Source organism: Acomys russatus, chromosome X (genome assembly GCF_903995435.1).
Source record: "Acomys russatus chromosome X, mAcoRus1.1, whole genome shotgun sequence".
NCBI classification, from domain to species: domain Eukaryota; kingdom Metazoa; phylum Chordata; class Mammalia; order Rodentia; family Muridae; genus Acomys; species Acomys russatus.
Window position 1 is genome coordinate 54,324,809 of NC_067169.1, and position 288,358 is coordinate 54,613,166.

The following is a 288,358-nucleotide window of genomic DNA, read 5'->3' on the forward strand; positions in this document are numbered from 1 at the left end:
GGGTTTCTCTGTGTTGCCCTGGCTGTCCTAGACTCACTTTGTAGACCAGGCTGGCCTCGAACTCACAGAGATCCACCTGCCTCTGCCTCCCTGAGTGCTGGGATTAAAGGCATGTGCCACCATGCCTGGCGACTGGCTGGGCTTGAACTCAGAGATCTGCCTGTCTCTACCTCTTGAGTGCTTGGATTAAAGGCATGTGACACTATACCTAGCAAAAAGTTTTAGCTTCTTTTCTGTTTTCTTTTTCTTTCTTTTTTTCTTTTTTTCTTTTTTTTTTTTTTTTTTTGCCATGGTCTCAGCATGTGACCGTGGCTGGCCTCAAACACAGAGATATACCTGCTTCTGCACCCAGAATACTAGGATTAAAGGCATGGCCACCACACTTTTTAAAAAAGGTCCTTCTTATTGGCAAATAGCAGTGAAATGTAACATAGGCCATACTAAGAAGGAAGGTTTGGAGCTCTAAACCAAGTTCCTGTGCTGGCCTAGGTGCTATCACAGGTGAGGACTGAATTAGCCAGAAGTGACAGTTTACAAATGTATCACTCTTAGCAAGAGGTGCTCAATAAGGGTCTTGTGCCTACATGTTCTGAATGGCCTTATAACTTCAACCTTTGCCTATAACCAGTCCTCTCCTGGCTGGCATCATTGCCAGAGTGATCCGGTTAATGACATGATGAAATATTTTTACTCATTTCTTGAGAGTCTGTAATGAATGCTCATTTGATGGTGAATAAAAAACAACATCTTTACTGGGGCTACAAGGCCATATACAAGCTGACTCACTGTAAATGTCTGCCATTATATTTTAACATTCTTGAAATGTTGATGCTTACCGTTAAAATTCACTAAGAATTGCCTCGAGGCTGGGACATAGTTTAGTAATACAGCATGCTCAAGGCTCTGGGTTCAATCTGCAGCACCATGCAGTTGTTTTGTTTTCTTGGACCAAGTGTTCTGTGGGTTCTGATTCTCCGTAATAATAAACAATGGCCTGGACTCTCAAAGAAAACCAGAGCTGGAGTGATAAAGATAGATTTTGGCAAGACATTTGCAGGACAATAAAAGAAATCTCAGTATGAAACTGGGTTCTATGGCAAATATAGAAAAGACATCCAGCAATTTACAGTTAAGGAGCCATGTATAAGGAGGGGCTGGGGGTGGGATGGTGGTAGTATTTAATGGATGGAAAATTACTGAGAGCACACCAGATAGATTTCATTTTTCCTTCCCCTCCTTCCTTCCTTCCTTGCCTTCCTGCCTGCTTGCTGCTTGCTTGCTTTCTCCCTTCCTTTGTTTCTCCCTCTCCCTCCCTCTCCCTTCTCTTCTTTCCCTCTCCCCCTCTCCCTCCTCCCCTCTCCCCCCCCTCCCTCCCCCCTCCCCCCTCTCCCCCCCCCCCTCTCCCTTCCCCTCTTCCCCCCCTCCCCTCTCCCCTCCTCTCCCTCTCCCCCCACTCTCCCTCTCTCTCCTCTACCTCTTCCCTCTCCTCCCTCTCCCTCTCCCCCTCCATCTCTCCCCCCTCTTTCTCTGTGTGTGGTTTTTTGAGACAAGATTTCACTGTGTAGCCTTGGCTGTCCCGGAACTCGCTCTGTAGACCAGCCTGGCCTAGAACTCAGCCTGCCTCTGCTGGGTTTAAAAGCTTGTGCCATGTGCCTCAGCAAGATAGAATTCTTGTTGAGAGCCAGCCTGAGTTAGTAGTGATCAGATATCAAGGAAAGGCAGGATTAGATTAGCTATTAAGTGATCAGTGACCAAAGGTGGAAGATTCTTCCTAAACTGACATAGCAGGATTCTTGCTAAAATTAGACCATTTAGGTCTGGCAAAGATGGGGGCCAAGACTCTTTATTTGGCTAATCTTTAGCCAAGCTCCTGAACCTTCTCCTAACCCTGTTTACTTCTTTGTCCACTCTGCTAAGTCAGTTTAGCAAGGCTACCCACCCCCGACACAATTGCTCTCTGAGCACATTCCTTCAGGAGATCACTGCAACTGGTTCTACATGACTCTTAGGTCAGTTTATCCAGAACCTTCTGAGCCCTGATGAGTCATTCTGTTTAGTGATTTTTTCCTGGGTTTTTGAGACAGGGTTTCTCTGTATAGACTGGCTGTCCTGGACTCACTTTGTAGACCAGGCTGGCCTTGAACTCACAGCAATCCACCTGCCTCTGCCTCCCGAGTGCTGGGACTAAAGGCGTGCGCCACCACTGCCTGGCTTGTGTTTTGTGATTTTCTATCTATTGGCTCTCATTCTCTTCTTTGTGAAATCCAACTTGTACATGCTTCATTTACAGTTGATCCCCAACTTTTCACCACCACATTTTAGTAATTCCTAAATCTAAAATAAAGTGTGTCTTACCATGCGTTGGCAAGAGTCACTATATAGTTTTTTTGGTTTTTTCTTTTCTTTCTTTCTTTCCTTTTTTAAAAATTCAATACTGATGATGGCAAAGATGTCAGGTTGATTGCCAGAAACAAAGATGTACCACTTGTTCCTAACCACTGAGTAAGTGCAGCCAAGGTCATGCCACAGATGTGTGCCATTATATCTTATGGTTGTTGTTCCTTAATTATTTGTAGCTTTGTTTTATCTGTATCAGTGTTTTGCCTGCATGTGTGTATGTGCCCATGCTGACCATCCTCTACCAGCTGAGTCATCTCAAAGCCTTCCCTCCTTCCCTCCTTTTCCTCCTCCTCTTCCTTCTCCTCTTTTTCTTTTTGTACAGAATTTTCATGTATTATAACCTGGCCTAGAACATGTTATGTTACCAAAGATGACCTTGAATTCTGAAATGTCCTGCCTTTGCCTATAAGTGCTAGGATTATGGGCAAATGCCACCACACTGTTTTGTTGTTGTTGTTTTTCTAGTATTTTAATTGAAGTGTCATAATATGGCCTTCTGGGGTGTGTGTGTGTGTGTGTGTGTGTGTGTATTGCTAGGGTTCCAGCTTAGGCATGTAGTATCAGGATCTGATATGTTTATGACCGCTTATGGTGCCTGTGTGTGTGTTTGTTTACGTGTGTTGTGGGGTGTATGTTTATATGTGGTGTGGCATGTGTGTTTTGCCACAGTCCAGCTAGAGTTTTTTTAGCTTAGGCACCTGGCATCAGTATCTGTTATGTTTATGGCCCCTTTCGGTGCCTATTTGTGTGCGTGTTTGTATGTGATGTGGGGTGTGCGTGTATTTGTGTTTTGTAGCATTCCAGCTTAGACACATGGTACCACCATCTGATACATTTATGATCTCTTGTGGCACCTATGTGTGTGTATGTATGATTGTTGTCAGAGTCAAGCTAGATTGAAGCTTAGGCACCTGGTATCAGTACATTACATATTTTTAAAAATATTTATTTATTAAGTATAACAGTGCTCTGCCTGTGTGCATGCTTGCACACCAGAAGAGGGCACCAGACAGATTAGCTTAGGCACCTGGTATCACTATCTGATATGTTTATGTTCTCTTATGGTTTCTGTGTGTGTGCATGCCATGTATATGTATATGTTTGTGTGTTTTTGTGCATCTGTGTTTCACTAGAGTTTCAGTTTAGCTACCTGGTATCACAATCTGACATGTTTTATGACCTCTTCTGGTGTGTGTGTTGCCATAGTCAAGCTAGAATTTCAGCTTAGACACCTGATATTAGTATCTAATATATTTATGACCTGTTCTCTCTCTCTCTTTCTCTCCCTCCCTCCATCCCTCCCCCACCCTCTCTCTCTGTCCCTCCTTCCTTACATCCCTCCCCCCACCTCCATCTCTCTGCGTCCTTTCTTTCCTCTGGAGATTTCTGAGGTGGGTTTCACAAATTTTGTTGTTGATTCTGAGATAGCTTCTCATATATCCTAGGCTGCCACAAACTGGTTATGTGTTTGACGATGACTCTAACTCCCTCCTTCACCCTTCCAGTTGAATAGCAAGTAGCCAGCCCATCCCCCGATGACACCCCTACATGCTGCCTAGAGGCTGCTGTCTCCTGAAGCATGGGGCTCAAGAGCGGGGAACCCTTCGTGCTGGGGAGAATTTGTGTCACCAGTGCAGGCATTTTGGGGACAATCAATATCCTTATCTAGACACAGGGCTTGGCCAGAGGAAACAAGGCTCAGAAATAGCAGGAAGCAAGCAGGAAGAGCTTCCCTGACAGGAAGATGATTAAAGCCCAGGCATCACTTATGCAATAAGGAATGTATATGGCTCTCTGGCTGAGACTGTAGGAACCTCAAAGCTCATGGGGCCCCGGAGAAGCTCTGGCCTCTCCACTGTAAAGATAAGGAAACAGACCCTGGGTGGGGAGGTGGCCTATCCGAGGTCTCAAAGCAACATTCTGTTAGAGCAGAGACAAGGACACATGGCTTTACCTCTTCAGCCAGAGCAGGCTCCTGTCCTCTGAGCTGAGACAGCCCCTCACCCCAGGACAGAGCAGTGACTCTACAGTGTCTTCCCAAATGGGTGATGACTTACTGTGGCCTTCAGAGGAAGCCAAATGCATTTTCTTGAAGATACCTAGGTCTAGACTGTTGCATGGACTCCTCTGGCCTCTTTTGAGGACAAGAGGGACCACTGTTGATGACTCTGGAGTGTCTGATGGCTGGTCTTGCATAGACACTGGGATTTCTCCCCAAAGACTGGCTAGTAATTGCAGTCCACCTGTCTCCCAAGGAAGATCTTCACTCTGGGAAACGGGAAGTTGGCTCCCATTTGGGAAACATCTTCCTAATGTCTCTGGGGGTGCTCACTGGAGTGACACTCAGGAATCAGGTCCCCATAGTCGTCAAGCTTCAGGGGAGACTGAGGCACATGAACCCAAGGACAAACACCTGGGAGGAGAGAGGTGGGCCAGGCATGAGGTCAGAGGAAGGTGGAATATGCTAACATTTGACTTATCGAAGGAAGACCCAGAGAGGCCTGGGGGTGATTGTGTGGGGCCTTCCATGCCCCTTCCCAAAGGCTGTCCTTTAAGTTAACCCATTTCTAGCATTCTGTCAGGGGACAGTCAGCTCTTCTTTTCACTGCTTTGACTCTCAGCACCATGTTGGAACTGAGGATCCAGGCCTTAAGTAGCACAGGGCAGAGTTCCCACCGGTCTCTGGAAGAGCCTGTGCATCAGTGGTTGCTGTCACTATGGAAGAATGTGCACACTGTGGAAATTCCCTCACAGGTGACTATACGCTGTGCTGGGACCTCTCAGAGGGCACAAAGGAAACACTTCTTTTTATTTTTCATTTCTCCAGCCCCAAAATTGTTTCTCTCTCTCCTCTTTGTCTCTGTCTCTCCGTTTTTTTGAGACTGGGTTTTTTCTATGTAGTAGTCCACAGGCTGGCCTCGAACTCACAGAAGTCCACCTGCTTCTGCCTCCCAAGTGCTGGGATTAATCTGTGCCACCAAACCTGCTGTGCAAACCTTTTCTTGATGTTGCTTCAGTGAGCAGGAAGAATCTTCTAGTCCTGCTCACCAGAAAATTCACAGTAGTATATTTTGTGACATTGGGGAAACATCAGACATTTGACACTCAGGATCTGGGACTGTGATAGGACTGGGACCTTATGATGACAGCAAGGCTGAGTGGCAAGAGTTCTTGTCCTTATGGACTGCGTCCTGAAATTTCTAGGGATCCACTGCTGAGATGAATGTCTGGGGGCTGACCATCTCTAAGGCTGGGTGACACGTACAGGAGGCTTAGGTTTGCCGTTTTCCATCACAGCCAGCTTGACATGTGGAATACAGAAAGTTCTCAAGGAAGGTGTTCACTCAAGTGTGGTTACCTGGCCCCCTTGGGAAGGCGTTTTGTGTGGTGAATAACTTCCAAGATGTGACAAGAGCCTTCTATGTGTCTCTGTGCACTAGCAGCACTATGGAGGTGCAGACAGCAGCTTGTGCCTGGAGACAGCCAGCGTGCCTCCTCTCTTCAGCCCCCTCATTCTGGTGGCATCTATGGTGCTTCTCTCAACCTGTGGAGGCTGAGGCTGAAGCGTATTCCTTGGGAGAAAGGTGGCGGGGTGGCTGGGGGGGGGGCAAGAAAGCTGCTCAGAGGCAGGAAGAAGCCTCTGAGCTGAACATAGGGGAAGAGGTGGCTGTGGGCCTACTGATGTTCCTGTGCCCTCCTTTTCTCTTGTTACCACCAGGGCCCTCTGCACTTCTTGGGGGGAGCCTTCCACTGTTGTTTCTGTGAAGCTGTGGAACTCTGGGAAAATGTCCATTAGCATAACACAGAGGCAAATTCTGAAAAGGCCTCTCCTGATGCTTCTGCACTCTCAAATATTGCAAAAATTCTGGGAAAGTGGGTCAAGTAGTAATTCTCCCCAGGTGACACTCCCACTTCCCCCCTCCCCCCGCCACCGTTGTCCTGGAACTATCTCAGAAAGGTGGGATGTGGGGGCTTCTTCAAGGCTGGGAAGCCTGTTCTTTTTGTCACACCAGGGAGAAGGCAGAGCCCCTGTCACTGCCCTTTGGCCTAACAGGGAAGCTGCTCCTGTTGGTTGGTTCCGTGTTGTGGCATGTAGGCCTAGAGTATTTCAGAATCTTAAACTGTGTGCCTTTAGGAGCGATTTATCTGTGTGTTCCCTAGTCCCTTTCAACCCTAGTTAGCTGAGATTATCCTGTGCCCACCCACCCCAGATGAGAGTTGCAGTCATCCAAGGTTACAGGAGCTCACTGCCATGCAGTCAGGCAATAAGAGCCCTACAATACACAACTAGCAACGTCTGTCCGTTTCAGTTCTTGTATTTATAGCAACAGCCACCTTGTTCTTATCAGGAATTGTATCCCACTGTCCTGGGAAATTTGATTCAAAGGAGCTCCATGCTGCCAGGTTGGTGTTGGGTAAGGTCATTCAGTGCTTCAGTGCTTGAGTGAGAACAGGGCCCAGTCAGCCCCCACTTTCAGCAGTATCCTTCGCGGTTCCTGGTTGCTATGAGCAGGCACTTCTGCTGCTAGGCAACAGGAACTTGGTGGATTTAAATAAAGTTCATAAGCTTACTGGGAGTGGGAGGGTAAGGAGATGGGATGGAGATGCCTTGGGGAAGATCTTTGCTGCCTGGAAGGCCTGCTGGAAGATGGAGGAGGGTGACTATGTACCAAGCAAGCGTCCAGTACTGAGGCCTAGAAAAATGCTGGCAATTAAGGTGCTGATTAGAGCACTAATGAATGCTACTGCTGCTCCTTTGTGAACCACCAGGGAAGGCCGACAATTCCTCAGGTCTTTTGGAATCACCTAGCCATTCCACGTAAGTTTGGTCAGGGCCTGTGTCCCGAAGACGGGATCAGGGCATTTTGGGGCTCATCTATATTTTTGCATGGATAGCCTCAGCAACGACAGGAAGGTTGTTCACTTCCTTCTAATGCAGGCCTGTCTATAGCTCACCCGGAAAAAATGTTTTCCCCTTTTCTACTCAAATTCACTTCCATTTAGTGTGCTTCTGATGAGGCCTATCGATCTAACCTATCTTACAGTAGACAGATATCTATCTCCCTTTAGAGCTCCACTCTCCATCTCTAGGAACCACAGGGGACATGCTTGGAGACAGGTGGACCTTTGCTATGACTTGCTGACTTTTCATGCTGCACTCTCCACATGGCCTGACTGACCTGTTTCTTGAAACCAAGAGCCACTGGTTCTCCCGGCTAGGATTTTGTGGTGGAAGAGTACCTTGGTGGATTGGGGCCAAGGTACTCTTCATGCAGTGCAAAAGAAGTGCTTTACTGATGGCCTGCATTGCTAGCTCATTTTAGTTGTATGTTGATACATTTAGGGATAAACTACTCTTTTGGAATGTGGCCCTCCAAGGAAAACAGTGGCCATCTTCATCAGATCAGCTGTGCTAGCTTGCAGGCGTTCAGGACCATTGGGTTATTGGGCTTGCTGATGGTCACCATTCTCTCCCAGAAGAAGGGCTTCAGTAGGCTATTGGACATGGTTGCCTGCACATTTCTTTTCTGATCCTACAGGTCTACTGAGTTCTGGGGAAGATTCTTACTATTGTTGGGTTTACCTGGGCTTTGGTAAGTGCATCTCAGCCTGAGAATTGCCTTCTCCATACTGACACCCCTTAGTGAGAATGATCCTATTATTGTTCTTGGGTGAATAAGCATTTTACATTTCTCTGTAGCTCTTTTTCTACTGCACTATGCACTTACTTATCTGTTTGGTGCTGGAGTTTGAACCAAGAGCATATGCTTTCCCCAAACAACTTCCCAGCCTATTTTACATATTTATTTTATTTTTCTGTTTCTCCCCACTATAATAAAAGGTGTGTGATGGTTGAGATGGCCATGCATTTGGAGGAAACAAGAGAGGATATGGGAGGAGTTCGAGGGAGGAAGGGAGGAAGAAATGATGTAATTATATTTCAATTAAAATACTACCACGACCGCTACCCAAACAGTCAGGTGTAGTTGCAGGTGCCTTTAATCCCAGCACTTGGGAGGCAGAGTCAGCCTGTTCAAGGCCAGACTGCTCTATATAGTAAGTTCCAAGACAGCTAGGGCTACATAGAGAGATCCCTTTCTCAAAAACAATAAAACAAAAGAAAAACCCAAACCCAAGTCTGAGGATGGTGGGTGTAGTGCAACATCAGAGTACTTGCTTATCATACAGTGCAATGTTCATGGATACTTAGAGACAGTGTTATGAAGGATTTGTTTAGGGTTGAGCCCCCATCTTTTCTCTTTTGCATCTTTAGCAGCCATGAGTCTGTATTCACCAGTATTGGGAAGCTATTTCTCAGTAGATGTATATTTTTAGTTTAGGGTCCTAAGAATTGAATCCAGGGCATTTTATAGGCCATGGTTCTATGAACGAGCTACTCCCATAGGCTTTAGTAGACAATAAAAAAAAAAAAGCATAAATCAGCTGAGGAGATGGCTCAGTCTGTAAAATGTTTGCCACAGAAGCAGGGGCACCTGAGTTCAACCCCCATCATTCATTAAAAAGGCAAGATAACAGCCAGGGCTACACAGCGGAACCCTGTCTGGAAACAAAACTAACCTAAAAAGCTGGGTGAGGAGGCATGTACCTGCAATTCCAGAGCTGGGGAGATAGAGACAGGAGGACTCCTGACCCTTGCTGGCCAGTCAAGCTTGAATCAGTGAGCTCCAGGGTCAGTGAGAGACCTATTGCAGATTTATGCCGCACAGGCACAGAAGCAGGCACACATACACTCATAGACAGACAGGCAGGCAGGCAGATTTATGTTTAAAGATTAAGGCAGTAAGATAAGATGATAAGGTATAAGAAGGTAAGGTAACAATAAGGTACCAGATGCCAGGTATTATGTTATATGGAATTTATTAAATGAGCATGGGGGGAGAAGGAAAAGGGGGTAGGGGTACCCCAGAGAGAGAGAGAGAGAAAGTAAGAGGGTAGAGCATGTAGAGGGAGAGAGAGAGAGAGAGAGAGAGAGAGAAAGAGAGAGAGAGAGAGAGAGGAGAGAGGAAGTAGAGAGAGACCAGGAGGAGGGTTTATCCTTTTATATGGCTCTGGGCAGGGTGATGTCCCTGTGGCAGGTAAGCAGTGACATCACAGGTAGGTGGACTGAAGCAGAATCCTAACATTCTTACTTTTTCCTATAATTAAAAAATGAGGAACATTGAATTGCTTTTATATGAGTAAGTTAAAGTATATAAATGTAGGTTCATTGGAAGCAGTTTTTGTAAGGGAAAAGAGAGAGAGAGAGAGAGAGGGAGAGGGAGAGAGAGAGAGAGAGAGAGAGAGAGAGAGAGAGAGAGAGAGAGAGAAAGCAATAGCAACAAAATGTCCAGATTATATAGTGAAGGGAAAGGAAAAGTTTTGCCCTGAAAGTTTAAGGTGGAGGGCAGGCTATGTCAGCCATGTCCTGTGGCAGATACAGACCAGAAGAGTGCTGAGGGAACCTGGATCTGTTTGTCCAGGGTCTGGCACACCATTTTAGCTTTTTGCAAATGGATAAGGGTCGAAAAAATCGTCTTAACTACTTCCTGCTGACAGTAGGGCAGCGATAGGGGGTTTAAAAGGCTGAAATGTTGGCCAGGTTCTGAAAGAACAGGCTGTTACATTTGCTGTTCAGGGTCTGAGAACATCTGCAGCTGGGAAGGGCAATGCAGGTCCAGCTGGCACAATTTCTGAGGTTGGATGGGAGCGCTTGTGGGTAGCTGCTTTGACGATGTCCCAGATGTAGGCAGTCTGGCAGGATACTGGGACATATGTGGGGGCAGAAGTCAAAGTTAGTAGGTCAGGGAGAAAATTCTCTTTAGGTGTACATTTGAAAGTCTTGGGAGAGCAAAGAAAAAGCAAGGGACACTGTTGACAATGTGTGAAAATTTTGAGAGAGCAAAGAAAAGGTCTGGATATAGGGAGCTTCCTTCCATTTTACCCGAGGAAAGGCTTGAACATGGGAGAACAAACAAACAAACAAAACAAAACAAAACAAAATGGTCTGGAGATGGGGAGCTTCCTTCCATTATACCCAATTGCTGGCAATAATTAAAATAGTTTTGGATCTGTCCAAGGTTGGTTGCAGAGGCATGTAAGCTTAGAAGCCCTTAATGTAGCTCAGGGATTTGAGATTCTCAGAAGGCATCCCAGAGGAGCCTGGAGAAGTGAAGAATGGACTGTTTTTCATGGGCAGTGGCAGCAGAAGCAGCGGTAGCGGAAGCAGTGGTTTCGTGCAGTGAAAAAGTCCTAGCTGTAGGTTAACGAGAAGAAACAGTCATGCAGACCGGGGTTGTCAGCTGGTCTTGGGTGCAGAAAGGTAGCGATCAGGTAGTTAGGTGAGGGAGGAGTCCCAAAACCAGTGAAAAGGGGGAAGAATCCCACCCTTAAAGATAGGCGACAGGTGAGAAACTTAAGACTTTGCAGTGACAGTACTTATCTGGATTCCATTTGACCTGATTTTCTGTAGCTTACAAGATTCCTTTTTAGTTCATAAAGGGAGTTAACTTTAGTATCATCACTGTTTGTAATCTGCAGTGAAATGCACATTGTTAGACATGTACATGTTGTAGGAAGAGGCAGTAGACATATAGCATGGTAGAGGATTGGGAAAAGAACTTTGTGTTAAAACACATTCTTAAAACACCTTCTTGGAAGCTTTTAGCAATAGGTGAAATTGCTGTAAGCGGTCACTGTCCTTTAGCTAAAAGAATGATGACAAAGTAGACTGTATCTAGACCTGACAGTTAAAGTTTGGTCTCTTGCATATGCAGAGGGCTGGGAAGGTACCTGAAGTCTCCCATGATAGAAGCTGGCCATGTGACTACGTAGCCGGAGTATGAGCTTAAAACAGACCTGTAGCGTTACCCTGGTTTGGTGAGGCTGCTGAATCTAAGGGCTGTCTGTACTCCACCAGGTCAAGGAGCTTGAAGGCTGGAAATGTCTAAAGCTCTTGTGGTGCTTGACCCTCCAGTGGCTTGGCACAGAGAACAAGCCTGTGTGTGTGAGCATTCTGACATCCATAGGCCAAATTTGCCAACAGACTAGGCTGTGGGACCACTGTCCCATTCTGGTTGCAGCAGCTGGGAGACCAGTGTCTCCTTTTGGCTGCATTTGAAACAGGTCCTGGCAGAGCTGGCTCAGGCTGCACCCCAGCCGGAAGGGGTATTGCAGACCTCTATTTCTTCCTCAGGGGCAGTGGCTAAGGCCTGGAGAATAGCTTGTTGTAACTGAGCCTATCAAGAAGGCTCCTCTTGGGTTTAAATATTTTACCAGCTCCTATATGGAGGCTCAGGACATATTCTTAGCCTTTTCATTAAGATGGCAGAGCCCACACTCTTGTCTATCTTAAGAATATGTAAATAGACAACTTTGATTATAGCTTATCTTAATATTTAAAGACTAAGAGTTTAGGTTTTTATCCCTGTTAAGTTGGAACATTAAAACACACACACACACACACACACACACACACACACACACACACACACTCCAAAAACACCATCCGTAAAAGAGAACAGAACAGTTTTGTATGATAACATCACATTTAGAATTTTAGGCTAACCATGGTTGAAGGCAGTGATTGTAGACTTTGAGATTGAAGATAGAGCATAAAAATCAAGTTTTAGCCTTGTAAACAAATGAACATTAAAACAGTAGAACATTATACAGGATCAATTGACCAGGAAGCTTGCAGGAGCCCCGTGGGAGAGATAGCATTTATCTTGTTATTTTGAATAGACCTTTATAAGTTTGAAATAAGAAATATTTAGAACCAGGGTACAGCTGTCAGTCACTGGTCACTGTGTGGAAAAGGTCAACTCTACCCCTGGCCTATCTGGCCTGCCTCGGCCAGGCTGGTCTCCAGAGTAGGGACCGAGCCCGGCACATCGGTGGTGGGAAGAGGAGGGGCCGGGCCAGCGGCGGGAAGCTAGACTTCAGTGGTTGCCCTTAACAAAGATGGTGGCTAATCACTCAGTTCTCCTTAAAGGCAAAGGCTAGCCACATGGTTGCCCCTAACAAAGATGGCGGCTAATCACGTGGCTGGTGTGGCGAGCGAGCACCTCCTTCACCCCAACACATGGTCACTGTTATGGTGGGCAGATTTAAAATAGTATGGGCTGCCAGCGCAGAGGCAGGGTTGGACAGCAGGCTGCGGAGTGGCTCTGTCATCAGGGAAGCATGGCCTCGGGCTCTCCGCTGACCTCGTTCTGTGCTGCCCCATCCTGGCCTGCCCAGCAGGAACAAACTAAATAGAGACAAGCCCGGGGTTGGCTGCAGGGAAGTGGGGACAGCAGTGGTGGGAGACTGCAGGCAGATTAGCCTCCATCAGAATCCGGGCAGTAAGCGCACGCAGTCGGGGAAGTAGGATACCTAGTCCAATCAGAGGAAAACTGCGCGTGGTAACCCCAGAGAAATCCATGGCAGATGGAGCGAATGGGTGGGGGTTGAGATATACAGGGGGCTTAGCAAAGATATGGGAGGCAGAGGTGCAGCCTTGTGGAGAGCGGAGGAGAGATACCTGTGTTCTGGGTCCCAGGAGAGAGCAAAGCAGCAGCTATTTATCTCAGCTTAGAATCTCGGTGTGAAGGCAGGGCAGTGATGGCTTAGGACCAGAATAAATGGAGATATAAAGTGAAGTTTTGAGCACAAGGAAATTATTGTGGGAAGTGTGTTAGGTAGAATGAGTTAACTAGAAAGGATCCCAGACTTAAGACAGTTCTGGAAGAGCCTTCCCTGTAGGGGTCACTAATTTTATGTTTAACGATTAAGGCAGTAAGATAAGGTGATAAGGTATAAGAAGGTAAGGTAACAATAAGGTACCAGATGCCAAATATTATGTTATATGGAATTTATTAAATGAGCATGGGGGGAGAAGGAAAAGGGGGGAGGGATACCCCAGAGAGAGAGAAAGAGGGTAGAGCACATAGAGGGGAGATAAGGAGAGAGACAGAAAGAGAGAGAGAGAGAGAGAGAGAGAGAGAGAGAGAGAAAGAGAGAGAGGGAGAGAGAGACAAAGTAAGAGAGAGGAAGGGAGGGGGGAGAGGGAGAGGGAAAAGAAGTAGAGAGAGACCACTAGGAGGGTTTATCTATCGTTTTATATGGCTCTGGGCAGGGTCACACCCCTGTGGCAGGTAAGCAGTGACATCACAGGTAGGCAGAGGGAAGCAGACTGCTAACACAGACACTTCAGATATAATTATTGTTGAAAAGGGTTTTTTGGTTTTTGCTGAAGGGTAGAACAAGATGTTGGAATAAGATGTTCCAGTGATACACTCCTTACAAAACACCACTTTAAACAACTTTTAAAAGCCAAACAGTAACTTCTGAAGATCTGAGGCAACTGAGAGATCATAATATTAGTTTAAACATAATTATAAGGAAAAAAAAAAAAACTGAAGAGAATAAGAATGACACTGTTGCATTGACCATGGTATCCCTTCCTCAACTACAAGCAGTTCGGAATTGAGAACCAATGACTCCTGAGAGGTGGAAGGAAATATATGGGCTCACTGTGCTAAAGTCCAGCGCAAGGCCTAGAGTCATGGCCTCTGATTCCAGACTTGTGGCCATTGATGGGGTCTCTTCCTCCATACTGCTGCTTGTAGCACAGTCCTTGTGTAGGTTTCAGGACTGTGCTGGTCTTTGTGGATGAAAGTTTCTGGTGAGATCCACTTCATTGTCAGTCTGACAGGCAAGTAACTATCCTTCCCCTAACCATAAGCAGTGTAGCATAGAGACAGACTTTCTCTGCTGGGTAGCAAGAGGTGGTGGAGTAAGTTCAGGACTTTGCATCAAGCACAGGACTTTTTAAACCAGTCATAAATGAAGCCTCAAAACAGAGACTGGCCCCCAGGATTCTATGTTGGTGCCTGTGGATGTAACCTCAGGACCCCATCCTGTTGAGAGGAAATGATTCTTAGCCCTGGTGTGATGGACTTACTCCATATCATCACTGGCTAAGTTGAGCATCATCAGGCTACGAGCAACTTAGCAGGAGGCATAGGCTTTGATTTTTGTCTCCATGCTGGTCTTGGGGGCTATAGGCTTTTACTATGACCCACTACAATCTTATGGGGATTTCTGCATTTCTTTCCCAACACCAGGTAGGGCAACATACAGATGGTGTAAGCAATTGCCTTGGGGTTGAATTCTGACTCAGCAGAGTGAAGTATGCCCCTGGACACATCTGACCAAACTTGTGGGGCTGCCTGGCTGTGGAGTCACTGCAAACCTGGGCTTAGGTTGCCATCTAGTGAAGAAAGAGTGGCAATGACCATAGGCTTGAAGAGCATCATAAGGCTTGCTTAGATGTAAACAAGAAGAATCAAAGCCAGACTGAAAATAATTTTTTTTAATGGAACCTAATCTTTCAACGCACAGGCATGAACATATGCCCCAAAAATATTGAGCACATTCAGAAAACCATTACCTATGTAAGAGACAGAAGAAGGGACTACAAACTGGCCATAAACTAATGCAGAATATTCAGTTCTGCTCTAGGAAATGAGATAATGGAAAAATGTTCCCCAACTTTTAGAAATGATGTGAGAAAAGCCTTAAACAGAACAATAACAAACAAATAAACTGAAGCTGTATAAAAAAATCTCATCAAAGAGAAAAATAACTTGACTTCACTTCTGAATTCTAACAAATGTTTGAAGAACTGGCACTTCTGAAATTGTTGCAAAGATCTGAAAGAGAGAATTATTCTATACTTATCTACTAAGAGCGGAATTGTCCTAATGCTGAAATCAGATAAGGACACAACACAATGAAATTAAGCAGTAGGGGTGAGATGGTTCATAAATGCACTTATTGCTCAAGTCTGACAACATGAATTAGGTGCTTGGATCCCTGGAAGGAGAGAACTGACTCTTAAGAGTTGACCTCTGACCTCTAAATGCATATTCTCTCTCTCTCTCTCTCTCTTTCTCTCTCTCTCTCTCTCTGTGTGTCTGTCTTTGTCTTTTACACACTGACAAATAAAAAAAAAGGACAACAGAAGAAAAAAAAATAAACAGCTGAATGAATTAAGGAAGACAATATAGGCTATGAAAAAATAATTTAATAAATGGATACAGATTCTGGAAAAAAAAAAGAAAAGAAAAGAAGCAAATCTTCAAAATGGAAAGCTCAATAAATCATATAAGAAACTCACTTGAAAGTCCTGCAGGTGAGAGAGGATAGAAAAATCCAGAGGGGACAAGAAGGCTGCAAGAAGACCAGCAGAGTCAACAAACCTAAACCTATGGGGGCTCACAGAGACTGAAACACCAACCAAAGAACATGCATGGGCTGGACTGAGGCCCCCTACACATATGTAACTGGTGGCTAGTTTGATCTTAATGTCGGCCTCCTAGTATGTTAAGCAGATACTGTCTATGATGTGGACTCTGTTGCCTTCTTTCAATCACGTGGCCCTAACAGGGCTGCCTTGCCTGGCATCAGTGGATGAAGATGAGCTCAGTCCTGATGTAACTTGATGTGCTGGGGTGGGTTGGTGGGAGACTAATCTTTTGTGAGGACAAGAGGAGGGGGGATAGGGGGAAGAGGGTAGGCGGGAGTGACTGAGAGGAGAGGACATATGGAGCTATGATAGGTGTTAGAGTTCTTCAGTCTGTCTATCTGTGATGTCATTGCTTACCTGCCACAGGGGTGTAGTCCTGGGCAGGGCCATATAAAAGAATAGACCTGCCTCTTTTTTAAAAAAAAATATTTTATTTTAATTTATGTGCATTGGTGTGAGGGTGTCAGATCTTGGAGTTACAGACAGTTATGAGCTGCCATGTGGGTGCTGGGAATTGAACCCGGGTCCTTTGGAAGAGGCAGGCGGATCGCTGTGAGTTCGAGGCCAGCCTGGCCTACAAAGTGAGTCCAGGATGGCCAAGGCTACACAGAGAAACCCTGTCTCAAAAAACTATAAACAAAAAACAAAACAAAACAAAACAAAAAAAACACAACAACAACAACAAAAATATACCCACCAAACACAGATGTACCCAATCACATAAACACCATGAGACAAAAACATATTAACCCCAACATAGCAATACTAGGTGACTTCAGCTTCCCCCCCTCCCCACGAGAAAGGAGTCCTGTCTGTCATGGAACTTGCTCTGTAGACCAGGCTGGCCTTGAACTCACAGAGATCTACTTGGCTTTGCCTTCCAAGTGCTGGGACAAAAGGCAAGTGCCATCATACCTGGCATGACTTCAGTTCTTTATACTTACTTATACATTGGTCATCCAGACAGAAAAATAGAAATATCTGAGTTAAATGACATCCTGGACCAAATGGCCCTAACAGACTTCTATAGAACATTCTACATTCCATCCACACGTGTCCAAATATATATATATGTTCTTCTCAGCAGCCCATGGAGCTCTTTCTAAAATAGATCAGGTGGGGTGTGGCCAATACTTGCCTTTAATTCCAGCACTTGGGTGGCAGGCATATCTCTGTGAGTTCAAGGCTAGCTTGGTCTATGTTGCAAGTCCCAGACCATCGAAGTCTCATAATGAGACCTTGTTTCCAATAAATAAATAAATACTCATATAATAGGGCACAAAGCCCGTTTTAACAAATATAGAACAATCACAATACCTTTTTGTATGCCATCCAACCACAATGAAATAAAAGTAGAAATCAATAGCAAGAAAAACTACACTATACACTATGAATGAATGGGTCACTGAAGAAATCAAGACGGAAATTCAAAAATTTCTAGAATAGAATCGAGATGAAAGCACAACAAAAGAAAACCTATAGGATGCAAAGAAAGCAACCTCAAGAGGAAGTCTGTAGCTACAAGTGTTAAAAAAAATTATAGGCTGGGAAGATGACTCAGCAAGCAGGTAAAGACTAGCCTGGCAAGCCCAACGACCTGAGGTAACTCTGCTGCAGAGAGCTCAGGCTTGGGGTGCCTGGCCTTGTGCCGGTGAAGAAGGAGAAGCGGGTAGTTGGTGTTCCTCAAGCGAACGCAGAGCAGCCCCAGTCCTGCTTCAGCAACCTGGTGGTGGACATCCTGCGGCCTACAGTGTACCGAACCACCATTGGTCCTTCTACTATTATGGGAAATGATGGACAGAGAAGAAAATATGCTGACAAGGGTGTTTTTTTAATTTTAATTTTTGTTTTTAATTTAACTACACACACAGGGGTTGTGGGAGGGGGCAAAAGCCAGATAGCTAGATGGTGGAGACAGAGGAATCACCCCAAAACTCACCAGACAGCTAGGTCCCCATGCCTAACATAAAACAATTAAAAAAAGCGTAGATATCTCAAATAAATAATGAACAATGTTACTTAGAGCCCTGGGAAAACTAGAATAAGCCAAACCCTAAATAGTACATGGAAATAAATAATTAAAAAATTTTATTTACTCACTTTACATACCAATTGTAGCCCTGTCCCTCCATGCCTCCCTGTCCTACCCTCCCTCCCTCTTTCCCCATATACCGTCCCCTATTGCTCAGAAAAAGGAAGCTCCCCCCTAGCCACCCACTCCAGCTCATCAAGTCTCCATCAGGACTGAACATGTCCTCTTTCCCTGTGGCCTGGCAAGGCAGCCCCACCAAGGGGAAGTGATCAAAAAGCAGGCAACAGAGTCCATGTCAGAGACAGCCCCCGCTCCCCTTGTTAGGGGACCCACATGAAGCCTGAGCTGCCCATCTGTTACATCTGTGTAGGGGGCCTAGGTCTGGGAGGAAACGGAGGTGACTGTAGCTGAGTTTCCTTGTAGCAGGGGTCACGGAAACTGAATAGGATACCTTCTAACTAGATAGGACTCGTAGTGGAGGGAGGGGGGCATCAACCCACCCACAAAACTTTGACCCAAAATTTACCCTGCTTATAAGATGTGCAGGGATAAAGATAGAGCAGAGATTGAGGGTGTGGCCAACCAATGACTGGCCCAAGCTGAGACCAACTCCAAGGGAGAGAGCCAACCTCTGACACTATTAATGATACTCTGTTATGCTCACAGACAGGAGCTTAGCATAGCTGTCCTCTGAGAGACTCCACCCAGCAACAGATTGAAACATTTGCTGAGACTCACAGCCAAACATTAGGCAGAGCTCAGAGAACCTTGTGGAAAAGTGGTGGGGGGGGGAGGGGAGGAGGTGGGGGGGAGGAGGTAGGGGGGGGGGGAAAGAAGGACCTGCAAGGGACAGGAGCTGCATAAGGAGACCAACAAAGCCAACTAACCAAGGCCCAGAGGAGCTTGCAGAGGACAGAAGCACCAACCAAGGATCATGCATAGACTATAAAAACAGTTAAGGATGCAAATTAATGAAATAGGAATTGAAAAATAAGAAAAGAATCGATGAAGCAAAGTTGGTTCTCTGAAATGATAAACAAGATATACAAAGCCTGGTCCAAACTAACCAGAAGAAGGCATGACTTTATTCTTAAGTGGTTTACATAGTAAATTCCAGCGCAGCCAGGGCTACATAGTAATGTCTAAAAAACAGAAGCAGAAGGAGGAGGAGGAGGAAGAGGGGCTGGAGAGATGGCAGGAGACACCACACCTGCCTTGACTTTGGTCTTTGAACAACACTTTTAAAACTATGGAAATTCATGGAGTTGTCCTAAATGTACTAAATGCACTTCACTTGGACATACACTTTTGGGGGTGGGCAGGCTAGAAGATTGTGCTTTAAAATGATGTCAAATGTGTTAAGTCACCAAAAGGTAGAGTTGTGATGCTTAATCACTGTGGCCTTGACTGGGTTTAGAATCATTTAGGAGCTGGGGAGGAAGTCCTTTAGGTGTATCTGTGAAGGCATTTCTGTAGAGAATCAGCTCAAGAGGAAAGATTCACCCTGCAACTGGGTGTACTGTTGCTTTTTGACAACGGAAGATTTCTGTGTATGAACAATTACAGCCAAATGGGCCAGATAACCCTGAATTTGTGATGGGCAGCTTATGCTACGAGTCACCTCATTGGCCCATGGCTCAGTAAGATCCAAATAGTTTATTAAAAGCTGGTCACTGCTGAGTAGTGGCTTATGCCTGTAACCCCAGTATTTGGGAGGCTAACATTGAAGACTGCTGCTAGCTCAAGGCTAGCCTGGGTTACATGATGAGTTTTAGACTAAGCTGGATTAAGAGTGACCAAAATCAAAACAAACCAAAACCAAAACCAAAATAAAACAAACCAAAACAAAAAACAAACCCTCCAAACCAAAAAAACCCAAATCAAACCAAAATAACAACAAAACCCAAAACAACAAAACAAACCACCAAAAAGAAAAACAACAACAACAAGAACAACAAAACCAACCAAACAATGCCCCCCCCCCCCATAGCTGGGCATGGTGGCTCACTTATTCCAGCACTCAGGAAGCAGAGTCAGGCAGATTGTTATGAGTTTGAGGCCAGCCTGGTCTACAAAGTGAGTCTAACACAGCCAAGGCTACACAGAGAAACCCCGTCTGGAAAAAAAAGAACCTCCCAAACAACAAACAAATAAACAAACAAACAACAACAACAAAACCCTGAATAAAAAATGACAAAGCTGTTTATAAGTCAGGCTTGGTGGCATGGACCTTTATTTTTTTGTTCCTATAGCAGTTTTATATAAAACACAAATAAGCATTTCTCTTTTGATAATGGCAAATGGTTCAAATAATGTTGAAAACAGATTATTGACTGATACAAGGCATTAAATATGAACAGACTTTTTTTTTCAAGCAGAAGAGACCTACAATCAGGATGGAGAGATGGCTTAGAGACTAAGAGCACTGTCTGCTCTTCCAAAGGTCCTGAGTTCAATTCCCAGCAACCGCATGATGGCTCACAACCATCTATAATAGGATCTAGTGCCCATGCAAGCAAAAAACTGTATAAGTAATAACATAAATAATAAATAAATACATAAAAAAGAGACCTACAATCTATAGACCAATTCATAAAAGGAAATATGTTTATAAAATGTGTGGTGAAACCAGGACATTCCACCTCTGCTTTGGAGAAAGGCTATCATGCAATAACCAGTCAGCTGAAGATGGATTGGTACAAGAGTCTATACATGGGCCTTTAATTCCAGCTACTTAAGAATCAGAATCAGGAGGATTACATGCTCAAGGCCTTCCTGAGATGCAGAGCAAGCACAAAGCCAGCCTGGGCAACTTGTTGAGACCCTAATCAAAATACAAAGTAAGAAGAGGGTTATAGCTCAGAGGTAGAGTGTTTTCTGAGCATGTGCAAGGCCCTGGCTCAGCCATCACTTCTGAGGGGGGAAAGAAAGTAGTTATCCATATTTGATGGATGGAGTGTTCTGAAGTCCCACAGGGCCTGCACTATGATTCCCCTCCAGGGGCCCGATGAAGGCCCCATGACAAACACTTAAGACAAACAATTCAAAAAAAGGACAGATTTATTTTGGCTTAAGGCTTTAAAAGTCCATGGTTGGCTGGCTCCAGTCCTTTTGAGTCCAGAGCGAGGCGTAGCTTCATGGGAGAGGAGTGTGTGTGTGGAGCACAGCTGCCTGGCTCCTGGTGGCCAGAAAGCAGGCAGAAAGAAAGGGACAACGGACATTTCTCAAGGATGGGCTGATCCCTCAAAGGCTGATGCCAATTCATCTCACAGGACAAGATGTGTTTAGACCATTTCCAAAATTGCCCAAACTTTCATGACTCACAACCTCAACCCTTTTCAGAAGCCCAAGTCCAAAGTTTCTCTGTGTCTCAAGACCAACTCTTAGCTGCGAGCGCCTATAAAATTTTAAGGAAAAATAGTGGATTCAATTGTAGTCTTAGGTGCCTCAGTCATGCTTGAGGCCACTGGGCTCCTAAAGGTAAATCTGAAGACAGGAGTAGATCCCTGTCATCAAGCTGCATGTGCTGACCGGTCAAGGACAAAAAGATCAAGTCCTTGGAGGAGATCTACCTGTTCTCCCTGCCCTTTAAGGACTCTGAGATTCTTGACTTTTTCCTGGGAGTTTAATACGGTTCTAAAAACCACACCAGTGAAGTAGCAGACTGGGCTAGCCAATGGACCAGGTTCAAGGCTTTTGCCGCTATTGGAGACTATAATGGCCTTGGTCTTAGGTGCTCCAAGGAGGTAGCCACTGCCATCCAGGGGGCATCACCTTGGCCAAGCTTTCCATCATTCCTGTGTGGAGAAGCTACTGTGGGAACACAATTGGCAAGCCACACACTGTTCCTTGCAAGGTGACAGGCCTCTGTGGCTCCGTTTTGGTGCATCTTGTCCCTAACCCCAGAGGCACTGGCATTGTGTCTGTTCTTGTGCCTAAGAAGCTACTGATGATGGCTAGTATTGATGACTACTACACATCAGCCAGGGGTTGCAAAGGTCACCTTTGATGCCCTCTCCAAGTCCTACAATTACCTGACCCCCGACCTCTGGAAACAGACTGCATTCACCAAGTCTCCTTATCAGGAATTCACTTATCTTGTGAAAGCCCATACCAGAGTCTCTGTTCAGAGGACCAGGGCTCCAGCTGTGGCTAGGGGTTTTTGTTTGTTTTTCTTTTTCTTTTTGACAAGGTCTCATTATGTAGCTCTGGCTATCCTAGAACTCACTATCTAGATGAGGCTGGTCTCAAACTCAGAGATCTGCCTACCTCTGTCTTCCAAGTGCTGGGATTAAAGGCGTGTGCCACTGTGTCCAGCTCATATAAATGGTTTTATATCAGAAAAATTAAATGAATCAAGTCTGCTAGAAAAAAAATGCTGGGCAGTGGTGGTGCATGACTGGAATCCCAACTCTCAGGGAGTTCGAGGCCAGCATGGTCTACAAAGGAAGTCTAGGAAAGCCAAGGCTACACAGAGGAACCCTGTCTTAAAAAGAAAAAAAAAAGCAGAGGCATAGAGGCATAGAAAGGAAGGATGGGAGGAAAACAAGCCCAAAGACCAGCAGAGCCCTGTAGCTTTATGTTCCATATCTAGGAGCACATTGGCATAATGTGAGCTTCATAGAGCTTGGCAGTGCCGCCCCTATAGCCAATTGCAGTTTATTGAGACTTTCTTCTGGGCTGGCTCTCATCACTGTCTGTGGCTTTCCCCAGCAGACATTCCACATTCCTGGCATCTCCAGTGTCCTGGAGGCTCTACTTCATCTTCAGTTTCACTCAGGGCTGCACACATTGTTCTCTCACGAGCTGCCCACAGGGACTCTGATCTTGTTACACACTGCTTGACCTCTCAGGCTTTCTTTCAAAATTGAGGCGGGAACCTCTGTGATCCTCTAATGCTTGCACTTTACATGCCTGTAAAACGAGCACTCCATGGGTGGTGTGAAGGTCTGCTATGAGCAAGAGTAGTCACGAGACCCATTTGATGACAGGGGAGACAGCCTTTGAGTGCTGCTTAGCCAGCATGGTGAAATTTATCCTGGTGTTGTGCAGTATCCACTGGAGAAGACTGCTCGGACATGGGTTTAAGCCAATAGAAAGTCTTTACTGGCTGGCCAGTGACTACACTGGGTGTTTGGATTCCAGTATAGCACCTACCCTTTTTTGGGGTGAGCTTTTAAGCACCAAAACCATGTCCTGGTTATTTCCTACGGTGATGACCTCCCTACTAGAACATGCCTCTTGCAAAGGATCTCCTTCATCTGTCTCTAGAAGAGAAGAGGAAGTACAAGAAAAAAGCACCAGTGCAGAGCCCCGGTTCCCTCTTTATGGATGTGAAATGCCCAGGATGCTGTAAAAATCACCACGATCTTTAGCCATACACCTACGGTAGTCTTGTCTGTTGGCTGCTCTACTGTTCTCTGTCAGCTTACAGGCAGAAAAGCAAGGCTGACAGAAAGATGCTCCTGCAGGAGGAAGGAACACTGAAAGCCCTTGATTCCAGATGAGGAGGAACAACCCCAATAAACACTCTTTGGGTAGAAAAAAACAACAACATGTCCTGGGCTGACATAGTTCAGTGAAGAAGAACAGTTAGCCAGAAGCAGAACTACAAAAAGCAAGGTTAGTGCATTTAGAGACTTTTCTAGAACTGTGGACTCTGATAGGCCTTTGTTTTCATTTTGGCAGGTGGTGCTGTTCATATGCTGAGTTTTACAGCCTGAATGACACTTCCACCATGGAGTCAGTTATGCTAGGCTCTCAGGACTATTAAGGTCTGGGGCCCTGTTACACTGGGAAACAAATTTCTAGGTAGCACTATGCAATGAGAGTGTTTTAGTAGTGCTTTCTTTCAAACAAGTATCTTTCAAATGAGTACACACTTTCACAAAATCCTGAATCGTGTGATAGGGGATGGTCTGACCAATGCTGAGAGACCCTCAGGACATTTCTTACTTTGTGCTAGGAAAAAGTATGTGATCTTTTTCTTTTCTTTTCTTTCTTCTTGAAGCAAAGTTGGAGTTTATTAGGAAAAAGTTTTCATATGGATTTAAGCATAGCCATTAAGAAGTGTGTGGGAGAGGGTCATAGTAGGAAGAGGGAGGGAGGGTGGGACCAGGAGGATAGGAGGCAAGGAGCAACGATTGAAATGTAAAGTAAGTAAGTAAGTAAGTAAGTAAGTAAGTAAGTAAGTAAGTAAGTACGTAAATAAATAAATAAATAAATAAAACAAAAGAGGTGTGTGGGAGCTAGGAGATGGTGGCACACAACTTTAATCCTAACACTCAGGAGGCAGAGGCAGTTGGATCTCTGAATTTGAGGCCAGCCTGTTCTATCGTGTGCATTCCAGGACAGGCAGGGCTACACACAGAGAGACCCTGTCTTGAGAAACAATAACAACAACAACAACAAAAAAGAGGTGTGTAAGGCTGGGGACTTGGATCAACAGTTAAGATCACTTGTTGCTCTTGCAGAGGACTCAGGTTTGATTTCCAGCGCCCACATGGCAACTCACAACCATCTGTAACTCCAGTCACAGGGTCACAGGGTCACAGGGTCACAGGGTCACAGGGTCACAGGGTCACAGGGTCACAGGGTATCGGAAGCCTATGTAAAATAAATAATCAGAAGATGTCGCCCTGCTTGGCCTCTAGCTAGTGATCTTCCTGCCTCATTCTCTTCAACATTTGCCTCCCAGCATATATCAACACAGCCATCCTGATTTATTTCTAATGTCATTGATCTCTCTCTCTCTCTCCCTTCCTCCCTCCCTCTCCCTCTCTCTCTCTGTGTTTAAGATAGAGACTGTATTATCTTGCCTTTGAAGATGGATACCACCACTTACTGCTGTGACTTACTGCTACTGTTCCTATTCTAGATCTTTGATTGGCTCAAGATAAGCATATTAAACAAACAAACAACAAAAAATGACGGCACACGCCTATAATCCCAGCTCTCAGGAGGCAAAGGCAGGTGGATCTCTGTGTGGCCCAAACCAGCTTGGTCTACAGAACAAGTTTTAGGACAACCAGGGCCACATAAAGGAACTTGTCTGGGAGCAGGAGTGAGTATATCTTCTTTAGCAGCTTTTCCTGGCAGCATTTTTCTTGGAGAGATTCCTTCCTGTGGCTGAGCCTTAGGTAATAAATAATAGTGATGACAGTGCCTGGCAGTGTGAGGAAGCTGATTTCTCTATGTGCTCCCAGGAGCAGAGGAAGGTGCTTACCTTAGAGAAGGAAGCCAAAACAAAACAAAAACCCAAACAAAGAAACAAAGAAGCAAACAACAACAACAAAAACCCCAGCAAAGACAGTAACTCAGGCTCTTCACTGAGTTTCTGAAAACATTGCCTTTGGCTGTTCTAGTCCATTCCTGGAATCCAGCAACATGCTTCACGTTGGAGTTTGCGAGTGTAAAGTTCTCTCTCTAAAGCCCAGTGTGCCTGTGTATGACTGTAATCCCAGCACTTGAGGCAATCCTGGGCAGCAGAGTGTTTTTAAGGCCCCTCTAGAATACACAGCCAGACTCTGTCTTCAACAAAACAAAACAAGACAAAGCAAAACAAGCAAACAAAATCTTATTTTGCCCGAGGCTATATTGGCTTGTTACATTTACGGATGAAGAGTGATGGTATGGTCATTTTAAGGTGATCATCATGCCTGTGTCTTTGAACCAATCTCCTTTAACTTATCTTTCTTACTCTGTGCAGACAATATCCAGGAAAGCCCTCTATACTGCTTCAAGTCCTTTCTTTCCGCCAGCCAACAAGCTGCTGTTCATTTCGTTACTGCTGCCAGCAACCCAGGGATTGAGCCGCAGCCAAGTCACAAGTCAGTGCCAGTAGTTAGTGTGTGCATTCCCTCCCATTCTGCAGCAGTGGTTGATTTTTATATGTATTTAAGATGAGTTAAAAGGCTGTCACAGATGAAGTGGAAAGACAGTTCCAGAGTCAATGTGGTGAAAGAAACATATTTACTAGAAAACCTGCAAAATCTCTGTTAGGGAGCTCAGAGTGGATTGAGCCAGGAACTCTCCATTAGTTCATCAAAACTCAAGTTCCCATGATGGGCGAACTGCTTTATGGTGTGTCGATTTGCTTTTTTAGGCAGGGAAAGGCAGACAGAACAAAGAAACGAGGAGTAGTGCAAGCAAGTAAGGCAGGCAGTCCAAAGCATACGGTTTCAAAGAAATGGAGAGAGAAGTCATTGGGATGACAGAGAGGCAAGGAAGAAAGCTCTCGAGATAGCCCAGAGCATTCCAAAGTATCAGGCCAAGAACCAGTTTATTTACTAGGAAGTCAGCCAAACCAACCAGGCTAGCTGTCTGTGCTGATATAGCCAGTAGAATCAAGAGCTTTAAGGGCAGTAATGGGCTCATCTGACCATTTCTGTGAGACCATCCTGCCCTCCCATATGTTAATCAACAAGCTTTGGGTGAGTGCCTTTCTAACAGCCACAGCAGCCCCTACAACCTCTGTAGAGTGGTCCTGCATTGTATCAGAGTCCTGCATTTCTGTTCTCTGTTTCCAGGCAGGACATTCATGGAGACATTACAACTGTGCTTGCAAATCATACCTATTAACGGGCAGTACAAGTTTTACTTGAAATGAAGCTCACAATTATATTTGGTCGATTTATCCAAGCTAGGTTGTTTCATTCTATTCCACATGAATTTTAAGAAAGAGCTAGGAATATACGTAAATTCAGCTAGTTGCAAGGAATCCACTCAAGATAATGCCTCCTAAAGTGAAGTTTATCCTCAGACTATGGGTATAGAAAGACTATTCAGGGAGTAAGACAGAAGTACAAGAAGAATTCTGTAGCAGGAGCCCAACGGTGGCTCACATCCGTAATTCTAGCACTAGGAGGCCAATGGTGGCTCAAATCTATAATCCTAGCACTAGGAGCCTAATGATGGCTCACATCTATAATCCCAGCAAGAGGGGGGGCCCAATGGTGGTTCACATCTGTAATCCCAGCACTAGGAAATCCAAGGCAGGAAGATTGTGGTGAGTCTGAGGTTAGATTTGGCTATAGAGTTAGTTTCACATCAGCCTGGGTTAGAGTGAGACCCTGTCACAGAAACATAACAAAATAAAACAAAAACACAACAACAAACTGACAACAGCAGCAGTAGCAACAAAAATCCGTAGGAGGGATGGACCCCAAAAAGAATGAAGTTGGGAGGAGAATTTGGGCTTGAGTATAACCCTAGAGACATATAGCACGTGTTCAGGGTGTCAATCTAGTGGCTGCACTTTTAATGCTGGCTTCTTCCCACCACTCTATCACTCTCCTGCCTGTAATTACTTTAATGACTTGTTACACATAAATCCTCCTGTATGTACTTTACCATGACTTCTTCAGCTCCAACTATACCTCGAGGCTGTTTAGTTGTAATAATTTACCACTTGCCTGCTATTGTCATTTTATGCTTCATATTTTAGATTTAAGGAGGAAAGAATCAGCTTGCCCAGATCTGTTTTCTAAGCCAGTTTCATACAGATCAGCTTAAGGCCTTGGAACAGAGCTGTCTCCTCATTCCACCCCAAAAATCCATCTGTGGCAGGAAGAAGGAGGGCAGGTAGAGCCAGATTTAAGAAAACATGGCTATGGAGGCAGTACCAGCTATGAGCAGGATCATTTTAATTAGATTCCAGTGTGAGTCACTTGTACCTTAACTAATATATCTGCAAAGGAAAATTCTAGAGGTCCGCAAGAACCTAACATATTGGACTCTGACACAGGGTGAAAAGAAGGAAAATTGTGCCTATAAACAAAGAAAATGGATGTGGGGAGCCAATCCAAGCCTGGGAAAGTAACAAGAATGGAGCCAAAACAAAACAAAACAAAAAACCAAAAACAAAAAAGAAACAAAAACAAACAAACAAACGAAAAAAACCCCCAAACCAACCAACCAACCAACCAAACAAACAAACAAATAAACAAACGAAAAAAGAATGGAGCCTACAAGGTGTCCATCTCACCTTTAAAAACAGAAGGGTTAACGGTCCTTTTTAGGGACATCTTGGTCACTTACTTAGTTAGAATCTAAGAGTTAGGCACTACACTTTTTTCTCTCTCATTTTTTATGGTCTCGTAAATCTGTGAACAAATGAGAGAAATGATATAAGCCTGGAGAGCACAAATCTGTCCTGGGTGATCTGGTTAGGGAGTGGGAAGGTTCCATGGATGGTAGAGAGCGTGATATTCTCTCTGTAGATAGATCCCCACCTAGAACTCACACAAATGCCCTGTAGAGTTGGGCTACTCTTCTGTGTGCCTCTGAGTTTGTACGGGAAAGAGGGTGGACCGCATAATTTCTAGCAATAAGGAAGACGTGGAAGGGTAGAAGACTTGAGGAATGCATGTGACCAGGTGGAAAATATGTGATAATAATTGTTTTGAAAATGAGCTTCTCAAGCTGGGTGTGATGGTACAAGCCTTTAATCCCAGCACTCGGGAGGCAGAGGTGGGTAGATCTCTAAGTTTGAGGCCGACCTGGTCTACAAAGCCAGTTTCAGAACAGCCAGAGCTGTTACGCAGAGAAACCTTGTTCTAAAAAAGAAAAAAGAAATGAGTAAAGAAACTGTTGTACATTTACACTATGGAATACTACTCAGCTATTAAAAATAAGGAATTCCCAAAATTTGTGGACAAATTGATTGAACTAGAAATGATCATAATGAGTGAGTTAACCCAGAAGCAGAAAGACTCAAATGGTATATACTCACTTATATCTGGACACTAGCCCAAGGGATATGTCCCATGAAGGTCTTCACTTACCAGGAAAGTGGGACAGAGGGGAGGACATCCTGTTGGGACTCTAGGTGAGAGAAGCATGGGAAAATAGAAGGATCCAGAGGGTCCTAGAAACCTACAAGAAGAACATTATGATGGGCAGATCTGGGTCCATAGGTCCTGCTCAAACTATGGCACCAGCCAAGGACAGTACATCCAGTAAACTTTGAACCCCTACCCAGATCTAGCCAATGGACAGGACATTCTCCACAGTTGAGTGGAGAGTGGGGTCTGACTTTCACATGAACTCTGGTGCCCCATATTTGACCATGTCCCCTGGATGGGGAGGCCTGGTGGCACTCAGAGGAAGGATAGCAGGCTACCAAGAAGACACTTGATACCCTATGAGCATATACAGGGGGAGGAGGTCCCCCACCAACACAGTCATAGGAGAGGGGAGTAAGGGGAAAATGGGAGGGAGGGAGGAATGGAAGGATACAAGGGATGGGATAACCATTGAGATGTAATATGAATAAATTAATAACATATATTAAAAAAAGAAAATAGAACAAAGAAAAAGAAAATAATCTGTCTTAGTCAATGTTCTATTGCTGTGAAGAGACACTATGACTGAGACAACTCATAAAGAAAAGCATTTAATTGGGGGCTTGCTTATAGTTTGAGGCTTAGTCTGTTGCTATCATGAGGGAGAATGGTGGCATGTAGACAGTCACTAGAGTAGTAGCTGAGAGCTACAACCTTATATATAAGCATACACACACACACACACACACACACACACACACACACACACACACACACAGAGAGAGAGAGAGAGAGAGAGAGAGAGAGAGAGAGAGAGAGAGAGAGAGAGACAGAGACAGACAGAGAGACAGAGAGAGAGAGATAGAGATAGAGAGACAGAGACAGAGACAGAGAGACAGAGAGAGAGAGGCTTGTGAAGCCTCAAAGCCCATCCACTGTAACACACTTCCTCCAACAAGGCCACACCCCCTAATCTATCTAATCCTTCTCAAATAGAGCCACTCCCTGATGGCTAAGCATTCAAATATATGAGCCTATAGGGACCATTCTTATTCACACCACCACATGAGCTTCTTTTCTTTGCTCCAGTAACAAACCTACACAAAAGACCCCATGGCAATCTATGAGCCAAGAAAGGTTCTAGAAATTAGTTCTTAGTAATGATGACCTGATAGTAACAAGGACTGAGGCAGCAAAGCACAAGATGCTGGGTTTAGAGTGTTAACCTTCATTTTGAGAAGGAGAGCCTGGGAGATAGTGTTGTGGTTTGAATAAGAATGGCTTCCATAGGCTCATATATTTGAATGCTTGGTCATTAGGGAGTAGCACTACTTAGAGGGGTTAGGAAGTGTGGGTCTTATTGGAGTAGACGTGGCCTTGTTGGAAGTGTGTCACAGTAGGGGTGGGCTTTGAGGTATCATACGCTCAAGCTATGCCTAGTATAACAGTTATCTTCTGTTTCCTATGGATCCTGATGTAGAGCTCTCAGCTCCTTCTCCAGCACCATGTCAGCCTGCATGCCACCATGCTTCCCGCCATGATATTAATGGACCTGTGGAAATGGTGAGGCCTTCCCCAGGTGAAGCTCAGGGGAATGGCAAAGCCTTCCTCTGCCTCAAATACAAGTGTCGATAAATGACCTGTAGCTTTAGCTAAGACCAGTGTGATGCCTAATCTTGGTTGTAAACTTGACCACATCTGGAATCAACTAAAACCTAAGCTGCTGAATATACCTGTGACAGATTTTTTTGATTGGATCATTTGGGGTAAGGAAGACCCACCCTAAATCTGGGCCACACATTCTGGTGACAGCCTATATAAAAGAACACGGAAGAAGGAAGCTTTTGCATTTTCCTGCTAGCCCTCACTCTCACTGGCAAGTTCATTTGATCCTGAGACAGTCCTTTGCTAGAATTAGAACCCCCTTCTTCAGGATTCCAATGCAGACATAAAAGCAACTGAAACACCCAGTCTCATGGACTGATCAGATTCTTAGCTTTTCCACTGGAAGACAAGACAGCTATTGTTGGATTAGCTGGGCCGCAGCTTGTAAGCCACTCTAATAAATCTCATAATTCTATCAGTTCTGTTCCTCTAGAGAATCCTGACCAATACAACCAATGTACAGAAAGTATGGACCACAGCTTCCTTCTTCCAGATAGTTACAGCCTGAGAATGCTCCCTTACAGAGACCTCCCACATAGGCTAGCTAACTGTTAGGAGAATAAGTGAAGCCATTTTGCGTGTGACTTAGACTAAAAACGTACTGCCTGTAACACTGGAGGTTGCCACCAGGAGGCGCAGATAGGAACTAATATCTCCCCCTTATGGCAAGCTCTGATGTGCTATGGACTGGTCACAGGACAGCTCAGCTACAACCAAGGCCAATACAGGCATGGATTGTGCTAACAAAGCAACCTCAGGGTGGCATTAATATGTTAGTGTACCAACCCTAAGCTATGAGCCCCAATACAGCAAAGTTATTCCCTAATGAAATGATATAAAAATTGGGTCTTTGGACCTGGCCCTTAGGATAGCACTGCTGTATTCCTGAGACATGGCTTCTCCAGTCTCTGCATTGATACCCATCAGCAAGAGGACATTGAGACTGGGGTCTGGTGTGACTTTGTCTTCAGTGACTCTTGAGCTCACCCTGCCTGCCTGTCAGCACTAGCTGCTGGCTGACACTTTCAACGATCTTCTGGACCTCCACCAGGGCCATTCCTTTGGCCTGCCACAGCTGACAGACCTCACTGCAGTCACGATTTGAGCCTTCAATGCTTCAGAAGCATCCTCTCCAGAGGAGAGTCCCCAGTGGAACACTGCAGCAGCATCTTCTGACCAACTAGCTGTTCCCTACTTGGTGAGATGTTTAGCTTTTATATTAGTATGGTATTATAATGACTGTTTTATGTTAGTAAAACGAGCATATTCAAAAAGACAAATCTTGTGTGGACATGCTAACTGCAGAGCACCTTACAGCCCATTGGTCACGTTCTCTGTATGAACCTCTCCTCCTCATGCTGTATATAGTGAACTGGGTGAATTTCCCAGTAGTTTCATAGGTGTCCCCCATCAGGGTGAGCACAACCCACCCTGTCGCAGCTTTTCTCAGTGTATGTATCTATCATTTCTTCAGTGTCTGTCAGTTTTTCATTGCTGAGTTGCCTGTGAGGTGTCCAGGACCAAGGCATGCAGGGCACAGCATCTAGCTTAGCGCCTATCACCCTCCATGTTTCCATAGTTTTGCTAGGATACTGAACTGGTCCAGATCCCTCTCTGGGGTACAGAGCAGGCAGGTGGGTAGGGGAAGCAGGTGCTGACTCCAGAAGCAGAAGGTAGGTTTTCTAGGAAGTCAGGACATTTGATTCTGTTCCATGAATCCAATGGGGCGGGGGTGGAAGGACCTAGAAGAAGAGGTCCAGGACTTAGTATTCACCACCATTTCTGGGCCTCGGTTTTTCCACCTGTAAATTGGACCCAAGAGCTGATGCTTCCCAGGGTAGAGGGAGGACCCAGTGGGACATGGGAGGATGGTGTGAGCTGTGAATGCCTGTCTACAGGTGAAGGAGCCTTAGTTCCCATGAAAGGGAGCCTCCATGCCCACACACGGTGGAGGTGTCCATGTGTTCAGTCACCGAGGAAAAAGGGAGCAGAGGCCTGAGCACCAAGGAACCATCAGTCAGCTGCCTCACCAATCTGGGAGGCACTGGGACTCGCCCAAGGCCAAACAGAAGCAACCTGAAAATTTGGACCCCCCAGGAAAGCCCACACATAAGGAAGATAGTGATGGCAAGTGTGGAACAGTTAGGGTGTCTGAGGGACCTCCTCTGCTAGGCAAAAGGCTGAAGGGAGCAGGTCAGCCCTGAGTTAGTGGAAGAGTGTGTGGTGAGGAGACCAGGGAGGAGGGCCTATCCCAGGCAACATGTGACTTCCCACCATTGCCAAGGCTCGGTATCACTTTTGGAAGAGGGGGCTTCCCAGTCAGGGATCCCAGGGAAGCTGGCTGGTGTTCATTTTGTCTCTGGGTAGGATCTAGTAAGGATCTGGCCCCGAGCTGTGGGACCCTCCCACCAGAGAGGTAGACACCCAGAATTTTAGGGCACACACATATGTACTAGTAGGAAGCCATGCTGTAGCACCGAGACCTGCATGACCCCCGTCATGGCCTTCCCGCTCCCCGGACAGTTGAGGAGGCTGCAGTGGGGAGGCTGAAGGCCAGGTCTTCCAGTCTCAGGCAGAAGCAGGCTGCTAGGCTGCCCGGGGAGGAGAAGGCGGATGGGGTGGGTGTGCCTGGATTGGAGGTAAAATGAGGGGAGCATGAAAGGCATTGGCTGCCCCTGGCAGGAGACTTAGTCCAGAAGGCCCTTCAGTGCCCAGACCCCTTAATGCCCTTGAGCTTTCAGCTGCGACTCATTCAGGCCCTTTGGTAGCGTCGCCCCTGGGACTTTGGGGACCTTGCTCTCGCGTGGAGGGAGGAGCAGGCCCTTTGGAAGAGGGTCTCTGAAGACCCAGCCAGGACCACATCTAGGGCTTGAGACATAGAGTGTGGGACATCGTGGCCACCACAGCCACTAGTGGCGATGGCAGGGGCGGTGGTGGGCAGGCTGGAGGAGGCAAGGCCCCTCGGAGGAGCTGAGCTGGGACCAGTGGCAGCTGCTGTGTGTCCCTCAATCAGGCCAGGGCACAGTTGGCCCGGTGCCAGGCTGCTCCGGGTCTCTCTTTCGGCAACAGCAGGGTTGTCATCCCTCCTGGAATGGGGAGAGGACCCAGGTCCCCCAAGCAGCCCCAGTCCCTGGCCCAGCCCTCCTCCCCCACGTGGCAGGTGACCAGGACGCAGCCCTGACGGTGTCTCCAGCGCCGCCTGCACCCCCAGACGGTCCCAGGGTGCTGGACTCAGGGGCGATGTCACCGAGCAACATACAGCCACCGTGGGAACACACGGTGTGGGTGTGGTGGGAAAGGAGAGGAGGGCGAGGGTCGCCCCGCGCTTCTACAGCCCCTGGTCTTGGGCAGCAGTCGGGTAGTGGGGAGCGCAGGCATGACAGGTGCTGGGGTGGGCAGCGGGGAGGGCGACCGGCAGCCAGCTTCCGGCTAGGTCCGCTCCTCCCCCACTGTACGTGGCTCCAACACTTGTCAGATGAGAGCAGTGGGCTAATTTTATCCCACTGGGGCTCAGCAGGAAACCGACGCCGAGGCGCGGGTAGTTCTTCCGGGCGATGGGCCTGGGAGGCCTGTGGAAGGGAGCGGAGGGGGAGGGCTTGGGGCGCCTCGGTCCGGGTGGGGGCATGGTGGCCCCTTTCCTGTTCCCGAGAGGACTTAATTTTGGCGCCAATATTGGCATGCAACAGGCCATTCGGGTCCAGAGGAGGAAAAGATATCTTATAAAGAAGATACTACAAATTGCTCCTCTGTGTCTAATTCTATTTCTTTCATACCTTAAGTTCTTGGGCGTGCCAGATACACAACAGCTCCCTAGGAAACACTGCTGATACAGATATGACCAGAAAAACCAACCGTGAAGCTGTGTCTGGTGACCACTAGAGAGAGCTGAAAGGCAAGCGTCTAAAGAAAGGCCTTTGAAGCTCAACTTCCTCAATCTTTGGGGGAAGAAGTTATCCAATCCAATCCAATCCTTTTTTTTTTTTTTTTCCTTCTGCGCTCTTTGCTCCTGCTATGTTTCAGCTTAGCAGAACTCCACAAGTTGCTTCAAGTTTCTTGTTTTGAGTAGCGCCCACCTTCTCCTAGTACCAGCTGTCAGACGCTGGGATTTGTAATGCCTGTCAGCTGGCCTGCTCTGTTTCTGTGGAGTAGTAGGGAGCTAGCTGCTGGCTGCCTTTTGAGACATGAAAAGGCCGGGGGTGGAACCGGGGGGGGGGGGGAGAGGGGGAGTATATGCTCATAAAAAATTATGGGATTCGACAGCTTTGAAATCTAATGACCCTTAGTGATCAAACACTGGCTGAGCCCTGGGGGGTCTGGAGGAGGCACTAGGGGGGTAGAAGATCTTGGGTGAGAGAGCCTGGGGCCTGGCATCGGGACAGAGTAATTAGCCTTAGTGGGAGGAGGTGAGGAGGTCCGGCGGGTGTCTGAACCAAGCAAGGAGAAACAGGAATAGCGAAGAGCTGGGTGGTAAACCATCCTTTCCCCCAAAGGAAACCAGTTCTTTCTTTGTTCCTACTCTGTCCAGTACAGGGACAGAGGGAGTTGGATTTTCTTTATACCTCTTGGGTGCTTGGGAGTGGAAGACTATTTGGTGGAATCAGGTTTCCAAGGCCAAGGCTGCATAGAGGTCTAGAGTGGCTGGCAGACAGAATACCAGGGCTACGTGTTGGCTGGGAGTGAGGATAGTGGTGAAGAGATGGAGTATGCTGGAAACGACATTTTGCTCAAGTTTTGCTGGGAGCTAGTCCTGTTGCAGCTCCTTTGGAAATAAGCATGCTGCACAGTTGGTGGATGAAGTGGCTAAGTCTTCAGCTTTCTCTCTCCCTGTTGAACTGTGAATTTGTAAGAAGAGCTCCTTCCCAGCTCTAGGCCTCACTTTCCCCCACTTAAAACCGAGATAAGCTGGAGGAAGACTTTTAAGGTCGCTCTTTGCTTTGACAAGCTTGTAAGTCTCTCTCATGCATCATCGTCCACTCCAGGCTCCGTGGCTGTAGGCTGGGTAACTGAGCTATAATGGCATCATGAAGTACCCCAGAAATAAGAGGAAGACGGACAGGGGGTCCATTGTATTTGTGGACTTACGGTGTGGCACTTTGACAGGGACTCTATTCCAACTCAGCTGGTAAGATGTTCTCATCTTGCGAAGTAACCACTTTCCCCATTAAAGAGTACCATCAAAAATTTCAATCTGAAACACTTTTTCCCCAGTTCCCTCTTCCACTGTCAGCTTTCCCGGAGCACAGAGAGCCAGGCAGTAATATTGTTTGGAATGAAACTTCAAGTGTGGAGCCAGATTTCCTGCTGTTATCCAGGTTAAAACTATTACACGCTTGTAGGCAACATACATACTCAAACCAAACATTTAGATCTGTTTATTTTGTTCCAAACCCCTTGAGGATTTAAATGTCCCAGGTCTCAAGCTCTGAAAATTTGTTCGTTCTCTTAGTTTTAACTGTGGTGCCTAAGAGGCTGCTTCCCACTCTAAATATTAATACTGTGCTGCTTTGGCCAAATAACATTGTCTCGGAAAGCACACAAGCCCACATGTGCACACACACACATGTGTGGAAAAGGTCAATTGACATCCTGCCAATGTTAGGTGACACGTGAATGGGCAGAACTGGGACCTGTGAAAGTCTTTCCTTCATCTAGAGAGGAGTGGCAGCCTGGCTCTTAACCATCCAGCTATGAGCAACGAAGGAGGCCCTGCACACTCGTCACCCCCTCCCCCCAAGTGGCCTGGAGGGGGTGGGGCAAGGAGAAATGGAAGCAGAGGCATTGTGGCTCCAGTATTTTCAATGGCCTCTCCTGGGAGTCAGAGGGCTCCTGGGGCCCAGCTTCTCCTGTTCCACAGATGCTTGAGTTGACAGGACCGTAACCCCACCCCTTCCTGTCCTGAGAGCCAAGAACCAATGGGTTTTCCTTTGGGGAGTTGATAAGAGCTGGACTGGGACCAGCGGAGGGGGGCTCAGGACTTTGGCCTTGAATGAAATATCAGAGGCCAACTATGCCCCAGCTGCCTGTTAGTAACGGAAAAACTCATGAGTGGGGACCATTGTATTCTTTGGAGCCCCTCGGAGCAACCTCATCCTCCTGGCCTTGGGTTGACCCTAGCTTGGGGTGGCAAGTTATTGTTGGGTCCAAGTAACAGCCAGGGATGCCTGGCAAAAAGATGATGAAAGGTTGGGTACAGGAACACAATAAACAAAGGCCTAGAGAGGAGAGAGAGACACACACACAAAGACAGGGAGGAGAGAGGCTGGGTTCCTAATGAGGTGAGCTGTGCAACTGGACAAGGCTGGCAGTGCCCTTTGCCTCTGGCCAGGGACACTTGGAATGCACTTCAGTAAGACTGTTGCCCAGAGCCTGGGTGTAGAAAAGTATCTGGCACCAACTTCAAAGGGATGGTGGTGGTCCAGAACCTACTTTTTCTGGCACCTATAATGTCCACTCAGCAGAGTGGTCTATGATGCTCAGAATGGGGGACAGACTGGGTGGTAAAGGCTAGGGTGGCATCCTCTTCCTAAAAGAAATTGTCCAACCCTAGGTGCAGTTGCTGCCTATGCCTGTTTGGGATCCAGGTACAGAATGAGGTTTTGTTTTGTTTTCCTAAAACAGTTCATTTCCTGGCCTGGCCCAGGTGGAAATATTGACCTGCTATGAAAAAATGAGAGATGGAGGAGTTGGTCCTTCACCAAGTCGTTAACCACAGCACCTCCCCCCATCTTGCCAGTGCACTGTCATCATCCCTCCTGCGTCTGATGAGATGAAAGGAGTTTTCTTCACATTTGACAGGTGGCTACACGGATGGGAAGCTGGGAAGGCCTCTTGGTTAATCTTTCCACATCAATGAGTGGTACATGGAACTCTGCAGCATTTAGCTCCTGTCCCTATGTGATAGCCTGTTCCTCCAGTCACTATCAGTTTGAGCCCAGAAGTGAGATGTAGCTCAGTCTGAGATGAGCAGGGTTAATGCTAGTTATTAGGGATGGTCTGGGCCAAAATGAAGCTGATTGGCCCAAGCTCTGGGTCCTTCCTTTCTCTAAGCACCTATATGTCTATGACAGTAATAAAAAGGAATAGAGGGGAAGAAAATGGAGAGGAGGCAGTAGAGAGAAAGTAAAAGGGAGGGAAAAGGGAAGCAGATGGTTAACCAACTATCAAAGCCCTCAGGAGCTTCGAGGCAAACCAAGGCTCCTTGTCTCTTTTGGCCTTCCTTCCCACAACCCCCAAATGGCTCTCAAGGATGGATGGGAACAAATTCCTCAGCTAACAGAGGCTTGGGTCTCTCCAATAAGTTCTGGGGCCACGGTAGCACCTTTGGCAGTTGATTCTAGTGGGTGACTAATGAGCTGGGGCCAGAGGTCCCATCTCATTCCTCCTCCCCCCAGGGGGTTAGAAAGTATATGGAGAGGATCCAAAGGCCAGGGGTGGGTGGGTGGATGATCCCATGCTTTCCCAGATCCTGGCAGAGGAGCCTGTCGGGTTTCAAGGCATTCATGGGGAGAATTTGGTTCATGAGTTTGGAACACCGAGAGCATTGGCTCAGAGGAGATGGTCAGGTGGCTGAGATGCTGTGTGCACAGGTTTGGGAACAAGTGTGCTGGTGGCAAAAATGTAAATGCTGAGCAGGGTGGGATGGAGGGGTGGGGTGGGGGAGCAGCACACACTGGCAAGGCAGAGGCATTAAATTGGTTCTTCAGGAGTTGGAGAGCCTGGCAGCAGTTCTCCGTTGGGGTCGGGATCGTGGGACAACATCTTGTCCTTGCTGGAATCTCTCTGCTCTTTCTTGAACATTCTTTGATGCATCAGAGGGACGAAGAAGAGGATTACAGCCCCAATAATTGGGGGTACACCCGCAAAGTAGAAGGCCACATGGTAGTCACCAAAGCAGTTTCGAAGGAGGCCTGAAAAGGGTCAAGAGACATGAACATAGTTTAGCTTTTCCCTGTAGCCCCGAGGCACTGTCTCTCCTCTTTTGGGGGACACCCCAGTGCCTCTCAAGAGCTCTGGCCTATGCTGCCCTGATTCAGGAGCTCCCTCAACTTCAAGGCTACAGGCCCCTGAGGTGAATACTCATTATCAAAGATGCTAATGAAGCTTCTCTTTAAAGTTTCTGTGTTTGTCTTTCATTAAGCTACCAGCCACCTGTCAGGCACACCTAGGGCTGGAGTTACAAAGGAACTGAGTTCAAAAGACTCAAGAGAATGGTTCATGGTGCAAGTCTTCAACCCTACTACTCCCTCCCACCCTTGCTCTCTTGGAGCAATTCAGCTGAATTCCTGTTTTATTTATTTATTATTGTGTGTGTGTGGAGGGCACACACATGACAGGATGGTCACGTGGAAGGTGGAGTAGGCTCTCTCTTCCCAGGTTTGCATATATTCCAGGGATAAAAACTTAGATCAAGAGGCTTGCCCAGAAAGCACTTTACAGGCAGAACCATCTTGCTGGCCATCCTGTTGGCCTTTTCTCTGAAGTCCCCTTTCTCTGGACTTCCATTTGCCCTAGGAGGAAGCAGAATATGTGTAACTTCTTCCAGTTCATGTGTGCACGAGTCCTTTGGGCTCTTCCAGCTGCCAAAACCATGGCTGTGTTTAATATGAGTCCCATATCTCAGAAGCTAATAGGAAGTACCTCATCGTGAAGATGAGTCCAGAAATACTACCCCCAAAAGGCAAGAAGACCCTTGTCCTATTGTTTACTCAGGAAATAAGCAAAATGGAGAGAATTGTGGTGTCTCTGGCATTCTTTGGCTGAGTAGAGACTCCTCTCCTAGCACACACTGTTCCTACTGAGCAAGAGCCTTGAGTTAAAGATGTACCATGATCACACAGTGTCTTCACAGTGCCTTGCACGTTAGTGTCTGAGGAGTGTTTGCTGAATTAGGTCACTAGACAAGCCTAGGAGAAGAACAAACAATATGTTTGCAGTAAATCCCTGGAAAGGAGATTAAGTTCTTTCCTTCTTCATTGGTTTTCTGGTTTCTTGTACTCCTTGAGAACTTACTATGCTCTTGAGGGAGGCTGGAGGGAGAAATTTGGAGGCTGAGATGTCACACTAGCATTTTGCTAGTCTTGGAGTATTTCCTCAATTAAATCTCTACTATGGGCTTGGTTCCAAAGCCAGTAGAAGAAGAGCAGGAAGTGGAGGGTGTCTATAAGTTTTAGTAAAACCAGGACCGGCTTTCTCTTTTACCTCTTCTTTTACTCAACTTCCCTGAAATTAATCCCTTGACTGTGGAGAGAGTAAAGAGAAACTTAGACTAAAGACAGTGTGATGGGCATACCTTAAAGAGAATACGTGCTTGAGTGGCTGAACCAGGAGGACGAGGAACTTGAGGCCAGCTTAGTCTACCTAATAAGTTTCAGGTCAGCCTATGCTACACAGTGATTGAGAAGGCCAACTTTACTTTTCACTCTACTCTCTGGAAGGAACTGTGCTGTCTCCAGTGAAATCTTAGTGAAACATATACAGCTCTGGACAACCCATGCCCGTGACTGTTGCATTGCTCCCATCAGGACTTTCTGGCACTTTAGCAAGGATGCTTATACAGAAAGCCAGAGGGAAAGAGGTTTTAAGCAGTGGTTCTTTGTTGGGGATGATAGGCCATATGACCAATGTTCAGCCATCTTGTCCAAGTCTGCACCTTTAAGTCTCTGTCTTTCCCAAAGCTTACCTTTCACCAGAAACTAGCTGACCCTGTTGTGAGTCAGCAGCTAAAGACAGACAGGGATGGAGCGACCCTGTTGTGAGTCAACAGTTAGACTAAAGCTAGATGAAGACAAAGCAAGATACCCTGTGTAGCAGGACGTCATGACCCTGCCTGGTCATGTTCCCTATGTTTTGAGAAAAACCCACGACTGCATTGCTATAGCGATATGTTTCCCTGCCTTCTGAATTATAAAAGCTGCGGCCTGACTAATAAAGTTGAGAGCTTGATCAACCAGACTTGCTCTCCTTCCTTGTGTCTTGCATTTCTCAACAGGTGACCTCCCTCCCGAGTTTTAGTCGAACCCTGCAGGTTGAGGCAGTTCTTCATAGATCTAGGGCCGTCCCAAGGAAAACCAGACTCACCCCCTCCTCAGAGATTAGCCTCACCTGCAATGGGAGGTCCAGCAATCATTGGCAGGGCCATCATGCCCAGGAGGTAGCCAATGGCCTGTGAGGCCTGCATGGGTCCCACCAGCTCAAACGCAATGGGAGCCATGATGGTGATGAAGAAGCCATCACAGAGGCCCAGAAAGAGGCAGACAACGATGAGGCCCCCGAAGTCCTGGCACAGGGGGATCATCATGGACATCAGCCCCAGGAGCAGGAATGAGAGGACCTAGAGAAACAAAAACTTTGAATCACATCTCTTTTCTCAGATCTTCGTTGCTGCCCTCTGTAAAATGAGACTGGATGGGGTCAGCTGAGCACAGTTAGAATGTATTTACTATGCACTGAAGCCGTCTACGTCCTTCACCGAGGGGCTTGGCCTTTAAGAGAGGCTGGCTCTATTTAGCTGAATCTAGCAGGCCTTTTAAAAGCTGTGACAGGGGGGAGGACACTGGCTTGCCCATAGTCAAAGAAGTTGGTCTTTGAGATGGATCCTGAGTGGGAGGGAGAGGAATCACTATTTTTGCCTTCTAATCTCGAGAGAGGATCTAGCATTAGATTCTGTGGGTGTTTTCAGGTCAAGTTAAGCATGGGAAGAGGAAGGAAGGAGGTGAGAAAGACTTGCCTGATGATTAGATAGGGGCTTTGATGCAAGGTACGGCTTATTAAAACGGCGAAGGAGCCGATGTCCGTCTTTGTTTGGGTAGAATTTAGGAAATACCTGAGCCCGAAATGGCACACTCAGGTTTTCTTATGTTTTAGGATATGGGCCACATCATCTGTTTCAGGTATTTCAGACATTGAGGCTCTGGGCACCTTTGGGTTTGGCTAGATAGGCTGGAGAAGGCAACAGAGAGGGTGCGCAAGGGAGCTAAGCCAATAGAAGGGTATCTAGAGAGCCCAGGAACAGAGCACTAACTAGTCACTGTGATTTCTTTGGGCTGAGCAAAAATGATTCCAAACCAAAGGAGCTGTCTTTCTAGAGACTAGGTGTTTTCCTCTGGCACTCCACCTCTAGTTGTTAATTATAGTCTTTTGCAATCAGTGTCTGTGACCTAGACTGAGTCAGCCCTGGACTGTGGGCATTAAAGAGGAGAGCCCATTCCCGACTCACTGCAGCTGGCTGAGCTGGGTCATCTCAGGGCTGGAACTATGACCTGATCTGTGTACTAAGGCCTTAGGATGCCCTTGAGTTGTCCAGAGGCTCACAATGGACCAACAGGCAGGAAACCATAGGTAGGAACGTAGAGGAGAAACACAAATCAAATCTGTTTCGTGCCCTACAGATTTTCTGTGTCGTTGCAGACAGTGGTTTTGTTAGTTTATCAGTTGGTTTTTGGACATCTTAGAATGTCTTTGTTGGGAGACTTTGAACTTGGTCCAGGCCATTTTGAGGTAGTTATGTAGAAGCTAGTAATAAGAACTGAGCCACCCCAGCTTCTCCTTTAGGAGGTTCACATGCAACTGTGAACTAAAATCAGTCCTACCTATCAATCAAGCCGCATGGTAGTTAAGAGTTAATACCATTATATACCACAGAGGACCCCATTAACTGATTTTTCGGTCTTTTTTTCTTTCTCTCTTTCTTCTTCTTCTTCTTCTTCTTCTTCTTCTTCTTCTTCTTCTTCTTCTTCTTCTTCTTCTTCTTCTCTTCCTCCTCTTCCTCCTCCTCTTTGTTTTGGTTTTTCAAGACAGGGTTTCTCTGTGTAGTCCTGGCTGTCCTGGACTTGCTTTGTAGACTAGGCTGGCCCCAAACTCCCAGCGGTCCACCTGCTTCCTGAGTGCCAGGGTTACAGGCGTGCACCACCTTATCCAGCTCCATTACCCGATCTTAATCAGTTGAAATTGCTAACTGCTGTATCCAGTTCTCCTATCTCCTCCGTGAGGCCTTGTCAAGGTGTGGAAATTTATAATCCTTCTTTGAAATGGAAACTCCGGCTTCAAAAAAATGAGGTCATTTGCAGGCTGTTTCCATTTCATTTCTAACAGACGAATCAGGAGCTAGATGACTGGCATGCCTGTTGGTTTTACAAACTGTAGGGCATCACAGGGTCTATCGGGTGGCTCTTGCATCTGCTGGCTGTGCTCCTGTGATAGAGCATCTTGAAAAACAAAACAAAACACCCCCAAAACCAAACAGGCAAAGAAGCAAACAAACAAAACCCCTACAACCATTGTCTTGTGCTTTGGACCAAAAATACTCAACTGAAAAAGTGTGTGTGTGTGTGTGTGTGTGTGTGTACACATTTGTGGGTTCAGATGCATATGCACATGTGGACACAAATGTGGGAGCCAGAGGACAACTCTAGGTGTCAGCCTCAGGAAGGCTGTCTACTTTGAGAAAGGGCCTCTCACAGGCCTGAAGCTCACCACTTAGGCTAGGCTGACTGGCTACTGAGCTCCAGAGCCCTCCTATCTCTCTCCCTTTCCAGAGGGTGGATTACGAGTGAGCACCACTGCCCGTGTGTGTGTGTGTGTGTGTGTGTGTGTGTGTGTGTGTGTGTATGTGTGTGTGTGTGTGTGTGTGTGTGTGTGTGTGTGTGTGTGTGTGTGAGAGAGAGAGAGAGAGAGAGAGAGAGAGCATCTGGAGGTCAGAGGACAACTTTGTTGAGTTGGTTCTGTCCTTCTCCCTGTATGTGGTTCTGAGGCTTGAACTCGGGTTGTCAGGCTTGCATGGCAAATACCTTTATCTACTGAGCCATCTTGCTGGCTTTTGTTATTGTCGAGCTTTAAAAAAAATCAGCTCTCATGATCAAACTTACAAGGAAAGCAGTTAACTAACTGAACTACACCCACCTTGGCCCCAAACTCTCAAAATTCATCAAGTGAAGGAGTTGGGCTTTCCGGTGATAAAGATGTCTCAGCTCCATTCCAACGTTATATTATTCTGAGTGGTGAAGCTGGACCATGTAAGAGGAAGGGAAATGGGAGAAGTCACCTGAAGTCCTGCCTTCTACCTAGCTCAGCCTCTGACTAGCTGTGTGTCCTTGTCCCTTGGAACCCCTAGCTGCACCACAGAAAGCAAAAGCAGCACAGGCCCTGCCTCTCTGCCGGAGACTGTGGGGAGAAGCACGTGAGCTAGAGCACCAGGCAGGGGATGCTGCCTTGCTGCAAGAGAAAGTTCTGCCTCAGTGGCAGCTTATCCTCATTTTCTGAACTCTCTGGTGTCTTGAAGCTGCCCATACTAGCAGGGAAGACTCATGTTGGGTGACCTGCAAAAGAGGCTGGGAGAGCACAAATACGCTCATGCGAAAAGCCACTCAGATAAAGCACTTGTTGCTATTTGCACAGGAATTAAACATCTCATAATTTGTTTATCCTAGTCACAAACCCTTGGTTTGGCCTTGGGCAGTTCACTTATCTCTGAGATGTGGGCCTGGTTATTTAGAGAAAGATAGGTGTGCTGGTTAGTTTTTTGTTGACTTGACAAGCTAGGAACCTCAGCTGAGAACATGCCCCCCCCCCATGCCCCCATAAGATTGGCTTTTAGACAAGTCTAGGGGACATTTGAGTCATTGATGATTGATAGAGAAGGGCAGATGGTTCTGGGTTACATAAGAAAAGCAGGCTGGTCTCTATTTTAGTTTCTGCCTCCAAGTTCCTGCCCTGACTTTCATTCATGATGGACTACAAGCTGTAAAATGAAATAAACTCTTTCATCCCCAAGCTGCTTTTGGTCATGGTGCTTATCTCATCAGTAGAAAGCAAATCAGGGCCAGGCGTGGTGGCGCACGCCTTTAATCCCAGCACTTGGGAGGCAGAGGCTGGCGGATCTCTGTGAGTTCGAGGCCAGCCTGGTCTACAGAGTGAGTCCAGGACAGCCAAGGCTACACAGAGAAACCCTGTCTTGGAAAACCAAACCAAACCAAACCAAATCAAACAACAAAACAAAACAAAACAAAAAAATCAAAAAGAAAGCAAATCAGGACAATAAGATATAAGAAGCATGCTGCGCTTCTGCCACTTTTGTGGAAGAAGGCCATCTCTCAGTTTCTCCTTCAGTGTGATGCCAGGTTGATCTGGGTGGACCACAAGGGAACCCATAATCTTGGGGCAGAAGCAGGTGGACCTCTGTGAGTTCGAGGCCAGTCTGGTCAACAAAGAGAGTCCAGGACAGCCAGGGCTCTGTGTAACAGAGAAACCCTGTCTCTAATACAAAAAACAACCAACCAACCAAAATAACAACAAAACAAAACAAAATAAAACAACAACAACAAAACAGACGCTTATCCACTTGACACTGCCAAAGACAATGGAATCGCACTACAAATGGTCAGGGCCTCTTAGAAGTACTTTTAGGGCATCTGCAGGACAGAAGTGAGTGCAAATTCAGCCTCTTGCTGGTAGGTAATTTGTGATTGCTTGTGCTCTTCCATAGGGCTTTACAGTTTGGCACCTCTTGCCAGGAACAGAACCATGACCCAGGCCAGGAAGGCACTAGTGCTACTAGACAGACAAAACCAGCCTGTACTCAAACCAGACAGAACCCAGGTCACACAAAAAGGGATCAGTAGAGTACCACTAGGGTGGCCACTGCCCACGGTGTGAGGAAAACTGTACTACTGTCAAAAGAATGAAACTGGGCTACCTCTCTGTTTATTTTGATGCCCACTTTTATGACAGGATAGAAAAAGGAAGAATTATTCTCCCTGCACAAATAAGGAAAGTGAGGTCTAGAGAGAAAGAGTGAGATTTGGCCTTTTCTAGCTTGGTTTTAGTGTCCATTGGTGGGATGGCATTACAGGTTAGTTAGTTAGTTAGTTAGTTAGTTAGTTAGTTAGTTAGTTTGTTTGTTAAAGGGTCTCTCTATGTAGCTCTGGCTGTCCTGGAACTTGCTATGCAGACCAAACTGGCGTTGAACTCACAAAGATCTACCTGTCTCTGCCTAGGATGGGAGCTCAGAGCCAGTGCCTGATGCTAAGTAGCTCTGGAAATGTGAGAGGTGATGGGCCTGGGAGTGGCCTGGAAGAGAGAAGTACTGGGCTATAGAATGCTGTAGATTTCAAGAGAGTAAGAGAATCAATTAAAAAATCCTTACTCGTGGGGACACATCTAACTTGTGGCCTGAGTTTCCCATTTTCCCTTTCTGAGTTGTTGTTGTTATTTGGTTTTTCAAGACAGGGTTTCTCTTTGTATCCCTGGGTATCATGGCCTCACTTTGTAGACCACACTGGCCTTGAACTCACAGAGATCCGCCTGTCTCTGCCTCTCAGAGTGCTGGGACTACAGGTGTGGGCCACTGCACCTAGCTTGCTGAGCTATTATTAATACAAAACTACCTGTTATGTGTTCTGTAAAGTTTCACATACAGAGCTCTCACTGAATCCTTACTCCATGCTAGTAAAAGAAGGGAAACAAAGATGGTTGTATTTAAAAGCAGGGGAAACTAAAAGAAAGTTAAAAAAGAAAAAGCAGAGGAAACTGAGGCTCAGAGAGTTTAATTACTTATTATGTGTAAAGCCAGAGCCAAGAGACCTGCAGTGGCTCACCCTACATCCTATCCCAGAGTCCAGGGCTAAGAAATAGTAGGCTGTGGCCAAGTGAGCACTCACCTGCAAGTATATCTTCTTAAGTCCAGGAATGGAGTCACTGATGTGGCCTGATACAAGACGTCCAAGGCCCGAGGTAGCCCCAATACACACCAAGAGCACCCAGGTCTCCTTGATGTCCTTGAATTCTTCTTCCACATATTTCATCTGAAAAACATAACACCAGGACCCCCCAGAGCAGGAGGAAAAAGAGGAACTGACTGATTAAATGCAGGCATATCCAAGATTTCTGACTATTCATTTCCCTGGACCAGGACAAGAGCCTCTGATTGGAGTAGCAGCCCCCTGTGTCACCTAGCTCCATCTAGCTGCTTCTAGCAATCGCAAAGGCTACTTTTCCTAGACTCTCTGGAATTTGTGTTTTGGAAGGCTGTCCACTTCCAAGCTGTCTAAGCCCTAACAGGACAATCTAGCTCTTCTTCTGTGATATCCCCACGCAATGACTTACAAATGACAGGCTGAAATAGCAGGTCACTAGGAGATAAGGGTCTGCCAGCTTCCAGGCAACTCTTTCAAAGTGTGCTTTAGGAAACACGAGGTCTATAGGCTGGGGATGTAGCTCAGTGGTAGACCACATGCTTAGCAGGGACAAGGCCCTGTGTTCCACCGCTAACACGCATGCACATACACACCAAACATCGCAGTCTGTGTAGAATAACAAACAGCTGCTCGCCAGTCAACAGCTCTGTGGCCAATGGGCTTTTAAACCGCAGGATTTGTCACTAGAGTAAAGTGCTTTCTACATACGAATCTAGAGCGTTCCCACCCGTGCTATTTCCTCAACAAAATCATTTGGCTGCAGAGAACAGCATTCCTCAGAGCAGTCTTTATAAACCACGTCCCACTCTTCCAGTGTTGCGTAGTCTCCAAAACCCATCCATGCAGTTAAACATTTTGTTTTCAGTATTAGGGATTAAACCTAGGGTCTTGTGCCTGCTGGGCAAACATTCTTTCCACTGATTTACTTCTGTAGCCCTCTTTTGTTATTTTTTATTTTTTATTAATTCGAGACACACTTTTGATAAGTTTCCCAGACTGGATTGAACTCATACTGTAGTTCAGAGAGGCCTTAAACTAGGATCCTCTTGTCAACCTCCCGAGTAGCTATGATTTCAGGCCTGCACCACGAAGCCTCGTTTCTATCTAAGCTTTTATCATGGGCCTTGCTCTTAGGAACTACCCTCCTTTCCCAGTGAGGTTCTCTCTGAACCCATGCTCTTTACTTCTCTGCCAAGCACCAACCACTGTTTTGTTTCTTTACTCTTTGTTCCTTCTTTGTTTATTTATTTGGAGACAAGGTCTTTCTGTGTAGCCTAGGCTGGCATCACACTCACAGCAACCCCCCTATCTCAGTCTCCCAGTGCTGAGACCACACCCCTGAACCACCATGCTTGGATCCACGTTTCTTTTTCCAAACCACTGCCCTTCCAATGTCCTCCACCCGCCACCCTTTGGATTCCAGGTAGGTTGAGGCCAGTTTCTTCCTCACCAGGTGTACATAGGGGACGAAGTAACCAAGGGCGGCAGCAGCGATCCCAAAGGCCCAGATGCGGTAGGTGCGTTGGCGGAACACACGCATGTTGAAGTACTTCCTGAACTGAGCCAGAAAGCGCTGTCGGAGGGTGTGGGCACCTCTCTTGCTTGGGGTGTCCTGGGAGCTGGGCAGGAGGGGCCGGTAGGTGAGTGAGAGCAGCGTAAGGACAAACATGAAGGTACTGAGCACCTGGAAGGTTTGGGCCAGCTTGATTTCATCCCCCATCATTTTGATGAGGAAGGGGAAAGACATGGAGAAGATGCTACTTCCAGCAGATACCACGCCATTGGCTAGACCTAGGCGACGTTGAAAGTAGTGGCCCAGGATGACGAGTGATGGTTGAAAGGCGAAGGAGCAGCCACAACCAAACAGAATCCCATAGGTGAAATAGCGCACGCTTAGAGAGCTGTGGGAGAAACACCGAGAGCTATCCTCAGAAGTCTGAAATCAATTTACCTGCCCCCCTTTGCCCTTAGAAACCTCCATGCCCTGCCTTTATCCACAGTCCCACTTGCCACCAGCCTGCAGAGCAGATAGGAACCCTCTGAACCAGACTTTGTAGATGGGGATGCAGAGATTCTGAGAGGTAATTTGCCTAAAGTAAACCCAGGTCAAAATGCTTAGCCACCTTCTCCTCCTCCTCCTCCTCCTCCTTTTCCTCCTCCTCCTTCTTTTTGACAGAGTTCTGTGTAGCTCTGGGTGTCCTGGAACTCTATAAACCAGGCTGGCCCTGAACTCAGAGACCCACCTGTCTCTGCTTCCCAGCTACTGGGATCAAAGGCATGTGCCAACATGCCCAGAAGCCTTCAGTTTTTTAAAGACTAGCCAACTGAGTAAGACTGTGAGGTCAGACTCCTGGGTGGGGGGATGGGGGGCGGGGAAAGCCGTAGTTACCACTCCAGTTACATTTAAAAACCAACTGCTTGTTTTGTTAACATCAGCCCTTCCTAGTGCACCCTCTGGATCACGAGTAAAGTTCGCCTTGTCTAGACACTTAAAAACAAAGCTTCACGCTGGGACACTTGCGACGGCAAAGGCAAACACATGTAATCCCAGCACTCAGGAGCCTAAGGCAAGAGTATCAGGAGTTCAAGGGCAGTCTGGGTTATGACAGCAAGTCTCTGTCTCATTAAAAATAAATAAATAAAGTTTGGACTTTAATCCAGATCTGTGTGATTATAGCATCCCATGAGAGAGGATTAGAAAAGAAAAAGAGAAAGAGAAAGAGAAAGAAAAACAAAATTGGCCTTTGCAGAGGTTAAGTGAGAGGCTACAAGGAGTTGTGTCATAGGGCAGTAGTTTTACCTTATTTCTTACCTAGACACTATGAGTAGACTGGAGGACCAAAGTTTTATCTCCCCTAACAGCAAAGACTTGCAAGGAGCCAAGACTCTTGGTCTTGGTCTTGGAAGCTTGAGCTGTTCTTTGGTGTGTCCTTATTTTCAGGGCTCTTAATATTTCAGAGACTGCCTGATGATCTCAGGATAACTTCTTTTCTCTGTATCCTTGCCCAAGGTCCAGAAAGCCCAATCCTTTTATCTCAAGCACGGTCCCTGCCCCCCCCCCCCCCCCGTGATCTACATATGGACTGTGAGGTAAGGAGTTCCTTTTTTCCCCAGAACCCTGTCTCTGTTGCTGTATACGACATAGATTAGTTCCCTTAGAGTAAGCAACCTGCTTGATTGACAGGAAGTCGAGTCTCAAGTTATGGGCCTAGCCCAAGAAAGACAGGTCATTGCTTAAAACGCTTAGTCTCTGCTCTGCCATAAGCTTCCGCAACAGAAGGCAAAGTGTTAGAAGGTGAAAGGGCATGGGGGCAGGTTGGTTTGGCTAGCCGTCTGCCCTCACACAATACTGGCACAACCTAGTGAAGAGCTGTTTTCTTTTTGATGCGTCCATATATTTTGCAACAGTTCTCATCTGGCCATTAAATTAGCCAATGTTCTTCTTGTTCTTCAGACACAGGAACGGCTTTTATACTAAATAATGGGACTTAGGCTGTGCTGCCTGCAGCCCTGTGATTCCAAGAAACTCTCATCGCTGGTGCTTTCCATCGGCTCTTTGTCACTGGACACAAGTAGGGGATTTAGTTTCAAACACGTTGTCTCTACTTACAGGTAAAGCCGATGACTTCTCTTCTGTTAGACTCCCTGGAGTTTTCTCCCATTAGATTCTGGGTATCCTATGGGATTGGCCTAGGCTGGGTCCTAATCCAAAGGAAAGGAGCTAGTCTTGAAGTAAAGAGTTTTGGGGAAAACATGGGAGAGCAGGGAGCTGCATGGTAACTGCTTCTAGCTGGGCTGCAGGATGGGAGGCCCTTGAAATGGCTCATCAGGGTTGCCTATACTTTGCCATGGTCCAATCACCTTAAAGGATTTAGAGCCCTGATGTGAGAGATTAAGGAGAATGACTCGAAGTTCTAGCCACAAGCAGAATCATGTTCTTTCCCCTGGACACGAAACCATCCACAGAGTTTCTTGGCTCGGAAAAATGTTCTTACAGGAAGAGCAAACAGAATAGGGGGCCATGGGCTAGAGAGAAAAATGCCTCCCCCAGTGGGCTGAGAGATAAGAGTGCCAGGAGCCCATAGCACATCTAAGCGCATTCCCTCCTGTGCCACAGCCCACGTGGGCTGCAGGGGAAATGAGATCCTTCTGTTGCTAATTTGTTTACACTTTGCTGTGCTCTGCCTCAAGGAACAAGCTATGCAGCACTGAGGCTAGAGAGACTTCAGAGGCGTAGCTGGTTCCCACAGGAACAAATGAGGCTGACCACAAGAAGGGTCCTCAGAAAGTCTGGAGCTGCTGCCTTGGGAGGGTAGAGAAGGTTCCAGGCAGGATATGGTTCCCCCTCTCCCTTGTCCCAGTTGGATGGTTTGGAACCAAGACACCACCGCAAGCCAAATCTAAGCTCAGCTGGAGGGTAGGCTGGGCAACCGGAAATGCTCAGGTCATTAAGACAGTTGGCTCACCCGCGTGGAGCCAGTTGAGACAGAACATGAGCCTTGTTCTCCACTGTGTACGGAAAGCTAAGCCCAGAGAACCATGGCTTTCTCTAGGGAATCCCACCGAGAAAAGAAGTCTCTTTTTAAGTTACTTCAGTCTCCATCCCAGACATGTCACTGGGATTCTAGGCCATCACTGTCCTCTATGAGGCTGGGAAGACTGGCAGTAGGAGGTACCACCAACTTGCAAAGTGTCTGGCAGAAAGCTCACAAGTTTGCTTAGGAACCTCCCATTTCTCTTGCTGTAGGATAAGGTATTCTCCTGTCCTCCATACACATGTTTCTGCAGGGCTGCCAGAAAAGGAGGCAGCAATACACTTGTAGCCTTCGCACCTAGTGTCACCAACCAAGTTCTATGAGCGGGACCAAAGAGTCTAGGCTTTGAGTTTTAGCTGGGTTGCTGGGGTTTGGATCTGCACATCAGTGGAGAATGTTGCTAAACATCCTTCCCATGCCCAAAATGTGAGAATCTCTATATGTCTTGCCAGAGCCATCCAGAAAAGGGCCAGACATGCTAGCTGGCCACATGATCAGATTATCTGTTTTTTCAGCTGAAGCTTTATTTGGAAATGCTAGGTCTTCTTCACATTAACTCATTTAAGTAGCTTATTTCCAGGAGGAAAGGTGAACTTATGTGAGATGTGTGACACATTAGAGGGGAGCTTGGAGAGAGCTGAAGCAACCACATGGTCTCTTAAAGATACAGGAAGCGAGGCCCAGACAGGAAAAGGGTGCTCAACAGTTACTCCATAGCTATTTACCAGTCAAAGCAGGACTTGAGCCCTCATCTCTGAGCTACCAGGCTTAGGCTCCTCACAGTATTTTAGAGCCTTGGGTCTTTTTTTAGGGGAGGGCTTATTTGCAAATGTTGCCTGCAGACTCCACATAAAATGAGTTGCGCTGGACTCTGAATATTGGGAGGAAGGTCTTTGAGGAACCTGCATGGCCCGAGCCACAGAGGATTCTGCAGTGAGAATAGTGTTCATAGCTAAAGCCCTGAGCAAGAAGCCAATTCTCAGCCTCGGAAAAGTAGCTAGCAAGCCCCCGCCTTACCTGGTGAAGGAGCTGGTGTGGAGGCCAATGAAAGCAACAGCAGCCCCGGTGGTGGCTGTGATCCGGCAGCCCAAACGGTCAGTGAATATACTCACAATAGGAGAGCAGAAAAAGATCATGCCCATGGCGAGGGCTCCGACCCACGCTGCAGAGAAAAGGAGCACAGGGATATTGAAGGTTATTGTGGTGTCTCGCGATGCTTGGCCGCCTCAGCTCTTCTCTGGCTTTGCCAAGGTGGCACCGATATTCACAGTGGTATGCAAACAGAGGTGAGAGATAAAACAGGATCCAAATGTGGGTGCTGGATTTGGACTGGTCAATTCTGCAACAAAAGCTGGGGATACTAGGCCAGATCTGTAGATTTAGAACTGAGATGATTGTATTTAAGGGTGAGGAGGGTAAGGGTATGCTTTGGGATTTGGTCAGGCTCGGTCTCAGTCCTTGGAACAAAAATCTAAATGCTCAAAATTTTAACGTGAAGCTTAAGGAGCAAGAAAGATCACAGCCCAAAATGCCTCCTGGAATTGTACTAGAATATAGCGCAGATGCAGGGCCTATCTGGAGACTTCCAGAGAGGCTATGCAAGATAGCCATAGAACCCACATGCTGAAATTCATTACTGGCAAGTCTCTGACCTCCAGACTCACAAGGAGTTTATCTTGTTTTAGAGGTTATGTATCTGTAACGATCCTCACCGAGGAGGAACGGTGCCCTTTTACTCACATTCTTCCAGCCCATTCCCCCTTGCTCAGCCCTCCGAAGGAGAGCCCACACTTTTTGTTTGTTTAAAAGCTCTTATCAGGTTTCATCTTGAGCCTCTCACATCTAGGTTAAATAATCTTAGTTCCTTTAAACTTTTCCTTTCAGCTTTAATTTACTTTTATAACTCTGTAATTATTTTCAGAGTCTGTCTCTGAACTCATTCCAAGACTTCATCATCATCATCATCATCATCATCATCATCAAAAAGCATGCAGTGAGTGTCACCTGAGCAAGGGCACTGGGCTAGTTTTGTTCTCTTTCCAAGTGAACAATCCTGAGTGGGCCAAAGGGAAGGGCCACTCTACTGCCTGTGCCTCGTATTTTAGTGCCAAATAAGCTAGGCTGCTGTTCTGAGCTCTAGCTGCCTGGCTTCAAAAATCCTGGCCCAGGACAGCAGGCAATCTGGACTTTCATTTCAATTTCACCTCTTACGATATGTGGGACCCTGGCAAATCCTATTTGTAAAATGGGGATTAAAATTCTTTTTTAAAAAATTTAATTTATTATAATTTATTCAGATTGGGATTAAAATTCTTGTACTTTCCTCAAAGTGCTCCCCTCTCCTTTGCCTTGGCAATGTTGAGGACTGAACCCAAGGATGCATTCGTGCGAGGGCAGTGCTGTATCACTCAGCTGCAGTACCAGCTCAGCCCTCAAAGTGATTTCAAAGAAAATTGTGATCGGATGTAATCATATATAGCAGAGAGCTTTAGAAATGTTAAGAGCTATACTGCATATAAAAATCAATGCCACAAGGACCATAGACTTAAATGTAAAAGTATAAAGCTTCTGGAAGAAAATATAGGAGAAAATAATTGGTGTGAGCAAAGATGTCATAGAATGTTCATATAAAGTATAGCCCATAAGTGAAACAGTGCTGTACTAGACTTCATCAAAACTTAACATTTCTGTTTAAAACACACACACACACACACACACACACACACACACACACACACACACACACACACACCCAAGGTCTGATGTAGCCCAGGCTGCCCTGAAACTAGCCTCCTTTCCCAAACACTTGTATACAATTCTGCCTTCTGCCCTGATGGTCCTTAGTCTTGGGGTAGGGGGAAGAGGACATAGGTGGGGAGGATGATGGGAGGGGCTTTCATCTACCAGCCACTAAGAAGCCATCATTCCTTCCGGGTGCAGGCCTTCTAGTGTGTCTGCCCACTTTAAGGTCTCCTAGGTTTCCGTCTATTCTCTCATCTATTGCTCTTATTTGTTCCCTGGGATGAACTTTGGTGGAATCTTACTTCCGTTTGTCAGTGCGACCTTAAGAAAAGGGGTAGTCATTGTTTACTTCTCTTCCAGGAAAGGAATCATAGCAGCACGGGATTTCAGATTGGCGTCACCACATTCAGCTTAAAACTACCATGCTTAAAAAAATAGTTATGAGGGCCAGAGAGATGGCTCAGCCAGGAAAAACATTTTATTCACAAGCCTGATGACTTGGATTTCCAGAACCCTCATAAAAACTGGACATCGTGTTACTTGCCTGTAATTCTAATACTCCTTCAGTGAGGTGGGAGGTGGAGACAGGAGAATCTCCGGGATGAAGCTTATGAGCTAGTTAGCTTGGAGTGTGCAGCACAGCCACAAACAACAGGAGACCCTGCCTCAAGCAAAGTGGAAGCTGACTTCCAGAGCTGTCCTCTGACCTCCACACACACGTAACCCTACCACACAAACGTGTACATACACATCACACATATACAATACAGATATTAAAAGTTCTGAAAATGAGAAAGCAGATAATAGATCAGAAAAATATTTGTGACATATATCTCCAGCACACAAGTCTGCGTTGATTATCACAGCTTAACAAGAAGAATGCAAATGATTCAATTTAAAACAGAGACAAAAGTCTTGAACACACATCAGACATACAAATCTACAGTGAGAGTCAGGAATGGGCTGGTACACACCTGTAATCCTAGAACTTGGAATGCAGAGGTAAGAATTCAAGCCATTCTGGGCCATCTTGTCTCCAAACATCAAAAATCAACCAACCAACCACACAGGAAACATCCCAATGAGACACCCTTGTACATCCACTAAGAGGACTACCCAAGAAATGTAATACCACTGGAAGGATGTAGAGGAGCTGGAATCTCATACACTGCTGGTGGCAATGAAGCACTGTATACTCTCTTTGGAAAACAGCTTGACAACATGTGCAGTCACTCATGCACTTAACACATCCCACTGAAATCCTACTCTTAATATTTATATCTATACAAAACCTACAGCTAAGGAGGAGGGTGTAGCTCAGAGACCAAGTCATTGGCTAGCTTGTACCAGCCCTGAGTTTGATGCCTAGTACTACCAAGGGGTGGGGGACAAAACCCAAAAACGACACAATGACCCCAGTTAACAGTAATTATAGAAGCTTCTTTTCATAATTGCTAAAACCTGGCAGCAATTCAACTATACTGGTAAACGAATAAGCGAATGGAGCTATATTAATACAGCAAAACACAGCACACCCACAGGCAGGAATAAACTAGTGGTACAAACAGCAACTGGGATAATTCTCCAAGGCATTATGCTAAGTGAAAGAAGACAAACTCAAATGACCCTACTCAGAAAATTCTAGAAAAGACAAAATTATGGAGACAGAAAAACAAAGCGGAGATGAAGGTGAGCTTTATTAGAGAGGAACATTTTGGGGTGACGATGGTGGTTCTTTTGTGAGGGTGTATGGTTGTTGTGAGTGACTGTTCTCTGAATGAAGCAACCACCATCTTTGGGTATTCAGCTGCATCTCCTTTGCAAAAGACCACCCAGTGGTGCTTGTTCACGGTTTACACCCCAGCAGAGAGGGACAGAGAGGGGCAGAGAGGGGCAGAGAGGGGCATGAGATTCTCACTGGAGTACCCTGCTTCCTACTACCTGTTGTATACAATGTTACCTTAATTGTCCATGGCCTGGGGATGGAAAAGTATACGTGGAGAAGACTAGATGGTGGCTTCATCTATGTGGCTATGGAAAAGTCCTCATCCCTGCTGGGTAAGGCTTTTTTTGCTGGAGAGGAGCACCTACACCCCTGTAAGCAATCCCTCATCTATGCTCTATAAGGAAGCCCAATGAACTCATTGATTCCCCGGAGGGAATTCAGTAGGATCATTTCTTGGTTTGTCATTAGGAACCTAGGAGAAGGGGTAGACATTACTTATGTCTCACGCTGGGATGGAATTTTAACAACAGTGGTTCAGTGGCAGTGTGTGTTAGCATGTGTCAGCACATAAAATCTGAGCAAATAAAGGAGTGATGTTATCACATGTAAAATGTATCCTTAAATCTTATGTTGGTTTTAAAGGGGGCAAAGGCTCAGTGGAAAGAGCATTTTGGTTAGCATGTATGAGGTCCTAGATTCAATTCGTTGTACTAAAATGGCAAGGCAGAAAAGCAGAGCATACCACTTTGAGGCTTTACTTGAGATATATATATATATATATATATATATATATATATATATATATATATATATATATATATATATTTCGATTCTGATTTAAAAATACCTAGGTTGTATTGTGAAAGAGGCAAAAACTATTCAGGTCAGCAAGTCATCTTTCAGAACTCTATGACTGAGCTCTTCTGAATATGTACATTGCAGTGAAAACTGATAACTAGGCTCATAAAATAACTTTTGTACAGTCCAGGAAAGTTTACACTTTATTTGACATAGCTTTTAAAATTAATCTAAATTTCAAAAACTTAAAAAAAAAACTTGAAATAATAATTGATTTACAATGGGGCTGGAGAGATGGCTCAGCGCTTAAGAGCACTGACTGCTCTTGCAGAGGTCCTGAGTTCAATTCCCAGCAACCACATGGTGGCTCACAACCATCTATAATGTGATCAGATGCCCTCCTCTGACTTGCAGATGTACATGTAGGCAGAGCACTGTATATGTAATAAATAAATAAATATTAAAAAAAATAATTGATTTACGAAAGGCAGTCAGAGAGGTCCATGAATCATTCACCCAGTTTTCCTTTATGTAAGTGTAGTACAATAGTGAGACGAGGAAACTGACACTGGCACGATTGTGCTAACAGTCTTATGTCCTCTTATTATGCAAAGCTTCCTACCACAGTTAAGATGCATAACTATTTCAACACCACAGAGATTCTCCTTTTTTTACTGTTCATTTATAGTCATGCCAGATGTTCCTGCCACCATCTCTGACTCCTAATGACACCCACAAACTTGTTTGGCATCTTCATAATATTTTTATTTTAAGCAAGTTATATAAGCTAAGCATGGCGACACATACTTGCCATCCTAGCACTTGAGAGTCTGAGGCAGGAGGATCAGGAGTTCGAGGCCAGCCTAGGTTACATATTGTGTCCAGTTCTGTCTGGAATCCATGAAACCCTGCCTCAAAAAACAAAATACTAAAATGAAAGTTATATAAATGCAGTATATGATCTTTTAAAATTGGCCTGTAAAGCTTCTGCACAGCGAGTGAAACAATCATCAGAGTGAAGATACAACCACAGAATGGGACAAAAATCTTTGTCATATATATATTTCAGACAGGATTACTGTCTAAAACAAGTAAAGAACTATAAAAGTTAAATACCAATTCCAACCATCCAAGCTATAAATGTATCATTGAACTAAATGGTTCTCAAAAGAAGAAATATAAGGAGCCAATAAACACTTGTAGATTAGACAGGGCGATGCAGGCCTGCAATCCCCACACTTGGGCGGTGGAAGCAGGAAGAGCAGGAGTTCAAAGTCATTCTCAGTTACATGTGCATTAGAGGGGAAACTGAGACTTGCAGAAGAACCTCTCTCCACCAGGAGCAACAAAAACAAACTTGAATAAGTGTTTCTTTTCATCATTAGCCACCAATGATGAGGGTTGAAAACAAACAAGTGCTGGAGAGGATGGGGGAAAGGGAAACCTTTATACAGTGCTGCTGGGAGTGTAAACTGGTGTAGATATTATGCCTAAAACTTAGTCTACTTTATGACCCATAACTGTTCCTGGGCATATGTCCACATGACTCTAAGTCAACATACCATGGGGAGGCTTGCAATCCATGTTTATTGTTCAAATAGTAACACTAGGAAATGGAACCAGCATAGATGTTCATCCACAGATGAATGGATAAAAAATGTGATACAAAAACACATTAGAATTTTGTTGAGTCTTAAAGAAAAAAGGATGGAACTGAAAATGTTTATGCTATGTAAAAGAAATCAGATATACAAAAAACAAATACCATCATGACCTGCATGCTTCAGACTTGACCTGTCTAGGGACAGTGAGGGAATAAAGAAAAGATAGACAAACAGACACGCATATAGAAAAGCTGGGGTTAGGTAGGCCATGTGCACACTGATGGAGATGCACCAACTACCACAGCAACCCAGAACTTCAGAGTATTGAGGGGAGGAGGTAGCTAGTCTCATAGGATGTCTTTCTCAGCTAGAGTCACCTCCATGTCCTTCCAGGAGCCTATCCTGTTGTGGGTCTCCAGCTTGTCACAGAGACTCCCCCACTCAGTTTCTCTGCAAGCACTCTGTCGGTTTGCCCGCCCTCCCATGCTCTTCCCAGGTCTGATCTCCATCCTCATTTCTCTCTGTACCCCCTCTCCTACGCTGTTCCCTTTCTTCAACCCCTGTCTATTCTAGTTGCCCTTCTTCTGAGTGAGATTTAAGTATCCTCTCTTGGGTCCTCCTTGTTACTATACTTCCTTGCGTCCGTGAATTGTAGCATGGTTATCCTGTACTATACGGCTAACATCCACCTATGAGTGAGTACATACCATGCGTGTCTTTCTGGGTGTGGGTTATCTCACTCAGGATGACCCATTTGCCTGCAAATTTCATGATTTCCTTGCTTTTAATAGCTGAGTAGCATTCCATTGTATAAATGTACCACAGTTTCTTTATCCATTCTTCTGTTGTGAGACATCTAGGTTGTTTCCAGATTCTGGCTATTATGAATAAAGCTGCTATGAACATAGTTGAGCAAATGTTCTTGTTATATGGTGGAGCATCTTCTGGGTATATTCCCAGGAGTGGAACAGTATGGTCTTTAGGTAGCGCTATTCCCAATTTTCTGAGAAGGTGCCAGATTGATTTCCAAAGTAGTTGTACAAGTTTGTACTCCCACCAGCAATGAAGGAGTGTTCCCCTTTCTCCACATCCTCACCAGCATGTGCTGTCACCTGAGTTTTTTCACTTAGTCATTCTGATGGGTGTAAGATGGAATCTCAGTGTCGTTTTGATTTGCACTTAAAGAAATGCTAAACATCCTTAGTCATCAGGGAAATGCAAATCTTGTCTTGTTTTCTTGCAAGCCCTCAGAATAATCCCTCGCAGGACTCGACTCCACGCTTAGACTATGTTCTGACAAGGAGGGAGCTGCAGTTGCTAGCTTTTGCACACACTGACTTGTAAACACTAGCTCTTGCAGCACACTGTGCACATTCATATTTAGACCCAAGGAAGGTTTTGCTGTCTCTCAGAGCTTCACTCACAGATGAGAAAAACGTTACCATTCCCACGGGAATGAGGCATTGGTCCTTGACTTTGTGCCCTCATCAAGAATACACACTCAGAGATCCCTCTGCTCCCCACACCCCTTCCCCTTTCCTATTTCTTAGATATTCATAATGGATGTTCACTGTTAATTTAGGGACGGTTCACAGCAATGCTGGATACCCGACTGAGGGGAGAAAAACAAAACATGTGGCCTCTAGCCTGGGATTATTTGAGCTCAAAACTGGAAAAAAATTGAAAACCAGTAAGACTCCTCCCCCGTGCGCCTCTCTCAGGGCTGCTTTTAAAAGCTGGGCCACAATAAACAGCTACCAGGAGCTGCTCAGCCCACCAGGGCAGTGGCCGGCCTGCAGCAGCCCAGGAATCTCCACCCAAAAGGGTGCCCCAGCTGCGGTCTGGAAGGAGGCGGAAGCAAAATCTAGGTACAATTCTTCCTGGCAGGGTGACTCTCAGCAACAAGATTTTCCCCTTTGTTGAGCAATTTTCTTCTTACCCTTAAGGCTCCTATGTTAATTAGTTGGTAAACTTGCAAGGAGCATTGTAATTGGTTGCCAGCCCCTTCATAGTCGAAGGGGCAATGTCTAGAAGCTGGACTCCTGAGGGACCCAATCTCACAGAAGTTGCCCTCCTATGAGGAAATGCAGGGGTTTAAGACTCCACAAACCCAGAGAGAAAATGGGAATGCACTTAGGTCTTTTGGACCCCTCAGTCCTCCCATTTCCTCTCAAGCATCCAAACTTACTGGCAATTCTTCAGGAAACCAAAGGATTACGTCCTGAACCTAGTCCAAAATGATGAAGCGACAATGCTTTCATCTCACTTCCACAGTTCCTTAAGATCTCCTTGAAATTACTAACAAAGTTTGAGAGTACTAACATATAACTACCTATCTCCAGATACTACTTGTCCCCTGTTTTACACTGATGCTTACAATTGTGCTTCCTTCTTTCCTTTATGTTTATTCTTTTCTTTGCCTTTTTTTTCTTTTATTTATTTTTATTTTTTATCTCTCTCTGTCTCTCTGTCACTCTCCATCTCTCCCTTGCCCTGCCCCCACTGCCTCTTTTGGGGGTATTCGTGACTTATTTTGGTGGTCGTGGGATCTCATTTTCTTCTTCTTTTTTTTTTTTTATTAATTTATTCTTGTTACATCTCAATGTTTATCCCATCCCTTGTATCCTCCCATTCTTCCCCCCCCCCCCATTTTCCCATTATTCCCCTCCCCTATGACTGTTCCTGAGGGGGATTACGTCCCCCTATATATTCTCATAGGGTATCAAGTCTCTTCTTGGCTACTTGCTGTCCTTCCTCTGAGTGCCACCAGGTCTCCCCCTCCAGGGGACATGGTCAAATGTGAGGCACCAGAGTATGTGAGAAAGTCGTATCACACTCTCCACTCAACTGTGGAGAATATTCTGACCATTGGCTAGATCTGGGAAGGGGTTTAAAGTTTACCTCCTGTATTGTCCTTGGCTGGTGCCTTAGTTTGAGTGGGACCCCTGGGCCCAGATCTGCCTATCATATTGTTCTACTTGTAGATTTCTAGGACCCTCTGTATCCTTTTATTTTGCTGTTCTCCCATGCGTCTCTCATTTAGAGTCCCAATAGGATGCCTTCCCCTCTGTCCCAGTTTCCTGGTAAGTGAAGGCTTTTGTGGGACATGCCCCTTGGGCTAGTATGCAGATATAAGTGAGTATATACCATTTGATTCTTTCTGCTTCTGGGTTAACTCACTCATTATGATCATTTCTAGCTCAATCCATTTATCCACAAATTTCGGGAATTCCTTGTTTTTAATAGCTGAGTAGTATTCCATAGTGTATATGTACCACAGTTTCTTTATCCACTCTTCTACTGAGGGACACTTAGGCTGTTTCCATGTTCTGGCTATTATGAATAAGGCTGCTATGAACATGGTTGAGCAAATTTTCTTTGCCTTTATTTGTGCGCTTCTCTAAGGAGTGGTCCCTTGTCTGACTGATGTGAGTTCCCAATGGTCCAGCTATATCCAATTCAGGCATCACTCATACTCTCACTTCTCTCTTGGGAACCATTTGATGACAAGAATGACCGATCTTTTGCCATAGTCCCATAGGCTCATAGGGCTCTGTTCTTCTTTTTTTTTCCTAACCCATTTTCTTTCTGTTGATCATGTTGGCTAATCTTTTTTCACCTCCCAGTCCTTCAGGTCTGGAGAATGGTCAAACTCCTCGTGGCCATACCCTTAAAGAAAACTGAGTTCTTCCCCAACCGCTCCCCCACCAGAACAATTGTGGAGAACGGTATCCGTATCACAATATTTAAGTATAATTCCTGATTGTGTCATGGTTCTTCTTGTTATAGGTAGTTTATTGTATATACATGTAATAATATAAATGTATATGTAAAAAATGTTTAAATAATTTTTAAAAACTCTGAAAAAAAAAAGAATGTTCATAGATGTTAGGTTTTATGTAAGACTTGTGCTGGGCAGTGGTGGCGCACACCTTTAATCCCAGCACTCAGGAGGCAGATCCAGGTGAATCTCTGTGAGTTCGAGCCCAGCCTGGTCTACAAAGTGAGTCCAGGACAGCTAAGGCTACACAGAGAGACCCTGTCTCGGAAAAAAAAAAAGACTTGGTGGCTTTGAAACGAGTATACTAAAGTCTGGACTTTTCCTGTCTCTCGCTTGACATTCTTCCTCTTATTATCATGGCAATGAGATGAAGTAGGTATATAAAATTATTCATCATAGGCTATATGACTATTGCTTTGCTTAGAACATTTAAGATTAAATACAATAAACCAGTTTCCCCCTAAAAATAAAAGAGTTCTCTTTGATGGCTTCTTATCTAAGCTGTTACTTTTTGGGGGTAGAATGGAGTAGGGTTGTCAGAGAAGCGTTCTATAGCCTTTCTCAAGTGTGCATCTGTAGTCACCAATACCACTGCAAAAGTACATTCCTTGCCCTTTACAGTCAGTGAAAGAATGGATCATGGACTTCCACATGGTTTCTGTTGACAGCATGTGCCCTGGAGCCCAGCATAGTCTCTGATGGTAGTACAGGCCACACACATCAACAAAGCTCTCTGCTGTAGCATTGGTCATGGACATCAACATGGCCTCAGATGGCTGCACAGGTCACTCATATCAATATGGCCCCAACTGTGTTGATTAATTTTGATTGTTCTACCTTCAAGTTCACTGACTTCTTCTTCTGTCCTCTTTATTCTATGGAGTCCATAGATTTGGTCATCATACTTTTCAATTCTAGAAAATTCTATTGTTTTGTGTTTGTAGCTTCTATTTATTTGTTGATACATTATACTTTATCTTCTTTTGAGAGGTATTGTAATGGCTTGCTAAATGCTTTTTATACTAGGTGCTTTAACACCCTTACCAGATGAGCCGCACTTTTTGTGTCATCTTCGGATTGCCAGTTAATGGTTCTTTTCCACTAAAGGCAATTTTTTTCCTGTTCTTGGTGTAGCAAATGATTTTCTGTTTTTTCCTGGACAGTTTTGGATATGATAAGTCTCAGGATCTTATTAAGATTGTCTGTTTTTTAACAGGTCTCCTTTGACAGCTTGCCAGTCAAAATACTACCTCATTACTGCCAAATGGGCATAGAAGTCATGTTCTCTGCTCTGTTGCCATTATTAGAAACCTTGGTAAAGAAAGGAACCTTGTTGTCTCTTAGTGGGGCGCACATTTCAACATCATCATTAGGCTTTATCTGGGAAGGACAGGGGTCCCTTGGTGCTGTTTCCTGTGTGACTTCAATTGACATTGCACTAAGTGATGGTGAAAGTCCCAATGTCCTGCTTGGCCTTCATTGACACCGCTTTGGCACCTTACCAGAAATAGGGTGTAGCGTGATTGGAGGCTACAGGCTGGGGTGTAGTGGGAGTCCTGGTTTCTTTTTAAGAGCCAGTTATGTTATGTGAACATGTTTTTGTTTGAAGCCAAGGTGTGGGATATGGGGCTGCTTCAGATTGTCCACAGCAGCTGACTATTTGCCTTGTGGGGGTTCTGAGAGGGGTATGATCTTTGCCAGCTGCAGAACGTTTAGTTAGTCCTGAGGACTCTGAAAGGGTTTGAATGCCAGAGCAGGGGGATGGGGGGGGTGGCTCTGAGAAAAAAGGTGGCTGCTGCTCCTGGCTGCTGTTGTTGCAGTTTGCTGAGAAGAAGTTGGGGACGTCCTGAAACAAACAGTAGCCTTGCCCCAAGGAACCCACGGACCCTAACCAGCAGAAAATAGCTCCGATGACTGTTCTCCATGCTAACCTTCCTTCTCTCCTACTTGGTGTTGGGGTGTTAGAAGGGATTGGGGTGAAGGAAGGTAGAGGTATAAGAAACCCCAATAAAATAGGTTTTAAAATACACACACGCTAACACTGGGGAAGGTGAAAGTCCACACACACTTTCAACACTATAGGGGAGGGGGAGGCCTTGTTACTGGCTCACTACTTAGTTTTCTCTGACCCCACCATAGTGTATAAGGCAAGTATTTTATGGATCCTGTGTTATAGCTGAGAGTATAAAAACCTAGGCTCCTTTTAAGCTTTTGTTCATAAGGAGGAGTGGGGTACATTTTCCCCTATGACATTCAGCTAGAGTAGAGGGCCCACTGTCTGGCTAAGATGACTCTTTCCTGGTCCTCTTTTACCACTGGCATTTCTATGTTGCTGGCTTCACAGAGCCACATTTAAGATGTATGAAGCAAAAAGAAAACATAGGTAATTCATTTGATGCTATTCCTCCAGCTCTGAAGTCCATTGCTATATTCCATGGTAGAAAGAGAGGAATGTGCCTTGATATAGTTATTAATGCTACATGTATACATTCCCAAACAAGTCATCCATATATGATATTACTTTACTGAACAATTATTTAACACATTCTCTGACTCAGACGCATGGCTATCCCACAGACACTGATGATGACAAATCAATGACATAGAGATACAGTATTTGAATACCTGATGGTAGGTGCAATAAGGAACACACTTACCTTTTTTCAGAACAGTGGACTGAGCCAAGTGTGGTGGCACATACCTGTAATCCCAGCACTTGGAGGCAGAAGGAGGTAGATCACTGTGAGTTCCACACCAGCCCGGCCTACAAAGTGAGTCAGTCCAGGACAGCCAAGAACCAAGAACCAGAAGCCAAAAGCCAAAAACCCAAACCCCAAAAACCCAAACCCAAATCAAACCAAAAACAGAATGGTAGACTGAGTCTAAGACTTTGCTCACTTCACCCCTCAACTAGATCCCTAACTGGTCTTGATCTTGCTGTGTAGCTAAGGCTGAGTTTTAACTTCAGATCCTTCTGCCTCTACCGCCCAAGTGTTGAAATTACAGATGTGTACCACTGTTCCCAGGCACATTTTCTAGTTAAAGATTTTCAAAGGAGTCAGACATTCCAAGCGAAAGAAAATTTGTTATGTCAAGGAAAGGAAATACAGACTGCTACATCAATACCTGAAGAATAGTATGGCATGACAAAGGACATAAGGACCCTTACTAGGTAAGTTACCAGCAAGAGTCATGATGATGATGGTAGTGGTGGTGGTGGTGGTGGTTATGACCATATTGACAATACATGGGCATTGCTTGTCCTTAGCTGTTATGGCACCCAGTTTCCTTTATTTTATAAATGCAATTGGTAGCAAAAGTTTTCTAGAATTGACAGCCAAAGCTGGGGAGTTTCTAGCTATTGTTCCCCATAATTACTTCTGCTTTTATATGGGGAAGATAAAGACATTTTGACAAAGCAGTTGAGCTTGTGGGAGAGTTAGGAAGGATAAAACAGATGTGCCATCTTTCTAAAGAGACTTGGAAAAGTTAGGGGTGGAACCCATAACTTTCCACGAGGCAGAAAGTATTATTTTCAACCCACAGCTGCATTGCTAAGCAAGTGCCTAATTACTGAGATAAATGTTCTGTCCAACAGAGCCCCAGACTTTGAAGATGAACTATATTTAAACACACCATCCATTCCTTTCACACAATAGTTTCAAAATTCTTTTTAACCCGAACCACTATCCCCAGGTTAATGACAGCCCTCAAAAGCTTATACTCGAAGTGAATACAATGTCTGTATTGGAGGCAGCCCTTTCTTTTTCTCTGCCCAGCACCCTTGAGCTTCTGTTGAGCCCAGACAACACAAAGTCAGAACCTTGGCCTTTTTAGTTGCATCCTGGACCAACTGGTCTTCAAAATTCTTTAGCCTCCATTTCCCCCATTTAAGTGCCTAATTAGTGTTCTGGATCCTTACCCAGGCTCTCAAGCAAAGGTCTTTGAAGTACAAGGAGACTGCTCAGAAAAGAACTCAAATGTGGAACCAGATTCTTTATTCCTTGGTTGACAAAGCTCAAGCTCTTCAAACTGCCCACCCCTGGAGTGAAAATAGAGCAAAAGATACTCCAAGAGCCAAACTCTGTGAATAGACTGCAGGCTTTTACAAATTCCTGCTATTGTGAGAAACCAATCAAGGCTTAAGAAGAGCCAAAGCAGGGTAAGTGGGAAATGGAAGGAAGAGGCAAGGGGTGTGTGTGTGATATGGAGGTAGAGGTGGGTTTACTTGAGAGCCCCTGTGCCTTCAGGCAAGGTGCACAGGATAATGAGAGCATAACAAATAGGGTCAAAGACTCCATAAGGCTGACTTAGACTCAATGCTATGTGGAGAGATCGCCACCATGGATTACAGTCTGTGTTATTAGATATGTTGCCATTTCTGTCTTATCGTCCCACTTCTTCATAGTTCCCAGCACTTTGCAAAGAGTCTAAATCGAGATGGAATAAGTAAGGGTGGCTGGAATGTGATAGGTGGGGCAGGTGGAGAGTACCGCAGGCAGTGGCTCAGGGCTCTGATGGAAGCATGTTGACACATTGGCTAGATGGTCAGCAATCACTCCTCAGATGGCTGAAAGCATTGGGGAGACACTTTTAGAAGAAGGCAGGAAAGACACTTCTAGGGTCAGCTGGAGCTCCAGAGGAAAGAAATGCAATACTGATTGTTTTACGGACCAAGTCCTGTCTTTCTTTCACTGTGTGTCCAAGCAGGATGGTGGCCTCCCTCAGAGCTTCACATTATTTCTCCAGCCTTGTTCAGGGCCCAGTGTTAAGTGCCATATAACCATCTGTCCAGTGAATAAATGAAACTTTCTTGTTCAGGGAAGATGGCTCCAGATCTTTTTCTAGTTCCTTCCCCGCCCTTTCCCTTCCCCTCCCCTCTCCTCTCCTTCCTTCTCTCTCTTTTTTTCTTTCTGGTTTTTTGAGACAGGGTTTCTCTGTGTAGCCCTGGCTGTCCTAGAACCAGCTCTGTAGACCAGGCTGGCCTCGAACTCACAGAGATCCACTTGCCTCAGCCTTCCACTGCCAGACTTCTCTTTTGTTTCTTGTCCTTGCTTCTTTCTGCAGTGCTTGTGGAGAATCTAGGGCTGTGCACACGCTCATCAAGCACTCTGTCACTGACCTCCTCAGCCCCTCTGTATTTTACGACATTGTATCCAAAAGCTCTTTCTCCAAGTCTCAGTCCAATTCTCTAAGCCCATTTAATCACCATCTATTCCTTGTGTCTAGTACTCAGCTCCAGATTTGCAGTGAGCCTGTGTTTAAAAAGTTCCAAAGTACTTTTATATTTGGTCTTTTAATTTGATCCTGCCAGTGTTTTCTGCCTTTGTGTTTTTGTTTGTTTCATTTCCAGAATGTATTGGGCTCTTTCTTATGTGGCATAACAAACATACTGGAAAATATCTTTTCCTGAACACTGAATATCTAAGCAACTGCATTTTTATCCTTCTACATGTCTCGGCATAGCTAAATTGAATGGGCTACAACTTTATAGTCTCAAAGTCTTTCAAGCCAACAATATCACTGAAAATATATTAATTTGATACCCTTTTATCTGGCCATTTAGCTTCTTTTTTTGATATATATTTTATTACTTTATTCATATTACATCTCAATGGTTATCCCATCCCTTGTATCCTCCCATTCCTCCCTTCCTCCCATTTTCCCCTTACTCCCCTCCCCTATGACTGTGACTGAGGGAGACATCCTCCCCCTGTATATGCTCATAGGGTATCAAGTCTCTTCTTGGTAGTCTGCTATCCTTCCTCTGAATGCCACCAGGTCTCCCCATCCAGGGGACATGGTCAAATATGAGGCACCAGAGTTCCGTTTAGCTTCCTACCCTTTGCTGCAATCTGCTTCCATTTTTAGAGTAAAGAACCTAACAGTCTACTTCCTAATTTTACAGACTGAGACCCAGAGAGACTCACATTTAGGCGTATTCATGCCAACTCTGAAATAGCAGGCTACAACCAGTCTCAATCCTTATGGCTACCTAAGCTATACTTTGCAGCGTATGGTGTACAGCTGTTGCACGCAAGGCTTCATACAATCTCCAGCTGTGGAGATAATGCTAAAGTTATTATTTGACTCAAATTTGCCTTCTCTGGGAGAACTGTGAATTCAAACAGTTCCCTCAGTTTTCCTCTGAGGAAGCTGGTTAACCCCACGCACACTCTGGGTGTCAAACATTCATCTGAAAGAGGGTGTGAGAAAGAGGAAGGACACAGGCACACAGACAGGAAAGACATATCTAAAGCAGAATGGGTCTTATTAGAACTGCAGAATCTTAAAGCCGTTAGAATCATAGAAAGGACACCAAGTGGATAGTCCAGATAACATGATGACAAATCCATATAAACACATCACATGTAATATACAAACAACAGACGTCCTTCATAAAAATAGTTTATCTGGGCACAGTGGCTCACTCCTATAATCCTTCTGGTTAGGAAGGTTGAGACAGAAAAGTCATTGTGAGTTCAAGGCATTGTCTGAATTCCCCTCAAGAAAATACATCCCGCAAATCTAATAGTTAAAAAACTTAACATGTTAGCTAACAGAATAAGTTATATATAAAAAGGATACAGCATCATGACCAAGTAGGATCTATGCCAGAAATACAGTTATTTCAACATCCAAAAATTAACCAATAAAGTATATACTTAGGCTAATAATGGAAAACATGTAATTATGTCACTAGATGAAGAAAAAAATATGTGACAAAATTCAGTAACTGTTTAAGATCAAAAGAATTCTCAGCAGCCTGGAAAACAGAAGGGAACTTCTCCAGGCTGACAAAGTCAATTATGAAACCCCTACATCTAAAAATCATGCTTTATAATGAAAGACTGAAAACTTACACAATACATTCGGAACAAAAAGAGGGTACCTGTTTTCTATTTAGAACACTCTGCTGGAGGTTCTTGCTAGTGTACTAAGAAGACAAAGGGATAGAAAATACAGATAGCTGGGCGTGGTGGTGCACGCCTGTAATCCCAGCACTTGAGAGGCAGAGGCAGGAGGATCTCCAAGAGTTCGAGGCCAGCCTGGTCTACAGAGAGAGTTCAGGACAGCCAAGGCTACATACGCAGAGAAACCCTGTCGTGAAGAACCAAAAACCAAAAGGCCAAACAAACAGAAAACAAAAAACCAAACAAAAAAAGAAAGAAAAAGAAAATAGGAAATGAAAAATTATATTAAAAAGGAAATGAGAAATTAAAACTGTATTTATAGATAACATGATCCTAAGGAGTTCAAGGCATTCTACTAAGAAGCTATTAGAACTAGTAAGTGAGTCAGTCGCCTGAGATGCCATGCAAAGTCAACATGCAAAACCAAATTATATTGTATATACCAGCAATGAATACTTACAAATTGAAGTGAAAATGCCTTTTAAAATCTCATAAAAATGAATTATTGATCTGGAGACATATTTCAGTGGCAGAAACCTTGCTTAGCATGAATAAGGCACTAGGCTTGGCTCCCAGAACCACAAAAAATGGCCAATAATACTGCTGATGTAATGATACACATCTGTTATCCCAGGACTCTGGGTGCTGAGGTAGGAGGGTTGTGTTCAATACATAGAACACCCTGTCCCAAAATAAACTGAATTATGAATACATTTGATAAAAGACATGTAAGATCACTACACTGAAAAAAAAAATCACAAAATGTTGGCGAGAGATAGAAGAGAAGATGTAAATAATTGGGGACACGCACTTTGCTTTTGGGCCTGACTATTCAGTATTGTTTAGATGTCAGATCTCTTTAAACAGTCCTGATGATACAATGTGGGCATAAATACAAATTCAGCCAAGCTGATGTTTATTTTTTAGAACTTGCCAAGCTGACTTTCAAATTTATGTGTAAGTGAAAGTGACATAAAATGACAGAATTGTTTTTTAGTATTGCTTAGTAGCCCAGCCTGGCCTTGAACTCTTGATTTTTCTGCCTAGTTTCCTAAATGCTAGGATTATTAGCACATGCTACCACACCAGGCTGAGAAAATCATTTTGATACAGTTGGAAGACTTCAATTACATGATTACAAGACATACTATAAAGTTACAACAGTCAAGAAAACGTATTATCAGTATAAAGGTAGACATATAGACTAGAATTGAGTTGAGAAAGGGTCCCATATATGTATCGCTGATTGATATTTTAGATGGAAATGCTAAGTCAATTAAGCAGAGAAAGAATAATTTTCTTTTTCGTTAATACTTTATGAAGAATCAACTGGATGTCTACATTGAAAATAATGAATATATAGAATATAAAAGATTAAATATCTACTTTATATAACATTCTAAACCTGACTCAGGGTGGTTCATGGATATAAATGTAAGAACTAAAATTATAAAATTATAAGAGAAAGTCATGCTGATCTTAGCTTAGAACAATATTTTCTTTCTTTAATATTTTTTAATGTAATGTGTATGAGTATTTTGCCTGCACGTATGTCTATGTACCATATGCACACCTGTTCCCTGGAGAGGTCAGAGGAGGGCATCAAATCTCCTGGAACTGGAAGCTGCCATGTGGGTGCTGAGAATCAAACCCAGTACTCTGGAAGAGCAGCTTATGCTCTCAACCACTGAGCCATGCAAAAATTTCTCTCTCTCTCTCTCTCTCTCTCTCTCTCTCTCTCTCTCTCTCTCTCTCCTTCCTTCTCTCTTTCTTTCTTTCTTTCTGTTTCCCTGTGTAGCATTGGACTCGCTTTGTAGACCAGGCTGGCCTGGAACTCACAGATATTTGCCTGCCTCTGCCTCCCGAGTGTGGAGATTAAAGGCATGTGCTACTGCGGCTGGCTTGCTAAAATTTCTTAAAAAGAGCATAAAGAACATAAAACATGGAATTTGCTTCATTAAGGTTTAACAGTTTACTCTTTAAAAATAACTTTGGAGAATTAAAACAAAAGTGGGAGAAAACACTTACCAGTCATATTTCATATTTCTGATAAAGGACTCTCTCTCTCTCTCTCTCTCTCTCTCTCTCTCTCTCTCTCTCTCTCTCTCTGTGTGTGTGTGTGTGTGTGTGTTTGTGTGTGTGTGTGTGTGTGTGTGGTGTCAAAACTCAAAAGTTAGAAAATAGGCCTAGCAAGATGGCTCAGAGGGCAAAGGTGCTTGCTGCCAAACCTGGCTTCAATTTTTGGAACCCATATGGTGGAAAGAGAGTACTGACTCCTCCAAGTTGTCTTCTGACCTCCACTCCCACACCATTGTAAGCATACCCCTCCTTACAAACAAATTAATACAGTGCAATAAAAAATCAGAAAACAATTTGATTTACAATTAGCAAAGGGAGACTGGAGAGATGGCGCAGCAGCTAAGAGCACCTGCTGCTCATCCAGAGGACCTAAGTTCAATTCCCAGCACCCACAAGTGTCTATAACTCCAGCTCCAGGGGATTTGGCAACCTCACACAGACATACATACAGAAAAAACACCACATAAAAATAAATAAATCTTTAGAAAAATGAACAAAAGATAGAGTGTGGTGGTATACGCCTATAATTCCAGCACCTAGGAAGATGAGGCACAAGTTTGGGGCCAACTTAGGCTACGTTGTGAGTTCCAGACTAGTCTGAGATACAAAGTGAGAACTTGTCTCAATTTAAGAAAAATTCCAAAGGGACTGGCGGGATAGTTTAATGGTTAAGAGCACTTGTTGCTCTTGGAGTGGATCTGGGTTCAGCTCCCAGCACTTGCATGGTGGCTCACAGCTGTCTATAATGCTGGGGGATCCAACACTTTTTTTGTGATCGCTACCATCTTCTAACCTCTGAGGGTACCAGGTACATATGTGGTGCATACATATCCATATCTACATACCCACTTATTCACATAAAATAAATCTAAAAAAATTTAGATTGTACAAAAGATACAAAGGCACACATCACTAAAGAAGATATATAGCTGCTAAAGGATCAGAAACTATGTTTGGTATCATTGGTCACTGGAGAAATTAAAGCTAAAGCCCACAATGAGGCTACTACACACTGATCGGAACGTCTAACATTTTCAAAGCTAGAAGTGCTAGAACTCTCAGTTCCATTTGTATGGTTGTTGAGAATGTAAAATGGTGTAGTTCCTCAAATAGTCAAACATAGGCATAGCAGCCAAAAAGAAGTAAAGAAGAACATTATGACGGGCAGATTTGGGCCCAGAGGTCCCACTCAAACTATGGCACCAGCCAAGGACAATACAGGCCATAAACTTCAAACCCCTACCCAGATCTAGCCAATGGGCAGGACATTCTCCACAGTTGAGTGGAGAGTGGGGTATGACTTTCACACATACTCTGGTGCCTCATATTTGACCATGTCCCCTGGAGGGGGAGACCTGGTGGCACTCAGAGGAAGGATAGCAGGCTACCAAGAAGAGACTTGATACTCTATGAGGATATAAAAGGGGAGGAAGTCCCCCTCAGTCACAGTCATAGGGGAGGGGAGTAAGGGGAAAATGGGAGGGAGGGAAGAATGGGAGGATACAAAGGATGGGATAATCATTGAGATGTAACAAGAATAAATTAATAAAAGAAAAGAAAAGAAAAGAAAAGAAAAAATGTATGGCCATGTCAAGGTTTGTATGTGCAGTTGGCTGTGGAAGCTCCCATCTGGAATCCCAGAACTTGGGATGCTGAAATAGGAGGAGTGCTGTGACTGTAAGCCTGGATTATAGTAACAGAATGACAGCCTGTTTCAAAAAAATGGAGAGAAGAGAACAATGACGGAAAAGAAGAGAAGGTGGGGGACTTTGTACATCGATGTTTGTCACAATTACATTTGTAATAGTAAAATAAAAGTCAAATGTACATGAATATGTAAATGGATAAGTGAGAGTACTATTATAAAAAAAGGCAACAGTTGATAAATGCATCATCATGCAAAAATCTCCAAACAACTATGGCGGTGAAAGAAGTCAGAGTAAAAATATCTAGCTTTTAATTCCATTTATATAAAATTCTAGAAAATGCAAACTGTGGTGACAGAAAGAAGAGAGTCTGGTGAGAGAGTCTTTGGAGGTGATGTATACATTTGTCATCTTTTTATAATGATGGTTTCACATGCATGTATATGTAAAACCTTTTCATCTTGTGTACTTTAAATATGGCTGTTTACTTATGACAATTATGCTTCAGTAAAATTGTTTTAGGATATATTTTCCTATTATATATTTTCACAATTAAAAAAATAAGAAACAGCAGCAAAGGAAACACATCTATAATTCCAATCACTTGGTAGCAAATAGTTTAACTTGATAAGTATTCTTTTAGATTTTTTTTTTGATTTTTCGAGACAGGGTTTCTCTGTGTAGCCTTGGCCATCCTGGACTCACTTTGTAGACCAGGCTGGCCTCGAACTCACAGCGATCCGCCTGTCTCTGCCTCCCGAGTGCTGGGATTAAAGGCGTGCGTCACCACGTCCAGATTTTCTTTTAGATTTTTATACGTATATCTGTATCATTTTGTTAATGACAATATAAGTATGGTACATGTTTTTAATGAAACTTTGAAATTTTATGCATGTTTTAGAGATATTTCCATAATAAAAAATTAATGCTAATATTCCAAAATGAAGCTGGAAGTACAGAAGGAAGGAAGGCAGACAGGCAGGAAGGCAGGCAGGTGGGAGAGAGGGAATGGAGAGGGGAGAGGAAGGGGTGGAGGGAGAGATGGAAGGGATAGAGAGATAGAGGGATGGAGGGATGGAGGGATGGAGGGAAAGATAAAAGAATGGAGGAAGAGATAGAGGGATGGGAAGATTAACAGACAGATGGAGAGAGAAAGAGAGATGGACAAATGAGATGAAGAGATGGAAGGAGAGAGGGATGGAGGGTAGGACAGAGAGGGATGGAGGAGTGGAAGGATGGAGGGAGAGATGGAAGCATGGAGGGATGTAAGGAGAGATGGAGGGATGGGGGATGGAGGAGTGCAGGGAGAGATGGAGAGATAGAAGGATGGAGGGAGAGATGGAGGGATGAACGGAGGGTGGAAAGGAGGGAGTGGGAACTCCTAAAGCATGTTGGAACACAGAGGAATATCAAAATAATGTTCAGTGAAAGAAGCCAACTGCAGCCTAAACTATATGTTGTATTATGAGTCCAGCTATGAAACCTCTAGAAAATACAGAATCATCAAGTGATTAAAAAGAGCATCAGTAGCTGGGACTGGATAGATGGCTCCAAGGGTAGCAAATGCCAGATTTACACAATTGCAGTCTCAGCACTCAGTAATCCCAGACCTCCTTCAGTGAGGTGGGAGGCTGAGAAAAGAGAACTGGCCATGGGCTGTCCTGGAAATCACAGCAGAAGCAGAAACAAGAGAGACCTTACCTAGCAAGGTAATAGGGAAACCAACTCCAGAAAGTCCTCTGACTTCTACTCATATGGCGTGGCACACATGGCACTCATTCACAAACAAATGATCAAACACACAAACACTGAAAGACTATCAACTCCTGGGAATGTTGTGGGGGAGGGTGGAGCAAAGAGTTGGTAAAAATGAGAAGTTTTTTTTTTTTTTTTTTTTAAAGAGGAAAATTTGAGAGGCGATGCCTATGCGCATGACCTTGATTATGGCAGTAGGTTTCTGGTTTGTACAGATGTCAAAACTCATCAAATTGTACACTTGAAATATGTGTGGTTTGTTGTATGTTAATATTTCCTCAATAAAGGGTTGAAGAAACCCACAAAATTACAAATGAGGAAATTGAGGGTTAGAGGGGCATAAACTATTCAAGGGCACACAGCAAATCCATTGCGGAGTCGGGACTAAAAAGCATCACTTTTGGATGCGCAGTCTGCTGTTGCTTTCCCCACAGCACAGAGCCTGATGGACTTCTGCTATGAACACTTGACCCAACCTGCGGGGTTCAACTAAAACTCAGGAGGGAGGTCACATGTTGAGAATGCAAGACAGAAGAAAGGAGGGCAAGTCTGATTGATTAAACTCTCAAACTTTATTAGTCAGGCAGCAGTTTTTATAGTTCAGAAGGCAGGGAAGCATATTGCTATAGCAACCCAGCTGCAGGCTGGGAATTCCAGGCAGGGTCATAAGGTCCTGCCACACAGGGTATCTGGCTCCCTCTTTGTCTAGTCTAACTGCTAAACCAAAACAGGGTTGCTCCATCTCTATCTGTCTTTAGTCTAACTGCCGACCCACAACAGGGTCAACTAGTTTCTGGTGAAAGGTAAGCTCTGGGAAAGACAGAGACTTAAAGGTGCAGACTTGGACAAGATGGCTGAACATTGACCATATGGCCTATTGTCCCCAACAAACACTCTCCTCAGCTTTTTCCTCTGTCCCATCCTTCTGAGTCTCCCTCATCTGCTGCTTGTGGGAAGTCACTGCCATTTTCCCATCTCCGCTCCAGACTTGCTCCTCTCTTTCCACACAGTTGGCCATTCATTGTGACTTCTTTTTTCTAAGACATTGAGTGACTCCTAACTTGCCTTTTCTGCAAGCTCACTTGCCTCTTGGGGGTGTTTGCTCTCCCAGGGCTCAATTAGGTGATGACTCTATGGCCTTGGTACTCCTGGACTTTAGGGCAGTGCTCTCAGCCTAGATGTTTGTCAAGATCTCTATTGCCCCACTTCTGAGCTTCCTGTTCCACATCAGTGGGCGGCTAAGAGTCATTAATCAAAGGCTGGTCGATCAGTCATCCTCTGCTGTTTACAGAAGACACAGGGCCCACAGACTTTGTTCATAGCAAAGTAGAAACAAGGCCTCAGTACTCCTCTTGCACCATACGCTTTCTTCCCCTTCCCTGTCTGGCTTTTTCCACATTAACACCCCCTGCCTCATAACCTCTAAGTGCTGTCTTGGAGGGCTCATCCTGAGCAGACTCCTGTGTAACAGAGAAAAGGAAAGGCCATGGTCCAGAAGGAATCTAAGTGTTGTTGGACTGGGTTTGTCAATGATGCCTAGAACTCATTAGGCGCCTGCTTCCTGCCAGGTTAGGAAATCTCTACAGCCCTTTTGGAAACATGTGGCTCCTCCAATATACTTTCCAACACGATGCTCCAGGGTGGAGCATTGTGGGTCAGGTGGCCAACTTTCTAAGTTCTATATTATGGTTTGGATATAGATCACGTTCTTTCATAGGGCCATGTTTTGGTGCTATTTGGGAAGGTTTCAGAAACTGAGGTGGTATGGCGAAGTTGGAGGAAGTAGGGCCACTGGGGGGCAGATCTTTGAAGGCATATTAGCCCTGCTACTTCCTGTCTTTATGCCTTCATTTCCTGTTCTGCTATGGTATGACCTGAGTGCTCCCACCATGCCTTCCCCCACTGTGATGGACTGAGCCTTCTGAAGCCATGAGCCATAAACAAATCCTTTCCTTCTTTATGCGCTTATGTCATGTGTTCTGTACCTGGCCTATATTGCTCTCAGGGTGCACCAATGCCTCTGTATAAGTATGAATGGGAAAAAAAATGCCAAGATGATGACCCTGTCTACCCTTAGACAGTCACTGGTTTGGGCCTTGCCCTAACCTCCGAGGACACTTCTAAATTACAGAAGCAGCCAGCTTTGGAGAGCTGACTCTAGCCTAACTGCAATGGGTGGGGTGACCTCTTTGCTTCCAAAATCGGCTGTCTTTGCACTCGTAGTTTAGCATTAGGGCAGAAAGCAGGTATGCCTCGGGCAGATGACAAGGTAATCTGTCTAGGAAGACTAGGTGCCAGGATCGATATGACTTTTTATGTTCACAACCGAGCCAAGAATTCAAATTGACTGCATGGTTATGGCCTGCTGTTATGATGTCATGAAGTATCAAAGCCCAGAGGAAATCCTAAGAGGTCACTTAGGCCATGGTCTTGACCCCTTAACACCCCTGGACTCCTTGTTAGAGCAGAGGGATGGACTAGGGAAAGAACACAGAGGGGTTGGGGAGAACATGGCCTGAGTTCAAGGGCTATTGTCCCGTTTTGTTAACTGTTTTCTTTTCTTTTTCTTTTTCTTTCTTTCTTATTCTTTCTTTCTTTCTTTCTTTCTTTCTTTTTTTTTTTTTTGAGATAGGGTCTCATACAAAGCAGGCTAGCCTCAGATTCATCGTGTAGTGACATACAACCTTCACTTCGGATCCCCCCCCCCTGCATTTGCCTTCCTTTCAAGGCCGGGACTAAAGGCATGGGCAGTATGGTGCCTTGTTTCAATAGCACCAAAGATTGAACCCACAGCTCTGCGCATGCTAGGCACATACTCTGAGCCCCACACCCCCAGCCCGAGCAGTGTGTTTTCTGAGGGAAATGGAGAGAATGAGGGACTGAACACAGGAAGGTAATCCAAATTCTCCTCAGGCCAGAGGATATTATAGTACTTAGCAATCTGTCACCCAACTAAAATGTGTCCCTAAGCTTCACAGCAGGTGCCCTGGAGCCAGCTGGGATTTGTACCAATACTGGAGGGTCTGGGGCAGCTTCATCTTTCTGTGCTTCTGTCAAGCTAAGGGTACAAGCTCTGGACTCAGACCAGCATGATTTGTCTTGCACTTGTTGTTTTGTTGCGTTTGAGTGCTAGAGATGGATGCCAGGGCCTTACCTACACTAAGCACACACTCCGCCACTGACAGACACCCACAGACATGGGTTTAAGAACAGGGTCCACTTACTACTTTGACCTTGAGCAGTTTACTTCATATCTCTCCATAACAGTTTCCACATCTTTGGACTGGGCCTTATAAAAGTAATAACTAAATATTGTTTTGTGATGATCAAGAGATCTGACCATTAGAAATCAAATGTTATCCTGGGACAAACAGATGACAGTTACTCACCTGAGGCAGCAAATAAGAGAAAGCTTGTCCCTGCGCCCCCCCACCCCCCTCCGCCCCGTGACAACCCTCCTTATTTATCCCAGGTTTGTTGAGCAGCTGTTATGAAATAGGATTAATGATTGCTCAGAGCACACATGAGTTTCAACACACCCACAACTTTGTGTGTGCCCATGGGAATGCTCACCACTGACAGCTAGGAGCCTGGGTTTCTTAGGGCCAATGCAAGGTGAAGCTGGGGCCTGGGCTGGGCACTGGCTACTTGCCTAAGAAGGGCCTCAGCAGTGGTGGTAGGGTTGGCAGAGGGATGGGGGTGAAAGTTCAAATCTTGCTCAGTCTGCTAAGAGGAGCAAGTGATCACAAGGAAGAAAGAGCAGCAGGGGAGGAAGGCATCAGTGAGCCAGCATTGAGCAAGCCAGCATCTGGAGACTCAAGACTAACCTCTTGTTAGGGAGGGGGGAAGTTGCGGTCGGCTTTAAATGTCAGTTCCACCTTACCTTTGAATAGTCCTTTTGTCTTCTGAAATCATTTTCCAGTATGTGTGTTAGGAGATTCTCTCATGGCACACGAGTAAGATATATAGCCAGTCTATCTCCTTTGGTCAGAGCAGTACTTGCTATGGAAAAGGCCCCTGTCCAATCCCTCCCATGTTAGCTATGCTGTCTCACTTCATTATTACAACAACTAGAAGGTAGAGGAGGAGTTCATACACTCCTAAATAGACTGAGCTTTGATCAGGAGATGCTATACTTTGAATATATTTTTGGTAGTGATGAGGAGAAAACCTAGACCTAGTGTAGGCCACACAAGTGCTACACCGCCGTGTGTTGTGGAGGCCGAGAATTGCTGTTGGTTTGACTTTTGAGTGCGGATCTTGGTATGTGGAGCTTCTGGTGGCCTAGAACTCACTATATAGCCTGATGCTAGCCTTGGGCTGGCAGTTCTTGGGCCTCCTCCGTGTTCCTAGTGCTGTGACTAAAATGTTTTGTGATTACAGGTGTGTGCCAAAGGCTCATATGTTTGAGGTATGATCTTAGAAGTGGGACAGCCCTTTAGAGATATGGCCTGAGGGGAGTTCAGGTCACTGAGTTTATATTCTTGAAGGAGACAATGGGACCCTAGTTCTTTCTTCCTTTTCCCTCTCTTTCACTTCTGGCCACAGACTGGGTGGTTTTGCTGTTTTACATCCTACCTGATATGAAAAGTTCTAGCTCCACATGTCCCAAAATCAATGGGGCCAATATATAAGGCAGGAAGCCCCAACTCTATGATCCGAATTAGCCATTTTCTCCTGAGAAGTTTGTATTAGTTTTTTTTTTCATAGTAATAGAAAGCTGACCAAACCATTGTACAGTACATGGCTATACGTGGTAGAGGTGGGCTTCTAACTTGGCTCAAATTGGCATTAAAGTTCAGGCTGTCAGTGATTATTCTATGTGTCCTCTGCAAAAGTACTTTGTATTGTGCGCAGGAAGAACTTGGGGCCAAATGAATTGAGTGGCTTGCCAAGTACCAGTGGGCCTGACTGTGCGTCTTCCAGCCCGGGCTCATGTTTCTCTTTCTTGTTTTTGGTTGTGAGCCTAGCCTTTAACAGCTGAGCCATCTCTCAATCCCTCATGCTTATCTCTCTTATTCTCAACTCTATCATCAATGTCACGCTTTTCTATCCATGGGAACTTTGTTCCATACACATGTGGTCACCATGACTTTGGAGCATGTAAACATGTAAAGAAGCCTTATTCCAGTAAGGTCAGGATTAAATTTTTTTTTTTTAATGATCATGAGACTCACTCTGTACATGGGGTAGCCAAAGTGGAAAAAAAAAAAAAAAAAAAAAAAAAAAAAAAAAAAAAAGGCAAGCAGCTTACTTAAGGATCCCTGCTGTACCAGGATCAGAGAAATTCCTTGAAGTTCTTTACTTTCAAGTCTGGACTTGTTTCACTTGTATATGTATGCATGTGCCCACAAAGCAGCAACAAAAGCAACATGGCTCCAAAGAAATTAGACAAAAGAACTCCAGTCTTTTCTCAGTCTCTTTTAAATTAAATGTATGGGGCTCTCCTGGCAGGGATAAAGGAACTGATGCAGAAGTGAGGTGGCTGAGAAGAAGGTCACGGGCTTGAAAGATTATATCCCTTGAGCAAACTGATTAAGAGAGTATCAAGGGTTTGAAGGCTAGAAGCATGTTTCTGTTTATACTCATGATGTGCATTAGAATGTTAAGTTGTTAAGGGCATATATCTTAAAAGCACTATAACTTTCCTTTTGATTTGAAGCTAGTTCTTTCTATGTAGCCCAAGGTGACTTAGGAAATCCCCAAGTTCTCAAATTCTGGGATTAGGAATGTGCACAACTATGAATGACAACAATCTTTTAGAAAAAAGATTTTTAAGACAGTGTCTCTTTTACATAGACTCCATTGTCCTAGTTGTCACTGCGTCCTAGCATTCACTGTGAAGACCAAGCTGGCCTTGAACTCACAGAGATCCATTTATCTCTGACTCCTGAGTCCTGGGATTAAAGATGGCCCCACTATGCCAGTTTCCAAGATTTAGATTTTTTTTTTTTAGGAGACAGGGCTTCTCTGTGTATTCCTGACTGTCCTGGACTCACTTTGTAGACCAAGCTGGGCTCGAACTCACAGCAATCCACCTGCCTCTGCCTCCCTGAGTGCTGGGATTAAAGGTGTGCATCATCACACCTGGCTCAACATTTAAACATTTATTTAATTGTATTTTGGCTTAATTTTATTTTATGTGTATGGAGGTTTTGGTTTTATGTATGTCCGTGCATCACTTATGTGCCTGGTACTCACTGAGGCCAGAAGACATAATTGGATTCTTGGGAGCTGGAGTTACATATAGTTGTGGGCTGCCATTTGGGTGCTGGGAATCAAACTTGGGTCTACAGAAAGAAAGCATCTAGTGCTCTTAACCTCTGAGCCATCTCTTCAGACATTGGATAGCCTGTAACAAGGTCCAAGTGGAATGCTAAAAGTGATGACTGTAGTTGACTTCCATCTTTGGTTGTTAATAACACAATGGCATAGGCTAGGTAAGCTTTAAGGAAAAGAGGGTTATTTAAGATTACTGTTCTGAAGGTTTGAAATCTAAGGTCATGGGCTTACAGGGGTAAGATACTTGAAAGATTATATCCCTTGGGCAAATTGAATTAAGAGGATATCAAGGTTTGACATGCCTTATTGTTTTGGCTTCTGGTGATGGCCTTCTAGTTAGCATAGTCCTGAGGTGATGTGAGGCATGACACAGCAAGAGATAAGGGGTGTGTGTGTGCTTGTCTCTTGATCCATCTCTTCTTATAGAGATACAAGGTTTTAGTTGTATTTCTAAACACAACATTGGAGTAAGTTTCTATCCTCTTGCTGCCTTATGAGACTGAGGATGTACCCAAACTATACCTAAGCCATTCTTGTGTACAGAAAGATGTCATCAGAAACCACATTAATGAAACCGGTGTCAACAATTTTTAGGAAGTGGGAGCCCAGCCTAAGGACCTGTTGTGGGGGCAGAAATAAGACTGAATTCCATAGGTGAGGAGCCTTGGAAATGACAACATTTTGAGCTCATCCAGATCAGCCTAAGTTTATATATTATGAAGAGACTAGGCCTCAGGGAGCTGAAAGCACATGACACAAAGCCATTGATTTATTTATGCCAGAGTAACATATTTTCTTTCCTAGCTCACAAAGCCGTATGATGTTAGAATGGCATAGGACTCTGGTTGTAGGTGTCAGAAAGAGAGCTGAGAAAGAGACAGCAAGGTGCATGAACACAGGTTTCCAGATGCGTCCTGGAACCTCTTTACCCTTTGTAAGGGAGACAAGATTTGGGGGAACACTTTGAAGAGAGTCACTGAGGCCTGAGCCTCAGGTGCTTGGGGGCCTTCTACAAGCCTTTCATGCAGTGGGCCCATGGAGTGTTCTAGTTCTTCTTTCTGGAGATTTTAATAGAGCAGCAAATACTAGGAAAGGCCACCCTCCAGCTCCCACTGTAGGCTGTTGCCTTCTTTGATATGGCTGTCTTACCCTGGGGCCAGGGTGGCACTAACAGAGGAGGTGAACAAGCACCAAGGTGAAGAAAGACAGAAGTTGGAGTGCATGTTCTTTGGAAGGGCTGAGCTCTAAGGCTAGAAAAACTCTTTCAGGAAAAAAAAACCATTTTGCATAAAAGATTAACTGTGCATTTGAGTTTGAGGTTCAGAAGACAACAATATGGCTCTGTTCTGAATGGAGTTTTGCAGCCAGCATAATCAGGCTGTAGAAGAGAATGAGTGAGATGGGGGGAAGGGGTTGACACTTCAGAAGGAGAGGAGGGTAGGGTGTCAGTACCTCCAGAGCTACCTTCTAGTTAGGAGGAGTCCGTTTTACAAACTTGGGTTTCTCGGAGATTGAAGCTGAGCTGCTCCCCAACTTCTCCATGCCACTGCCTTGTGCTAGTATCCACAGCTGCCACTATCCACTATGAGGCCTAAGAAAAGACTCTCTCTGTCCTCTCCTCCTGGGATGCTTGCTCTCTGCACTGCCTGCCAAGCCCAGGAAAGTGCTATCATCAATAGGGCCCAATTGAAGGCCAGGCAAACTTTTTGGTGTGCTACCTTAGCCTTGTTAGTGAGAGGTGGGTGAGGAGAAACGAAAGAATGGTATGGCAATTGAGTACCCAGCTGAAGCTCTTCACAAACCAAATCCAAAGGCTAGCCTCACCGCTATCTACATCCCTTTAGGCAAGTAACGTAAACCCTTCACAATTAGTTTTCTACTGTGAGACAATAGGAGGAATAGTCACATCACAGGATGGAGACAGAAGAGACAGTACTGGGAGGAACACATACACAATTTATCATCCAAGTCTTGCCAATTTTGAGAGGAAATTGTAGTTTTAACAATTAAAACAGGATCAGGGCCATAAGCTTTGACATCCAGTCTCTGTCTGTCTGTCTGTCTGTCTGTCTGTCTGTCTGTCTGTCTCTCTCTCTCTCTCTCTCTCTCTCTCTTTAATTTTATGAGGAAACTTGGGCTTGAGTTCTGCAGTAGATTCCTATGGAACTTGGTATAAATTGTCTCCTTTTCTGGAGCTCATTTTATCCACCTTCAATAAAATGTAAATAGAATGCAAGGAATAGGCTGGGGGTTAAACTGGGGTTAACTCAGACCTCTTGCCTCAGGGTTGCAGTTTCAACTGCTGTGGAGGCTGAGGCAGGAGGATCTTGAATGGAAGGCTAGCATGAGCAACTTGGTGACACTCAAAACAACACTGTTTAGGGGACTCAGAGAACCATTTCTCTCAGCATGCATAAGGTGCTAGGTACACACAAAATAAAGGCATAAAGGCTGAGCACTGTTTCAGTGAGGCTCATTAGGAATAGAATTTATTCCAATGAACACTGTTTTTAATTACTAACGACTGAATAAAAGAAAGCTTTCCAGCCCCTGAGTACCTAGAATAAGGGCATGAGCCTGGTATTCTCCTGTCCTCAGCTTTATGCAATGGAAGTGGATGCCCACCCAGAATTCTCCATCACCCAAGATGCTACAGAGGTGGGACTTGTCATACAAGAAGCTGAAATGCTAGGTCCCAAAATTCTGGAGGTGGAGCAGCACCACTACTTTCCAAGAAAGAGGGGTTTCCCCAACTAGAGTCAGCAGAGAAGTAAGGCACTGGGATAGACGCAGGGAGGGCAGAGCCACTCCCTCCTCCTGAGAAAACGTAAAGTCATGACACCTAAGTACTTACAAACCAGTCTGAGTAATGGCACTAACCAGGCAGTCAAAAGGAGACGAACAGTACTTAAGGCTTTTCAATGAAAGATTTAGTAAAACATCTCTGTGCCACAGAGCTTAGTGAAAACAGAATCTGCAAGACACTTGGGGAAAGAGCTCAGGGAGGGGCAAAACACACACACTGCCTCAACACCTGTATGTTCATTGCCAAGATCAATGGAAGCTAAATCTCAGACACATGCTTGAGGAAGAAAAAATGTTGCCATATATTCAGGTTCGGAAGTCCACATTTCACATCACTAGAGGCGGTGAGGGTGGGGGCAGGGGGTGGTGGGATGCAACTTCTAGGATGGGAGTGTGGTCATTGGTGGGGCACCTGTCTAACATGCAGAAGGCCCTAGAGTGCATCCAGAACCACAAGAAGAGGAGGGGAGGGGAGTGAAGGAATGGACAGGGAAGGGAAGGGAAGGGAAGGGAAGGGAAGGGAAGGGAAGGGAAGGGAAGGGAAGGGAAGGGAAGGGAAGGGAAGAGAGGATGGGAGGGGAGAGGAGAGGAAAGAAAAGGAGGAAGGAGGAAAAGAGAGAGAAGAAGAGAGAGGAGAGTTATTACTTTTGCTTGTAAAAGCCATGGAAGCCTCAACAGGGACCTCAGAGGGCCTGAAGGTACTAAGTGGAAAAGTGTAGACCCAAAGATGGGGGTATTCACCTTGTCCCGAAGACCCAAAAGCGGCCACAGTCTGTGAAGGTCACTCACATCCTAGGCTTCTCTTGTCTGACCTGAATACAGGAGATGGACTGCTCTCCAAGGCTAAGTTCCTGACAGTTTAGAGCAGACGCTTCCAGAGATGGAACATTCTGGATAGTGTCCATAGCACAGGTCTATCCCAGAGCCCTGAGATGGGCTTTTTTTGGTTCCCACTGCCAGATGCCTTCCTTCAGCCTGGGAGCAACTGGGTTTGCATGCTCTTTCCCTAGCTGGACAGCAAGCTTCAAGGAGGCCCACCAAGGGCCTCTTGCTCACTGTGCACTTCCCAGGAACTCAGTCTCCATTGACTAAAGGAAGCTGCCAGAGTCAAGCCAGAGTTTCAGCTTAGGCACCTGGTATCACCATTTGATATGTTTATGACCTTTTCTGGGGTGTGTCTGTGTATGTTTGTATATGGTGGTGGCGGTGGTGGTGGTGGCGGTGGTGGTGGTGGTGGTGGTGTGCATGTGTGTGAGTGTGTGTGTATGTGTGTGTGTGTATGTATGTATGTATGTATGTGCAAATGTGCATGTGTGCACGTGTGTTGCCATAGTCAAGCTAGAATTTCAGCTTAGACACCTGATATTAGTATCTAATATATTTATGACCTGTTCTCTCTCTCTCTTTCTCTCCCTCCCTCCATCCCTCCCCCACCCTCTGTCTCTCTGTCCCTCCTTCCTTACATCCCTCCCCCCACCTCCATCTCTCTGCGTCCTTTCTTTCCTCTGGAGATTTCTGAGGTGGGTTTCACAAATTTTGTTGTTGATTCTGAGATAGCTTCTCATATATCCTAGGCTGCCACAAACTGGTTATGTGTTTGACGATGACTCTAACTCCCTCCTTCACCCTTCCAGTTGAATAGCAAGTAGCCAGCCCATCCCCCGATGACACCCCTACATGCTGCCTAGAGGCTGCTGTCTCCTGAAGCATGGGGCTCAAGAGCGGGGAGCCCTTCCTGCTGGGGAGAACGTGTGTTGCCAGTGCAGACATTTTGGGGATAATCAATATCCTTATCTAGACACAGGGCTTGGCCAGAGGAAACAAGGCTCAGAAACAGCAGGAAGCAAGCAGGAAGAGCTTTCCTGACAGGAAGGTGATTAAAACCCAGACATCACTTATGCAACAAGGAACATATATGCCTCTCTGGCTGAGACTGTAGGAACCTCAAAGCTCATGGGGCCCCAGAGAAGCTCTGGTCTCTCCACTGTAAACATAAGGAAACAGACCCTTGTGGAAAGGTAGCCTATCCGAGGTCTCAAAGCAGCATACTGTTAGAGCAGAGACCAGGATCTGTGGCTTTACCTCTTCAGCCAGAGCAGGCTCCTGTCCTCTGAGCTGAGACAGCCCCTCACCCCAGGACAGAGCAGTGACTCTACAGCATCTTCCCGAATGGGCGGCAACTTGCTGTGGCCTTCAGAGGAAGCCAAATGCATTTTTTGAAGATACCTAGGTCTAGACTGTTGCATGGACTCCTCTGGCCTCTTTTGAGGACAAGAGGGACCACTGTTGATGACTCTGGAGTGTCTGATGGCTGGTCTTGCATAGACACTGGGATTTCTCCCCAAAGACTGGCTAGTAATTGCAGTCCACCTGTCTCCCAAGGAAGATCTTCACTCTGGGAAACGGGAAGTTGGCTCCCATTTGGGAAACATCTTCCTAATGTCTCTGGGGGTGCTCACTGGAGTGACACTCAGGAATCAGGTCCCCATAGTCGTCAAGCTTCAGGGGAGACTGAGGCACATGAACCCAAGGACAAACACCTGGGAGGAGAGAGGTGGGCCAGGCATGAGGTCAGAGGAAGGTGGAATATGCTAACATTTGACTTATGCTAAGGAAGACCCAGAGAGGCCTGGGGGTGATTGGTGTGGGGCCTTCCATGCCCCCTTCCCAAAGGCTTCCTTTAAGTTAACCCATTTCTAGCATTCTGTCAGGGGGACAGTCAGCTCTTCTTTTCACTGCTTTGACTCTCAGCACCATGTTGGAACTGAGGATCCAGGCCTTAAGTAGCACAGGGCAGAGTTCCCACCGGTCTCTGGAAGAGCCTGTGCATCAGTGGTTGCTGTCACTATGGAAGAATGTGCACACTGTGGAAATTCCCCTCACAGGTGACTACGCTGTGCTGGGACCCTCTCAGAGGGCACAAAGGAAACACTTCTTTTTATTTTTCATTTCTCCAGCCCCCAAAATTGTTTCTCTCTCTCTCTCTCTCTTTGTCTCTGTCTCTCCGTTTTTTTGAGACTGGGTTTTTCTATGTAGTAGTCCACCAGGCTGGCCTCGAACTCACAGAAGTCCACCTGCTTCTGCCTCCCAAGTGCTGGGATTAAATCTGTGCCACCAAACCTGGCTGTGCAACCTTTTCTTGATGTTGCTTCAGTGAGCAGGAAGAATCTTCTAGTCCTGCTCACCAGAAAATTCACAGTAGTATATTTTGTGACATTGGGGAAACATCAGACATTTGACACTCAGGATCTGGGACTTGATAGGACAGCACTCATCTTAGACCTTATGATGACAGCAAGGCTGAGTGGCAAGAGTTCTTGTCCTTATGGACTGCGTCCTGAAATTTCTAGGGATCCACTGCTGAGATGAATGTCTGGGGGCTGACCATCTCTAAGGCTGGGTGACACGTACAGGAGGCTTAGGTTTGCCGTTTTCCATCACAGCCAGCTTGACATGTGGAATACAGAAAGTTCTCAAGGAAGGTATTTACTCAAGTGTGGTTACCTGGCCCCCTTGGGAAGGCGTTTTGTATGGTGAATAACTTCCAAGATGTGATAAGAGCCTTCTATGTGTCTCTGTGCACTAGCAGCACTGTGGGGGTGCAGGCAGCAGCTTGTGCCTGGAGACAGCCAGCGTGCCTCCTCTCTTCAGCCCCCTCATTCTGGTGGCATCCATGGTGGCCTCAACCTGTGGAGGCAGAGGCTGAAGCGTTTTCCTTGGGCGAAAGGTGGCGGGGGGTGGGGGGAGAAGCAAGAAAGCTGCTCAGAGGCGGGAAGAAGCCTCTGAGCTGAACATAGGGGAAGAGGTGGCTGTGGGTCTACTGATGTTCCTGTGCCCTCTTTTTCTCTTGTTACCACCAGGGCCCTCTGTATTTCTTGGGGGAGCCTTCCACTGTTGTTTCTGTGAAGCTGTGGAACTCTGGGAAAATGTCCGTTAGCATAACACAGAGTCAAGTTCTGAAAATTATTTCAAAAATTCTGGGAAAGTGGGCCAAGTAGGAATTCTTCCCAGATTAACTGCCCCCTTGCGGCCCCCTCACTCTCCTCCCTGTGCTGGGAGCATCTCATAAGACAGGAGGCTCCTTCAGGAGTGGGCAACCATTTTGTCTATTGTTTAGGGAATACCTCCTGTGCTGCCTGAAGGCCTAGCAATCTCAGGAGGTTAAGGATCTCAGGGCCCTTGTGTTGTGACACTTAGCCAGATCTTGCTGTGTGAGCCCAGGCTGCTCCAGAAACTCAGCTTGCTGATCTCGAGTAGTGATTTTTTTTCTCGAGCCATTTCCTGCTGCACTTCAGCCCCAAGGCCCAGGGTTTCAGGGCATACTCCCATCTGTAAAGTCACAATGGAAGAACCAACACACGGCCAGTGACTTTTGTCCCTCTCAGTGAAAGCTTTTCACAGCTAAGCCCATTCTGTTTTCATCATGATCTAACTCCCACTGTCTTGGGCAATTTGATTCTCAGGGTCTCCTGGTTGGCACTCTGATGATGAGTGAGGTCATTTTGCTGTCCCAGCAATCAGCCTTTCAAGATTCAGCATGTGAGAGAGGAAGGGTGTAATGGCTTGAAAACAAAAGCAGCCAAGAAGGAGCAGTCGATAGCTGAGTGAGATCAGGGCCCAGACAGCCCCCTCTTTCTGCAGCATCCTTGTGGCTCCTGGTTGCTAGGAGCAGGCGCTTTTGTTGCTAAGCAACGGGAGCCTAGTGGATTAAAATCAATTTCCTGAGCTCACTGAAAGGGGGAGGGCGAGAAGATGGAATGCAGATGTCTTGGGGAAGATCTTTGCTGCCTGGAAGGCCTGCTGGAAGATGGAGGAGGGTGACTATGTACCAAGCAAGTGCCCAGTACGGAGGCCTAGAAAGATGCTGGCAATTAAGGTGCTGATTAGAGCACTAATGAATGCTACTGCTGCTCCTTTGCGAACCACCAGGGAAGGCCGACAGTCCCTCAGGTCTTTATGATCTGATTGGTCCAGCTTGGGCTGGACATAGGTTTTTTTTACAAAGAAGAGATTGGCACTATTTGTGTTCTATGTGTTCTCAAGAGTCCTAGAATTAAAGTTCAGGTGAATAGCAGGGACCACTGGATGTATAATCTCCTGTCCTTTGCCTAGATAATAACCGTAGTGAAGGGGGCTGGAGAGATGGCTTGGTTCTTTAGAGCACTTGTTGCTCTTGCAGAGAACCTGGCTTTGGTTCCCAGTATCCGTGCCATGGATCTCAATGATTTTAGGGCATCCTGTCCCATCTTCTCATCCCTGCGGGCACCAGGTACGCACGTGGCAAAAGTACATACAGTCAGGTAAGGCGCATACATTAAACTGGAAAAGAAAAACAACCTAAAACCAACAGATCTCAGTCAAGACAGGATGATCCTTTTCTCATTAAGGACACCTTTGTGACCCTTCATCATAGAAAGCACTCTGTCCCCTGGACCTGCCAGTGTTCCTGTGTCTCCTTTCTGTGGGGTTATCCCAATCCACCTCTCTGTAGAGATCTATAGCCCTCTCTCCTGTAAATTCCATCCCCTATTCTTAATTACTCTTTAGAGGACAGACTAGGGTTAGAGAATACGAGGAGGTAGCCTCAATTACTCTATTTTAATTTTCCACTTCCTACTTTGTCTTTAGTCTTCTTAGAGAGTGAGACAGCATAAATCCATTGGCAGTATTCAGCATCCAATTATGACCCCAATTTCTAGGCTTCTCCCATTGTCCTGCTAAGGTGAGGATCCCTAGGCCTAAGCTAGAGGTACTAGAGGTGTGAAACATAGGGAAAGGCATATATGTGGATGAGCTTACCAAACTTAAATACAGGGTGTCTGTTCCAGAATTAGACAAGTGAAAAGCTTGAGAATCCTAGAGAAGTAAGTTTTTATGCTGCAGTTTAATCTAAAAATCAACTTCTCAAGGAGGCTGGAGATATAGCTCAGTTAGTATAGTGCTTTTCTAGCAAGTACAATATCCTAGGGTTGATCTCCTTATTGTATCAACTAGGCATGGTAGTGCATGCTTGTGATTCTAGCATTGGAGAGGTAGAGGCAGGAGTATCAGAATGCCAAGCCACCTTTAACTACATAGTGAGTTTGAGACCCTATCTCCGAAAAGAACAATTCACCTAAGAGCTCTGGGAATGTTCTTAATTGAAGACAGCAAAACTGTAGTAAGTCTTGGTAAGAATGACAATAGTCTGTGCTGCTTATGCTCATCTGCTCCCATCAATTGAGAAAATGCTCCTACTAGATTGGCCCATAGGCAAGCCTCTGGTGCATTTTCCTGACTGATGATTGATGTGGGAAGGTCCAGCTCACTGCAGGTGGTGTTGCCCTAAGAAGTCAAGCTGAGCAAGCCAGTGAGCAGCACTTCTCCATGGCATCTGCATAGGTTCTGCCTCCAGGTTCCTGCCTTGAGTTTTTGCTCTGACTTCCCTCAGTGATAGACTCTGATGTGGAACTCTAAGGTGAAATTAACCCTTTCCGGCCCAATTTGCTTTTTGTCATGGTTTTAATCACAGCAAGTGACACCCTATCTAAGACACACCCCTAACCCCCAGCTCAGTATCCATGAAATTTAATCTGGAGCTGGGGATGCTCAGTAAGCAACATGGTGTTTCGTCTTCTTGTATCTCTTGCTCCAGGGTGGCAGTTTGACCCAGAAAGGACAGGCTACTGGTATTCCTTATCCCCATAAGCTTTTTAATCTCTGAAGTTTTATGCTACTTCTGGGTATGGGACAGCAGGTCTAGGTAGTTCTTTTCCCCCTGAGTTTACATGACTAAGGGTGGGGCTTTCTACTGGGCAGTATGACAGGCCAGCAAAGAATACTGTGTTCAGATGATCTCTCCTCCAATTCATTAATTGGGAGAGTGAGAGGGTTCCATGCTAAGAGAGAGATGTGGAGGAAAATAGTAACTACTCATAGAATAAATGTCTCTCTGCTTGTCCTGCTTCTGGATCTAATGTAGCAGAGCAGACGGTCTGTCCAGGAGATACCAGCTTCAAGAATAGACAGCTCCTGGGTTATCGATACAGCCAGGTGGTACAGCGGAACATCTTCAAGGTCCTAGGATTGACCTCTAGGGCTACTGGTAAGGAAAACAGAACAGAGAACCTTAGCAGTTATCTAAAAGAAGAGCGGCGAAATTGTTGTCTAAGAGATTTGTCAGAACGAGGAAGCCCTAGTTGTTGAATAATTAAGAGGACTGGAAGCTTTATGACTCTAGTAGCAATTGCTTAGACCAGATACAAGTTTAAAAGAGAGAACCAGAGCAAGAGCTAAGAAAAACTTTTTTTTTTTTTTTTTTTTTTTATGGTCTGGATAAGCCTCAGAGGCAGTTGAAACACTGCCCTTGTAATGGCCCTGGCTTTAATTGGATGAGATTGTAGAGTTATACTCCAGGGCATTGTTAAAAACACAATGGTGGAATTATGAAGCAATTAGTGCAGGCTAATAGGTGGATGTGATATCGCTAGAGATAGATTATCCAGAAGCTAAAAGGGAGTCTCAGGAAAAGAGGCAGAACCCCACTAAAATCACAGTAATGTGTGGTGGCAGAAGCGGCATGCATGGCTGAGACAGGGACCAATGAAGGGGAATATGAAGGCTGTATAATGCAGGAAAGTAGACTTTTCTGTACTCATGTAGTGAAGTCAGTAAAAATATCAATAGTTGCTACAATATGATATTTGAAATATTCAGTTTTCAAAACACTTATAAGACATGCAAAGAAACAGGAAACTGACAAATAATCAGGAAAAAAGCATGCAATAATGTCTTGAGGGGGCAGATTGTGCATACAGAAGATAAAGAAGCTGTTCTCAATGCTTTTAAAACTATAGAAAACTGTGCTTAAAGAGCTACCAGGTGTGTGATGCCAGTGTCATGCTTAATAGAGCATTAATAAAGACATATGACGTATAAAAACACCCGATTAGAAATTCCGTACTGAAGTGTACAATAACAAAAACAAAAAAAAATTTTAGTCGAGGGGCTGGAGAGATGGTTCAGTGGTTAAGAGTACTGCCTGCTCTTCCAAAGGACCCGGGTTCAAGTCCCAGCACCCACATGGCAGCTCACAACTGACTATAACTCCAAGATCTGACACCCTCACACCAACACACATAAATTAAATAAAAATATATAAAAAATTTAGTGGAGGAGCTCAACAGTACACTTAAGGTGGCAGAAAGACACTCAGCAAAGTCTCAGATAAAGATATGGACAGAGCTTAGAAACATGTGGGGTGCTGGAAAGAAGAGGGAAAGGGAGAGAAGAAGACATTTTAAAATAGTAAAGATGCCTCAGATTTTAAAGGCATATAAGATGACCCCCAACTTTTCCAGTCAAAATATAGTTTGGAATATACTCACTGCACCCTGTGCAGCAGACTTGGGCTTGTGTCTATTTGCAAGTAGGGCACAGGCACAGAAAGTTAGGTGCTTTATTAAATGCCAGCAGACAGCCAGCATCAGCCTACACTGCTCCTTTAAGGCACGCTCCACACTCAACTGGAAGACACACAGCCCTCCAAGTCGAATGGGCGGGTTCTGGTGGAGAGCCAATCCATGCTCACTCTCCTTCTCCTTGAGGTATAGGAAGATGTGTGTAGCTTGCTCCTTCCTGCTTCATACTCCCCACACAGAGTGGTGAATCAGGTGGCAACCCCCTGCCCCCACTATATGCACTGGATGTATGAAGCAAGCTGCAGGTAAGTACCTGGCATATAAGACGACCCCTGACTTTGGCATAGATTTTTTAGGAGGGGGGTGGGGAAGTGTTAAAACTTCGTCTTATATGCCGGAAAAATACAGTACATAGCTAAGAAGTTGTGTACATAAGAAGTTGAATGAACACAACAAGAGGCATTCCAAAAACACTACAAAGTGATGAGAGCCAATAAAATAAATAAATAAATAAATAAAATAAAATAAAATAAAGGGACATCTGAAAAGAAGCAGGAGAAAATGATTCATGGCAATTAATAAGTAACAGAGGCCAAAGGTAATGGAGTGACGTATACAAAGAAAACTTTCAACTCCAAATCTAATATGAGGAATGTTCCAATAAGAAAATACATAGAGACACAACGTAGATTTCCAGTCATTATGGCCTGGAGAAGTAGATAGTGATAATCATTCCATCACATTAGAAATATATTAAAAACACTGAATCACATACTTAAAAAAAAATAAACTCTTGTTGGGTGGTGGTGGTAAACATCTTTAGTCCTAGCACTCAGGGATGCAGAGGAGGGTGGATCTCTGTGAGTTTGAGACCAGCCTGGACTACAGAGTGAGACCCAGGATAGCCAAGGATACACAGAGAAACCCTGTCCCAAAAAAGATGGACTCTTTGGTCTGGGAATTTTATATGAATAAAAATTTTATGTTGAACCTACGGTGGTGCATGCCTTTAATCCCAGCACTCTGGAGGCAGGGCAGGCTGCGCATCTCTGTGAGCTCAAGGCCAACCTAGGCTACGAAGGTGATTTCAGGACAGCCAGGGCTGTTATACAAAGAAATCCTGTCTTGAAAAAAAATTTAAACTTGGATATGGTGGTCTATGCTTATAATTTCAGTACTTTGGAAGCTGAGACAGGAGGACCATGACCTTGAGGCTACTCTGGGCTACATTGTGACTTACAGGGTAGCCTGGGCTATGTAGTGAAATGCTCTCATAAAAACTTTTAAATCTTAAGTCAACAATATAAATTTCTGGGGCTAGAGAGATGGTTCAGCAATTAAGAGCACTGGCTGCTCTTCTAGAGGACCCAGGCTCAGCACCCAGGTCCCCTAGGGCACCCGCATGTCTGCTCACAACTATTTGTAACTCCAAGAGCTGACACCCTCACACAGATAGACACACAAGCAAAACTCCATGCACATAAAAATAAATAATTTTTTGAAACTACATAAGTTTCTACCTAAAAATCTAGAAAAATACAAAAAGAACAGAGCAAACAAAAGCAAATAGAAAAAAATCAACACAAAAGAGTAGAACAGAAATAAATAAGAGAATGAAAAATGAGGAAAATCAACAAAACCACAAGTTAATTCTCTAAAAGGCTCTACATAAAAAATGGGTAAACTTAATGAGACTTAATAAGGAAATAAGAGAGAAGACACAAATTAATAAAATTAAGAATAAAGGGAGGACTTATTGTAAGACAATGGCCTTACAAAACCAAAAGGAACATAAGGAAATGTTGTGAACAATTGTATGCCACTAAATTAGATTACTTAGATGAAATAGAAAAACTTCTAGAAAGCCACAGACAACCAAAATCCATGCAAGACACAGAGACTCTGAATAGAACTATAATAGAATTGTAATATTAACTAAATACTCCACTGCCCATCCTTAAACCTCATCTCACTGTCATCTTTTACAAAATACTAAAAGAAGGATTACTCCCAATTTTCATACTTTCCCCGACCCCAAGCCTGTCAAAGACGTAACAAGAAAACAAAAAAACAAAAAAACAAAAACAAAAACAAAAACAAAAAAAAGCAAAAACCACAGACTAATATATCTCTTCTGAGGATTGATGCAAAACTCAACAAAACCTAACAAACTGATTCTGGTTACATATGTAAAAAGATTATAATACATGACCACATGGATCTTTTCTAGGAATACAACATTGACTTAATCTCTGATAATAAACTAATATAATGTAGTATAACAATGAGAGGTAGAAAAATTAGCAAAACATAGTTTTTTTAAAAAAGAAAAACACATCAAACTAGGAATAGAAGAAATTTCATCATATGGTAAAAAGCCAAGGCTGAGTTGGGTAGTGGTGGTGCACACTTTTTAATCCCAGCACTCAGGAGGTAGAGGCGGGCAGATCTCTGTGAGTTTGAGATCAGTCTTGTCTACAGAGTGAGTTCCAGGCCAGCCAAGGCTACACACTGAGAAACCAGGTCTTAAAATACAGAAAAACCAAACCAAACCAAACCAAATCCAAATCAAATCAAACCAAACCAAGCCAAACCAAAAAGCAATACCAATATCCAAAAAATCCAAAGCTGGACTGGTATTATGGTTCAGTGGGTCAAAGCATTTCCCATGCAAGCTGACCACCCGAGTTCTATCCTCAGACTACATGTACAAAAGCTGGCTGTAGTAGTATGCATCCATAACACTAGCACACTTTTGGAAAGATGGGAGGTGAAGACAGGAGAATTTACTGAAAGTGTGCCACTTGGCAGAAACAAGAAATAAGATCCTGCCTCCATAAGGTGGAAAACAAGAACTGACTTCAGAAAGTTATCTTCTAACTTTCTTCACACATGTGTCATGGCAGACCCTTGCCTGCACACACACACACACACACACACACACACACACAAATAATAATAATAATAATAATAATAATAAAATAAAAATATAGAAAAGTTAAAATCTCTAGGCTGACATAATAATTATTGGTGAAAGACTGATTACTTTTATTCTAAGATGAGAAAATGACAGTAATATCTGCTGTGATCATATCTATTCAACATCATACTTAAAGTTCAAGCCAATTCAATAAAAAAAATCAGATTGGAAAAGAATAAATAAAACCACCTTTGTTTGCAGATGAAATGGCCTCATATGTAAAACAATCCTAAGGATGCTCCAGAAACCTGTTAGAACTAATCAATTAGCTCAGGAAGGTCAAAATATAAAGATCAATCTATATTTCTATACACAAGCAATAAACAATCTATATTTCTATACACAAGCAATAAACAATCTATATTTCTATACACAAGCAATAAACAATCTTAAAATAAAATTAAGAAAATAATGCCATTTCTTTCTTTCTTTCTTTTTTTTGGGGCAGGGATTCTCTGTGTAGCCTTGGCTGTCCTGGACTCTCCTTGTAGACCATGCTGGTCTTGAACTCACAGCAATCTGCCTGTCTGTGCTTCTGGAGTGCTGGGATTAAATGCATGGGCCACCACACCCAGAGACCCATTTCTAATAGTATCATAATGTACAAATTACAGTTCACTTGAAGAAATGAAAACCTAAATAAATAGATGCATCCTGACATCGTGGATAAGACTTACTAATGGTGAGGTGGTAAGTTTTCTATTTGCTACAGACTTATCAAGACTTTTAATCAAAATCTTAGCTGAATCTTCTTTTCAGAAATTGATGCAAATTTTATATGGATATGCAAGGGATCTAAAATACACAAACTATTTTTTTTTAAAAAGAAAAACAATGTAGGATTTACCCTTCCTGATTTCAAATCCACCAAGTTACAGCCATCAAGACAGTGTGGTACTTGCATAAATATGCATATACTGACCAATGAGATAAAATTGAGAGTGCATGAAAAATGTTGGCAGTCATGAGTTGAGAGGAAGAGAAAGTAGAGACAGCTAATGTTCAATGGGTGCACAGTGCTAGTTTGGGAAGATGAAGAAGCTCTGGAGATAGCTTAATGGTGATGGTTGCTCAATAAAGCAAATGAATTGAATGCCACTGAAATGTATGCTTGAAATGCCGAAAATAGGATTGGCAAGATGGCTCAGTGGGTAAAGGCATTTGCCTCCTGTAGGGAGCCAGAGAGCCATGAAGTCAAGTACGCCAGCACCACAGTCTAATGAAAGTAGCAAAGCCTTCCCTGGGTAAGAGGCTCAGAAGGATGGCAAAATCTTCCTCAGGCCCAAGGGTGACTGCTGATAGGGTGTGCAGAAAACATCCACTGGAGCTCCTCACTCCCTTCCTGGGTGCTTATGGACTGAAAACTGACCCCTACCAAGACTGCTCCTACTGGGGTTAGCTAAACCTGCCTCCTTGATTCAGCTGGATGCACAAACCCCAACTTCTTGTTCATCTGTATGCAATAGTCTCACCTTCCTGTTCTGCTGAGCTTCTGGGGTGCTGCCACTTCTCCATCTGAGAGCCTAGACCTCCCAATATCAGCCTTTTTGTATTTGTGTGACCGTGTCCTTTCTTCATTCCCTCATCAACCCTAGTCAGGATGCAGGGCCAAGCCATGCAAGGTCAAAGCAGCCACCAAGTCTGAAGATCTGAGCTCAATTCCTAGTACCTAGATGATGGAAAAAGAGAACCAACTCCTTTAAACTGTCCTCTGACATGGCGTGACATGAACAGGAATGTGCACATACATGGAAATTAAATGTTAAAATGGCTAAGATTATAAATGTTATGCTATGTGTATCTTACCACAATGGGACAACTTACTTTGTGTGTGTGTGCTTTAAAAGTTGCCAGCCAGTTAAAAAATGTTTGTTTGTTTGTTTGCCGAGGACCAAAAATTGGTTCCTAGAATCTATATTAGACAGTTTAAAAGTGCCTGTAACTCCAGCTCCAGGTGATCTGATGCCTTCATCTAGCCTCTTTGGCAGATGCATGACTTGTACACACACACACACACACACACACACACACACACACACACACACACACACAATAAAAGTTGTCAGAAAATGAAAGGAAAACCCACAGAATGAAACAAAATATTTGCAAATCATTTACTGCTAAAATTTACAGATACTGAACATATACATAACTAGCTGGGTGTGGTGGCACATCCTGAAATCCTAGCAGGAAACATGCTGAAAAGCAGGAGAGTAGTGAACTTGACGCCAGTCTGAATTTCATAACAAGACTATTTACTGAAAAAAAAAAAACCACATTAAAACCAAACCAAACCAAACCTCATTTATATAATTCCTGATTGTTTCATGGTTCTTCTTGCCGTAGGTAGTTTATTGTATATATGTGTGATAATATAAATGCATATGTAGAAAAAGAAAAATAAAAAACAGAGGAAAAAATAAAAATAAAAATGAATTTTCTTGGTAAATTATAAGCTTCAAAAAACCCTCTTGAAATTCAATAACAAAGAGACAAATGGCAATAATTAGAAATAGTAAAGGAAAAAATAGAAAAGAAAAAAGAAAAAGAAAAAGAGGCTGGGGTGATAGCTTAGTGGTGTACGGCTTGTCTCGCATACATACATAAGGCTCTTGAATCAATCTCTGCTTCTGTTAGGGAAAAACAAACAAACAAACAAACAAACAAACTGGTGTGCTATGGATGTTGGAAGACATTTCTCTGTCCTAACAACCAAGAAAAACATAAACAAAATGTAACCATCAACATCCTAGAATCAGCAGCCAACAGAGAAATGAGGTCACAAGGTAAACCAAACAATTGTATAAATGGACAAAGCTCATACAGAGGAGCTAAGACAGCACCAGGGTGGAAAAGGCTGTAAGAACCAACAGTGCCATAGGAAAACCCAAGTGAAAACTGACAGATAGCTGGACATTCATGGCACACAGAGAATTAAAGTTTCTGAGGGGTTGCTATTCATAGGAGGACCCCCATGTTTCTGTGAGTGTCACCTCTCAGAGATGTACCAGGCTCTCACAGTGAAGACTGGAGAAAAAGAACCTTATCTTTCCATCAAAAGAAAGGCGTATTAATCATTCTGAAATAAACTTAGACTGGATAATTTTGTTCTTAACAAGGTCTGTCTACACTCAAGAGACATAATAAACCAATCCCTACCCTTACATTATTTCTTTTTAAATACAGTTGCTGTGTAACTTTGCCTGGGCTGGCTTTGAACTTGCAGCAGTCTGTCTGCTTCAGTACTGGGTGTGTGCTGCCAACCCTGGCTAAGATTTTGAAGTAGAGTTGGGGTTTAATAAAGATATTTTAATATAAGCTTATACATGAGGATTAAGAAAGTTAAAAAGTGAATTCAAGAAGAAAGACAGTTGAGAGAATGGATATGGGCTTCTTTAAAAAGAATTGCCAAAGAAATTGTGTTCATGTATGCTTGGCCATGTACACATGTTTAAGTATGTGTGGAGGCCAGATGCCGAAGTATAGCTCCCTCCTCTAATTTCAATATAACAACCTAATGCCAATTACTAACCCCATTGTGTGTCTTGGACTATCGTTGTTTACTTTGTTTTGTTTGTTTGTTTTGAGACAAGGTTTCTCACTGAATCCAAAGCTTAGAACTTGGTTAGACTGGCTAGCTAGCAACTTGAAGGGATCTACTTGTCTCCATTGTACTCTCTACCCTTACGGGCACACTGTGATGCCAGACTGTGATGTGAGTGCTGGGGATTGGAACTCAGGTCCTTCCTTGTGCTTGCACACCAGGCGCTTTATTATCTGAGCCATCTCCTCAGCCTTGTCCCAAAAGAAACTCTTAATTTTAAAGTAACATTTATTTATTTATTTAGTGGTGTGTGTGTGTAGCACCTGTCTAGCACATGAAACTCATTGGATTTAATCTCTAGTTAAAAAAAAAAAAAAAACAAAAACAACAAAAAAAAAACCAACAGCAACACCGTTGTAACAGAAATGAAGAGTGCCTTTAATGGGCTCCTAAGTAGACTTGGTATGGGTGAAGGAAAAAATTTTCTGAGCTTGAGGAAAAGCCAATATGGTACTTCCAAAGTGGAAAAGCAAAGCAAAAAGTAAAAGATTGGAAAATGAAGCAGTCTTTACACATATGTATGTATCTATGTATACACACACACACACACACACACACACACACACACATTTACCTGCAAATTTTATAATTTATTTTAATGTACAGTTGAATAAAATTCTGTTTATGTAACACATTTCTGTCATCTATTTATCTGTTGATGGACCATAACAGGGTAAAGTTAGGTGCTGAGCAAGGAAGGACACATGTGGCATGAAAGAGGAAAAGAGACAGTTGAAGGAAGCTACCAAGGGGGATGGGGACCAATTGTGGTGGCAGGCTTTTAATTCCTTAATTCCAGCACTCTGTTTTTGTTTTGTTTTCTTTTTCGATACAGGGGTTGTCCGTGTAGCCTTGGCTGTCCTGGGCTTGCTTTGTAGACCAGGCTGCCTCAAAGGTAGAGGCAGGTGTATCTCTGCCAGTTCCAGGCAAGCCTCATAGTAAGACCCAGTCTTTAAAAAGGGGGATAAGTGGGGACATGGTAGTGTGGGAAATGAATGGATAAGGAGAATATATGAGAATACACTTTGTTTGAATGCCATAATGCTATCTAATACTTTGCATGCTAGTTTAAAGGTTAAAAATGTGAAAGCTGGAGAATGGCCAAGAACTGTGGAACAGCTCCTGAAGGTGTAATGAGTAATTGAGACAAGAGGAGAAGAAGAGAAGGGAACAGAAGAGATCAGAAACAATGATGTCTGAGAATTTTGTCAAATTACTGTCAGACACCAGACAATAGAACCAGGAAACCCAGAGAAAAGTCAAGCAGGCTCAGTGCATAAAATTATATTTAGGCATATACTATTCAAACTGGAGAAAAACAAAAAGAAGGGGAAATGTTTAAGGCAAAGCATATAATCTGTAAAAGAGCAAAGGTAAGAATTATGGCTGCTTTTTCTTCAGAAACCATGAGAGCAAGAAGAAAGCAGGGTAAAATATTTAAGACATCGAAAGAAAAACCCTACTAATCTAGAACTTTTAATCCTTATGATCCCATTCTTTACAAAGAAGAAAAGGATAGAGATGGTCTTAGACCAAAAACAAGTGGAAGGGATTTGTAAACAGTGCAAATGGCAGACAGTTGAAGTTCTTCAGAGACAAGAAAACGTGTCTAGGTCAGGGACTTCAAGTGTGAGCTGTATGTAGTAGTACAAACCTGAATTGGCAGCCATGTTGAAGGGTTGATGCAGAACTATGTGAGCGGGAGAGCATCCTAGACATGCTAGTTTGTCTCCAACAAAAGACATTGTTACAAAAGGGTTAGGGTTGTATCCCAGGGAGCCCTTGCCTAGCCTGTGTGGGCCTTGGCTTCAATACTCAGGACTGCAAACCAAAAGGAAAATCTTTAGGTCTGTATACCGAAAGAACCTGGGTTCTATAGGAAAGCAGGCTGAGCAAGCCATGGAGAGCTAGCCAGTAAGCAGCACCCCTCTCGGATTTCTATCTCTGCTCTCCCTGGAGTTCCTGCTCTGACTTTCTTCAAAGATTAACCGGTGGGGACATGTAAGCCAAATAAACTCTTTCCTTCCCAAGTGGCTTTTGGTTAGTGTTTATCACAGCACCAGGAAGCAAACTAGGACAGATCGACACATCTCTGATAGATTATTTAGTTATACAAAGAACAAAAATCTGTCATCTTTAGCAACATGGGCGAATGGGAGGGCATTGTGTTAAGTGAAATTTGTCAAGAAGGGAGAGACACTGTTCTTATATTTAGGAGCTAAAATGTTGATCTCAAAGACGTAGATAATAGAATAAAAATGATCAGCACTTGAGAAGGGTGTCAGTTGTGATGGAAAATAAGATACTTAGTGGATACAGGAGTGCAATTGCATACAAAGAATAACTTCTAAATGTATGTGATAGGATAATGATGGTTAACAATTAAATGACAATCTCAAAACAGTAGATTTTTGAATGTTGCTAGGACAAGAAAATAATACATACCTGAAAAACAGTTATACCAATTACTCTCATCTGATCATTATACATTATATGCATGTATGGAAATGACAGGGTGTCACATAAACATTTACAAATACTATCTTTTAATTAAGCAGGAAAAAATTTGAGAGTCATCTTCAGAACAGGAAAATTTATTAGACATAATGAAGACCACCGTATAATGTTAAAGAGATCAATACTCCAAGAAAACAGAATTCCTACCGAATATCTGCCTTACACCAAAGCATCAGAATAGATGAGGTAAACATGAAACACTAAGGTGATCTAATGTGGTGGACAATACACAGTCAAAGTCTTCTAGAATCTCCAGGGAGTAGACAGGGAAAATTTGGTAATAGCTATCAGACAGTGTAGGCAACTTTACAAAGCAAGAGAGAATGTTTAGATTCCATCCTGGTGGAATGGGCTCAGTTAAGTGAGCTCCCCACTCACAGTGACATGGAGACCCAAGAGCAAACCGTGGGTGCCATGGCTGAAGTTAGAGTGCCTCAGAAAATCTACATAAGACTTTGAGTAGCAACCATTTTCAAGTGCAGGAGCATTTCCAGGCTGCCGGTGCATCTCCATCATGATGCATATCCCAGGCGATCTTAGCTGTTCTATACATATACCTGTTGTTCCTTCATTCCCTGTGGCTCTGGGGACCAGTTGGTCAAATCCCCAAGCTGTGCAAGTCAGGGCAAGTGGCACCTGAACAGGAGATCTGACTACAACAGGAAATCACATTGGTCAGGCAAGTGAATGTTCCCATGGGAAGCACACAAATAAAGGTAAGGGAGACTGCATTTTTGTTTATTGGGTATCAAGTATGAGGTAAATAGAGACTAGAGAAATTGGCTTGTATACTTGGACTCCAAAGGTCATACTTAGAACCAAGGGCAACAAGGCTAAAACATACTAGCTTACTCAGTTCCTAGACTTCTTTGTACAAGAGTCTTGTCCATGGTTTGCTAAAGAAAGGATGGGAAATCTAAGTATCTGGGATAAGATTGGAGAAAGGTTGAGAAGTCAGAGCATGGCAGAAGGCCCAGAAAAGATGCCTAGTTTTTGCTTTTGGCCAACGATCTGAGATTGCCTTGATCCACGTACTATTCATAAGAAAAAATTATGCTTCCTCTGCTTCTGAACCAGGTCACAGGGCTCAGTGCTGTAAGTCCCTGCCCGAAGGAGAGGAGAGACCAGCATATAAGAGCATAATTTCATCTGAGGAGGATCCAGGTCTTTTACAGTCCCCTGCGAGCCCAGTTTCCCTCACAATGCCTATCAACCTTTGTAGGACTCTAAGGGTTCTGGAGCTGACACAGAGTGCATATGGCGATGCATTAGTTTCACCAATGCAGGACTTATGACTTAAGACTCCTTTAAAACACAGAGAGTTCACCATAGCAACCAGTTTGTTACAAACAGAGAAAGGCACGTAGTGGGGAATGGGGGGGTGGAGGTGGGGGCGCGGGGGAGAACCTTACTATTTTTTTAGTTTTTTTTTTTCTAGTTTTTGAGCAGGATGACCTTAATAACCCAGGCCAGAGGCTATGGTGTTTTGTTTCCTTCTCATCTCACTTGGGTTCCGGGGACTACAAAGAACTCTTCAATCCTAGAAGTCAAGCTGCATTCGAACTACATAAGGAGCAAAATCATGGTGATGTGGAGAGCTAACGCACTCTTGTGTGAATGGGCGTGTCCCGAACACCAATGCAAATGGCAAGGTCTTCCCCTGGTCTAAATACACATGCTGGCAGCGTGTGCAGAATGTATAAACTACAGCATCCTGCTCCTGGACTACTAAAGCCTGAGACTGCCTAGAAGGACCCCCCCACCTACCTAACCTGCCTCTTCATTCAACTGTGTATAATACATGCATTGAGCTTCCAGGCTGCTGGCTCATCTCCATCAGAGTGCTTGGCCCACCCCATCCCAGCTTTTTGGCATTTCCTTTATTCCTTGTCGCCCCAGTCAGGTCAATCCCAAAGCCCATGCAGGTCGCAGCAGGCAAGCGAAAGCGCAGTATTTTATTATGAGCAGTGTGCCTCACTCGAACATTAATCTTCTAGAGGAAAATGGCATTTCAAACTTACTACATCCCAAAGCAGCATGACTCTTCCAAGAACTACTAATCCCACAGTATTGGCCTTCAATAAAAGCAAGTTAGACTAAATCTCAGATAAAGAATTCAAGAGACTAATTATAAATATGGTCAAAGAAATCAAAGAGGGCACAAATTCTTGGATGAATTGCATGTTGGAGAAAAAAAATACAGGTGGATAAAATAAGGTAATCAGTATAGGGTACGAAAGAAAATTCAGTAAGAAATAGAAATAATGAAGATAAAGCTAGCTGAAAAATTGGGAATGAAAATGTTAATAAATTAAATGAAAAGCTCCATGGAAAGCCACAGCAATAGAATGTTTCAAGGGAAGGAGAAAAAACAAGGTAGGGCAATGAAAACATTCAGACAATGAAAAAGATAAATTAGTAAGAAAATACAAATAGAACGTTCAAAATATAATGAGACATTATATATTAAAAAACCCATACATTATGAGCACAGAAGAATTTCATTCCAGTAATAGAGAAAACATCTGCAATATCATAGCAGAAAAATTCCAAAATCTGAGGGGGCGAAATGCATGTCCACAGACAGGAGAAATTTAGAATGCCCAACCAATAAGACCAGGAAGGAAATTTCCCATATCATACTATAATCAAAACACTAAATATATATACCACCAACAAGAAAAACAGCATGATGAAAACATGAGAGAAATACCATGTCACATATAAGGGCAGCTCGCCAGAATAACAGTGCATTTTTCAATAAGGACTTTAAGATGCAGGAATGTTCGGAATGATGGATTTTAATTTCCAAAAGACAATGCTCGATCCAGACTGCTATGCCCAGTAAAACTATCTGCCCTAATTGGAGGAGAAACAATCGTCCACCACACAAACAGGCTAAAGGAGTTCATGACCACTAAATCAGTTCTACAGAAGATATATGAAGGAAGTTAGACTGAAGAGAAAGATAAGCACAACCACGAGGCTACAGGAAACAATAAATCCTGCTAGAACAGTAGTTTAAAAAAGAGAGAAACAGGAAAACATCAAGCATTGCAAAACCAACAAAATGACAGTAAGTAATACACACTTTTTAATGGTAGTCCCAAATATTAATCAAAAGACACAGACTATCGGATTGGATTCAAGGAGGGAATAGAGCTGGCGGGGTGGAGCTCAGCTTGTAGCAGGGTGTTTGTCTAGAATCAACGTAACAAAGGTTTGTTGACAAATCCTTAGTCAAACTAACCAAAAGAGAGAGACATCAGAAAAAGAAAGTTGGGGGATTGTCCTTGCTGACTGGCTTTTATCTATTGCCAGAAGATACTATGCAGGCCTCTGGAGAAGAAAATGTATCAATGGCCTTACCCAGTGGTGGGCCTTGAGTACTGTAATAACAACCCACCAGGCAAGATGTAGCCACTGGTACAACACTGGCATGAGTGCAGTGAGGGAAACCAGCCAATTCAGTCAGTTAGTTGTTGTTGTTGTTGTTGTGTGTGTGTATGTGATTGTGTATGATGTGTATGTGTGATCACATGTGTGCCATGTTGCTCATGTAGAGGTCAGGAGAAAACTTTTGAGGGTGGTTCTTTACTTCCACTTTGGTGTGTGTTTCTTGCTGTTTTGGTCATGATGTGTACTCCAGGCTAGTGCGGGGATTAAAGATGTGTGCCATGGTATCTGTCTTTTTATGTGGACTCCATGGATTGAATTTAGTTTTCAGGCTTGTACAGTAAACACCTTCACCTGCTGAGTTATCTTGCTGTCCCCTCCAGCCACTTTCTGATTGAATTTGAGGTCCACTCCAGAGAAAGAAACTCATGCTTAGTATTATAAGCCTGGTCAAAAGCCCAGGACTGGAAAGATCATAGGCCTAAAGGCATAACTTACTGCTTTCTAGATAGATTAAATGAATTTTTTAAAAAGACATGAAAGTAGGTGGGAGATGTGTTAAGATAAAGAAAGGTACCATAGGAGGTGGATAAAGAGGGAAATGAGGAGCAAATTTGATTAAAATACATTATATACACATAGGAATTACCAAAGAATAAAGAATATTTTAAAAGGAAGGTAGGGTGGCCCAAATAAATACAGTTATAGATGAAAAGGGAGCAATTGCAGTAGATACAAATGAAACTCAGAAAAACATTAATATATACATTTAAGATTTACATTGCACTTAATTAGGAAATCTAAAGGGAATGAATTTGTAGCTGCATATGACCTACTAAAATTGAACTAAGATGAGATAAACAGTTAAAACAGGCTTTATAATAAACATTGAGAATGAAGTAATAATAAATGACTCTACCAAGTTTAAAGGAAAAAAAAAAAAAAAAAGAGTCCAGTACCAGATCAATTTCCTGCTAATTTTCACGATATCTTTTAAAAAACTAACACCAGGCTGAGTTGTGGTCTCACACACCTTTAATCCTAGCACTCGGGATGCAGAGGCAGGAGGACCTGTGAGTTTGAGGCCAGCCTGGTCTACAGAGTGAGTCCAGGACAGCCAGGGCTACACAGAGAGATCCTGTCTCGAAAACCCAAGCAGCAGCAGTGGCAGCAGCAGGAAGACAAAGAGGATGATGAGGAGGAGAAGGAGCAGGAGGAGGAGCAGGAGGAGGAGCAGGAGCAGCAGCACCAATACTCCTTAAACTATTCCATGAAATAAAAAGGGAATGTCAAACTCTTTTTACAAAGCAACTCTTAACCTGATATCAAAGTCAGATAAAGGACTCATGAAAAGAAAGAATAGAGACTGATCTCCTTGATGAACATAGATGTGAAAGTTCTTAATAAAATACTCCCAAACCAAATTCAAGAACACAGGCAGAAGATCATTCATTATGATCAAGTTATCTTCGTTCCAGAGATGCAGCGATAGTTTAACATACACAAATCAATAAATGCAGTATAATCACATAAATTGACTCAAAGACTGAAATTGTAACTAACCATCTCAACAGATCCAGAAAAGGCCTTTGATAGAGTCACTATCCCTGCATGATAAAAATCCTTGAGAACACTAGGAATAGAAGTAACAGGCCCTTGCTGGGTGTGGTGGCGCACGCCTTTAATCCCAGCACTCGGGAGGCAGAGGCAGGCTGATCTTTGTGAGTTCTAGGCCAGCCTGGCCTACAAAAGGGAGTCCAGGACAGCCAAGGCTACACAGAGAAAACCTGTCTCAAAAAACAAAACAAAACAAACAAACAAAAAAAGTAACAGGTCTTGATATAATAAAGGCTATATAGGAGAAGCATGTAGCCAATAGGATACTAAATAAGTAAAAACTCAAAGCATTTCCATTAAAATCAGGAACAAGACAAGGATATCCACTTTCACTACACTTATTCAATATTGTGCCGAGTCTTATCTTAAGCAATACCACACAAATAGGAAAGCATACAAACAGGAAAGGGAGAAGTTGAAATATTCTTTACATCTAGGGGTGGGGCATTAAGAGATTTTTCCTATATGTTGGACTGTCAACTGGCATTGCCATTGTGTAAGTCTTGTTTTGGTGACTATATTGTTGATATGTCATAGGTACAGTTTCCCTGTCATACACTGAAGACATTATCTCTCAGCAGATGTCCTAGTCTTCTGGATCTTACAATTTATGGTATTCCCTGGGCCTTAGGTATAGAAGTTATTTTGTAGATGTATCAATTGCATCTGAGCACTCCACAGTCAGTTGTTCTTTGCATTTCTGACTAGTTGTGGGCTTCTGCATTAGTCCCCATCTGCTTCAAAAAGAAGCGTCTTTGATGGGGGTAAGGATACACTTGTCTGTGGGTATAAGGATATATATTTAGAACACTTAGAAATGGTACTGATTTAGGAAAGTGGCAGTAGTAGGTCTTCCTCTAAGGTGCATAACCTCACCAGCCATGGGTAGTTGCCTAGGTTTACTATACCAGGCATCAATTACTTCCTACTGAGTGGACCTTAAATCCTATTAGACAGTTGTTGGTCACATCCAAGATAAAAGTGCCACTGTTGCACCCTTGGGGCTATCATCATACCAGGCAAGTTACTGTTGTGGTTAGTAGGCTTCGCAGATAAGTAGGACTATTGATTGATTTTTCTCTCTTGACAACTTGCATAGAACCTTAAGGGTTGTCAAATCCCAAGTGGTCATCTCTAAACAGATGTATATATAAGCAACACTATATGAACACAGCAGGCTTTCTCTATATATACCTCAGCAGAAAGTTTAATGATAGATGTATCACTGTACCTAATTTTAAGTTATACTACAGAGCTTTAGTAACAAAACCAGCCCACATACTGGCACACAACTCTCTATCTGTCCATCTGTCCATCTATCTTTCCATCTGTCTGTCTGTCTTTCCATCTGTCTGCCTGTCCGTCCCCCCGCCCTCTCAGTAATGAAGAAGAGTTCATGAATTTGAGAGGGGATAGGGGTTATTGGAGTAGTTGGTGGGTAAGGGAGAAGTGGAAATGATGTAAACATGTTAGAAAAAATAAATGAAGTCAGAACGTTGTTATTTTCAGATGATATAACTCTCTCTATAAAAGACCCTAATGACTCTACTAGTCATTTTTAGGTCTAATAAACATTATAATCAAAGTGGCAGGATATAAAATAAACATACAAAACCTAATAGTTACCATATACACTAATAATATACAGAGAGGAAACCAGGGAAACAATTCCATTCACAATTGTCTCAAAAAATATATAGAAATAAACCTAATCAAGAAAGTGAAAGGCCTATACAGTGAAAACTGTGAGACACTGAAGACAATAGAAAATACAAAAATTTCTGTACAATGGAAGAATTAATACTATAAAAATGGTTATACTACCAAGAATAATCTGAATATTTATTGTAATACCCATAAAAATTCCAGTGATCTTATTCACACAAATAGGAAAAAATAAAATTTATGTGGAAACACAAGAGATCTTGGCCAGCCAAGGAAATCCTGAGCAGAAATATAGCACGTGAAGTATCAACATATTTGATTTCAAGTTATACTACAGAGTCCTAGTAACAAAAACAGCCCAGATATTGGAACGAAATAGACATGTAGGTCAATATAATAGAGCAGAAGCCACAGATATAATCCTACACAACCAAAGCAAAAAACATACACTGGACAAAGGACAACCTCTTAGACAAATGTTGCTGGGAAAATTGGATTGCATACATGGAGAAGAATGAAACTAGTTGTTTTTGTTTTTGTTTTGTTTTTCAATTTCCCACTGCACAAATGCAATTCCAAATGGGTCATAGGCCTTAATGTAAGTCTTGAAATAAAAAGCACTTAGGGAAAACACTTTGAAATATAGGCATAGACAAGGACTTTCTAAATAATACTCTAGTTTTCAAAAACAATACCAACACTTAATAAACAAGATTTTATGAAATTAAAAAGCTTCTATATAGCAACAGAAACAGTTAATAGAGTGAGGATGGTTCATAAAATGGGAAGAACTATGTATCTGGCAAAGGATTAATACTGAGAACATACAAATAATTAAACACACACACACATGCACACACACAACCTAATCAGTGAATAAGCTAGTGAGATGAACAGTTTGCAAGAGATGAAAGACACACTAATAGTAAGCATAAGAAATAAAATTACATTGAGATACTATCTGTATTAGTTGGGGTTCTCTGGAGGAGCAGAGCTGACAAGATGAATATAACTGTCTGTGGGTGTTTGTGTGCGTGTGTGCATGTGTGTGTGTGTGTGTGTGCGTGCTATTAACACGAGTTAAAATAGTAACAATAAATGTATCACACCCGAGAAGCTGAGGACCCAGTAGTTGCTTGGTCCTTGAGGCTTGGTGCCTCAGCAGTCAAAGGAATCCGACAGTGACTGTTGCCCAGTGGAGAAAGCAACAGCCCATTAGCTCCTCAGTCCATGTAGCTGGGAGGTTAGAAAACTAGCTTCAGTCTTCTACATGTGGGATATCCAAGTTTCCCAGCAACATTTGTTTAAGAGGTTGTCCTCTGTCCAACATATATTTTTGGCTTTGGCTGCGTAGGCTTATATTCAGTGCCAAAAAACTGGAAGGTTCCTGGAGAGCTGCTGATCCTTCAGCCACAGTTGGAACCTGGAAACCCTGGTTCAGATAGCAGGGAAGAGAATCAGCAGCAACAGCAACAGGATATTGGATATTTTCCCCAGGCTCACATGAAACATTAATCAAAGTCAAGCATGTTCTGGGATATAAAATCTATCGTAACAGGGTAAAAAAAAAAAAAAATAGAGATCATTCCAAGTCTGCTTTTAGTCCACAACAGATACAAACTAAAAACTGGACCCAGCTGTGGTAATGTACACTGATAACGCCTGAAATTGGGAGGCTGAGGCAGGAGTCCTGTTATGAGTTCCAGGTCAGACTGAGTTACAGTGAGAGCCTGTCTCAAAAACAAAGGACCCGCCCCACCACATAGGCCCCTGACTCCTGGAACCTGCCTTCTAGGTAGCATCAGGTAAGCCTTTGTTCCTTCCTATTCATAGGCTGGCTAGCTCCTCCTGGACCTGGATTCCCTGCGTTGCCACAGAGACCTTGCTCGGTTCCAACCCACAGGCAGCATAGCTCCTCCTGGCTCCTCTGTGGTCTCATTTTTTCCAGTGCTGCCAGGTAGGTCCTGCTCAACTTTACCCTCTAAGCTGCATAGCTCCTCTGTATCTTACTCCCCGAAGCAGCTGGAGGCCTCCCAGTTCCTCTTGGGTCTCACTCTCCAGTGCTGCCATGTTTGTGCCTCTCCTTTCCACCCCATCCATATACCTTTCAGCTACACACATGGCTTCCCTGAAGAGGCCCTGCCCAGTTGACAGGAGCTAATTGAAGGCAGTGCAATCATGTACGGAGAAGTCAGTGGAGGAAAAGACTGACAAAGGGTGTGCTGCTGTTTGCACAGGGACTATTAGTACAGACAGTAGGGGACTAAAAAAATAAAACGGCATCACCAGTCTGAAGAAAACAGTATCTAAACTGCACCTGCCCGTCAATCCAGCTCTGCAGAGCATACCAGAAAGAATTCTTCAGTCTGTAGGGAAGATTATCCACACCCAAGGGGACATAAGAAATAAATACTTCCAGAACAGTTAACCTAAAGAAGTCTAAGGAAACAACACTGGAGCAACAAAATAACACAAATTAATAAACATTGTTCAATAGTATACACATCTCACCATATTCATGGTCTCATTTCCCCCAATAAAAGGATATAGACTAACAGATTTGATTAGAAATAAGAATCTATCTTTTTGCTGCCTCCCATATCACCGTCAAGTGCAGACACCACCTTAAGATAAAAGGATGGAAAAAGATATTCCAAGCAAAATGGATTAAGAATCAAGCAGGTGTAACTATTTTAATACCCGACAAAATAAACTTTGAACCAAAACTAATCAGAAGGGAAGGACTCTACATACTCATTAAAGCAAAAAAAAAAAAAAAAAAAAATCTACCAAGACATTACAGTTTTAAACATTTACCCACCAAAAATAGGTGCACCCAATTTCATGAAAGAAACACAATTAGATCTAAAATTAACCCCAAGAAAGTGATCATGGGTAACTGCAACATTCCACTTTTGCCAATAGACAGGTCATCCAGACAAAAACTAGGCAGAGAAATACTAGAAACAAATGATACAAAGCAAATGGACCTATGTATATCCCAGGCTGGCCTCAAACTCATGATCCTCTTGCCTCTGCCTCTTTCAGCAAATCCTACCAGTGTGAGCTACCACAGCCAGCAAGCATGGGATCTTCATGGGTCTGTACCAGGTCCTTTGTGTTATGTGCTGTGGCCATTAGCTTGGTGTTTTATGGCACTCCGAATGTGAGAGCATATGTGTCTTTGGCTCGTTTGTCTGCTCTTGGAACTCCTTTCTTCTTGTTGAGTTGCCTTGCCCAGCTTCAGTGTGAGGGCTTTTGTCTCTTCTTTTTCTATTTTGTTTTGTAGTATTTGGTTTTTGTCCCCTGGAGGCCTTGTCTTTTCTGATGGGAGATGGAGGCGGGGTGAGTCTGGAGGAAAGGGGAAGTTATGGGGGAAGCTAACAGGGGTGGAGGGAGGGGAAACTGGTCAGGATGTATTATATGAGAGAGGAATCTGTTTTTAATACAAAGATAACTTTATAAAATAAAATAAAAAAATCAAATGGACCTAACAGATAATCTACAGAACATTTCACTAAACATAAAAGAATGCACATTCTTTTCAATAGCCCATGATCTTTCTCCAAAATTGACTGCACAGAAAGCAACTCTCAACAAATGCAGGAAAATTAAAATAACCCCTGCTATTGTATCTAACCACAATGGAATAAAACTAAATATCAATAGCAATAGAAACTACAGAAAGTATGCAAAGGCCTGGAGACTAAACAGCACACCATCAAATGATGATTGGATAACTGAAGAAATAAAAAAGAAAATTTAAAATATCCTAGAATTGAATGAAAATGAACAAGCAATATATCAAAATTGAAGGGGCACAATGATGGTAGTTCTAAGAGGAGAGTTTATAGCTTACAGCAAACTTGTTAATGGTGGCAAAACAGAAAGGAAGCAAGCCCAAAAGCAGTTGATGGGAAGAAACCATCAAAACCAGGACAGAAAATAGTAAAACAGAACCACACAAAAACAGCATAAGAACTAATAAAACAACAATGACAACAGGAACAAAAAGTGGTTCTTTGAAAATATAAACATGACTGACAAATTGTTAGCCAAGCTAATAAAAAAGAAAATTATAGCCAAAGCAAATGAATAAAATTAGAGGAAAAAATGAACCATTACAAAAGATACTAATAAAATCCAGAAAATCATGAGGACCTATTTTTTAAAACCTTTAATCCACTAAATTGGAAAATCTAAAAGAAATGGATACATTTCTAGGTTCATAAGATATACCAAAATCAATTATTTAAACACATCCATAGCCAGAAATGAGATTGAAACAGTAAAACAAACAAACAAACAAACAAACAAACAAACAAAAAGCCCAGAGAGATTTAGGCCAGAGTTTTACCAGAAGAACCAACACCAATACTACTCAAATACTTTGAAAAGACATTTTTTCAAAGAAAATATATGAATGCCCAAGTCATTAAGAACTTGCAAATTAAAAAACAATATGATAACACTTCACATGCACTAAGAGAGCAACTAAAGAAAGCAGAAATCTATAGGTGCTGCTGGTGGTTTAACTGTTTTGAAAAACATTTTTAAAAATTCCTTAAAATGTTGATAATTACCGTAAAGTGGAAAGGTATTCCAAGAAGATTGTACAGCAAAAACAATGGCATGGAAGCATGGGATGTGAACCATACAATGTGAGCAAACACAGTACTTGTGGGCGGTTTAGGTAGAGTACGGTAGAAAGAAGTGAAACTGGGATGGTCACCTGGGAACTTGAGTGGTGTGCTTGGAGCTTGGCTTGATTTTACCAAATCTATGGAGATTTGTGATTGGTTCCTGTGATGGAGAGCCCCAAAGTCAGGTTTCCATGCCATGGAATATGGACAGCAACATATGGGGAACATTGGGAAAGAATCAAGAATAACTTATGTAAACTGGCCTGTTTTATAAACTGTGTACTTTCCAAAGCCCGTGGTTGGGGGCTTTCTTAATTGTCATCCCTAAGCTACCTCCCTTAGGGCTTGCCCTGAGCTTTATTCCCACAGGACCTTACCTAGTATAGGGCTTTAGTTTTGGAAAATTAAATACAAACAGACTTCAAGCTCCAAAACAGTTACTCAGAGGTAGCATTTCTGTTTCTGAGAGATGCTTTGAATTGCCAGTGTGGGGAGCCTTCAAAACCAATTCTACATGGTACAACAGCCAAGTCCAGGTTGTGGGTTGTGACCTGCTTTCTGCATGTTATCCAACACACTTACTAGCCGAAGACATTCTGTTTTATTTACTTATTTAGCTATGTACTTATCACAGCACTGGAGGTGGAACCCACGCTTCATAGATGATAGGAAACATCACACCCCTGAGCTAACGTTTACACAACCCTTCTTGCTTGCTTTAGAAGCTCCCCTCTCATTTCTAGTCTAGTGGTGAACCTTACCACTAATCTTCTATATGGCCAAGGTCAAGTTCCTTACTCTTCTGAGTCTTGCTCTGTCTATCTTATCATGAGATGTTCTGAAAAGATTATCTCTAAGTTTTCTTGTCATCTTCCAGCTTGGCTTTCTCCAGATGCAGTTGAGCCGAAGTGGGTAGTAGAGTAGCAGAAAAGATGGAAAAATCAGGAAGATGGAAGAAAAGGGCACAGTCTTAAAATCCTTCAGCCTCTAATTGGAAACTCTCTGGGTACATGGCGTCTTAGTTCAGTCTGGAAGAGTGAGAACTGTTCTCAAGTCAAACAACATGCTTACTATTTAAACTGGCATCTTACCCTGAGTTTCCACTTTCAAATCCAAATTGTGCTTCATTCTTTCCTTTGTTTTCTGTGTCTCTAAGTCTCAGGAGAGAATATTGCTCAGGAGAGCATACTGTTTTGGGTAAGCTAGGAATCTATAGGAAGCATGTCCTTCATTAACAACCCGTTGAACTATATAGCAAGAAGACTGAAAGGCATTGGAGCTGGGTCTTCACTCAACCACAAAGAGCATCACTGCTCCCTCTTGCCTGTCTTGTAGAGGCTTCTGGATTTCTGTCCACAATTCAGTAAGTCTCTACTACTGCAGGAAAAAAAAAAGGACAGAGAAGGCCTAAAAGGGCCTAAAAGGCCTAAAAGTCAGTTATGGCAGCACCACAGAAACCCAGGAGCCAGGTTAGGAGGTAGCAAAGAAAACCCAGCAGGCAAAGGAAACAGGGATCAGCTGGGGCCCCCATGGGGGCTGACTGGGGCTCAAAGGCTACCTATGACAGCAGCTTCAGCTTCCAGCTGAGACTACTGGAAGGAGTATGGAGGGAATCGAGGGGAGGAAAAAGTCTTTGAATCTTTTCTTTTCTTTTTTCCTGAGACAGGGTTTCTCTGTGTAGCCCTGGCTATCCTGAACTTACTTTGTAGACCAGGCTAGCCTCAAAATCACAAAGACCCACCTGCCTCTGGCTCCCTGAGTGCTGGGATTAAAGGTGTGCGCCACCACCAGCTCTTAACAAAGTACTAGGTTGACCTAGGATACCGTGGCAAGCAGCACGGGCTCATGACAGCATCTTTCAGGCTGTGGTAGTCATTACTGTTTACTAACCAGATGTTCTGATTGGTAGTCATTATCTTCCATTAGCAAAGCTAGGAAATGAATTCTCCTTCAATTGCTCAATTTAGCAGAAGACAAACTCAGGGAAACTATGACTTAGGAGAGACAAGCCGGAAGGGTGAAACTTTTGAGAACTGTTTGTGTTTTACCCATGAAAAAACAGACACCCGAGAAGTAGTTTGAACTTCATGCCAAGGCCGGTTGTTATCCACAGAGGATTCCCCTTTTCTAAGGAGAAAGGGAGGACAGGAGAATGGGGCTCAAAGGGAGGTGAGAGGGAGGGACCAGGAGGAGAGGAGGGAGGGGGAAGCTGTGATCATAATGTAAAGTGAATTAAAATTAATAAATAACACAAAAGAAAAAAAACCTGTAGGAAAAAAAGTAATTTTTTTCAAAGCCACAGTGACTGAGTGATCCCTTCAAAGCTGGAACTCAGGTTACTTACCTAGCATGGCCCATTCTCCTACAGTAAAGCAGGTTCTTGGGCAAGGTTTGTATAAATGACTGAAACCCATCACTTTGTCCGAAAAGTGTCTGACTTGCCTGGTTCCATGGCCATAAAATGATACAGGTTGGCAGAATAGGCTAAGAAAGCAGTGCGTAGGCACTTCTGTTTCCTGTTGGGATAACAGAATGTCTGAAAGAGGAACGTATTTGGGCTCATAGTTCTGGAGCCTGGCTATAACATTTAGCAAGGATTTCAAACTGTTTTATGTCGTGGCGGAAAAGTGGAAGGCAAATGAGCATGTGTGGAAGAGAGTCAACACACGCTCTTTATAAAAATGCACTGTTATGGTTAGCCAGGCCAGGCCAAGCAGAGCAAGAACTCACTGAGACTTAGCACAGACCCTCAAGCTCAGCATTAACCTCCCCCACCGCCTCTCACTTCCATGACATCAGCAACTATAGCCCTTGCTGGTCTCACTGCTGTAACAGAAGACCTGGACGAAAGCAACGGAAGGAAGAAAGCTTACTTTGGTTCACAGTTCCAGCATATTGTCCACCCTGTTGGGGAAGTCACGGTGGCAGGAGCCTGAGGTGGCTGGTCACATTGCCATCTCCAGTCAAGAGGCAAAGGGAAATGAAGGCTAGTTAGCAGCCAGCTTATTTTCTCCTTTTTATTCAGCCCAGGACCTCAGTCCATGCAATTGTGCTGCCCGCCCCAGTTCACCAAATCTAGATAACCCCTCACAGGCTTGCCCAGGGACTAGGTGATTCCATATCCTGTCAAATGGTCACTATTTACCACTGTGGGGATCAAATTTCAATGCACATTCTGAAAGGGACAAAAATCATAGCCACTGAGTAAAATGTGTCCGTGTTATGAATATGGATGTGAATGTGAGAAAGGCTGAGCTTCTGATTGATGCTAAAGCCACAGTGGCTCTCCAGTACCTCAGAATACCGTCACGTGCTAGCATGAGCTAGAACTCTCTTCGGTTAGGTTAGTGTTTTATCGCGCTACTAGGTCTTTGAACGGTAATCTTGGAGTATCTGCGGCAGAAATGAAGCTCGCTAGAGTATCTTGGAAATGGCAGCTTTACTTTTCCCAGGCACAAGAGAGTCACTGACCCATGGCGAAGAAAGCCATACAGAATGAGAACAGTGAGGACAGCTGTAGACACCAAGTAAAACCTGTGGGACACCTGCAGGAAAAGCACGTTTGGTGGTGCATGCCTGCAATGCCAGCGCTTGGGAAGTAGAGCTGAAGGATGAGGAATTCAATCAAGGCCAACCTTGGCTACTTGAGCCCCTATATATTAAATAATGAACAAACAAACAAATAAGTAAGCAAACAAACAAATAGGTATGTAAAACAAAAATCTGGGGGTCATCGAGATCACTCAGGGGACTCAGGCACTTGCCAGCAATCGTGACCACCTGAGTTTAACTCCCAGGACCCACATGTAGAAGGAATCAGCTCTTGCAATCTGAACTCTGACCTCCATTGAGCATGTTGTAGCACTTGTGTACCCACACAATACAGCAATCCAAACAAAGAAATAAAACTTTAATACAAATTAAAAACATATACACGATAGAGTGTAAATGAGCCAGCAGTTAGACTCCAACTTGAATAGCTATTTGGCTTGCATTGCCTTGTAGGAGGCAGATCTAGAAAAATCTCATACAGACAATGAAAGCAAAAACTTCACACCAGCCGCAAGCACCAGGGCTTTGAAGCATTGCTGGAAGGGTATGGCCTCTGGGTCCACCGCCCATCCGGGCTCCTGGAACCCTGTGGTCCTTGGATGAAGTCTGCCCTCTTCTTCCTAGGCTTTCCCCAGGAATGGTGCTGCCTGCTGGGTCTCTGGTTCTCTTGGCTCCTTGCTTTCTCGTCTCCCCTCTACTTGGAGGTGGCACTCAGCAGCCCTCTCCCACCAGATAAGGAAGTCTTGTTCTTCCTGATCCAGGAGAGCAAAAACAGTTCTTGCTCCCTGGGGGCTGGGAGGGCCCCAAGAGGGGAAGTTCTGATGATTGTAAGCAGATCAGTTAGTGGCCTGTGCAGCTCCAGGGGCTCCTGGTCCCCATATCCTCCCCACCTTTATCTTGCTCCTTCATTGACCACTTGGCTACTTTGTATATTGCTTAGAACCTTGCAGCACGCAGAGAACACTATACCTCAGCTCTAAGGACCGAGCTCCCCAATGTGAGCGTTGGCTAGGGAAGACTACTACAGTGTGCTTCTCACTAGGCCTCCCTCTGACCCGTCCAGCCCTTCCAGAGGGGGCTGTCCTGGTACACGCACGCTGTCTTGGACCTACCAACCAGCCTGAACTACACTCCAGCTTCCCTGGCAACCCCCAGAAGAGTAACACAAAGTGAAGGCCAGCTTTGAGGCCCAGGCCAACTGACTGCAAATTGGGCAAGGGGCGCAGAAGCTGCGTTGGTACAGCAGTTTATGGCCCAGTGTTTCTTAGGCATCTCTACTCTTGCCTTTCTCTACAGCAATTCTTTCTCAAGGACATATGCGGGGACTCCAGGGTATAGGGCAAAGATTTTTGCTAGGATTCCCTATTTCAGGCTGTCCCTTTCCAAACAGAGACAAAATCTCAAAGAACATTTTCCTTACAGTATAAAGAGTCACCCAGCCCTCCAGATAGTCCATGCTGCCATTGTAAATTTTATTAAGGAAATAAAAGTGGAATGACTGTGTGCCCATTTCCATGTGGAAGTCTGGAAGGAAGACGTGAGAAAGAGCCCATATCCTGTTAACAGGTTTGACACCACACAATTTCTCTAAAGCAGTTTCCTAAAACAAAAGGTTCCACTGGCCACAAGCCAGAGTGTCCCATGCTACCATATTCCCTGGTGCAATAGCTCTAAAAGTGTCTTAATATTGTCACTTGTCGGCTCACGGTCTTCTGGTGTCTCCAAGGTTAGGTGAAGTCCCCATACTTTATCAAGGTCATTAAGATTAAAAGGAAATTACTACTGCTCTCCTCCACTGAAGTGAGATGCTGAAAGAAACCAAGTGGAAGAAAGTAGCTTTCACCTCTTCTCTTGTGAAGAAGTAAGAGGCCAAGAAAAAGGGGGTGCATCCTGTTTGGGAAAAGCCTCATGAACTTGGCATTGAACAAGACACCAAGGCCAAAAGAGATCTCACTTGCCTTATAAAATGTCCCCATTACATCTGGCTGCAGTAGCGAAGAGCCTTCCAAGATTGCCTCCTGTGGTTAACTGGTTCACATAGGCCCTGGACAGTCAACGAGTGAGCTCAGCTCCCCGAGTTTTCCCACAGCAATAGGCCAGAGACAAAGCAGGAGGAGAAGCAGAGGCTGTTGGTCTGTGCAGAGAAGGAAGCTTTTGGCAAAGGGGAAATTCCCATGAACAGACCACCTAGCCCTTGAACAGGGGCCAATGCTGTCACTACCTTTGTGGCGAACATGAAGACCCTGTTGGCGATTACCTCACACAGCGCAGACTGTAAATCTGGTGGTCCTGCCTGCTCTGTGTTACAAGATTGGTCCAAGGGGAAGGCCAGGTTTGGGTGTCTGTTTTGCAGGAAGCCATGCACCGTCTTTGCCTTCATGAAGGTTAACTCAGAAGACAAGAGTGCTCCAGTTAAGCTGGAGAAAGCTGTTAGGAGCAACGACAATGACAGATATGATGCAATGTGCTATGTCACTGGGGAGACATAGTTCTTGATCCAAAAATCTATGGCTCTCGTTGCCAAAATGGAAATGGTAAAGGCCAACTCATCACCAACCTCCATTAAATCTACACCACATAGTTTCCTGTTAATAAATATAATTTTAAAGTGTTTTTTTGTTTGTTTGTTTGTTTTAAATTTTGAGACCCGATCTCTCCATGTAGCCCTGGCTGCCCTGAAACTCATTATATAGACCAGGCTGGCCTTGAACTTAGAGATCTGCCTGCCCCTGCCTCCCAAGGGCTGGGATTAAAGGTATGCGCCACCACTGTCTGGCTTTAAAGTGTTCTTAAAGAGAAAGAAACTAATAGTGTCTATATTTTTGTATTATGGTGATTGGTTTGCTTTAAGAAACAAAAAAAGTGTTGACAAGAAACATTTTGTCTCTCATTTTCATCCTGGATAAATCTTTGAACGTAGTCCTAAATGTTCAGCTGAACTTCTTTCTCCATGGGTTTTCAAAATCCATTCACAATGTTCAGGGAGGTGCAACAATGAGTAACAACATCAAAGGAAATAGAATATCAACAACAACAAAAACTGCCAAAAATAGTCTTCAGTACAAAAGAGAAACAGCAAGGTAGCATTCACCAACTCAGTTTCTGCTAAAAAAATATTTTTTTGAAAAGAGAAGTCATCTGTGAAATAATAAAAGAATACTGGTAAGTGACTGGCAAGTAAATAAATGTACCAGGAAGTTGTATTTTTAATAGGCTCCAACTGGAAACAACATAAATGTGTGTGGACAGATAAATGCACAGAACAAATGGTGGGCTGGGCACATAATGGGGGAAATTACTCAGTAATAAAGGGGGAGCTGGGCATAGTGGCATACACCTGTAATCCCAGCATTTGGTAACCTGAGACAGAAGGATTGTAAATTCTAGGCTAGCTTGGGCTACATAGCAAGATCTCTCTAAAACTCAAAACAAACAAGCAAGAGAACTAAGCAAAATGTTGCTACATACATTATTCTGAATCTCAAAATAATTATGTCAAGTAAAGCATCTCCAGATAAAAGAGTACATAACCTATGATTTACCTAAGAGTCTTTTAAAAGCCAATGAATCTATAACGGAGGAAGCAGAACAGGATTGCTTTGGGATGGGGACAGGAGTCAAGGGAGGGCTGACTGCAAAAGAGGAGGAAGAGACCTTTGGGAGTTATTGGTGCATTGGATTACTGGGTGAATACATTTGTCAAAATTACCAAATCATAGAACTATATGTGCTGTTTATTGTCCACCAATTATACCTTAGCAACCTGTAAAAATTAGACGTCGAGCAAAAATATTCTAGTAGGTGATGTTGAAGTAAGTTGATGTGCATTTCCTATGCAGACCTCATAGCTAGAGCAGGAAGCCGAGAGCTCGTGTCTTGAATCACAGCCATAAAGGCGAGAGTGCAAACTGTGAGTGGTGTAAGGTTTTGAAACCTCAAAATCTGCCCCCAGAGATACACCTCTCCCAGCAAGGCCACACCTCCTACACCTACCCAAATTGCAGCACCACCAACTGGAAACCAAGTATCCAAATGCCCATGACCACAGGGACATTTATCATACAAGCCACCACAAAGCCTAAACTAATATTATCTTCAAATATGGCCTTCCTCTTTTCCCAGATATTTTCTAATATTTTAAAAATAAGACTAAACCTTTGCTTACAAGGTAAAGAAAGATATTTAAGGTGTAAAATATTTAAACTTTCCCTACAACCCTGTGACTTAGGGTTTTACTTTATCAGATGCAGTGCTATCCCGTGCACATCAGGACTAATGTCTGATTTCCTTTACCGAAACTGAAAAGGTTCCTTAGCAACCCTTTGAGATGTTACCTCAGAGTCCATAAAAACCAATGCATATGGCTACTATAAAGACAATCATTCTCGGCTGAGAAGCCATACCTACATTTGGGTCTATCTTATTCCTCACCTGAGTTTCTGTCTTCTTATGAATCCCAGTACTTAAAAAAATGTACAAGATGTCTTTTAATATGCACTAACTGCTTTGTATTGGCTTATCCTGAAACTTTTTTTCTGTGGTGAAGCCAAGTATCCCACTTTATGTGAGTAGAGGTCTTTAAAGGAGAAAGGAAACTCCTCAGGCTGCTTACTACTGGCAGTCGCTCTGGTCTGTCTCGCGTGCTACATTGTCACTGTCTTACAAGAGAGAAGAAATTGGCCCAAATATTTTGGATGACCTAGGTCTGATCCCCTTGCTGAGTCTGTAGGTGGCATTTCTGCATGGCTCTTATTTTGACGGGAGCTTTGTTTTAGTTTCTTCATGGGCGTTTTGAGCCTCTAAGGGCTGTCTACCACACATTAATTCTAAGCACAGCTACTTCTCTGTCCCCTTCTCTTTCCTGTTTCTCTTTGCCTGTGGTCTTCTAGGTCTCTGAGACTCTCATTGTGCAGAGATCTGCAAAATTTTCAGTAAGAGTTGTAATATGTTGGAATAAGTATACCAAACCAGAATGAAAAGCTCTGGATGAAATGTTAGCACTTGGGAGGTGGAAACAAGAGCAGAAACCTCAGACCCACCTCTGTGAGGAGAAAGCCAAAGCCCCAAAGGAGCCTGGGAACTAGAAAGCTCAGCTAACAATGATTCCTATTCATTTGTGGATGCCTGAAAGGTTTTTGCTCAAACTCAGGTTATCTCAAAACCTTCAAGAAAGAAAGAAAAAAAGACCCCGAGGAAAGTGAAAGGAGGAAGAAAGGAAGTTTAGGGGGAAAGGCCCAATCACAACAGGCTCAGGAGGAGGCACTCCTTTATAAGAGGAAATAGGAGAAAGTGACGGCCATAGTAGGGGACAGAGTTAGATTTCGAGCAGTTGAGGTTTGGAATAAAAAGCATCCTGATCTCCTTCAAGATGAAATTAAGCCTGAATCCCTCCTAGGAGGACTTGGAGCAGATTAAGTTTCAAATCTCTGGGAGTGGTTTCTAGAAATACAAAGCTAAGGACCAGGATGCCTTTCAACCTTAGAAGCTCTTTGATTTGGCTCATCACAGACCATCTGTTCTATATCTATATCTGTATCTGTATCTATATCTCTGTATCTCTATATCTCTATCTGCTATTTAGTCCCAGAGCTGTCATGGGCAGAGCAGCAAAGTAAAAAGACCACAACTCCAGAAAGAGTTTTTTCTTGCAAAAGTAGGTCACCTTGTGTGTTGCCTAGCACTGCATGCATGTAAGGGAACCGCCAGGTGAAGCTGGAGGCAGGGCCCACAGTGTGTCTGATATTTGAGAGCCCTCTCTCTCCCTCCCCTCTCCTGTCCTGTCCTCTCCTCTCCTCTCCTGTCCTCTCCTCCCCTCTCCTCTCCTGTCCTCTCTTCTCCTTTTCTGTCCTGTCCTTCCCTCCTCCCTCTCCTTCCCTCCTCCTCCTCACTGTTTTCCTATCTCCTCCACCCACTCCCCTCTTATTCTCACTCTCTATCGCCTTCTCCCCTTCTCTCTCCCAAACTCACCAGTACTTTAGGAACCCTTGAGCCCACAAATTTTAAAGACCACAACTTAGGTAACACATAAAACCAAAGCCATGAGGCCCAAAAGGGAAAGTCATAGACCTCAAAGGTATTTTTCCAAGGTGGTAAGCGTTTGCTAATGGCAAAACAGGAGTTTGATTTCTCTGAGCTCTAATCCAAAGTGGAAAACAAGAGAAAATGTGTATTTATACAATGTGATTAAAAAAAGATTTTGCCAGCTATGGTGGTATATGTCTGTAGTCTCAGCGCCCAGGAGGCTGAGATAGTAAGATTGTGAATTCTAGGCCAGTCTGAGTAACATAGGGAGACCCTGCATAAAAGGGGGCTATTTCCTGTTCCCCATAACTGCTGTATCTTGTATTTTTGCATAATGAAGTTATCTGTGCTCTTATGCAGGTTTTTTCTTTTTTTCTTTTTTTATTTATTGTTTTGGAATTCTGGCCTTGAACCAGCAGTGACATGAGTGTGTTTTGATGATTGGTTGATAGTGAAAATGCAAAGAAGATCTTTTGTAACAACACAGAAATTAGAAGTGATGACAAACACCTGGGAAATAACAGTTCTGTAACCAGGATGCTGACCTTCAACTATAGGTTTTCTTATCCTGCTGTTTCCTGTGGGATCAACAGATTTATGTTTCAAGAAAATAATGTGTTTCTATTATCTGAGTGTAATTAGAGAGCAACTTTGGATCACATCCATAAGTTCCAGGTGGCTTGCTTTGTGGAGAGGATGAAATTTGCATCTCTGTGGCAACAAATGGATATGTTGTGAGTACCTTAAATGACAGCTCTCAACAGAAGGAGGGCAATAGCCATCAATTTTATGTTTAATAATAAGAAATAAGAGGATAAGTTAATATAAGGTGATAAGAGAATAAGATGCCAGGCAACAGATATTAGATGAGGAGTTTATTAAATGAGCATAGGGGAGAAGGAAAGTGGGGAGGGGTACCCCAGAGAGAGACAGAGACAGAGACAGAAACTGAGAGAGAAACTGAAAGAAAGAGAGAGAGAGACAGAGACAGAGATAGAGACAGAGGAAGACAGAAAGGGGTAAGGGGGTAAGAGAAGGAAGGACGAGGTAGTTCTGTCCTTTTATATACTGGGCAGGGCCACGCCCCCATGGCAGGTAGGCAATGACATCACAGGTAAGCAGACCGAAGCAGAATTCTATCATTCAGTTTCCTCAGAAAGTAAACAATGTGAACCTAATGTCAACAGTTGGAATAAGGACCAGCTGTGAATCGCTGGGCTCAGTAATGACTGTTAAGATGTCCTTCGCTCCTGGAGATATACAGGAGTGGCTGGTTTGTACTGGCCTGGGATTCAGTTTCAGCAAACCTATTGTTCTGTCTATTCCAAAATGAGCCGTGACATCTGCTACCTGTTTAAATGCCTTTTGGAAATCTTGGATACTGCACATCTATAGTGTCAAATGTGCAAACATTACTCATTTTAACTTTTTAAATGAGTACTTCTAAGTGCGATTGCTTTGCATGTGAAATCATTTATTTATAATAAAATCTAGTACTATATAAGAAAAAGATTAAAAAAAAACCTTCCACAAGAAGACACATAAAACAATAAATTGGGATACTTAAAAAAATGTTGGAGAGATGGCTCAGTGGTTAAGAGCACTGGATGCTCTTCCAGGGGAGACAGGCTCATAATCATTTGTACCTCCAGTCCTAGGGGGATCTGGCACACTCTTCTGGCCTCTGACAGCACCAGGAATGCATATTATGTACAGGTGTGCATGAAGACAAAACGCCCATACATGTAAAATCATAAGTAATTGTTTTAAGAAATAAACGTATTTCTCTGAGATAGTGATTTGGAGTATATATTGGATCATTCACAAGGTCTCTGTAAATCTCGGGGTTATGTCTCCAATGTCTAGAAGCCTACTGCCTTCTAAACTTGGCCCAAGGCTTCCAGTTGCACAATACCCTAGGTACAGGCCCAAACTCTAGCCAATATAGTAAATTTCAGCTTTATCTGAGTTTGTATTAGTCTGGGACGTCAGAGAAGCATTAATAAAATGAATTTTTAAATAAGAATTTGTTAAGGGAGATGAGATGATAGAAAGAGATGCTGGGAGAGACTGCAATATAAGCCTGTGTGTGAGTGGAGGCGAGAGAGGGGGTGGGTGGGAGCAGGGAAGAGGTCTCATGGAAGAATTTAGGCCTCCCTTGTACTCCAAGGAAGATTTGGCAGGACCACCAAGGCTTCATGAAAGCCAAGGTCAGCCAGAAGTCAGAGGAGTTCTGTGTCTCCTAGGAATAGACCAATGTTAGTGACTCTGCCATGTAGCAACTATGACCTCAGCACAAATGCTGGACTAGATTTCAGAGTGTTGAGGCCAAAACCTTGAGCCAGTTCTGTCTTCTATAGCTGGAGGTCTGCAGAGCATATTCTTGCAGGTGCAATAGAGTTCTACTTTCAGTTTTGCTATGTCCTTTCTTTGTCCAGTGATGGTTTTCTGTGCTTCTGCACCCACAGGCACACCCGGAACCCCAAGTCTTGAAAGGGGAAGAATACAGGAAAGGGGGGGTTTGCAGAAAGCCTCTGGCTGAGGCTTGAGTCGGTCATCTTGAACATTGTTTCTTTCCCTACAGGGTCCTCGTCCTAGGACGTCATTGCCATGGTCCTTCTTAGATACCCGAATGTCTAAGAACAGCTCTTGTTCTGCTCCAGACTCCTTGACTTTCCTTCCCAATGGTCTTAATTACCAAGGCCTGGAAACCATGGACCTAAACGTGGGTCAGGGCATGGTGATGTCGCCAAACTTTATCCACATCAACAACCACCTCTGAACTGAATATAATAAACTAGTTTTCTATAGTACTACAGAAAGTTCATTACTACTTTCCTTTGATCAGTATACTGTTATGACACTTATGAAAAAATTCAACAAGTAAGAAAATTCCAATGATATCTGTCACAGAAAATAGAACACTAAAGATTCTGAATAGCTAACGCAGTCTTGAAAAAGAACAAACTGGAGACATTATTAGGTTTGATTTTACATTTTCAACACCTACAGGATATTAGTCTAGATTTAATAAGGATATTTCTAGGTGAAGGGAGTAGAGGAAGGAGTAGAGACTTGATGAAGAGAAGATATACAAATAGCACCTAAAATGAAAAACATTGGTTCAGTCATATAGCTCAGTTCATAATAGAACTTTCCATGAAAGCCTGATGACCTTAGTTTGCTCTCCAGAATCAACATATAGGTAGAAGAGAATTGGCTCCATAGAGTTGCCTTCTGGTCTTCATTACATGCACCTTAGCATGAATGCCCACACACATATCATGAACATACTAAATAAATAAATAAATAAATAAATAAATAAATAAGTAACAACATGAAAATTCTGCCATGAGTGTGAGAGATCAGTATACTGTTATGACATTGACAAAAGAAATCAAAGACACAAATAAGAATTTTATGCTTATGAGATAAAAGAATTAATGTTCTCCAAATGTTCACACTATTCAAAGTCATACACAGATTCAATTTTTAAAAATTCCAATGCTATTTTTCACAGAAAATAGATCACTAAAGATCCTGCATAGCTAAAGAAATTTTGAAAAAGAACTTGGAGGCATTACACTCTTTGTTTTCAAATCGTAGTACAAATCTATAGTAACTAAAATAGTAAAAATAAATCCTAAGACCAAAAACACAGACCAATGGAATAGAATAGAGAGCCTACAAACACACAAACACACACACAAAATGGATTTAAAAACAGGCAAAGGAATGGAAGAGACCATTTTAAAGAAAGTATACAAGTAGCCAACAGGTTTATGAAAAGGTGCTCAACATCAAAAGTCAACAAAGAAGATCAATAAAAACTAAATCATAATGAATCTCACGTCAAGTAGGATGGCCTTTTAAAAATCAAAGAAACCAAGTGTTGCTGAAGGTGTGGAGAAAAAGGAACCCTTATACATTGCTGATGGGGATGTAAATTACTGCAACCATTATGGAAATCAGCATGGAGGTTCTCTGAAAAAAATTACAAATAGATTTGCCGTATAATCCAGGAATCCTACTTTGGAGTATATAGCCGAAGGAATTGAAATCAACATGTGCAAAGAGACATCTACACTCCAATGCTCACTGCAGCATTATTTGTAACAGACGAGATATGGAATCAACAGCCTAAGTGTCTGTCAACAGATAAATGGCTATAAAATGCATGTGTGGTACAAAACCACAATGGAATGTTCTTTAAGATTAAAAATGAAGAAAATATTGGTATTGGCAAGAACATGAATAACCCTGGAGGACATTCTGCTAACTAAAATAAGCCAGACACAAAAAGACAAATTACCATATGATCTCATGTGTCTGTAAAATCTAGAAATGCTGAAGCAGAGTTGAGTGTTGGTTTCCAGGGGCTGAGAGGGAAGAGACATGGGGAGATGTTGGCCAAAGGTTAAAAACTTTACTACAAGGCAAGTAAGTTATAGAGACCTAATGTATACACGGTGAGTGTAGTTACTAATACTGTAATATGTACTTGAAATGGCTAAGAGCATAAATCTTAACTGTTTTTTTAATACCACAAACAAAACTAACTATATGAGGTAATGGATGTGTTAATTAGGTTGGTTGTGGTAATCATTTCACAATGTATACATACTTTGTATAATCACATTGTAAAACCCACATATTTACAGTTTTTATTTGTCAATTAACCCTCAATAAAACTGAGGAGAATAAAAGACATGAAAAAGCAAAGTTACTACAAGTTGCCAAACATTATTAATGACCCCTTTAAGTTTTGTTTTGAACTTTAATTAATTTTTTGTTTTGCTTTTCAAGACAGGGTTTTTCTATGTAGCCTTGGCTGTCCCAGACTCTCTTTGTACACCAAGCTGGCCTCAAACTTAGAGATCTGTCTGCCTCTGCTTCCCTGAGTGCTGGAATTACAGGAGTGCGCCACTGCGCCCAAATAATTAAAATTTTATACAATACATTTTTATCATATTTTCCCTCCCACAACTCCTCCCAGATCCTCCCCACCTCCCTACCCACCCACCCACCTTTATGTACCATAGTTCTCTTTCAGAAAAATCCAGACACCAAAGCTGATACCAAAACAAACAAAGAGAAAACCTCCAGCAAAATGAAAATCAAACCAACACGTAAAAGACCAGCAAGTCAAAAGATGCCCAAACAAAACAAAGCAGAGGAAAAACTCCACAGAGAAGAAACCAACCAACCAACCAACCCATAGAGTTCATTGTGTTTTGCCTACCGGCCTTATCATTTGAAAACAGGTTTATGTGGTATTTGAAGAAGATTTAAAATTTTTTTATTTTTAATTAAAATATTACATCATCTTCCTCTCCATCTTCTCCCTTAGCCTTTGAACCCTCCCTCCCCTGTCCCCAAACCTATGTAGCTCTCTACCTGATTATCATGTTGGCTTTGGGCCATAGTAACATGGAATGGCTTGCCTAGGGGTGAGAAAGCAGAGATCCCTCCTATGTCCCCCTCACTTTTCTGTTCACTCTCAAATCATGAGCTCCTTTTAAAAAAATTATTGTTACATATACATATGGTATATATACATATACATATGGTATATAATAAGTAATAAATAAATATGTAACTATAGGTTACTGAGTGTTTTGTGTTGTTTGCATGCTTTTTATTTTTTGAGTTGGCCACTTGGAATTGAATAACCAATTAAGGGGCTCTTTCCTGGAGAAGACTGATTCACCCTTAGCAGTCATTAATTGCTTGTAATTCTTCTTCATCTAGCCATGGGCCCTGTGAGTTGTTTTGTTTACTTATTTTCACTAATGGTTGGGTTTACTAATGGAATATATCTTTTCTTCACTTCCTCCAAAATTATTTGTTTTAAGTGTTGGGGATTAAACCTAGGGGTTCACACATACTAGGCAAGCACCCTACCATTCAGCTATATCCCCAGCCTAGTAATTCTAAAAAAGAAAGGCCACTAAGAGAGTGGGAAAAGGCTCACATCTCTGCTTTCTCAGCCCTAGGCAAGCCATTACACATTACTGTGGCTCAAAGCCAACATGATAATCAGGTAGGGAGCTGAATAGGTTTGGGAGGGGGTCTAAAGACTCAAGGACTCTTTTTTCTGCTTTACACTTGTTCCACCTGACAGCCTGGTTCCTAGGAAGCAGGCTGCATGTGCGGAAGTAAGGTAATTGGGAGTGGGGGCTGATGGACAGTTGTAAGCACTCAACAATAACCCTTTAAGGGGAGCTAGAGAGAGATGCCCTGTGAGTAGACCACCGAGAAAAAGCCAGAAATTGGGTCAAATTATTTATAGACCCACTAGAGACAAGATGTCTCTTTAGAGGCCTTTATGATGTTAAAAAAAAAAAAAAAAAAAAGAATAAGAAGGCTGAAAGTAAATTTTCTCTTAGATGTAATGATAGGCAAGCAATAACAAGAAGATCCATGTGGCTTAGGAAGGTACCAGTGACCTTAACTTTTAGGTATCCCACATACCAGAGTTTGGGGACATGCTGAAGTATCGGATGTCCTGGACTGAAAGGAGCCATGTCTGTAAAGCTTGCTTCACTGGGACTCTGTCCTTCAAGTTCCTGCACAGATGTCAGGCTTGTTTTCTTCTGAGCAATAATTCTTAATCTTGACTATATATTAGAACCAGCGAGGGAGCTTTTAAAAATATCACTTCTCCCTTGGAGATGATGATTCAATTGGTGAGATAAGGCCAGGATGCCAGTATTTTTAATGTTCCCTAGGGAATTCTGATGGGCTGCTAAGGTTGAGGATTACTGCTCTAGAGGAATCCTGCAGACTCAATCTGATGCCAGCTTGAGTGACAGGTCAGGTGACTGGAAGGTCTTGGAGGTAAAAGGATAGTAAGATGAAGGGGTGGGGGATGCAAACTGGCCTCTAAACTGGCTAAATGGATTTGGGACATTTCTACTACTGCTGCATTGTGGAATCCTTGTCAGGTCCCACGACTCTCACTGAGTCACCATTCCTCCACCAGTACACAATGACTTGTGAAGGTCTTTGTGAATTTCTCAGCTTTCTGGAATTTACCAGGTAGAAGAAAGACCAATCCTTGCCTTTGTTCCTGCTGCCTGGGCAAGGGTTGGCCTACAAGGGAGGCCAGTAACGAAGCCTGTTGGGAAGGGAACTGTCTACCCAGATAGCAGACTGGAAGGCTAAGAAATAGTAGTCAGTTCCTCTTCAGTTGTGATCCCAGTAGGAAAGGTCAGTGCTCAAGTGTAGGCTTTTTATACTGCTGGTAGCATCAGTAGCACATCTGTTTAGCAGTAGTAGCAGCAGCTGCAGAAGCAGTAGCAGCAGGCATGATAATGATCTTAATTTTAAAAGCAGCTCTCTTATCCCATATAAGGCCATCTCGAGCATATGTAGAGCAGCGTTTCCAGGAGCTGAAAGCACCTCAGCTGTTCTCTCTTTGCCTTTCTATTATCTTTCTCTGGGAATTGATTGCTTTTCCAAGCTTAGGCCTAGCCAAGATTCTTGGCCCACACATTAGACTCTTAAGCTGGCTTGCTACGCAGTTAGTTCGAGAACGAAGTACCTTCTCCCACCTCTCACCCAACTCTTTAGCTCCCTTGTGCTACATGACAATCCTGTCACCCAGTTTTCCCCTCGTTCACCTGCTTCTGCCTCCATAGTAAGGTGTGTGCTACCGTGCCCAGCCCCTATTCTTGTGGGTTTGTGAGTAGGCTTGCGCTGTAAACTTTCCTCTGCTTTTCTTGTACTACACTCTTGCACATGTCACAGAACTGCTCTTAGCTGCTTCTCATAAGGCTCCCATGCCCTGGGTGTTTTCCTCTTCAGGTTCCTTCTCTTCCTGCTTACGACCTCTGCGCTGGACGGAAAATGGAGGAGGAGGAGGTATAGGCACCCTATGCCCGGAATGGCTGGATTGACCTTGATCCCAGCCAGTCAGATGCTTTCCCATTCTCACAGCCATCAGCAAGCCTTCCCTACTCTCCCCGGCTGGAAGAGGCCAGCAGGAGTGTTAGAATTTTCTACTTCCCATAACAGTCACTTCTCAAATAAGTAAACAAAGAAAAAGAAAACAAAACTCACTTGTATGACCCTACATAAGGTACCTAACCCCTCAAGCTTGAATTACTCATCTCTAAAATGAAGATGACAGTGTCTTCTCTGGGGCTAGGCCCAATGCAGGCCTGCAATTCCAGCTACTTGGGAAGCTGGAGCAGGAGGATCAGAAATTCAAGCACAGCCTGGGCTACATAGTGAGTTTCAGAACCTGGGCAAGCTCCTGTCTACAAAAAGAAAGAAAGGCAGAAAGAGAGAAAGGGGGGGGGTGGGGGGAGAAAATCCCCTCCTTCCAGATAAAATGAGGCAAAACATGTTAAAGTATATAGCATCTTACAATGATGATAATTAATAGCTATCAAATATTAATATGTGCCAGGGGCTTTAAATGCTTCATACATTTTGATTCACAGAAACCACCAGCAACCCCATGCAGTAATACTATTACTGTTTTGCTCTTAATTAGACTGAATGATAGCCTACAAGGACATACAAGTTACTAAAGTAGAGAACTGTAGAATGTGATCTGAACTCAGACTTTGGAATGTTTACGTGTATGACTTAATCACATGTCTACAGTATATGTGGTAAGATATTCATATATATGCTATATAATGTGTGTCTATTATTCTTTCTATAGCCGTCCTACTGTTTCACTATCATTTCTTCTTTTTTAAAGAATATTTTACATAACTGAGGGGTTTTTTTGTGGTTTTGTTTTGTTTTGTTTGTTTGTTTGTTTGTTTGTTTGTTTGAGACAGGGTTTCTCTGTGTAGCCTTGGCTGTCCTAGACTCACTTTGTAGACCATGCTGACCTCGAACTCACAGCGATCCGCCTGCCTCTGCCTCCAGAGTACTGGGATTAAAGGCATGCGCCACCATGCCTGACAACTTTAAAGAATATTTTAATTGGCAAATATTCATTGTACATGGCACTGGCTTCATGAAGACATTTCTATACAAGTATATAAGGTACTTTGAGCATATACACCTCCATCCACACCTCATCTCCCCTCCCTTTTCATACCCTGCCCTCTCCTATTAGTCTTCTTTGCTCCCTTAGACAGTTTCACTTTTATTTTCATGTCCTACATTCACACATGATTTTATTTATTTGTATAAAATCTAGGATCCATAAATGAAAGAGAACACGCTATTTGTCTTTCCAAGAAAGATTTGATTATTTAACTAATAATCACTAAATATAATGGTCTCCAGTTGCTTTCATTTGCCTACGAATGATATAAATTCATTCTTTTTGGATAAAAATTCAACTGTGAGCTGGGCATGGTGGCACAAGCCTTTAATCCCAGCACTCAGGAGGCAGAGGCAAGAAGATCACTGTGAGTTCGAGGCCAGCCTGGTCTACAAAGGGAGTCCAGGACAGCCAAGATTACACAGAGAAACCCTGTCTCAAAAAAAAACAAAAAAATTCAATTGTGTATATATACCATATTTTCTGATGTTGGAAACCTAGGTTGGTTCCATAACTTTTCTACGGTCAATAATACTGTTATATTGTTGTATAAGTGTCACTGTGACATGTTGATTTGGAGTCCTCTGGATAAATACCCAGGAGTGGTATAGCTGGGTCTCATGGTGATCCATTCATAGTTTTTTGAGAAGCTTCCATAATCATTATCATAGTGGCTAGATTAATTTATACTCCCATTAAGAGGGTATAAGGATACACTGTTGGCCACCACCATATCAACATTTGTCATTATTTGAGTTGTTTTCTGCATGATTGTCATTTTGACTGGAGGCATATGTGCTTTCTTACATAAAGCAAAGTTTGATACAATAGGAAAGAAATTTAATAGACACTAGTTCAGAGGCTAGGTCAAGATGATCTAGAGTTGTCAGATCAAATATCATGGAAGATACACCTAAAAGATGTCTTAAAATGGGAAAGGTACCATAGATGAAGACTTAATGTAATCCAAAGCCTAGAGATAGAATTATGTCTGGGATTCTAGGGAGGAAAATGGTGCTGACACGGGCTTGGCTGGAGTGGTGGCATCATGGTAGTAAGACAGAGGAAGGATACATGAGTGATCTGGAAAAATTGATACGTCCTATTGAGAAGAGCTGTGTAAAGTTTAGATTCAGCTGTCTCTGAGCCAGGAAAGCTGGATCTAATTATGGGTGAAGATGGAATGGATGTAACGTAACGGGCAGGTGGATTAGTACAAGAGTGAGGTTAGTACAAGGTAAAGCATAACAGAGATAGATGAAAGTTTCTGTAGTGAAATTCAAAACAACCTGCTAGAATCTGGTAATGAAGCTTAGTGGTAGAGTACTTGCCCAGTGTGCATAAATCCCTGAGTTGCACTCTTAGCAAAGATGAAGGAGCAGGAAAAGAAGGAAAGGAAGAGGAGAAAGATGAAGATGAAGAGGGACAAGAGGAGGAAAGTAGAACCCCACACAGTGGTAGGATAAGGCAGCTAGAGACAAGCATAGCCATGTATGGGAGATATCTAAGAATTTGGGGGCAATTTTAAGTTCAAAGGCTATCAATTTGTGTTGTGTTGTCCTATTGGAAATCTTGAATTGAAACGTTTAAAATGTATTGGTCAGAACAAAGAAGATATCTGCGGGCTTTTTTTTTTCTCTATGATGCCCAGTGCACAGGGATTGTTGGTTCTGGGATCTCACAACTTATAACCAATGTGAATTTGAGTATATCCAGAGGAGAATGGGTCATAGGTGAAGACACTTGAAACTATGTCTTGTGACTATTTGTGAAGAAAGATATGTATTTATTTGTATACATATGTATATATATTAATATATTTATCACATGTATACCTTATAAAAATGATATGTATGTGTCATGATTAAAATGTACATGTCTATAATTGCTACATAAATTTAAAATCATATAGAGGGCTGGAGAGATGGCTCAGCGGTTAAGAGCACTGCCTCCTCATCCAAAGGTCCTGAGTTCAATTCCCAGCAACCACATGGTGGCTCATGATCACCTATACTGGAATATGATGTCCTCTTCTGACATGTAGGCATACATGCAATAGAGTACTTATATGTAAAAATAAATAAATCTTAAAAAATAAAATAAAATCATATAGATACCTTAAATTTCATAAAACAGTTATTATCCCTACAATGTAAAAGAAATTGTCATTTTCTAATAATGGATTTCATTTTTGTTACATGGAAATTGTGACCTACATTAAATTTCCACCCTACTAATGCGTTATAATGTATTAATTTTTTGAGATCACCTCTTATTACAAAGCTCAAGCTGGCCTCAATCTTGAGATTCAACTACCTCAGTCTCCCCAAGAGATAGGATTACAAGGTGCTTTCCACCATATTTGGCTCCTATAATGATCATTTTGGAAAACTATTGTAGCAAGTAACCTTTGAAGTCCCAACATGTCATAGGCCTTCGCCCATTTGTGTTGATCCCCACTCATTTGATAATTCAAAATTGTGGGCAATCCTTTCTTATTTTAATAGATTGGGGGTTCACAAGATTACTTCCCACAGGATGAGGAGGAAAGTCTGCCGTTCTCTAGCCCAGTGGAGACATGATGCTCTAGGGAAAGAGCACACTGACAATTGTAAGGGTGTTGAGAATTGGCGGGCCCCACCCCAATGCATGTCCAGTCTGGAGGATGCCAAGGAGGCTTACCAGCTCTATTCTGGTCGTTTAATCATGATCTAACGTGACCAAACAAGAACCCACTACTGATCATTAAGTGCAAGTAGTATTGTGACAGTAGACAGGACACTGAGTTTTTTTCCCTTCTTGAAATAAGGGGCTTCCTTTGGCCCTTTTCCCAACTATGGAATCCTCCAATCTCTTTACCAACAGCAACACAGTTCTCTACTCTGTGACAGCATAACACATTTGAATGCAGGCCCATTCCCTCCTATTTATAACACCAGGAAAGCTTAAGTATGCCAAAGGGATTTGAACAGTGTGGCACACTTACTGTCAACATCCTTCTATGAGACATTTGTCCTGTAACAGGTGGGAAAGACCCTTGTGGCATGACATTTTGAGGCAAATAGACACATTTGTAAAAGCTATTCTGCTTCATATAGTTCCACCTGCCTCCTTTATGATCCATTGTTGAGTTACTTGGCCCTGAGGATCTAAAGGTTTCTCCCCAACTATAGCTAACTAACCATCAGCCTCCCATGTCACTCTATAGCCAAGCACAGCAAGGTCTAGTCATCATCTCTCAGTCATTCGTTCCTTGCTTCAGATCAAACACTGAAAGCAACCACAAAGGAGTCACTGGAAAAGCATGTTGTAACTCTGAGTAATCTCACATTCAAAGAAAGACTAGCAAGAAGCTGAAGAAACCTCACAGGCTAGTCTAAATCGGAAGTTTGCACATGGAGCTTGGCTATGTGGGGGAAAGAGGTGTGGGCGATCCACTTCCAAATGATTGATTACACATTTCAGGCTACATGCCTTTTTATTTGGTCAGATGGACAAGTGTTTCCTCACAAAGCAGCCTCTGTTCTCCCCTAGGAACCCAGCACACATTCATGTGGTCATTGACCAAAGCCCAGCTGCAGTCTGGCTCAGAACACTGCAAGAGCATGCACAGAGCAACCCTTGCTATTCGTTACATATTTGGAATTAGATGATCATACATTTTTCAGGACTGGAGTCTCTCTTAGCAAAATTTTTGTCTTAAGCCTTCAAAGTTCATGTGCTTTAACCACAGAGTCCACAGGCACTCAATCCAGAGGGATAAAAAGGGAACAGCCAAGTAAGAGAGAATCTACTGTCTCTGGTTTTCTCCATAGTTCTTTGTTCACCCTAGGCAGGCTGGCCTGTGTGAGTTAATAGTCTTATTAATGGGACGTTAAAAAAATTAATTTATGTGCTTGCATTTTGGGGACAAGGATTTTGTGCTGTCATAACCAAGGAAACCCAGATCCCCAGAAACCTACCTACTCCAACCACTACCAGAGCCCAGTGAACACTTCTTAAGAGAGGGTTTCACTGTGTAACCCGAGCTGGCTTCAAACTCACAATCTTCTTGCCTCAGCCTCTGCAGTGCAGGCATTACAGGTGTTCAGGTCAGCATATTTTTTTTATGGGGCATCAAAATAGAGGGGACAAGATAGGAGCCTAAATGCTTTTGCCTCTAACTCGTGGGCATGAAACCCTATCCAGCCGTCACACTGGCATGAGGGGTTGAGTGGTATCTGACACAGGAGTACAGATCAGACTCATGAACTACAAAGATAGAGGTTGCCTAAGGGAGAACCATTGAGTTCATCCTATAGAGACTTAGACCCAGAAATAAAAAAGGAAACACTCAAAGCTAGGATATATGTCAGTGGCAGGCTCTAGCCTCCTTCATCAGCCAGCACTATTGCCATTGGCTGTTGGGTCTGTTAAGTCTCCATTTTATTCTGTCATTATTCACTTAGCAAATATTTACTGAGTATTCCTTATGTCCTCAGTGCTAGGCTCTGGGGCTTGCAATGGGGAAGTACATGATTTCTCAATAAGAATGGCTTAGGGAGAGCAAGTTGGTTGAATGGAGGTGATTAGAGGTCTTGTCTTAATGCTTGCTGGCATAGCAAGTGTGTGAGTTTTATTTAGATCATGTACTCATTAGTTGTGGTTTGGGGAGATTTTGATGCCACCGTTGATGGAAGAAGGTCAGCCCTTCCTGATAGTCTGTAGTGCCCTGTTTTAAGGCAAAGGTCATCTCTTAATCCCCGAGGGCTGAGGAGTGAGGCTTGGAAGAGTGGGCTGGGAGGAAGGGGAGGTGGTTGTGGGCAGGAGAAGGCTTAGGCAAAGGAGAAATCCCCAGAGCAAAACATCTGCCAAGCTAAAGCGTTCATAACAACAGGACGAATCAAGACCTTTCCAGTCAGAGAAACCACAGACTTCTGGCACTGAGCCGGTGCCAGCAGGTGACCTAGTTAGAGGGGTGTGTGGCTTCAGAAGTCAGTGTTCTGAAAAACCCAATAGATGTTGCAGAGCAGAACAACAGAGAACCATGGAGGGGGTCAGGAGAAGTAGAGCCATCTACGTCCTTGGAAACCAACAGTCGGTGAGAAAAGCAGCTGTTAGTTGTAGTTGAAGTATCCACAGAGCCAGCCTGGGCTGAGCTGTGACCCACTAAAGCCAACACAGTCGGGCCAGAGCATATCTAATTGCTTTGAAGGTTATAGCTTGGGCCTTTGGAGTTAAACAAGCACTTTTCCTAAGAGAGGATCCACAATGAGGGGAATAGAGAATTGCGAGTGCAGAGAATGATCGTCACCCAGTAGATGCCCACTCCCGAGCCTACAATTTGAGAAACTGACCATTACTCAGTCAGAAGGGAAAAAGCTCCCAGTATAACCTGCTCATTGTGTAGGTGAGGAAACTGAGGCATAGAGGAGTAAGGGCTTAGTCTATTACCACACAGGGAGTGAACATGACACTGATGAACCTAGAACCCAGGTCTAATGACAGTCAGTGCTTTGTCCACAGTCTTCTGCTTGACACCAAGTGAATCTCTACCTGCAGGCCAGAAGAGGGCATCAGATCTCATTACAGGTGGTTGTGAGCCACCAGGTGGTTGCTGGGACTTGAACTCAGGTCCTCCGGAGGAGCAATCAGTGCTCTTAACCTCTGAGCCATCTCTTCAGCCCCGGACACCAAGCGAATCTCAATGTACACAGATGAAAATTCGCAACAAGTCATTACTGCCTTGTTTCCCACCAGTCATCTTTTCCATGCTACTTCTTCTCTTCCCCTTAAAGAACAGCCGGCCGGGGATCTGGGGCATTCTACGGATTTAAGCAGGGCAAAGCATGGTGCTTGGAGAATGGTAAGCACAGCTAACAAGAGGACATGAAGAAACAACTCCCAGGGGTTGTCTCAATACTAGCTAATTGACGTTTGAGGCATTTTCCAAACATGTCATTAGCCTTGTACTTAAGGCGGCTGCCGGCGGTAATATAGTGGGAATCAGGCCAAAACTTCCCCGAGATAAACAAACAGACACTCAGGGTCAGCGTGAGCTTTGGAGAACCTGCTGTCACTAGACATTCCAGCTTGCTCAGGCCTGAGTCCTAGCAGTCACAGAGCTCTGGGCAAATCTCTACCAAAACACACACACACACACACACACACACACACACACACACACACTTGAAACCTTGCAGCCTGCTTTGCTTTGTAAAAGAGGGGCACTGCATCTCTCTCCCACCCAACCTCTTTCTCTCTGGAAAAACTGAGGCAAATAGTCTAGGAATGTCCTAAGAAATAGTCTGATGTTATTTCACCATTAGAATACTCAGTTGTGAAAGCATGGGAAGACAAGCAATTGACCAGGCAAGATGAGGAAGTGTAATATGAATATTCTACCAAAAGCAGGGAGCAATGAGAAGCCAGGCACATGTGTTCTGCTCTTATTTTCTTGCCTGGCCACTTTGTTACAGGTCACTGCCTCCCTGAGCCTCTGTTTCCTCAACTAGGAAACAGTCAAATGATTCAACTTGACAAGTGGATTCCTATTATCAGAATTATTCAGTGGAGTGTGTGTGTGTGTGTGTGTGTGTGTGTGTGTGTGTGTGTGTGTGTGTGTGTTTGTAGTATTTGGAATTGAACCCAAACTCTTGCACATGCTAAGCAAATGCCATGCCTTGAGTCACATCCTCAGCGAGTTTGCTTTTCTAAAATTTTGATCCAGGGTCTAAGTTGTCCTGGCAAAGCCTTGAAGCTGTGATCTTTCTGCTTCAGCCTCCCAGATAGCTGGGGTTACAGGATCTGTGGCAACAGGTCCAGTGTCAAAGTTATTTAAAACATTGAGTTGAAAATGGCACTTCAGTAATTATGACTCAGTGAGTTGCTCTTTCACTACAGAGGAACTGTATTTTGAACCCAGTTCCTAGATGACTCTACTGGTCAGCTGAGGTTTCCACTGGGGGCATCTGGCCTCCACCTTTTGTGAATCTGAGGAAAGTTTGGAATACATACTTAGCGTTTTGGCGATCGATGTCACCATCCACTTTCTCTCTCTTACTTTCTTTTTCCTTTTTGCTTTTTTTTTTTTTTTAATTCAGAGTCTCACTACATAGATATGGCTGTCCTGGAACTCACTATGTAGATCAGGCTGGTCTCAAACTCACAGAGATCCACCTGCCTCTACTTCCTGGGTGCTGAGATTAAAGGCTGGGTTCAATTTTTTTTCACACAACTACCTCCATATAACTCAGATCTGAATATTTCATATGAGGAACTAGAAGGCCCCTCTGAAAACTCATAAAGGCCAAAAAGAAATACATGGTTAGGCTCAAAGCCGACAACTAAGGTTTCTTACATACCGGATAACCATTTATTGGAATAAGCAATAACAGCCTCATGTAGGAAAAGAAGGGCAAAAGCTTATTAAGGGGTGGCAAAGGGAAAGACATTCAGTGACATGTTAGGGCAGGACCGGGTGGGGAGGAATGCATTCTTTGTTGCAAACAGTTAGGTAACTCTGTCATCCTGTCATCCTCATCCTCACCTGGGCCTTGGGCCAAAACCTGCACTTCCGACATCAAGAAAATAGACTGAGATCTTCTCTTGGGCATGACTTGAAGCAGAAGGCAAAGCCCAGAGACTGAGGGAGAACTGGATCAATCACAGTGTCTTAGAATCCCAAGTAAGAAGTGCTTTCATCAAACCTAATAGTCCTTTGCTGTAAGTTTACTTCATCAAGTAGGGTCTGTGTGTATGAGGTGGCCAAGCTCCAGTCAACCGTTTCCTGGATGACTACGTAGCACAGTCTTCTAGAAATCAGGACGCTACTGCCTGCCCCACTCAGGGTTTTATTGGACTGGTGAGAGAGGAGCTTGTCTTGTGTATGTGTGTGTGTGTGTGTGTGTGCGCGTGCGTGCGTGCGTGTTTCCTGAAGGGGGAATACTAATTTAGGTTGCAGCTGGAAAATAGAGGTAGGAAGCCCAGGCTGCCAGTGGAAGGACAGGACAGATGTGTGGGAACTCTGTCCTGTCCTGGAAAACAGATGAGGCAGATGGTATTGTGGGGATTGCAGACTTGGTCAGAGGAAGTGTGAGAGTGCACCTCTCCCCTGGAGCTCATAAAATTGATCAGCCCCAAGGGAAAGAGAGGAAGAAAGAATGTTTGGCCTCCATAATTCCAATCAGAATTCATAGTCAGGGCAAGGAAGTAGGGCAGTCATTTGCCAGGTGTCCAGGTGCAAAGTCAATGTTGGGGCTTCCTGCAGGATTTCTTAGGGGTATGGTCAGCACTCAAGGCAAAGGCCAAAGACTCTGACCTTGGTTGCTAAGAACAATGATTTGGAAAACAAATCCAAGCATATCATACCCTTAAAGTAGCCTTGCAAATAAGACCCGAGAAGACAACATGGATCTGGCTTTGGTCAACATGCCTAGAATGAAAGAAAGAAGCTACTAGGATTCCCTTTCTTCAAGCAACATGCACGCTGTCCCATCTTTGCCCATCACTTGACTTTGACACACACGCTTGTCAAGTGTTTATGATTTATAACGCACTGTGTTAGGTGCTACAATCGCTCCAGATCTCCCTTAGGAGACCTCTTGTCAACTGCTAGCTCGTGTCACCACATATGGTCTTACTTGACTCAAGTGTGATGTTTGCATCTCTCTATTGACATAGGCACGCAACTTAATTCTCAATTTCCCTTTAACCGTCTTTCATCACAACACCCAGCAAAATAGACTATTTGGTGAAATGAAACGAGTCTTCTTGACAAAATCCAAAGCACATGAAGGAAACAGAAAGGTTAACACACATGGGGCCGAGGAAATAGCCCAGCTGATAAAACGCTTGCCACACAAGCATGAGGACCTAATGAATTTGAGTCTCTAGAACTCATATGAAAACCAAGTGTGGTGGTGCACTGAGGCAGTGAAGACAAGTAGACCTCTGGAGGTCTCATGCCAGCTGGCCTAGCCAAAGCAGTGAGCCCCAGGTCCCACTGACAGATCTTCTCCCCAAAAGCAGTGTGGACAGCTCCTGAGGAATGACACCTTACGTTAACCTCTGGCCTTCAGATGTCTATGTACCCACATGTATCTGCATACAAATCAATCCACAAGGGTGTGTACACACACACACACACACACTTCCATGAAGAAATGCAGTGCATAGCCACTATCCATTTGGTCTAATGCTTAACTTTTTTATTGTGCTTACTGCCTACTTTTATTCTTATTCCCGAAGACTGATGGGTATCTGAAAAGCAAATCCAGATTGTTTACTTCTTCTAGGCTTCCAGGTAAACTTCCTACCCACTTCAATGCGCACACAAATACACACAACTTAGAAGTTGCCACTTAGTATCTGTCACTTCTCTGAGGTCAGTTTCCTTACCCACAATAATGGGCTAATAATAACATCACGAGACAAAGCCCCATTTTCCAAATATGTCTGTCCTACTGATTTGCATGGACTCAGGGTTGGCACCACTCTGAGAAGTGAAATAAGAAGGCCTTTCTGTACATAAAAACCTGGCAAAATTTCCTTCTGGGAAAGGAATAACAAAAGATCTTGTGGTTCTTTGTCACAGATATTACAGAAGCAGATGGTCACCTAGTCCACAAAGCGAAGAGGGTAGGGGGACAGGGCATTAGCTGGGCTGGGCAAATTTCCATTGTGTGCATAGACGGCCAGGCGGGGAGCAGAACAGAGTCACAACAGTGGCTCCTCCTGAGAGATGAGCATGCTTGGCTCGGCAAGTTATGTCCAGGCCATTCTCTCATCTGATCCTCCCAACATACAATGCAAACCGAAATAAATGATTTGGCATACATTTTATTTTCATCTAAACTCTTTCAAAACTTTAAATGTAGGCTTAGTGTTTTGGGTCCGTGAGATGGCTCCGTGAACAAAGGCATTTGCTGCCAAGCCTGATGACCCGAGTTTCATCCCCAGGGCCCACATAGTAGAAGAAGAGAAAAACAGCAAAACCAAACCAACCTCCCCAGCAGCCTCCGAAAGTTCTAACCTCCACACATGTGCCTACTCTCCACCAAAAAAAAAAAAAAAAAAAAAAAAAAAAAAAAAAAAAGTGAAAAGACTTATTTTTACCAGTGAGGAAATTAATGTTCCAGGTAGTAAAGTATACAGAGGGTAGCCATAAAATTTGCAGACAGTGGCAGAACTCAGATTTTTGGATGCGCATGCCCATGCATCCACATGCACGTGGAGACCTGGGGTAGATCTAGGCGCTTTCTATTGCTCCCCACTTATTTACTGAGGCAAGGACTCTTGCTAGAACTGCATCTTCTGGCTAGTCTAGCTAGCTAGCTTGTCCCAGGCATCTCCTGGGACATGAAGAAGTGAGGAAACTGAGGCAGGGACCTAGAGCAGCTCAGACCACGCTGATTAGGAGACCCTTACCCAGTCTACTGATGTAGAGCATTCCACATGGGGAGACGCAAAGGGGCAGAGAAGAACCACAGGAGAACGCAGCCAAGTGACTGAAGGCTGCTAGGGTCAATAGGGAAGAATTAGCAGAGCTGGCTGACCTCTGCAATGTCAGAGCTGCAAAAGGCTTTATGAGTTATTTGAAAGCTGGGAGCGGTGGCTCAGTGGTACAGTATGTGCTCAGCATGGTCAAAACCACAGGTTTTAATCCCCAGTACTGGAGAGGGCAGGGTAGCGGGGAGTAAGGGTGGCACTACCTAAAGGCATACACTGCTATCTGCAGGCTTGAGGGTCAACAAGACTGTATTTGAATCCTGGTCTTATTGCAAATGCTGGTACTGGACCTTGGATAAATGACTTAATATTTCTTCTCAATACACTTAGGTGGAAAATATTGGAGGGAACAGCAGCCCCGCCCACAGAGTTATTCTGAGGATTAAGTGAGATAATCCATGGAAAAATTTTGGCATAGTGCTGGCATGCACTAGGCTACTAATCATTTCAACAATCTCAAGAAAGTTGCAGTTGAGTTCTCACTCTGCCATAATTATACATTTTACTTTGACCAAAGCACTGCTAATTATTTCTTGGAGTGTCTTTACGGGGTTAGCGTAAGGCCCCAGTGATACAACTCATACATGTGAACATGTAGCTTGATGTTAGGCATGCAGTAAATGCCCAGTGACTACTAGCTGACTCGGAACTGGAGCATCTCTAGGACATAGTTTCCCCAGACCTTTGCTATGGCATCCCATAGTCTTGCCTCATCCTTTGTGCGGTAAAATGAAAACTCAAACAGGCTCAATCTGTTCAGGTGAGAACTGAGATTTTGGTGTTTCGGCTTCATTGTTACAGAGCTATCCTCGCTTGCATGACCAATTCCTCAGCGAATCAAACAATTTGGGCCTAATAATGTAGCTACCTGTTCATCTTCTGGGGTCACACATTCTTTTTGTTTGGTTGCTTGGTTTTTTGAGACAGGGTTTCTCTGTGCAGTCCTGGCTGTCCTGGACTCTCTCTGTAGGCCAAGCTGGTCTTGAACTCCCAGAAAACCACCTGCCTCTGCCTCCCTGAGTGCTGGGATTAAAAGCAAGTGCCACCACGCCCAGCTAGGGGCCACACATTCTTAGCCCCCATCCCTAACCTTGTTGGGACATCCATAGCCATTTCTCTTGCTTTGGAGTCCAGAGTGAGAGGCCAGGGATAAGTAAGATCAGGGTGTATGCCAGTCTAGGGAAATGCCCAGCCTATGTTTTGCCTGAATCCTGTGAAGACTTTTCAGTGGATTTCTACTGGTTTGTCTCTAAGGCAAATGATATCTGTAGGCAGAGGGATGAGAAGGATAACATGAAATGATATTCAAAACTTTCATTGCTTAACAGCATCCTTCAGAGAAACCGGTCCAAGGGAACCAGCCATCAGTTAAATATGCTCCTGGCATTCAAGCCTAGTCTTTTCAGGCACTTCAAACTGACTTAAGAAGATTCTTTTTGCACTTGCCAAGTACCCATTGTTTGCAAAAATCTTTAAGAAATAGCTAGGCTTTCACTTCAACGCATATGGATTGGCATCTGACACCCAACTGGGATTACTGTGACTGTTACTAGTCAACCCTTTACCATTGCCAAGCAAGTGTAGGAATCTTATTACACATGCTTTGGTTTCCTCATATGTAAAATGAGGCAGTGGACTATGTGACTGCTGTCTTGAAACTGAGTCTGCAATTCAGTGAAGCAGGGGTGAGGACGGCTATCCTGCATGCTCTCTCTCTCTCTCTCTCTCTCTCTCTCTCTCTCTCTCTCTCTCTCTCTCTCTCTCTCTCTCTCTCTCTCTCTCTCACACACACACACACACACACAGAGTTTTTTTCGCTCACGTTCATACAAATTTAACCTGGACACTTAATGAACAAAACCACACACACACACACACACACACACACACACACACACACACACACACACACACACAAGGCACCTTGTGAGGAGCCTTTATGGTGTTCTTTTACTCAGAAAGTCATTGTAATAAACACATCCTAATCCTAGAATGAGCACATATTTTGGGTTGTCTGTGACAATCCTATTTTATGCCTGTTGTTCTAGAAAAATACTAATAGTGCTCTCTTCCACTCTTCCATCCTCCATCCTCAAAGCCTCCCAGCTTTGATACTAAGTGATATGATAACTCTACCTAAACCCTATCACCACAGCCTCAGGCCTGTGCCCTTCCTGAGAGATTGCCTTATTCTTTAATTATGTTTACCTCTTCATCTCCATCACTAGGAATTCGCTTTACTGTTTCAACCCTACAATAAGCAAAGCAATTTGTGAGTCCACAGCCCACAGATTGAGGGAAGAGTGGGATACTCTATCATTTGACTTGAAAGTTATGCAACCACCAGAATCCTAGTTGGCCTCAAAGTGGGTACTAGGCTTCCTTTTATTGGTCTGATCATTACCAATTCTCCAGCTAGGTGCTTCCTTCTCCTAAACCTCAACACCTTGACTCCCCATCTCCTTTTCCTCTCCTTCCTCTTAAAGGACTGAGCTCTGATGATGCCAGGTGATCTCTGTCTCTGTCTGTCTCTGTCTCTCTGTACCTCTCTGTCTCTCTGTCTCTGTCTCTCTGTACCTCTCTGTCTCTCTGTCTGTCTGTCTGTCTGTCTATCTGTCTGTCTCTCTCTTTCTCATACAATATCCCCATCCCTCATGCTTAGAGATCTATGGAATTAGAAGTGACCAAAGGAGGGATGACGGGTAGGAAGGAGAGGAGGGGGAGGAATGAGATTCCATTTCTTTTAGGCTCTGTGACTCATTTTCATTAGGATTATTGCCTAATTTCTTTTAGCTTCAGGGCATTTGGGCCAATGACTATTTCTGTGGCTGGATTAACTGTGTTTTGAAAAAACTCTGAAAATGTTGTCAGCTATTTGCAAACATGGCTATAAATACATTGTGCGGGAAGGAGTTGCAGTGCTATTCACGGAGCAACTGGACAGGACCCATGCTCTCCAGCCATGTGGATATTACACACTGCACTTTGAATTTTAACAGCAGCTGTGCTAACGTGCAAACAAGATGGAGGCCAGAAAGAGGCCCCAGCAAGGGCAAAGGAAACACTATCAGGATGAAGTAGGGGGATTTAAAGTGTAATTTTCAGACTCCCTGAAGTCTAGTCTAGAGAGAAGTTGAATGCTGTGATTTGCTCATTTCTCAGCTATGAGGCTGTCCATATGTGCACAGTTTTTTTTTAAAGGGAGTATACATTTTTAATGGTCCATGTCATGAGTTCAAGCTTGAAATCAGGTATGTATATAAAATTTTGTACACAGATAGAGTTGCTTATACATGCATGTATTGTGGGTAATGTCCCAGTCCACCTATACATGAATGAGCACATATACAAATCTGCAGATTCGTGTATTAATATAACCATGATGATAATTCACATAGAAGGTTCAAAGAACTTTCCACAGGGTTCTCACATTAATTTATTTGAACTTTATCACACAGCTGAGAGGCAGGGGCTATACCTTCTACTGCTCTCTTTTTCTACAGAGAAGGAAAGTGACGCTCAGACTTAGCCAAGACTGTGGACCAGGTAAAGTCAGGGTTCTAAAACTGTCTACCTAATGTCAAATCTTGTGCCATATAGAATGTAGAGAAGTGAGACAAAGGAGAGTTAAACTTTGGGCTCTCCATTGTGAGCTCCCATCCCAATGCATCTTTTATTTCAATGCTCAGACAGACTAAACCCGTGAAAAGAAAGGCCAGTGCTAGCCTCTGTTGAGCTATGGTCTGGAACATAGCCTCGGGGTTTCTATTCTTGTCTGGGGTAGCAGCCAAGTCCATTCATGGGGCATAGGTGAGCCACAATAGTCTTCAGCAGTGTTCATCGGAGATACCCTGAAAGCCATAGGTAGTTTCTTCAGGTGGGAGGCTGAAACAATAGATCTGTTTCCTCCTTATTCTCTCCTATGGCTTGTGTGTATCTATCTTTCCCTTTCTTCAATGTGTAGGCTCACAACACCCGGTCTGACCGGTTCCACTTGAGCCTTCCATGTTGGAGGCATTTTATAAAAAGGGCAGCTAGCACAGGCCTGAATGTGAGTGGTACCATCACCAGGCAAATGAAGGTCTCCATACTTTCTTTACCTATGATGCCATGTTTCTCCATCTGTCTAGTTAGCAGGCCTATCGAGGTTTTAGTTTGAGCTGTTCTTTTCATAGACAAAGGAAAAAATGGCCCCCCCAACCATTTTTGTTCTTGAAGCGTGCAACTGCTTTATTGTTCACCACTTGGGCGGTTAGAACCTGGTGACGCACAGAGCAACATAGAGGCAGATGATGACATCAAGGTCTCTAAGATCACTAACTTGAAGCCACTGGAACAGTCAGAGCTGGGAGAAGCTTCTAGAGGCAGAGGCTCCTCGCTATTCTTCTCTCAACTGTACAGCAGGGTTTTAACTTGATACTATGTAGAGCTTCCTGCCAGAGGTTTTCTTGAGTCTGCCAGGCATATGTTCTCACCTGTTCCCAGAAGACAATAATCTTTCCAAGTACTATATGGGAGGTCCCAAGCAGCAAAGAGTCCACGAGGCTTGGCAAGATAAACCAGTAGGAACAGGATATGGAGCAGCCTGCTGTGGATGGAATTGCTTGAGTGGAGAACTGCTTGCTATGTGTAGCTGTGTAGACCACTCATGATTATTGATTCTTTCCAGACCTTACAGAGGAGTATATGGGCTAGTATAACTGGCATGGGATGACCCCACATATAGCCTGAGCACAATCTTAGGGATCAACAAGTCAGGGCCACATCCAAATATGAAAACTATACAGTTACCAATTGCACCTCCAGCATTTAGCAGTCCAAATAAGAAAAGCATAGATTTTTCTCTGCTCTCCTCCAGCATTTTTAACAGTGTAAAAATGGTTCTTAGGAACTCTGAAGGTCCTGGCCTTGAGCAGTATGAGAGCAGCCCAGGCAGTACCTCAACAATGCACCCAAACCTCAATTCTTGACTATAATTGAGCTGACCTGGGATCGCATTTGCTCTCTCAGGCCCCACTATGTAGATTTACAAGCCATAGACTATTAGGGTAGATGCCAAGAACAGCAAACATGTATGTAGCTCCTGCAATATAGCAGATGCTGTTCTCAGCCAGTTTATAAACTCATGCCATAACCATATACCATAAGTGATTTTGTTATCTTCCTTTTACAAATAGGGAAATACCAGGACAGAGAGGGTAAATACCATGTGGAAGGACAAACAGCTAGTGAATAGTGAAGCCAGGCTTTATCCAAACAGTTTGGCTGAACATCCGTGCTGATTTAAGCTGGCTCTGCAAAAGGATCCCTACACATAAAACACAAACTTCTTTTAAATAATAAAACAATTCTGGAATCTGGAAAGCAATTTTTTATTTTTAGATTTATTGATTTTGCTTTATGTGTATGAGTGTTTTGCCTGCACATATGTCTGTGCACCAGAAGTGAATCCAGTGCATTCAGGGGGCAAAAGGGGGCATTGCCCTGGAACAGGAATTACAGGTAGTTGAGAGCTACTATGTGGGTGCTGGGAATTGAACCCAGGTCTTCTGCAAGAATAATAAGTGCTCTCAAGCACTGAGCCATGTCTTTAGCCCCTGGAAAGTAGTCTTAGAGTGGAGATTATTCAGGAAAGATGTTAACTCCATATGTCATAATTGGTTCTTGCAAATACCAAGTGTGCTTTGAAATATTTTCTCGCACAAATATACACACATAATTCTCTTCTCTTTAAAATTACTACACTTGTTTGTTTATTCATTTGTCTGCATGTGTGTGTGTGTGTGTGTGTTCATGTGCCCTCATGCCGTGGTATTGTGGGTGTCAAAGAATAACTTACAGGAAATCATTTCTCTCTGTCCACCATGTAGTTCCTGAGGATGGAACTTAAGATTTTGGGGCTTGGTGGCAATTGAGCTTACCTGCTAAAACCCCTTACCATATCTCTTTCCCTCCCTTGATGGAATTCTTCAAGGATATAGGATATATGATATTATGAAGCTACAGGATAGTGGCTATCTCTTCAAGTTGTCTTTACTCAAATCTGTGAGGCTATGTTTCCATTTTCATCAAAGAAGTTCTCTTGTTCACCACATCGCCATTCCCCATCACCATTATGCCCAAGGTCTCCTTGTGAAACTGTTCATTGGTTCAAACTGCTCATTTCATAAGGAGAGAGCTCTGAAGTCCAGAAAGGAAAAGGGGATTAGCAAGGTCACAGTGCATTTAATAACGAACTCCTCCTCTCCTCTCCTGTCCTCTCCAGTCCTCTCCTCTCCTCTTCGCACCCCTCCCCTCCCCTCTTCTCTTCTCTCCTTCATTCCCTTCCCCTCCTTTTCCCTCCCCTACTCCCTGTCTCCTCACTGGTAACAGTATTTTCTGGATTCCATCCACAAGGACTTAGTTATGCCTGAATCTTTCCTTCCATAACTCCTGTTTCTATTCCTTTAATGGCATGACTCCTGGTTGCTTGTTTTGTCATACTACGTAGACTGCTTCTTACCTGTACACTTAAACTTCAGACTGCTACCAAGTGTAGCAAAATTTCTGTTGCAGGTTTCAGAAAACACCTACATTTCCACCCCCATGAAACATGGAACTGGGAGGCCTGTTTTGAATCACTACCCAAGCTCTGTCAAATGCTGGAAGCATGACTGTAGGCCATTCATTTGCCTCCAGTCTGCTGCCTACTTTCTGTCCCTGTAAAAGCGGAATAGGATTCCACACAGACCTTTCACACAGTGAACTTTCCCCTGCTAGATACAAAATCATATTAATTGTTCATTTACCGGATCCCATCAGTGTAGCACTTGATGTAACCAAAGACATGGGCATATGATGAGCTTGAACAATTTCATTGAACTGTTCCAAGGATTTAAAATCCTGAAATGTTACCTACAATGTGACCCATAAGAGATGACTGTTGCAACTCAACAGGCTTTTTTCTCCTGGGGCTCATAGGCTCTGGACACCACTTGAGACCTTGGCTGAGGGCAGAGAGTTGAGAGTGTGTCTGCTACTATGCTCCTCTTGGCCTCAGAACTCTTCGAAAAAAAATGTCTGGGTTGCTGACATAGAAAAGCAGGTGGTGTGGCCATGCTGATATGCCACAAGCCATTTTCAGGCATCTCACTTTGTGGCCTGATGCCCGGACATACCCTACCACCACCCATGTCCTTCTCTCCAAATGCCCTCAGTATTTTTTCTTTTCCTACCCTTCTGCCCGCCCCACCTGCTGGGTAGTGCCTAAAGGGGAACAATTACTCGTTAGACTACCAGAGGGCAACAAAACCTCACCCCCTAAAAAAAAGCCCAAAACAACAAAAAACAGAATCTGAGACACAACCAACTTGTCTAAGTTTTTGTTCTCGTTTTGGTTTTGTTTTGTTTGAGACAAGGTAGTACTGTAAAGCTCAATCTGGCTTTGAACTCCTGATCCTCCTGCCTCTGTTCCCAAGTGCTAGGAGTATAGGTCTCTGCCACGATGTCTGGCTACAAATTGTCTAATTCTTGACTCCTATGCTGTTACCTTTGCCCAGTTCCCATGTAGCTAAACCCTATGTCAAGTTCCAACCCTACCAGCAAGTTTCTCCTGATTTCACATTCTTCTCTCTTCATCCACATCACAAGAAAGTGATAAAAGCATTCAATTTGATACTTAGCAATAACCATAGTTATTTTGAATGCTGTATACCTTCGAAGAAATTGTAAACTTCTTAAGGGACACTTGTCTGGTTCATTTGGAGGTCAAGCCAGCTGCATGGTAAAACCCTATTCTCTTTAATTAAACCCACCTTCATGCAATTGTAGTAGAATGGGTGGGGAGGGTTTGTGAGCCAGGAAAGAACTCACACTTATCAGATGCTGCATGTTAGATGCTGGCCATGTGTTGTCTCGTTTAACCTCCACATCAGTGATAATGTTGTTTTATGTATTAGAAAACGAATACAATTTCCAAGAAATTGAAAACTTTGTCCAGGATCCATAAGGCATATGGATCTAGTGCTGCTTGATTCTAAAGCCCATAGTAAAAAAAAAAAAAAAAATGGAGGCAGTTGAATGTTCATCAGTAAGACATTGGTTAAATAAACATTTAGTAGAATATGATGTGGCCGCAACAAAGACTGAGCACTTGCTTTATCCATGATACATTTTGAAGTCTGAAGGCGAGGTAGAAGAGACCGTGGGCTGTGTTCCGTCATTTACACTTTACAAGTAGGCTATATCTTCAAATGTTAGCAAAAAACAGACTATTCCAGGAAGGATACCATCGAAAGCACTGGGAGCCTTGGGAGAGAAACAGGGTAGCAGGCAGGGGCGGAGGGGGCAGAGGGGGCAGGAGGGAGTGAGGCTTTTCACCACTGTACCTTTGGAATCATAGCTCCATGTATTTCCACAAGTAATACATGAGGGTCAACTTTGGGGAAGTTCATGATAAGCAGGGAAGCATAATGCCAATGATTGAATTGAGAAGTGTGTTGCATGCCAGCAACTCATGCCTGTCGCTCATTTCTCAACCTCCACTACAAATGGATTGGTTAAGGATATACCTTTCCACACATAGCTCAATTATAGACCTATAAGATGGGAATCTCTCTCTCTCTCTCTCTCTCTCTCTCTCTCTCTCTCTCTGTTTCTTTTTCTCTGTCTCTGTCTCTCCATACTGCCCCTAATCTCTTGGTTGGAGGCAGATTGAGGACTGACCCCAAGACTTTTGTATATGCTAGGCAAATGTCATTGGCCTATAAGTTTACTGAAAATCAAGATGTGTACTTGTGGTATATTTAAAATTCTTCTTAAAGAAGGGTGTGTGGGGGCTCAGGGGTGGCACATGCCTGCAATCCTAGCATTCAGGGAGGCAGAAGCAGGTGGATCTCTGTGAGTTCGAGACCAGCCTGGTCTACAGAGCGAATTCCAGGACATCCAGGGCTGTTATACAGAGAAACCTTGTCTTAGAAAAGGAAAAAAACCCAAACCAAAGAAGGAAAAAAATGGCTTGTTATAAGCAATGGAAAAAAAAACTGTATCAGGCACAGTGTAATCCTGGCCCTTGATGTCTGAAGCAGGAGGCTCACTATGAGTTCAAGGACAGCCTGGGCTACAAAACAACAACAAAATAAAGCCATTTCCTCAGACAGCTAACTGGCCTTAATAGAGGCTTTCTAAAGGGCCACTGATATGAATGCTCAAAACTACAAGTGCCGTCCTCCTCCTCCTCCTCTGCAAAGGCCACAATGATGTGGCCTCCACTCGCTCTCTTCGGCTATCCTGTTTTAAACACAAGGAAACTGGCCCACTCCAAAGCAGAATACAAAGGAGCGAGCCTCCTTCTAAACTTAATGTCCCCCGGCTCAGACCTTCTGACCCTAAATATCCCTTTCCTTCTTCCTTACTGCCTGCAAGAGAACAAGGCAGACCCTCGGGAGGAAGTGACATACTAACTCCACCCACCATCTGCCCCCCACCCCTAGCAATTCCTACTGGAAAACTCAGCCTTTGACAGAATGAGGTTTGTGAGCTCCTGCCAAGTGCTGTAAATATTTCCACATGCCTTGTTTCCTTGAATGTATATGACCTGGGATCTGGCCCCTCCTCTGCTTAGGCTTTCCTAGAGCCGAGGAACAAAGAAAACACAACCAATCTGGCCCTTAGCTTTAGGACATCAAACCAAACTGCAGAAGAATCCAGATGGGGGGAGGATGGTTAAGAGATGGAGTGGGGAGTGAGAAGACAGGAGGAAATGTTTAGAGTCACATTTAGACAAGACCACAGTGACTCCATTTCTAGGGCCCAGACAACGGTCATGATAATAACAACAATGACCACAGTTTACAAAGACCCTTGGCAAATACACAGCCGCACCCCACCCTGACAGAGCTAGCTAATTAAATGCTACTTGCTGAAGACAGCTTTGTAGCCTTTGGATGTGGAACTGCTGAATCTGAGAAAGCTCATGTGATTTGTTCAGGACTAAAAAACAAAATAATGACAGGTTCTTTGACAGTTTTTTTTTTTTTTTTGATTTAAGAATGACAATTCTTTGTACACACATTCTGGATACAGTAAAATGGGTGGTGAGAAGATCATGTCCTGTACCAAAAGATTGCCCAACCTTTGTTTTCTATGCTCCATCTCCCTTAGTCATAAGGATGCCTAGAAGATGCAGGAATGAGAAAACTCCAAGTAGTGTCCTACGGTAGCTGCTCCCACAGCTATACTATTGTGGTAAGCCAAGATCAAAAGGCAGGAGTTCTGGACTTAGATGGTTGAGATCCAAATCCTGCCTTTTGCCTTACGAACTTGAACATGGTATTTCTCTGCCTTGATTTAGCTACAAAATGGAGAAATTAGTGGTACCTACATGATTAGATTGTTGAAAATTAAAATGAACTGGTACTTGAAAGTGTTCTGGATGGCACTTTACATAGAACTACTACTATTTTTAGGGTGCCAAGCAGAAGTAGAGAGCTAAAGGTCAAAGAAATCCTATTGTGGAATGTAGCAGAGGCAGCCACACTAGGCTGTATGCTCCATACCTCCCCTCTCCACCCCACTTCTACCCCAGTGGCAGAAAGGGCAGTCAAGAAGTCATCTCCAGTCTTGTACTCAGTTCGCTCATACCTACATGAGGGACATGGGCCATCAACAGAAGGATTCTTTTGTTTGTGACTTCAGTAACCTGAACAAGTGGCTGACCTGTGACCTCAATCTCACAGACACCATGTTTGAAGGAACTCTGTTAATAGCCAGATAGACCTTATCCACCCTGCTATACACACAGGTCTGAACACATGGGTGCACGTACATACCATTAAAGCTGGGGTAAAGTGGTTGGTGGGTAGAGCTACAGGACAAGGCGAGCAAAGAACCCTGTGGGGACTGCCTATTTAGCAACAGCTCCTTTCCCCATTTCTGTCCAACCTCATGGAAACAGGTAAGCAACTAACCCAAGAACTACCCTTTCCTCTGTCTGCTCTCCCTAAAGTGCTTTTCCTCCGCCTGTTTATTCTTGAGGGTTTGAGTATCTATTTCCTTCCTTCTCTGATCTCATAACCAGCTGTGCATCCTTTGCTGGCAAAAAGAGATGATAGGAGCTGAACATAATAAGAACCAGAACCCTGAAGCTAAACCCCATCTGGAGAACAAAATGATGAGGAGAATTTAAAGCAAAAGTGAGGTTTGTTGAATTTTATTGAGCCAACTATAATATTACTTCCTGGGCTGGGTGCTTAGGGCTGTGAAAAGAGAAGGTATAGAAATGACCAAAAGGGTTTCATAGCAGCGCTTCTATGACAAAACTCTAGAGGTGGTTTCTGTACCCTTGAGGATTCTGTAGGACGTCACCTCTTACTCAGAGTGGAATGCAACGGAGGGAAGAAAAGAAAAAAGAAGCGGAGGTCTTGGTAGGATATACATTGGTGGTGGTGAGCTGTGTAACATACTAAACCGCTGCTTTTATAATGGAGAAGTGGGAAACAGGAGAAGAGAAAGAACAATGTGGGGAGGAAAGAAGATGCATATCTATCAAATGTGATAAAACTACACAATGAACAGTGAAGGGAGCTGAGCCACTGTGGCTGGGGCAGCCAACCTCACACATTCCTCTCTTATCATCCCCAGAAACACAAAAATGGAGACCAGAGGAGGACAAGACTGCTAAGATGAAGACGTTATATGCTTTCAAGGCAATCCAAATGGGCTACATTCTCCACCCACAAGTAGATGCTGAGGGGTTTCATATAAGCAGGTAATGCATCCACCTTCAGAGCAGGCATTACATGTCCCTGAGGTCCTTTATTACCCCTCAAGCCAGAGATGTCTGGAATGGCTAAAATTCCCTTCTCCATAACATTTGAATACTAGGTAGCATGCAGAATAAGGAGAAACATGAATATAGAGTGGAATTTGCAATAAATGTTTCCTAGTCTCACAACTAGGGAGTAGCAAATAGGTCTGGACCTATTGCGCGCACACACACACACACACATACACACACATCTCTGTTTTAAGAACAAGCCCTTGCTGCCACATGTGGTTGTGCATGTTTGTAATCTAAATACACAGAAGGTAGACACAGGCAAATCCCTGCAAGTTTGAGGGGAGTTTGCTTTACGTAGTGACATCCTATCTCAAAAGACAAACAAACAAACAAAACATGCCCTTTTTTCTCTAGGGTTTACAACTGAGAGTGCAAGACAAGAAATCCCACTCTACCCTGCACACACTCTATCAAAACAAAACAAAGAAATCACGTGATCTTTTCCTCCTTTTAACACACAATGAAACAAAGCAAACCCCAAAGATGTTAGTGGGAGGAGCAGGGCACCCTCCTGAGAAACTGGTCCTCTCAAAAAGTTGAGACAGCATCCTTTACAAGCTTCTGCAAATGTTGATAGTCTCTCTGCTTGCTTATTCTTCCCAGAAATGTTGCCAAATGACAAGAAAATAAAAATCCTCTGTAAAAGGAAGAACCCTCCATGCCTGCTGCCTCATTAGGCACACTCTCAACCAAGGCCCGAGCAAAGCTAAAGCTGACCAGGGATGATAAGCATGCATCACAGCCTCCGCCAAGGCTCTTCAAGGATCCCTGTCTGAAGCCCCCTAATGGGAAGCTGTGTATCACATTTAGAAATCTTGGTTTCCACTTCTAGCCTGAAGTAACAGAAAACCAAGGTCACCCTGACCATGCATTTCTGAGAAATGAGAGCAAACTGCAGGAAATTAAATTTTATGAGAGGGGTTGCGGCGGGGGAGCTAGAGAGTTGGCTCAGTGGTTACAAGCACTTCTGTTGTTGCAAAGGGCCAAAGTTCTATTCCCAGCATCCTCATGGAGGCTCATCACCTCCTAGGACGCCAGGGACACATGTGATGCACAGATGTACATGCAGGCAAAACACTCGTACACATAAAATAATAAAAAGAAATCTTTATTTTTTTTTTTAAAAGAGAGGGGTCCAAGCTATGGCCTTAGGGAGTGCTTGCAGTTTAATGCTTTTGAGGAACAGATTTGAATACTGGGAAAGAGCATTGCACAGACCCACCCTGCTAGCAGCAGGCCAAATTGAGAGAATTCTTTTGGAAACCAGTTCTCTGAAGAGCAGGACATTGTGGGAAAAATATGTGAATGCTCAGAATTGTTCTTGCATACTGAAATAAATGAAGTTGGTCTTTTTTAGGAGGTGGGTTCTCTGTGTAGCTTTGGCTGTCCTGAACTCGCTTTGTAGACCAGGCTGGACTTGAACCCACAGAGATCCATCTGCCTCTGCCTCTCGAGTGCTGGGATTAAAGGTGTGTGCCACCACACCTGGCTGAAGTTTGTCTTTTTAAAGGTGAAGTGTCTTTAAAAACAGATAAAATATGAAAATGGTGTCTACGTGGTTGATTTTCTTTGATTTCCTACTAATAAACTCTCAATCCTACCTAACTTCCCCTTCGGGAAGCTTAGCAAAGTTTTGTTTGCCCAAATGTGCCAGAACGTACACTAGGCAAACAGTAAAGAATGAGCTCCCACACAATTCTAGGATACAATGTTGGGGTTGGAAAGATCACATAGTTAACCTCTCTCATGTTAGAGACAGGTAACTGAAGTACAGAACAAGTTGGGATCACAAGTTGTATAACTCCTAGTTACTGCCCAGACGCTATCACTGAGGTCACCAGCTTTGAGGGGGGTTCAGATTTGGCCTGAGGTCTCTCACTTATTTTAGATTTAGAATGAGTTTGGCTCCCCAACACCACTAGGAGAAGGAATTGGGGAGAAAAGAGGAGGGATTGTTTACGTTGAACACGTGAGGTCGCTGGACAGTGAATGAAGGCTCCAGACGTATCTGGCTATCAGCTCCACACGCATTTTTTTGTTTGGCTTTCCAATGCCCCAGCCTCTCATCCTTGTTCTTTATGGCATGAACCAAGGTCACAGATTGGGACCCACTTTGGTTGGAGAGCGGGCAGTGGAATGATTTGAAAGATGCCTAACCAAAGGGCCCTGTGGCTTAAAGCACCAACATGAGCTTGCTCTGCCAGATACCTGGCAAAAAGCTTTGGGTCAAAATCCATGGATTGAAAGATGTTTACTCAAAAGATACCTTAATCTCAAAGTCAACAATTTACCAATAAACCCAGTGAGACACTGAATAAAGTAGTTAAAACCTACAATGAAGAGAAAGTGTGCTCTGCCCACTAATTTGGGGGAATTCTGAATCACTTAAGTGTAATAGACTAGTCTTCCTCATGCCTAGAAAGCTCTGCCTCCACCATGGTAGATCACCAACCCAAACCATCTTGTACCAGTAGTGACTTTTCCTTCCGATTGCTCTAGGCCTGTCTCCCTCAGGAATTCCCAAGGACTATGCTTATAAAGTCCCCCATAAAAGTGCCTCTCATCAAGTATGGCTCAGTGATAGGCTGGAAGGCAAGGTTGAAAGGGCAAGGTAATGGGCTTGCTCTGAAGCACTTTAAAATAGAATTTAGTTCGGATCCAATATTAACAACTCTGGCTAAATCTGCCTTATCTGCTGAACTTAAAGGCCAACCTTGCCTCTACTTAGGATTTCAAGAGTGAGCTGGGGTTAGCAACCAATACTGTCTTGCTCCTATTTCCCATCATAAAGATTAACTGTTGTCCCAAGAACCCATGCTTGGTCTATATATCCCACAAAAGTGTCTGGCTGCCTCCTGTCCTATCTGATGTCTTTTCTGGGCTACATAAATCCCCAATTTCCTGTGATTTCTACAAAAGTCTATGCTCCTTTCTCTCTTGGTCTCCCCCGCCCCCCTTCACCTTCTAAACCAGGACTTGGTTATTTGTTTCACTCTCAGAAATCTTTTGCCTGTCGATCTTCCCAGGCCTAGGTCCTGGGGGAGAGTCGGTTTCCCTTAAATGAGTTGAAGAAAGGATACAAAATATGTAGCTGGAGACACAACAGACCCTCAAAGCCACAGAATTCACAAAGATTGTATATTAATTGCTCAAGGACAGCTTTAATTTCATTTTCTTTCTACCTGCTCTTTGGCCTGTGACAGAGACACCCCCATCCCCTCCATTTGGAATTGTCTCTCAAACATCAAAATTACCTTTCTCTGGGACTGTCACTACTGCAGAACCTTAGATCCATTAACCCATTCTGCACACCTTCATGGCTATGACAGTATTAGGTCTAACAAGAAACAGTTTGGGTTGCAAAGTACTTCCAAATGCTAAATTAGCAGACTATTATTAGAAATCTATGTCATGTAATACATCAAGAAAAAGTGAAAAATCACAATAATAGAAATAGACAATGCTAAGCAAGTGAAAATCACATTAATAGAAATAGACAATGTTAAACTGGGTACAGTGGCACACATCCTAGCACTCAGGGAGGCAGAGGCAGGCGGGTCTCTGTGAGTTTGAGGATAGCCTCTCTCCAAAGTGAGTCCAGGACAGCAAAGGCTACACAGAGAAACGCTGTCTTGGAAAAAAAAAAGACAATGCACCAATTTTCTTAAGTAGCCCTTCCCCCAAGACTGGTTGTTGGGCAGATACTGGCTGATAAAGACAGTAGCAAAGTACAGAGCTTTCTTCATCTGTTTGATATCCCAGGGCTGTGACGTAGGTGGTCAGGAAATTTTGAATAGACTGAAGAAAGTGTCTTCAAGGCAAAGACTTGCTGGAATCTCAAGATCTAAACAGTGACATGGGCAAGGAATGGTGGCACATGCCTATAATCCCAGCACTTGGGAATTTGAAGCAGGAGGATTGTCACAAGTATAAGACTATTATGGGCTACCCAGCAAATTCTAGGCCACTCAAGGCGACATGGCAAGACCCTGTCCCAAAAGACAAATCAACAAACAATAGCTTCAGAAAGCTGAGGGTCTCAAGAAAGGCAATCCCGAGGTTGATCTGATTCTGTAAAGTGCACACTGTAGTAGGGTGGGACTGCCTTCCAAAAGAAAAAACGGAGGCATTTCTGAGAGGCTCGGTACCAAAAAGCACTTCACTGAAAGCATGATATAGCAGAACACGGACCCGCGCCAAAGTGTTCTCAGACCCCCGGGACATACCAAATTCCTTTCCGTCTCTTCCGGACCTATATGCTCTGCTCCGTAGTTTTAAGCCAGGAACTCCAGCTCCTCAGTGGACCCAGTCTGTGTTGGCATACTCTGCAGCCACACCTCTGCAAAGACCACTGCACCACCGCCCCCTCCAGCTGCACTGTGAGGTATTGACCGGAAAGTCCCTGCTAGCCCTCCCCCTGAGTCTCCTATGATCACCTACTTTGAAGTCTGTTCCCCAGCAGTGAACCTCTTCCTGGTAAAATAGTGAGGTTTTCAAGTTTTATTGCCTGCGCCTAAGGCCCCAGCTCTAGGCCTGAGCCACATCACATAAATGTAGGGGCCTAACTTCAGTTCAGCCTCCACTGCTCCCCTTTAACTTTCGCCTCAACTTTGCCACTGACCCTGGAGGCCACTTAGCCCGTCTTCAACCACAAGGCCACTCTCAGCAGGTGCCCCCTCCACCCCGCCTCCAAGTAACCTAGGCAACAGCCTGAAGGCCTAGCTTGGCTGCTTTCCCAAGAGCCCCTGATCTGCATCAAAGCAGGAAAAAGGTGGTCCCTGGGAGTGTAAAAACAGCCTTTCACTGAGTTGTCCCTTGGAGTCCAGGGACCCCACCGCTCCAGTACCGAGTGGCCGAGGTTGTTGTGAGAATGCCATTTACAGCCGCTGAGCACACTCGAGATTTTTTTCAAGTGGGGCCTGTACACTACAGCTGTGCCAATGGGTCACAAGGTCTGAGGCACAGAAGTCCCAAAAAGCCCCTTCTGCCAGACAGTGCAGCAAAGCTGCAAACAGCCCCCGTCCTCCACTGAAAGCTGTGGGAGGGGCATATCTAAAAGTAATCTAAGGTTTCTATTTCATTTGATAATCCCAAAGTCCCCTCTTTTGGAGGTTGTCAAGACAGGACCCTCAGAACTCCAGTGGAGGACTTAGGTTTTCCACTTTTTCCAAGTAAGGAACTTGAGGAGCTGATGTGAGCGCCTCCAGCTGTCCTGACAGCCCAGAGAGGGAGCCAGATTTCATGAAACGGTATTGCCAGCCCCCAGCTAGGTCCTAAAACCTCTCATCAGAACTGCTGAGGGGCTTCTTCTGCAGAGCGAAGGAGTCTGAGTTCCCCCGAGGTCACTGGAGGGGTCTCCATGCTGAGGAGTCTGCACACAGCCACGTGCCTCTAAGCCAAAGGCTAAGTCTCCAACCCTGCCCAGTTTAAGGGATAACCAAATCAGTCCCAAACTGTGTGACGGGGCCAACAATCTCATTTCAGGCAGAAAGAAGCCCCCATCTGATAACAGGTGCAGGGCTCCGGAGACCACACAGCTGAGGTGAGGAGTGAGCTGCAGGACTCATTGTATCTGGCGCCTCCCTGCCTCCTTTGAAGCTCGGCTTCCAGTGCACAGTGAGCTGCTTGCTTCCAGAGAACGGCAGGCGACAGACCGCACCGCCTGGCTGGGCCGTACCCACAGGAGGTAGAGACGCACGCACACCCCTCACTCTACTCCTCCCTTTCTCTCCTACACACACACACACACACACACACACACACACACACACACACACACACACACACACACACGCCTGCCATGTGTTTGACTCTGAGCGAAGAGTCATCAGGATTCCTGGAGTGATTTTTGACAGAAAATTGCTCTGGTCCGCCCCCCGTCCCGGGAAGAAACAGGGGCTGCTGTGGGAACCCGTTGTTCCGTGATTCTTTCGGAGCCCTTCAGCCTTCCTACTCTCTCCCGTCTACAACATGACTTTGCTCCCCGCCCCCGCCCCCAAATCCTGCAAATATTTCCCCAGCACACATGGGCAAAGTACTTGAAACAATCTAAAAGGTGAGTCTAGATTTGCCCCAGGGCAAAAAGTTCATTGCTTGCCTATAACCAATGAATGCCCCAGTTCTCACCCTCGGGACCACTTGAGCGCCTAGGTCTCCACTGCCCAGGCTGCCCAGAGCCCTGCAACCCATGCCCTAGCAGGGCACCGGCAAGGAGTGAGAAGGGCGCCTTAAGATCAAGAAGTATGGGGGGTGACGGTGGGGCAGACGTCTTTGCCCACAATGCCAGGTGGGACACGTGGGGCCACTCACCTGCTTGGAACTCCACTTGGCGATTTTTCTCTTTTTCCTCCTCTAGTAGCATGGAGTAGAGGATACCAACAGAGTTATGGATGCCGAAGATGGAGCCGTTGCACCAGGTGGCTGCAAACACCACTATCCAGCCGAAACCACCTTCGGGAGGCTGGAAGCCACGCGCGGTACCTCGGGTCTCCACTGTGGGCGTGGGCTCGGGTTCTTGCACTGGCTCAGCCTCGAAGCCCAGCTCCGGCAGGGGGGCAGGGTCGGGTAGGGGCTGGGGCTCCGGCTCAGGCTGAGGCTCGGGCGGGGGCACTGGGACCGGCTCGGGCTCAGGCTCCGGCTCGGGCTCGGGCTCCGGCTCGGGCACAGGACTACACACAGGCTCCTGATATTCCTGGTTTGCCTCCTGACAAGGCCCCTCAGCTTCCTCACTCGCCGGGCTTGGCAGCGCCATCGCGGCCAGGGGACTGACTGTGGCTTGCTGAAGCTGGAGGAGCTGTTGTCTGCCTGATACTTGTTTCTGCTGCTACTGCTGCTGCTGCCGCTCTGAGCACTGCCGCCACCGCTGCCTCAGCCCCTGCCTCCTCCTCCTTCTCCTCCTCCTCCTCCCAGCACCCGAGCTGGCCAGCCTGTCCCGCGACTGACGGTCCCTCGAGCCCTCTCCTTCTCCTCCCCCGTCTAACCCCCTCCTCCTCTCCCCACGTCATCTCTCTCTCCTCCCCCTCCTCCTCCCTCCCACCTCTTCCTCAACAGGCAGCCGCTACAACCTCGCTCTTCTCCCCAGCCCTTCCTCCTCTTCTTACTTGCCTACCTTCTCTAGCCGCTGTTGCCGCCTCAAACTCCCCTTTCAAATTACTGAATCCTATTCTTGTTCCGATGCCTAGAAGACGAATTTAATTAGCAAAAGGAGCATAAACTACCCTGTTACCCTACCCTCTCCTCCCCGCAGGTCCCAGAACCCACACTGATCAACCTCTAGCCTCCAAGAAAGACCCTGCCTGGTCCTCGTGTCCACTCCCTCCTTGCTTATCAAGCAACTTGTAGGTATATTGGTCCTGGGAACCCCAAGACAAGAGCTAGCCTGTGACAGACCCCACCCTGTCCTCGGGAGTCCTTGCGTTCCTACTTGGACTCCAGACCGGTCACCTAGAGGGTACAGCCTGGGCTTCGGACAGTGAGTGGGCACAATCTTCTCACGCCTGGAACGTAGACCCCCACTGAACTGCGCACCCCTCAGAGTCTCCCCCTACCCCCCGCGCTTCCCGGCAAATCCCTGGCAGGATTAAGGGGAGGAGACGGCCCGAGCGAGGCCCGCCCCTCCCGGCAGTCAATCAGGGCTTTGTTTGCGCCAACCTGGAGCCCAGAGGAGCCACAGAGGGCCGGGTCTAGGCACAGCCAGGGCAAACTCTGGGCCAGGGGCCGAGCCAGGAAAGGAGGGAGGTACAGTGGCACCAGAGGGGGCCTGGCCCAGGCCCCAGCAGGACACAGAGCTCAGTTCAGGTTACTTTTGGCTCTCTGTTGCAGACAACAGAGCAAGAAAAAGGGGTCCAGGTCGAGCTGCCAGTTTGGTCAAGGGCTGCCCAGCCCCTGACACCCAGGTCAGGCTGGTCCGTTGGGCCTGAACCTCTGCTTTTCGAGTGCTTTGTACTGAAGAGGGCAATACAGAGGAACGCCATCCAACCACTTCTTCCTTCCTTCCTTTTTCTTTTTCTTTCTTTCTTTCTTTTTTTTTTTTTTTTTTTTTTTTTTTTTCTTTTTCGAGACAGGGTCTCTCTGTGTAGGCTTAGCTGTCCTGGACTCGCTTTGTAGACCAGGCTGGCCTTGAACTCACAGCGATCCACCTGCCTCTGCCTCCCGAGTGCACTTCTTTCTTTCTTACACCCACACTTCAGGCACAAACTTCAGCGTTCCACTGAATGTCCAGTATTTAAGCCCCACCTCGGTAAGGAAGGCTTTGTTCTCAGTGGAGCGCCTGGATCCTGATAAGAGGGAAGGGGACTCCACTTTGCTGGTGAGCAGCAGTGCCCAGCTCAAGGCTCACCTACCCTTATTCCAAGAAACTTTGCCTCCCCTAAGGGTCTGCACTTGCACTAGTAAGAGGGTGAACCGTCAATCTCATTTTACCTTGCATCTGATTAACCTTTCTGCTAGGTGAAACTGCCTGCCGGGTGGAAAGGCAGCTTAGAGCTCCTGGGCTTCATCTGATGCCAATGAACACATTCTTTAAGCACCCTAGAACAGGGACAATTGGGTGGCAGGATAGGGATGTCCTGTGGCTTGTGGCTCCAGGAAAAGAATCAGCCGAGTTTACAGATCACGGGGTCATGCCAATATGCCAAACAGGCCCTGTGCAAATGAGTAGAGCAGGACCTTGTTGATGGGTATCAAATATTCTCACGTGTTTTTTGTGGCCTCCAAATTGAAACACAACTGACATCACTCATGTATTACCTTAATATTTAAGGCAAGTCTTCACACAGAAAAGCCAGAGGCTCCCTATGATTTTACACAGGATTTTGGAGCTTGTTGCTGGCATGGGGGAAAGATAGGGCCTAGCTAAGGTATGGCAGGGTTCTGAGGAAAGTTATGTGCAACATGGACATTGAATGTCGCGTGGGATTTTTTTTAAAGTAGGTGGCATAGAGGTGGATTCCCGCTTCAGAGCATGCCCTGATCCCAAGGTACAGAGGCACAGAACGACTCTACTCATACAAAGAGGAAAGTGAAAGTTAATCAGGCCAAAAATGTAATATGTATGATGCTTCCTCCAGGGAACACTTGCATTTTAATAAAACTCCACAATGCCTCAGGCACGAGGAGTGAAAAATCATAGACACACTGAGTACTGGGTCTTAAGGTTTGCTTTAGACCCTCCCCCAGGGGAGTCCTCATTCACATTGGCAACTGTCCCTACCGGAAGAGCTCTAGACTTGGTATCCACATGGAAAGAACCTGACTGAGACTCTGAAAAGTTATTTCCAAGCCCAGAATTGAGTAAACCCTAGAGTTCTGTGCCTCATCTTGATTCCCACTGTCTAAATCCTACTTCCCTTTTCATTTTAATGGGTTTTTTTTAGATAACTAGAATGCGGATGCAGTAGGTGGAGAGGTGGCAACACTCACTGAGACTCCTCTGTAAGCCTAGCACCGTGCTTGGCCCTTTACATACATGATCTCATATAATACTTACAGCAATGAGGAAACAGGTCCCAAGAGGTTAAGTCAGTTAAGTTTACAAAGCCAGTAAGAGGTAGAACAGGTATCTTTGCCCATTTGTGTGAATTTCAAAGTATGTGCCCCACCCAGGAGACAAGGTTGTGTAACCTATCATTCTAGCAATACATGCAGTGCATACCAGTTCTCCCCTCTTTAGAATACACAGGTACTTTTTAATGGCTAGAACACTGATATGTGGAGTCCTGGGTTCTAATCATGGTTATGCTATTCCAGCTAATGTGATCTTAAGCAATTCATTTCTTTGTCTGCAATATAAACTTCTGTCTACTTCTCAGAATTAGTAAATGTCATGTTGAGAGGTATAGACTTTATTTGGTATATGCAAGTACTGTGATTTCAGTGTCCTTTAAAAAGTGTCCTCTAAAAGCCAGTGTGTTAAAGGCCTGATTGCCAGCTGTGGCAGTATTGGGAGGTAGTAGAACCTTCGTGAGGTGCCTCATGGTAGAAAGTTAAGTCATTGGGAATATGCCCTTCAGGCGGATATTGGGACTGTGGCCCCTCCCTTTCTGTCTTTCTGCTTCCTGGCTGCTACAAAGCAAGCATCTTCTCTGCCCTTTGCTTACTCCATGATCTATATAATGACACAGGCTGAAAGGCAGTGGGATCATATGACCATGAACTAAAATTTCTGAAACAGTGGACTTAAACAACCCTCCCTTAATAAGTGACTGTCCTCCAATATTTTGTCATAGATAATAGAAAGTTAACTCAAGAATGCCAATGAAGATCTCTTGAGTAAGAGAGTAACATCACAACTGCATCTTGGAGAGAGAACTATAGTGATAGTATAGAAAGTGGCTTGGACAAATTAGAGGTATAGAAAATAGGCATCAAATGCATGTGGTTTTTCCTATAAATCTCTAAATCAGACCTGGTCAACATACATCAGGGATAACAGCTCTTTAAATAATATTTACTATTTGTAGAATCATCAGCTTTTCCCAGGCTCACAGGTAAGTAGCCAACAGCCCCTGTAGCTCTTTATTTGATTTGTCTAACTTTGGACCATGGAAAAGTGAAGGTTTTCAGTGTTATTCCAAGTGAGGCAACACATTTTCCCTCTGTTCTTAACAGACTCAAGCCCAAAGTGGAATCATTCCAAATAGTTATGCCTTTTATTCCTTGTAAGAGAGGGGGAAACGGAATGGTATTTTCTTAACTCAGAGATGTATTAGAATCACTTAGAGGGCTTTGTATAATATTGACTCCTGAGTCCTCTGCCATCCATAACTTCTGAACATAATATCTAGAAGTGGGTCCTACAAACACATGGTTTTTAATAAGGCTTCTAGTAATACTGAGGCACCACCAGGTATTAGAAACCACTGAGCTAAAACAATGGTTCCCCAATATTTGAATCTTAAAGACTAGGAAAGTTTCTCTCCAGTGTCTATGGTCCCAACATAATGCCATTTTTTGTTTGTTTGTTTTTCTATGTTATCTTGGCTGTCTTGGACTTGCTTTGTAGACCAGGCTGGCCTCGAACTCACAGCGATCTGCCTGCCTCTGCCTCCCAAGTGCTGGGATTAAAGGCGTGCGCCACCACACCCAGCTATAATGCCAATTTTTAGTGTCATGTGAGAATCTGTATCATCACTAGCATGGCATCAATGAAATGATATTTTAACATCAGAATATAGAAATGTACAAAGAACACGGTCCTTAATGAGGAAAGCCTTTCTTTTAAAAAGTCAGTTGGGAACATTTTTCCCGTGTATCAGTAGGCACAGAATGTCAGACTGTCATGGGCATGCCAGTGGACTTTTAGGATTCAAGTTTTCTACTTTACGTCAAAGACATTGCCTTGCCTCCTTGTCTTAAGTACTTCATATTCTTCAACAGACTTTTCTGGCTAAAATGGAACTCAGTGGGCCAGTCACATTATCCCTGTGCTCTGTGTCCAAGCCATCTTACTAAATACTTGAGAATGGATGGTACATTGAGAGTGTTCTCAAGAAGGCAAGTGCATGGCCTTTCCCTCCTTTACTCTTCCTTATTCATCTTTATGAGGGTAACATAAGACTTCTGATGATGCAGCATTACCTTGGCTCTAATAGCCAAATAGAATTGATTGTGAAAAGGAGCCTGGTACTCTAGTAGCATCAGTAACAACAATAATAAAACATCCAAAGGCAGAGAAGACTTTGTCTTCATTGTCCATAACCAAGAAGGGCATTGATGGGAACCTACATTACTGGGAAATGAATTTGAATGTTGACACCTTCTGATGACCCAAGTGGAAGCATGGAAGAGAAAAGAATACTGGCCATAGTTTGGTTTCAGTTTGAGCCAGAAGGCAATTCATAATAATAGGTGCATTAAAAACAAATCAATTGACCATATGCACAGAGCCTGCTTCCTGAATGCCAAGGAGAAGCAATCTGTTCAATAGTGAGTCTATTATTAGAGCAGCCATAGAAGGAAAAAGATGATAGAAGCAGCAGAAGCATTATGGAAAAGGAAGAGGTAGAAAAAGACTTAACCCCATCCTAGCATGAGCAAAGCCTAAAATGAAAGAGTGAATGAATTAGTTGCTTGATCACACTCAGGGGAGAAATATAATCATGGTTTTTTTTTTAAAGCCTTTAGTTAATTTATGTTTTTCATTCATTCAAGAAATATTTATTAACTCTGCTGAGATCCTATGTGTGTGTATATTTCAGGAAGATTCTGCAGTAGTAGGTTTCTATATGGTGTTTTCAAGTCTTTAGTGCTAGTTTTTCTTTACCATGTTCCCTCCTCTACCCTGCCCGTCCACACACACTCCATTTAACCTTTCCTGTTCTATTATGTCCCTTTCCCATTTCATAGTACCTTCATTCTATCCCCTTTCATCAAATACCCCTGTGACTCCTTTCTGGTTTCCTGCCCTCTTATAGACTTTCAATTTAAATACACATCTAAAGATTCAAAACTAACATCCATATATGAGAGAGAACGTGTGGTGTTTATCCCTTTGGGTCTGGTTTATCTCACTTAGAATTATTTCTATGCCATCCATTCACTTGTGAATTTTGTAATTCCATATTCATTAGCCATTCATCTGTTGGTGGACATCTAGATTGTTTACATTTCCTGGCTATTGTAAACAGAGCAGCAATAGATGAGTAAGTGAATAAGGACATGGATGTGTAAGAATCATCATGGCAGAATATAGAGGTTTTTTTGGCTCTGCACTAAAAAGTGATATAGCTGGGTCATATGGTAGTTTATTTATAGCTTTTTGAGAAACTGCTATACTGACTTTCATAGTGGGATCCACCAGTTGGCACTCCCACTAATAATGAATGCCTCCTTCAGATACCATAGGCTAGCAAATGAAAAGCTCAGTTTCAGGTATAGGGTTCTTGTTTTTTAGTTGTTCATCAATGGGGTCCCATAGATGCTTCTAAATTATTACAGACTACTGTCATTACTGTTGGTTACCCTCCATGACTTGATGGTAAGACCCTAGTGCTAAAGACAACATATACATAGGTCAGAAAAATCAAGCTGGTCTCCTGACTAATTAGTTTCCCTAGTAGCAGATGATGCTAGGCAGGTGGCTGGAGGCATGAGAGTAGGAGGAAGTCATTAAGTCTTAATCAGCTGTGAACCCTGTGAACTGCAATAATGCCTGGCCTGGCATACCTACTGATTCAATAGTGGCATGGATGTTATGGGATTAACCACCCAAATTCTGATTGAATTTAAGTTCTGATTCACAAAATGGAATACATGTCTGGCACTCTTAACTGAGCCCAAAACTCATGACTGGCTATGTCCTAGGCTGTAAGGGAGGACCTAGTAATAGTCTATTACTAGGTCCACCCTGCAACATGAACATAGTAATAAAATGCTCCCTACATTCTTATTTTTACACTCACAGATTAATGAATCTCTCAACCTTTATCAAAGAAGTTTCTCTTTTCAGTAGATAGTGATTCATACAATGACCCACAAGTGTACAGTATGCAGACAGTAAGAGACTATAAGTTGCTTAGCTCTAAATGAGCTATCTCTATCCCACTCTAAGGATCTGGGATCATCATGAAAGAGAGAGTGGACAGATTGTAGGACTTCAAAAAAGTAGACGTCCGGAGGAAACCAGTGTTGGCCAGACATGATGGTAAAGTTGCACACATGAACTCACAGCAGCTGGGACTGCATGCATAAGAGCCACACAAGATCCAGCCAGTCAAAATTTCAGCACGGATGAGGGAGTGGATTGTGAAGTTGCACCCCTATCTGAAGAGCTTTTGGAAACTGATGGTTGGTTGTAGAGAAAGAATCAATTTCCTTCAGAGGTGTGGGACCATCTATTGGAGTTTCACTCTCTAGCCCAGGCTGCCCTGGAATTTGCTGTGTAGCCAAGGCTGGCTTTGAATTCAATGATGCTTCTGCCTTAGTCTCCCAAGTGGTGGGATTATAGCCACTTAACATCACAGCAGGCTCTGAGATGGCTCAGAGGTTAAGAGTACTGACTGCTCTTCCAAAGGTCCTAAGTTCAATTCCCAGCAACCACACAGTAGTTCCCAGCCATCTATGAGATGTCATACCCTCTTCTGGCTCACATACAGGCATAACACTGTATATATAATAAATACATAAATCTTTTAAAAAAAGAATCAAAAGAAAGCAAGAAAAAAACTGAAGCCTGAAAAGAGCAAAAAACTTACTTAGTTTAGGTGAGATCTAAATTACCCAGTTCCCCTTCTAATTACTGAAAATAGGTATAGAAAGTAACATGATGTAACACACAAGCCTCTGAGATAGGGCTGTTGTTTCACAGTGATCCAGCTATACCATGGTAATAAACAATGAGAAACCTTGTGAAGCAAGTGAAGGGTCAGAGACAGAAAGAAAAGGATGTGCCACACCGCCTGCTGGGGCTTCTTTCAGCTGAGGCTCTGGGGGCATTACCCTTAATAGATTTTTATTTTATTCTGATCAATTTGGGAAAGGTCTGCCCTTATAATATCCTTTTACCTGTTTCTCTTAAATTTGGCCCTTTAAGGATTAAGCAGTCTCAGTCTAGATAAAAAGGTGACCTGCACACATCTAGAAAGCGAATTCTTCTGGCACTAACTAGTGAAAATACTACACACTAAAAAGGCTCAGCAGGGAAACATGAAGGCGACCTCGGAGCAGTTAGCTCTGGGTGAGGCTCAGGGTAGCAGAGAGAGGGTTGAGGTCATTTATGTTTGCTACATTCTCAAATAGTGCCTGTATCACCTTGAGAGTGAGTTTTCAGACTCCAAGATATTCACAGTACCCCACGGTGAGAACAAACCACCACCCTCCCCCTAAAGAAGATCATATATACCACGAGATAGAGGAGTGAAAGAGTGTTGGGCTTTGGACCAGGATCAGGTATCCTCAGCCAAGTTGGAAGAGAGTGACCAGTATGCTCTGGCCCAGGGGCCAAGTTTCAAGTGTAACTTGCTGATCCTGCAGATAAGGAAAGCTAGTTAAAAGGACCACAAAAAATCATTCGAATAGAGCAGGGGCAAGGGTACAAGGGGCAGAGGTGAGGGAGTTGGGTAGAGTGGAAGGACAGAGAGGAGGTGGTTTATTTTTCTACTTCAGTACATATTTACAGAGTTCCCTCTGTGCCAGATTAAATGCACTTTTCCTGGAGCCTCTTTCTGGAAGGAGGAGGAGTCAAAGAGAGTATTTTGTTGAAACTTCTTGAGATGTTAATCCACTTGCCCAAGGTCATACTGTGAATGGGACCCAGTTTAGGTTTGTTCTCTCTCTCTCTCTCTCTCTCTCTCTCTCTCTCTCTCTCTCTCTCTCTCTCTCTCTCTCTTAGTTCTTAGCCAAGCACATGCTTCTATACTCTCCTATCTCTTATTATTTTGGATCTATTTCATCAGGGATATTGGATCATAATTTGTTCTTTTTTTGTTGTTGTTGTGTCTTTACCTGGCTTTTAAATTGTAGTGATTCTTGCTTCATAGAAGGCATCTGGGAGTGTTCCTTTTGTTTTGTTTGTTTGTTTGAACAATTTAAGAAGGATTGGCTAGAGGTCTCTGAAAGTCTGGTGGAATTCTACTGTGACTTTCTCTGGGCTTGAGTTCTTTTTAATTGGAAGGCTTTCTATTATTGTTTTGGTCTCTTTATTTCTTATGTGTCTGTTTAGATTGCTGATCTCTTCTTGGCTTTTTTTTGTTTTGTTTTGTTTTTTGTAGTTTTCATGAATTTAAAGGTCTGTTGGTTGCAATGTTCCCCTGTTCACGTTTTTTTAAAAGCAGACAATGTGGATGAATTTTAATTGAAAAGAGAAACTGAATGGAACCCACCAGGTACAGACCTACCTCTAAAGTGGAAGTAAGAGCTTCTTGATGAGAGAGAAACAGAGTTATCCACTTGGCTAGCTATGTCCAAGTCTTAGTGGATGCCAGAGGCAACGTGGATATCCACTTTGCCTGAGTTTGTACCCAGAAAAGAGGCAGACAAGGGTTATCTCAGGATGATTGAACTCTGGGGTGGCCATATAGCACATTGATGCTGAGGTTGAGGAATGGGGATCTAGACCAGAGCTGGACAAGGAGCTTCCTGCTAAGAACAGGCCTGTTAGATATGAGATAGTGAGGGGAAGACTACGTGGAGATGAAGTATGTGGAGAACAAGTGTGAAGACGGCTTCTGTGGCCACTAGAGAAGGCACTCAGGGCCAGCCATGGATATAGGGTATCAAGAACCAAAGAAAATGTTGGCCATGCACGCCGCTCAACTGTCAGCAGACACTGGCCTTCAGTATGCAAAGATACAATGAATGGTGGACTGAGCATAGGATGATGGGGAGGTAATGTCAATGGATACCCAAAAGAAAGCTTTAAATAGGGCTTTAAATAAAACATAGCGCCCCAATGAAGGCCACTCTCCATTCCTCAGCCATGATACTCTCTCTGCTAGGGGCTTCTAAACCCTTTTTCACATGAGAAAATTTTACTCTACCTCAGTGTGGTAGTTTGAATGAGAATGGTCCCCATAGGCTCTCTAATGTGGGAGCAAGGCTTCCTGTCACAGGGAATCGCTCCCACTGCCCTCCCAGAGAGACCCCTTGGGACTCTGTGGTCAATGCAGCGCCTTCATCTGCCTCCTCTTCTCCTTTGTCTGCTTGATGGTTGTGCAGAAGAGCTTGTAGAAGAGATGGACAGCTTGGGGTGAGTTGTCGTTGCCAGGGATAGTGTAAATGATGAGGCATGGGTTGCAGTTGGTGTCCACAATGCCCACTGTGGGGATGTTCATCTTGGCTGCATCCCTTACGGTCACATGGGGTTCAAAGGCATTGTTGAGCATGTGCAGGAGGATGATGAGGTCTGACAGGCAGACTGTAGACCCAAAAAGGAGGTGTGCATTAGTCAGCAAAGCCACCTTTGAAGTAGGGGATGTGGCAGTACTCCCTGCAGTCCTGAGGTGTATTCTCAATCAAGTGAAAGAACTGCCCATTCTGGCTCACAAACAGGATGGTGCCATTGCAGTAGGCCACATGGGCGGTAAAGTTCAAGGCCAGCTGGAGATTCAAAGCTGTCTGATCCAGGTTGATAATGTCTTGGCTAAGGCGGTTCCCAAAGATGTATGGCTTCATGAACCTTGACCTGATCCCAACTCTCTGCCCATACTGCCTGTGCTATCTATGCAGGCAACCAGCTTTATGTCTCAGGTGTACTTGGGCCACAAAGAGGCTCTTCACAGAAAACAGCTCCATGACATTGAAGAAGTCCAAATGCTGCAATGGCACATCTAGGGTCCTTCTCTAGAGATCATCGCCATTCTGGGGCTCGCTGATCGTAGGGACTGAGGCTCCTGTCACCATCCTACCATCCTACCATTCTGTCCTGCTGGGCTCGTGGCTTCCTTCTGTAGGAAACCTGGCCAATGCCACATACCTACACACAGCAACCAGTTCAACATGGCTGGGGCAGGCACCATGGAGGGCATGTGGACTTTGTTCATTTTTAATATGTTAATTTGGATCCTTTCTTTCTTTCTGTTAGTTTGTTGAACCAAGGATTTATCACCTTTGTTTATCTTCTGAAAGGACTACTACTTAATATTCATTGATTCTTTGTTCTGTTTCTATTTCATTAATTTCTGCGCTGGTTTTTATTGTTTCTTGTCATCTACTGTGTTTGAGTTTGGCTTGTTCTTGTTGTTCCAAAGTTTTCTTTCATCATTAAGTAATTTATTTGGGCTCTTTCTGATTTTTAAATGTAGGCACCTAAAGCTTTACATTTCCCCCATAGGACTGTTTAACATGTTCCAGTTTTTTTTTTTTTTTTTTTTTTTTTTTTTTTTTTTTTTTTGAGGTCTGTTTGTTTTGGTGTGTGTGTGTTGGTTCATTTTTATTTAGTTTCAGGAACTTTTTACTTATTTCATGATGTTTTTTTGACCAATTCATTATTCAGTTATGAGCTGTTGAATCTTCATGTGTTCGTGTATATACTAGATATATCTTTGCTGTCAATTTTAAGTTTCATTGCATTATGGTCGGATAGGATTCATAGAATTATTTCAATCTTTCTGAATTTGTAAAGATTTGTTTTGTGTTCCAGAATGTATTCTTTTTTAGAGAAGTGTCCATGAGTTGCATGAGTAGAATGTGAATTCTTTGGTGCCTGGGTGGAATATTCTTTATGTATCCGCTAAGTCCACTTGATGTATGGGATCATTTAATTCTGATTTCTCTCTCTTTATTTTATTTTTTATCCAGATAATCTCTCTATTGGAGAAAGTTGCATATTAAAGTCACCTAATATTAATAGGTTAGTTTGTGTCTTTAATTCCAGTAAGTTCACTTTTTGTGAAACTGGATCCACCAGAGTTTGATGCATATATGTCTAGAATTTTAATTCCTTCTTGCTTAACTGTTGCCTTCTTTAGAGTGAGATGTCTTCTTTATCTCATCTGGTTAGTTTTAATTTGAAGTCTATTTTGTCAGACGTTAGGATCAAAACACCTGCTTGTTTCCTGGTCCCATTTGATTGGTATATTTTGTCCATCCTTTCACCCTAAGGTAGTGACCAAATATCCATCCTTTCCCTCGAAGGTAGTGACTATCCTTAAAGCTGAGTTTATATACAAAAGATAGATGGATTTTGTTTCTTGACCCATTAAGCCAGCTTGTGTATCAATTCATTGGGGGTAGGAATAAGTCATCAGGAGTTATTTTAATATGATACACATTTAGCAGAATTAGGCTCTCCCCTAAGGCCTATGACATGTCTAGTCACAGGTTATTGGCACCATTAACACTGCCAACTATGGATTCCACATGTTCTACTATGTTTGTTGCTGCTTTTCTCATAATGGTCAGGGAATAGCCATAGCCTAGATGTCCATCAAATAATGAATGGACAATATAAATTTTCTACATTTACACACCAAAATTCTATTCAGAAATTAAGAAAAATAGAATTATGAAATTCATAAGTAAATGGATAAAACTAGAAACAATTATCATGAATGAAATAACCCAGTCCCAGAAAAATAAATACCACATATTTCCTTTCCTATGTGGATTTTAACTTTGTTCAGATATCATATTCAGATACATATATACACACATATACAACCAAACATATCATATTCAGATATGTACATGTCATTTGGAATATCCATGAAGATTAGAAAACTTGTAAAGGACTGTGGGGTACAAAGGGGTCTTTTCAGGGATGCGATATAAAGAGGGAAAGTAGATTAATGAAATAAGAATGATTAATTGGGATGGAGAAATGAAAAGGTAGGTAGAGGAGAAAATATAGGGAAGGTTAACTAAAGCTAAAGGACTTTTGAATATGTCATATAGAAAACTAATTGTAGAATTGTCTTAGCATATATAAAAGTAGTTGTAATGGAGTTGTTCTACAATGGAAAGCAATATTCCAACTATACGCCATATGTTAGCAAACAAAAATCCCAGAATCAGAAATAGGTTATTTCTTTTTTAATTGTTAGCCAATGGGGCACAATAGTTCTCCCAAGTATTAGGCGTTATTGCTAATACTCTTGGATACCATCCAGAACTTCACAATAAGAGTCTATTGCTGAAAACATCAATTGAGTTTTACAAGGATAAATCAAGCTGGCATTCACTTGGAAGCTTTGAGCTTACTGTCTAGTTTTCAAAGTGCCAGAGGTTGCTCTGCCTACCTCAGAAGGAGAAAAAGAATCATTATTCTCACTCAGATATGACCTCTGTAATATACAATTAATAACTGGCCTAGCAAGATAATCCTACTGGTGTAGTAGTGAAAGGAATGTTAGGGCAGTAACCACCCACTTGTTTTGAGTTGTAAAAATAATATCTCTGCTATGTAACTCAGGTTGGCCTCAAACTCCTACTTAACTTTGTATATCTCTTTAATTCACTATCCTCACATTTACAGAGTGACATGTAGTATATACTCAATAAAGATTTATCAAATGAGATGCCAATTGTTGAGTATATCCACAAATTATTTTTGATCTCCACAAAGGCTCTATTAAAATTTTTGTGTAATTAATACTAAAACAGATTTTAAGTGGGAAAGATGAAATTGGTCACTAAAGGCACATAGATTTGAGGGTCAGAACTAAACTTCAGATCCCAGTTTTGTAGGCTGAGTAGATAGGAATTACTTCTCATAGGTCCTTGCCATGATTCTAAAATATCAGCTTTATTTGGGCAGAGATTTATACCCTTAGTATCTAGAAGAGTGGCTACTACGTAGTAGATAATAATTGTTTATCAAATTAATTAGAAGATTAGTAATGTGGACTAATCCTTTAACATATCCTTTCCCGGTGTTTAAGACATATTAGTATGGTTCCTCCTCCTCCTCCTCCTCCTCCTCCTCCTCCTCCTCCTCCTCCTCCCACCTCTTCTTCCTTCATTTTGAATTAGTTCTTTGAGAGTTTTGTATAACTTGTTTTGACCATATTCATTCTCCCTTTCCCAGCTCTTCCTGGGTTCACACCCTTCACTTCTTATCCAGCTTTGTATCCTCCCTCATCCTTTTCCCACCAAGGCCAGTTTGTGATGCCCAAATATTCTTGAATGTGTGGCTTTATTTTAAGTAATGTGCTTTCAGAGCACCAGTACTCAAGGAGAGGTAAAACTCACTTAGCCTTTCACATGTGTATCATTAGTGGCTCTGCACAAAATATCATCTTAGTGGGGATTTTACTTTACTTATGCATCAGTTTTCTAAGGATGTCAGGCCAGGGATTATCATATCATCCTCATTTTTCAGAGAGGTAATTGAGTCTCGAAAAAGTAAAATGACTTTCTCCAAATTACTGGACTTGCAAATGGAAAAGCCAAGTCTTAAGCCCTGATTTTTTTCCCTCTAGACCAGAACCTTTTCCACTACAAATGTATTTATTACATTGATGAGGGCAAGGTGTACTTGAGAGCCATGAGAATGGAGATGGTGTAGGGATGAGCAAAGGAGATTAAAAACAAGGAGAACTATCTGGAGTATTAAAGGTGGGTCCTTTCATGGTCATTGTACCTAGGTCAGTAAAATTGTCTTAGGGTGAACAATCCAAAGAGCATTTGGGAAAGAAACAGTATTTTAGAAGATGTTCCTATTATAAGGTTTAAAGATTCGTAGTTTTTGCTTGTTTGGTGGTTACCAGCAGGGATGGTAATAAAAAGAGCTCTCAGGGCTTTTCTAACAGCAACATAATCCCTGTGTTCAAATTTCTAAGGAAACAACACAACTGAGAAGGAAGAGCGAGCAGGTCCCTGACTTCTCACCCAACCAGGAAAAGTCAAATGGGATGAAAATTAATGGTTACAAAGCTCATCCCCAACACTTCCTTTTTTAAAGCATTTCAAGAATAAGTTCCAGCGAGGAGGAGGGTGGAAGGAACTGCAGCCCACAACCCAATACTGTTGGGATTAAGTCTCTCCTGATCAATTCTGTCCTTCCTTCCTTCCTTCCATCCTTCCTTTCTTCCTTCCTTCCTCCCTCCCTCCCTCCCTCCCTCCCTCTCTCCCTCCCTCTCTCCTTCCCTTCCTCCCTTCCTTCTTTTGTTTTTTCTCTTTTGAGACAGGACTTCGTGTAGCCCAGCTTGCCCTTACTTCCCAAGTGCTGAAATACAGTCTATTGGCATATACTAAAAATTCTTGCTTTATAATGTGCTAGTGGTTGAGACCAGGGCTTCATGATCACTGGGAAAGCCCTCTACCAACAACTAGATCCTCAGCCTTCTGCTTTTGTACTGTAGGTTCAATGTTTGCCTATGAGAGGAAGGATTGAGTGAAAGGAAGATACATTAGTTATAATTAGAATTGCCAGTGATTATTTCTTTTTTTATTAATTTATTCATATTACATCTCGATTGTTAGCCCTTCCCCTGTTTCCTCCCATTCTTCCCTCCCTCCCACTTCTCCCCTTCTCCCCTCCCCTATGTCTGTGATTGAGGGAGACCTCCTCCCCCTATATATGCTCTTAGAATATCAAGTCTCTTCTTGGTAACTTGCTATCCTTCCTCTGAGTGCCACCAGGTTTCCCCATCCAGGGGACGTGGTCAGAAAAGGGGCACCAGAGTTCGTGTGAGAGTCAGATCTCACTCTCCACTCAACGGTGGAGAATATCCTGTTCGTCGGCTAGGTCTTGGTAGGGGTTCGAAGCTTACTGCCTATATTCTCCTTGGCTGTTGCCTTAGTTTGAGGAGGACCCCAGGATCCAGATCTGCCTGTCATAAAGTCCTTCTTGTAGGTTTCCAGGACCCTGTGGGTCCTACTATTTCCCCATTCTTCCATACTACTCTCGCCTAAAGTCTCAATAGGATGTCCTCTTTTCTGACCCACTTTCTTGGTAAGTAAAGATTTTCATGGTACGTCAGTGATTATTTCTTAAGTAGAGCCCTCGATCAGCATCATGGCCTCTGTCTGACAGTGACTTGTCAATCCTAGACTTTGAAGAGTATTTCATCACATCCCATGATTGAGAGAAGAGAACAATGAACTTTTGATGAACATAAACAGGGCAGAGCTTGTGCCCATTCTCTTCCCCATCCCCAGCCACAACAAGCCTTGCCTTGTGTTCTAGAAGCACTCTAATCAACTATATATTGACCTAAGTATCCCAGTGGACACAAACTCCTTTCTGTGTGTCTCTGAGCACATGACAAGCACTTCATGTTGAGCGAGTGAGCAAATGGGCTTTGGTTTTGGTAGACTGAGTATCACAGGTATTTGGGGACAAAATAGAGACGTGGGAAATTGTTTCACCCAGTAGACCCTGGCCCTCCTGAGCTACAACCTCAGTGCCAACCCCAGTTCACTAAGGAAACAATTCCCTTTTCCCACCTCCCGCTCTCTTTTGTTTCCTTCCTATAGGAGATTCTGGAAACAACTAAAGGTCCAGGAATCAGTTAACACGGCTTCAAGTCCCAGTGCTGCCACTGTCACTGAATGGCCTTGGTGAGTTTTTTAGCTCTTTTGGTTCTCTTAGCATCTCCATCTGACAATATAATAAGTAAGGATGAGCACTTTTCCAGTTAGTAGGTTCTATCATTTCTTTAATAGAAGGACATGAGGCAATTTTAGGTATTGCCAGAAGCAAATTTTCAATTTTAATAACTGCAGACACATGCTAATATTAATTAGAAAAATATACCTAGAGCATTAAATCTGTGATGCTATAAAGGATGTGAATGAATTCTTAAGAAAGTAAGATAATTTAAAGATGTATATTAAATAATATAGCATACTGGTTTCTTGATATGGTGAAAATTATATGATATTTATGAGTCATACCTAAGGTTAAACACTACCCCAGAACTTAATGTCACCCTTCAGGACAGAGCTGAGCCCAGGGCTTCCCACGGCCATTATCGCTTTCACCCTTTAACCAAGAATTGTAGATTTATTTTGTTTTTATAATTTAATACTATTATGTTTTTGAGACTTTCATTCATGAGTACTGCTTTAACATCATCAGCACCCCTCCCATGTCCTCACCAACTTCCTCTTAAATTATCACCTCTTTTTTAATTTATTATTTAGCACCTCTTTTATTTATTATTATGTATACAGTGCTGTGCCTGCATGTACATCTGCATATCAGAAGAGGGCATCAGATCATATTATAGATGGTTGTGAGCCACCACATGGGGGTATAGTTTCCTTTCCATGTCTAGAAGACACAATCTAGTAGCTAGCATCCTGGTCTTCTGACTCTTATAATATTTCTACGCCCTCTCCCATGATTTCCTTTGGGCTTTAGTTGTGGAAGCTTCACTGTAGATATACCAATTGGGGCTGGGGAACCCGAGATCACTTGTACTCTGCATTTTGATCAGCTATGGATCTCTGTAGTAATCTCCATCTGCTGCAAGAAAGTTTCCTGATGAGGCATGAAAACTATATTTAATTTCAGGTTAAGTATTGGTAAGTATTTAGGTAAGTACAAAGGTAAGTATTTAGAAAACAGACAGTTTATTGGTTTAGGAAAATGGCAATAGCGGGTTCTCTTCTAGGGTCTATGATCTCTTCAGCCATGGGGTATTGGCTAGGTTTATAGTACCAGACCTGCATTTCCTCTTACTGAGTGAACCATAAGGCCAATTAGGCAGATAAAACTGCCATGATTTCACCACCGGTGAGATCTTGCCAGGCCAGTAATTGTTGTGGTTCATAGGCTTTACATCTGAGTAGGACTATTGTTTGTTTTTTATTCCTGGCACCTTGCACAGCACTTTCTGATGTCATAAGAGTTAGTATTCAGGGAGGAGGCTTCCAGGTCAGTTCCAGCTCCAAGTTCCTCCACATCCTCTGCCTGAAGTATGTGGTGTCTTCAGCAGTAGTCTTATTTTAAGTTCTAGGAGGCGACCAAGGGTGACAGCAATAACCTATAATGGTTCGGGAGTCTCTTAGACTCTCCAACCAACAACTCAAAGGGAGGTTTCCTATGCCTGGAAATTAGGGCTTTTGTTAGTCTAAATCCAATTAAGTCACATTTTACTTTCCTGGCTTCTGTGATTACTTTATATTATATTCTCAAACGTAAAATTTCAGAGCCAGGATCCACAAATACAAGAAAACACAGAGCATTTGTCTTTCTGGGTCTAAGTTTCCTTACTCAATATATTTTCTAATTCTATCAATTTACGAGAAATTTTCATTTTTCTTTGCAGATGAGTATAATCCTGTTGGCTCTGCTCCTTAACAATTAGGTTTTATTATGAATTTATTAAACTAAAGTATCTTCCTTACGACCCGACTACTCTAAGCAAGAGGGAAAGGAGGTTAAAAAGAAGAAGAATAAACCTTCTGGGTCTCAGTTCCACGAGATGGGTCCCTAGGCATCTCCGGGCCTGTGCACAGATCCTCTCGTGGTCCGAGCTTGCATCTCTCTCTCTCTCTCTCTCTCTCTCTCTCTCTCTCTCTCTCTCTCTCTCTCTCTCTCTCTCTCTCTCTCCCTCTCTCTCTCACACACACACACACACACACACACATACACACACATTTCTCCATCTCCTCCTTTGTGTTTTTTTCTAGAGCAATCTATAATCCACAACATGGCAGAATTCTTTGTGTTTCCTTAAACATTAAAAAAAAATTAGGATCAGAATTGGCCAGCAGAATATCATCCATGTAATAGTAAATGATAGACTGAGGAAACTGACTATGAATTATTTCTAATAGTTGTTGCACAAAATATTGGAATAAGGTTGTGCTAGTCAACACTCCCTGTGGAAATACCTTCCAATGGCATCTCTTCATTGAGCCATTACTGTTGAGAGTAGGCACTGAGAAAGCAACCGTCTCCCTGTCCTCCTCATGGAGAACAATGTGAAGAAATCTTTTAAATCAATTGCAATTATATGCTAAGACTTAGGTAACAAAGAAGGCAAAGGAATTCCAGGCTGAACTGGACCCATTGGTTGAATTACTTTATTTACTGCCCTCAAATCCATTATCATCTTCCAGCTGCCTGATTTCTTTTTACCACAAACAAAAGGGAATTCCAGGGGCTGGAAGATTCTTCGATGTGTTGAGCCTCCATCTGCTCTTTCACTAAACAGTGAAGCACCTGCACGCACCATTTCTTTTGTTAAGGGCCACTGCTTGAAATCCACTTTAGGGGCAGGGCTGTTGGTATCTCAGCAGTGGCCCCTCTTATAAATTTGGATACTCTAAACCTGAGGAGTTCTGAGGTTGGACAATGGGCATAGCTTGTGGTTGCTCCTGATTACTTGCATTAATCTCTTCCCCAGAAGCACGTACCATTTCAGCCCTAGTTTCAACACTGTTTATCTCTATCTCTGTAATTGCAGGAATATTAATCTGAGTACCCCATTGTTGTTAAAGATCTCTTCCCTGTAGATTTATGGGTATGTCAGCCACATAGGATCTCAGCTTCCCTGTCTGCCCTTCTGGTCCCACACACTTAAGCCACCACACACTTTGTTTTATTTGAGATAATTTACCAATTCCTATACTTTCTGTATATAGCTTTTGATGTGGTCAATTTGGATTCCAACATTTTTGACACGTGATTGACACATCAGCTTGTGTCTACCAGGCCTAGGGACTTATCCCCTGGAACTGAGACCCGGAAGGTTAATTCTTGTTCTTTTTAACCTCCTTTCCCTCTTGCTTAGAGTAGTATGGTTGTAAGGAAGATACCTTTGTTTAATAAATTAATAATAAACCCTAATTAATTGTTAAGGAACAGAGCCAACATAATTCCATTTTGCATGTGTGATACATTTAAAAAAAATTATTCATTCATCAGTTGAGGACATTTAGGTTTCCCTCTCTCCTTCCCTTCCCTCCCTTCCTTCCCTCCCTTTCTCCTTCCTCCCTTCCTTCCTTTCCTCCTTTTCATCCTCATCCTCCTTTTTCTTCTCCTCGGTTTCTCAAGGCAGGGTTTTCTCTGTGCAGCCCTGGTTGTCTTGAACTCGCTTTGTAGACCAGGCTGGCCTCAAACTCACAGACATCCACCTGCCTCTGCCTCGTGAGTGCTGGGATTACAGGCGTGTGGCATCTTTGTTTCCATTTCTTTTTTTTTTTCTTTTTTTCTTTATTTTATTTTATTATTTTTTAATTAATTTATTCTTGTTACATCTCAATGGTTAGCCCATCCCTTGTATCCTCCCATTCTTCCCTCCCTCCCATTTTCCCCTTATTCCCCTCCCCTATGACTGTTCCTGAGGGGGATTACCTCCCCCTGTATATGCTCATAGGGTATCAAGTCTCTTCTTGGTAACCTGCTGTCCTTCCTCTGAGTGCCACCAGGTCTCCCCCTCCAGGGGACATGGTCAAATGTGAGGCACCAGAGTACATGAGAAAGTCATATCCCACTCTCCACTCAACTGTGGAGAATGTTCTGACCATTGGCTAGATCTGGGTTGTTTCCATTTCTTAATTAGTGTGAATAGAGCAGAGAGTGGCAATGAACACAGCTGAGAAAATAAAGTATCCCTGATATAAGCCAAGGAATGGTATAGCTAGGACATATGGCAGATGTACTTCTCTCTTTTTGAGAATTATCCACACTTAGTCACCAGGGAGTGGAAGTGTTTGGTAAGGACTAGAAAGATTAGGAGGTGTGGCCTTGTTGGAGAAAGTGTGTCGCTGGGGTGGGCATTGAAGTTTCCAAAGCCCACAGCAAGCTCAGTGTCTCTCAACCTGCTGCCTGCAGACCAGGATGTAAATCTCTCAGCTACTGCTCCAGCTCCCACTCCATGTCTGCCTGCTCTCCACCATGAAGATCATGGACTCACCCTCTAAAACTCTAAGCAGGCCCTCAGTTAAATGCTTTCTTTTATGAAAGTAGCCTTGGTCATGGTGTCTTCTCACAGCAATAGAACATTAAGACAATTGCACTGTGATCAACCGGATACATGAGATTATTTTTTGGTTGGGATTTGTTTTGTATCCCAGTATGTGGTCTGTTTTATAGAAACATCCATGGGCTGCTGAGTAGAATGCATATTTCTTGATGTTTAGGTGGAATATTCTGTAGTTATCTGTTGGATTCATTTGATTTATGATGTCACTTACCTCCAGTTTTTTTGTTTAGCTATTTTTTTAATCTAAATTACTTTTATTGAAGAAAGTAGGAGAAACCACCTACTTACTTACCTGTGATTAATATGTATCTTACTAAGTTTAGCAGTATGCATTATATGAAATTGGATGCACCAGAGTTTGATGCATATATGTTCAGAATTGTAATGTCCTCTTTGTTAATTATTCCCCTGATCAGAATGAAGTGTTCTTCTTTATTTCCTCTTATTAGTCTTGGTTTGAAGTCTGTTTTGTCAGATACTAGGATAGCAGTGCCTGCTCTTTTCCTGATCCCATTTGCTTACAATACATTTTCCCAACCCTTTTATTCTACAATGGTGCCTATCCTTGAATGTAAGAGGAGTTTCTTCTAAACAGCAAAAAAGATGTTTTGTAATCCATTCAACTAACTTGTGTCTTTAAAATATTTATTGTATTTTTACTTTATGTGTGTGAGTGTTTTGTCTGTGTCTATGTCTCTGTCCCACATGTATGTCTGGTATCCTCAGGGACCCAAAGAGGATGTTGATTTCCCTAGAACTGGAGTTACAGTTTTAAACAGCCAAATGGATGCTGGGCACTGAACCTAGATTCTCTAGAGCAGCCAGAGCTCTTCACCACTGATTCAGCTCTCTAGCCTCTATTGTATTTATTTTTATTTATGTGTATATCTGTGTGTCTCAGTGTACCCATGTGTGCAGGAGTTCAACTAGGTCAGAAGAGGGAATTAGACCTCCTTGAACTGGTATAACAGGCTGTTGTGAACTACCATGTGGGTGCTGGGAACGGAACCTGGGCAAGTTCTTCAGAATCTTACTTGGCCACTATCTCACCACATTCCTCAACTTAGCTCCGATCAGTAGCCAAGCCTGGTGAGTTCCCTAGAACTTCACCAGCATGGGCCATCCCCACACTCCCAGGCCTAGCAGTAGTCCTGCAGCATCTGCACAAGCTTTGCCCACATGTACCATGAGCACAATCTCAGGTCATGGAACTTATCAGATAAATGATCCAGATCTCTGCCCACCCTCGTCATACCACACTCCTAGAAGGTTCTCAGGTCACTCAGCCTGGACACTAGCCCAACCTGTGTGGAATGACATGGATCCCCATTGGCCTATGGTGCCTTCATACTCCCAGACCTAGCTCAGTTAGTACAGCTTGGGCACCAGCCCAGGCTGTCCATCCTAGAATCATATTAGCACCATTTCTTGCTTTCCACTGAATTGCAACCACCCCCATGCCTCTAATAAAAAAAAGAGGACCATCAAGTAAATGAAGTCCTAACCTGCCAACTCATCAAACTTGGTCTGAAATCAACCAAGCTAATGCAACAGTAAAAATAGACTCAAACTTACACTCAAGAGAATCAGGCTAGACTTTCATATAAAACACATAACCAATGAAAGAAGATCACATGGCCAGGTCTCATCACAAAGAAGTATGGAAGACTAAGACAATATGTCTTCCCCCAAGCCCACAAGTCCTGTTTAAATATTTTCCAAGGAGAATTACCTATATAAACCCCAGGACACAGAATTTAAAAGAACAATCATAAACTCCATCAAAGAATTCAAGGCATTTAAAGAAGACATAAGCACCTCTGTGACCTTCAAGAAGGTAGGAATAAACTCCTGAGTAATACCCAAGAAAACACAAATATATGTTTTATGGAATGACAAAGACAATTCAAGATTTGAAAACTGAATCCAGTAAAGGTAGAAATACTAAATGTAGTTTCAACTGCATTAAAATATCCAGTGTTTTTTCAGGCTTTAGGTGAGTCTAGTAAGGGTAGCAGGGGCCTACTCTGACATGGACTCTGTTGCCTGCTTTTTTTTCCTTGCCAGCCCATAGGGGAAGAGGACACACTCAGGGTGAGTGGGAAGGGGGCGCTGCCCTTTTCTGAGGAATAGGGAAAGGGGGATGGGAGAAGGAGGGAGGGTGGGAGAGGGAGGGAGGGTGGGACTGGGATGTGAGGAGGGATGGGGCTATGACCAGGATGTAAAGTGAATAAACAAACAAACAAATAAATAATGAAACATAAAAACAAATCTTGAAATATGTTTATAACAAAAAATACTGAATATATTAGTTACTTTTTTATTGATATGACAAAACACTAATCAAGACAATTTTAAAAAGAAAATGTTGAGGCTTTGTCTGGTACTATGTATTCTGATGCTAATTACTGGCCCGCAAGATCTAGTTGCTGCTCATACATTCTCACATACACCTGCCTTGGTTGTGTAAACCTTGGCTTACTTATTTAAAGTTGATTTGTTAATAAAAATGCTGAAACTTGGGATTTGGCAGAGGAGAGAGGCAGAGTTTGAGGTTTGCAGGCTTAAGGTCAGGGAACCATGAGACAGAGGGAGAGGAGACAAGGTACAGAAGGAGGAAGAAGACGGGTTAGTATGGAGAGAAGCACATGGTCAGATGTGGATGGGGGCAAGTAGCCCAGATAGGGATGATTAAAACATTAAAGCCTGGGGTGGGGGCTGAGAAGTGATCAGGATAGTTTATATGATTAATATCTACCCAGTCCCAGGTAAAATGAAACTTATTGTACAGTACAAAGGATGTCTGTGTCTTTCATTGATTATGATAGCGGATTAGATAAGACCACTGTAATAATTATAGGCTAATTTTATAATAAACATTATTATATGTTTTTATATTTTCTACAAGAAGAAAGTGCTTATGGTTTCAGAGTTCATGATGGCAGTGCACAGACACAGCAGCAGGAACAGCTGAAAGTTCACATCTGGATCCAAACACACACCTTCTAATCCTTCTCAAACAGTGCTACCAAAACAAATAATGCAATTGAAAAACTCAATAACCCAATTAGAAAAGTGATAGAAAAGCCTTACAAGTAGAATAGATTAAATAAAAGACAGAGTAACAGGACCTGGAGATAAAGCAGAGGACTTACATTGCTCAATCAAAGATTATGAAAAAATGTAAAACACATGAAAAGAATATGCAGGAATGTTGAGACAGTATAAATGTTTAATTCACAAATTATAGGCAGAGAAGAAGAACCCAACATCAATGGCACAGACCAGATTTTCAACCAGAGACTAGAAGAAAATTTTCCCAAATTAAGGGCAGACATCCCTGTGCTGGATAGTTTTATGTCAACCTGAAACAAGCTAAAGTCATATGAGAGGTGGGAACCTCAATTGAGAAAATGCCTACACAAGATCAGGTGGTAGGCAAGTTTGTAGTGCATTTTCTTTATTGGCGATTGATGGTGGAGGGTCCAGCCCATTCTAGGTGGTGCCATCCCTGGGCTGATGGTTCCAGGTTCTATAAGAAAACAGGCTGAGCAAGCAAGAAGAAGCAAGCCAGCAAGCAGCACTCTGCCATGTCTTCTGCATCAGTTCCTGCCTCTAGGTTCCTGTCCTGTTTGTGTTCCTGTCCTGACTTCCTTTGATGTGGAAGTGTAAGCTGAATAAACCCTTTCCTTACCAAGTTGTTTTGGTCATGGTGTTTCATCCCAGCAATAGCAATCCTAACTAAGACAATACTCGTAATATGATATAAGACAGATACAAGAAGGGCACAGGCCACCAATTAGACAGGACCTGAAATGAAACTGCCCATGGTGTACTATATTTAAAATACTGAATATACAGAACAAGAAGAGAGCATTGAAAGCTGCAAAAAAAAAAAAAAAATCACAAGTCACACACAAAGGAAAAACCACCAGAATGACAGCTGACTTCTCCATGGAAACTTAAAGCCATTGGAACCTGGAGCAATGTACTCCAATTTCTAAAAGACCCCAGAAGCCAACGCAGACTACTGTACCCTCCAAAACTATCTGCCATAGTTCCATTATACAAACAGTCTAAAGAATTCATGTCCATCAAACCAGCCCGATAGAGAGCATTAGAAGTAATATTTCAGACTGAAAAAAGAAATAATTACCAAAATATAAATTAAGACTAAGTTCAAAAGCAGAAAAAAAAAAGACATCAACCAATACTCTCCTTTAAAAAATAACTTGAACAATTAATGGCCTCAAATTTTTAATCAAAAACCTGAGTCGGGACTGGAAAGATGGCTTAACTTCTAGTTCTTGGACACAACGTGTGCTGTTTAGGAGTGTGGAGATGGCTCTCCGGACAAGATTCCGAGGAAATCATCAGATTGGGCCAGGGCACTGAAACTAGGGTTGCAGTTTTAATTTGAAGAAAACAATTTATGGCTTACATATTTCCTCACATAGCATTAAAAACAAAACAAAAGAAACATTTCCCCAGATAATTTCCAAGGTCCCCTATGGGTGATGGTCAAGCCTCTGTATCAAAACCAGTAAATCTTGTTAGCTGTGGTAGTTACATCTGCAACCCTAGCACTCCGAAGATCAGGAGATTAGTCTAACCTGGACTACAAAGTGATATAGTATGGCCCTGACCCATCTCTCCCCTAGAAAACAAACCTGGAAGCTACTGGGTGTTCTTTTGGCCAGAGAAGTAACCTGATGATTCTGTTTAAGTCAGTCAATTTGAAAAACTGCTTATGTATTCTTCTGACTCCAGGCTCCAAGATTAAGTTACAAAGAGAAATTAAGAAACTTCTCAAACTTAGTCTTAGATGGGGTAATAGTCTCCAGAGCCTAGCTGCCACCTGGTGGTCATGGGCTTTAGTGGGTGTGGGTAGAATGCTCTTTTTGCTATGGCTTGGCAACCAGGCAGGATTTCCAGGTTCAAAGCAAAGTGCTTCTCAACAAGGCTCAGAGGGTATGGATTGGGGGAAGGTGGAGGCCCGAGGAGAGAAGAAGTAGATGAACCGAAGAAGAGGGTTTTTTGTTTTGCTTGTTTTTGTTTTTGTGGTTTTTTTAAAAATTAAAAATGGATTCCTTTTTTTATTACAATACATTCCAACTACAGTTTCCCTTCCCTCCACTCCTCCAAGCCCCCTCAAGTTTTTCCTCCCAGACCCACTTCCCTCTGTTTCCCTCCAGAAAAGAGTAGATATCTAAGAGACAACCAAACATGACCAGTTGGACAAGGCAACACAATATGAGGAAAAGAGTCCTCAAAGCAGGCAAAGGAGTCAGACCCCTGCTCCCACTGTTAAGAGTCCTACTGCCTAGTCTAACTGCTAAACCATAACAGGGTTGCTCCATCTCTATCTGTCTTTAGTCTAACTGCTGACCCACAACAGGGTCAGCTAGTTTCTGGTGAAAGGCAAGCTCTGGGAAAAACAGAGACTTAAAGGTACAGACTCTGACAAGATGGCTGAACATTGGCCATATGGCCTATTGTCCCCAACATCCTACAAAAACACCAAGGTAACAGCCATAACATACACCCAAATAGCCTGGTGCAAACCCATGCAGGCCCTGTGCTTGCCACTTCAGTCTCTGTGAGCTCATATGAGCCCTGCTTAGTTGATTCAGTGTGCCATGTTCTCTTGGTGTCCTTCATCCCCTCTGACTCCTACAATGGTTCCTCCCCATTCTCTGCAGGGTTGCTTGAGCTCCAGGGGAGGGACGCAATGGAGACCTCCAATTTAGACTATTTTAAAATAACAGATTGAATACAAGGCACCAGGCAGATATTATGTTATACAGAGTCTATTAAATGATCATTGTGGGCGGGGGAGGGAGAAGGAAAGGGGCAAGGGGGTACGAAAGAGAAGGGGGCAAAGAGGAGAGGTAGAGAGAGGAGAGGTAGAGAAGAGAGGTAAAGAGAGAAGTAGAGAGGAGAGGTAGAGAGAGGAGGGGAGAGATAGAGAAGTAAAGAGAGGAGAGGTAGAGAAGTAGAGAGAGAGCACCATGTGGAGAGTGTCTTTTATATGGCCCAGGACAGAGCCATCCCTCCCCCCCACCCACCCCGTGGCAAGTAAGCAGTGACATCACAGGTAGGTAGACTGAAGCAGAATCCTAATAATGAGTTTAGTGGAATATCATTAGGAATAATTTTATTGATTTTGCTTTATTTTGTGTTGTGTTGTGTTTGTTTGTTTGTTTGTTTTGCCAGTCAAATTAAACCACACATTGGTCAGCCACTCACACAAGTTCTGCATCACCCTTGCCCCAACACATCTTGCAGGCAGCGCAGAATGTAGGTTGAGAGCTTTGTGGTTGGGTTGGTGTTCAGGTTTCTCTTTCCATAGCCTGCAAAGTACCTTCCCTTGCCAAAGAAACTAGAACATAAGGTGAAGGCTCCAAGCAGACTCCACATTGACCTCTAAGTTCAATGAGCTGTATGGATGTTGTCCTCAACTATGCCCCCTCCCCCCTCTTCCCCCTTCCCTCCAGCCCCCCATCAGTTGTAAGAGGGCAACATTATGTATTAGCATCAGCCTGAGTTGTTTAGGAATCTCCATGGCACCTCCTGAGCCAACAACCAAACCAAATGCAAGCCAGTCCCAGTGCTGGAAGCCTTGCCTGGCTACAGGAGATGGCCAGTCAGACTCAGTGTCCTACATTACTAGAAGTCCTCACTAGGATCACCTTCATAGGTTCCAAGAAGTTTCCACCATGCTAGTTTTCCACACCATTCCCCCAATGCCCTCCAATTCCAGTTGTCCCTCCATGAAGAAAATAAATGTTCCTTTCTGATAAGTCAGTGTTGTGCTGATTTCAAACACCTGTTCATCATGCCACAGTGCCCTACATCCGCACTGGCACCAGTTGCTTGTGCCTGAGCAATTCAGACCTTACTGTCAAAAAATGGTGGTATGCGCCACAACCTGTCTCCAGGCACCCTCAAGAACTGGCACAAAGGCTTTCCTTTGTTTTCTGTGACTCAGAATATTCACAGGCCTCGAGTGGCCTTGAGGGAGGCTGCTCTTAATAGTGTCCACAGCCTGCGGCAGCCTTGATCTCAATGATAGGACAGGAATGAAGAATTTTTTAAAAACCAGACAGATGTCGATGCCCATAAAAGAGGTTGGGACAGGAGATAAGTGTAGAAATGATTTAGAAAATCTCTTATGGAATCCTGGAAGGAATCCAGCTACATGCACTCATAGCATGGGACACATTCTTACAAGGCTCGAAAAACACCCAAAACTCTCACCTCTAACTAGCTAGCTTGTAGGTTTCACATGTGTAGGTTGTGAGAGCTAAGGCAGAGTTCTCCCTTACCTCTTGGTTGTCCTTGTGGCAACAAATCCAAATCAATGTTTAAATAATACCATATTACTTTGTGGCACATGTGAAGTATCTTTAAAATGATTTTTGAGTCCTTTCTCATGATTTTTTTTAAAATCACTGGTCTTGTTATAGAAGTGAGAAATCATTCCACACACTTAGGGATGAAGGAAAAGCTCTTTACTTACATTCTTGGCCAACCAGAGCTAATGCTCCAATACGACCCAACCTCCAACAGAAGATTGTGTAAGCATGTGTGTGTGTTATGCATTTTATATATGCAGTTATTCTTAAATATCCTACGGGTCCTAGCCCCAGCTTGAAACAATTTAAACAGAGACAGGAGACTGCCAGCTCTAGCTAGTTAGTCAAATAGATTTACACAGCAAAGAAATTACGTATTGCCAAAATTAGTTTAAGCACAGCAGTATTGTTCTTTTTAGATAGTTATTACTCAGGGTCATCTTGCCCACCTGTTTTTCCTGATAAAAGCAGAGGACTTGATGGCAGACCAGAACTTAACGGTGGTTGTGATCCTGTGCTGTACTCATCAAGCTGCCCATTCAAGGCATGTCTTTGGTATAGGAATCAGGAAGAATCAGGCCTAATGGCTTGATTGCAAGTCAGGGCTATCTCCTTTGTCAGGGGAATGGAGCCTAATGGTGTATCAGTCCTGGTGAATAAACATTTACATCCTATTGTCCTAAATTTTCCTTATCTCTAACAAGCCTCATTAGCAGGCTATCTTTGAGGTATTTTGGAGGCAGTACTCCTTCAGCTAAATTCCATTTGTTTGACTTAATGTCTCTTATGTAAATCTATTACTAAGTCTTTGATAACACCAATTCTATTGCTTTGAGTATGAGCACTGAACACAGCTTTGTTTTGTTATCTTAAATGCTTTTATATTAGATTAATTAATAAAAAGAAAAGCTTTTATTGTACTCTCACTCATTCCCCCTCTAATGCAATTCTTTTAAAAAATAGATCCAGGCTTCTAATTCATGCTATTCTCATTCTCAATAGATCTATTTAAAACAAATTTTCCAAATTTTTGTTTGTCAGAGAAAAGTTTTATTTCTCTTTTTTTCACTTTTGAAGGATGATTTCACAGCACATAGAATTTGAGATTCTGGGTTTTGTTTGTTTTTTTTTTTTTTTTCTCACAGTAATACTAAATATTTGACCCCATTCTTCTTGCTTGTGCACTTCCTGCAGAAAAGTCTGGTGTAGGTATAATCTTTGCTGTTCTATAGGTATAAAGAGTTGACTTTTTACAATAAGGCTGCTATGAACATGGTTGAGCATATGCCCTTGTTGTGTAGTGGAGCATCTTCTGGGTATATTCCAAGGAGTGGAATAGCTGGGTCTTGAGGAAGCCCTATTCCAAGTTTTCTGAGATAGCACCAGATAGATTTCCAAAGTGGCTGTACTAGTTTGCATTCCCACCAGCAATGGAGGAGTGTTCCCCTTTCTCCACATCCTCCCCAGCATGTGGTGTTGCTTGAGTTTTTCATCTTAGCCATTCTGACAGGTGTAAGATGGAATCTCAGAGTTGTTTTGATTTGCATTTCTCCGATGACTAAGGACTTTGAGCATTTCCTTAAGTGTTTCTCAGCCATTCAATATTTCTCTGTTGAGCATTCTCTGTTTTATTCTGAGCCTTGGGGTGGTGGATTGATATAGGTGTCCCATTTAAAGCTGAGCATGCAAGAGGCGCTTATTTTCAGCACTATGACTAGTGGTTGCATTAACTGCTGTGCACTGCAGAAAGAAGTGTCTCTAGCCAAGGTTGAGAATGGCACTAATCTATGGCGTATAGATGTTGGTGTTTGGGGGCCATTTATCTAAATTGGTATTCTCTGAACTTCCTGGGTCTATGGTTTCATGTTACACATTTAGTGGAGTTTTTCAGTCATTATTATGTCGCTTGTCATTTTCCCTTTGTTTTCTTTTAGGGTTCCTATTATAAGTATGTATATATGCAGGTGTTCCAGGGTTCATAGGTAATCTGTTTTATGATTTTTTTTTTAGTAAAAAAATGCTTTTTATCTTAGGAAACTTCTGGTAATATACCATCAGCTTTACAGACTCTTCTCATTAGTGTACAGTCTACCACTGAGCTCATTAAGTATATTATTCATTTTTATAATTTTATTAAGTATATTATTCATTTTTATTACAGCATTTTGCTAGCACTTAAGTTTTTTATCTTTTGCTTGAATTAGACTTCTTTTTGGCATAGCCACTTTTTTTTTTTTACTAGAGTCCTTAATACATCTTAGCACATTACTCACAGCTACCCCTAGAGAAATCATTAAAATGAAAAGAGAAAGGAGGCGGAGAATATACTAGGAAAGGAATCCAAACAGAATCATAAAATACTGATCAAGGACTGTCAGAATGGCTCAACAGGTAAAAGCGCTTGCCTCTCCACCTAAGTATGGTCACTGGAATCCATGGTGGTGGGAGGTAACTGAATTCTGAACAGAAGTTTCTCTCTAACCTCCACATGTATGCACACAGAGAGAGAGGAACAGGAGAAAGAAAGAGAGATCAAGATGAAATAGGATGAAAGAAAAAAAACAGAAGCAAAGAATAAGAGTAAAAAATATAAAAGAGAAACAAATACCATAGATACTGAAAAAAACAGAAAAGATATCAATCTAACTATAAACATATTCACATCATAGCCTTAGCAGTGCTCTAAAAGCACTCATTTTAATTATCTTTGAAAGCAGTGGTTGTCAATATAAATTTTTTTAAAAGCCAAGACCCAGCTATAGTCTGTCAACAAAATAATCCACAGATTACTACAAATGAATTGAGAAAAAACATACCCTGGTAAAACCGATCAAAAGAAAATCTAGAATGATTATGTAATCTCAAACAGAGCAAATTTCAAAACAAGGGACCTTATCAGGAATAATGAGATGCATTACTACCAATAAAGGAATCAATTCTTCAGGAAGACATAATAGGCTTTATGTGACTAGGCTTAATGAGAAAACATTAAAATACACAAGGCCAGAACTCATAGACCTACAAAAAACAAACAGATGATGTGCTCTTCTAGTTAGACTCTGATATCCCTGTCATTGAACAGATCCAGCAGACCAAAAGTCAGGAAGGACATATGTGAACTTAGCAGCACATAAAGGTTCAAATTGATACCTACAGTCTCCATGTGACAACCACAAAATATACACACTTCTTAAGCTTACATAGAACTTTCACTAAAATATACCTAAAATTTTTGAAAGAATAGAAATCATACAATTTCTGCTTTCTAATTAAACATAATTAAATTAGAACTTAATAACAGAAAAAGAGCTGGACCATTCCTAAACACTTAAACAGTAATAAATTATACATAGGTCAAAGGCTAAATCTCAAAGCAAAATTAAAATATTTTCCTTTTATTGAAAATAATTTTTCTTTCATAATATATCTGGATTATTGCATCCCATCTCTCTTCTCTTGTCAGTTCCTCCACACCTCTCCTCCCATCTTGATCTATTCCCATTCTTTCTCTCATTAGAAAATAAACAGGCTTTTAAGGGACAATAATAAAATAAAACAAAACTGGCCTGGCCCATCTGGGACACAGCCAGTGAACCAGCGGAGGAGGCCTGTGGAGCACCTAAGTAACTTTGGGCTTGGATCTCTTTCCACCTGTTCCTCACTGGCCTGGCCCATCTGGGACACTGAGAGCAAACAAGCAGAGGTGAGTTGGATGCAGGCCACAACCCACATTGGCCACCATCCTGAGGAGTCCTATGAGGCACTGAGCATCTTTGGGATTGGATCTCTCTACCCACTTCCCACATGACCTGGCCCATTGAGGACACAGCCAGCAAAAGAGCAAAGAAGGCTTTTGGAACACCAGAGAAGCTTTGGGCTTGGATTTCTCTTCCTGCTCCTCTCTGGTCTGGCCCATCTCCCTTCCTCCTTCTCTCTTTCTCCACTCCTCACTGTCCTAGACCACCAAGGACACAGAGAGTAAACCAGAAGTAGTTGAGTCGGTGTTGGTCACAACCCACATTGTCTATCATACTGAGAAGGCCTGTGGGGCACCCTAGCAGCATTCGACTTGGAGCCCTCTCAGACTGCTTCTCATCTGCCTGGCCCAACTGGGACACAGACAGCAAACCCAGCAGAGCTGAGCTGGGTGTGGGCTCCAACACCCATTGTCTGCCATCCTAAGGAGGCCTCTGGGGAACCTTAGTAAGGAGCTTTTAGCTTGACTCTCTCTTTGCCTGCTCCTGAACTCCCTGGCCCACCTGGGACACAGATAGAAACCCCATTGGAGGGACCTCCAGGTCTGCTAACACCAAAGACAGCCAGATGGCTAGAAGCCAGCATAAGAACACAAGCAGCAAAACTCAGAGCCATATGACATCACTGGAAATCAATATAGCTACTACAGCAAGCTGTGGCAATACTAACACTCCCAAAGTGGAAGAAGATCTTAAATCTGAGGTGATGAAAATGATAGAAGCCTTGAGTGAGGAAAATAAATCTCTCAAAGAAATACAGGAAAATACATTCAAACAGATGAAGGAATTGAATAAATCATCTAAAGAATTAAAGGAAACTACAATCAAACTAGAGAAAGAAATGCATAAAACTATTCAAGACCTAAAAACAGATTTAGAAACAACAAAGAAAACACAACCTGAGGGAATCCTGGAGATGGAAAACCTAGGGAAGAGACCAGGAACTACAGAAACAAGCAACACCAAGAGAATACAAAAGATGGAAGAGAGAATCTCAAGTGTAGAAGATACGGTTGGAGTAAGCAATACCTCAGTCAAAGAAAATGCTAAAACCCAAAAGTATCTGCACAAAACATGCAAGAAATCTGGGACACTACCAAAAGACCAAGCCTAAGAATAATAGGAATAGAAGAAGGAGAAGACTCTAACTCCACAGCCCAGAAAATATTTTCAACAAAATCATAGAAAAAAACTTCTCCCAACCTGAAGAAAAAGATGCCTATAAATATTCAGGAAGCATACAGAACACCAATTAGATTTGACCAGAAAAGAAAATTCTCCCAACACATAATAATCAAAACATGTACAGAACAAAGAAAGAATATTAAAAGCTGCAAGAGAAAAAGGCCAAATCACATAGAAAGGCAAACCTATCAGAATTACACATGACTTCTCAACAGAGACTATGAAAGCCAGAAGAACCTGGCCAGATGTCATGCAGACACTAAAAGACCATAGATATCAACCCAGACTACTATATCCAGCAAAAGTTTCAATCACCATAGATAGAGAAAACAAGATATTCCATGAAAAAGCCAAGTTTAAAAAGTACCTAGCCACAAATCCAACCCTACATATAATATTAGAAGGAAAACTTCAACCCAAGGAGGCTAACTTCATCAAGAAAAACACAGGAAATAAAAAATCCCTCATCCACAAAACAAAAAAAGACACACACACACACACACACACACACACACACACACACACACACACACTACCACTACTATAAAAAAAAACAGGACCTACAACCACTGGCCATTAATATCTATCAACATCAATGGCCTCAACTGCCCCCCCAAAAAAGACACAGGCTACCAGAATGAATGCAAAAACAGGATTCATCATTCTGCTGCATACAAGAAACATACCTCAGCAATAAAAAGAGACATTACCTCAGAGTTAAGGACTTGAAAAAGATATCCAAAGCAAACAGACCCAAGAAGCATGCTAGAGTAGCCATTCTAGTATCTAATAAAATAGACTTTCAACCAAAACTAAAAAAGAGATGGGGAAGAACACTTCATACTCACCAAAGGAAAAATCCACCAAAATGACATCTCAATCATGAACATCTATGCCTCAAACACAAAAGCACCCACGTTTGTAAAAGAAAAATTACAAAAGCTGAAATCACACATCAAACCCCACACGTAAATAGTGGGATACTTCAACATCCCATTCTAAACAATGGACAGATAGCAGAGAGAGAAAATAAACAGAGAAGTAATGAAACTAATAGAAGTCATGAATCAAATGGACCTAACAGATATCTACAGAATATTTCATCTAAACACAAAAGAATATACCTTCTTCTTAGCACCTCACAGAACCTTCTCCAAAATTGACAATATGCTCAGTCACAAAGCAAACCTCAGCAGATATAAGAAGATCAAAATAATCTCTTGCATCTTATCAGACCACATGGATTGATGCTGGAACTCAACAACAGAAACAGAAGGAGTACGAACTCATGGTAACTGAACAACTCCCTACTCAATGACCTCTGGGTCAGGGATGGAAAAAAAAGAAATAAAAGAGTTCATAGAATTCAATAAAAATGAAGGTACAACATACTCAAATTATGGGACATAATGAAAGCAATGCTAAGATCAAAGTTCATAGCACTGTCTTGATAAAGAAATTGGAGAGATCTCATACTAGCAACTTCACAGCACACCCAAAAGCTTCTTCCAAGGCATGCAGGGGTGGTTCAATATACAAAAATTCATCAATGTGATCCACCATATAAACAAAATGAAAGAAAAAACCATATGATTATCTCATTAGACGCAGATAAAGCCTCTGACAGAGTCCAACATCTGTTCACGTTAAAAGATTTGGAGGGACCAGGGATACAAGACACATACCTAAACATAATAAACGCAATATACAAAAAGCCTATAGCCAACATCAAACTAAATGAAGAGAAAGTTAAATCAATTCCATTGAAATCAGGAACAAGACAAGGCTGCCCACTCTCTCCATATCTCTTCAATATAGTACTTCAAGTCCTAGCTAAAGAATAAGACAACTAAAAGAGATCAAGGGGATGCAAATTGGAAAGGCAGAATTCAAAATATCATTATTCGCAGGTGATATGATAGTATTTATAAGTGACCCAAAAATTCTGCCAAAGAGCACCTATAGCTGATAAACACCTTCAGCAAAGTGGCTGGATACAAAATCAACTAAAATAAATCAGTAGCCCTCCTTTATACAAAAGGTAATTGAGCTGAGAAAGAAATTAAGGAAACTACACCCTTCACAATAGCCACAAAAACATAAAGTATCTTGGTGTAACTCTAACTAAGCAAGTGAAAGATTTGTACAAAAAAACTTCAAGTCTCTGAAGTAAGAAACTGAGGAAAATATCAGAAGATAGAAAGATCTTCCATGCTCATGGATCAGTAGGATTAACATAGTAAAAATGGCAACCTTGCCAAAAGCAATCTAAAGATAAAATGCAATTACCATTCAAATGCCAACACAATTCTTTACAGACCTTGAAAGAACAATTCTCAGCTTCATACGGAAAAACAGAAAATCCTGAATAGCCAAGACAATGTTATACAATATAAGCTCTTCTGGAAGTATCTCTATCCCTGATCTCAAGCGGTACTATAGAGCAACAGTAATAATAACTGCATTGTGCTGTCATAGAAACAGACAGGTGTATAAATGGAATCAAATTGAAGACCCAGAAATAAACCCATACACTATGGACACTTGATTTTTGACAAAGAAGCCAAAGCCATACAATGGAAAAAAAGATAGCATCTTCAACAAATGGTGCTGGTCTAACTACATGTCTATGTGCAGAAAAATGCAAATAGATCCTTATTTATCACCCTGCACAAAACTAAGTCCAAATGGATTGAAGACTTCAGCATAAAACCAGACACACTAAATCTGTTAGATGAAAATGTGAGTTCAAGAGCACTGAACTAGTTGGCACAGGAGACAACTTCCTGAACAGAACACTAACAGCTCAGGATATAAGGTTAACAATAAATGGGATCTCATGAAATTAAAATGCTTCTGTAAGGAAAAGGATACTGTCAAAAGCACAAAACAGCAGTCTATAGACTGGGAAAAGATCTTCACCAACCCTACATCTGACAGCAGACTAATATCCAAGACATATAAAGAACTCAATAAATTAGACACAAACACATCCAATAATTCCTTTTAAAAACGGGGTACAGAGCTAAACAGAGAATTTTCAACAGAGGAAAATTAAATGGCTGAGAAACACTTAAAGAAATCTTTAACGTCCTTAGTCATCAGGGAAATGCAAATCAAAATGACTCTGAGATTCCATCTTACACCTGTCAGAGTGGTTAAGACCAAAAACTCAAGTGACAGCACATGCTGTTGAGGATACAGAGAAAAGGGAGCACTCCTTCATTGCTGGTGGGAGTGCAAACTTGTAAAACCATTTTGGAAATCAATCTGGTGCCTTCTTAGAAATTTGGTAATAGTGCTACCTCAAGACCCAGATATACCACTCCTCCAAAAGACACTCCACCATACAACAAGGACACTTGCTCAATTATATTCGTAGCCATTTTATTTGTAATAGCCAGAATCTGGAAACAACCTAGATATCTGCCAACCAAAGAATGGATAAAGAAACTGTGGTACATTTATACAACAGAATACTACTCAGCTATTAAAAACAAGGAAATCTTGAAATTTGCAGGCAAATGGATGGAACTGGAAAATATCATCCTGTGTGAGGTGACCCAGACCCTGAAAGATATGTGTATAGTATATACTCACTTATAAGCAGATATTACCCACATAATACAGGATAACCACACTATAATACACAGACCTAAAGAAACTAAATAAAAGGAGGACCCTAGAGAAGATGCTTAATTCTAATTCAGAAGGGCAGATAGAATAGATGCTGGAAGCAGTTGAAGAGAAGGAACAGGACAGGAGCCTACCATAGAGGTCCTCTGAAAGACTCCACCCAGTGGGGAATTGAAGCAGATGCTGAGACTCACAGCCAAACTTTGGTGTGGAGTGCAGGCAGTATTATGGAAGATTTCAGGGATAAAAGGACCTGGGGAGGGTCAGGACTCCACAAGGAGACCAAAGGAGCCAACAAATCTGGGCCCAGGGTGGGGTGGGTGCGGCAGACACTGATACACCAACCAAGGACCATGCATGGTGAGGATGTGAACCCTCTCCTCAGATGCAGTCAATATGCAACACACTCTCCTTGCCGGTTCTACAATAAGGAGAGTAGAGGTTACTTTTCACATGGACTCTGGTTTCCACTCATTGATCACTTCTCCCTGATGGTACAGCCTTACCAGGCCACAGAGAAAGAGGATGCAGGCAATTCAGATGAAATTTGATAGGCCAGGGTCAGATGGTATGAGAGGCAGGCTCCCCCTTTCTGAGGACTAGGGGAGGGGGAGGGGCATTAAATGGGGGAGTTTGGGAGCAGGAGGAGATGAGGGCGGGGTTACAATTGGGATATAAAGCAAATAAATTAAAAATAAAAAGTTTAAAAGATAAAATAAAACAAAAAGTAACCCAGCGGAATAGTGCAAAACAAACATGAGGAAAAGAGCCCATAAGCACAAGAAATAGACATAGAGACCTACTTGTTTACACACTAAACTGGAAGCCATAATATACAGGAAAATAGCCTGTAAAGAAAAGAAGTGAATATATGTATATATGTATATATGTATATATACACACACATTCCTGACACAACACTGTGAGACAAGGAGACTCCAAAGTGCTATTGAGTTCATTTTCTGTTGGCCATCTACTGCTGGACTTGTAGCCTACCCTTAAGAGTTGTTTCATAGCTGGGTGATGGTGCAGGCCTGTAATCCCAGTACTCAGGCAGGCAGAGGCAAGTGGATCGCTGTGAGTTTAAGGCCAGCCTGGTCTACAAAGTATGTCCAGGACAGCCAAGGCTACACAGAGAAACACTGTCTTGAAAAACTAGAGAGAGAGGGAGGGAGACCTTTTTTTTCCAGAGAGAGAGAGAGAGAGAGAGAGAGAGAGAGAGAGAGAGAGAGAGAGAGAGAGAGAGAGAGAGAGATTTTCTTTCCCCAGTCAGCTCCCTTGGAGAAAACTAAGTTGGTATTTGTATGTAGTCACTAATTGGAGATTGTTTCTGGGTTACAGGTGAGACTATGTGTCCACTTTTTCTTTCAGTTCTAGAACCCTCATCTGGTGCAAACCCATGTAGGCCCAGTGCATGCTGCTTTAGTCTCTGTGAGTTCATATGTTTGTCAATGCTGTTGATTTAGAGGGCCTTGTTTCCTTGGTGAACTCCATCATCACCTCTGGTTCTTACAGTATTTCCTCATCCTCTTTTGCAGTGTTCCTGATACCTGAGGGGAAAGATTTGTTGGAGTCATCCCATTTAGAACTAAGTGTTGCAAGGTATCTCACTGTGCATAATATCTGGCTATGACTCTCTATATTTGTTCCCATCTGCTGCTTATCTGATAATGGCTGATCTATAAGTATAGCAGAATGTCATTAGGAGCCATTTTATTTCTGTGGCCTTAAAAGAACAGTAGTCTTAGGTTTTCTCCTAGGTCTAGTTTCAGGTTCTCAGTGACTCAAGAAATGTTGAGTATGGGTTTAATCTCATGGAATGGACCTTCGGTCAATCAGATATTGGTTGGTTACTCCCACAAGCTTTGTGCCACCATTGCATTATCACATCTTGCAGACAGGATACCACTATAGATCAAAGGGTCTGTGTTTGGGTTGATGTCTATGTTTCTCCTTTGGTCATGTGCTGAGTATCTTCCTGAGCTAAAGCTGATAGCATATATTGGTGAAGGCTCTACGTAGGCACCAGCTCAACTTCTCTGTGTTCACTATGTTGTGTAGCTGTTCTCTTAGTTAATAGGGCCTTGCCATCGGTTTGTGGAGAGCAATTTAAAATCTTGGTGTTTTAGTCAGTATTCTATTGCTGTGAAGAGACACCAAGGAAAAGAGATCACTGCAACTCTTATAAAAGAAAGAGTTCAAATTGGATTGGATTACAGTTTCAGAGGTTTTGGCCCATTATCATCATGGTGGGAAGCATGGCAGCACAAGGCAGACATGGTGCTGGAGAAGGAGCTGAAAGCTCTGCATCTGGATCCATAGGCAGCAAGAAGAAAGTGCCACACTTGGCAACATCTTGGGTTTTTTGGGGTTCTTTTGGTGATCTCATTTAGATCACCTTCATATATGTATAATTTTAGGAAGTTTCTCCTGTAGTAGGGTTTTATACTACACCTCAAATGGTCCTTAAGATTATTGTCTTTTTCTTTCTTTCTTTCTTTCTTTCTTTCTTTCTTTTTTTTTTTTTTTTTTTTTTTTTGAGGCAGGGTTTTTCTATGTAATAGCCCTGGCTGTCAATGGAACTCTCTTTGTAGACCGGGCTGGCCTCAAACTCATAAAGATCTGCCTGTCTCTGCCTCCTGAGTGAAGCTGTCTTTCCCTGTATTCTTTTCCCACTTGATCCTCCTGTTCCAGCCTCCCCCCTCATCTATCCATAACTATTTATTTTCCTTTCCTTAGTGAGATCTATCTGCCCCCTAGTACCTTACTCTTTGCTTAATCTCTGTGGTTCTACAGATTGCAGCCTGGTCATCACTGACTTAACAGTTAATATCCACATATAACTGAATATATACCATGTTTGTATTTCTGAATCTAGGTTAACCTCACTCAGGATGATTTTTTTCTAGTTCCACCAACTTACCTGTGAATTTCATGATTCCATTTTTTAATGACTGAACAATATTCTACTGTATAAATGTACTATATTTTCTTTATCCATTCATCTGTTGAGGGACATCTAGGTCATTTTCAATTTCTGTCTATTATAAGTAGAACAACAATAAACACGGTTTAGCAAGTGTTCTTGCAGTAGGATGAAGCATCATATGGATATGTGCCCAGGAGTGGTACAGCTGGATCCTGAAGTAGATCAATTCCCTCCTTCCTGACAAACTGCCATATAGATTTTTATAGTGGCTGTACAAGTTTACATTCCCAACAGCAATGGGGGAGTTTTCCCATCCATGAGCTGTCATTTGTTTTGTTGATTTTAGCCATTCTGAGGGGTATTAGATGGAATCTCAGAGTCATTTTGATTTGCATTTTCCTTATGGCTAACGATATTTAACTTTTTTTTTTTTTTAGTGTTTCTCAGCCATTTGAGATTCCTCTATTGAAAATTCTCTGTTTACATCTCTACCCCAGTTTTAAATTGGTTTATTTGTTTTCTTGATATCCAGTTTCTTGAGTTCTTTATATATTTTTAATATTATCCCCCTACCAGGTGTGGAATTGGTAAAAATCTTTGCCTATTAGACTGCTTCTTTGTCCAAATTACAATATACGTTGCCATGAAGAAGCTTTTCAGTTTCATGAAGCCCACTTATTAATTGTCTATCTTAGTGCCTGAGCTGTTGGTGTTCTGTTCAGAAAGTCTTTTTCTGTGCCAATGAGTTCAAGACTATTCCCCATTTTCTCTTCTTTCAGGTTCAGTATATCTGGCTTTATGTTGAGGTCTTTAATCTATTTGGACTTGAGTTTTGTGCAGGGTGATTACTATGGATCCACTTGTATTCTTCTACATGCAGGCATCTAGTTTGACCAATGCCATTTGTTGAAGATGCTGTCTTTTTTCATTGTGTATTTCTTGACTCTATTAAAAAACAAGTGTCCATAGGTGTATGAATTTATGTCTGCATCTTCAATCAAACTCCATTGGTCAACGTGTCTGTTTCTGTGCCAATGCTATGCTGTTTTTATTACTGTAGCTCTGTAGCACAATTTCAGATTGGGGATGATTTTACCTCTAGTAGTTCTTTTATTATTCATGACTGATTTATGTAGTCTCTGCCTGTGTGTGTGCATGTGTTTTCATACAAAGATGAAAACTGTCCAATTTCTGTGAAGAATTGTGTTGAGATTTCGATGGGAATTGTATTTAAACGGCATATTGTTTTTAGTAGTATGGCCATTTTCATAATGTTTATTTTACTGATCCATGAACATGGGTTGTCTTTCCATCTTCTGGTGTCTTTTTTAATTTATTTCTACAGTATCTTAATGTTTTTATTATATAAGTCTTTCGCTTGCTTGGTTAGAGTTATCTCAAGATAATTTTTAGGCTCTTGTGAAAGGTATTGTTTCCATGGTGTTGTTCTTAGTCCATTTTCATTTGCATATATGAAGGCTACTTTGTGTGTGTGTGTGTGTGTTAATTTTGCATTCAGTGGCTTTGCTGAAAGTGTTTATCAGCTGTAGAAGCTCCCTGGGGAGTCTTTAAGGTATTTTTACATATAAAATAATTTCAACTGCAAATAAGAATACTTTGATTTCTTTCTTTTTTGTTTGTATCTCTTTGATCTCCTTTGATTGCCTTATTGTTATAGGACTTCAAAAACTGTATTGAATAGGGATGGAAGGGTGGACACTCTGGTTTTAGTGTAAGTACTCTGAGTTTTTCACTATTTGCAAAGATGTTAGCTTTCTGAAGGTACTGTTTTTCCAGTTAAAACATAGAGTTTAGGGCCTGAGTCTGCTGCACAGGATGTGTGTTGGAAGAGGGGTAGTCTTATATAGCAAGTATATTCCAAACTCTATATTTTAACTGGAAAAATTAAAGTTAAAGTTGGGGGCCGTCTTATACACTGGAAAATATGATACTCCAACAGCATGATAACTAAGATCAACAATAAATCAGATGCTATGAAACTCTAAAAGCATCTATACAGCAAAGGACACCATCATTTGAAAGACTCAACCTACAGAATGAGGAAAAAAACTTCACCAATTATACAACCGAGAGAGAGTTCTTAGATTTTGTTTGTTTGTTTGTTTTTTGTTTTTCGAGACAGGGTCTCTCTTTCTGTTAGCCTTTGCTGTCCTGGACTTGCTTTTGTAGACCAGGCTGGCCTTGACCTCACACGATCCACCTGCCTCTGCTTCTGCCTCTGTCTCTGCCTCCCGAGAGCTAGGATTAAAGATGTGCACCACCACACCCGGCTATGTATCTAGAATTTTAAAAGAACTGAAAAAAACCTATGAAATTCTCAAAGAATAATTTTTAAAAGAAAAATAGAAGTACTAACCTCCAGTATCTCAAAATGTGATTGTATTTGAAAACAGTATTTAACAGGTAATTAAGTTCAGATGACATCATTGGGAGGAACCTAATCCAAAATGACTAGTGCTCTTAAAGGAAGAAGATATTTTATGACACAGATATACAGAAATGGAAGACCATAAGAAGACATAAGGAGAAGATGCCTGCCTACATGCTACAAAAAGATAAGCAGTGGAGCAACTAAAGCTCAGTGTCATAAAAAACAAAACAGATACATGGTAGCAAACATTAAAGTATATAAAAACATAAAGTTCCCTTGTAAAATTGAATACAGGGACAAATATATCAGCATCTATGTTTTTTGTCCTAGAGGTGATAGGACTTGTGAAAATGAAGCTGATAAAAGAGATGAACTAAAGTCTCATGAAATATTCAACATTATTCAGAACCTCAGACAATTAACACTCTGAGGGTTAAGAGGAGTCATGTGAGTAAAAGGTACAATCACAAGGGCAAAATTCATGTAGCAAAACCATGTTTTTCCATAGAGGCATTTAAACATATAACAGTAGCCAGTTGTAGTGAATAGTTTGAAGTAAACTCATTCCTAATCACTATATTTGGGAGGGGCATGAAAGCATAATCCAAGAACAATTCCATGTTTTTAAAGAAACTGAGGTCACAAAACTCTTGTCTCATTTTTTTGGCATTTTCCCACAAGCACTGAGAAATCTCACACAACTCCATTCTTGGACCATGTTCTGACACGTCTATTATTGTAATTTTGGTGCATAGAATTTAAATGTCAAAATGTAAATTTATGCTGATGGGTTTATAATACATAAAAATGTAATGCTTGATATCACAATGAAAAAATGGGAGAAGCTGTGAACGAATATGTGTGATTGAATATTATCGACTTAAAACAGAGTGATATAACTTTAAAATGGTATGTAATAGTGATAGTAACCACAAAAAAAAATACCTGTAGGAATATATGAAAGGAAACAAAGTCCTTAACTTATAAGGAAAATTCAGAGAGTCACAAAGGAAAGCAATAAAAGAGGAAAGAAGATAGAAAAAAGTTACAATACATATAAAAATAGCAAATTGGAAATAGTAAACTCTTTCCTGTAGCAATTATTTTAAATATCAATGGATTAAATTCTTCAAAGACAGCCATTGTCTGAGCAGATTCACTTGTATGCTCTTTACACGAGACTCATTTTAAGAGGATTTCAAAGCCGGGCTTAGTGGCACACACCCACTAATCCCAGCACTGTAGAGGCAGAAACAAATGGATTTCTAAGTTTAAAGCCAGCCTGATCTACACAGTGAGTTCCAGGATAGCCAGGGCTATACAGAGAAACCCTGTCTCAGAAAAGAAAAGAAAACAAAAGCCTAAAATAACAGCAACAAAAAATGAGGATTTCAAGTTCAAGTTTTTCCTGGTTTACAAACTGAGTTTAATTGTCATTTAATAATCATCTCAGTTATCAGCCCAACTGTCATGGTGTCACAGTGCTTGTGTTCCGGTAAGCTTCTGTATTTGCCAGAGTACTCTAAAGATACAGAACTGATAGAATACAGGTAGTCAAACAATGGCTGTTTCCAACATAAAGGCAAGGAATCCAGTTGTTGTTCAGTGCACATGACTTGAACAGGCCTAGCAGTCCAGATCTGGTCCTGGATTCTTAGAGAGCATCCGGTCTTTGATCTATGGTGGAATCCCAAAGAAGTAGATTCTAATGCCAGTGAGTATCTCATGACCTTCATGGCTTAAGGATTAAACTGTAGGTGCCAACCTCTGATGGAAAGAACAAGGAAATTATTACTATAATGACAGTTAAACCAAATAGATAACAAGAGTAGTGTTTTGGAACATTGACAAGATTTTAAAAATATGTATTATCCAAATATAGTATAAGACCTTGGCTCCTTTGGCCCTGCAGCATCTAGCTGTTGGTTAGACAAACGAGTTTATCTTTTTGTTGTTGGTTGGTTGGTTTTGGTTGTTTTTGTTTTTGTTTTTGTTTTTGAGACAGGGTTTCCTCTGTATAGCCTTGGCTGTCCTGGACTCACTTTGTTGACAGGCTAGCTTCAAATGTACTGAGATCCACCTGCCTCTGCCTCCCAAAGTGCTAGGATTACAAGAGTGTGCCACTGTGCCCTGATAGGTTTATCCTCTTAAATATGGATGCCAAACCCAAAACCATAAAAACCAAAAGAACTATTTACCAACTGTGAAACACTATCTCTTTCTGGAAGAGAACTTCTCACAGTAGTATTGTCTTCTTCTACACCCTAACTGTCCATGTTCTATTATTAAAGGAGGCTTCCTAGTACCTGCTGTCACATGTTTGAGGAAATTATTCAAGGATACATGAGTGACATACTTGGAACATAGTGACAATCCTATGAAAAAGATCTGATGGTATTATTCTTTTTTATTGTCAATTAGATACTGACATCTGGTTGTTGCCTCAATGACTAGAATCTACATTTCACTCATTTGGCCCATATTGTCTGCTCCCACTGGACATTATATCTGGCACTTGGGCTGAGGCATCTATTTCTGGGAGTGCACTACTAATGGGACAATTACTTTAAATGACTTCTCTTACAAAGTTTCCAGATGTTTGCTCCTTATGCAGGAATCTGATAGAATAAATATCTGATTGCACATCACACTTTGGCAGTCACATTTTATGACAATCTAGATATAAAGACTATTTTTCCTTTATTCTACATGGATCTGGTACATGGTCCAATCAGCTACAGATTATACTTTGCTAAAAAGGATTTGTTTAATGACATTGTCAAGGAATTTTCCTCATCAATTTTGTCCCTTAATGTTCTCCATGATAATGTAATTAGAGAGGTCTCATGCCCAATCTCTGAACTTACACTGGCCAATGAAAAACATCATAGGTCCTTAAGGCAAACTAATAATTTTTTTTCAGGGTCTACATTTTGTAGTGGGCAGTTGTAGCAAAGAAGTCATCAGTCTTGCTGATGGCTATGAGAAATCCTGCTGTCTTAGTCAATGTGCTATTGTTGTGAAGAGACACCACGACTGTGGCAACTCTTATAAAGAAAAGAATTAAGGGGGCTGGAGAGATGGCTCAGAGGTTAAGAGTACTGGATGCTCTCCCGAAGATCCCAAGTTCAATTCCCACCAACCACATGGTGGCTCACAACCATCTATAATGAGATCTGGTGCCCTCTTCTGGCCTGCAGGCATCCATCTTGGCAGAACACAGTATGCATAATAAATAAATAATTTTTTTAAAGAAAAGCATTTACTTGGGACTCACAGTTCACAGGTTTAGTCTATTATGGTCATAGCAAGATGCATGGCCGCATACAGGTAGACATGGTGTTGGAGAGGTGCCTGAGGATTCTACAACTGGATCTGGAGGCAGCAAGAAGAGACAGTCACACTAGGCTTGGCTTGAAATTCTAGAACTTTAAAGCCACCCCCAGTGACATACGTCCTCCAACAGGACCAGACCTACTCCAACAAAGCTACACCTCCTAATTGTGCCACTCCCTGGTGACTAGGTATTCAAATCTATGAGCTTATGGGGCCATTATGTTTAAACCACTTCATTCCTCTCCCTGGTCCCCATAGGCTTGTAGCCATATTATAATGCAAAAGTATACCTAGTTCAACTTCAAAAGTTCACATAGTCCATAACAGTCTCAACACTGTTTAAAAGTCAAAGTCTTCTTTGAGACTCATGGCAATCTCTTAACTGTAATCTTTTGTAAAAACAAACAAACAAACAAACAAGTAGATCACATACTTCCAACATACAATGACACAGAATATACATTATCACTGCAAAAGGGAGAAAAGGAAGCACAATGAGGAAATACTGGACCAAAGGAAGACTGAAAACCAGCTGGGCAAACTCCAACCTCTGTATCTCCATGCCTGATGTCAAATTGCTCTTCAGATCTACAACTCCTTCCAGCTTTGTTGACTGCAACACACTTCTTCCTCTTGTGCTGATTCCACTTCCTGTTAGCATCTCTCCTCAGCAAATATCCCATGACTCTGGCATCTACAACATCCTTGGGTCTCCAAGGCAATCCAGGCTTTATTTTCACAGCTTCACACAATGGCCTCCCTAGGCATCCATACAGCAACACGCCTGGTACTTGCCTGGGCTTCATGTCTTTCCTTAATTGCAGAGGAAGATTTCTTAACCCCTGTCTTATATCTAAATGACTCGAAAGCCAGAGCCTGTGGCTGAAGCTGCTAAGTTTTGCTACTTGCTGGGACTGGAACATCGCTCCCTCTTTCAATTACATCTGTGTCAGCTTTCTGTTTTTGATGGTTTTCTTTACTGCCTAAGCTTGGCTGTCCTGAAACTTCCTTTGTAGACCAGTCTGGCCTTGAACTCAGAATCTACCAACCTTGCCTCATAAGTGCTGGAATTAAATGCATGTACTATCTTGCCCGGCCCTAAGCTTTTCTTTAATTCCTTTCACAAATTGGAAACTTAGAAGAATGGGGTCTTGCCCTGGAGTCCCCACTCCTTTTATATCATTAAAGAGCAGGCTTTTCTTTTAACTTTTTATCTACTTGAACAGTGGACTTAGCTCCATTACAATTGCTAGTGCTCCTTTCCTCCTCAAACTGTACATTTTGATTTTTCCTTGCTTAGATCGTTCCTATTCATTATAGATCTGCATAAGACTGGCCACACATAACCACACAACACTGCAAATACGAAAAGCTATTGTTCAGATCTGTTCTGCCAATGATGTTAATCCCAAACTCTTCCATTTAACCCCAGGCAGCTTTTTGGACAAGGGAAAAAGGCAGCCGCATTCTTTGCCAAAATATCACAAAACGGTCTCTAAGCCACATATTAATATTCCCCCCCTCTGAACCTTCTTGAGCTGGACTGCCACAATTCAAATGGCCCTCAGCACCACTGTCTTCCATGCTCCTACTAGGATGTCCCCTTAAGCCCCGATTAAAGCATTCAATTTTTTTCCTAATCCAAGTCCCAAAAGTCTACATTCCTCTGAACAGAAGCTTGGGTTGGTCCTATCACAATACCCTAGTCCCTGGTACCAACTTCTGTCTTAGTTAGGATTTCTATTGCTGTGAAAACACATCATGACTATGGCAACTCTTCTTTTTTCTACTCACTTTTCTTTTTTCTTTTTTAATGAATATTTTATTATAATGTATTCACATTACATCCAGATTGTTATCTCCTCCCTCTTATCTTCCCATGCTCACCCTTTCTCCCTCTTCTGCCTATTCCCCTCCCTTAGACCTTTGGTGGGGGGCACTACTATCCCGTTTCTCTGGCGACAGCCTATTAGGTCTCATCAGGATAGCCTGCATCCCCTTCCTCTGTGTGCCCACTAAGCCATCTTGCCAAGGGGTAGTGACCAAATCATGGGCACCACAGTGCATATCAAAGGTTAAGCAGCAGTCCCCCCACCACCACGTGGTGCAGTGGCGGTCCATCAGTTATGTCAGAACAGGGGTCTTAGTTCTCTGCATGCATTGTTCTTGGCTGGTGAATCAATTTGAGCAGACTCCCTTGTGTCCAGATCCACAGGCTGTGGAGCTCCTGCTCCCTTCTGGACCTTCCTTCACCCCACTCTTACCTACAGCTGTCAGCACTCCACCAGCTTCAAGTCCCAGTATCTGTCCCAATGCCTCCACTGGGTTGAGTCTCTCAGAGGACATTTATGTTGGGTTAATATCCACTTATAAGAGAGTATATACCATGCATGTCTTTCTGGGTCTGGGTTACCTCACTTAGGATGATCATTTCCAGTTCCATCCATTTGCTTGCAAATGTGAAGATTTCCTTGTTTTTAGTAGCTGAGTAGTATTCCGTTGTGTAAATGTAGCACAGTTTCTTTATCCATTCTTTGCTTGAGAGACATCTACATTGTTTCCAGATTCTAGCTGTTACAAATAAAGTTGCTATGAACATAGTTGAGCAAATGTCCTTATTGTATGGTGGAGCATCTTGAGGGTATATGCTCAGGAGTGATATAGCTGGGTCTTGAGATAGCACTATTTCAATTTTCAGAGAAAGAGCCAGATTGATTCCCAAAGTGGTTGTGCAAGTTTGCATTCCCATCAGCAATGGAAGAGTGTCCCCCTTTCTCCACATACTCAACAGCATGTGCTGTCACTTGTTTTAATATTTTCTTCGAGAGATATATCAAGTTCTTCTATTGTATCTTCAGCCCATGAGATTCTCTCCTCCATATGTTGAATTCTGTCTTAAACAGCTTTACTCATCCTTCACCTGTTTGATTTTGGTTTCCTGTTTCTCCTCAAAAGCCTCTGTTCATTTGTTTGTTCTTTTCCCGTAATTCTTTGATCTATTCTTTTCCTCTTTATAATTCTCAAATAACTGAATAAGCATAGCTTTCACACCATTTTCCTGAGATTCAGCTGCATCAGAATGTCTGTTGTTTTCTGAGAATTCTGGTGGAGCCATGCTGTTCTGGTTTTTGTTGGTTGTTTTCTTATCCTTTCCTTTTGCCTTCTGCTTTGGTGGCCTAGATTTTCTAAACTGGCAGTTGAGGGGACAAGTCCCTTTGGAAGGCAGCTGCTTTGTTTTCTGACTTGGCAGACACTGTCCTCCTGGAGCTAGGTTCCTCTAAGCTTTGCCACCTTGGATCTGGGATTCAGCTGGGTTTCTCTGACTACCTGGTCTCCTCAGAGGGACCAGCTGCAGAAGAGAACAGTGGCTTGGAGGTCAGAACGCTACATCGGTTCCCCAAAAGGCCTACACTCACTCCAGTACTTAGAAGAGTGCAGGGTGCTTGTAGCTGGTGATTCCTGACCCCAGGGGATGTCCCGCCATGATGGAGGTGAAGGAGTCGGTCTGATCTTCCCCAATTGTTCAGATTGAGGAGCCCCCAAGTCGGTGTTTTGGATCAGCAGCCCGTTCACTTACTGATTGCTGTTCCCTAGGGAGCCTGCACTCGCTCCAGTATTCAGAGGAGTGCAAGGTGCTTGACATTTGTGACTCCCGAACCTAGGAGACATCCAGTTGCAAGTGGGGGAGGGGGGGACTGTTTCTGATCCTCTCCAACTGTTCAATCTGAGAAGTCCCCAAGTCTGTGTTTTGGATCAATAGCCCTTTCACTCACTGGTTTGCTGGGCAGAGTCTCTGTTCTCCGGTGGGCCTGTACTCACTCTAGTATTCAGAGGAGTGCAGGGTGCTTGAAATTGTGACTTCCAAACTGGGTGTTGTCTGGCTGCAGTGGGTGTATGTGTGGTGCTGCTGGGCTGTTCCCTTCAGTCTGCTTCCCACCCTCTGCTCCTCTGCTCTCTACACATGGCACATACCGGATGCCGCCATCTTGGAATCACACATATGGCAACTCTTATAAAAGAAAACATTTAGTTGGGGCTGGCTTATAGCTCACAGGTTTAGTTAATTATTATCATTGTAGGAAGCATGGTGGCATGCAGCCAGACATAATGCTGGAGAGGTAGCTGAGGGTTCTACATCTGGATCCACAAGCAGCAAGCAGATAGAAACACTGGGCCTGCCTGGCTTGAGCTTCTCAAACCTCAAAGCCCACCCCTCAGTGACACATTTCCTCCAACATGGCCACACCTATTCCAACAAGGTTACACCTCCTAGTAGTGCTTTTCTCTGATGACAAAATATTCAAATCTGTGGACCTATGGGGCCGTTCTATTCAAGCCACCACACCTACCAAAAGTTCTTTGGATTTTTTCCCTGTCTCTTCCTCTAATAAGGGCAAAACTATCCCCAACTATTTTCATTATAATAGTGTAATAGTATCAAGAGTTTTGTTTTTTTGTATGTTAAAGATGCTACTTCACTCAAGTAGCATACTCCAAGTGTGTATGCTGTCATCACAGGGCTGTCTTATGTTTTCAAAAGCAGTTACAGTGACCTTCGAGAGGTGGGAAGGAGGGACTAGGAGTTAGACAGATTCCCTTGGTAGCTTGGTAAAGGGAGCAGCCATAAGTAGGTAATAAATACCATAAACTTCCAAGGTGGTTGGCTTCTTCCTCACCTCCTGACCTGAGACAAAGATCTGACAGTTTAAAACAATGGCATTGTGGGCTTTTTCTATGAAAAGAGCTACCTGCTGATGGAATGGCTTCATAAGTTCAAGGTCAGATCAGAACATACTTACATAACAGCTATGGGCCAATCAACCATCTTGTCTTTCTTCAATATGATCAACCCTAAATTAGGGGAGGAAGATCTTTCTAAAACTTAAAGAAAACCTAGCTTTCAAGGAGAGGCTGAGCTTTGGCTTTCCAAGTCTTCCCTCTGCTTTGTGAAGGGTCTTGCTCTCTGTTTCCTCAACCCGAGTAAGTCTTTGTTTACCAGTAACAAACCCTTGTTTACCGCTTTAAATGTGGTGGAACCTGGGAGAATGGAGGTGGACTAGAGTCTTATGCAATACCCAACTTTATTCGGAGCCTCAGACAATTTATACTCGTAAGGTTAAGAGGAGTCACATGAGTAAAGTGTACACTCATAAGGGCAAGCTACATGTGACAAAACATGGTTTTCTATAGAGGCATATAAGCAAATAACCATACCCACCTGTAATGAATAATCTGAAGGAAACTCAGTCCTAACCACTATATCTGGGAGGGTCACAAAAGCACAATCCAAGAACAATTCCATGTTTTTGAAGAAACAGAAGTCATAAGACTCTTGGTTTCTTGGAGTTTTCTCACAAGCATTCTAAAACCTTTTTATATGACCCCATTCTTGGACCATGTTCTGACACATCCTCACTTTTACAGTTTGAAAGGGAACTTTTTTGACAGTAGGGCAGCATTTGCCCCAGGTTATTTGAGCCATGTTGTTCCAAAACCAGATAGCACTTAAAACTACTGAGATTTTCTATGTTCTACTACCCAGATCTAAGATGCAATTTTGACATGGATTGAGTGACTGTGTCTTTGATGTCACTTTCCTAAATATCAGTGTCCAAAGTGTCAGGCAGGTCAGGGCAAGCATCTAATCTGCCTCTCTGCCTCTCCTGGTCCTTAATGAGTGTTATTGATGCTTCAGCTGTGCTCCCACCTCGATCACTATCTGTGGCTATCTCTTGAGGACAAGGGAATAGTCTTTTATAAACTTAGGAGCAAGACCTATGAGGCGAAACTCCACCTTGACAGAGCCCACCCTTTTGTGAGGAAATGGCTGTGAATCTATGAAATTATAAACCAAAAGTAAAAATGGGAATACATTTAGGCCCTTTGGCCATATATTTATGCCTTACTTTTCTTTACCCCCTCAAATATAATGTCCCTTCTTCTGGAAACCATGGGTGTATCCCCTGAACACAGTCTAAAAATGGAAGCTGTTGTGTTTTTACCTTATTTCCATGGTTCTTCAAAATCTTCTTCAAAGTACATATAACTGCCTAGCTCTAATTTTTGCTTGTCCCATGTTTTATACCTTATACATAAACATGCACTTCCTCTTACCTTTATTTTCACACTTATCATGGGAGCACTCTTTTACCTGACCAATAGGAGTTCCCAGTAGTCAGGTCCCCATTCAGGTGCCACTTTCTGAGATGTACATGGCTTTGGTATTGTCCTGACTGGGGCAACAGGAAATAAAGAAATAATATTATTCACATACAGAAAAGTTGAGATCAGGTGGGCCATGTGCTCCAATGGAAACTACCAGCACCACAGAAACTCAGTGTGTTTATTATATACAGCTGAATGAAGAAGAGAATGTGTGTGTGTGTGTGTGTGTGTGTGTGTGTGTGTGTGTGTGTGTGTGTATGAATGAGGAGGCATGTTTGTCTTAGACAGGGAGGTGGGTTAGCTAATCTTGGTAGGGGAGAAGTCTCAGGTTGCAGCCATACATGAGGAGAAGCTGGGGTTGATACTTTCTATATGTGGTATTAACATCTGTACATGAACCAAGGAAAGGCCTTGCCATTCCCCTGAGGAACACTTTGCCAGTCCCATGAGTCTGAGGCATTGGCGTCCTTAACATGGCCCTGCTTATGTCAACAATACACATTTACTCAGGACTTCATCTGCTCCCACAAGTGAAGGAATGCCTCAGTAACGGGATAGATGAATGACTTACTGTTAGGTCCTGCTGCAGAGTGTGGATGGCATGCCCTGCCCTCTACCTAGGGATGGGGCTTCCCCTCTCCCAGAGACTCACTGTATAAACCAGACATTTTGGTTCCATGGCCCTTTTGCCCCCTTTGCCCTTGCCCTTTTCCAACCTCCCTGCCCTCTCTCTTTCCCTTCTCCCCACCCCCAGCACATGCTCTCACATCCCCTCCCCATCCTGTGCTGTTTCCAATAAACTTGCATTTATGTGTAATAGCTTCACCGTCCCTAGCTCATTCTGATTATTTAATCAATCACTTATCATATGATACTGCCCCATTTTTCTTTAAGTAATCATATATGTATTACAGTACGAAAGATTATATAGAGAGACATTAAGAAGATAAGCAAACCGGCTGGCCCTAACATGTTTTGTGACTTTTTGAGGACCTGAGTTTCCATTTGCTATTGTTTCTATCTAACTGAAAAAAAGGTTAGCATTTTCTGCAATGTAGGTTTGCTCTTGGCAAAATTTCACAGTGTTAACAATAGCATTTTTTGAACAACACAGCCTAATTTGTTTCCAGCTATCTAATTTGGATTTACCTAACTACCTTTTCATAATTAAATTCAGGTTTAACATTTTTGGAAATATTTTACATAAATGGTGCTTCATCTTTCTCAATGAATGCAGTGAATATGCATGAAGAAGTTTGTGATACCAATTTTATGTGATATTGGTGACATTAAATTTTCGTCACCTGCCCCATTTTTAAAGAACATGTACTCAGCAATTTTCTATGTTCTCATCCTGCTCATTGGGCCATAGCTGGCTAAGTTTGTTTTTTTGTTTATTTGTTTGTTTTATTTTGTTTATTCAGAAGACCTGCTTAACTGTTTCAGGTACTGGGGTTTATGATTTGTGGTTTCAATCTTGCCTGTGTTTTACATCGAATTTTATTTCTTTCAGAATTCCTTTTCTGGCAATTCAGGACTAAGATCATTTTTCCATTCTTATTGACTCTAAGTAACTGACTCTTTCCCATCTGTTACATTTATTAAGATAGTCTTGTGGTGTTCTATGTACCACCTGGCATGTTTTGGCTGGCTGGCTGCTGCTGCTAGAACAGATAATGCCTCTCTCCCATTTAGTAAATATTCATATGTCCAAGAGCTTCTGTTTCTTCATTAGACAAGGAATGAAGAGAATTAATTGGGGACAGGGTTAAAAGGAGACAGAAGAAGATCTCTAAAGATAAGAAGGTAATAGGATGGTGCTGTCTACCCTTCCTCACCTCACCCACTGGTGCTGGATTTACTAAAGAGTGAGAGGTAGAGAAAGAGATTCTATAGGGATTATTTAACAAGGAGTCTGCGAAGCCTCATGAGCACAGGAGTTCTTGCAAGATCTTAAGAGTCTAGATGACACATTACTTGAAGACAGAAGAAACTCTCTCTTCCATTGCTTGAATTTTACCACCTAGTCCTCAACCTCAACACACACACACACACACACACACACACACACACACACACACACACACACACACGACACTCCAGCTGGGGCTGGTAGCATAAAAGGCAACATTTTGGCATGCCTAATGACAATCTCATGATAAGCCATTGTAGTAAGTGAGACAGCTCCAAATGCTATGCACTGTATGGTTTTAGACATGTGGATTCCAATATAAGAGGAAAAAGTGGGAACAGACATCGTATCTATAATGAAAAATTTATCTTTAAGCATGTGACTTATTCCTTTTAATACCTCAGAAGACGTTTGTGGTGAGAAACTGGAGTTCTCCTAGGACTTGGCAAAAAGCTACTGAGCCATAATGTCTACAATGCATTGCATGTAGATGAGTGTGCATGCTACAGGTTAGAGTGGGCTCCCTGGGTAATGGCTTTTCCTTAAGCAGAAAGGCATCTCCTGAGCTGTGTAACTTCTCACAGATTTTGATACACAGCAGGCACAAATAACTCTGCCCCTTCAGGGATTTGTGATAACATTCTTGTTAGGTTGAAAGCAGTTTCTTCTCTTTGGTTGTCACAACATTATGCTTCTTTTGTCTTTCTCTGTGTAATAGCCCTGGCGGTACTAGACTTACTTTGTAGACCAGGCTGGCCTCAAACTCACAGAGATCCATCTACCTCTGCCCCGCTGAGTGCTGGGAAAAGGTGTGCACCACCACCGCCCGGCCATTATGCTTCTAATACAGATTAATTGGATGGAATTGGAGAACAATTTGTCTGTTATCTGCCAGGTCTATGGGTTATAGGTAGACAAGCAAAGATGATTTTATTTCAAGAACTAGAGAGAGAATAAACATCATGTCCCTTCTGTAGACAAGCTAAGCATGATTTAATTAGTCTCTTGAAGGTCAGCTTGCACAGGGATAAAAACAATTGCAGATAATCTGAAAATGGTGGCTATTCTATGCAAGATGTGGTGGTACTCTCAGCTGCTTTAGAGGCTGAAGCAAATGAGTCTTATCTGGAGAACAAAGACAGTGAGTTTAAGCCTAGAATTGGGGACTTAGCAAGAGTCTGTAGCTGAATAAAAGTGTTTAAAGGCTGGGGAATATAGCTCAGTAGCAGAATCGCTGCCCAGAGCATGTGAATCCTGAGTTCAATATCCAGTATAATAAAAAAAATATCTACAAGAATGTCTCTCCTGAAAGAAGGAAGAAAGGTAAGCTTCCAACAGTCTGGTGTTGCCTGAGCTCAGGCCCATAGCTTATTGTGATGCATCTATCTGCCTTTGGGGAAAAGGTCCACAGTTTGTACCTTCTTTTTATCCAGTTTCCATCTATTAATGTATCACTATACAGGAAAGTGTTGAGACTCTCAAGACATGTTAACAATTAGGCTGAGCCATAAAAAGTTGTTCACTGAAGTCTAGCATAGTGGTACACAGCACCAGGGAAGCTAAGAGCAGATGATCACCAGCAGTTTGAGGATATCCTGGGATACAGTAAAACCCTGTCTCAAATGAAAAAGAAAGAAAATAAGTGGACGGTGGAGAAGAAAACATTAATTAAAGAAGGCAGCTTTTAATGATAATAAGTGTAATAATGAACAACTATATATAAGGTGAGCTAGAATAAAAACAATAGTATGCTATCATTTATTAAACACTTCTTCTGTTCTGGGTATTTTTCTAAACTCCCATTTGGTCTTTGCCGCAGGCCTTATGAATAGTAGACAAGTTTTTGCAGCTTCACAAAAGAATAAACTGTGAGACAGAAAAGCTAACACACACACAATTATATGGTACAAAGTCTGATTTCAGCCAGCAAGCATGGTTCCAATGCCCAAAATCTTAATTACTTCTACAAAATAACAGCTAATATGAATTTAACAGCCTACTGTTTCTACTCAAACCACCTGTTCACAGTTTGGGAGGAAAAATACCAAGAAACAGTATATAGAAAGAATTCTGAGCAAAGGGATCCAAGTGATCATCTAGTCTGATTGCCAGAACACCATGGTTACCGTGTTGCTATGATAAAATGCCCTTTATTTTTGCACTTCATCCATCAACACAGTAATTTCCTGATGGTGCTGTAGCTAGCAGGATTCTTTACTATAATCAAGAGGTAAGGCTACATGACATTCTCAGAAAAGGGTTTCAGAAAAAATTTGGTGAATAACTTATTGTTAATTTTGTTTATTGTGATGATGGCCTTATGGCTTCCTATATTTTAAAGTCTGTATCATGAGAAAAATACTAAAAGATCTGTGGGCTAAGGGACATGATGTTTAACTTTACAATACAACCAAATATGACAAACAGGAAGTAGGATAAGAATAACAACATATGCATACTGGATAATGAATGACCATTACACTGGTTTCTGTGTGTAAAATGAGGGGTTTTATTTTTGTGACACAGGGTCTCAAACAACCCAGACTATGTGGTATTGAATTTGTTATGTAGCCAAGACTGGCCTTAAACTGCTGATCCTATTGCCTCCTCCTCCTCCTAAATCCTGAGATTACAAGTATACACAATCAGCCTTCACTTACCAGGAAACTGGGACAGAAGGGAGGACATCCTACTGGGACTCTAGATGAGAGAAGCATGGGAGAATAGCAAAGTAGAAGGATCCAGAGGGTCCTAGAAACCTACAAGTAGAACATTATGATAGGCAGATTTGGGCCCAGGGGTTCTGCTCAAACTAAGGCACCAGCCAAGGACAATACAGGCGGTAAACTTTAAACCCCTACCCAGATCTAGCCAATGGTCAGAACATTCTCCACAGTTGAGTGGAGAGTGGGGTATAACTTTCTCACGTACTCTGGTGCCTCACATTTGACCATGTCCCCTGGAGGGGGAGACCTGGTGGCACTCAGAGGAAGGATAGCAGGTTACCAAGAAGAGACTTGATACCCTATGAGCATATACAGGGGGAGGTAACCCCCCTCAGGAACAGTCATAGGGGAGGGGAATAAGGGGAAAAGGGGAGGGAGGGAAGAATGGGAGGATACAAGGGATGGGATAACCATTGAGATGTAACAAGAATAAATTAATAATAATAAATTTAAAATTTAAAAAAACTGGAAAAAACAAACAAACAAACAAACAAACAAACAAAAACAAGTATACACAATCACATCAGGCTAAAAATGTTTTAAAATATGTCCAAGAAAATTATGTAAATCACGCCCTGCTCCCCCCTCCCTAAGCATAGTTAAAAATCTTGGACATGCCAACTGGTTGGTACACACCTATAGTGTAGGATCTCTGCACACACCAGGGCTGGCAGAGTAATAATCTGAGTGAGACAAGAAGGAAATCCAGTTCAGTATGACTCAGTAGCCAGTGCTGGTTCACACGTCTAGAGTATGACACTGGGCAGTTTATTTTAGGCATATTTAAGTACTGTACAACTTTGAAAAAGGGTTTCTTGGTAATAATTATCACAATAAATCTTAAGGTGTAACTACATCGAAACTCTTTTGCAAAGTACATATGACCTCTTCCGTAAGAATGGATTCTATACCTTAAAGACTTATGGGAGGATCTGATGTGGTCTAGATCATCATGGAGGTCACCAAGCTGCAAAGTACATGTGACATCTCCCTTAAAGATATCTTCTATTGACTGAGGAACACTGCTCAAGATTAAGGTCTACAGAATAAGAGTCTTGGATAAACTTAATAGTCCTGGGGGTTTGGGTGTGTCCTGTCCCTACAGATATCACAGCTCACTAAGCTATTAACTAATCCTTTCCCAGCTATGTGGGTAGAAAACAGATATACATCTCCTACATTGAGGAGATAATCCTGTGAGTTTAACATTGCTTGCTTTTGTAGTGCTTATCTGTGAGCAGAAGGACTTTGTATCCTCTGCACCATAATATTAGAACTCAAGAGATGGAGGAAGGAAGACCATAAGCGTAATGTCCACCTGAATTATATAGTGATTTCCAGGCCAGCCTGAGCTACATGGTGAGACTCTGACTCATAAACACAAAACCAAAGGAATCATGGGATTGATAAAATGGTGCAGTGGCACTTGCCATGCAAGCTGGATGGATGCCCTGATAGCTACCTCTAGAACCCATGGTGATATGAAAGAACCAACTCCCCAAAGTTGTCCCCTGTCTTCCACATGTGTGCCATGGTAGGTCTCATGTATACATTACACATACACAACAGCAACAGTAATAATAATAACAACAATAATTTACAAATCTTACACACCAAAGAAATGCAAGAAGCCTCTGAAAGATAAAGAAAAGATCACGAACAGAGACTAAACTTGAAACATAAGGATAAGCCAGTGCAGGTTCTTCAGTTTTACCTTTTGTCTCGTATATTCTAGATATGGAGCTGAAAAAGCCAACAATAAAAAGGGGGTAGACAAAAAATAAAAAGAACCAACAAAGGCTATGGGTGTAACCTATTGGTAAGCACCTTGGGTCAGCATGCTTAAAACCTTGGGCTCCAACCCCAAAACTATAAGAAACAACAGAGGTCCAACAAAAACCTACTCACTCTGCCAAAGACAATAAAGGAGAAACTGGGAAGGAGGAAAAACATTTATAAAAATAACTGCTTTATTTCATCCTAACTGCCACACAAAAATCTATTATCCTGCATTACTTCTGCCAGCAGAGGATAGATAAGAAGCCTAGAAGTTAATTCCGTCCAGGTTGTAAGAAGGCATCTAAAACATTCCCAGTAGGATGGTGTTAAGAAAGGAAAAGTAGGGCTCACGATGCCATGGAGTTCATGACCACCAAGGGGAGACCGCAGATTCAATTAAATTATAACTAAAAGATGTATTGATTACTACTAGCAGGACCACAATCTCTTAGCCAAACTTCTTGTTAGTCTTCTCCTGTGCCAAAGAATTCAAGGCTATTATTCCCCACTTTCTCTTCTATCAGGTTCAGTGTATCTGGTTTTATGTTGCGGTCTTTGATCCATTTGGACTTGAGTTTTGTGCAGGGTGGTAGATATGGATCTATTTGCATTCTTCTACATGCAGACATCCAGTTACACCAGCACCATTTATTGCAGATGCTTTCTTTTTTTTTTTTTTCCGGCTTCTGTATAAAAAAATCAGGTGTCCATGGGTATGTGAATTTTTGTCTGGGGCTTCAATGATTCCGCTGATCAGCATGTCTGTTTCTACGCCAATGCCATGCCATTTTTCACTACTATAGCTCTGTAGTACAACTTGAAATCAGGCATGATGAGAACTCTAGTAATTCTTTTACTGTTCAGGATTGTTTTTGCTTTCCTAGGAGTCTTAGTTAGGGTTTCTATTGCTGTGGAGAGAAACCATGACCATGGCAACTCTTAAAAGAAACGTTTAATTGGGGTTGACTCATTGTTCAGAAGTTGTGTCCATTATCCTCATAGTGAGAAGCAAGGCAGCAAGCAGGCAGACATGGTGCTGGAGAAGGAGCTGTGAGTTCTATAAATTGATTGGCAGGCAGCAGGAAGAGTGTGGCACTGGGCCTGGCTTGAGCTTCTAAAACCTCAAAGCCCACTCCCCAGCAACACAATTCCTCTGGCAAGGCAACATCTACACCAACGAAGCCAATAATAATGCCACTCCCTATGAGTCTATGGGGGCCATTTTCATTCACAGCAGTACACTGTTTTCCCCCCATATGAAGTTGAAAATAGTCCTTTCAAAGTCTGTAAGGAATTGTATTGAAATTTTGATGGGGATTGCACTGAATCTGTAAATTGTTTTGGTAGGATGGACATTTTTACTATGTTAATCCTACCAATCCATGAACATGGGAGATCTTTCCATCTTCTCATATCTTCTTCAATTTCTTTCTTCAAAGACTTTAAGTTCTTGTCATACAAGTCTTTCACTTGCTTTGTTAGAGATATACTAAGATAATTTATATTATTACTATCATTATTATTTTGGTTTTTTGAGACAGGGTTTCTTTGTGTAGCCTTGGCTGTCCTGGACTCGCTTTGTAGACCAGGCTGACTTCTAACTCACAGAGATCCGTCTGCCTCTGCCTCCCGAGTGCTGGGATTAAAGGTGTGTGCCACCACCATCTGGCCAATACTTGTGGCTATTGTGAAGGGTTTTGTTTTCCTAATTTCTCAGTCCATTTGTCATTTGTGCATAAGAGAGCTACTAATTATTTTTTAGTTAATCTTGTATCTAGAAACTTTGCTGAAAGTGTTTATCGGCTGTAGGAGCTCTCTAGTAGAATTTTGAGGTTGCTTATGTATATTACCATATCCTCTTCAAATAATGATACCTTGATTTCTTCATTTCCTTTTTTTTTCCGAGGGTAGTTCAAGACAAAGTTTCTCTGTGTTATAGCCCTGGCTGTCCTGGACTTACTCTGCAGACCAAGCTGGCCTTGAACTCACAGAAATCTGCCTGGCTCTGCCTCCCCATTGCTGAGATTAAAGGAGAGCGCCACCATGCTCAGCTCTTCATTTCCAACTTGTATCCCCATGATGTCCTTCAGTTGCCTTATTGCTTTAGCTAAAATTTTTGAGTACTGCATTGAATAGATTTGGAGAGAATGGAAAACTTTGTCTTGTTCCTAATTTTAGTGAAATTGCTTTGAGTTTCTCTCCATTGAATTTGATATTGACTATATTACCTTTATTGTATTTAGGTATGTCCCTTGTGTCCCTAATCTCTCCAGGACTTTCATCATGAAGGGGTGTTAGGTTTTATAAAAGGCCTTTTCTGGATCTAATGAGATGATCATGTGAGTTTTGCCTTTTAGTTTGTTTATATGGTGGGTTATATGGTTTTTGTATACTGAACAGTCCCTGCATTTCTGGCATGAAGCCTTCTTGATCATGATGGATGATCTTTTTGATGTATTCTTGGACTCAGGTTGGAAATACTTAATTTACAATTTTCTGCATCTATGTTCATAAGGTAAATTGGTCTGTAATTCTCTTTCTTTGATGTGTCTTTATGTGGTTTGGGTATCAGGTAATTGTGGCCTCATAAAAATAATTGGGCAATGTTCCTTCTATTTCTATTTTTGTAGAATAATTAGAAGGGTGCTCAGAAAAAGGAGCCACTTCAATTAACATCTGACCTTATATTATCAAGTCTCATCAGGACTGCGTGCACCAGGGGGAAGTGATCAATGCATGGGGACCAGAGTCCATGTCAGAAGTAGTCCCTATCCCCATATTATGGGACTCACAAGGAGACTGTGCTGCCTAGCCACTAAATTTGACCAGAGGGTCTAGATCTACATCATGCATGGTCCTTGGTTGGTGCATCAGTCTCTGTAGCACCTCCCTCCTCCACTCAGATTTGTTGACTTCATTGGTCTCCTTGTGGAGCTCCTGACCCCTCCAGGTCCTTCTATTCCCCAAATCTTCCATAAGACTCCCTGTGCTCCACCCTGAAGTTTTGACTGTGAGTCTCAGCATCTGCTTGGATCCCCCACTGGGTGGAGTCTTTCAGAGAATCTCTATGGTAGGCTCCCTTCCTGTTCCATCTCTTCAGTGGCTTCCTGTGTTTATTCTATTTGCCTTTCTGAATGAGAGTTAAGCATTATCCCTTGAGTCCTCCTTATTATTTAGCTTCTTTAGGTCTGTGTATTGTAGTGTGGTTATCCTGTGTTATGTGGCTAATATCTGCTTATAAGTGAGTATATTCTATACACATATCTTTCAGGGTCTGGGGTACCTCACCCAGGATGATCTTTTCTAGTTCCATCCATTTGCCTGCAAATTTCAAGACTTCCTTCTTTTTAATAGCTGAGTAGTACTCCACTGTGTAAATGTACCACAGTTTCTTTATCTGTTCTTTGGTTGAGGGACATCTAGGTTGTTTCCAGGTTCTGGCTATTATGAATAAAGCTGCTATGAACATAGTTGAGCAAATATCCTTTTCGTATGGTGGACAATTTTGTGGGTATATGCCCGTGAGTGGTAGAACTGGGTCTTAAGGTAGAACTATTCCCAATTTTCTGAGAAAGAGCCAGATTATTGATTATTGATTATTTCTTGCTGTGTAGTCCTCTTGAGGGTGATAATTTCTTTTTGTTCTAGAGCTTTCAGGTGTGCTGTTAAGTTGCTAGTATGGGATCTCTTTGTTTTATTATATATATATATATATATATATATATATATATATATATATATATATATATTTATGTAGGCACTTGGGGCTATGAAGTTGCCTCTTAGAACTGTTTTCATTGTAGCCCATAAGTATGATTATCCCATGTATTCATTTTCATTGAATTCTAAGAGTTCTTTAATATCTTTATTTTATCTTGACCCGTTTTTTACTTAGTTGTTCAGTTTTTATGAGTTTGTAAGCTTTCTGTTGTTGATGATATTCAGCTGTAAACCATAGTGGTCTGATAGGATGTAAAAAGTATTTTTATTTTCTGGTATCTGTTGAGACTTGTTTTGTGTCTGAATATGTGGTCAACTTTGGAGAAAGTTCCATGAGGTGCAGAAAGTTCCATGAGGTGCATAGAACGTATATTCTTCTGTATTTGGGTGAAATGTTGTGTAAATATCTGTTAGGTCCATTTGATTTATAACCTGTTTGCTCCAGTATTTTTGTTTTGTTTTGGGCTGGATGACAAGTCTATTGGTGAGAGCGGCCTATTGAATCTCTTGTTATCATTGTATGAGGACCAATATGTTATTTAAACTTCTGTGTTTGGAGTGATTATAGGTCCAGGTGCTGGTTTCTGTATTTGTCTTTGTTGGGTGGATGCTTTGTCCCTTAGATTCTGTTTCCTCTTTGGATTTTTGGAGAGTGTGATGGCTGTATATTGCCTGTTGTCTTGGTCTGCTCAGATGGTATGTTTTCAGGGAACTTGGGTTACCAAGGGGTGTCACCTGGAGTTAGGAGTGAGTCCTTGTCCTACTTAGCTAGTGTGTTTCCAGTGTATGTCTGCTGTTGCTGGGGGCTGGGGTAATGGTATGAGCTTGGAGAAGGAAGGCTAGGGAAGAAGATCTTTATGATCCACTGAGGATGGGGTCAGAGAGGAAAGGGAGAGCGCAGCAGTTTTCCGGCTACAGAGCTGGGGATGACTGGTCCTTCTCTTGATGACTCTCCAGCTCCAGTTGACCATCATCCACTGTCTCAACCAAGCTAAAGTTTTCTTAACTGGTGCAAGCCTCTTGTTAATAACAGATGATTCTTCAGTTCTAGTTGACCAGAACCACAAATTCTTTTTTTTTTTTTTTTATTTTTTTTTATTATTAATTTATTCTTGTTACATCTCAATGTTTATCCCATCCCTTGTATCCTCCCATTCCTCCCCCCCCCCCATTTTCCCATTTTCCCCTCCCCTATGACTGTTCCTGAGGGAGATTACGTCCCCCTGTATATTCTCATAGGGTATCAAGTCTCTTCTTGGCTACTTGATGTCCTTCCTCTGAGTGCCATCAGGTCTCCCCCTCCAGGGGACATGGTCAAATGTGAGGCACCAGAGTACGTGAGAAAGTCGTATCACACTCTCCACTCAACTGTGGAGAATATTCTGACCATTGGCTAGATCTGGGAAGGGGTTTAAAGTTTACCTCATGTATTGTCCTTGGCTGGTGCCTTAGTTTGAGCGGGACCCCTGGGCCCAAATCTGCCTATCATATTGCAGAACCACAAATTCTTAATTCCAAATATCCCCACATGGCCCTGATTGAGTCTTTGCTTCTCTCTAAAGCTTCACAAGCCAGGCCTCTATTCTCAGCACTTCTCTCAGTATTTATCTTCCAAGCTTCCATAGACTAGCCCTCTGAGCACTCAATATGTTTTCCAGTCCAAAGTTCAAATTCTACTACTTTTCTCTCAAAAACACACAGTTAGCTATGTCACAATACTCCACGACCTTGCACCAATTTGCAGCTTAGTTAGGGCTTTTTTTTTCTTATTTTCTTTCCCTTTTTCCTAGACAGGGCTCCGTTATATGGCTCTGGCTGTTATGTAAGTATGTAGACCAGTCTGGCCTCGAACTCATAAAGATCCACTTGTCTCTCTGCCATGCAAACTCTGGAGTTAAAGGTGTGTGCCACTACTCCTGGCCTTAGTTAGAGTTTTTTATTGTGATAAATCACCATGATCAAAAACAAATTAGGGTTGTTATGAAGAGACACCATGATCATGGCAAGTTTGTTTTGTTTCATTTTTGTTTGGTTTTGTTTTTGATTTTTTCGAGACAAGGTTTCTCTGTGTAGCCTTGCCTGTCTTGGACTCGCTTTGTAGAACAGGCTGGCCTCAAATCCACAGAGATCCGCCTGCCTCTGCTTCCCAAGTGCTGGGATTAAAGGCGTGTGCCACCAACACCTGGTGATCATGGCAACTCATATAAAAGAAAGCATCTAATTAGGGCTTGCTTACAATTTCAGAGCTTTAGTCCATTATCATAATGTGGGGGGCGGGGGAGAAGCATGGCAGCACATAAGTAGACATGGTGCTGAAAAGGTAATTTGAGAGTTCTGCATCTGTATCTACAGATAGAAGAGAGCCACTGGTCGTGGCTTGGGCTTTTGAAACCTAAAAGCCCACCTCCAGTGACACATTTTCTACAAGGCCACATCTCCTCCAGCAAAGCCACACTACCTAATCCTGTTAGAGTTCCACTCTCTAGTGACTAAACCTTCAGATTTGTGAGCCTATGGGGGCTGTTCTTATTCAAACCATCACAGGAAGTAAAGGGTTTACTTTGCATTCCCTTCTACATCCTGGGGCAGGAACTGATGCAGAGGCTATGGAGTAGTATTGCTTACTAGATGGTCCTTGCAGCATGCTCTGCCTGCTTTCTTATAGCACGCACAACCGACAACCCAGCAGTGGCACTGCCCACAGTGATCTGGGCTCTTCTACACTAATCATCAATCAAGAAAATGTGTCAAGCATGGTGGCGCATACCTTTAGTCCCAGCACTCGGGAGGCAGAGGCAGATGGATCCCTGTGAGTTCGAGGCCAGCCTGGTCTACAAAGTGAGTCCAGGACAGGCAAGATAGCATAGAGAAATCCTGTCTCAAAAAAACCAAAAACAAACAAACAAACAAACAAACAAAAAAAAAAAAAAAAAAAAAGAAGAAGAAGAAGAAAGAAAGAAAAGAAAGAAAGAAAGAAAATGCACCATAAGATTGCCCACAGGCCAATATGGTGGGGACATTTTCTGAATTGAGGTTCCTCTTCCACAGTGACTCTAGTTCATGTAAAGTTGACAAGAAACTAGACAGCACAGTTTTGGAATGTTGAAAGAGAAAAAGGTAATTCATTTATAAAGGCAGGCTTAATGAGACTAATACCTGATTATTCAAAAGAAATATTTAAAGGCAAAAAGGCCTGGAAAGATTTATTCCAAGCTCAAACACTACAACTGCAAACTTGGGCTGTTAAAACCAGCTAAACTGTTTATTAAGATTAAAGGAGCCAGGTGGTGGTGGCGGCGGCGGCGCACGCCTTTAATCCCAGCACTTGAGAGGCAGAGGCAGGTGAATTGCTGTGAGTTTGAGGCCAGCCTGGCCTATAAAGCAAGTCTAGGACAGTCAAGCCTACACCAAGAAACCCTATCTCAAAAAACAACAACAAAGATTAAAGGAGAAAGAAAGTATCTGCATAATAAAAACTTATGAAAAAATAGAATCACTAAGCCAGCTCTACAGAGGATACTGAAAAGAAGACATTGATCTGAAGAAAAGGATAAATATACCAAAGAGGCCATAAAGGATAAGTAGACAAAACCAGGACAATGAATCAGAAGAGGTTTAAGTAAAAACTACAAAATCAACAAAATGAATGGTGTAGCTATTCTAATATCAAACAAAATAGACTTTAAACTAAAAATAGAAAAGATAAAGATTACTTCATACTACCAATAGGATATTGCAATTCTCACCATATGCATACCATGGTAGTTTGAATGAGAATGTCCCCATACGATCATGTATTTGAACACTTGGTCCTCAGTGGATGGTGACTTTATTGGAGGAAGTATGGACTAGAGATGGGCTTTGAGAACTTAAAGATCTATGCCATTTCCAGTTTTTCTTTCTCTCCCTCTGCGTCATGTTTGCAGTCCAAGATGTGAGCTCTCATCTTGCTTCTCCAGCTGCCGTGCCTGCTCCAGCTGCTACCGTGTTCTTCTTGCCACCATGGGCCCTAACACTCTGCATCTATAAATAAACAAATAAACACTTCCTTCAATACATTTTTCTGGTCATGGTGTTTTACCACAGAAACAGAAAAGTAACAAATACATCAAATACAGGTGTACCCAATTTCATAAAACAAATATCAGAAGTGAAACCACAGATTCATCCCAACACAATGATAGTGGGTGACTTCAGTATACCTCTATCACCAATAGATCATCCAGACCAAAAAAAAAAACCCAAAGAGATAAACACTGGAATTAAATGACACTATAATAGGCATCTCCTATGCCAATCACATCCTAGGACACAACACAATCTCAACAAATATGGGAAAACTGGAATAATACCATGTATTCTATCACATCATAATATTCTAGCTAAAGCTTGGTAGCAACAGCAATAGAAACCACAGAAAGTCTAAAGACTTATGGTTAAACAACATATTATTGAATGTATGGGTTATTGAAGCCATCAAGAAAGAAATAAAAAATTCTTAGAACTGAATGAAAATAAAAACACAATATACTAAAATCTACATAGGATACAATAAAAGCATTCCTAAAAGGAAAATTATAGCACTAAGCACTTACATTACAATTTTTTCTAGGCAATGGTTGTGCACACCTTTAATCCCAGCACTCAAGGCAAGCAGATCTCTGAGTTCGAGACCAGCCTGGTCTACAGAGAGAGTTCCAGGCCATCCAGGGCTACACAGAGAAACCCTGTCTTGAAAAAAACATTAAGAGATGACAAATAAATCAGTGATGCACCTTAAGGCCTGGCTGGGGGGGGGGGTAGGAAATGAGAACAAACCAAACCCCTGAAAGAGTAGGTATGAAGAAATAGTAAAGAAATTAATGAAAAAAAATTACAAAGACTTAAAAAGAACTGTTTCTTTGAAAAGATAAACAAAACTGACAAACCCTTAGCCAGATTAAGCAAAAAGAGAGAGAAGAGTGAAGTTCATAAAACTAGAGTTGAAAGAGAGACAAGAGAGCCCTGGCTTGTGGTCACATATCCAGGGCTGGGTGGGTAACACTATGATGAGCAAGTCTGTGGTGGAGAAATGAGAGAGAGAGAAGGGAGCACAGTTTATGTGATGTGGTGAGAGGCAGAACTGGGCGAGGAATAGCCTGATGAGAGCACCCTGCACTGCCACCTGAGGCCACATGATGTCTGGGCTCACCCTGCCACCAAGAGCCATGTCTGGGTCCAAGGTCCTGTTGCAGTTGGGGTCTGTGTTGATGTCCGTGTTCTGTATCTCCACCAAAACACATGTGGATGCCTGGGGTCTGGGCTGCTGCCTGAAGCCATGTTGATGTCTGAGGGCAGTGCTGAACCAGCCCCGCTCTCGTTGGTATTGGCAGAATTGGCCCTGGCCCTTACCAACTGCCATGCAGGGTGGCCCTGGTATGATGTTGGGGCAGGAGAGCTGGTCCCACCCCTCACAAGCTGCATGAGTGGCTTGGGAGAGCTGGGCTCAGGAGAGCTGGTGAAGCTGTAATTGCAGGGTCTCAATGAATTGGAGAGCATGCAGGACAACAGAAAGGAGTCTCAGTGAGTGCCCAGTATAGATATTGTCGCAGAAGCCAGAGGCCTTGTATCGGACCAAGGAGTCATTGCAATGAACATTTGCAAGCAAAGCTGTTTGAGCAAAAGGCAGTATACTGTATGACACACTGCAGGTCCCAATGCCACTCTGAGAAACAAATGTTTGATGGAGAGGCAGGAAAGATGGAGAAGTGAAGTGGCACATACATGAGGGAACTGAAGACAAGGCAGCTGTACTTACCGGTGTGGTGAGATGTTTGTTTTTCTTATTTACTTTTGGGGGTGGGGAGATTATAAGGGTGAAGGGTAGACATGAAAGGACTAGAGCATGAATGGAATCAGAGTATGTGATGTGCAATTCCCAAAGTATTAATAAAAAATTATAAAAATAGAGACATTAAAACAGACACCAATTCCAAAAATCATGAGGACATGAATTAGAAACATACAGTTTGCTAAACTGGAAAAATTAGAATAAATAGATGGTTTTGTAGCTATATATGCTATACCAAAATTAAACCAACATGAAATAAGTTAAACAGATTAATAATTAGCGATGAAATTAAAGACGTAATTTAAAAAAATCTCCCACCTAAAAATAACCCAGGACTAATTGGATTCACTGCAGAATTCTATCAGGTCTTCAAAGAAGTTACATTTCTTGTTTGAGTAAATGTCAATTCTATTCAAATTATTCTATAAAATTGAAAATGCAGGAAAACCTTCAAACTTTTTTATGAAGTCAGTAGTATCCTCTATTCTGGTTAGCCTCTGACAACTTGATACAAACTTAGATAATCCTTGAAAAGGGGATCTCAGTTGAGAAATTGCTTCATAAGATTGGCCTGTAGTTGTCTGTGAGACATTTTCTTGAATTCTAATTGATAAGAAAGGTAACTGAGCAAGTTAGTGGGCACAAGCCTGTAAGCAGCATTCTTCTGTCGTCTCTGCTGTTGTTCCTGTTTCTAGGTTCCTATGTCAAGTTCCTGCTTTGACTTCCCTGTAAGTTGAAAAAACACCCTCTCCTCCTCAAGTTGCTTTTGGTAATGGTATTTATCACAACAAAACAAACTGAAACACCCTGATACCCAAACCAGATAAGGATGTTACAAGAAGAGAAAATTACAATTTTATCTCTCTTATAAACACAAATACAAAAATCCTCAATAAAACAAAAACTGAATTCAATATCACATCAAAAAGATCATATCTCATGGCCAAATTGGCTTTATTCCAACAAGCTCATCACATTCATGTATTAAAAGACAGGAGTCACACTAACAATCACTATAGATATGAGAAAGGCCTTTGATACAATTGAACATCCCTGCATTATAAAAGTCATGGAAATGCTAATGATGGAAGGAGCATACCTCAGTGTAATAAAGCCTATATAAGAAAAACCTCTAGTCAACATCATACTAATTGAAGAGGAGCTCAAAGTATCCCTGCTGCAATCAGGAACAAGAGAAAGGACTCTATTGTCTCTACTTTCATTCATCACATTGCTTGAAGTCTTAGCTACAGCAATACAAGAGAAAACAAAAAGGTAATAGATACAAACAGGAAAAGCAGTCAAAGCACCCCTTTTTGTAAATGATCTGATCATATGCATAAGACTCTAAAGATTGCACCAAAAAATATTAGAAATAATAAATCCAGTCAGCAAAATGGCAGAATCCAAAACCATCATATGAAAATCAGAGCTTTCCTATATACCAATGATAGAAAAAGAAATCTTGGGAACAGTCCCATTCACAAGAGCCACAAAACAATAAGAATAAACCTAACCTAGGAAACAGAAAACCTGTACAGCAAAAACTTTAATACACTGAAGAAAGAAATTAAGAAAGACATCAGAAGATGGAAAGACCTCCCATGCACATGGATTAGAAGAGTTAATATTGTGCAACTACCATCCTATCAAAAGCAATCTACAGATTCAGTGCAATCACAATCAAAACTCCCAGTCATTCCTTCACAGGCATAGAGAAATCAATCCAAAACTCTATATGGATGCACAAGACACTGAAGATAGCCAAAACAATCTCAAATAAAAAGAAAACAATAGTAAGTATTACTATACCTGATTTTAAATTCTAGTGGAGAGAACTATAGTAATAATAACAGCATAGCACTAGCACAAATACAGAGAGATCAGTGGGATCGAGCTGAGGCCCTAGTTACAAGTCTACACAATTGCAGTTACTTTATTTATTTTACAAAGATGCCAAAATATACACTAGAGAAAATGTAGTGTCTTCAACAAATGATTCCTGGAAAACTGGATTGCAACATGAAAAAAAAAAAAAAAAAAAAAAAACACCTAGATCCTTATCTCTCACCCTGTACAAAAGCCAGAACAAAAGCCTCAACAAAGTCACCAATACTGTAAAAATGCTAGGAGAAAAGGTAGCCTAGTGCCCTTTTTAAAAAAGATTTATTTATTATGTATACAGTATTCTGCCTGCAAGCCAGAACAGGGCACCAGATCTCATTATAGATAGTTGTGAGCCACCTGTGCTTGCTGGGAATTGAACTCAGGACCTTTGGAAGAGCAGTCAGTGCTCTTAACCTCTGAACCATCTCTACAGCCCTTGAAGGGAGATTTTTGAGGGGCACATACTTTAAGGGAGAAGGAACTGCAGATTATCAGTAAAACAATAGTGGAGAGGTTGAATCCTGGGGTTGGAAGGACTCAAGCAGGTGGCATGTAGGGTGTGGGCTATCAGTAGCTGAAAGGTAGGGCTAAGCAAAAGAACAGGATATGAAGCTATATGGAAGCCTTTTATCTCACAACCCTGTTAAAATATAATTGGAAGAACAGTCCAATACATGAGATATACTGGGCAATACTGGGGTTAAAACATTAAGCAGAGTTGGATGCTAAGTTTTGGGCTAGGGAGAAAGAAGTAGTGAGTTTAGCTAACCTAAACTAAGGATGCGTGAAAGAGCCTTATGGAAACTCACTAGTCAGTAAGTTAACTTCAACATAGAGTTTTTTTGAACTTCAAAAGGATTTTCCTGCAAGACTGGAAAATGCTGCTCCCGAACATATCATTTAGTAAACAAATATTTCAGTGCGAGTAATGGAATAGCTCCCTATGAATATTTGTTAGGGAGGTCCCAGAGGTCTCGAAAACATCAGAAGCTATCACTGTTGTCCTTGGTTGGCCACCATATATCATGGTAAGACACCACTTACCTTGGCCACAGAACATATAGAAATCAATCTCAAACTTAATTTATGTTTGCTATTATGGCACTATTATTTTAGTCCATATGAGAAAGTCACAGACCACCACACATATAAGGACAAATAAGAGTCCTTTACTTAAACTGGAGGCCAGTCTCCTGCCCCAAAGAACTGTCTGACGAAGCAAGGCGGAGAAGGGTTTATAAAGAAAACAAACAAACAACAAATGCCTCACAATTACATCATACTTGAGCAAGCAGGAGGCCAAAAGTTTCAAAGGTTTCAGATCAGTTGATTAAAACAACAGACCTCCCCAAACTGCAGGTGCCTGAATGAGAATGTTCAGCTCTGTTTTTAGCTAGCTAGGGGTGGAGGGATTTTGGGGAGCAGTGAGGCAAAGCACAAGAGGGAGGAGTTGAACCTTGGAACAAATGGAGTTACTCTAGGCATTTCACTCTAAGGCAGTCCATGTCAACTCAGTACATTGCTTGACCGGAGCTAGACTCCACCATTTCTTTGACAAATCCAAATAGCTTTTAATTTTTATTTGTTTTATTTTTTGAGATTATCATTTCTTCACTTCCCACTTCTCTTTCCTTCCCTTCAAGCCCTCTGATATATCCCTCCGCGTTCTCTTCTAATGATGATTAATGAAAAAATTAAAATTAAAAACTATTCAATTGAAGTAAATGAATGCAAACTAAATCAACATAAAATATTAGTGTCTAAATGGCAAAGATAAAAAGTTTGAGAATTTTGAATACAGATGAGATGGCCAGCAGCTCCCACATAAGGCTTATTTGATAAAAGGAAAGATTGATAAATAACAGTACATTAAAACCACAAACCTGAGCAGGACCCCAGACACCCAGAAGCTCTAGGTGCTCCTAATATGAACAAATAAGTGGGGGAAAGATGGAAGAAAAAGAGAAGCAGAAGTGTGTAAGGAAGAGAGGCAAACTGGAGACACGAGGGTAGTGAGGAACTGCCTGATGTGAGCAGCCTGCAGTGAGGTCCTGGACCATGCTTGCCACAGAGAGCCATGTCTGGGTCTGTGGCCCTGGAGTAGCAGGAGTCAGTTACACCCAAAGGCCATGTGGAAGTCCCCTGGTCTGGGCTGCTGCCTGGGGCCATGTTGATGTCTGAGGGCTGTGTAGAGGTAGCCTGGCCCCTTGATGGATGCAGCACTCAAGAAAGCAGTCCCACACCTCACCCAGGAAGCACAGTAGAGCTGGCCCTGTTGTTGGGATTGCAGGTGAGCCAGCCCTAAGGGCATGAGCATGGGAGAACTGGCCCCACCCCTCCCTGGCCATGTGGTGGTATAGGGTTGAGGGAGAGAGAACCCCTGCCCCCAGTACCTGTGGCAGGCTGGAGAGCTGGCCCTACCCCTCACCAACTGCCCACACCTCACCTGGGCAGCACAGTAGACCTGGTCCCAGTGGCATGGAGGCAGGTGAGCTGCCTCAAAGGCATGAAAGCAGGAGACCTGGCTCTGCCTTTTGCTGGCTATGGCATTGGGTTAGCTAGCTGGGGCAGTGCTGGAGAGCTCACCCTGGTAGTGTGAGTGCAAGAGAGCTGGCAGGCCAACCAGCTCAGCTACCACCCAGGCCCAGATGCAGGGATTTGAATTGGCTTACTCAAAACATCCACCCCCATCTATGAACTGCTAGAACACATGAAGGTGTGGGTCCTACAGATCCAAAGCTGCAGGATTTCCATGACACAAGGCAACAACAGGAGATCTGAAAGGAGTCCCAGTGAGGATCCAGTATTTATAGTATAGCAGAAGCCAGAGGCCTCGAACCAGACCAATGACTCATTGCAGAAGCCAGAGGCCTCGAACCAGACCAATGACTCATTGCAAGGAACATTTGCAAGTAAAGATGTGTCACACCATGACATACTACAGCTTACATAATGGGATTTGGGGGCAGGGAGGTTGCAAGGGCAGAGGGGATGAGATGAGTAGGATTGGAGTGCATGATGTGAAGCTCAAAAAAGAATCAACAGAAAAAAATGAAAGAAAAAAAAACCCCAGACCCACAAACCTCTATGTATTCTAGAGGAGTAATTCGAATTATGAAAAGAAGCCAGATGTGCGGTGGCAGTGCACCCACAATCACAGCATTTAAAAGGTGGAGACCAAAGGATGACAAATTTTAATCCAGCTTGGGATATTTAGTAAAACCATATTGGGAAAAAAGATGTGCATACAACAACATTGATTCTAAGATATTCATAATAAATGCAATTGAGAGCACTTACATCAGAATAAATACATAGACATTACAAGGATATGAATGAAAAACAGGCAATCTAATAAACATGAATAAAAGAATTGAAAATACAGTTAACTGTATATTAAGTCTAAATTGTCAATAAAAACACATAAATATTTTTTACTTTATTAATCAATAGGGAGATAGGAATTAAAACCAAAAGGAGATGCCAGTGTACCTTTCTCAAAATAATTTATTTTACCCCAACCTACCAAGTATTGTCAAAGACTTTGGGCAAGTAGAAAATTCTCCCATTTCTGAGACTGTAACCTGGTATAACCTCTTTAGAAAATTGGTAATGCCTACCAAAAGCTGAAGATAAAAACATACTATGAAACAGATTGATTCTTAGGTATGTATCCGTGAGAACTGTGTAAGTAGGTATAAGAATGCTCATGGTAGCTTCAGTCAATAGTGCACTCAAACTCGGAAACAACCTACATCTGGTTACTGCTTATAGAGAGCGGGGTATGACTTCCACACGTACTCTGGTGCCTCATACTTGACCATGTCCCCTGGATGGGGAGACCTGGTGGCACTCAGAGGAAGGATAACAGGCTACCAAGAAGAGACTTGATACCCTATGAGCATATAAAGGGGGAGGAGGTCCCCCTCAGGCACAGTCATAGGGGAGGGGAGGGAGGGGGAAATGGGAGGGAGGGAGGAATGGGAGGATACAAGGGAGGGGATAACCATTGAGATGTAACAAGAATAAATTAATAAAAAAAGTATTTAGAAAAAAAAGAAGTAGCTGGACACTGAAAACATCACTGAAGCACATATTCATGATTTGTGCATTTCACTGAATGTAAAATATAAGTCAACCAAGTTTCCTTTAATAAAGAAAACGCAGAATGTAGAACAATGCATCTCTCTGGAAACACACCCACCCACAGGCACACACACACAAATGTAATCAGAGGTTGTTGAAAAAGGATAAGATTTGGGAAATCTGTACTTTGCTCTTGAACATTAGCATGTTGTTGGTTTCTACAGTGAATCAATTTCCTTGCATTCCTAAAGTCTTGGATAAATTTATATAGATGTCTTATATACACACCTTTTTATTGATGGGATCTTAGTATGTGCGTTCATTGTAGTTTGAAACTGTAGTCCAGGCTGGCCTCAACTCAATTCAACTGCATCAAATGCCTAGGTGCTGGGAGTATAGATGTGTGCGATAGACATGTACATTAAAAGGTGGGGTTTAAAATGTTTTTTTTTAAGACAAGTATCCATACGTTTTCACATATTTGTAAATGGGATCAAATAGAATCGGAACAAACAATAAAGATCTTTCCCATTCCAAAAGGGAAAAGAAGAGCGGGGCTTCCATTAATCACCACCTGAGTATACCAAGGGTTGTTCTGTTAGGGTCAGGAGGCTTTGACTGCTCTATGTGGTGTTTACCTCCTATGCCAAGGTTCTTTCCTTCGACAGGGTCTAAACTTTCAGTAGGTCAAACCCAGAGGTGCTCTGCCTATTTCAGTCTGAGACAGGAGGCCAAGAAAGTGAGATGGTGCCAGTATGCACATTAACCTTAAAAAAACAAACAAACAAACAAAAAACCAGCCAGGCCTCCAGAAGGAAGGTTGAAAGTACTGCATCATTCCTATTTTCTGTAAGAGTCCAATATCTTTCTCTAATTCTCTCCTGGATCACCTCTTTGCCCTCAGGGACCATTCTCTACACTTTGTTTCTGTTATTTTGGAGTGATCAATCTGGACTCTATACTTCGCTTTTTTTTTTCACCTTCACACTCTTAAATCAATACATTTGCCACCTCTGCATGGTTGCTAGATTCAGGTGCCCTACCCTATCCTATATACAGTTCCAGCTACAGTAAAGAAAGCAGGTTTTTATACATCAGCCTTCCAATGAGCCTATTTCCAAGAAAATTCTTCAGGATCTCCAAACCACAGTGACAGGCCGAAGTGACCTGTTGCCTACCAATCTTGGCGCCAAAATTCGGTCCTCTAGGGAACAGAACAGGGGCCATTAAGCGCCCACACGGACCGAGGCTCTCCCCCTCCGCTCTCTGCCTTTAGGCCTCCCAGGGGCCTAAGAACTACCGGCGTGCCTACATCATCGGTTTCCTGCTGAATCTCAGCAAGATAAAATTAGCCCACTGCTCTCATCTCTCTTTTAGAAGGGAAGGGGCGGAGCCGAGGTAAAAGCTGGCTGCCAGTCGCCCTCCCCGCTGCCCATCCCAGCACTTGTCATGCCTGCGCTCCGGGGCACCCTCCCCGCTACCTGACTGCTGCCCAGGGGCTGTGGAAGCGCCGGGCGATCCTCGCCCTCCTCTCCTTTCCCACTTTTCCACCACACCCACACCGTGTGTTCCCACAGTGGCCAGACGCACGGACGTGAGGCTATATGTTGCTCGGTGACATCGCCCCTGAGCCCAGCACTCCGGGACTGTCTCGGGGTGCAGGCAGCACTGGGGACATAGTTAGGGCTGCTCTTGGTCACCTGCCACTTGGGGGGCTGGGCCAGGGACTCAGGCTGCTTGGGGGACCTGGGTCCTCTCCCCATTCCAGGAGTGATGACAACCCTGCTGTTGCCGAGAGGGGGAGAGAGAGAGAGAGAGAGAGAGAGAGAGAGAGAGAGAGAGAGAGAGAGAGGGAGGGAGTGAGGATGGAGTGAGGGAGGGAGGGAGGAGGGCGGGAGGGAGAAGACAGTTATGATAGATAATATAGAAGAGAGAGAAGAGATAAAGAGGAGTAGAGAGAGAGAGAGAGAGAGAGAGAGAGAACACGAACTGGAGCAGCCTGGAACCCGGCCAACTGTGCCCTAGCCTAATGGACACACAGCAGCTGCCACTGGTCCCAGCTCAGCTCCTTCGAGGGGCCCCACCTTCTCCACCCTGCCTACCACAGCCCCTGCCATTGCAACTAGTGGCTGTGGTGACCACGATGTCCCACACCCTATGTCTCAAGCCCTAGATGTGATCCTGGCTGGGTGTTCGGAGACCCCCTTCCGAAGGGCCTGCTCCTCCCTCCACACAAGAGCAAAGTCCCCAAGGTCCCAGGGGCGACAACTGAACACTGCTACCAAATGGCCTGAATGAGTCACAGCTGAAAGCTCAAGGGCATTAAGGGTCTGGGTACTGAAGGGCCTCCTGAACCAAGTCTCCTGCCAGGGGCAGCCAATGACCTTCATGCTCCCCTCATTTTACCTCCAATCCAGGCACACCCACCCCATCTGCCTTCTCCACTCAGGGCAGCCTAGCAGCCTGCCTCTGCCTAAGACTGGAAGACCTGGCCTTCAGCCTCCCCACTGCAGCCTCCTCAACTGTCGGGGACCGGGGGGGGGGGGTGTGTAGTGGCGCGGTGGGGGCTATGCAGGTCCCGGTGCTACAGCATGGCTTCCCAAGCACTAGACTCTGAGTTCAAGCCTCTAGCACAAGAACGGCACCAACAAAAGAATGCGCGCACACCAAGAACTTTGGGGGCCTACCCTGCTGGGAAGAGCTTGCCAGCAGCTCAGGTTGAAAATCCTACCACAAAGGCAGGTAGCTCTCACCCACAGAAAATGGCAGGAGCAGCAGCCTCGGATCCTGCCAACAGTCCGGCAAGTCTGACGGACACAGGACAGCTGCAACAAGCGTCCCAGATCAGATCCTCCTATATGCCTAAAGGTCACACATGGCAGCAAGCATGGTTTGCCATGTTGGAGAACCCTCTTCCAAACCTGCACCAAATGTCAGGAATGGTGGGAAGTCCCACGTTGTCCCCCAAACAGGCCCTCCGCCCTCTGCTCCTTGCCCTAGGGTAAGGGGAGGCTCTAACAGCCTCCTCAACCATTGTGACTCCACACCCATTTACACTCTCTCCCTCAGGGAAGAAACTTCCCTGCTGGCCAAGTCTTGGAGGTACTTCTATCTTAAGGCCAGATGTCTGCTCATTTGACCCCCCCTCAATCATGGGTTCTCTCAGGAGCCTCCACCCTGTGTGAGCAAAGAGAATCCTTTTCATGGCAATTCACAGTTCACTCGTGCTCCAATAGCATGCTGAAGCTTCCCCCTCAACCCTAGGGAGCTGGCTGCTCCCAGGCCCATTTTACAGATGGGAAAACAGAGGCCCTGGGAAGAAGTGGATGCCAGATTCTGAAGCCCTTCCCCAAAGCCCTTCCCCAAAGCCCTTCCCCCTCTCATCATGGAACAGAAGTAAATTTCTTTCCCCTGACTTTCCAGAAAGCCTGCCTGCTGTTCATGGAGTCGGCATCTGCTCCCCCCACCCCCTGCCTGTTCTCTGCCCCAGAGAAGGCTCTAGGCTGGTATGGCATCCCAGCACCACTATGGAGGCTAATTTCCAGGACCTTGACTTGATTGCCAAAGCATCCTTTTGGTCTAGTTAATTTGGTCTAGTCAGCTATGTCTTGGTGCTGCTTGGTGCTACTGGGTCTTGGTTCATGGGAAAGGATTGCTAAGCAGGGTTTCCTCTCTTCTGGACTTCCAGCACTGTGCTCCAGAGACAGTGAGGAAGTACAGTAAATATTCTCCACAGAATGGTAAGGGAGAGCCCCCCCACCTCATGTGATGCACACCTTGTAGTCCCAACACTTGAGAAGTGGAGGCAAGGAGCTAGAGTTCAAAACCACTGGAGACATCATAGTAGGTAAGTGTCTTAAAACAACCTTCTGGCCCTATATAGCAACAAACTGGCTTTGTTTTATAAATGCCTCTCAATTCCTGGGATATCACTGCCTCCTCAGCTTCCCTGGATCCAGCTTGCTGAATCCTTCTGTCCCTAGAGGACTTGATGCTGTCTAGCAGCAACTCACCAACACATTTCTTATTAGCTTATAAATCCTCGGGTTCCAGAAATCCTAAACTAAGCCTTTATTTTTTCCTGAGATGAATAGCTTCAAGTACTGGTCCTTCCAAGGTTAGAACTCATCTTCTACCTGGGCCTGGAAAGTAGAGAGAGCCATTTGCTAGGGAAAGTTAAGTTCCACGCAGAGCTCATTTCACGATATCTGGCTCTAAGTGTGTATTCCAGATTGGACTCAAACCTGAGATCCTCTGATGTCTGCCACACATTGTGGTTGCAGGCTTGATCTGTAGTTCTGTAAGTAGTTGTGACTTACGAACTTTAGACGCACTTAAATATTATGTTGAAAGCTTTAAACATGTTTACCTTCATTAGTTTTTTTCTAAATGAATTTAGTTCTTCATAGCATTTGCCCAAAACTCTGAAGTGACGGTGAGGTTTTCAGGTTCAGTAATTTTTGAGTTGCTTTCTATAAATCAAAGCTACTTCAAGACCCACTTGACATTCCTGATGTCAGGGGATTGCAGAGTTTTGGGTACAATAATAGTTTTAACATTAAAATAAAAATGATTTTCCTGTTTAAAAATCTTTTTAAGACAATGTCTCATTTAGCCCAAGCTGGCCTTGAAACTCCCTACAAAGGTCATAATTCAAATTTATAATTTAAAATTTAATATAGTTTCCTCAGATAATCATCTCAGAAGTTTGAGATGTTTCCTGAACAATAATTCAATGCCTTATCATTAAATAACCTTGTTCATTTTAACTCATCAACTAGGAGCTGCCTTGAGTCAGTGATCCCATGAGAGATAACATTTGCTTAACAACCTCTATAACCATTATAAAGAGTATAGATTAAGCCGAGCGGTGGTGCTGCATGCCTTTAATCTTAGTACTTGGGAGACAGAGGCAGGCAGATTGCTGTGAGTTCGAGGCCAACCTGGTCTACAAAGCAAGTCCAGGATAATCAAGGCTCCACAGAGAAAAACCCTGTCTCGAAAAAAAACAAAGAGAGAGAGAGAGTATAGATTAAATCTGTTTGTGTGAATAACAGAAATATATAGACAAAAAGTAGGCTCTTAGGAAGAGAGTGTATGCAAAGAAAAGACATATTTTCAAAGAGTCAGCTTCTACCAGTGGATTAGTGTCCTCATCAAAAGGCTGAGGGACCCAGGTATTGTAGCACACACATATAATCTTAGCACTCATGAGATCAAGGCAGGAAGATCACAAGTCCAAGTCCAGCCTTAGTTACATAGTGAAGGCTTGTCTCTTAAAAAGGAGAGATACTTGAGAAAGTGAGTTCATCTCTTTTGTGCTGTGTCCCTTCCATCATGTGAGGGCACCTGGATAGTACCAGCAGCACAGTATTAATAGCATCTTGATACTGGCTCCTTGTTGCCACGAAGATTAAGATATGTAATATAGGCTCAGAACTGTATGCTGTGCCCCCTCCACCAACCTACTCACCTTCACCAGGCCTGCTACACCAAGACCATCCAGGTTAGACCATTTTCCCCAATCTCCTTTCTTCTGGGTCCACTGGGGCATGCTCAGCTGCCCTGAGCTCCTTGCTATCCTTCCCCCCACCAGCTTCATTGTCCAGCTGCCTCTCTGTTCACCTTCAACAGGCCTACTACACCAAGAACATCTAAGTTATACCACCCCATCCCCTGGACACTGGGAACTCCCAGCTGTCCCTCCTCCCCCACCTCCTTTGTCTAGCCACCTATGCACTGGCCTTCACCAGACCTGCTCACCATGAACATCCTGGTTAAACCCTTCCACCTGCCCCTAATGCCCTGCCCAATGGGTCCCCTGGGGCACACTCAAGCAGACTAAAATATTCATATCCAGAACCAGCAGAGGTGAGTCAGACACAGGACACAACCCACATTAGCTGCCATGCTGAGGAGGCACTGGCATTGGATCTCTTTCCCTCCCTCCCCCCCTGCCTTCTCCTCACTGGCCTACCCATCCAGAACACAGACAGTGAACCAGCAGCCATGAGGCACCCAAGCAGATTTTGGCTTGGATTGCTCTCTACCTGCTCCTCAGCAGCCTGTGCCATCTGAAACACAGACAGTAAACCAGCAGAACTGAGTTGGGCATGGGCCATAAGCCACATTGTCCACCATACCCATGAGTGATGTGGGTCACCCTAGCAGCTTTCACCTGGGATCTCTCTCAGCCTACTCCTCACCTACATTGCTCAACTGGCAGTGGACAGTGGACCCAGCAGAGCTGAGCTGGGCATGGGCTCCAACACCCATCTGGAGGAGGCATGGGGGAGCCCTAGCAAATAGCCTTCAGCTTGGAGCTCTTTTTTTTGAAACAGAGTCTTTCTGTGTAGCCTTGGCTGTCCTGGACTTACTTTGTAGACCAGGCTGGCCTCAAACTCACAGCAATCCACCTGCCTCTGCCTCCCGAGTGCTGGGATTAAAGGCATGTACATGCCTGATCCCAAACTCCCTGGCCCACCTAGGACACAGAGAGCAATCCCATCAGAGGGATATCCAGACCTTTTAACACTAGAGACAACCAGATGACTAGAGGCCAGCACAAGAACACAAGCAGCAAAACTTAGCCATATGACACCAACAGAAACCACACCAAGCCATGAAGATACTAACACTCCCAAAGTGCAAGAAGATTTTAAATCTGAGGGGATGAAATAATAGAAGCTTTAAGGAGGAAAATAAATCTCACAAAAATACATGAAAACACATTCAAACAGATGAAGGAGTTAAATAAATCCTTTAAAGAATTATAGGAAAAGACAATCAAATAGGAGAAAAATGGGAAGAAATGAATTAAAGTATTCACAACCTAAAAATAGAATTAGAAGCAATAAAGAAAACATAATTTGAAAGGAATCCTGGAGTTGGAAAACCTAGGGAAGAGACCAGGAACTTCAAGCACAAGCAGCGCCAATAGAATACAAGAGATGGAAAACAGAATCTCAAGTTTAGAAAATACGATTGAAGTAATCGATACATCAGTCAAAGAAAATGTTAAAACTAAAAAGTTTATGATACAAAACATGCAAAAAATCTGGAAAACAGAGCTGGAGACATGGCTCAAAAGTTAAGAGCACTGACTGCTCTTCCAGAGGTCTTGAGTTCAATTCCCAGGAACCACATGGTGGCTCACAACCATCTATAATGTGATATAATGCCCTCTTCTAGCCTGCAGGGGCAAGAGCAGGCAGAAAATTGTATACATAATAAATAAATAAATATTTATTTAAAAATATTTGCTTTTAAAAATCTGGAAAACTATAAAAAGACTAAGAACAATAGGGATAGAAGAAGACTCCAAACTCCATGGCCCAGAAAATATCTTCAACAAAATCATAAAAGAAAACTTCCCCCAAGCTGAAAAAAGAGATTCCTACAAACATACAAGAAGCCTACAGAACTCCAAATAGATTGGACCAGAAAATAAGGTCCTCCAGCCACATAATAATGAAAATACTAAATGTACAGGAAAAAAAAGAGTATTAAAAGCTGCAAGAGAAAAAGGCCAAGTCACATATAAAGGCAAACCTATCAGAATTGCACCTGACTTCTCAACAGAGACTATGAAAACCAGAAGGGCCTGGACAGATGTCATGCAGACACTAAGAGATGTTAACCCAGACTACTATACCTAGCAAAACTTTCAATCAACTGTAGATGGAGAAAACAAGATATTCCATGAAAAAGCCAAGTTTAAAAAGTACCTAACCACAAATTCGGCCCTACAGAGGATACTAGAAGGAAAACGCCAAGACAAGGAGGCTCACTATACCCAAATATCAAGAACTAACAACCACTGGCCATTAATATTTCTCAATATCAATGGCCCCAACTCCTTAAAACACACACACACACACACACACACACACACACACACACACACACACAGAGAGAGAGAGAGAGAGAGAGAGAGAGAGAGAGAGAGAGAGAGAGAGAGAAAGAGAGAGAATGAGAGAGAGAGAGACAGACAGATAGACAGAGATAGAGAGAGACAGAGACAGAGAGGGACAGAAACAGAGAAACAGAGACAGACAGAAAGAGAGACAGAGAGACAGACACACAGGGTAACAGAATGGATGTGAAAGCAGGACCCATCATTTTGCTGCATACAAGAAATATATGTCAGCAACAAATATAGCTATTACCTGAGAGTAAAAGGCTGGAAAAAGATATTCAAAGCAAATGGACCCAAGAAACAAGCTGGAGTAGCCATTCTAGTATCTAATGAAATAGACTTTCAACCAAAACTAATCAAAAGAGATGGAGAAAGACACTTCATACTCATCAAAGGAAAAATCCACCAAGATGACATCTCAATCCAGAACATCTATGCCCCAAATGCAAGAGCACCACATCCATAAAGGAAAGATTACTAAAGTTTAAACCACACATTGAACCGCACACATTAATAGTGGAAGACTTCAACACCCTACTCCCACCAATGGACAGATCATTTGCTCAACTATGCTCATAGCAGCTTTATTTGTAATAGCCAGAATCTGGAAGCAACCTAGAAGACCCTCAGTTGAAGAATGGATAAAGAAACTGTGGTACATTTACACAATGGAATACTATTCAGTTATTAAAAACAAGGAAATCTTAAAATTTTCAGGCAAATGGAATTAGAAATGATCATCCTGAGTGAGGTAACCCAGACCCAGAAAGACACACATGGTATATACTCACTTCTAAGCAGATATTAGCCACATAATACAGTATAGCCTCAGTACAATACATAGACCTAAAGAAACTAAATAAAAGGAGAACCCTAGAGAAGACTCTTAATTTTAATTTAGAAGGGCAGATAGAATAGACAGTGGAAGCAGTTGAAGAGAAGGAATAGAATGGGAGTCTATGATAGAGGTCCTCTGAAAGACTCCATCCAGCTGGAAACTGAAGCAGATGCTGAGACTCACAGCCAATCTTCGGGGTGGAGTGCAGGGAGTCTTATGGGAGAGTTCAGGGATAGAAGGACCTGGGGAGGAGACAGGAGCGTCACAAGGAGACCAATGGAGCCAACAAATCTGGGCCCAGGGTGGGGTTGGCGGCTGCAGAGATTGATGCACCAACCACAGACCATGCATGGTGAGAATCTAGACCCTATGCTCAGATGTAGTAGATAGGCATTGAAGTCTCCTTGAGTGTCCTCTAATATGGGGAGTAGGGGGTGCCCACTCATTGATCACTTCCCCCTGGCATGGCAGCCTTGCCAGGCCACAGAGGAAGAGGATACAGGCAATCTAGATGAGACTTGATAGGCTGGGGTCAGAGGAGACAGAAGAGCTCCCTTTTTCCGAGGACTAGGGGAGGGGGAGGGGATAAGGCTATGAGGGACGGTGGGAGTGGGTGACAACAAGGAAGGGGGCTACAGTTGGGATCTAAAGTGAAAAAAATTAAATAAATATATTCATATCCAGCAGACCAATCCCAAGCAGAATATGAGCAGCAATACTTTAGACTGAAGGAATAATCATAGCCAAGGAACTGTAGAAAGACAATAAAGTAAGCTACAATTCATCAAAACTACTGTACCACTGAGAACAAACACCAACAACAACAACAAAAAAAAAAAAAGCAAAATGATGCCTATGGTCAGCACACAACCTTCAATAATATCTTTAAATATTAATGGCCTCAATTCTCCAATCAAATACACAGTCTGCCTGACTGGATCACTAAATAAAATCTATCTGCTGCCTGCAAAGAAACAGGTATTTAAAGGCAGGCAACACTTCAGCAGTGGGTCTCAACCCCTTTGGCAAACCTCTGTCTCCAAAATATTTATGTTTCATAGCAGTAGCAAAATTACAGTTATGAAGTAGCAACAAAATAATACGAGAAAATACCATGACCAAAGGAAACTTTATTTTAAAAAAGCATTTTAGAAGTCCCCACAATTCCTGAGGGTTGTAATGTCCATGACCACCATGGCAGGGATTGGGCAGGCATGGGCAGGGATTGGAGCAGTAGCTGGGACCTATGAACATAATACTGAGAGGGCTAAGTAAGAACGGATGGGCTTTTGAAACCTCAAAGCCCAACCTCAGTGACACGCCTTCTCCAACATGGTCACACCTCCTAATCCTTCCCAAACATCTCCACTAACTAGGGACCAAGTATTCAACCATGTGAGTCTATGGTGGCCATTTTCCTTCAAACCACCACAGGAACTTAACAGAAGGTCCTTGGTGCTACCTAGGTTTATGTCAGCTTGTGTGCTGCCTAGTTTTTCATCAACTTGACACAAGCTAGAGTCATTTTGGAAGAGGGAGACTCGATTAAAAAATGCCCTCTACAAAATGTCCTTGGTCCTGCCACAGATAGAATTCTGCCTAAAAATGGGCAGCTTAGATGCAGGCAAAGTTGACGGCCAAACTTTGCCAAGACAGGGTAAGCAAGTCCTCAATAGTTCCTGTCTCACAAATATGTCTGTCAGATATATTGGGCCAGAAGGCTGAAGACGATGTTCCAACATTAGAGAGACGGTGACTGTTCAGGCAGTAAACTGTTTCAGCCATTTTTTTCATTTTGGAAGGTGCTAACCTGCACTTCTGATTCACTCAGGAATTTAAATTTTATTCCTTCTCAAGTCTCTGAGGGGTGTTGAAGACCAAATAGTTTAGTTTTACAATCAAGTTTAGTTGGTTAGGGGATAAGCTCTTTTTAGATCAAGATAGATGTTTTAAGTTAATAGAGTTGAGATAGGATAGATATTGAATTTCATTCAGAAATTTAGACCCAACAAGACAGGAAAGATGTTTACTTCAAGTTTAACAAATACAAATTGCCAAATTACTATGAATGTAACATTTATAGAACTCATGATTGTCACATGCTTCTCCCTACTGTATGTAGTTTGTTTTATGCATGTGTAATAAAATAAATGTATATGAAAAAAATTCCTTCTACAAGTTTAACCTGTGGAAAAGCCTGTGATACACTTTTTAACTTAGTGATTGATGTGGTAAAGTACTAGGTGCTATAAGGAGGCAGATGGAACAAGCCAGTGAACAGAACTCTATGGCCTCTGCATCAGTTCCCGTCTCCAGGTTCCTGATTTGAGGTTTTGCTCTAGCTTGATGTGGAAGATTAAGTGAAATAATCCCTTTCCTCCCTGAGCTGCTTTTGGTCATGCCGTTTTATCACAATAACTAATTAGGACAGAAATTGCTAGTAGGTTGTGGGGTATTACTATAACAAACCTCACCATATTTTGAGGATTAAGCGAGGAGCTGGACGATTTAGTGTGGAAATCCATTAAGTGCTCAGAGCTTAATGCATTGCTGTGGGAATTTGGAATATAAGAATGCTGAGAGCAGTGTAGACAATTTTCCGTTTGAGGGTCAGCTCTTGGCCTGTTATTTGTCTTTCATGGAGATTTAATGTTTGACAATGGGCTACCAGGTTACCATGGGACTTGAACTGCTCAGTATGATCTGGGTATCTGATTCACAAAACCATAAAGTTGGATGTGCAGAATAGTAAATCCTCAGTCTGTACCCTTTTCCTATAAAAGAGGCCTTAAAAAATAAACCAACACCGGTCTCTCAAACTCCACTTTAGAGAGGCAGTCTTGTGCACAGTAACTATAAAGCTTGTTCAATTGGCTTTGATTTGGCTAATGGCCTCAGTAGATTAATACCCTGGGAGACCCCAGATTTAAGGCTAGGGTCCAGGATCAACGCAGATCTTTGGAAGACCTGGAGGAACTGGAGCCTGAATAGGCCCTGGTGGACCCGGAAGCCCAGGGAGCCCAAGATCACAGCTGCCACAAATTAATGATCACTAGTCAAGGATAGGCCCCCAAATGGAAGCAAGCCCTAAGGCAGAGTTGATAGAGCCTAGGTGGAAGCCCAGGTGGTGACCACCACAAATTTGTCGAAAACAAAACAAAGTAAGAACTGCTAGCCAGCACGCCTCTGAATCTTGGAAGGATAGGTAAGTTGCTCTGTTCTGTTTGATAAACGAGGTTTATAAATTCCTTAAATCTAGTCAAGAAAACAAAAACTTACTTAAAGATATATGACTAGACTCCTTAATATTGCTAACTTTCTTAAGCTTTAGCTACTTGGATTAACTGAGTCATACAAGAAACTGTGATATTCTGTAATGATGCATTATAAAAGGATCGAGAAAATAAGGTTCCCAAACAACCTGTGAACTATAGTTTTGATTTGATAAAATTCCCGTTCTCTCAATCCCAGCACTTGGGAGGCAGAAGTAGTCGGATCACTGTAAGTGTCAGGCCAGCCTGGTCTACAAAGTGAGTCCTGGACAGCCAGAGCTACACAGAGAAACCCTGTCTCAGAAACACACACACACACACACACACACACACACACACACACACACACACACACACGAAAAAGAAAAAAATTCTCAGTCTCTCTGTGGGCTGAAACTATTATTTAAATATTTATTTTGATGCTATAAGAGCTTCAATTAAAAATTGTCATTTTAATGGCTAAAACTTAAGAGATAAAACTGTAAAATCCTAATCCTGAAAAAGCTAATAACTTCCTATAAACTGTTAAAGACAATTATAAAATGCAAGTTAGTGATCAATTACCTTATAAATGATCACGTTCTTTAATGTGCTCAGAACTATGCTTATAGCCATGTTAAGTACAAATGTAATTCATAGCCGGGCATGGTGGTGCACGCCTTTAACCCCAGCACTTGGGAGGCAGAGGCAGATGGATCGCTATGAGTTCGAGGCCAGCCTGGTCTACAAAGTGAGTCCAGGACAGCCAAGGCCACACAGAGAAACCCTGTCTCAAAAAGCCAAAAACAAAAACAAAAAACAAAAAAAAACAAAAAAAAACAACCAAACAAACAAACAAAAAACAAACGTAATTCATTTACATGCACAAGCTTATTTAGCCTTCTGCATTTATTTTCAAGGATAAGCCTGAAATAAGTAACTAAAAACAAATAAAGATTATTTAAATCAGGCATGCTTAATTGATGGCCCTTAAAACTCTTCAGAGATCTGATGAATATGGCATTTAAAGTGTTTAATGAAAAAAGCTTCCCATGATAGACAAACAGCCCTAAGGTCTCCTCCAAAGACGACAACTCCACATGGATTGTGGTAATGCTAATCACTGGGCAACACTGTCCCATGTCTTGTCCACTACCATCACCTGCCCAAACTGTAGGCAAGCAGGACACTGGAGAATGGATTACCCCACTCTGCATCACCAAGGTAGGCCAATCTCTCAAGTTACTCACCCACAGCAAAGTGTCTTTCTTGGATCTTCTGGATCTGGCATCAGAAGGCCCATGCTGCCCTATGTTGCAAAGAGTTAATGCTGTCCTGCGTCTGAAAACTGACTCCATTCCACCTGCAAAAAAACCAAAAAACAAAAAACAAAAAAATAAATAAGCAAGATTACCAAGGAGGAGCCTAAGGAAACCATCCAGGTATCCAGTAAATATCTATCATTGTAACTGATACAAAAGCCATTTGATTTATACTTCCTGTTCAAATTCATTCATCTTCTCATGTCTCTGATAGTGCTGATGGCTGTAGATTTATCAGTTTAGCAGCATATGCCTGGTTAGTTCATTCCATATGTAAAAACTGGCCCTTCCTAGAGCTAGTAGATCATCTACTTAGAAAGCCAAACTCACATACAGGTTTACTTTGCCGACAGGTTTCACATTAAAAAGATAAATAGGTTTCAATGTTAAAAAAAAAAAAAAAAAAAAGTCAAGCCATCGTACTGCTACTACTAACCAAAATTTTACTTTTTACTATTCCTTTACTTAAAGGAACTTGTTTTGCAGTGACTGCTCTCAGTGATCACTGTGCCTCATGGTAAATGACTGGATGGGAAAGGAAAAGGTTTGAAGTTTATATAAGTTATGAGGGTCTCAGAAAATAACTTAAGATATATAGTGCAAGTTACAAAAGTCTGAGGATATAACAATTTAAATAAGTTGCGAGCTTCTAAGGGCTTGATTTTAGGTCTATAAATGTAAGTTATAGGGATTTGAAAATGATTTTTAGATATATAAAAAATGAAAATTAAAGATGATACGTGATATTAAGGTCAGATCCAAAAGAAGCTCAAGACAAATGGCTAACCACAGTGTTTGTAACCATGCCAAAGTGGATGCTGGCCTCTAGGCTCACTCAGTACCTGTGGCTCCACTCCTATTAGCTCTTGTGGCCGTGGTCCTTACCTTAACCTCTCCTGCTCATGGGCTGTCTTTCCCTTGCCCCAGCTTCTCATTCTCCTATATAGCCCTGCCACTTCAGCCATGCATTCTCTTTGCCCTCTCCTCACTTGGCTTACTCTTGGCTCTCTTGATCTCTCTTGTACCTCTCCCTTCTCCTTCTTTCTTGCCACCCGCCCCTTCTCATGGCCCAGTTCAGTATCCTGGCAATGTTTATGCTGTTACTTTCTATCATGCTCTGGACTCTTCCAGATGCCTCTGGTAATCTCCTTCATACCTACCACAAAAACCTTCTCCTCAACCATTCCTTGGAGTGATCCTGTCCTCATTTCATTACATTAAGAGTTCAAAACCTCAGAGTTTTAATATTAATAAGCGGATCTGATTAGCTACTAAGCCAGGCTTGGTGGTGCATGCCTGTAATCCCAGCACTCGGGGAGGCAGAGGCAAGCAGATCTCTGTGAGTTCAAGGCCAGTCAAGTCCAAAACAGCCAGGGCTACACAGAGGAACCCTATCTGGGGGGTGGGAAAAGGGAAAGGTACTGGCTATTATTATTATTATTGGCACAGGCTCAAAAACTTTAATTTCCGTTGGTTGCTTTCATCATGCTGAAAACATCTACCTACCTGTCTGTCTGTCTATCTATCTGGATATATATATATCCTTCTGGACACAGGAAAAAGTGTTCATGCTTATAACCTGGAATCATTTAGGAGGAGTCCCCAAGCTCTTGCTTTGGCTCAAAGACATGAGTCTTCTCTAGCTGTTTATAGATGCTTGTTAACGGCTTTTTCTCCAATGAGTTTTCAATACAGATGACAAAGAGTGGTAATGCTAATATAGCTAAAACTTAAGCTTTGGGAGTCACGACTTGGAACCACCTGCCACAGGGCCAATAGATTCCAGATAAGTACTCTTGTCACGTCAGTCAAGGGCCTAAGCTTCCCCCACCTACTGTCTATTCCTGAGGGGTAAGCGTTAAACGTTTTCCTTTAAGACCCTAAACTTTATCCTCTCTCTCTAGTTTATATCTCTCCCTGCAGATGTCCAATCAGCTGACAGACACCATTCAATCCTACAAACTTCTCTAAAATGGCCATGAGCTCTGAACTTGCTGAACGCTGATGTAAACCAGATGCTTCTGACAGAATTTCCTACTGGCTTGAGCCCCAGCTTTGGGCCAGCATTATTCTTTAAAGTGGAAAAACACTTTAGACTAGAGAGATGGCTCGGCAGTTAAGAGCACTGGCTGCTCTTCCAGAAGACCCTGGTTTAATTCCCAGCACCCACATGGCAGATCATGACTGCCTGTAAGTCCAGTTCCAGGGGATCTGAAACCCCACACAGACATATATGCAGGCAAAACACCAATGCACAGAAAATAAAAATAAACTGAGAGGAAAAGCCTTAACAAAACTTCTTTAAAAAAAGAATTTTTAATTAAAGTTAGCATAACTAAATGTAGCATAGTATGTGGAAATATAGGTGGATATATATCTACCTTTTTTATTATTAGTATTTGCAAAAAATAACTTGATCCTGTGGATATTAAGGGGTATTAGTAACATGAATAATAATAAAAAGAGCCAGGCATGGTGGCGCACGCCTTTGATCCCCGCACTCGGGAGGCAGAGGCAGACAAATTGCTGTGAGTTCAAAGCAACCCTGGTCTACAAAACAAGTCCAGGACAGCCAAGGCTGCACAAAGACACCCTGATAATAATAATAATAATAATAATAATAATAATAATAATAATAATAATAATAATAATAATAATAATTTAAATCCTTCATTAGTATAAATAGGACCGTTATCATTTTTTAGTTGTAACAGATCCTAGAAAAGATATGCATAAAGAGCTATATGGCAAAGTCAAGTTCCAGATATGACACAATGGTATTTTTCTGGAGTTCCCGGAGCTTCCTGCCATACCTGAGGCGGTGTTCTGTAGCTGACTAATGAGAGAGAGGCATTATGTAGGCCTGTAGTGAATTTTCACAAAGATCTCTACATACATGGCAGCAGAGAAGGCCCCAGACACAGGCAGCCATAGTTTCAGATGTCAAGATGATGTTCACTTATCACTAATTAATGCACTAGAAGCTTGGAATTCTGTATTAAATAATGTCTTTACTAGAGGGTAAGCTTTTGTGAGCCTCTTTTAACGTTCTCCCTTCAGAGTCTGATCGTTTATCAGACCAAGGGCAAGTACAAAACCAAAACAAAACCAACCAACAAAATCTTTGTAATTAACAATGATCATTAATTTTTAAAGATTTAAACCTAGGACTCTAAAATTTAGGATCTTCAAATTTAAAGGCAATTTTAATTGTGAGCTTGAGACTCTCCTACTCCATAACAGGGTGTTCAGAAGTACCTGAGAAAAAATCAGGGAAAATCTTAAAGGGAAGAAAATTGAGGTTTTCCATTCAAGTATCAAAGTATGTATTCTCTGCTTCTTATCACATTTCATAGACAGTTTGATATTACAGATCCCCAGGCTGTACCAAAAATAATTTTTGGGTGAAAACGTCAAAATTATCTGATTTCTACAGATTGCATTTTGGCTTTACCCCTTTTGGCCTTCTAGGGAATTTGAGAAGCATAATTATGTTTGCATTCCTAGGCTATCATTCTATCCAGAAGAAATATCTTTTAAAACTTTCTTGAAAAAAAAACACCTTCTTGATTCCAATTGACTGCAATTTTTTAAAAAATCTATTCCATGCCTGTTTACATTATTATTTTTAAATTTTTGTTATATTGTCCAAAAATACGAATTTAAAAAGTGACGTCTTAGTGATCATGAATACAAAGGAATCTGGGTGGTATTTGAGTTCTCAGTGCCTGAAATGAGAAAAACTCCATTTTTGATGTAAAGGATAAGATAAAATTTCTTACTTTGTTAACAATGCAAGCCCATTGTTGGATGAATATGGAATTTGACCAGGCATCAGCAAGAAAAGCATCTATCATTGCACCAATGCATCTTTGCAGCAGCCCTCTACCAATAACAGTGCTGCTTTTTACATATTTATATACTGTCTTTACCATTAAGTTGTTTAAGATGTGTCCTTCCTATCATTATTAAGCCTATAATTTTTTGTAAATAAGGAATTTCAGATTGTTGTGGAGAACTGTGACATGAACAAATTTTTATAATGCCCTTACCTCGTTGATATGTAAGTTTAGCAAGAAATGAAAAGGAAGAAAGGAAGTAATTGATAAGGAGGTAGATGATTAATTCCTTGAGCTATTGCTTTAGCAACAACATTATTTTATTTATTTATTTAATGTATTTGAATGCTCTACACCTGCATGCCAGAAGAAGGCATCAGATCACATTACAGATGGTTGTGAGCCACCATGTGGGTGCTGGGAATTGAACTCATAACCTCTGGAAGAGCAGCCAGTGCTCTTAACCTCTGAGTCATCTCTCCAGCCCCAGCAACAACATTATTTAATAAGATAATAACCCTTTCTTACTCAGGTATTACATCTCTTGTAGAATTTAACCAAGAGTTCCCAGAAAGCAAATTAAAGAGTCAAAATCTTAGTGATGAGACACAGATAAGGACACACCCAGTTAAAATGACTCAAAATTTTAAAATGCTCTTTTAGTTTATTTACCCTGAAAGTTAAAAAATTATATAAATATTAGTTAGATGAGCAAGAAAGGAGACTGACTGACAAATTCCTCAGTAAAGTCCATCAGCATAAAGCTAGGTACCTTATGTTCTAGTTGCAATTGTCTTTGTACTAGTAGTTGAGCCTACTTTAGTTTTTCCCCATGAAGGGACCATTGATTGATCTATATTGAGTTATTCCAGCTGTTATGGAAAAGGAACAAACAAAAGACTAAACTCTTGGGAAGCCATGCTCTAGCTCATGTTTACAGTGGTGGAGGCCCATCTGTCATTCCTTGGAACTCAGGTCTTGGGACAGAGATTGACCTCTGCATTTGGCTGACCCCAGGTGGTAGAAAGAGCCCAGGACTACTTGTAGTGGGAGGGCCTAAGTTCCAGTCAGATTGCTTGGGAGGACAAGCAGTGACAGACTTCATTTAGCCTGTTCCGCCAAGATGTATCTGGAAGAAAAGCAATCTCCATCTCAGTCTCTCTCTCTCTCTCTCTCTCTCTCTCTCTCTCTCTCTCTCTCTCTCTCTCTTTCTCTCTCTCTTTTTTCTCAGTCTCTTTCTCTGTCTCTCTGTCTCTGTCTGTCTGTCTGTCTGTCTCTCTCTCTCTCTCTTGTTCTCACTCTCTCTAATTTTCTACTCTTTTATTTATGATATCAACCCCTTGAGTGAGAAACCTAGAAATCCTACCCCATAATTCTATTTAAAGAAAAAAATTAGGTAGGCAGATCTCTGTGAGTTCAAGGCCAGCCTGGTCTACAAAGCAAGTCCAGGACAGCCAAGGATACACAGAGAAACCCTGTCTTGAATATTTGCATACATCCTTAAATTTTATATACACAAGTAAATGCAATATCTTTTTTCTCCAAGATGGGGATTTTCTTGAACTCACTCTGTAGACCACACTGGCCTCGAACTCACAGAGATTAGCCTGCCTCTGCCTCCCAAGTGCTGGGATCAAAGGCCTGAGCCACCACTACTTGTGGCAAAACCCTGTCTCTAAAAACAAAAAAAAAATTTTTTTTCTCTTATGAACATTGATGCAAAAATACTAAATAGAATACTTGCAAAATGAATACAAGAACACATCAAAGATGTCATTCACCATGACCAGGTAGGCTTCATTCCAGGCATGCAGGGATGGTTTAATATACGGAAATCTATCAATGTAATCCACCGTATAAACAAACTGAAAATAAAAAAACACATGCTCATCTCCTTAGATGCAGAGAAAGCATGTGGGGAGCCACCCTTAGTGGCTCTTGGCTTAAAACATAGGCAAAAGATTTATACGATCTTAAGAGACTTGATACCCTATGAGCATATACAGGGGGAGGAAGTCCCCCTCAGGAACAGTCATACGGGAGGGGAATAATGGGAAAATGGGAGGGAGGGAAGAATGGGAGAATACAAGGGATGGGATAACCATTGAGATGTAAGAAGAATAAATTAATTAAAAAAAATTTTAAAAAAATAGGCAATTCCACCTTGCCTGTAAGCTCAATTTTCTACACCTCCGCTTGGCATGTAGCAAGCCGAGGGTCAGCCTGAAGCCACACCACCCGGTCCCGGTCCTGGGAAGCTGCTTGTTTGCCTTATCTCTGCAGCTGCCTTCCTCAGAGCTAACCTCCCTATCCTTGAAGTTTTTACTGCTGAGATATATAGCAGAACCACCTCATTAGGTCCTAGGAACCCGCTTGCTTATCACCTTTGCAACTGCACTCTCTCAAAACTTACTCCCTTATCTTGAAGTTTTTACTACCAGGCTAGAGAGCAGAATAGCTGCCATTAGGTTTCCATAGCAACTCTGCCCTTGCCCTTCTGAGACTTTCTATAAAAACTCTGTGAAATTTTTCAGTAAACAGGGCTTGATCAGAATCCAGACTTGCCCTCATTTCTTCCTGTCTCCTGTCTTCTTTGTTCACTCCGGCACCCCCTCCCAGGTTCCGTTTGAAGACCCTTCAGGTCAGGGAAAAAGCATTTGATAAAATCCAACAACCATTCATGTTTAAAGTTTTGGAGAGATCGGGAATACAAGGCACATACCTCAACATAATAAAGGCTATATACAGCAAGCCAGTAGCCAAAATCAAATTAAATGGTGAGATACTCAAGGGAATTCCTCTAAAATCGGGAACAAGGCAAGGCTGCCCACTCTCTCCATATCTCTTCAATATAGTACTCGAAGTTCTAGCCAGAGCAATAAGACAACAAAAGGAGATCAAGGGTATCCAAATGGGAAAAGAGGAAGTCAAATTATCCCTATTTGCAGATGATATGATAGTGTACATAAGTGACCCTCAAAATTCCACCAGAGAACTCCTACAGCTGATAAACACCTTCAGCAAATTAGCTGGATACAAAATTAACTCAAAAAAGTCTGTAGCCTTCCTATACACAAATGACAAGCTTGCAGAGGAAGAAATTAGGAAAACCACACCCTTCACATTAGCCACAAGCAATATAAAATATCTAGGAGTTACCCTAACTAAGCAAGTGAAGGACTTGTATGAAAAAAATTTCAAAACTCTGAAGAAAGAGATTGAAGATGACCTGAGAAGATGGAATGATCTTCCTTGCTCATGGATCGGGAGAATTAACATAGTAAAAATGGCCATCTTACCAAAAGCAATCTACAGATTCAATGCAATCCCTATCAAAATACCTACACAACTTTTTAAAGACATTGAACGTTCAGTTCTGAACTTCATATGAAAAACAAAAACCCAGAATAGCTGAAACAAACCTGTACAATAAAGGATCCTCCGGAGGGATCTCCATACCTGATTTCAAGCTGTACTATAAAGCAACAGTAATTAAAACAGCATGGTACTGGCACAGCAACAGGCTGGTTGATCAGTGGAATCGAATCGAAGACCCAGATATGAATCCACACACATATTGTCATTTGATTTTTGACAAAGAAGCCAAATCCATTCAATAGGAAAAGGATAGCATCTTCAACAAATAATGCTGGTCTAACTGGATGTCTATGTGTAAAAAAAAATGCAATTGGACCTATATTTGTCACCATGCACAAAATTCAAGTCCAAGTGAATCAAAGACCTCAACATAAAACCAGAGACACTAAATCAGTTAGAAGAAAAAGTGGGGAAGAGCCTGGAACATATTGGCACAGGAGACAACTTCCTGAACAGAACTCCAACAGCCCAGGCCTTAAGGTCAACTGTTAATAAATGGGACCTCATGAGGCTAAGAAGCTTCTGTAAGGCAGGAGACACTGTCAAGAGAACAAAGCGACAGCCTACAGACTGGGAAAAGATCTTCACCAACCCTTCATCTGACAAAGGTCTAATATCCAAACTATATAAAGAACTCAAGAAATTAAACACGACCAAACCAAATAACCCAATTGAGAAATGGGGCTCAGAACTAAAGAGAGAATTCTCAACAGAGGAATACCAAATGGCTGAGAAACACTTAAAGAAATGCTCAACGTCTTTAGTCATCAGGGAAATGCAAATCAAAACAACTCTGAGACTCCATCTTACACCCATCAGAATGGCTAAGATCAAAATTCAAGCGACACCACATGCTGGCGAGGATATGGAGAGAGAGGAACACTCCTTCATTGCTGGTGGGAATGCAAACTGGTACAACCACTTTGGAGAAGCTTCTTCTTGTAGAGATAGCAGTTAATGCCGAAATCAACAACTGTTCAACCAGCTGAGAATAAGAAACCTTACAAAATTGCCAGTTGTGGTGGTGCATGCCAGTAGGATTTGCTGAAGGAAAAAGAGGCAGGGGGATCGTAACTTCAAGGCCAGCCTGGGCATGAGAGAGAGAGAGAGAGAGAGAGAGAGAGAGAGAGAGAGAGAGAGAGAATGAAGTTGAGACAAAATGTACTTAATATATTAAAATTATAGCTCCCTCTGACTTATTCCTGTTCCTTAGTAATGAAACGACTATGTTCATTTGACTATGGGAGCTATTTTATTGATGCAGACTTTTTCTTCGACTGGATTGTGATACATGGATGGTTTCTAAGACTGCCCTCTTTGATAATAGGAAGTTAAATTATATTTTGAATTTTAAAATAAATCCCTCTTAAAGTTTGTATGCATCTAGTGATGCTGTCTGAAATGTACTTGTTAATATTAAATGTAATGCGATAACCAGGTGGTGGTGGCGGTGGTGGCGGTGGTGGCGCAGCCTTTAATCCCAGCACTCAGAGAAGCAGAGGCAGGTGGATCTCTGTGAGTTTGAGGCCAGCCTGGTCTACAGAGTGAGTCCAGGACAGCCAGGGCTACACAGAGAAACTCTTGTCTCGAAAAACCAAAAATAAAAAGGTAAAAAAAGCAGTACTATATAGATTCTATTCTGTACTACAAAAAAATTCTAAATCTGGGAGCAGAGGGAATCTTATGGACGAGCTGGGGGATAGAAGGACCTGGAGGGGACAAGAACCCCAACGAGGAGACCACTGGAGCCAAAAAAATTCCAGGCATGCGAGGGGATGGTGGTGCTGCAGAGACTGATGCACCAACCGAGAACCATGCATGGTGAGGACCTGGGCCTTCTGCTCAGATGTAGTAGATAGGCAGCTCAGTCTCCTTGTGGGTCCCATAATATGGGTAGTAAGGGCTACTTATCATATGGACTCTGGCCCCCACACGTCGATCACTTCCCCCTGGCAGGGTGGCCTTGCCAGGCCACAGAGAAAGAGGATACAGGCAGTCCTGAAGAGAGTGGATAGGCTAAGGTCAGATGTTAGGGGAGAATGGCTCCCCTTTTCTGAGGACTAGGGGAGGGAGAGAGGAAGGGAGGAAGTACGAGAGAGGGAGGGTAGGATGGGGAGACAATGAGAGAGGGGGCTACAATTGGGATTTAAATTGAACAAATTATTAATGAAATAAGAAAAATATTTTAAATCTAAAAATCATTTCAAATTTTGCAGTTATAAATTTAAGGAGACAGTGATTCTATAAAGTATGTGTGTATATATATATAGCCACACAAGATAATATTTTATTTCGCTCTAGTTATGTTTAATACATAACAATAGTGGAATAGGAACAGAGACCAGCCAAGCCTTTGGTTCATCAGCTAGGCAAGCCTGCCCCCTAGAGGTATAGTAAGGAAAAACCAGAGCAAGCATTCTCTACTCGTGAGAAGCTTAATTTTTCTTGCCATAATGGGTCCTTTTGCCTGAGGATGTTCTCAGTGCTGACAAGAAAAGATCACTAGAATCATATTAGAGTAAAACATCAAATAATATAATTGTGCACATGAATCCCACGAACCAAGTTCCTTAGGAAACCGAAGAACCCTGGAAAGAAGTCAAAAGCCGAAGACACTGTGTCTCCATCCCAGCAGCCGTCCTCGCCACACTTCCACTTGGACATAGAAAAGAGCTGGAAGAACGTATTTCTGAAGCATCATCTAGCAGCCCTAGTGTCAGATATCTCTTCTAGACCTATCTTTGCCATTCAGTAGTTACTAAATTTGGACTGATTTGATCCCATGTGTAAAACACCTCACACACTCTCATTTCAGAATAAACTCTTACTTCCTTTCCTTACCCTGTAAAACCTCACAAACTGGCCTACTGATTAATAGCCTATTGATTTTCCTCTTCAGCCCCCTCCCCTTTTCTTCCTTCCAATTAATGAGCTCATTCCTAGAGGCATCTTGCCTCCTTCCATTTGATCAGGTTATCAGTTTATGTCAACTCAAAAAGGACTCATTTCAGTCACAATGACAACACATTTTATTTTCCTTACCTCACTATCTGAGTTTGTATTTACAATAGTCTAACCCCAGTCATGCAAGCCCTGCACTGGTCCAATCGAAGGCAGCAGACTAGAATCTCACATCAGACACACAACCAAAGAATGAAGCCCACATGGCCAGGTCACATTGCAAACACAAAAGCAATATGAATGTACAAGACAGAAAGTCTTCAATCAATCCCCCTAGTCCTATAGAACCATTCTGTAATGAGAACTACCTACATTAACCCCAGGACACAAAATTTAAAAGAACAATAATAAATGTTATCAAAGAATTGAAAGAGTTTAAAGAAGACAATCACCTCATTGAACCTCAAGAGGACAAAAATAAATGCCTGAATGGTGTCCAGGAAAATAGAAACACAAGGATGAATGAAGTGTCAAAGACAATTTGTGGCTTAAAATCAAAATTCAGTAAAGAGATAGAAATATGGAGGAGAACTCAATCTGAAATGAAAACTGAATTTAAAATCTCAGTACCCTAACTAGAAAATCCAAGGGAAATATCAAGACTGAAAGATACAAAAGAGGAATTACACCACATAAAGAATATGAAACAGAGGGTTGGGGGTTTAGCTCAGTGGTAGAGCACTTGCCTAGCAAGCGTAAGGCTCTGGGTTCGGTTCTCAGCTCTGGAAATAAAATAAAAATAAAAATATCATCTATCGTTTAAAAAAAAGAATATGAAACAAAATTAAAGCAGAAGAAGAGAACATACAAGTAATGTTGGAAACCACACACACACACACACACACACACACTCCACAAGTCACATATAAAAGAAACTCATCAGAATAACAAGTGATTTTTTTCATCGAAAAATTTGAAATCCTAGGAAAATGCATTCCAAGTTCTAAATGACCGTGACTTATCAACTACACCAAGCAAAACTCCCTGCCATAGTTGAAGGAGGAAGAAAAGCTTTCCATGATCTAAAGAGGTGAAAATAGTTCATATTTAGAGGACCAACCCTAAACCAAATACAGGAAGCAACAGCTTGAACAAAAGAAAGAAAAGATGTAACAAACAAAACAGTAGGGAATGTGACAGGCAAGACAGTGCACTGGTCTCTCCGTCTTGTATTCTTGCTGAGGCCATTCCAGGTTTAACTACAATCTGGTCTCCTTGATGCAGAACCCCATGGAAAATTAGCCAACTCTGCTCTAGGAACCAAAGGTCAGGATGGCCCAGCTACTTATTTTAGCCTGTTAGTGTGGAAGCCCCTCCCCCTAATCAATGATTTTAAGTTTTGCTAAGCTGCTTACTTCTGTGAAGCCTCCAGCAACTGAGCAAGATGCTATAACTTGATTTTTGCCTTCAAGAGCCCTGTGCTCTGGACACTTGGGACCACACCTGGGTCCCGGAATGCTTGGTGGAGTCCCAGTTGGCTGGAAGAAAGACTCAATTGCTTATAAACTGTGTTGGAGTGGCCATCTTTGGTTGGCTCCCCATAACAGAAAGAAGAAAAATAAATATTTGCTATAAAAGCTATAATTACTGAAACACAAACTATGACTAAGAATACAAGCAGAGAGGCTGGAGAGACAGCTCAGAGGTTATGAGCACTGACTGCCCTTCCAGAGGATCCCGGTTCAATTCCCAGCACCTACCTGGTAGCTCACAACTGTCTGTAACTCCTGTTCAAGAGGATCTGACACCATTACACCAATGCTCATAAAATGAAATAAAATAAATAAAAAATAATGCAAACAGAAAAACAATGTCAATATCACAATAGCTACAATGAAAACATACCTCTCAATAACTTTACATTTGAGGGGATTTTTTTTTATTTTAAAGAGATAATCAAGGCATTTTAAAATTTTTTAAAAAGATTTATTCATTTATTATGTATACAGTGTTCTGCCTGCATGACAGAAGAAGGCATTAGATCACATTGCGGATGGTTGTGAGCCACCATGTGGTCGCTGGAGGAGCAGTCAGTGCTCTTAACCTCTGAGTCATCTCTCCATCCCTGGCATTTATTATTTTTAATTTAATTTTATTTCATGTGCATTGGCATGAGGGAGTCAGATCCATTGGCTCTAGAGTTACAGACAGTTGTGAGCTGCCATGTGGGTGCTGGGAATTGAAGCCAGGTCGTCTGGAAGAACAGCCAGTGCTCTTCACCACTGAGCCTTTTCTCCAGCCTGCATTTATTAATGTATACATATAAAAATACACATGCTGGGTTTGAGGAAAGTCAGGAGATTTAATAGGGCACATTATGTTTTTATAATTTTTGGAGCCTAATATAATTACATCATTTCTTCCCTTCCTTTTCCTCCCTCCAACCTCTCCCATGTACCCTCTTGCTCTCATTAATTCATGGCCTCTGTTTCTTTAATTGCCACACACACACATGTACATACATGCATGCACATACACACATACATACATACATGCACACACATGTACATACATGCATAGTCATACATGCACACACACACACACACACACACACACACGGGACAACTCTCCTGATATATATATCCTGCTCAGTCAGTATAATGTTACTTGTACATATGTTTTCAGAGCTGACCATTTGCTGTTAGATACCCAGTTGGTGTGCTCTTGCCTGGGGAAGACTATTTGCCCTGCTCTTGGCATGCCTTAGTTCTTTGTCTAGGGCTGAGGCCTGTTTTTCCCCTTCCACATCATTTTCTCCTGCAGCTTTCAATATTCTTTCTTTGTTCTGTACATTTAGTGTTTTAACTTTGATGTGCTGTGAGGCGTTTCTTTTCAAGTCTTGTCAACTTGTTGTTCTGTGTACTTCTTGTATTTGTGTCCTTACGTCTTAGTTTGGGGAAGTTAGTTTTCTTCTTTGATCTCTTGGAAGAGCTGGTCTATGCTGTTGACCTGGGATTCTCTCTCATCTATTCCTATAAGCTGATGCTTTTGTCTTTTCATAATTTCTCATAGTTCCTGTATTTACAATATCTGTGTTCAAATATTTTTCATATTCTTTGCTTATTTCTATCTTTGCATTCTGGTATTCTCCCTTCAGCTTGATTAATTCTAATCCTAAGGCTTTCCTCTGAGTTTTCCAGTTAAATCAATGAATTTTCATGTTTCTCTTCTCTTTCTCTCTGTCTCTCTCTCTGTCTGTCTCCTCCCCGCCCCCACCCTCTCCTGAGACAGGGTCTCTCTGTGTTAGTCTTGGCTGTCCTGGACTCACTTTGTAGGGCAGGCTGGCCTCGAACTCACAGCAATCTGGCTGCCTCTGCCTGGATTACAGTGTTGCTGGTATTAAAGGCATGCGCCACCACATCTGGCTGATTATTGTGTTTTTTACTGGTCTGTTTTTTTGCTTTTATTTTGAGACAGGTTTTCTGCATGTAGTCCTGATTTTCCTGGAACTCTTTGAAGACCAGGATGGCCTGGAACTCAGAGATCTGCCTGCCTCCGCCTCCCTAGTGCTGGGATTAAAGGTGTATACCACCACCACCAATCTGGGCTATTGGATTTCTTTTTCTGGATATCATTTTTTTTAACTTTTTATTGATTCCTTGTAAATTTCACATCATGCATGCCAATCCCACTCTTCTCTCGGTTCCTTCATTTTCGCCCTCCGCCCTTTGCAACCTCTCCAAAGAAAACAAAATAAAGCAACAAAAACAAAATCTCTCCCAGCACTCGGGAGGCAGAGGCAGGCGGTTCGCTGTGAGTTTGAGGCCAGCCTGGTCTACAAAGTGAGTCCAGGACAGCCAAGGCTACACAGAGAAACCCTGTCTCAAAAAACAAAAAAAAAAAAAAAAAAAAAAAAAAAAAAAAAAAAAAAAAAAAAAGCTGCAGTGTGTCACACAGTATACCCCTTTGCCCACATATCTTTACTTGCAAACGTTGATCTGGTTCCAGGCCTCTGGCTACTGCTACGTTATCAGTACTGAATCCTCATCCGGACTCCTCTCGGCTATCCTGTTGTTGCCCTGAGTCATGGAGATCATGCAGCTTTGGTTCTGCAGGACCAGCTCCCTTCACATGCTCCGGCAGTTCATAGATGGGGTGAATGTTGGGGGTTGGCCAACTCAAAGCCCTGGATCTGGGCCTAGGTGGTAGTTGAGTTGGTCAGCGAGCCAGCTCTCCAGCGCCCTCAGCACCCCTACTCCAGCTGGCTACCAGGGCCAGCTCTTCTGCCCTTGGGGCCAGCTCTCCTGCACCCACATCATCAGTGCCAGTTTTACTATGCTGCTCAGGCACAGTGTGGGGACTGCTCTCCTGAGTGCTGTAGCAGGCAAGGGATGGGGCCAGCTCTCCCACTCTCATGCCCTCATGTGTTATTGGATTTTTAAATTCCATCTTCTTTTCGGCTTTAGTCCTCTTTAATGTTTCTATTGAAAAGTTGATTCAGAAATTCACAGATAGAAGTATTGAGGAGAAATTAATTTGAAAAGAATATGGAGTTGAAAAACCTCAGTAGCCCAGCTAGAAAACTCAGGGGAACAGTCTTAAATGTGGTTTGGTCCCAGCACTCGGGAGGCAGAGGCAGGTGATCGCTGTGAGTTCAAGGCCAGCCTGGTCTACAAAGCGAGTCCAGGACAGCCAGGGCTACACAGAAAGAAACCCTGTCTTGAAAACCCAAAAATAAATAAATAAATAAATAAATAAATAAGAAAGAAAGAAAGAAAGGGCTGTAGAGATGGCTCAGAGGTTAAGGGCACTGACTGCTCCTCCCGAGGTCCTGAGTTCAGTTCCCAACAACCACATGGGGGCACACAACCATCTATAATGTGAGCTGATGCCTTCTTCTGGCCTGCGTGTACACCTGCACTGTATACACAGTAATAAATAAATAAAGATAAAAATATTTAAAAAGAGAGAGAGAGAAAGAAAGAAAGAAAGAAAGAAAGAAAGAAAGAAAGAAAAAAAGAAAAGAAAAGAATTTGGAATTATTGAATCAGAAGCTGGTTGGTAGTGACTCTGGCAATGTTGCTTACTTGCTGTCTTAGAAATTGGATGAAACAGGGGCAAGAGGAGGAAAGTCCCAATGGCCAGTACCGGGCCAAGGAGGGGAAGAAGCCACGGTTTGAGAAGCGTGGGGTAGGGGTGTTGGGCGCATAGCATGCCCGAGATCGCACAGGAGATCTCTGAGCATTTGTATGTTTGGTTCCATCAGTCTAGACTCATTGACATAGCAGCAGCATGCCTCCCAGGACAGATCATTGGCTACTACAGAGACATCAAGGTCTCGGGCAGGCTCCTGAGCCGTTTCCGTGTAAGACAATCACCATTTACATCCCCTGTTCTGTGGCTCTTCTGGGTCCCTCTTTTCCATGTCTGCAGTCAAGATTTTCAGGGGGTCTTTCCTGGCCAAATCTAGTTTTTATTAACTATGAAGGAATCCACAGCCTTTTGCTTCCTATTGAAACAAGAACAAAACCTTTTACCAAACACAGCACATTTCCTGACTTTTACTGAGGTTAACACATCCTTAAGGTATATAAGCTGATTTAATTCAGCAGCCCTTTCTAAAATCCAGTGGTTTTTTTTTTTTCAGCTGTGCTACCTGGCTCATTTTAGCCTTAGCTGTCCTGGATTCACTTTGTAGACCAGGCTGGCCTTGAACTCACAGCGATCTGCCTGCCTCTGCCTCCCGAGTGCTGGGATTAAAGGCAGGCGCCACCACGCCCGGCTGACATTTAAAATTTTTTGAAGTCAATAAAATATCATTTAATCTATGTCTGGGATATTTTATTTCCCTTTTGTTTTATGAACATTTTTTTAAATTTTAATTGTATTAATTTATTCAAATTGCAACTCAATTGTTATCCCATCACTTGTATCCTCCCGTTCCTCCCTCCCTCCCTCTTTCACCCTATTCCCCTCCCCTAGGTCTATGACTGAGGGGGACCTCCTCCCTTACTATATGGTCATAGGCTATCAAGTCTCATCTTGGTAGCCTGCTTATCCTTTCTCTGAGTGCCATCAGGCCTGACTGCCAAGGGGAGGAGGTCAAATATGGGGCTTCAGAGTTCAGGTCAGAGTCAGTCCCCTCTCTCCACACACCTGTGGAGAATGTCTTGTCCATTGGCTAGATCTGAGTATGGGTTCAATGTTTACTGCATGTATTGTCCTTGGTTGGTGCAGTAGTTTGACCAGACCCACCCCCCCCAGGTCCAGATCTGCCTGTCATGATGTTCTTCTTGTAGGTTTCTAGGGTTTCTAGGGTGAGCATTTATTTTAAGGTGCTGTTAGATCTTTTTATAATTGCTTGGCCTGTAGGACTTAAGCATACCAGTAACATGTTTTATGTTATCATTGGGCACATATGATGGAGCATTATCAGTTTTAATCTGTAAAGGTATTCCCATGACAGGCATTACTTGTAATACCTGTGTAATAACGGAATCAGTCTTTTTAAAACTCAAGGCAGAAGGGGCTGGAGAGATGGCTTAGGGGTTAAGAGCACTGGCTGCTCTTCCAGAGGTCCTGAGTTCGAGTCCCAGCAACCACATGGTGGCTCACAACCACCTGTAATGTGATCTGTCGCCCTCTTCTGCATAATAAATAAATAATTAAAAAACAAAAGAATACAAATCCCGATGAGTCTTGCAGTGCCCAACCCTTAAAAAACAAAAAACAAAAACAAACAAACAAAAAAACTCAAGGCAGAAGCCCATTAAAATCTTTTTTTTTAAGATTTATTTATTCATTTATTACATATACAGTGCTCGTGCTCAGCATGCATGTACACCTGCAGGCCAGAAGAGGGCACTAGATCTCATTATAGATGGCTGTGAGCCACCATGTGGTTGCTGGAAATTGAACTCAGGACCTCTGGAAGAGCAGCCAGTGCTCTTAACCTCTGAGCCATCTCTCCAACCCTAAAATCTTGAATAGGTATCAATTATATGTATATCTTAATTTTCCAAATTTGGTAAAATGAAGCATATTCATCTGCCAAATTGTATTTCTTTGGGTACCATTAGGGTTACTTTCAGCAGGTAAAGGAATTTGACTATATAAAAAACAAGTACGATAATATTTTATAATTTCCTTGGCTTGTCACCAGGTTATAATTTTTTTATTTAAATCTCTAATATATATTTGATTTTTCAAGACAGGGTCTCTCTGTGTTAGCTTTGACTGTCCTGGACTCACTTAGACCAGGCTGGCCTCAAACTCACAGCGATCCGCCTGCCTCTGCCTCCCGAGTGCTGGGATCAAAGGTGTGCGCCACCACTCCCGGCTCTTAAACCTCTAATATTAACATGATGTCTTTTGTGGAAAATTTAAGCTCCCAATTGTAGTTGTATAAATAAAAAAAGTTAATTTTGAATCATCTGGAGTAAGTTTAGTAGTTTCTATATGTAAAACAACTATTTTGTATATTGAGAGCCAGTAACTATATTAAGAGATTTTGGAAAATCTAGTAGAACCATGAGAATAGTATATAGCTCTGATTTTTGAACTGAAGTATATGGACTTTGAAATATATATATATATATCCTGATTTATAACCTGCCAATCTTGATTTATTGGCATCCGTTTAAAAGGTAGGAGTTTTATTTTTTAACATATTTTATTAATTTATTCATATTACATCTCAATTGTTATCCCCTCCCTTGTATCCTCCCATTCCTCCCTCCCTCTCATTTTCCCCTTACTTCCCTCCCCTATGACTGTGACTGAGGGGGACTTCCTCCTCCTGTATATGCTCATAGGGTATCAAGTCTCTTCTTGGTAGCCTGCTATCCTTCCTCTGAGTGCCACCAGGCCTCTCCATCCAGGGAGCGCAGTCAAATATGGGGCACCAGAGTTCCTGTGAAAGTCAGACCCCACTCTCCACTCAACTGTGGAGAATGTCCTGTCCATTGGCTAGATCTGGATGGGGGTTCGATGTTTACTGCACGTATTGTCCTTGGCTGGTGCCATAGTTTGAGCAAGACCCCTGGGCCCAGATCTGCCCGTCATAATGTTCTTCTTGTAGGTTTCTAGAACCCTCTGGATCCTTCAACTTTGCCATTCTCCCATGCTCCTCTCACCTAGAGTCCCAACAGGATTTCCTCTCCTCTGTCCCACTTTCCTGATAAGTGAAGACTTTCATGGGACATGCCCCTTGGGCTAGTGTCCAGATGTACGTGAGAATATACCATTTGTCTCTTCCTGCTTCCGGGTTAACTCACTCATTATGATCATTTCTAGTTCAATCCATTTGTCCACAAATTTCGGGAATTCTTTGCTTTTAATAGCTGAGTCAGGGTAGGAGCTTTAGAAATTGGTGATTCTTTCATCATATGAGGAAGAATCCAATTAGTTTTCTTTATAAGCTGAAGTTGCTTCCTTTTGAGATATTTGTAATTAATTTCTCCCCCAAAATTATTGTAAGCTCTTTGCCAAACTTTATTAACTGCCCATAATGAGGTCTCTATCCCCCCCCCCACGTTCTTATAGTGAGCATAGGGGTGTTCTGTGGACTGTGGGAGAGGCAAATATGCTTAAGTTGGAGGGTTTTTTCAGTTTGTTCGTTTGTTTGTTTGTTTGTTTAACTTATTGTGTGAGTGTTTCAAGTTTCTCCCTATTAGGGGATAAACATTTCCCATAAGGGGACTTTTGATATTGAGTTATTCCTGCTATTGAGAAAACCAGAAAACATTTAAACCCAAATCAAGCAAAGAAGCAAGAAAATTCTAAGTTGTGGGCCAGCTGCGTTATCTCAAGCTGCAGCTGCGCTCCAAACCCCTGTCGGTCATGCTTGGAATTCAGCTGTTGCAGCTCTGTTTTGGCCTTTAGCCCGAAAAGCTGACACCCTGCGGCGAGGGAGCTCCGAGTTCCAGCTGAGCTGACTGGCAACTCCCAGCCAGAGAGCTGAGTTCCAGCTGCCATCAATTTTTTTTCCCAGTGGAAACCTTAGTGGCACGGGGCCAACTGTCTTAGGGGCATTGAAGTCCCACGTGGGAAGGTCTTCTTGTTTCCTATTCCTCCTGACCCCTCTAGGCGCCCCCCTTCTTTGCTCCTGCGGGCACCAGGTGCTCTGCTTCCCTCCTGAGGTAGATTGGGTGGGGTCAGAGGTCAAAGAGAGGCTGGAGAGAGCTTGTGGGAATCGAAGCAAGTTCCGGTTACTCAAAAAGCCCTGCAGGATGGCGAGAGTTTCCTCTCTCTCTCTCTCTCTGTATTGCAATTCCCATTAAAAAAAAAAAAAAATCCGGTCCACACAGGGAAAATAGCTGTCCTGCTAATACGGGATGTGTTTAAAGTGGCGATTTGACTTTGGAGGAGGGATTTAGTCCAAGGGGCCTGTACTCTGTCCTCCTCGACTGCCTGCCTGAGCTCTTTTAAATCTGTGGCTTGATTAGGGGTACAAATTAAGCTGTTTAGCCCACGTGAGGTGATCCGTTGACTCAGAACTCCGGAAATTCATGTCCGGAGTCATGAGGTTTCTTGCCAGCAGAGGGAGAGGTGGAGTTAGCCAGAAGCTTAGGTTGGCGTTTTCTCCACCTAGGTAACAGAATCCATGGAGATTATACAATTGTACAGGGTGGGGAGACTTCGGAGACTTTGGACTTTTAAACAGTGTTGGGGGGAGTTGGGGAGGTGGGTGCAGAGGTGAAGTGGGGCTGAGTCGGGGAAAGCTGGGGGTGGAGGAAGAAGTCCAACTCTCAGTCTTAAGAGGAAATTTTGGGGGTTTGGACATACTCTTGCTCCCGGCAGCCCCGTGGCTCCCCAGCCTCACACAGTGGAACTTGGCAACATCAGCCACGTGATTCTGGCTTTAGAGTCACAGAGGATACAAGCGTAGAGTGGTTCTGGAATCTTCTTTGTGGTTTAGGAAAGCAGCTGAGGCCAGATGTGTGTCAGGGGCGTTCCCGCATGGAGGCCTACAAAGGCTATCAAGTAAAGCTATGGAAGTGAAGCCTTCAGCATTTGATGCCCCCCCCCCCAGGTGTTGGCAGTGCCGTGGGTGTGTAATGTCTCCTGAGGAGAGCTGCAACGGGTGTAATCAACTCTAGAAAGAGAAGTGTGTTGCAGACAACAAAGCTGGAAGGAATAGAAGGAAGTCCCAGAAAGATTGAAAGAGCCTGAGGACTAGGACACGTGTTATGAGATAGTGTCTTCTATAGATTATAGGAAAGCTGCACTTGTGAAATTGCAACAATATGATCACCTAAACACGACCCGCACGGTGATGGTACCCATGGAACCCATGAACGTGGCATCACGGACAGGGAACTCTCACAAGGCCCCACTGTTGGGATTCAGACCCAGAACAAGAGGGTGAGGTGCCCATTTAAATAAGAGGCTTCCGGGTTCTCCCAGCATCCCTCAGTCCCTACCCGTTACAGGGCATGGCTGGCATACCCTGCCCTCTACTCTGAACTTTCCAGCTCAGGGGATGGGCTTCTCTTGCCCCAGGAGCTCTTCCCTACGTAATCCAGACATATTCCATATTCTCTCTCTCTCTCTCTCTCTCTCTCTCTCTCTCTCTCTCTCTCTCTCTCTCTCTCTCTCTCTCTCTCTCTTTGTCTCTACCCCCCTCTCTCCCCCTCCTCCTTCCTCCCTCCCTCTCTCTCCCCTCCCCCTCTGTCTGCAGGCTTTCTCTCTCTATCCCCCTTTTCTGTCTCTCTCTGCATGCCAGCTTCACTGATTTCCTCCTATGAGGTCAGTGAACCCGCCCAAGAGCTGCCCCCTCAATAAACCAGTATTTTTACTTTTAATTTGGCTTAAATTGACGTATTTCATTGGTGGAGATAACCTATCACCCACCTGTATAGATAAAGTGCTACAGATACCTAATAGCTTCTGAGAGAGGGAGTTTTGGTCTTCCCCCAAGGACAACCCCACCCCACCCCCTGATAAATTACCCCATTCCAAATTGTCATCCCTAAACACATATACATACAAACAACACTAAATGATCTCAGTAGACTGTGTGTGTGTGTGTGTGTGTGTGTGTGTGTGTGTGTGTGTGTGTGTGTAACAAAAAATAGTTAAGATAAAAGTCATGAAAGGGAGTAAGGGAGCCACAGAAGGAGTTGGAGGAAAAGAGTCAGGGGAGGAACTGATGTGAATACAGTGCGCATGTATGAAATGCTAAAAAAGAATTAAATTAAATAGTTAACTAAAATTATTTATCTGAGCATACCTCCCCATGCAACACAAAACAGGGCAGGGGCAAGGCAAAACAGCCCAAAAACATTTCCCTCAATTTGGGCCTTTAGTTTAGCTAGACTACACCTAAGATTTTGAAAAAGATCAAGTGAGCGAGGTGGGGGCGCGGAGATCTGGGTGCGTTAGAATAAACCTTTTCCTTAAAAAGGAAACTGCAGAGCAACGTGCTCCTCTGGCTGCTTGCTAAGCAATCAGATGCACATGGAGAGAGGTTGAATCACCCACACCAAAAATCCTCCTCCTCCACCACAGAATCAGTTTCCAGACACTTTAAAAAGGCCACAAGTGTTATAGTATATCCACATACCAAAAAAAAAAAAAAAAAAAAAAAAGAATATTAGTAAAGGCAAATGAATCAACGTTTCCCAAAAAGCTCAATTTCTGAAGGCTCTTTCTTCACAGACCCGTTCACCCCATGTTGCCAAACAAAACAAGCTTTCAGCAGTGGCATCAGGGAGAGATCTGGTGTTGTGAAACACTTGCTCTCACCGGGGCTCAAGTCTGACCTGGCAGGTAGCCTTTGTTCTCCCGTTGTCTACTTTGCCTGTGGCCGCCCAGAGCGCTTGCTTACATGGGTATTACTTACTATCCAAATATAAAGCCAAAACACGGGGCTGGAGAAGTGGCTCAGTGGTTAAGAGCACTGTCTGCTCTTCCAGAGGTCCTGAGTTCAATTCCCAGCAACCACATGGTGGCTCACAACCATCTATAATGAGATCTGATGCCCTCTTCTAGCAAGCAGATGTACATATGATAGAGCACTCCTATGCATAAAATAAATAAATGTTAAAAAATAAAGTCAAAAGACATGGTGAATCCATGTGCGCTGTTTCTAAGAATGGCAGGAATGTCCAAACGTAGCTATTTCCTATGAAATCCTTGGAAATTATTTATATCGTTTTACCATCAATTACAGAAGGGAATCAAAAGGCGCCATAGAAACTTCAAGGGCCTCTTCTGAGGGAACTGTAACAGCACTGTTAATTGGCTGCTACAATGTGCTGGGATTCCCTAACTGGCCAAGTTATTTTTTTTTCTAATTCTTGTTAAAACTGATGTATGTTATTATTAACATGTGGGAACATGTGCACACATGTGGAGGTCAGATTTCCCTCCACAATGTGGGTCCCTAGGTCAAACTTGGGACATCAGGCTTGAGAGGCATCCTAACTGAATGTGTATTTTGACATGGTCATGGGTTGTCAAAGACTCCAAGACCATCTGGCACATGGTGAATTGCCAAAGTCAGTCCTCGTATGGGCCAGGCGCAAAAGGATGGCAAAGCTTTCCTCGGGAGTCCAAGTGTGAGTCTTTATGAATGACTGTGCACACTAACAGCTGCAAGTTCCTCCTCCCGGATATTTCAGCCTGAGACAGCTTGCTCTTGCTACGGAGACTTGCTAATCGTTGGCCTTGTGCAGTATATAATAAACACACAGAGACTCCATGTTGCAGTTGTAGCAGTTAGAGAAATCCACCGGATCCCAGCTTCACTCTGCCTGTGTCTGTCCTTTCTTTATTCCTAGTCGGGGTTCCAGGACCCAAGCAGAATTGATAGACTGAATCCCCTAAGCTGGCATCTCCTTTTTGTGCTGGCTTGGCCACTGGCAAATTCTGCTAAAAAATTAGATTTGCTTGGCCTTGCAGCCTATACAGCATTAATGACTAAGCCTATGTTTCTTTCTTTTTTTTTTTTTTTTTTTTTTTTTGGTTTTTTGAGACAGGGTTTCTCTGTGTAGCCTTGGCCATCCTGGACTCACTTTGTAGACCAGGCTGGCCTCGAACTCACAGCGATCCGCCTGCCTCTGCCTCCCGAGTGCTGGGATTAAAGGCGTGCGCCACCATGCCCGGTTCAAGCCTATGTTTCTTATTTGCTTTCCCAAATGGACACATTTCATAGAGAAAGACCATGCTAGAAGTTAAACTTCCTGGAATAGGAGAAGATAAGGATCAGAAATTTTGTGAATGAAGTTGACAAGAATACAGAAGTAGTTAAGCCTTAAATGTGCCACTGTATCTGTCTACACACACACAAGGCTGGGAATTGTTTGAGAACTCAGGCCCCAAGTGGTTAGTTCCTTCTGACCTTCCTGCTGGTCAAATTTGCCTCCAAGGCACAATCTCCACAATCTTGGTGCTCCTGCCTCTTTGGGAACAGGCTCCACAGGTTCTCCCCTCCAGCACTCTCTCCAGCTGGCTCTCTTTGGCATGTGGAGAAATGCTTTGATACTCAGCTTTAGAGAAAGACATACAGACACAGATTTAAAAATTGGTCTGAGGATTAGATAGTGTGTCTGAAGGTTTTAGCCAAATGACATACAATAAACACTAAAATACAAGACCAAGGCGGGGATGTGTGTGAGTGGTTGTTTTAGAAGTTTGGCTAGGCACCCTAAGCTGACAGTTTTGGTGTACAAGTTAAAAATGAGGCTGGAGACATGGCTCAGTGCTAAAGAGCACTGGCTACTCTCGCAAAGGACCATGGGCTCAGTTCTAGTCCCTACGTGACAGCTCACAACCATCTGTGAGTTCAGTTCCGGGAGATCTGATGCCCTTTTCTGACCTTTGAGAGTTCCTGTACACACATGGTGCGCATAAACCCTGCCACACATTCATGTAAAGGAAATTGTTTTCAAAAGCCCTCAGGGTTAGGTCAGAGGTTTTGGGACAAAGGCAAGATGGCCTGGACCAAGAGGTCCCCGCCCTCCTCTTCTGACCAGGAGCCCGCGCTTTCAAAAGCCCGCGCAAAAACACTGGACAAAGCCAGCTCCTAGTTCCGGATTCCAAAGTGACCACTGCACCTACAAGGCCCTGAACTTACCAAATAAGGCTATAACCGCAGTCACCTACCGGAGGCCAGCGCGTGACTTCCCTGACCTCCTCCTGTGAGATCAGTGAACCCGCTCGGAGTTGCCTCCCAAGAAGCCTGCCTTTTTACTCTAAGTTTGGCTTGATTTGATTTATTATGTCGCTGGAAAAGCCATTTACTCAGCATCACCACTGGGATGTCTGAAAGTTGCTGAAAAAGATCCAGATACCTAGAGCAGGATTTTATCCCTTTTCATACATACATATCCTGATTAGCATTTCCTCCCCCTCTCCTTCCAGTTCCCCGCACCTCCCCTCCCATTTGGGTCCACATCTTTTTTGTGTCTGATTGGAAACAATCAGGTCTCTTCTTCACTCTTTATTTTATTACCTATTTAATTAATTAATTAATTATATATAGGGTTGATTTTTGTTTTTTGTCTCTTCGAGACAGGGTGTCTCTGTGTTAGGCCTGGCTGTCCTGGACTCGCTTCATAGACCAGGCTGGCTTCAAACTCAGTCATCTGCCTGCCTCTGCCTCCCGAGTGCTGGAATTAAAGGCTTGTGCCACCACACCCTGCTTTTTTTGTTTTTTTGAGACAGGCTTTCTTTGTGTATTCTTACCTGTCCTGGACTCACTTTGTAGATCCGCCTGCCTCTGCCTCCCTGCGTGCTGAGATTACAGGCTACAAACAGGCTTTTAAGGAGTAATAATAAAATACAAGATTAAACAAAAACTTCACTGTCAGTGGTCTACTTTGTGTGTGTGTGTTCTAGGAATGGAATTGGGGGCCTTGTACATGCTAATAACTGTTATTTAGAATGTTAAAGCTATGAAGGCCAGGTTTGGGTTTCATTCAAGCCCCTGAATACAATTTATCTTAGAACTTGCAGATGGCCTATTAAAAATGTCAGGCTTTACATTAAGTACTCTATAAATTTATCTCTAATGAGGTAGGCAGGCATATTACCATCCTGCATTCTCGGTGACACAGGTAAATTTCAGACTTTGGCTAACTTTCCCAGGGCCACAGGACATTGTACGGTATTTTCATTCACATCTTTGTTTTTGGTTTTTCAAGATAGGGTTTCTCTGTGTATTCTTGGCTGTCCTGGACTCACTTTGTAGACCAGGCTGGCCTCAGCGATCCGCCTGCCTCTGCCTCCTGAGTGCTGGAATTAAAGGCATGCGCCACCTCCACCTGGCTCCATTCACATCTTTGGTTCTGAAGTTCTTGTACTTTTTGCTTGTCTTTCGAGACACGGGTTCTCTGTGTAGCCTTGGCTGTCCGGGACTCACTGTGTGGATCAGGCTGGCCTCAAACTCACAAAGATCTGTGTGCAGTTCCTCTGCCTCCCAAGCACTGGGATTAAAGGTGTGCACCACCATGCCAAATGATTCTTGTATGCTTCTTTATGCCTCGGCCTATGCTCCTGCTTCTTTATGACCTCATTTGTCTTTTTAGTATTTCTCCAAGTCCTAGGATGGTTTAATTGTGAGGTGTGATTTCTTGGAGATAAAAAGCATTGGTTTTGACTAGCTGGCCAATGAAAAATTTATGTCTATATATGAATTAAAGAATATAAATATCATAAATGTGTTAAGTCACTTTGGACATTACCAAATACACTTTAGGAAATATCAATTAAATTAAGTGAACATTCATTTTAGCAGGCCAAATGGGTTTTAGAATCAGTTCTTAGGGCAGGTAGTTTCCAAAAGTAAGCTTTTGTTTATATTTTATTCTACAAATTTTGGTGGTTCTGGGAATTGAATTCAGGCCTTGTGCAGGTTAGGCAAGCACTATATACCACTGATCAGCAGCCCAAATTGAGCGACCTTTAAACACCATCTCAATCATTTATATTACATGTGCTATTGGCTTCAGTTTTTTAAATAACTAGAAAGTTATTTAAATAACTATTTAATAATAAATAACTATTTAAATAACTAGAAAGAACTTCAGCCACTTTTTTAGTATGCCAGGCAGCTTGCAGGCATCCAAGTAAATGCCCTCTAAAGTCAGTTGCCTTGAGCTGCCATAGGCCTTTGACCAATGCTGTCATTTGCTTGGAAGATACTTGTTTAAATTGCTTTGGGAACACTTTCATGCGTAACCCTATCCAGTTCACTTGCTACCTTTTGGTCAATCTTGGTTGTTTACAATTCCCTATATCACACCAGATAGCGATTTATCACTTAAGCATGTGAAGAACACTCTAAAGGCAAGTGCAAACAAACCATTTCCAAATAATAGGTGCCGCCGTGTTTGGACTAACTAAATGGCTGTTGAGGAGAGGACTTGAGGATCATCATGTCTCATTCAACATTTGAAGTACCAAGGGAAACAGTCCCTATTGTAAGGAAGCAGGCTTTTCAATAGGAGCTGTGTAAATAGACGTTGCTAGCAAACCCTGAACAGATGTGCCGTAATTATCTCTACTGGACTACACTGAGAGCTCACAGATATGAGTGCGGCAGTGAAGGATATGGGAGTGAGCGAGGGCTCATCTGCATTTCCACTTCCCTCAGCGAATAGGAGGTAACCGTGCTGCTTTCATCTATATCCTAAGCATTGTTTTTGGAAGCATGAGACCTAAAGTCTCTGAAATATTGCTGAATTCCTCACTGGATGGCCCATAGTGGGTGGTGGCTACTATATTGCCCAGGACAGTTTTAGATTGAGAATTAAAGTAGGTACGATGAGTTTTAAAAGTTGACCAGTGGCTGGGCGTGGTGGCACATATCTGTAATCCCAGCACTTGGGAGGCAGAGGCAGGCAGATCTCTGTGAGTTCGAGGCTAACCTGGTCTACTAAGTTGAGTCCAGGACAGCCAGGGTTACACAGAGAGACCCTGTCTCGGGGGAGGGGGGGAGGGAATCAACCTGTGGCTAAGCAGACACACAGTTCCTACTGACCCACATAATATCAGAACTAAATAAGCCTTATTTTAAAAAAAGATCATGTGTGAGGTCATGCTGATGAGTTTGGAATACCTTGTGACGCAAGTCTAATCAGGGTTCCCTAGAGGCTAAGGCAGAAGAATCAAATTCGAAGCCAGCCTGGAAATGGTGTCAACATGAGAAAAAAAAAAACCCAAAAGGGTCTGGGGAGTCAAGCTCAGTGCTAGGATGCTCGCCTAGCATGAACTGAGGCCCTAGGCTCAATACCCAATTTCTAACAGAATCACCACACACTAAAAACCCTAGAAAATAGCTGGGCATGGTGGCGCCTGCCTTTAATCCTAGTACTTGGCGAGGTAGAGGCAGATCTCTGTGAGTTTGAGACCGGCCTGGTCTATATAGAGTTGAGGACAGCCAGTGCTATTATACAGAGAAACCGTGTCTCAAAAAACAAAACAAAACAAAACAAAAACCCAAAAGACAAAACAAAAAACCCTAGAAAGTAATGAGGCAAAGGGTCGACTTCCCCAAAACCGTTCTAAGGAACTGAATCCGACTGCCAATGGAGAACTGATAGGGCCACAGGAAGTCAAACTAATAAAGCACTGCCAGCTTAAGGTGTGTAAAAGGGGAATTCTACCCACCTAGCAGTGTGATGATGTGCTTAGAAAAAGCTACCTGACTAAAGGCCTTACACATTTCAGAGACGGGATGGAAGACAAACACTGCACAAGCACACATGCACACCCATTCTGTCCAGGGAGGTCAAGCAAGGCAGCAGACAGGGCACGAACATCATAGACACACCCACTTCAAATGTTAATGATTCCCCCGATTCTTGGAGTATACTTTCACCTTTTCTAGCAAAGATTAAGGCATTTGACCCCAGATAGAAACTGAGGCCAGGTAACAAAACCAGCACCTGTCTGCCCATACCCAGAGCTGCTGAGGCCATCAGAATCAAGGTGCAGTATTCATCCTTGATTCTAAAAATTGCCTAATGCAATTTTTTTGTTTGGTTGGTTTCGGGTTTTCGAGACAGGGTCTCTGTGTTAGTCTTGGCTGTACTGGACTTGCTTTGTAGACCAGGCTGACCTTGAACTCACAGTGATCTGCCTGCCTCTGCCTCCCGAATGGTGCGCACCACCATGCTTGGCCTAATGTGACTTGTTTAAAGTACCAGAACCTTGATTAGTGTCCACTTTTTAAAACCCCAAGGATGAAAAAACACAAATGATTACTTCATGCATTTTATTGATAGTCTATATTTTAAGTCTGCAGTATGACATCATACATAGGGAAAAAGCTTCCTAAAAGATAGCTATTAATAATCAAACCAGATTTAATGACTGACCTTTCGAGGTCTCCTGCATTAAAGAAGTTAAATTTTAGCGGGTGTAAAGCACTGTACAAAAAGTTGGGTACATTCTCAAAATTGAATACAGGGCTTCCCAACCAGGAGTTTGCTCGATCAGATCCTGGAGAAGGGTGTTTCATTCAGGTTTAAATGGTAAGGAAATGAGAAACCAGACAAAGCAAGCCAAACTCACTCCCCTTTGTGCTCCTATGCGTTTTTGAAAATGTTTCCCCGAGGTCAGGAAGCCCTGGTATGACAATCACTTTAGTCTTTACACAGCATGCACACACGTGCTTTATGTCCAAAGACTTAAGGGCAGCCCTCTTCAAATCCTTTCCGGTTCTTACAGGTTTCACAGAGCTTCTCAGGGCTGCTGCCTAGTTTGTTACAGGAACCCAAGTAAACATGTATGTCAAAGCAGCTTTTCCTGGGAGAAGACATACGTAGGTCCATAACCCAGCCAACTGTGTACCTATTCTACTGAACTCTTCACAGGGCCCTATACCTTTTAAAAGCAGCACCAGGGAGAAATGGAGCTATCAAGAGGTAAAATCCAAATGCTGGACAGTTTAAACATGTAGAAACCAATCTGTTAAAAAATTTTAGTAACAGGGCACTAAACAGAGTTAAGGCTGGGCAGCCGGCTTGACTAGAACTTGGAACTGGAAACAATCTTCAAGATGAAAACTGAGAGACACCTTGAAACAAGGCACGGTGGTCTGACAGGGTTCTTTCACTGCCCAGCTCTAGGCAGCTGCTTTGCCCAAATGACTATAAAGCAGCTGCGGGGCTTCAGGAAACAAACCCTTGCTGGGTGAGGGTGTCCTGTTCCTATAATCAGGGGGAATCACTAATTTCAGGACAGCCTGGGCTACATAATGAAACCTTCTCAAAATAGCCAAGGCAAAAAGTCCTATGTACTCCGCTGTGATTCCGAGTGGCTGGTAAACCTTTTAAGATCTGAATCTAGACATGTACATAGGCATGAAAAAAATCCTAAGACTGATCCTTCAAAAAAATGTGCCCGGTAGTAGTTCTATTCTAAGCCGAGGCTTTTGGACATGAACTATGGTGACTTACATGAGGTCACTCACTTCCTGGAGTGTTGCACAGTATTTTAGAAATGTCCTAGTGAAGGTAAAGGAATTAATTTCAGAGTGCTGAGCTGGGTTTGGTGACAAGTACCTGCATTCCCCACATCCGAGAAGCAGAGGCACAAGGACTGCCATAAGTTTGAGGCCAGCCTGGTCTGCAGGGTGAGTTCCAGGCTGTGAGTACACAGCAAGACCTTAACTCAAAAAAAGTTAATTCAGAATTCAAAACAAAACAAAACAAAACAAAACAAAAAAAAACTTAAAGGGCAGATAGTGAGCTCGTAGCTCTTTTTATTTGCTTAAACTGTGACTTAGAAATACTCTTTCCTCAGACCTTGAACTTCCCAAGTGAAGCATGATACATCAATGCATATTTTGAAATATTATTTTAGAAGAACCATTTACTAGGTAACTCAATTATAACACTGTTACCGAGCATCAGACATACTGACCTGTACTAAAGGGGAAGTAAGAGACACCTCTATATGTGCCTTCTCCTCCTCTTGTTACAAAGGTACAGGAAGAACACTCCAGACAGTGACAATCAGAACAGTCTTAGAAAATTAACAAAGAACTTAAGTTTCCTACACACATGGCTTCCATGCACTTAGTATTTTTGGTAAGACGTGTGACAGGAAAGCCAGTCAAAAAAAAAACATCAAAAAAAAAACATTAAACAAATCAACTAAGGCAGATTACAAATTATTTCCTCTCACAAAAGAATTAAGAGTATCCTCCATCTGTTAAAAAAAATGTCAACCACAAGGTGCCACCATATTCTAGCAAAGTGTTAGAAATGGCCTTTAACAGTCATTCTGCAACATTGACCTCTTTATCATCCAGGTATTTGGAAAGCTGAGTAAAAGTCATAGAAGCGGGTGGTTAAATACAAAGCATGCTAAATGCTAACGATTCATAAACATAAGACACTGACAAAAGCAGAGAATACTTGGCACAGAAATGAAGTTTCCCCAGGAGGTGGGGGGAGGGGAGAATAATAATAACAACAACAACAGCAAAAAACAAAAACAAAAACATTGCTTAAGGTAACAAAGTGAAGCAGTTTCCGATCTTGGATGGACACTAACAACCGTGTCCGTAAAGACTGAATATCTATCTCCTGGCAATAACTTCCTTAACAATCTGACAATTACCTGTTCCAACACTAGCGAGTGAGCCTCCTCTCTCTCCCCGCCAACATGGAGGTGCAACTAACTTGTTCTTTTCAGAGAAAATGCTCCAAAGTCCCACCATAGCTCTCTTCAATGTTACTACAAGTGGCCTGCCATTTTAAAATTTTGTTCAATTTTGTTTTCAGCACTTAATAAATCTCAACATTGTAAGCTGCATGGACTAAAACAAAACACTGCAAACCTTTACACTACTAAGCAGATTAAAAAAAAAAAAGAAATATCCAAGGAAAGTCAGGCTTAGTACTTTCCCTATCCTATGCTTGAAAAATGTAATCTCCCAACATTATTACTGCATGAAGTTCAAAGTAGATCTTAAAGACAGAACCTTTTTGCTTTAAAGAAAAAGTGCAAAGATACAAAATGAAATGTCAAAGTTTTCTGCAAGAAAATATTCCCTCAAGAATAAGTGTTTGGACACTGGTGAGGAAAAAAAGAGTTTTGTTCTTCATTGCACACCTGACACCTATACGAACAACCTTATTTTTAATGTCTGCAGCACTAGTAATATATAATAGCCATGGACTTTAAAAATAAAAAAGCAACTCCCACAAAAAATACTTGTATTCATTCTACACAACCCAATGGATATGAGTGCTACTTGAAAGGGTCCACATGCAAATTAAACATGTGAGTTCTACTGAAGGCTAGAAATGTAAAGACTGATTTCCAGTGTTTTTGAATAGCTTCAGCATCTACATTCACAACCAGTATCCTGCCTGGGTTACCTCAGACTTTAACACTTCACAAATGAGTAATATGCTTGGGGAGGTTAGGGAGGTGCCTGTTGTCAATTACTGTATTTAGAATGTGCTGCAGCTGTTTTTGAGCTATAGAAAACAAACACCCCTAAAATGGAACATTTTGCCAAGAGGAAAATGGACTTGTGTTTTTAGCTAGCCAGGATTATCCTGCAGGTCTAAAAACCATAGAAAGGTGACTAGGAGGCTCACAAATATAAAGGAACCCTGACTTTTACATGGACAATTCTTTTAAAAGATAAAAATGTATTACATAAGCGCCATAAACAGGGAAATCTGCTTATATTAAAAAAAATAAGTGAAGCTTTGTTTGGACATTATTTCCTTGCAAGAGCAGTACATATCCTTTGTAAACAACTACCATATATTTACAACTTAATTTCCTTGATACTTAGGTATGAGTGAAAGCCAGGAGATGACATGAAAGAATGAACTTTGAAGTAGTCTTTTCTGCTAAGGCCATATCAGTGAGGGTAAGCAGGTAAGTCCTAAAGCAGATTTGTGTCAAACATTGTCTAGAGTACTGGACTAACATGAGGAGTTAACTCATGTGGCTGAGGGCCAAGGATGTGTGCACACCATCCAGCTTCTCTCCTGCCCTGCTAGCTTTCTCCAGAGAAACGTTTTAAATATCTGCTCCACAACCAGACTAACCCTAACCCCAATCAGCCTCAAAAGACAAACAAGGTGAGAGGCCTGGGGTTATCTCGATAGATGGGAGCCAGCCACTTCATCATCAAATACGGGCAAGACAGCTAAAATCTGAATTTCAAGTAACCCAACAAGACTTACTGCCAATAAAAGATCAAGCAATGAAATATCAACAAGTGTGCACTAGTACCTTACATGATAAATCTCAAAAACAAGCAAATTCGAGACTCTTCCAATAGCACACCCATCTGTACCAACTAAAATCCTTACTTTAAAAATGGTTTAAAAGTCTCTTTCCTCTCCAGTTTTTACTTTTTGAGCAGATTATAAAACATCAATTTAACTTGTGCTAGGTGGTAGTGGTTTGTTTTTTTATACACGCACGCACACACACAAAGCTCTGCCAAATGTACTGATCTTCTGTCATCTTTTCAAGTAGAATACTGGGCGAAGCTGCTGAAACCAGTTCATGTCTATGCTTTCGTGGAAATGTTCCAGTCTGTAGTGCTTTGCTTTACCCTCGTCTCTCACTTCCTGCCTAAATCCAAGTTAAAATATGTGATCTTCATGCAGTTTGAATCTGCATGGTCCTTTCCTTTTCATGTCACAGTAGCTGCTCACAAACACATTAAATATAGATATGTTCTGCTCTTGACCTCTACACACTTACAAAAGCAGCTTCGTACTTTGTTCGGTGCATTTGTTTCACTATGCTGGCTCACAAAAAGCAATTCTCATTTTTAAGCATGGTACTTTACAATTTTGAATGCATTAATACAACAGTGCATTGGAAAAGTACTGAGCCTCTACAAAATAGCTTTACATTTTTAAACAAATGAATGTGATTTTTTTCACTTACACAAGCATAGGCTTTTTAATATTTCCACAAGATAAATATTTCAATTAAACTATAAGTTTCACTCTAATGTGTGCCACAGTGATGGGCTTAGGACAGTTAATACGCTTAGAAGATCCTAACTGCTTAGTGTTATTTACACTGATACGTCCGTCATCACCCACTCTGGAAGGTGAACAAGCAATGGTCAGAATGTGAGTGAGTTTGTGTCAATGACTGGGAATGGCATAGTTTTAAGTAATCACTTACAAAAGGCGTAATGGGACTTAGTCTTGAGTGGGTCTCTGATGGCCTGGGAAACTTTAAAAAGAGGTCAACATGAGCTAGAAAGGAGCCACTGCTAAGGCAGACCTTAGGATAACAAAGAAAAAGCTGACACGCGTACATGGGTAAAGTATCAGTAACAGGTTAGCACTTCATCAGGTACCGAAATCAAACAGTTAAGTCCTAGAACGTTGTTTTTAAAAGTCTTTCCATCCTGAAAGAGAAACTAGAGAAAAGAATGGCTCTACCGGAAAGCAATGACTCACTTCAGGCTGTAACTACGTATTAAGCACCACTCAAAAAAAAGTGGAGATAAAGCCAAGTGATTTCTGTTTGCCCATCACAATTTCAGCTATATGGCTGAGAGTCTTGTTTTCATCACACAACACTTTCTCTGTTCCCAGAAGATAAAACTGCCCTGCGGCAAATGGGACAGGTGGAATTCTCTGATAACCAGCGGTCAATGCAATGGACGTGGTACTCATGGGAACAAGGTAGTTTACGAAGTTTGTTGCCTTCTGTATATTCTGTAATGCAAACACTACAGGTCTTCAATGCATCGTTTTCACCAAAACTTCTCATTGCCAAGTTATCGATTTGTTCTTTGGTGAGTCCTCTCGGTTGGTCCTCATCATCTTCATTCAAGAGAAAAAACTGGGCCAGGCTAAGGAATGGCAGGGAGCCACTTTCATCAAATGCCACTGGGGCCCTATGTCGACCATCTCTCCTGGCACCTGCTGGGCCAGATGAACCTCCTTCATTACCACCTTCAAACATCTCTGAGCTACTTTCTGAACTTTCACCACTTGAACTAGGGCTAGGGCTCGAAGTGGTACCAGAGGTGTTAGCACCACCAGAGCTCCCTCTTCCATTCCGCGATTCTACTCTCTCCATATTTCGAGTGGGCACTGAGGCACTAGGCTCTGAATCACTGTCACTGTACATAAAGTAGCTTAGCTCACCAAAACCTGTCATTATCTGCCTTAACATAGTTTGAATTGCAACAGATGTCGTTTCGCTTAGTCCAGTATTTAAGATTCTACGAATGGGAATCCTGATAGTACTGACGTAGGTTCTCACGCCTGCACGTTCAGAACGTGAGAAGGTGCGTCTAAACCCTCCACGCTCACTCTCATAAGTGACTGTGTTGTTTGGAGTCTGAGACCTTGACCGAGTTCTGCTAGCTATACTATCTCTCTGCCGGTATTCTCCAGGACGAACTCTTCTCACTTGAAGATCAAGGACTATGGTTGGAGGTCTCTGACCAGATCCTGTGGATTCACCATTGCTTCCTGCATCTGAAGAACTTGTTCCTTGAGTGGCATTTCTTGACCCAGCAGCTGCAAAAAGACCTCTCCCTAGTAACTCAGATCCGGTTATCTGCTGTCTCAAGGTCACGTGGTGGCGGGTTCTAGAACTCCCTTCGGGCTCACTTACCAAAGGGTGCTCAAAAGTCTGAGATGAGATACTATGCTGGTTTCTTCGTGGAAGTTCACTTGTTGGATGCAGAGGTGACCTACTTCTTTCAGATCTTGCTCTTGTTCTCCGGTGTTCCGGGCTGCGGCTTCTTGCCCTCCTCTGGCCTCTGGTGGATGGCACTTCAATTACGGCTTCAGATGAATTTCGTTCTGCCCTTGATGGTCTGGCTGATGTCGATTCAGATGCAGGACTTTCCACTTCCCTTTGGCTGCTGGTTTCCATGCTTTCTACACTAAGACGTCTAGCAGATGGCTCATTTTCATTATCTAGAGTTTGGCTTCCATTATTACGGTTAACATTTATCTCTAAACTGAATCTGAAATCACCACTGTTTGGATTAGTCCGGCTCACTGCTCTCCAGGACTGATTTCCTCTCTGACCACTTCGTGTTGTATTTCCAGTCTGTCTGACAGAGTTAAGCCAATCTATTATAGAATCACCGTTGGACATGTCATCTGAAGTGTCTCCACCTGTTTAAAACAAAGGGGGAAGAGGGAGAGAAAGGAACTCCAAAAATTAGGATACTCAGAAACATTAAAGAAGTTGCAATTCTGAACACATTTTACATTTAGGGTCCTTATGCTGTATGCCACACTGATTTCTAAGTAAAACACAGGAAAAGTTCAGATGTTTCAAGAGACAGCTAAGAGAAATCTTATTTTCAGAGGGAATCTAGAGGATGTTGTTTTTACTGTTTCATGAGTAGAGAATAGCAGTTTTCAAGCTGTGGGTCACGAGCGCCTTGGCTAGGCTGGGGTGGGCTGTGTGTGTGTTAAACCACCCTTCCACAGGGTTGCCTAATACCACCTGCAGATCACATGTTTATATTATGCTCCATAACAGTAGCAAAATTACATTTGCGGTCGAAGGAAAGGGTCACAAGCATTAGAAAGGCTGAGAACCACTGGTCTAGAAGATGCTGCCAGACTATGGGTAGATATGTGGATTTTCCAGGTCATTGTCTAAACAAAATCAAACTACATAATCACCACTTAGGGAGCCAGTGTTGGTATTTGGTCCCGATTACATTTCTACCAAACTTTCAGTCTCTATTACTTCACCTAGGGGCCTACCTTAAGTGTTTTTGATACCATGAAGTTGTGTTAAGATATAAGAATATTGTAGCCATAGCAAAAATATAAGCAAAGTTCATGGCTTATAATCACTTGAGTATTTGTCAATATCAAAATTTTCAACTACCATGAAAATGAAGAGTGTACCAAATCAACTGTCTGAACCTAGAGCAACAGCATACCTAACAGTTTGTTCATAAGCTAAATTACCACCATAGCTCCTAGGTTACAGTCAAATCCCCTATTTCCTGCAGAGAGGGAAGCAGTAGTCCCCAGCACTCCTGCCCTCTGCCTGCTTAATACTAATAGCAAACCCTGATCAGCTGTGTCAACCAAACACGTCTCCAGTCATTACTAATGCCCACCCCCCAAGAGGAACAAACACCCAGTTGAAAGGTGCTAGGGCCGACAGAGCAGCATGCCGACAGAGCAGCATTTCTTTTTTTACTGATAAAGCCACATTCATAAAGAAAGAATTAAATAGGAGAAAATTTCAACAAATGTGGAAAGCCAAGGGGAGGAAAATCTCATTTAAACTGGCTACTTCTCACTGTTGTCCAATTAACACACAATCCAAAGGTGAGGTGGAAAACAGCAATGCTGGCATGCTTACCAAATAGCCAGGAAATGCCACCTCTCTTTTATGAGCAGCTACTTAGCACCAAATTAATTCATGGCATTTCTAAATAACTTTTGGCTGACATTTACTATTATAAAAAGTTCCCTATCATTCCACCCTGTCCCCACATCCCCAAACAAAATATACCTCGATTTTCATCTGAGCTCTGCGGTGGTGGGCCTTCTTTAATTTGTTGTAGTCTTCTGAGTAACTCCTCCTCAGTACTTTCACCTGAAAAGTGAACAGTTTTGTTTTGTTTCTCCAAGTTACAAACGAAAATCAACAAGTCGATTTCTGTTTCTCCCTACCCGCATGATTCTTTTTAAAGAAGGGCCCATCCTAGCTGACCTCAAACTCAAGAGACTCCTGTGCAGCTAGGATTAGCACATCATGTCTGGCTTTTGTTAGCTGCATTTTCGACTGAGTGACTGACTTGCGGAAAATCACACCGAATAACAGCAGGGCCAGAACTGCAGTTAAGACATTCTAACTAAAGTTCGGCACTGTTTGCTCAAAATGTTCCACCTAAGTCTTCCTAAAAACCTTCCCTTTGAAAATTAACGATACCACCCACAGGTTGGTGGCAACAGACTGAGCCCTCATCTGAGCCAAAGACTGGATTAAGGACAAAGTTGTAGCTATTAACTCTTAGGGTCACAGTGGGACCTATTCAGAGAATCCGAGAAATTAAAGGTTCTGTCCTAGAAACAAAGGCTCGTTAATTATTTTGTACTTGGATGCATGGATAGCTAAATTGTCCAGTTCAATTCTACTCAATCCATGGTACTAAAAACTCATATAATTCAAAAGTTACAAACATCTGACAGGATTATTCCACTAAGTATGAAAGAACAGAATCAGGTAATAAATATAGCAGTAAGTGCCATTCTGCATCTCCAATATTAGTAATTTTTCTTTAACTAAAGAAACATAAAACAAGCTGTTTTCTTAAAAACTCAGCAACTCAGACACATAACTTACATTTCACGTAGCTTACCTGGAGTGCCTAGCAAGTTGTTGTCCCTCATGAGTCTATAGTCTTCTTCACTCAGATTATTGACAAATTGGTAGAAAGCTTCTTCCCGGTCTAATCGGTCCATCTGACTTCTGCGCTGTGCTGCAGATTGGTCATTTCCTTTGTCGTTAGAATCTGAACTTTCCATCTTGATGAACAAGTGGAAAATTATCTAAAAAGAGAACAAACAATTTGAAAACTGACATCATTATGCACTCCATAGTTTTATTTACATGGAAACCCAGAATACATGATAGAGGTGAATTTTAAGAAAAAGAAATAAATGAAATGTAACTGAAAAGCTTTGGAAAAGCACTGTTACAACTAGGAAAACTAAATCTGGGAGTTAGCAAACAATAGTGCTTTGGGCCATGTTCACCAATGTTCTTTGTAATCTGAAAGTGGCTTTTACATTGAGGTACTAGAAAGTGAACCCAGGGCCTTGCCTATGTGCATTCAACCACGAGAATACACAGCTAGCTATTTGAGCCAGGGAAATCTGTGTGGTCCATGTTTCTCCTACCCAAGCCTCCTGAGTGCTGGGCTCACAGAAGGGTGCCATAAAGAATGACTACTAGCCGGGGGTCATGGCGCACACCTGTAATCCCAGCACTTGGGAGGCAGAGGCAGGCGGACCTCTGTGAGTGTGAGGCCAGCCTGGTCTACAAAGTGAATCCAGGATAGTCAAGGCTACACAGAGAGACCCTGTCTCAAAAAACCGAAACCAAAAAACAAAACAAAAGAAAAAAACAAAACACACACTTAGATGCACAGACTTGCTGGAGCACAGCCACGCAGGCTTGGGTGATAACAGGCAGGCTGAGTAACTGTGATAGACTGGAGTCCTTCCCTCACTGCTTTGCACTGCTGCTCTCTGCACTTCCAGCTACCCCACTGCAATTGCAATTTGCTAGTATTTCAACTATGGAATGTGTATGATCCTGTGACTTTTAAAGACGTACAAGCGCACGCTCATCATGGTGACTAAAAAAGCATACTTTGAACATCACACATAAAGGCACAGCAGAGGCTTCCTACTTTTAACTGGATTAGATGACCAAGGCTGCACTTAGGCAGATACTATCAATGTGCTTAAGTAGTAGAATATTAAACTAATACACTTGTCAAAATACTCCCAATACTGGAAACCTATGCTCTGCAAATCACAGCACCCAAGGTGAAGGATCTCATCTAAAACATTTCTTCAAAAAAAAGTCACACATTGGAAAAAATTACACATTCACCTATTACAATGAAGTTATGAAACTTAAAGGTCATAAGTTTCTGGATGGAGCTAGAAAAACTCAACCCAAATGAGATAACCCAGACTCCTAGAATATTGTACATTTTTTCTTACATGTGAATGGTCTCTTTCAAGCCCTCGGTAGGCAAGTTACAATCCATATAAGCAGAGGGTATAGTTGAGGTGTTTCTATCTAGCCTTCAAGGGGAAATAATAATTCATGCTAATGATATACTAAAGGGTATTCTTAGGAATAGAATCTCTAGGAGATGAATGGCACCATTAAAATCAAGCCTGTGGGTTGTTAAAGAGACGTGCACATGAGAGGGCATTTTCAAATATAAAACATTCACAATTCCTACCCTTAAATCTACAAATGACACACAAAAAGATGACATGTATAAAAATCTCATTTCAAGTTACCCACAGTGGATAAACATTTGCAAGTGGTCATTAAGGCATGCTAACTTTAAACTCGAGAAAAACAAAATATTGTTCTCTTTGAAAAAAAAAAAACCCTGCCATTCTTCATTGCCATTAGTTAATAACTTTTATTAATCTCAGCGAGAACTTTTATCAGGCTAATCATAGTGACACAAGCTTGTAATCCCAGAAACTCAGGAAAGTGAGGACAAAGGATGTTTTGCATATTTCTTTAAGACAAGGCTTCATGTAGCACAAGGTGACCTCATACTTTCGATCCTTTTGACCTTATGATCTAAAAGTATTACAGAAAAAGTGTGTACTACCATGCCTGTCTCTGAGAAGATTTTGAACTCCTAGCTAGCCTGTAGGACCTCATCTCAAAAACAAGAACCAAAATCAAAATCAAAGAACAGAGAAACAGGAGGTGGGGGGTGGGTGGGAGAGGAACAGAGAAACAGGGGGTGGGGGGTGGGGGGGGTGGGAGAGGGACAGAGAAACAGAAAGAGGGAGATGAGGGAGTGACCTTTCTGGAATTTTGGCTTTTCTCTTTCACCTAAGGTTCACATGCTGAAAGCCTCACCCTCAGGGTTCTAGTGTTAGGAAGTAAGGATTAGTATGCCCTTCTAAGAAACCCTAGAGAGCTACCTCAATTTTTTTTGTCAACCCTCACCAGACTCTCACCAACTGCCCAGGCCTTGATTCTGACTACCAACTGTTGAAACTCTCTAAGCTTCTGTTGTATATAAGAGATGCAGCTTATGACATTCTATTACAGTAGCCCAAACTAACAAGGAAAGTAAGAAAATTGAAATCTGTGGTGGAAAGTACTATAATTTATTCCTCCCCACACATGTAATAATTACTAGAATCTTCAGAAAGCAGTCCTAAAGGGAAAAACAAAAACCTGCTTGGTATAGTAGCTCACACTCTTACTCCCCATACTTAGAAGACCAAGGTAAGAGTTCAAATGCCACCTCAAGATACAGGGACTCTGTCTCAAAGAAACACAATCAAAACCCTATTCCAGATAGAAGAAGGAGAAGGAGGAGGAGAAGGAGAAGAAGAAAGGGGCCTGTTCCTGTAAGATTTTGTCCACTTACTTACTTGAGGACGAATAGTCTAGAAATAGTCACACCCGGATCTCAATTCTACTTCCCTTAGATGACTATTATTATTATTATTTATTTTATTTTATTTTTTTTGGTTTTTGAGACAGGGTTTCTCTGTGTAACCCTGGCTGTCCTGGACTCACTTTGTTGACCAGGCTGGCTCTCAAACTCACACAGATCTACCTGCCTCTGCCGCCCTAGTGCTAGGATTAAAGGCGTGTGCCAGCACCACCTGGCTTTAGAACACTATTCTTAAAACTATCGTACTATTGTTTAAGTCAGTAAGATGAAAATGGCAAGGAGGTAGAGGGTGAGGCCACAATATTTTCAGTTTTCTAATATCATTACTAAGATTTTAAATTTTTTTTTTTTTTGGTTTTTCGAGACAGGGTTTCTCTGTGTAGCCTTGGCCATCCTGGACTCACTTTGTAGACCAGGCTGGCCTCGAACTCACAGCGATCTGCCTGCCTCTGCCTCGCGAGTGCTGGGATTAAAGGCATGCGCCACCACGCCCGGCTCAAGATTTTAATTTTTATAGAAGTTTCTGGGAAGTGTTTTAATAACTTGACACTATGGGAAGACTAGAAATTCAAGTGAACAGTCATGGAAGTCATATGGGCCAACAACTATGAACAAATGTAAAAAACAGCACAAGTTGCCATTTTCCCTACAAGTAACACGAACTGGTATTGGTAATGGTAGCAACAGCTGCTTTTAAAACAAAAAAGCACAAAGGAAAAGAAAATCAGACCCTCAAGCCATGATTCCCTAAAGAAAACCACCACTAATGTTTACTTAACATTCTTTTGGGTCTTTTTGCTTTTTCAAGACAGGGCTTCTCAGTGTAATAGCTCTAGTTGCCCTGGACTCGCTTTGTAGACCAGGATGTACCTTACATTCATATGGAGGCACTATTCTGGATACTAAAGTTAGGACAAAATCAACTTGTTGAAGAATCAGTAAACAATTCTGAAAATAAGTGCCAGCTGAATAGGTTTTAAAAATTTATATCTCAGCCAGGCGTGGTGGCACACGCCTGTAATCCCAGCACTCAGGAGGCAGAGGCAAGCGGACTGCTCTGAGTTCAAGACCAGCCTGGTCTACAAAAGCAATCTAAGACAACCAGGGCTATACAGAGAAAGCCTGTCTTGAAAAGCAAAAAAAAAAAAAAAAAAAATTTTTTTTAATCTCCCAAAGAAGGCAAAATAATCTGATAAATCCAAGAACCTAAGAGAGAACTCATATGCCAATGACAGAACAGTGGCACATTCTTAATAGCACCAAGGAGATTAAACCTGGAAGCAGCAAAAACCTTTGGAAAAAATGGAGAAAAAGAAAAAGAAAAAAAAAAAAAAACAGTATCTGAACTCAGTAGGTTGGTACACACATATAATCCAAGCACCCAGGAGGCAGAGCACATGGGGCCCTGTGAGTTTGAGGACAGCCTGGGGGACACATATGTGTTCACAGTAAGCAGACAATGAGGATGGGCTAAAACAAAAACGCAAAGTGTTACTTTACACACCATATCAAAGGTAATAAGGCTACATAAAGTCCAGCAAACTTGTGCAGTGCAGAGCTTTAATCCCAGCACTGGGGAGGCAGACAGGGCCAGATGCATCTCTGTGAACTCAAGGCCAGTCTGCTCTACACATGAGTTCCAGTCTAGCCAGGGAGATCCTATTTTTTAAAAAAAGGAAGAAGAGGAGAAAGGGGGAAGGGAAGAAGGAAGGAGGGAACAGAAAGCCACCACCAAGTAGAGAATACAACCAGTGTCAAAGTAGACCCAAGAGTTGACAAAAACAGAGGCGGGCGTGGTTGCGCACGCCTTTAATCCCAGCACTCGGGAGGCAGAGGCAGGCGGATCGCTGTGAGTTCGAGGCCAGCCTGGTCTACAAAGTGAGTCCAGGATGGCCAAGGCTACACAGAGAAACCCTGTCTCGAAAAACCAAAAAAAAAAAAAAAAAAAAAAAAAAAAAGTTGACAAAAACAGGGAAGCCAATAACTTCCTTTTAATACAACACTGCCCTCAGACGGAGATGTAATCAGCACCGTAAAGCAAGCAAACTACCTGTATCTGTAGATGTTAACGCAAGTTAGAACAGGCTGAATGCAAAGAACCTTCTCAACTAAAATGTCATTAAGTACAGGTTATGTCTCCCCCTGATCTGGGAATAGAGTACTTTTAAGCTGTATGTTCCAATGACACAAAATTCTACCACTTTCTTGGCAAGGCCTCAAAACAGAACAGTGCTTGCTAAGGCAGTGGCTTCCATTAAAGAAAGTTTGTTCCTGGTAGTTATTTTGGGGACAGGGAGAATAAATCTGATTTGGCTCATTCCCTACTTCTGCCAGCTCTCCATCCTTTCTGCTTTAATTCTGCATTGGTTAAGAGCGGAGTACATTCAGAGATCTCAGCACTGAGAAGGCACATCCACCCTAGCTGGTCAGTCACATGGTGAGTTACAGCTGCACCAAGGCCCCAGGACCTGAGGCAACAGCTTACATTTTGACCAAAAAAAATTCTAAATGCAAGCAGTGGTCTCAA

The 288,358-nt window shown here is 42.8% G+C and overlaps 2 protein-coding genes and 1 pseudogene across 3 annotated transcripts in view; all 3 read right to left on the bottom strand.

The window, feature by feature from the left end:
* Positions 1-36,780: 36,780 nt before the first annotated feature.
* Positions 36,781-159,141, bottom strand: Slc16a2 (solute carrier family 16 member 2). The gene is made up of 6 exons (XM_051142358.1): positions 158,551-159,141; positions 51,414-51,558; positions 47,312-47,762; positions 45,826-45,969; positions 40,274-40,502; positions 36,781-38,079 (listed from the first exon to the last, which is right to left on the bottom strand). The coding sequence occupies exons 1-6, from the start codon at positions 158,990-158,992 to the stop codon at positions 37,859-37,861; spliced, it is 1,632 nt and encodes a 543-aa protein (XP_050998315.1). The 5' UTR covers positions 158,993-159,141; the 3' UTR covers positions 36,781-37,858.
* A 9,634-nt stretch (positions 159,142-168,775) lies between these two features.
* On the bottom strand, positions 168,776-225,852 carry LOC127185284 (28S ribosomal protein S2, mitochondrial-like; annotated as a pseudogene).
* A 52,719-nt stretch (positions 225,853-278,571) lies between these two features.
* Rlim (ring finger protein, LIM domain interacting) overlaps positions 278,572-288,358 on the bottom strand; it is a 12,439-nt gene continuing 2,652 nt past the window's right edge. For both annotated transcript variants that reach the window (XM_051140954.1, XM_051140955.1), the window contains exons 2-4: positions 283,015-283,204; positions 282,165-282,248; positions 278,572-280,795 (exon numbers count right to left, since the gene is read on the bottom strand). In XM_051140954.1, coding sequence (XP_050996911.1) covers positions 279,225-280,795; positions 282,165-282,248; positions 283,015-283,180 — 1,821 coding nt within the window. In that variant the 5' untranslated portion in view covers positions 283,181-283,204 and the 3' untranslated portion in view covers positions 278,572-279,224. The remainder of the gene's footprint in view (positions 280,796-282,164; positions 282,249-283,014; positions 283,205-288,358) is intronic.

Coding starts and splice junctions, on each gene's coding strand:
- Slc16a2 (XM_051142358.1), bottom strand. CDS start 158,992: ATGGCGCTGCCAAGCCCGGCGAGTGAGGAAGCTGAGGGGCCTTGTCAG. Junction 45,970..47,311: donor TCGTCCCCTATGTACACCTG/GTGAGGAAGAAA, acceptor TATGTTTTTCAG/ATGAAATATGTGGAAGAAGA. Junction 40,503..45,825: donor TTAAGAAGATATACTTGCAG/GTGAGTGCTCAC, acceptor TTGTTTCTCTAG/GTCCTCTCATTCCTGCTCCT.